The sequence below is a fragment of the Bos indicus x Bos taurus genome, chromosome 13 (genome assembly GCF_003369695.1).
Source record: "Bos indicus x Bos taurus breed Angus x Brahman F1 hybrid chromosome 13, Bos_hybrid_MaternalHap_v2.0, whole genome shotgun sequence".
NCBI lineage: Eukaryota > Metazoa > Chordata > Mammalia > Artiodactyla > Bovidae > Bos > Bos indicus x Bos taurus.
The window spans coordinates 51,383,989-51,627,781 of NC_040088.1; the positions used below are offsets into that span (position 1 = coordinate 51,383,989).

Sequence of the window (243,793 nt, forward strand, 5' to 3'; positions counted from 1 at the left end):
GTGGTCAAAGTACTGGAGTTTCAGCTTTAGCATCATTCCTTCCAAAGAAATCCCAGGGCTGATCTCCTTCACAATGGACTGGTTGGATGTCCTTGCAGTCCAAGGGACTCTCAAGAGTCTTCTCCAACACCACACTTCAAAACCATCAATTCTTCAGCGCTCAGCCTTCTTCACAGTTCAACTCTCACATCCATACATGACCACTGGAAAAACCATAGCCTTAACTAGACGGACCTTTGTTGGCAAAGTAATGTCTCTGCTTTTGAATATGCTATCTAGGTTGGTCATAACTTTCCTTCCAAGGAGTAAGCGTCTTTTAATTTCATGGCTGCAGTAACCATCTGCAGTGATTTTGGAGCCCAAAAAAATAAAGTCTGACACTGTTTCCACTGTCCCCCCATCTATTTCCCATGAAGAGATGGGACCAGATACCATGATCTTCGTTTTCTGAATGTTGAGCTTTAAGCCAACTTTTTCACTCTCCATTTTCACTTTCATCAAGAGGCTTTTTAGTTCCTCTTCACTTTCTGCCATAAGGGTGGTGTCATCTGCATATCTGAGGTTATTGATATTTCTCCTGGCAATCTTGATTCCAGCTTGTGCTTCTTCCAGCCCAGCATTTCTCATGATGTACTCTGCATATAAGTTAAATAAGCAGGGTGACAATATACAGCCTTGACATACTCCTTTTCCTATTTGGAACCAGTCTGTTGTTCCATGTCCAGTTCTAACTGTTGCTTCCTGACCTGCATACAAATTTCTGAAGAGGCAGATCAGGTGGTCTGGTATTCCCATCTCTTTCAGAATTTTCCACAGTTTATTATGATCCACACAGTCAAAGGCTTTGGCATAGTCAATAAAGCAGAAATAGATGCTTTTCTGGAACTCTCTTGCTTTTTAATGATCCAGCGGATGTTGGCAATTTGACCTCTGGTTCCTCTGCCTTTTCTAAAACCAGCTTGAACATCTGGAAGTTCACGGTTCACATATTGCTGAAGCCTGGCTTGGAGAATTTTGAGCATTACTTTACTAGCGTGTGAGATGAGTGCAATTGTGCGGTAGTTTGAGCATTCTTTGGCATTGCCTTTCTTTGGGATTGGAATGAAAACTGACCCTTTACACTGTTTATCTTATTCAATTATAATACATACTTTAATCGCTCCTCTACAGGGGCATTTCTACCTGATGAATTCATATGCTATGCTATGCTATGCTAAGTCACTTGAGTCATGTCCGACTCTGTGTGACCCCATAGACGGCAGCCTACCAAGCTACCCCGTCCCTGGGATTCTCCAGGCAAGAACACTGGAGTGGGTTGCCATTTCCTTCTCCAATTCATGAAAGTGAAAAGGGAAAAGGAAGTTGCTCAGTCGTGTCCGACTCTCAGTGACCTCATGAACTGCAGTCTACCAGGCTCCTCCATCCATGGGACTCTCCAGGCGAGAGTATAGCAGTACACAAAAATAGAAAGAAAAATAAAATTATGAAAACCTTTAAATAACCATTAAGCATATGCTTTTGATAGTTTATCAGTGGGAATAACTAAAAATCATGAGCCATTTAATGGGCCAATGTTTAAGTGTCTGCTGCTGCTGCTAAGTCACTTCAGTCGTGTCCAACTCTGTGCGACCCCATAGACAGCAGCCCACCAGGCTTCCCCAACCCTGGGATTCTCCAGGCAAGAACACTGGAGTGGGTTGCCATTTCCTTCTCCAATGCATGAAAGTGAAAAGTGAAAGTGAAGTTGCTCAGTCATGTCCGACTCTTCCCGACCCCATGGACTGCGGCCCACCAGGCTCCTCTGTCCATGGGATTTTCTAGGCAAAAGTACTGGAGTGGGGTGCCTTTGCCTTCTTCGGTTTAAGTGTCTATATTTTAATAAATACCAGGTACATAAACAGTTAAATTGATTTGTGAAGAAGCTGATCAAGATACAAAAATTAGAAAGCAGAAATGCCAATCTGATTTTTTCTTTCATTTTATTCAGTTGCTTAATATTTTACTATAGTTGCTTAATACACAGTTTTTCTCTTATCACTTTGAAGATTTCTGCCATGAAAATAATAATTCATTTGTTTGACATTTTGAAATAGCAGGCTTCTCAGTTATTATATTTTATCTCATTACTGAATAAAATTTATGTCCTCATGAGATACAGTTTTTATTAGTGGTGTGAAATAGATGGGGAAACAGTGGAAACAGTGTCTGACTTTATTTTTGGGGGCTCCAAAATCACTGCAGATAGTTACTGCAGCCATGAATTTAAAAGACGCTTACTCCTTGGAAGAAAAGTTATGACCAACCTAGATAGCATATTCAAAAGCAGAGACATTACTTTGCCAACAAAGGTCCATCTAGTCAAGGCTATGGTTTTTCCAGCGGTCATGTATGGATATGAGAGTTGGACTATGAAGAAAGCTGAGCGCCGAAGAATTGATCCTTTTGAACTGTGGTGTTGGAAAAGACTCTTGAGAGTCCCTTGGACTGCAAGGACATCCAACCAGTCCATTCTGAAGGAGATCAGCCCTGGGATTTCTTTGGAAGGAATGATGCTAAAGCTGAAACTCCAGTACTTTGGCCACCTCATGCGAAGAGTTGACTCATTGGAAAAGACTCTGATGCTGGGAGGGATTGGGGGCAAGAGGAGAAGGGGATGACAGAGGATGAGATGGCTGGATGGCATCACTGACTTGATGGAGGTGAATTTGAGTGAACTCCAGGAGTTGGTGATGGACAGGGAGGCCTGGCGTGCTGGGATTCATGGGGTCGCAAATAGTCAGACATGACTGAGCGACTGAACTGAACTGAACCGAGCTGATCACTTGGCTGCCTATAGAAAGTTGTGGCATAAAGGAAGGAGTCATGACTTTCTGACTGCCAAGCCTCTGGTATATTTCATTTGTGGTTATCTTTTCTGTGGAGGAATTCCATTCAATTCTGAGATGAGGTTGCTGCTTGTCTAGCTCCTAATGTGGCAAAGGTCACAGCCAGTGAGTTCTTTTTCACAAAGATTGTCTATTGATTCCACTTTTAGCATCAATTAATGTATCTGTTACTTTGCCTTTCTCCAGGAAATTAGTTTCCTGGAATATATTAGGAAGCATTTTCACTCTTTTTTCCAGAAATCTTGGAAACCTATCTATGTATCTATCATCTGTGTATCTACTTGCTTCCTTCCTCCTTTCTTCCTCCCTCCAAGTCTCCCTCCTTTCCTCTCTCCCTCTCTGTCTCTCCTCCTTTCTTTCATCTGTTTCTCCTGTCTGTCTATCAATGTGTCTATCATCTATTTATCAACTGTCTAATCTGTCTACCTACCTACCTGTCATATGTCTGTCTATTATCAATAGATGAACATATTTATTCCGCTCTCTGACTGTGGAGCATGCATCTGAGGTGTTTATTCTGCATCACTTCCCAGAGATTCCCAGTCTCCAGCTCCCATAACTAACTTACTAACTTTGGTTGCGTTCATTCTCTGTATCAGTTTTCTCCCTCACCTGTCTTTGTTCCTTATACCTCCTGACAAACTGCTTTCATTCAAATCCTTGGCTCACGGTCTTCTGTGAAAATCTAAAGTAAGAGATCCTATAACTGCTTTTTTTTTTTTTTCCTCAGGCTGGCATGGGAAACCTTGGAAAGGACTCTTTCTGTTTTGTATCACTTAGACTTCTGGGACTCCACCATGTGGTCCGAGTTTAAAAGTGTCCAGGAAAATCTTTCTGCTTAATCCCAGTTTATCCACCCTTTGTTCATCCTGGCAGATGAACAGATGTCAGCGTTGTTATTGCTTAAATTGTTACTTTCTATTTTTCTTTCTCCAGAAGCCCATTTGCTTACCCAAAAGTTGTTCACCTAGGTAGTTTACTCATCAGTCAAGGCATATATATCTCTTCATTGTCACTGGGGACAGAGAATCTGTCTTGGTTATCTACTTATTACTCAAAGCTATCTTCAAACAACAACCACTTATAATTTCTCAATGCTGTGGGTGCTCTGAGCTTCATTGGGATGCTCTTCTGCTCCACTTGGTCTTGGCTGTATTCAACTGGGAGCTCTGCTGGAATTTTTTTTTTTTTTATATTCAAGATGGCTTTGTTCATGTCTATTTCCTCAGCTGAACTGAAAGTCTGGGCTGATTGCTCTCTCTTTCTCCATCTGGTCCCTCATCATGTGATAGTCTAGCCCAAGCTTCTTTATATAGTAGCTGGCTTCTAAGAAGGTGAAAGTAAAAGCTACAAGATCTCTAAAAGTCTTGACTCAGAAGTCCCAGTGAATATATGTGGAATCTAGAAAAGTGGCATAGATGGTCTTATTTGTGAAGCAGAAGTAGAGACACAGACATAGAAAACAAATGTATAGATACCAGGAAGAACTGGGAGATTGGGATTAACGTATATATACTATTGATACTACATATAAAACAGATAACTAATGAGAACCTATCATATAGTGCAGAGAACTCTACTCAGTGCTCCGTGGTGACCTAAATGGGAAGGGGGTCCAAAAGAGAGGGGATATATGTGTACATATAGCTGATTCACTTTGCTGTACTGTAGAAACTAACATAACATTGTAAAGCAACTATACTCCAATAAAAGTTAATTTTAAAAAGGAAGTCCCAGTGAAGTCCCATCACTTCCATTGTTTTCTTTTGGTCAAACCAAGCCATTAGGCCAGCCCAGATTCAAGGGGGAGGGAAATACAGTCCACCTCTTGATGGAAGAAATGGCATGTACATGCACTGCTGCTGCTGCTAAGTTGTGTCAATCGTGTCTGACTCTGTGCAACCCCATAGACAGCCGCCCACCAGGCTTCCCCGTCCCTGGGATTCTCCAGGCAAGAACACTGGAGTGGGTTGCCATTTCCTTCTCCAATGCATGAAAGTGAAAAGTGAAAGTGAGATTGCTCAGTCGTGTCCGACTTTTAGTGACCCCACGGACTGCAGCCTACCAGGCTCCTCTGTCCAGGGATTTTCCAGGCAAGAGTACTGGAGTGGGTTGCCAGTGCTTTCTCCGATGTACATCACAAATGGGAGGATTTGTTGGCCACCATCACAGGAAATGACATACATGGCAGTTCATCACTTTCATGGCAATGCCTTGAAACTATAGTCAACACTATGTTTCTCTTTCTCTACCAATGATTCAGCCTTACTGGGACAGAGATGTTCTTCTCATTTTCATTGGTCCTTCAATCCACCAGTGCCAATCCTTTCTAAATAATGTGCCTCCCTACACATACTCCACAAGGCACAGCAGAACCACCAGGTACAACCGCAGAGATCTCTCTCATGAAACACCTTGGTAACAGTCACAGTAGTACCTTCTGTCCTTAACAGTCAAATTAATTATTTGAAAACAAAACCTTGCAAACATCTCAAGATGACATTTATCTTCCAAATCTTTCTGAGTGCCTGGAAAAACTGGCATGGCTGTTCAAGTGTTCTTGCCATATAGTCTTCTTGTTATTTTATAGGAGGCACATGTAACAGGAAGTTTGAGTTGGTTACTTGCAAATTTAGCCTCCTTTTCTTGGAATTTTAATCAGTGAGAAGTGTAAGAAACTTACAGTTGTGCTTTTGGAACTGCCACTCGAAGCTTGTTGGCCTTGTCCTTGGGGAGCCCTGTCAAGCAATTCTGTCTCATTATCTTCCAGACTTTCTCCCCATGGAAAAGGACCACAGATTGAAACAGTTTACACTTCTTCCCCACCTGCACTCCTCAGAGAGTACTCCTTGAATCAAAAACAAGTGTGAGACCAGTCTTTGGGTGAAAGGCGTTCCTTTGTCGTTTATTATCCTCCTTTTTGTTATTAAAAATTTTTTTTGTTCTATTAAAAGATTGCCTTAGAGCCAAGAGAATTTGTGGACAGTGGAGATTAATTAAAAAGTCACAGTTTCTGTATCTTTAGTAGTCAATGAAAGTATTTACTGTTTACCCTTTTCTCAGCAGGGAAATTGTTACTCAGATGAAACCTGTCCTTTCACCTCATTTTACAGATATTTTGAAGTGCTCTTTTTACTCAGTTCAAGGAACAAAGGAATTTGCATATTTAATTTGTCATGTTATAACTGTAAAATAGAACCATCTACAAGACAGAGAAGGTATTCCCCCTCACATTACTATTAGTGTACTAATGCTGGAGCAGATGCTGGAGAAACTCCACATAGGGCAGAAAACAATATTCAGAGGCGATATCAGCCAAGTGGCAGGCAAGCTATCAGTTGCGGCGAGGGGGGGGTGTCTGACAAAAGTGTGTTACAGTGCTCCAAAGGCTAGCTAGTTCAGTGAGGAAGAACACTAACACAAGTAATGTTGGAACCCTAATTGTGAACTCTTAGACTTAGGGAAGTCTATTAGAGCTTGTAAGACCTCCAGCTGCTTCTCGGGGCTTTAAGAGGGAGATTGGAATTTCCCGAGCAGTTGATTAGCAACAGCAAGGCAGGTTTCTTGTTGTTTTGTCACTAAGTCATGTCTGACTCTTTTGTGACCCCATGGGCTGTAGCCTGCCAGACTCCTCTGTCCACGGGATTTTCCAGGGAAGAATACTGGAGTGGGATGACATTCCCTTCTCCAGGGGATCTTCCCAATCCAGGGAGTGAACCAGATCCTGTATTTCAGTTGTATTCTTTACCACTGAGCCACCAGGGAAGCCTAACAAGGCAGGACCTTAGTCCCAAAATAGCTAAGATTATAGGTAAGTTTTCTAACTGGAAAAGGAGGTGAAGACCATTGATCAGACACAGAACATAGACATAGGATGTTGTCATTGACTGGACTAGCACTCTTCAGATTCCTTCCAAGTAAGATGCCTGCAGTGGTCACTTTGCTTCATCCATGGGAAGATTAAGACTTCATGGGTTAGAAGTTAGGCAAGCCACACCCAGGCATTTTGTACCATCTCTTGTCACCAGTTGTAACAAGGTAGATGAGAAATGAAGGTTTGTTTTATTCCAAAGAGATTTTGTGAATCAAAGAAGCCTTTCTTACTTGTGATCCATATATCCCACAATTCTAGGTGGGGTTCTATCTCCAGAAAAACATTTTTTTTCTTAAAATGATTTAGGTACAAATATTCTTTGGAACTTCTTTGACTCTATACAATGAGATGTAGTAAATGACAGTAATGGAGAGAGGATGACAGTGACAAGGCTGGATTGTGGAGAAGGTTTGAAGGTATAAAAGAAGAAATGAGAAAGGAAAAAACCTCCCTTACTTCAGAGCTGCAGTGAAGGTTGGGACAGATGTGGACCACTGCCTTATTCATATCCCATATTTGCTAGCTAGTCTGTCGTTTCCCAAATTAACTAATTTTTTAAAAAGCTTATTTATTGGTTTATTTATTTATTTAATTGAAGCATAGTTTATATAATTGAAGTATAGTTGATGGCAAACCACTTCAGTATTCTTGCCTTGAGGACCACATGAACAGCATGAAAAGGCAAAAAGATATCACACCAGAAGATGAGCCCCACAGGTCAGTAGGTGTCCAATATACTACTGGGAAGAGCAGAGAAATAGCTTCAAAAAGAATGAAGAGGCTGAGCCAAAGTGGAAATGATGCCCAGTTGTGGATGTGTCTGGTGATGAAAATAAAGTTGATGCTGTAAAGGACAGTACTGCATAGGAACCTGGAATGTTAGATCCATGAATCAAGGTAAATTGGACATGGTCAAACAGGAGATGGCAAGAGTGAACATCGACATTTTAGGAATCAGCAAACTAAAATGGACTGGCGTGGGTGAATTTAATTCAGATGACCATTATATATACTACTGTGGGCAAGAATCCCTTAGAAGAAATGGAGTAGCCATCATAGTCAACGAAACAGTCCGAAATGCAGTACTTGGGTGCAGTCTCAAAAACAACAGAGTGATATTGGTTCCTTTCCAAGGCAAACCATTCAACATTACAGTAATCCAAGTATATGCCCCAACCACTAATCCTGATTAAGCTGACGTTGAACAGTTCTATGAAGGCCTACGATACCTTCTAGAACTAACACCAAAAGAATATGTTCTTTTCATCATAAGGGATTGGAATTTGAAAGTAGGAAGTCAAGAGATACCTGGAGTAACAGGCAAGTTTGGCCGTGGAGTATAAAATGAAGCAGGGCAAAGGCTAACAGAACACACAGACCAAGAGAACATACAGGTCGTAGCAGACACCCTCTTCCAACAACTGAAGAGATGACTCTACACATGGACATCACCAGGTGGTCAATTCAGAAATCAGATTGATTATATTCTTTGCAGCCAAAGATGGAGAAGCTCTGTACAGTCAGCAAAAACAAGACTGGGAGCTGACTGTAGCTCAGATCATGAGCTCCTTATTGTAAAATTCATACTAAGTTGAAAAAAGTAAGGAAAACACTAGGCCATTCAGGTATGACTTAAATCAAATCCCTATGATTATACAGTGGAAGTGACAAGTAGATTCAAGGGATTAGATCTGATCCCTTGAATGTGACCAAAAACATCCCCATGAAAAAGAAACACAAAATGACAAAATGGTTCTCTGAGGAGGCCTTACAAATAGCTGAGAAAAGAAGAGAAGTGAAAGGCAAAGAATAAAGGGAAATATATATCCAACTGAATGTAGAGTTCCAAAGAATAGCAAGGAGAGATAAGAAAGCCTTCCTCAGTGATTAATGCAAAGAAATAGAGGAAAACAATAGAATGGGAAAGACTAGAGACCTCTTCAAGAAAATTAGAGAGAACAGGGGAACATTCATCCAAAGATGGGCACAATAAAGGATAGAAATGGCAAGGACTTAACAGAAGCAGAAGATATTAAGAAGAGGTGGCAAGAATACACAGAAAAACTGTACCAAAAAAATGTCTTAATGACCTAGATAACCACAATGGTGTGTTCACTCACCTTGAGGCAGACATCCTGGAGTGTGAAGTCAAGTGGGCCTTAGAATCATTACTATGAACAAAGCTAGTGGAGGTGATGTAATTCCAGCTGAGCGATTTAAAATTCTCAAAGATGATGCTGTGAAAGTGCTGCACTCAATATGCCAGCAAATTTGGGAAACAGCAGTGGCCACAGGACTGGAAAAGATCAGTTTTCATTCCAATCCCAAAGAAGGGCAGAGCCAAAGAATGTTCAACTACTGTACAATTTCACTCATTTCACATGCTAGCAAGGTAATGCTCAAAATTCTTTGAGCTATGCTTCAGCAACATGTGAACCAAGAACTTCCAGATATACAAGCTGGATTTAAGGCAGAGGAACCAGAGATCAAGTTGCCAGCATCCACTGGATCATGGAAAAAGGAAAGGAATTCCAAAAAATATCTACTTCTATTTCATTGACTATGAAAGTGGATCACAACAAACTGGAAAATTCTTAAGGAATGGAACTACCAGACCACCTTACCTGCCTCCTGAGAAACCTGTATGCACGTCAAGAAGCAACAGTTAGAACCAGACATGGAACAATGGCTGCTGCTACTGCTGCTAAGTCGCTTCAGTCGTGTCCGACTCTGTGCGACCCCAGAGACGGCAGCCCACCAGGCTCCCTGTCCCTGGGATTCTCCAGGCAAGAATACTGGAGTGGGTTGCCATTTCCTTCTCCAATGCATGAAAGTGAAAAGTGAAAGTGAAGTCGCTCAGTTGTGTCTGACTCTTTGCGACCCCATGGACTGCAGCCTACCAGGCTCCTCCATCCATGGGATTTTCCAGGCAAGAGTACTGGAGTGGGTTGCCATTGCCTTCTCCCTGGAACAATGGACTGGTTCCAAATTGAGAAAGAAGTAAGTTAAGGCTATATATTGTCATCCTATTTATGTAACTTCTATGCAGAGTGCATAATGCAAAATGCCAGACTGGATGAGGCTCAAGCTGGAATCAAGATTGCCAGGAAAAATATCAATAACCTCAGATATGCAGATGACACCACCCTTATGGCAGAAAACAAAGAGAAACTAAAGAGCCTTTTGATGAAGGTAAAAGAGGAGAGTGAAAAAGCTGGCTTAAAACTCAGCATTCGTGGCATCTGGTCCTATCACTTTATGGCAAATAGATGGGGAAAAATGGAAACAGTGAGAGACTTTATTTTGGGGGGCTCCAAAATCACTCCAGATGGTGACTGCAGCCATGAAATTAAAAGACGCTTGCTCCTTGGAAGAAAAGCTATGAAAAGCTAGACAACATCCAAAGATCTGTATAGTTAGAGCTATGATTTTTCCAGTAGTCATGTAACAGATGTGAGAGTTGGACCATCGAAAAGGCTGAGTGCCAAAGACCTGATGCTTTTAAACTGTGGTACTGGAGAAGACTCGAGAGTCTCTTGGATAACAAGGAGATCAAACCAGGCAATCCTCAAGGAAATCAACCCTGCATATTCATTGGAAGGACTGTTGCTGAAGCTGAAGCTCCGATACTTTGGCCACCTGATGCAAAGAGCCAATTCATTGGGAAAGACCCTGATGCTGGGAAAGATGGAGGGCAGAGGAGAAGAGGGTGGCATAGCATACAGTGGTTGGATGGCATCATCGACTCAATTGACATGAGTTTGAGCAAGTTCCGGAATGCTGAAGGATAGGAAAGCCTTGCATGCGTCCATGGGGTCGCAAAGAATTGGACACAACTTAGTGACTGAACAGCAACAGCAATAGCAATAATTGATTTCCAAAGTTGTGTTAATTACTATTGTACAGTACTCCAGTACTCTTTCTTGGAAAATCCCATGGACGGAGGAGCCTGTTAGACTGCAATCCATGGGGTCGCTAAGAGTCAGACATGACTGAGCAACTTCCCTTTCTCTTTTCACTTTCATGCATTGGAGAAGGAAATGGCAACCCACTCCAGTGTTCTTGCCTGGAGAATCCCAGGGACAGGGGAGCCTGGTGGGCTGCCGTCTCTGGGGTCGCACAGAGTCGGACATGACTGAAGTGACTTAGCGTAGCACAGTGAAGTGACTCAGTTATACACATATATACATTCTTTTTAATAATATTCTTTTCCATTATGGTTTATTATAGGATACTGGATATAGTTTACTATGTTATACAGTAGGACCTTGTTATCCATTCCATATGTAATAGCTTACATCTGGTAACCCCAACCTCTCACTCCATTCCTCCCCCTACCCCCTCCCCCTTGTAAATCACCAGTCTGTTCTTTATGTCTGTGATTGTTTTTGTTTCATAGATAGGTTCACTTGTGTTATATTTTAGATTCTACATAAAAGTGATAATCATATGACACCAAATCAACTATTATTCACTGAATGCAAATACTTAATAGTTTTGTTTACCTTAGACTTAGAGGAGAAGACAAGAATTAAATGAATTGTACAATATGGTTTTCTGCCAAGATAAATTTTAGAATTTGATGGATTGCTAAAGAAAGAATTGTTTCCTTTAATAGCATTAAAACAATTCCTCTCAGGTCAGGAAAATGAGATTGTGATTTCTCTGCAACTTTATCTTTTCTGTCCTCAAGTCTGTAATCACTTAAAGTCAACGAGTATATATTAGGCATCTTTTATATCCTAAATATTTTGAGCAAAGCCAAATGCATTGAAGAGTTAGCCCTTGTTAAGTCCCATCCACTGAGGGTTTATTTTGCTAAACACCAATCTCATTGCTTTATATACAAGTCTCATTTAATCCTCATAATAATCCTTTGAGGTATTGCTGTGCAACAAATAATCCCCAAACTTGGCAGCTTGAGACAATAATTTTATTGTGCTGACTGATTCTGGGTCAACAATTTAGACAGAGCACAGAGGAGATGGCTTTCTAAGATTCATGAAGTCTCAGGTCTTAGCAGTGAGAGCATGAAATCTAAGGCTGGAATCATCTAGAAATGTCCTCACTCACATATCTGGAAGCTGATGCTAGCTGTCAGTTGGGGCTGTTGACTGGGGTACCTACATTTGGCTTTGGTATGAATAGCCTCTAATGTCATTCATCATTATTTGAAATGCATTCTATTGATTACCATTGAATTTCAGGTCTGCTCTGTATTCTCTGTGCTTCTGAACTGGAGGCTTGTCAAAGAATTTGTGGACATTTTTAATAACTTTAATGAGTATTATCATCTTATTTTACAAATGACATTAAGTCGCTGAACCCAAATTCAGTTGACTCCAAAGGCAAACCTTTTGATCATTAAGGTAGATTGTTCTGTGTATTCTACAATGTAAACATTAATCACAGAAGGGAGATAATTTGGGGCTAAAAGATACAGTTCTTTTAGTTCAAGAGCTAAACTTGAGAAGGAGTGATGAAACAAGAGTTTTCTGTGTTAATAAAAAATAAGAAAATCAAGGATTTTTGTTGTTATAAAAATAAAACACTCATAATAATAATCACTAACAATTTGACTTTTTCCATATTAATCTAGGCTGGGAAGCATGTTAGAAAAAAAGGGCAACAAGAATTATTTTTTGTGTGGTTTGAAAAGAGGGGAGGGGGAAAGGCTTAAAGGTGGGGAGGGAAGGGAAGGGCTTGTCCAGAAATGCATTGTACAGATTCACATGAGTGCAGGATACATTGGAGACAGGCTGCGAGATAAGCCTGGACAGATAAGATGGTGGTATGTTGTGAAGGACTTTGAAGCCATGTTTAGGAATTTGAGTTTTAATCAGTGAGTAGTACTTCTAAAGTATTGGAACAGAAAAGTAGTATAATGTGATCTGTGTTTTGGAGAGATAATTTCAAAATATTTTAGATGGGGACTTCCCTGGTGGTAGTGGTTAAGAATCTGCCTTGCAATGCAGGGGACCCGGGTTTGATCCCTGATCGGAGAACTGAGATCCCACATGCCTTAAGACAGCTAAGCACTGCAACGAAAGACTCCACCTGCCACAATGACGACGCAATGCAGCCAAATAAATAACTATTTTAAAAAGTTAGCTGGATTATATTGTGGTGAGTTTGAAGGCAGATATCTGGAGAATAACTATTAGTCATGATGCTATTGTATTTAGATATATTTTTCTGAAGAAACATTATTCTTTTGTCCTAATTATCCCCTCCTTAAAAAAAAAAGACTAACACTCTAAACTGCATTCTATAACTGAATTTATTTATAAGCTTATATCCTTATTTATTCTGTGAAGATTATAGTATGGTTTACAGGCAATATAGAATGTGAGAGTAATTTTAAAAAAAGATCAAAGTCAGAGAAAATACAGGTACCTTAGTCAGATAAGAGACTGCAGAATATTTTGGAGCAATGTAAGACATCCAACCTGGGACTTCCCTGGAGGTCCAGTGGTCAAGGCTCCATGCTTTAAAAATATATATGTTAAATATATATTTTTATATAATAACATATATATATATATAACATATATAATAACATATATATATAACATATATAATAATATATATAACATATATAACATATAATAACATATATAATAACATATATATTTTTAAAGCATGGAGCCTTGACCACTGGACCTCCAGGGAAGTCCCAAAAATATATATGTTAAAACAAAACAAAACAAAAAACTGATCTTTTACATTAAGGATTAGCACCTTTTTATGTAAGAGACCAGATAGTAAATATTTCACAAATTGTGGGCCATATGATTTCTGCCATAACTATCAACCCTGTAATTATAACACAAAAACAACTATAAATAATACATAAACAAATATTTTTTTATTTATTGACTTCACCAAAGCCTTTGACTGTGTGGATCACAACAAACTGGAAAATTCTTAAAGAGATGGGAACAAGACCACCTTACCTGCCTCCTGAGAAATATGTATGCAGGTCAAGAAGCAACAGTTAGAACTAGACATGGAACAACAGACTGGTTCCAAATTGGGAAAGGAGTATGTCAAGGCTGTATATTGTCACCCTGCTTCTTTAACTTAAACACAGAGTATGTCATGCGAAATTCTGGGCTGGATGAAGCACAACCTGGAGTCAAGATTGCCAGGAGAAATATCAATAACCTCAGATACACAGATGACACCACCCTTAGGGCAGAAAACAAAGAAGAACTAAAGAATCTCTTGATGAAAGTGAAAGAGGAGAATGAAAAAGTTGGCTTAAAACTCACCATTCAGAAAACTAAGATCATGGCATCTGAGCCCATCACTTCCTGGCAAATAGATGGGGAAACAGTGGAAACAGTGAGAAGCTTTATTTTGGGGGGCTCCAAAATCACTGCAGATGGTGACTGCAGCCTTGAAATTAAAAGACACTTGCTCCTTGGAAGAAAAGCTATAACCAACCTAGACAGCATATTAAAAAGCAAAGACATTACTATGCCAACAAATGCCCATCTAGTCTATGGTTTTTCCAGTAGTCATGTATGGATGTGAGAGTTGGACTACAAAGAAAGCTGAGCGCCGAAGAATTGATGCTTTTGAACTGTGGTGTTGGAGAAGACTCCTGAGAGTCCCTTGGACTACAAAGAGATCCAACCAGTCTATCCTAAAGATCAGTCCTGAACATTCATTAGAAGGACTGATGCTGGAGCTGAAACTCCAATACTTTGGCCACCTGATGTGAAGAAATGACTCATTGGAAAAGACCCTGATGCTAGGAAAGACTGAAGGCAGGAGGAGAAGGGGACGACAGAGGATAAGAGGTTGATGGCATCACTGACTTGATGGACATGAGTTTGAGCAAGCTCTGGGAGTTGGTGATGGACAGGCCTGCCTGGCATGCTGCAGTCCATGATATCAGAAAGAATCATACATGGCTGAGTGACTGAACTGAACTGAACTGAAACAAATGTTCCAATAAAATCTTATTTTAAAAATGGCTCGGTGCTTCCACTGCAGGCGGCGCAGTTTCCATCCTTGTTTGGGAACTAAGATCCCACATGCTGCCTGGTGCGGCTGGAAAAAAAAAAAAAAGACATTAGACTCTGAGTTGGCTACACTGAACTACCAAATGGGTTCTGAGCATCCATGAAGCCACGACAAAAAGGAAAACACAAAGTACTACAAAACATATCATCCATGAGATATGATCCAGATCACCCATGCCAATTCCTAGGGAGAAATAGAGCAACTGGTAGTGATGTGAATTTGAAAGCAGTTATCACATAGAAGTTGAAGGAAATTCATCGCTAGATTCTCATTTTAGTAACAGAAGGAGGACGATTGTGTAGATTTTGATGAGAAACTCCACTGAAGATAGAAACAGCAGCATAATTCAAGCAGCATAAGGACAATGCAGCAAATGAAGTCCAAAGTCAAGGATTAGAAAAAGAATGAACCTGTCAGTCCTGGCTGGTCCTTCTCAGGGTCCAGTGAGAGTTTGGGAGACACAAGGAGAGTCTCATTGTCATTCTGCACAGAAAGCCTTTCTACAAACTGGTGAACCATCTGTTTTAAAACATTTTAGTAGGTATTTCATGCAAGTTTGTCACTCTTTCGTTCTGCAGCATATTAATTTGTAATTTAAGAAATTAAAGGGTGTTGATTTATTAATTGACTTGTAGCATAGAATCCTATTAATGATGGCATCCTAGCTGCAGATTTGACTTCATAGTAGAAATCATTCCAAGGTCTATGGAAAGAGACAGGGCTTTTTACAAAACCAAGTGTGTTTCTGTGCCTGTTCTGTGAGTCTTTGCCAGTGGGATAGCTTTCATTAGCATTCATGCCTTCTTGCTTTTGTCTTTACTTTTTTCAATAAACATCTTATTTTTGAAATATAGTTTTTTAAGGCAAATGATCAGGGCTAATTTTTAGGGAAACATGCTTAAAACAAGACCTTTGACGGCCCTGAACTGAGTAGTAATGATTATGCAGCAGGCAGAACTTTGAGTCTCTTGATAGACAGATTTATTTCATCAAAAAAATAACCAATATCATCAGCATCCAACCCAAACTTCATCCACTTTTTCCATTTGTAGCAAGAACTATTTGATGCCTGAATTTCTGGCTTGTATTAAAAGCTTATGAATCTGAGATCCATAAATTGAAGCCTACTACATCATTGTTAATATCTTTTTCTTCCCAAAGACTTCAAAGGAATGCTTCCCCCTTACCCCCTGTCATTTTTCTGGTACATAAAAGCTTCAGTTTTAAGATAGGGGACTTCAATTCTAACCATGCATTTCCTGGATTCCTACCTGCTGTGTGCAGGAAGTCACAGACATTAAAGCTGAGATAACAAAGGCCTAATTCAGGAAATGGATAGTCTAGGTAAGGACTGTGACAAGGACACAAACGGCCAGAACTCAGGGGAGGTACAGATGACAAGGATGATGGATTATGGAGCAGTGGGGGTTGTTGCTTGCATTCTAGACAAGATCCTATCTGATTGGGAGTGGGGAGAATCAGGAAAAGCTCTTTTTTGTTGTTAATGTTTGCTTATTTATTTGTCTGTGTCAGGTCTTAGTTGCAGTATGCAGGATATTCATTGTGTCATATGGAATTTTTCATTGATGTGCATGGGCTCTAGTTGTGGCTCAAGAGCTCAGTAGTTGAGGCATGTTGGCTTGGTTGCTCTATAGCATATGGGATCTTAGTTCCCTGACCAGGGATTGAACCTGCATCCCTTGCACTGGAAGGAGGATTCTTAACCACTGGACCACCAAGGAAGTCTCAGGAAAAGCTGTTTAAAGGAGGTGAGAAGTTTGGTATATAGAAACAGGGTGACAACTTGAGGAAATTTAACTTATCACACTTAACATACTCAAAATGGATATCTAATATTTGGAAAACATCTGTAGCTCTACTATAGATTTAGCACCCAATTTGTAGGTGAGTAGCAGAAGAAATATTTCCTTGATAGAGTTATGCAAGCCAGGAAATGGAATGTCCCTTCAGGTTGCTATCGGGAAGAGAAAGTCTCATTCCTCTTCCAAGATCAACTCATAACTGTGCCTGGAGGAGAGTTCAGTTGGAATCATCGTATCTGCACCTCCAACTGTCCGTTCATGAGAGGCACTGCCCTTGAGTCATCTTGGAATAGTAGGTCAGTGTTAAAGTGTTTAAAAGTAAGGAAGTCTGTTGCAATGTGTTCCTCAGTGTCCATCTTCCTCCTCCCTCTTCTCTTCCCAATATACAGTTGTGGTAGCTTTTAGGTGTTTGTTTGTTTGTTTGTTTTTCCTTTAAAAAAAATTAATTTGTTTATTTTAATTGGAGGCTGATTACTTTAGAATATTGTAGTGGTTTTTGCCATACATTGACACGAATCAGCCATGGTGTACATGTGTTCCCCATCCCAAAACCCCCTCCCACCTCCCTCCCTGTCCCATCCCTCAGGGTCATCCCAGTACACCTGCCCTGAGCACCCTGTCTCATGCATCGAACCTGGACTGGCAATCTGTTTCACATATGGTAATATATATGTTTCAATGTTATTCTCTCAAATCATCCCACCCTTGCCTTCTCCCACAGACTCCAAAAGTCTGTTCTTTACATCTGTGTCTCTTTTGCTGTCTCGCATATAGGGTCATCATTACCATCTTTCTAAATTCCATATATATGTATGTTAATACATTGTATTGGTATTTTTCTTTCTGACTTCACTTGTGTAATAGGCTCCAGTTTCATCCATCTCATTAGAACTGATTCAAATGCATTCTTTTTAATGGCTGAGTAATATTCTATTGTGTATATGTACCACAGATTTCTTATCCATTTGTCTGTTGATCAACATCTAGGTTGCTTCCATGTCCTGGCTATTGTAAACAGTGCTGCGATGAATATTGGGGTGCATGTGTCTCTTTCAATTCTGGTTTCCTCAGTGTGTATAGCCAGTAGTGGGATTGCTGGGTTGTATGGCAGTTCTATTTCCAGTTTTTTAAGGAATCTCCACACTGTTCTCCATAGTGGCTGTACTAGTTTGCATTCCCACCAACAGTGTAAGATGATTCCCTTTTCTCCTCACCCTCTCCAGCATTTATTGTTTGTAGACTTTTTGATAGTAGCCATTCTGACCAGTGTGAGATAATCTGCAATTCAAGTAAAGACCATGCTAGGAATGACCCTACTTCAACTGAATTTTCAAGGGAAGATGAACTCGCAGTCCAAGACAGTGTGACCTTTTATTTCAAATATGTCATCCAATTAATGCCATAGCTAATGGAAGCTTTACTGATTTCTTGAGAAATAACTTATAAAGAAAGCTTTAGCTCATAGATCCAAAATAATGGAAGGGTGACAAAGAAGAGAGTATGGTGCATATAAAAATGATTTAAAACCCTGGCTGGTCTTCATTTTAATAAGTCATTGACTGACAGGACATTCATAACCTTAACACTCCAAAAAGAAGGCTTAGCATGAGAGGAATAGCTTCTGTACAAGATCGATCTATTGAAATAATAGGAAAAACCCAAAGGAAAACCTGAAATATTAAACTGTAAGATAAACAGATTGGAACAAGTCCTCAGTTTGTGTTAAGATTCCTTATTTGTTTGAACAGAAGCTGAAATGATCAGATGAGGATCATGTGATGGGAAAAGGAAGGTTGAGCAGGGAGCCAGGAGACTGTTTTCTTCCATTCATTTCTTTTGCCACTCTTTGAATTTAAGTTTTTTCATTTGTAAAAAAATCATCTACTGCCATAAATCTCACAAATCTCTCCTAGGGCTTTTGTTGGAATAAGATCAGATGAAAGATGCAGGAACTTCTTGGAGAAGGGCAAAGAATAAGCCAGTAATAATCATTACCATTTATATACAGAATGCTTCACATATACCAGACACAGTCTTTCAGTATATTATCTTAGCCCCAGAACAATCTTGAAGCAGGTGTATAAATATATATACATCACTATTCTATCAATTAGGACACTAAGGGTAAGAAATGCTAAGAATTTGCATATAATCATGGCAGTAAATGATAAAGCCACGGTTCTGTGACTCCATTGCTAACCAATTATATAAGCATTTAGAACTGGTAGGACTAATGGGCTGCTTTGTTCAATGCTACTGTTTACAAGGTGCACCTGTTTTCTTACCTTTCTCTTTCATTCCAAATCATGTTTCTCCATTTCACACCAGTTCCTTTCCTCAGCACCACTGAACTTTATCTTGGTCTAAACACTCTCCCACTGATAATTCTTACAACTCAGATAGTTCTTAAGCATCTTTCCAGTCTCAATTCAAACACACCATCATAAAAACATGATACTACACTTACCTCTGTATTCCTAGAATTAGCACAAAGCTGGTCACTTAGTAGGTGTGTAAATATACCATTCAATATTTATATTCAATGAAAGATTGAATGAAGGAAACAGACAGAGAATAATAAAATGTTCAGGTCAATGCCATGTGGCACAGCAGACATCCAGACATCCAAATCTACTGTTCTTCATACTTTCCCACTGGGTAAGTTGATTTCCTGTCAAAAATAATGGATTTTGAAGCTGAATACTTTAATCACAATCCATTAATTAAAACCTCAGTGATTCCCTAAATTAGTCATGCACTGTAAAAATAGAATGATATATTATTTTGGTTAAGAAAAAAATCAGCTGATAGGAATGTGGAAAAAGCTAAAACAAGATTTGGGACCAATTAATGACATGAGAATGAGAAGCTAGAAGCAATACGCAGATATTAGAGAGAAGGCTCAAGGCTACTTTATATTAATTTTTGCAGCATATGGAATACTTTGTGTCAACCCAGTTTGAAGAATATAAAATTCTTCCTCCTACTTAACTAGGCAATGTTCAGTTTCTGTCTGACAGGATGCAGCACTTTTAAAATAAACTGAAAGGTGGAAAAATGCAAGAATGAAAATTACTATATGAAGAGAGTTTTTTAAAAACTGTGTTTAGGTGAGCTTGTAGTGCAGAGGCAAAATAAACATTTTAAACAAGATAAGATATTTCTGTCCACTAAGAAATGGGATAATTTCAAAAAGTGATGTCACCATGCCATAGCACTGATGGCATGATGTATATTATCCATGTCGGGCTTCCCTGGTGGCTCAGTGGTAAAGAACCTGCCTGCCAGTGTAGGAGATGCAGGTTTGATCCCTGGGTTGGGAAGTTACCCTGGAGAAAGAAATGGCAACCCAGTCCAGTATTCTTGCCTGGAAAATCCCATGGACAGAGGAGCCTGGTGAGCTACAGTCCATGGGGTCGCAAGAGGGCTGCCCATGACTTAGCGACTAAACAGTAACAAAAACAATTATCCATGTCAGTGGGACAATCCATTTTCTTTTTTGTCTCTTTAGTATGAAGCAATCACTATGCCATCTAGTGTTTATTAAAATCATTGACAAGAGATATATACCAATAGCAAAAGAAATGTGTCACATTTACTGGAAGATTCACTTTTTCAACTTAGAGCCCATTTTCAAGTGGCTTGGTAAACTGGAATTTTAATCGACCATGCTTACTTTAGAGAGATCGGTTCAGATAAAGTTGGAATGAAAAAAAAAAAGTGTGTTTTTTAAATTTTTCATGATGGAAGATTTCAAACACATAAAAGGTATAGAGAATTACACAGGAAACCACAAGTTTCATTTGCTTGCTGTTTGAACAATTTGAACTCAGTTTGAACAATTATCAGCTCAAAGCCAGCCATTGCCTGTTTACACTGTCCTTCCTCAGTAGATTAGTTTGAGGCAAGTTCATTAAAAAAAAAAATTATTGGGTACAGCTGATTAACAATATTGTGTTAGTTTCAGAGGCATGGCAAAGTGATTCAATTATACATATATTAATTCTTTTTCAGATTCTTTTCCTATATAGGTTATTACAAAAGATTGAGTAGAGTTCCCTGTGCTATACAGTAGGTCCTTGTTGGTTATTTCATATTTAGTAGTGTGCGTGTTAATCCCAAACTCCTGACTTATACCTCCTCTCCATGTTTCCCCTTTGGTAACCATAAGTTTGTTTTTAAAATTTGTGTATCTATTTCTGTTTTTAAAATAAGTTCATTTATATAAGTTTTAAATTAAATTCCATGTATGGGAGATATCATATATTTGTCCTTCTCCACCTGACTTACTTCACTGAGTATGATAATCTCTGAGTCCATACATGTTGCTGCAAATGGCATTATTTCATTCTCTTTTATGACCATAGTGTATATGTACCACGTCTTCTTTATTCATTCCTCTGATGATTGACATTTAGGTTGCTTCAGTGTTTTGGCTTTAGTAAATAGTGGTGCAGTGAACATTGGGATGCATGTATCTTTTTGAATTATGGTTTTGCTTGGTTCTATTTTTAGTGTTTTAAGGAACCCCCATATTGTTTTCCATAGTCCTGCTGCTGCTGCTGCTGCTGCTAAGTTGCTTCAGTCGTGTCCGACTCTGTGCGACCCCATAGACGGCAGCCCACCAGGCTCCCCTGTCCCCGGGATTCTCCAAGCAAGAACACTGGAGTGGGTTGCCATTTCCTTCTCCAATGCATGAAGGTGAAAAGTTAAAGTGAAGTCATTCAGTCCTGTCTGACTCTGAGCAACCCCATGGACTGCAGCCTACCGGGCTCCTCCCTCCATGGGATTTTCCAGGCAAGAGTACTGGAGTGGGGTGCCATCGCCTTCTCCCCATAGTAGTCCTACCAACTCACATTCCCACCAGCAGTGTAGGAGAGTTTCTTTTTCTCCGCACTCTCTCTAACATTTATTGTTCATAGACTTCTGACCAGTTTGAGGTAATACCAAACAACCCAATCAAAAAATGGACAAAAGATCTAAATAGAGATTTCTCCAAAGAAGACATACAGATGGCCAAAAAACACATGAAAAGATGCTCAGTGTCACTAGTTATCAGAGAAATGCAAATCTCAACTAAAATGAGTCAGTTCATTTTTTTACTGAAGCAAATCTTATGATATTCTTGATATTCTTTGATCCAAAAATATGTTAGTATGCATCCCTGAAGCATAAGGGGCCTTTTAAAATACAACCAGAACATCATTATTAAGCTTAAAATTATTAACAATAATTTTTTCATAGTATCAACTATTCAACAAGTGTTCAGATTTGTCTGAGTCATAATTTTGTACAATGGGTTTGTATGAATTAAGAGCCAAATAAGGTCCATACATTGCAACTTGTTGATATATTTTTAAAGTTTTTTTTTTTAACCCAGAGGTGGTTCTTCTTTCTTTAATTTTTCATTATAATTGATTTCTTAAGGAAACTAGGGTACTTGTCTGCTAAACTTTACTTATTTTGAAAATTTCTAATTGCATCCCAGTAGTATATGGTTTCCCGAGAAGGCAATGGCACCCCACTCCAGTACTCTTGCCTGGAAAATCCCATGGACGGAGGAGCCTGGTGGGCTGCAGTCCATGGGGTCGCTAAGAGTCAGGCACGACTGAGCAACTTCACTTTCACTTTTCACCTTCATGCATTGGAGAAGGAAATGGCAACCCACTCCAGTATTCTTGCCTGGAGAATCCCAGGGACAGAGGAGCCTAGTGGGCCGCCGTCTATGGGGTCGCACAGAGTCGGACACGACTGAAGCGACTTAGCAGCAGCAGCAGCAGCAGTACATGGTTTCACGTCTTTCTTTTTCTTTTTCCTATTAACTGATTATTGAGATTTAGAGGTTTGATCATTCAGGTTTAAGGTTTTGATGGTAATAGTTCTTAAGTGGCTTTGTGTGCTTCCATCAGAAGGCAGCTTATCTGTTTGGTTTTCTATGATATCAATAATCTTTTCCTAGGTCAGTGATCAATAACTAATGATCATTGCCTAGATCTAGATTCATTATCTCATTAAGGCTGGCAAATATGGTGATAGTCTATCACTCTCTCATTTTTTATCTAAAATACTGTCAAATTTCCCCTCTTCAATGATTGTCCTGAGGCATATTCAAGTGCATAGGCAAGATAACTACTTGACTTCATAATTTAACCTCATCAGTTTTCAAAATGACTAATTGATTCTTTCCAAATGTGACTGTCTTCCAAATATGACCAGTGAGATTTTTTTTTTTTAGTTTCATTACTAACTAATGAATTTAAACATATTTGATGTCTTTCAATTCATTGCAGTCAGCTGTTCTTTCATGCTCAAATTGTTCCATTGTTGGCCAGTTAAATACTCTTCAACTCGTTTGACTTGATGCTTTAGGCTCATTTTTGCATTACAAGGTATTTTAGGCTCATCTTGTACATTTCTTGCCCGAGACCTGGAATCAGCCATTTACCCAAGAAACCCTGATTTCTTTTAGTACAAAATAGTGTTTATAGGGTATAACCTGGACTCTAGGAATGCTCTTTGCTAATGTATTGTTATTAAACCCTTTTAATGGATAGAACTAAGACATATATATGTATATGTATATATTTTAAAATTATATTGATAGTACACATTAGTCCATTTTCAATAAAAAATTTAGATTATAGAGTTTTAACTTGATTCCTTGATTTTATCTTTTCTCTTCAGGCTGAAAATCTTAACAATGTTCATAGAATTACCTATTAGATTTCTCCTATAGAATACATGATAGCTACAGAATATCAGTACCAGTATTATTACTAAAAATAATTTAAAATTTATTTTGCTTGTTTATAAGGTATATACCACAAGAGATGTATCACCAGATTACCATAGTTTAAAGTCACTTGAAATACTTCTTTACTGTCAACTGGATGAAAAGGTAGGTCTTATTTTATTTTGCTTTGATTTACAGGGATTGCTTTTTAAAGGAAGTTTGAATTGTAAGTATTAAGTAAAGTTGTGTTGTATCATGTAACAATTATAATCTACACTTCCTTATGCCGTCACTTATGTTAGTTTTACATATAATCATATATTCAATTCTCACAGTCAATAATTATGCCGGTTCTTCAGATATTTGGTCATCTGAGTCATTTTCTAATGGATCCTTCAGGAAGGGCATATGAGCACCACACTCCTGAGTGCTTGCATGTTCATAATAGTTTGTATATGACTTTAAACTTGAATGTTTTACTGCATTTACTTTTCATAGCTTTTGTAATATAAATGTTACTCTATTGTCCTGTGGCATAAAATGTTGCTATTGAGAAGTCTAATGTCACTTTATTTTCTTTCACTAATGAGGGCTTGGTCATTTTGCTTTGATGTTCAAAGGTCTTTTTTTTCCTTTTAAGTTTGATAGATTTACTAAGTTATGTCTTGTTTTGGCCACTGTGGGTTGATTTTCCAGGGTCCTCATGTGCCCTTTAAATATACAGGTTCAGATCTTTATATCAGGAGCATTTTCCAGAATAAGCTATTGCTTTCTCTCCAGTCCTTTTATCTTTTTCTTTATTTCATTTCTATTTTTAAATTTTCTTCCTGTTCTTTCTTATGATATTATTTGTCCTTGTGTTCTTCTTACTTTTGTTCATTTCTGAAATTTTTTTTTTCTTTTAGTTCTAATTCTTAACCTCTCTCAGACCACTTTCCAAACTTTCTTTTGTCCAATCACGTCATTTTCTAATCCTGATTTATGGCATTCTTCCATAGCTTCTATAATTATCTCAAATTCTCTCTCTTTTTTTTAATCATTTATTTCTTTTTTTTAAATTTTATTTTATTTTTAAACTTTACAATATTATATTGGTTTTGCCATATATCAAGATGAATCCGCCACAGGTATACATGTGTTCCCCATCCTGAACCCTCCTCCCTCCTCCCTCCCCATACCATCCCTCTGGGTCGTCCCAGTGCACCAGCCCCAAGCATCCAGTATCATGCATTGAACCTGGACTGGCGACTTGTTTCATATATGATATTATACATGTTTCAATGCCATTCTCCCAAATCATCCCACCCTCTCCCTCTCCCTCTCCCACAGAGTCCATAAGACTGTTCTATACATCAGTGTCTCTTTTGCTGTCTTGTATACAGGGTTGTTGTTACCATCTTTCTAAATTCCATATATATGCGTTAGTATACTGTACTGGTGTTTTTCTTTCCGGCTTACTTCACTCTGTATAATAGGCTCCAGTTTCATCCACCTCATTAGAACTGATTCAAATGTATTCTTTTTAATGGCTGAGTAATACTCCATTGTGTATATGTACCACAGCTTTCTTATCCATTCATCTGCTGATGGGCATCTAGGTTGCTTCCATGTCCTGGCTATTATAAACAGTGCTGCAATGAACATTGGGGCACACGTGTCTCTTTCCCTTCTGATTTCCTCAGTGTGTATGCCCAGCAGTGGGATTGCTGGGTCATAAGGCAGTTCTATTTCCAGTTTTTTAAGGAATCTCCACACTGTTCTCCATAGTGGCTGTACTAGTTTGCATTCCCACCAACAGTGTAAGAGGGTTCCCTTTTCTCCACACCCTCTCCAGCATTTATTGCTTGTAAACTTTTGGATCGCAGCCATTCTGACTGGTGTGAAATGGTACCTCATAGTGGTTTTGATTTGCATTTCTCTGATAATGAGTGATGTTGAGCATCTTTTCATGTGTTTGTTAGCCATCTGTATGTCTTCTTTGGAGAAATGTCTGTTTAGTTCTTTGGCCCATTTTTTGATTGGGTCATTTATTTTTCTGGAGTTGAGCTGCAGGAGTTGCTTGTATATTTTTGAGATTAGTTATTTGTCAGTTGCTTCATTTGCTATTATTTTCTCCCATTCTAAAGGCTGTCTTTTCACCTTGCTTATAGTTTCCTTTGTTGTGCAGGAGCTTTTAAGTTTAATTAGGTCCCATTTGTTTATTTTTGCCTTTATTTCCAGTACTCTGGGAGGTGGGTCATAGAGGATCCTGCTGTGATGTATGTCGGAGTGTTTTGCCTCTGTTCTCCTCTATGAGTTTTATAGTTTCTGGTCTTACGTTTAGATCTTTAATCCATTTTGAGTTTATTTTTGTGTATGGTATTAGAAAGTGTTCTAGTTTCATTCTTTTACAAGTGGTTGACCAGATTTCCCAACACCACTTGTTAAAGATATTGTCTTTAATCCATTGTATATTCTTGCCTCCTTTGTCAAAGATAAGGTGTCCATATGTGTGTGGATTTATCTCTGGGCTTTCTATTTTGTTCCATTGATCTATATTTCTGTCTTTGTGCCAGTACCGTACTGTCTTGATGACTGTGGCTTTGAAGTCAGGCAGGTTGATTCCTCCAGTTCCATTCTTCTTTCTCAAGATTGCTTTGGCTATTCGAGGTTTTTTGTATTTCCATACAAATTGTGAAATTATTTGTTCTAGCTCTGTGAAGAATACCGTTGGTAGCTTGATAGGGATTTTAGCTCATTTGAAAGTATTAGGTTAAGATATTTATTATTTTATGGTCATGTCTTTATATTATGATTTCATTGTCTATAGCAGGGATCCCCAACCTCCAAGATCTAGTGCCTGATGATCTGAGGTGGAACTCAGAAATAAAGTCCACAGTAAATGTAATGTGCTTGAATCATCCCCAAACCATTGCCCCCACTATCTGTGGAAAAACTGTCTTCCGTGAAATGGGTCCCTGATGCCAAAAAGGCTGGGGACTGCTGGTATAGGAATAGTTCTCTGTCCATTATTAACTTTCTTCTTAAAATAATATTATATGGATTCAACCACAATCACTGCTGAGGTCATGGTGTTTTGTGCTCTTCCAGGGGAGGATGTCTGAAATATCTTTCCTAGATTGAATGCTCTAGGGCTCCATTTTCCCTTGTTGTTATGGCATGAATGGCTCTTTCTGAGATATGTTGTCTCCACCCCGACCACCCCCACCCTCTCTACCTTAGTCTGGCTCTTCTTTTCCTTTTGCCTTTGGTGTCCTGATGTGTTCTGTTTCCGTGCAATGCCCAACGGTTTCTCTTCTGTCTGGGGATTTATCCTATAGTCTCTGCTTTATGAAAGTTACATGGAGTATTTTAGTGCAGAATTATCCATACTCATCATATATTCATTGTGAATGTTAGCTTTTAAAGTTACAAAGATTTCATCATCTTTTAATTTTACTTTTTCTAGACTTGCCTGTTCATAGTAGCTTTATTATTTTTAAATTAATTTTTATTGGAGTATATAGTCACTTTACAATGCTGTTTCTGCTGTACATCAAAGAGAATCACCTTTATGTATACATATATCCCCTCTGTTTTGGATTTCCTTTCTTTATCTTTTTTAAATGCATTGTGATCTGAGCTATCTGAGAGTTGGCAGGGCGTCTGGAGCCTGCAAAGCCCCTTCCCAGTTTTGGCAGCTCTTGTCCGATGGACCTGCAGAGCTTTCCATGCTAAGAGGAGACTCTTCCTTTTGGGAGTGGGTACCTGATGGTGATCCAGTTTCTGAGATGTTGATTGGAGACCCCTTGTGTTTCTTCTTCCTACTGTAGTTGTCATTATGTGTCTTGTTGCTGCTAGTGTCCTGGCCACTCCTGCTTGTGGTTGTAGATATTGTCTGTAGGGTTTTGTTGTTGTTATTGCTGACTCAATTGTATTTTTGTTGGGGGTGGTCTGGGGAAATGGAGAAACTGTGTGATTGCCACCACTGCTAGCCTTCTATCTCTGGGTGATTTGGGAGCAAATGTGCTGCTGTGGATGTTTTAAAACATGTGAAACCTGAGATGAGATTTTACTTGTTTTTCTTTGTAACAGTTTTGTTCCTCCCCAACCCCCACCCCCAAACATATAAGATAATAGACACAATCCTGTTTGAAAATACAATGAAAATCATTGAATGGGATTTGGAAAATATCAAGGATCTCAGGAGAAAATGCTGTTTTGTCTATGCTTGTCATATTATGGAATAAATCATTCCAATCCCCTTCAAAATACAGAGAATTATGACCTTTTTTCCTAAGATAAGCCTCTCAGAAATTCATGCTTACCGAATGTATGAATAATAAGCCAAGAAACACAAACTGGAGGAATTATAAGGAAATGAACTTCCACATTTAAAAAATCTGCCTATTGTTATTCTGTTGCTGTGTAGTGTGGGATTTGCCAAAAATCTTATATCATTTATTTTTATTCAAAGTGATTAATGACAAATAATTTCTTATGATATTATAACAATCAACTTATGTAATTGCTTTGTTTTTTTGAACTTTTTTTTGTCTAAAAATCTGATTCATTTCATGGAATAAATAAGTACAATATGCAACACACAGAATCATGTCAACCTAAATCTCTGTTGTGTATACAGCTAGTGCCAAAGTCTCTTTGACTTGTCCAAGCTTCCTTAATTTCTAAACCAGGAAGACTCCTTCAAGTGTTTTTTGTTTTTTTTTTTTTCAATTAAAATTCTATTTCCATTAAAATACATGGGCAAATGGTTCCCCCAACATGCACTGCTTAGCCTGTACTCTTTCCTAAAAAAAAAAAACAAAAAAAAAACACTACAGATTTCTTTTCATATATCAATCATATATTTATTTATTTATTTGGCTTCACAAGTCTTAGCTGTGGCATGCAAGATCTAGTTCCCTGACCACAGTTTGAACCTGGGCCCCCTGCATTAGGAGCATGGATTCTTACCCACTAGACCACCAGGGAAGTCCCTCATTCATACATTTATTAATGGCTTAATCCTTGAAAGGCAGTATACCAGATACATTTCAGCTATTTTTATTCATTTCCTGTGGTCACAGCTATGCCATATAAGTATTACTATCTCCATTTTATAGATGAGACACTTGAGGTTCAAAGACTTGCAGTATTTTGTTCAAGAACTAATAATAAGTTGGTGAAAAAAATTGAATTCCATTCTAACTTCCAAATCTGGCCACTTGACATTGGACTGAGTTGGCTCATTTAATTTAGTGTTTCTTTACTTTCTTCCCCTCTCACTTCCTCCTCTCCTCTCTTTCCCTCCCTTCCTCCATGTCTCCCTTCCTCTGTCCCATCCTCCCTTCTTTCCTTCCTCCCACAAACATTTACTCTAAGTCTGGCACTGTTTTAGGTGATGGGAAAACAGCAAGAAATACACCATTTCTGCCTTCAGGAATCTTGCATTTGAGATTGGATTGTGTTTAGAGACAAACAAACAAATTTGTGTATGTATGTGTGTTCAGTATATCAGATAATGATCAGTACTAACTCCCCAGGACTCCCCTCCCCACCATCAAAAAAGACAGAAGGATATGAGACTAGAGAGTGCTTTGCAGTAGAAGGCTGTTACTTTGAGGAAAGTATACCTAACTCAATGAAGCATAAGACCCATACATTTGCTGGGGTGGCCAAAAAGCTCATTTGGGTTTTTCAAAAGCAATTTAAAATTCTTTCCACAAGCTTCTCTTCCAGACGAATCTTTACAAAAGTGAAAAATAAATTGTCATTTGCATCGTTCTTTTCTCTATAAGTTCTAAATGCTTGTAATTAACATGTAGCAATAATATACTATCTTCTGTCCAATGCTCCCTAAACATTGCCTTGTCAACCTGTTGATAAGACAAAATTGAATGATTACCACAGTTAGGGGCAACAGCATCTCAACAGAGTTTTGACCGGATCTCAAGGGAGAAAGGCAATTCAGATTTTATTAAGAGTTTGCAACTTGGTTTAAAATGGGGGCTTGATGAGTATTGTGACATAACAGTTTGGATTGGTGGAAGCAACAAAACAAAAAATTTGAGGCAAGGAATTTAAAGAGTCTCAAGGAAGCATAAACAAATGGTGATGCTTCATACGGAAGCCCTTCCTGGGTGTTTCCAGAGTTTCCTGTAATGATCAATCAAGTCATATGCAGGCAAGAGTGTCCTGGAATAGTAAAATCATGCTAATACAGTTATGAAGACCAGTGGGTGAAAGAAAGTGAAAGTAAAGTCGCTTAGTCCTCTCTGATTCTTTGCAGCCCCATGGGCTGTAGCCTACTAGGCCCTTCCGTCCATGGGATTTTTCAGGCAAGAGGACTGGAGTGGGTTGCCATTTCCTTCTCCAGGGGATCTTCTCAACTCAGGGATTGAACCCGGGCCTCCCGGACTGTAGACAGACGCTTCACTGTCTGAACCACCAGTGAAGCCAACAGAACAGTGGGCAGTGAAGTCATATTAATGCAGATCCTTTGATTGTATACATTAAATACATAAAATCCGGGTTGAAAATCTTTATGTGATTCTCACACATCATAATATGGATACCTTTTTTAATTCCTGAGAAGATGAATTTGAAAATTATATGAAATGTCCTGATTAGAAATGATGGTCTCTTTCATAGAGAACAGACTTATGGACATGGGGAGAGGGGAGGAGAGGGTGAGATACATGGAGAGAGTAACATAGAAACTTACATTACCATATGTAAAATAGACAGACAGTGGGAATCTGTTGTATGTCTCAGGGAACTCAAACAGGGGCTGTGTATCAACCTAGAGGGGTGGGATGTGGAGGGAGATGGGAGGGAGGTTTAAGAGGGAGGGGACATATGTATAGCTATGATTGATTCATGTTGAGGTTTGACAGAAAACAATAAAATTCTGTAAAGCAATTATCTTTCAATTAAAAAATTAATTAATTAAAAAAAGAAATGCTGGTCTGTTTCAAATTTATTTCCTCTATATTCTGTTTTGAAATTTCAGTGGCATTTAAAAAATATTTATTTATTTATTTGTCTACACTGGGTCTTAGCTGTGGCTCGCGGAATCTTTAGTCTTTGTGGTGGCATGTGAACTCCTTCAGTTGTGACATGTGGGATCTAGTTCCTTGACCAGGGATCAAACCCAACCACCCTGCATTGGGAGCCTGGAGTCTTAGCCACTAGAACATCAAGGAAGTCCCTTCAGCAGTGTTTGGCATCCATTCTTTTCTTCATCTGGCCCCACCATCTGAAATAGGACATGAAATTTTGTTTCTGACCCATCTTAAATCTGTACACATAGATTAAATGAAACTATATTGTTGCCAACTATATAAACTTGCCAACACTGGCTCTGGTTCATGCAAGGGAGATTCTAGGCCAACCTGTATTATCCTTTGCTACATTGTCATTTGGTTTTTGATCCCCAGGTCTTTGCTTTTCATCACCCCTTTTTAAATGTGCCCCCACTTTTACATACTGCTTCCTAGATGTGGTCCCTTTATGGCATCAGTGGTGGTTAGAATGGGGGTGAGAAGGAGGAATGGAAAAGAATTGGTTGGCAAGTTCCCTGAAATATTTTTAAGATGCTTTGGCCAATTTGGAGAAGTGGGTCATAATTCATGTGTCATAGACTGGCTCATTCATCCTCTTTGATACATTTCAGCTACAGCAAAATTGTCACAATAAGGAAATTATAAATCTTTCTACATGTTAACATTCAAATTTAATTAATACTAATGGGCAAAGCTGTCTTTAGGGGCAGATGACATGATAAGGAAAAAGTCTGAGAAGCAGATAATAAAGGTAGAGTGTGAAAGTACTGTTTGAGAATCAATCCAGGTTTACTGCCAACAGTATTACCCTGTGTTCATACTGTCCAGATTTTGCTCTTTAGAATGGCCCTGCCACAGTTTGGATTTGGGGTTTTCTAATGTTTATTTTTAATTTATTTTTTTATTTGTATAGTTCTTCTGTGTATTCTTACCACCTCTTCTTAATATCTTCTGCTTCTGTCCTTTACTGAGCCCATCTTTGCATGAAATGTTCCCTTGATATCTCTAATTTTCTTGAAGAGATCTCTAGTCTTTCCCATTCTATTGTTTTCCTCTATTTCTTTGCATTGATCGCTAAGGAAGGCTTTCTTATCTCTCCTTGCTATTCTTTGGAACTCGGCATTTAAATGGTATATCTTTCCTTTTCTCTTTTGCTTTTCACTTCTCTTCTTTTCACAGCTATTTGTAAGCCTCCTCAGCCAGCCATTTTGCTTTTTTGCATTTCTTTTTCTTGGGGATGGTTTTGATTCCTGTCTCCTGTACAATGTCACAAACCTCCGTCCATAGTTCATCAGGCACTCTATCAGATCTAGTCCCTTAAGTCTATTTCTTACTTCCACTACATAGTCATCAGGGGTTTGATTTAGGTCATACCCGAATGGTCTAGTGGTTTTCCCCACTTTCTTCAATTTAAGTCTGAATTTGGCAATAAGGAGTTCATGATCTGAGCCACAGTCAGCTCCCAGTCTTGTTTTTGCTGACTGTATAGAGCTTCTCCATCTTTGGCTGCAAAGAATATAATCGATCTGATTTCAGTGTTGGCCATCTGGTGATGTCCATGTGTAGAGTCTTGTGTTGTTGGAAGAGGGTGTTTGCTATGACCAATGTATTTCCTTGGGAGAACTGTGTTAGCCTTTGCCCTGCTTCATTCTGTACTCCAAGGCCAAATTAGCCTGTTACTCCAGGTGTTTCTTGACTTCCTATTTTTGCATTCCAGTCCCCTATAATGAAAAGCACATTTTTTGGGGGTGTTAGTTCTAGAAGGTCTTGTAGGTCTTCATAGAACCGTTCAACTTCAGTTTCTTCAGCGTTACTGGTCAGGGCATAGACTTGGATTACCATGATATTGAATGGTCTGCCTTGGAAATAAATAGAGATCATTCTGTCATTTTTGAGATTGCATCCAGGTATTGCATTCAGACTCTTTTGTTGACTATGATGGCTACTCCATTTCTTCTAAGGGATTCCTGCCCACAGTAGTAGATATTATGGTCATCTGAATTAAATTCACCCATTCCAGTCCATCTTAGTTCGCTGATTCCTAGAATGTCAATGTTCACTCTTGCCATCTCGTTTGATCACTTGCAATTTGCCTTGATTCATGGACCTAACATTCCATGTTCCTATGCAATATTGCTCTTTACAGCATCAGCCCTTGCTTCTATCACTAGCCCCATCCACAAATGGGTGTTGTTTTTGCTTTGGCTCCATCCCTTCATTGTTTCTGGAGCTATTTCTCCACTGATCTCCAGTAGCATATTGGCACCTACTGACCTGGGGAGTTCATCTTTCAGTGTCCTATCTTTTTGCCTTTTCATACTGTTCATGGTGTTCTCAAGGTAAGAATACTGAAGTGGTTTGCCATTCCCTTCTCCAGTGGACCACATTCTCTCAGAATTCCAGTTGAGCTGTTTCAAATGCTGAAAGATGATGCTGTGAAAGTGCTGCATTCAATATGCCAGCAAATTTGGAAAACTCAGCAGTGGCTACAGGACTGGAAAAAGTCAGTTTTCATTCCAATCCCAAAGAAACGCAATACCAAAGAGTGCCCAAACTACTGCACAATTGCACTCATCTCACACGCTAGTAAAGCAATGCTCAAAATTCTCCAAGCCAGGCTTCAGCATATTGCTGTGAACTTCCAGATGTTCAAGCTTGTTTTAGAAAAGGCAGAGGAACCAGAGACCAAATTGCCAACATCCACTGGATCATTGAAAAACCAAGAGAGTTCCAGAAAAGCGTCTATTTCTGCTTTATTGACTATGCCAAAGCCTTTGACTGTGTGGATCAAAGTAAACTGTGGAAAATTGTAAAAGAGATGGGAATACCAGACCACCTGACCTGCCTCTTGAGAAACGTGTATGCAGGTCAGGAAGCAACAGTAGAACTGGACATGGTACAACAGACTGGTTCCAAACAGGAAAAGGAGTATGTCAAGGCTGTATATTGTCACCCTGCTTATTTAACTTATATGCAGAGCACATCATGCAAAACGCTGGGCTGGAGGAAGCACAAGCTGGAATCAAGATTGCCAGGAGAAATATCAATAACTTTAGATATGCAAATGACACCACCCTTAGGACAGAAAGCAGAGAAGAACTAAAGAGCCTCTTGATGAAAGTGAAAGAAGAAAGTGAAAAAGTTGACTTAAAGCTCAACATTCAGAAAACTAAGATCATGGCATCTGGTCCCATCACTTCATGGCAAATAGATGGGGAAACAGTGGCTAACTTTATTTTTCTGGGCTCCAAATCACTACAGATGGTGATTGCAGCCATGAAATTAAAAGGTGCTTACTCCTTGGAAGGAAAGTTATGACCAACCTAGATAGCATATTAAAAAGCAGAGACTTTGCTTTGCCAACAAAGGTCTGTTCTAGTCAAGGCTATGGTTTTTTCAGTGGTCATGTATGGATGTGAGTGTTGGACTATAAAGAAAGCTGAATGCTGAAGAATTGATGCTTTTGAACTGTGGTGTTGGAGAAGACTCTTGAGAGTCCCTTGGACTGCAAGGAGATCCAACCAGTCCATTCTAAAGGAGATCAGTCCTGGGTATTCATTGGTAGGACTGATGTTGAAGCTGAAACTCCAATACTTTGGCCACTTGATATGAAGCACTGACTTATTTGAAAGGACCCTGATGCTGGGAAAGATTGAGGGCAGGAGGAGAAGGGGATGACAGAGGATGAGATGGCTGGATGGCATCACCGACTCAATGGACATGGGTTTGGGTGGACTCTGGGAGTTGGTGATGGACAGGGAGGCCTGGCATGCTGTGGTTCATGGGGCTGCAAAGAGTCGGACACAACTGAGCAACTGAACTGATACTGATAATGTTTATTTTAAAAAACAGACATCTCTACCTTTCCTTTGGAAAAGGCAGGATAACAAATTCAGACCCACCAAGTTGCTCAGCAAGATTTTAAAACTTTTACTCTCATTCCTGACATCCATCAGTGTAATTGTAGCCCAAGTTTCTTTTGGGTATTTAGCTAAGACGACGCCCAGAGGCTGTGATTTCTACGTGGTCCTTGGGGTCAAACTCATGTTGACTCAGTAGCACTGAGCTATGTGGGCATTGATTCATCCAGCATTTTTACATGTAAAGTGGCAGCCTAAATGATGACCTCCCTAAAATCCACCAGACAAGTCCCTTTTGAGATAATGAAGAATCCCTGAAGATTTGAACAAAAACAGCACACCCAGGACCATGTCATTTCAGTTGTGTTTAATGTGCAATATTATACACTGATGGGTGATGGAAAAGAAAGCTTTATTGAACTTCTCTCTTTGGCTGAGTTCTGTTCAGCATCAGAACAAGTCCAAGTAAGGCCTGATGAACTGAGGTGACTCTCTAGTGAATTTTAAAATGTTGATCTACTCTAGGTCACATGTTTCCCCAGAAACAGTCTCACTGATGATTTGAGTAACTTGAAGCTACCTGTAGGGTATGAATAGACTGTCCCAGCCAGGTCCCATTTGGTTTAACTTATCTTCCTTTCCAGGATCTACTTAGAGTCTCTTCCCTTCCTTCTAGGTCTAATGGTTTACTCAGATCTTCTGCATTGCAGGCAGGTTCTTTACCAGCTGAGCCACAAGCAAAGCCGTTAATATGCTACTATCTCCCTAAATTACTGTGCTCATTTCACATGCTAGTAAGGTTATGCTCAAAATCCTTCAAACTATGCTTCAGCAGTACATGAACTGAGAATTTCTAGATGTACAAGCTGGATTTCAAAGAGTTAGAGGAACAAGAGATCAAATTGCCAACATTCATTGGATCATGGAGAAAGCAAGTGAGTTCCAGAAAAGCATCTAACTCTGTTTCATAGACTATGCTAAAACTTTTGACTGTGCAGATCACAACAAACTGTGGAAAACTCTTAAAGAGATGGGAACACCAGTCCACCTTACCTGTCTCCTGTGAAACCTGTATATGGGTCAAAAGTAACAGTTAGAACCAGACATGGAACAATGAACTGGTTCAAAATTGGGACAGGAGTATAACAAGGCTGTATATTGTCACCCTGCTTATTTAACTTCTGTGCAGAATACACCATGTGAAATCCTAGGCTGGATGAGTAAAAAACTGAAATCAAGATTTCAGAGAGAAATATCAACAAGCTCAGGTATGCAGATGATACCACACTAATGGCAGAAAGTGAAGAGGAACTAAAGAGCCTGTTGATGAAAAGTGAAAGAGGAGAGTGAAAAGCTGACTTGAAACTCAACATGAAAAAAACCAAGATCATGGCATCTGGTCCCATCACTTCGTGGCAAATAGAAGGGAAAAGGGGAAAACAGTGACAGATTTTATTTTCTTGGGCTCCAAAATCACTGCAGACAGTGACTGCAGCCATGAAATTAAAAGACGCTTGCTCCTTGGAAGACAAGGTATGACAAACCTAGACAGCATATTAAAAAAGAGACATATTAAAAAAAAAGAGAGAGACACTACTTTACCAATAAAGGTCTGTGTAGTCAAAGCTATGGTTTTTCCAATAGTCATGTATGGATATGAGAATTGGATCATAAAGAAGGATGAGAGCCAAAGAATTGTTGCTTTACAATTATGGTGCTGGAGAAGACTCTTGAGAATCCCTTGGACTGCAAGGAGATCAAACCAGTCCATTCTAAAGGAAATAACTCCTGAATATTTATTGGAAGGACTGTTGCTAAAGCTGAAGCTCCAATACTTTGGCCACCTGATATGAAACGCTGATTGGAAAAGACCCTGATGCTGGAAGAGATTGAAGGAGAAAGGAGCAGCAGAGGATGAGATGGTTAGATAGTATCACCAACTCAATGGACTGGAATTCGAGCAAACTGTGGGAGATAGTGGAGCACAGAGAAGCCTGGCATGCTACAGTCCACGGGGTTGCAAAGAGTTGGATGCAACTTAATAACTAAACAACAACAACAATCTCCCTAAGACCATTAAAAGATTCCGGTATCTGATTTTGGCTTCCCATTAAGATGATGAGCTAGGATGGGTTGCTAGCTTTCTCTTTTCAAATCAACTATAGGGAAACTAGAAGTGAAAAGAAAGCATGGATTAGAGAACTAACGACAATAGCATGAACTTTCTGGTAAGAGTGAATGGTGTGGTGACTGCTGCGTGTGGAGGGTAGATTGAAGGTACCAGGGTTAGTTTGAGGAGGACACTTCAGGGGCAGTAAGAGTACAGACTGGAGAAGAGCTTTTATGTTTTATTCTTGCTTCTTCCTTATGTGGCTTTGAGTCAATAGTTGATGGATCCTTCACCACAGAAATCAACTTTTAGCACCCTAGTCTCTGGTGCCAGGGCCTTTGGAGTAATGTGAGGGCAGAGTGAACTGCTTACAGAAGTGAGGGACTTATCAAAATAGACAAGGAGCGCCAGACACAGTGTGGCACTGTCTTCGCTTCTGTGCTTCTGAACCCCCATGGCTAGTAGATTACAACTCATGGAGATGAATTACTAACAATGCCTATTTTTTTGACAAAAAATTTACTTAGTAGTTATATAGAAAATAATAACTCTATGTGTTGCTCAAACATGAACCCTATTGTACACATGATTACCTAAAAGAAATAGAAGTCTTAACAAAGATAATCTAAAGATCATACAATTTCCAAAATGTTTTAGCAATAACTACTGATCCTGTAAAAACTTGAAGTAAAAGCTCATTGTTAAAATATCAGATGTTAATTGGAGTTTTCATTTTACTTGCCATTGTTGTCATCATTTTAATTTAATGAAGGTATTCTAGCAAGGCTAAACTGAGTAATGTTACACTATATTGAAATTTATCAGTTGGCGAAAATTAGAGGTTTTTTTTTTCTAATTTCTGAAAAAAATGCCTGTTTTTTTTTTTACAATGCCTACTTTTAAAAGGTGTTTAAAGATGACTCCCTGACCAGCACAGGGGCCTCATTAAGTGCCAAGTATGATGTATATCATAAAAAACAAACCAAAAAACAAAATACCCCTCACACCTAGATGCTAGAGTAAACTTTAAGAACACCAAAGACAGAGTGAATGATAACAGTTTCTGGAGATAAACAGAAGATTTCCTGCAAGGAATCAACAAGCAAATACTGAAATAGTAGTCCTAGATACAAGAAAACAATGGCTTAATATTTAAAAATATTGGAGAGAAATGAACTTTGAGCCAAGAAGTTTATATTTAATTATATTTAATTGGTATTTAAACATGAGGGTATAAATAAAAAATTAAGTGCTTCTTTCAAGGGTATTGTTTGGCACAGCAGTTCAGGACTAAAAGGGCAATTTCATGCTTGCTAGGGGCCCAGGCTCCTTCCATCATGTTGGTGGGATATCCATCTAGGGTTCTGGCCTCAACTGTGTGATCCATGATGGCTACTCCAGCCATCACCATTATGGCCATATTTCAGCCATCAAAAACGAGATAGAGAAAGCTGTGCCACTTCCTTTTTAAAAAAGTTACAGCTAGGACTTCCCTGTTGGTCCAGTGGTTAAGAATATGCCTGCTGATGCAGGGGACACAGGTTCGATCCTTGGTCTGGGAAGATTGCACATGCAGCAGGGCAACAAATCCCATGCTCTATAAGTACTGAGCCCTTGGGCTCTTGAGCCCGTGCCTCACAAGAAAAGAAGCCACTGCAATGAGAAGCCTGCACACCACAACTAGAGAAAGCACACACAACCAGAGAAAGCAATGAAGACACACTGCAACCAGAAGAAAAAAGTTACAACTGAAAGATGAACACGTTGCTTCCACTCATATTCCATTGACTAGAACTTAGTCACAAAGTCATGTCTAGTTGCCAGACAGGCTGGGGAAGGCAGTCTTAATTCTGGCTGTATGTGAGTCCAGCCAAAAATTCAGAGGTTCTGCAATAAAATAGAAAAGGGGGGAAAATGGAGAATTTTTTAAACCACCATTATATATCCCAAACCAACAATATTCTCTTTAAGGTAAGGAAAAGACAAGAATATCGACTAGTACCACTACAGTTTAACATAATTCTAGTGAATGCTATAAAGAAAGAAAAAGAAGTTATTAAGAAAGAGATGAAACTTTCATTATTATAGATAATATAATCTACCTGGGGGAAAAAACAACAGAATCAGTCTATAAACTACTAGAGCCATTAAGGGATTTTTAGGATTGTTGTTAGATATGTCCATTTACAAAAATTGATTTTTATATGCTTGTATTAACTGTCTAGAAAAATACAATAAAATAAGATGTGATTCTTAATTCCAATAAAATTTAAAGATATTTAGGTTTTAATAAAGAATGTGTGAGTGTGTTCAGTCACTTCAGTCATATCTGATTCCTTGTGATCCTGTAGATTGTAGCCCAACAGGTTCCTCTGTCCAGGGGATTCTCCAGGCAAAAATACTGGAGTGGGTTGCCATGCCTTCCTCCAGGGGATCTTCCCAACCCAGGGATTAAACTCGTGTCTCCTGTTTCTCCTGTATTGCCGTGGAAACTTTACCGCTGAGCCCCTGGGGAATCCCTAGTAAAGAATACACAAAACTTTTCTTGAGAAAAAATTTAAACTGAATAAAAGACAAAGAAATACATCCAAATAAACACTCAAGTGTCTCTGGGGGGATATTAATATTGTAAAGATGTCCTCCCAAATTAATTCTATAATTCTTCTCAAATTTATATATTCAAGGAATCTCAGTCAAGGTTCTTGGTTGAACTAATTATAAAGTTTATGTGAAAGATTAAAGGTCTATGAATGGCTTAATCTGTCTTTAGAAAAGACAATTTAAAGAGAGTTTTTGTCTGACCAGATATTGATATATTGTGAAGCCACAGTAATTTTTTAAAATTCAAAATTTTTAAAGGTGATCAAAGCAAGCAAATAGATTATTGGAATAGAATAGATAATTCAGTGACTTAATATATGATAAAGGTTCTAAAAATAAGTGAAAGACTGCATCTTAGATGATAGTGGGAAAGCAGATTCTCCACATAAAGAAAAATGAAAATAATACCTATCTAACACCACATGCAATGGTGGACTCCAGATGGATTAAAGACCTCAATGTGAAAAGTATGCATTAAAATGTAATAGAAGATAATGTAGGAGAATATCTTCTTTTTTTAAAAAGTTTATTTTATTGAATAAAAGCTGGACAGGAGGATATCTGCCTTTAGCTCCTTTTCCTGACTTAAAAAAAAAAAAACAACTTTATTTTGTATTGTATTGGGGTATAGTCTGTTAACAATGTTGTGATAGTTTCAGGTGAACAGCAAGGGACTCAATCATACTTACACATGTATCCATTCTCCCCCTTGTATAGTTGAGTTACAATGTTGTGTTAATTTCTGCTGTACAGCAAAGTGATTACATTTGACTCATTGGAAAAGACCCTGGTACTGGTAAAGACTGAAGGCAGGAGAAGGGGATGAAAGAGAATGAGAAGGTTGGATGACGTCACCAACTTGATGAGTTTGAGCAAGCTCTGGGAGTTGTTGATGGACAGAGAAGCCTGGTGTGCTGCAGTCCATGGGGTCACAAAGAGTCAGACATGACTGAGTGACTGAAATGAACTGATATATTCTTTATTATATTCTTTTCCATTATGGTTTATTCCAGGATATTGAATATAGTTCCCTGTGCTACACTGTAGGACCTTGTTGTTTATTTATTTATTTTTTAATGCATTCATTTATTTTAGTTGGAGGCTAATTACAATATTGTAGTGATTTTGCCATACATTGACATGAATCTTCCATGGGTGTACATGTGTTCCCCATCCTGAACCCCCCTCCCACCTCCCTCCCATACCATCCCTCTGGGTCATCCCAGTGCACCAGCTCCGAGCACCCTGTCTCATGCATCGAACCTGGACTGGCGATCTGTTTCACATATGACAATATACATGTTTCAATGCCATTCTCCCAAATCATCCCACCCTCGCCCTCTCCCACAGAGTCCGAGACACAGATGTTTATTTATCCTATATATAATAGTCTGCATCTACTAATCCCAACTTCCCAGTCCATTCCTACCCTACCGTACCCTCCACCCCTTGGCAGCCACAAGTCTGTTCTCTATGTCTGTGAGTCTGTTTCTGTTTCATAGATAGGTTCAGTTCAGTTCAGTCATTCAGGTTCACTTGTGCCATATTTTAGATTCCACATGTAAATGATGTCATATGGTATTTATCTTTCTCTTTCTGACTAACTTCACTTAGTATGATAATCTCTAGGTTTATCTATGTTCCTGCAAATGGCATTGTTTCATTCATTTTTATGACTAATAGTCCAGTGTATATATGTACCATGTCTTCTTTATCCATTCATCTGCCATTGGATGTTTGAGTTGTTTCCATGTGTTAGCTACTGTGAATAGTGCTGCTATGAACATAGGGGTGCACATATCTTTTTGAATCATAGTTTTGTTCAGATATATGCCCAAGAGTAGGATTGATGGTCATATGGTATTTCTATTTTTAGTTTTTTAAGGAACCTCCATACTGTTTCCTGGGCTTCCCAGGTGACACTAGTGGTAAAGAACCCGCCTGCTAATGCAAAGACATAAGAGACGTGGGTTCGATTTCTGGGCTGGAAAGATTCCCTGGAGAAGGGCTTGGCAGTGCATTCCAGTATTCTTGCCTGGAGAATCCCATCCATGGACAGAAGAACCTGGTGGGCTACAGTCCCTAAGGTCACAAAGAGTCAGACATGACTGAAGCGACTTACCACAGCACATACTGATCTCCACAGTGACTGCACCAGCCTCCATTCCCACCAAGAGTGTAAGAGTGTTTCCTATAGGAGAATATCTTCTTACAATGGGAATCAAAAGAACTTCTTACACCTTCACAAATAAATACCATAAAGCAAAACTAAGGATTTACATTCAATGAAAGATGCTGTAGACAAAGTTACAAGTGAAAGATATGGAGAAATTATGTAACAGTGCCTAAGGATGAAAACCTAGAACATGTAAGGAACTGGAAAGGAAATGGAAAGTGAAGTCAGTCATGTCCGACTCTGCGACTCTATGGAGTGTAGCCACCTAGGCTCCTGCATCCATGGGATATTTCAGGCAAAAATACTGGTGTGAGTTGCCATTTCCTTCTCCAGGGGATCTTCCTGATCCAGGAATTGAACTTGGGTCTCCTGCATAGCAGGCAGACTCTTTACCGTCTGAGCCACCAGGGAATCAAGGGACTGGGGATATCTGTAAATGAATCAGAAAAAGCTAGGAATCCCAGCATGAAACATGAGTCAAGAATGTGAATTGTCAGTTGGGCTACCCTGGTGACTCAGTGGTGAAGAATCCACCTGCCAGTGCAGGAAACACGGGTTCAGTCCTTCATCTAGAAAGATCCCACGTCCTTCAGAGCAGCTAAGTCCATGCACCACAACTGTTGACCCCTGTGCTCTAGAGACCAGGAGCTTTAACTACTGAGCCCAAGTGCCCTAGAGCCTGTGCTCCGCAACAAAGAAGCCACTGCAATGAGAAGGCTTTGTACCACAACTAGAGAGTAGTCCATGCTCCCTGCAACTGGAGAAAGCCCTTGCACCAAAGAAGACCCAGCACAGCCAAAAATAAATAAATAAAATAAAATAATTATGAACCCTCGGTTTACAAAAGGGAAACCCCCAAACTTAGGAAACACAGTAGAGTTACCCAAAAGCTTTATTCATCATACATGTAAATTAACATTACAATGAAATATCCCTTCACACACATTAGCTTGGTAGAATGACAGGGAAATGAAGTTAAAAGCACCCTCATGCATGGCTGATAGGAATATAGATTGGCTTAGATATTCTGGAGAGTATTTAGGCAGAAAATGATCAAATAAAATATTCATATATCCTAAAATCCAGGAATTCTCTTCCTTGGCATTTCTCAAAGGAATTCACACACAGGCCCACAATAGAACACGTACATAGTTGTTCATCAGAGCACTATTAGTGGGGGTTGAAGAAAATCTGGGTGTCTGTTACTGGGGTAGAACATAGATATAATACAGGGCAACAGCCAGGGGCAATGCACTGAACATACACACAGCAATGTGGATGTCTTTTAAGACATGGTGCTGAGCAACTAAAGTAAGAAAGAATGGTATCTGTAGCCTAGTACCATTTATGTAGGCCTGTAAGAAATGCATGGAACACCAAAATGCCATTTTATAAAAATAATCACAGATAAGAGAATATTCATCAAATATACTAGAAACACTTCCAGGGAGGGATATTGGAGGGATGAGACTGGAAATGATAATCAAAGGAAATCAACAGATGAAGGCTGCACAGAGTCTTCCTTTTGCTTGATTCATGAAAATATTAGGGTGGGTTGGTCCCTCAAGGGTCCCCGCCCTGAAGGAGCAGGGCACAAATATTTCTGCTAGACTGGGTGGGCAGTGACACAGGGACAAGAATGAAGGAACCACCAAAGAGGAACCTGCGCCTGATAAGAATTTCAAAGGCAGAGAACTGGGTGCCAAGGAGAGTACTGTCCATCTTCCTAGTTTTGCCTACCTTTCCATAAGGAAAATGTATACTCTTTGGATTAAAAATAATCCAAGGCCAAGTACCATACCACATGGGGGCATTTTTCTTTTAGTAAAAGTGAAGATCCACCATCTGAGGAAATGAAGCCTAAAGTGGGGTACACGGTGGGGATGCTCAGCCTTATTTCATGGGGGAGTTTCTGACTCCACTGTTAATTGGCTGCAGCTGGACTAATTTCCTCAGGTGTAATTTGTCTCCACCAGAGGCTAACCTTTAAAACCTCACAGTGCATCAAATACAGCAGAAAAAGTGAAGTGGAAGGGAAAAAAGTCATCCAAATTTTAAAATCATCTGTGAAATTATGGTAAATGGTACAATACTGACATAATGCTTTCCCTTCTTCAGATTCCTCAGAAATACTTTGCGTTTATACCTCAAAAATATTTTAAATCTGTTCTTTTAAAAACCTCCCTAAACCCTAAGACATTATGCTTTTTAGAAAGCTCTAATTTATTTCTTCCTAAAGCTAGGTTTTTTTCTGGTTTTGTTATTGAAAAATACTGTAAATTCTAAGTCACAAACAAATGGGATAAAATAACAACGATAAAAAAATTTGGAGTATGGCTGCAATAGAGGATAAATTTAATCAAAATGATTCTTTACTATATATATACAACACACACACACACATACACACACACAATTTATCTATACTACATATAGGTCAGTTGGTCATTCATGTCTGACTCTTTGTGACCCCATGGACTCTAGCCTGCCAGGCTCCTCTGTTCATGGGATTCTCTAGGCAAAAATACTAGAGTGGGTTGCCATTTACTCCTCCAGGGGATCTTTCTGATCCAGGGATCGAAATTGCATCTCCTGTATCTCCTACATTGCAGGCGAAATCTTTACTGCTGAGCCACCAGGGAAGCCTATAGATTCTATAGGATATATCTTATATAGAGATTTAAAAATTCTAAAATCTGTATTATTCCATTTACTATGAGTAAAGATAGGATGACTTGTCAGCAAACACTGTAGGATTTCACTCCACTGGGGGCCTTTGAGTCAACAACTCCTGCACTGAAATGGACATAAGAGGGGCAATGGGAGGGGGTAGGGAGTAAGACTTTCATGGTTGTGGAATTTTGGTTTTATAAGATGCAAAGTTCTAGGGATGGTGGTGATGGCTCCATGAGAAGGTGAATATATCCGATTCCTCAGAAATGTGCACTTAAAAGGTGATGATGGTAAAGGGTATGTGACTTGTGTTTTATTTCACTTAAAATAAAAAACTGAAAAAAGAAATAAAAGGGGAGATATCCAATGGGATTCCAGAAAGAGGCATTTTCTCCTGTTTATTAATAGAAAAGGAAAATACCCATCAAATTTAGGAGTTAGTTAAGGAGCAGTGGAGCTATTCCATGCCCGCGGATGTTCCTTGAGGATCAGAATCCAGGGGAAAGGACCAAGGACTGAACATTAGGAGGAAAATGCCTGGCTTTTTCAATGGTTTTTGACCTTTCTCCCATCCCCAAAGCCTGAGACACAAAACACACTAATGTCACTTAATAGAGCCTTTAATTGATAGTCATGAGACTCACATTGGGTTTAGGATAGGTAGCAAAACCAGGGCCATTGCTAAGGCCACTCTTGGGTGTTGATAATGAAACCTTCTTGTTTCTGATAAGAATCATTCCCTGTCTGCCTCCTTCCGCTCAGTCCTAAGATGTGGCTGAGCGTGGATTCAATGGTGCATCCATTTCTTCCAGCAGTGGCTCTTCATCCACAAGCTTCTATTTAATACTTTCTGGCTTTCCTGTTACTGAAGGAACACTGCTAGTATCTGTGCCACCACTTGTAAAATAGATCTTGTCTTGTTTCCCCAATAAAAATGACTTTTTCATCTAGCTTGCCAGTGACCTCAGAAGAAAATGTTTTGCTCTGTGTATTTGCTGTTCTAGTGAATTCCACAGATCTTCCATTTCATATTCAAGAAGTCACTATTTTTTTTTTTAAAGCTCAAGGTAGAATGAAATTTATGTATACTTGGAAGACATCATAATGATGCATATTTTGCAGGTAAACTCTTAAGCTATGTTTTATATATTTCCTCTCATGTCATTCATTGTGCAAACATTTGCTGTCACCTACTTAAGTCTCAGTGTAGTTCTCAGTACCAGGGCAGCAGGGGAACAAGGCTGGTAACACCCCTGCATTCAGGGAGCTTGGCCTTCCAACCAGAAGAACTATAAGTTTTATATATATTTTTTAAATGAAAAACACTTTTAAAAAGGAAATAAGAAATATTGGAAAATTAAAAAAGTTTTTAAGATTTTTTTTTTATGTGGGCCATTTTTTAAAGTATTTTATTGAATTTGTTTCAGATTGCTTCTGTTTTGTGTTTTGGTTTTCTGACCATGAGGCATGTGGGATCTTCGCTCCCTGACCAGAAATTGAACCCAAACCCCCTGCATAGGAAGGTGAAGTCTTAACCACTGGACCACCAGGGAAGTCTCTAAATTTCTTAAATTTCTAAAAACATAAAAATCAGTGAGACATGGTTAATTGGTCATTCCTAGGGGAAAAAAAAGTGTGTGAGAACTCTTATTTACTATTGTGTTTGGTTCAAATTTCTTCCCTAGTGGTTCAGATGATAAAGAATCTGCCTGCAACGCAGGAGATTTGGGTTCCATCCCTGGGTTGGGCAGATCTCCTGGAGAAGAGAATGGCAACCCATTCTAGTACTCTTGCCAGGAGAATCCCATGGACAGAGGAGCCTGGCAGGCTACAGTCCATGGGGTTTCAAAGAGTTAGACATGATTGAGTGACTAACACTTCAGTTCAAATTAATTCATGTTAGTCCAATATCTGAATAGAAACACTATACATTCTGAAAGTATGCTTTATTAAAAATTATCTGATTTGGGAATTCCCTGGCAGTCCAGTGGTTAGGAGTAGGCACTTTGGCTGCTCAGGTCCAGGTTCAATCCTTGGTTGGGAAACAGATCCCACAAGCCACACGGGATCTCAAAAAAAAAAAAAACAAAAAACTGATGAGAAAATGGCATGAGGAATTTTTCTTTCCCTCAAGTGTGTGTTGTATAGTCTTGTTTCACAGCAGAGGAATCTTTCCTACCTGTGTTGGATGATATTCATCTGTTCAGCTCTACTTAAACTTGATGACTGTCTATAATAAAGTGTGTTTTTAAAATGACAACTCATCCTTAATCTGTAATTTTAGATTTTGCAATCTCTTGTATTTAAACTTTTTCTATCCACCCTTGCTTTTAATTAAATATCTAAACAACTTTTTGGAGACACTGACCTATTTCTGTATCTTTAGCCTGTATCACTGACAAATTCTTATAAATTAGACCTATTTAAAAAAAGAGCTCAGAGTAAAAATCTTTTAATTTTTAAGATATTTTCACTGGAAACATAAGTCCCAGTTATAGCCCTAATGTTTTTGAACATATTTAACCTATTTTCTGGAACAGACTTAAAATAATTAGGGCAAAATCAGTCCTTCTAAGGCAGAATGTAATCAGTAACTGCAGCTACATGCAGCTGATTTCAGTAAGAAGCATGGAAAAATATCTGCTTCCAACTCTGTGGCACACGAGGTAATATTTGATGGGCACCCACGGAGGCAGTAGAGATTCCTTGGTCCACAGCTGCTAATAACTTGCTTTGGGACTGGGGAAAAATCATTTCACTTCCCACTGGCTGGGCTTTCACAGCTGGAAGAGGAAGGATAATTAGGCTGTTATTTGGATAAAGCAAAAAAGAAAATTCTGGCTCTGCTGGCCTGACTCCAATAATCCAAACACAAAGCATGGTATTGGCTCCAATGATCTGAATAGCTCCTTCAAACTTTTATTTTATGTGCAGGTTGGGACTTTAACTGCGCAGACAAAAGGTCAAAGAAAACTGTTAAAGAGAAACAAATAAAAGTGCCTGTGGAAGAAAAACAGTGAGGTTAATTGACTGAGAGGGTCAGTGTTCATTAGTAACACAAGCTTCTCAGAGAAACCACAAAAAGAAGACCAAGTTGTTTCAACTCCATAATTTTAGTATAATATACATTTGGTTAAATTTATATTTTAATTGCACATTCATAAATGTCATTGAAAAGTCTTAATTGAGATAATGAAGTGATAAAATCACTTATAAAATGTTAATGATGTGGAACATGTAAGGTCCCTGATCAAAATAAATGGAATATAAGGATATCCTGGGACTTCCCTGGTGGTCCAGTGGTTACAAATCTGCCTTTCAATGTTGGGGATTTAGGTTCAATCCCTGCTTATGCCGCAACCAAAGTCCACGTGCCACGAGGGAGGATCCCTCCAGCATGATGCAATGAAGATCCTGCATGCCACAACTAAGATCCAATGCAGCCAAATAAATAAATAATATATTAAAGAAAAAATACAGATTATTTCTCTAACCCAGATAATCAACCCATCAGCATCAGGTGTCTTTGAACATAGGTGGTAAATGGGACTCATTCAAATATGAAAACATCATTAAAGGAACATTTTCCAAGGGAAAATTAACTAAGGTGGGTTAACGTATGGTTATCTTCTAATTTCAAAGTGAAATTACCCCCTCTTAGAGGAGATCACAATTAGCCCCAGCATAGAGCCACTGAGCAGAGGACCCACAAACTATAGAACAATTATACCAAAGAAATTCTGGCACTATTAAAGTTCTAGGACCCACAACAGATTTCCCAACCTGGAAATCTGACAAAGGGACTGAGAACCCCCAGGGAATTTGACTTTGGAGGCCAGTGGGATTTGATTCAGAACCTCCACAGGACTGGGGAAACAGACTCTTGGAGGGCACAAACAACCCTTGTGAGCACCAGGAGCCAGGAAAGAGGTATGGTGTCCCCACAAGAAACTGAACCAGGATTGCCTGTGAGTGTCCAGGAGTCTCTGGTGTGGGTGACAGTTTTGGCCTCAGGCCAAACAGGAGGGAACTCAATCCCACCCATCAACAGAAAATTGGGTTAAAGATGTACTGAGCATGGCCCTGCCCATCAGAACAAGACCCAGTTTCCCCCTCAGTCAGTCTCTTGCATGAGGAAGCTTCCATAAACCTCTTATCCTTATTGATCAGAGGATAGACAAAATGAAAGCCACAATCACAGAAAACTAACCAAACTGATCACATGGACAACAGTCTTGTCTAACTCAATGAAACTATGAGCTATGCTCTGTAGGGCCACCCAAGATGGATGGATCAGGTGGAGAGGTCTGACAAAACGTGGTCCACTGGAGAAGGGAATGCCAAACCATTTCAGTATTCTTGCCTTGACAACCCCATGAACAGTATGAAAAGGCAAAAAGATAGGACACTAAAAGATGAATTCCCCAGGTCGGTAGGTGCCCAATAGGCTGTTGGAGAAGAGTGGAGAAATAACTCCAGAAAAAATGAAGAGACAGAGCCAAAGTGAAAACAACACCCAGTTGTGGATGCTGGTGATGGAAGTAAAGTCCAATGTTGTAAAGAGCAATATTGCATAGGACCCTGGAATGTTAGATCCATAAATCGAGGCAAATTGGAAGTGGTCAAACAGGAGATGGCAAGAGTAAACATCGACATTTTAGGAATCAATGAACTAAAATGGACTGGAGTGGGCAAATTTAATTCAGATGACCCTTATATCTACTACTGTGGGCAAGAACCACTTAGAAGAAATGGAGTAGCCCTTATAGTCGACAAAAGAGTCTGAAATGCAGTACTTGGGTGCAATCTCAAAAATGACAGAATGATCTCTGTTCTTTTCCAAGGCAAACCATTCAGTATCACATTAATCCAAGTCTTCCCCAACCACTAATGCCAAAGGAGCTTAAGTTAAATGGTTCTATGAAGATCTACAAGACCTTCTAGAACTAATACCAAAAAAAAATAAAAAAGATGTCCTTTTCATTATAGGGGACTGGAATGCAAAAGTAGGAAGTCAAGAGATACCTGAAGTAACAGGCAAGTTTGGCCTTAGAGTACAACATAAAACAGGGCAAAGGCTAACAGAATTTTGCTAAGAGAACGCACTGGTCATAGCAAACACCCTTTTCCAACAATACAACAGACAACTCTACACATGGACATCACCAGATGGTCAATCCTGATTCAGATGGCCTATATTCTTGTAGCCGAAGATGGAGAAGTTCTATACAGTCAGCAGAAACAAGACTGGGAGCTGACTGTGGCTCAGATGATGAACTGCTTATTGCAAAATTCAGACTTAAATTGAAAAAAGTAGGGAAAACCAGTAGACCATTCAGGTATGACCTAAATCAAACCCCTTAGGATTATACAGTGGAAGTGACAAATAGATTCTAGGGATTAGATCTGATAGACACAGTGCCTGAAGAACTATGGATGGAGCTTTGTGACATGGTACAGGAGGTAGTGATCAAGACCATCCCTAAGAAAAAGAAATGCAAAAAGGCAAAATGGCTGTCTGAGGAGGCCTTACAAATAGCTGTGAAAAAAAAGAGAAGCAAAAGGCAAAGGAAAAAAGGAAAGATATACCCATTTGAATGCCAAGTTCCAAAGAATAGCAAGGAGAGAAAAGAAAGCCTTCCTCAGTCATCAGTGCAAAGAAATAGAGGAAAATAATAGAATGGGAAGACTAGAGATCTCTTCAAGAAAATTAGAGATATGGAGAAGGCAATGGCAACCCACTCCAGTACTCTTGCCTGGAAAATCCCATGGACGGAGGAGCCTGGTAGGCTGCAGTCCATGGGGTTGATAAAAGTCGGAAGCGACTGAGCGACTTCACTTTCACTTTTCACTTTCATGCATTGGAGAAGGAAATGGCAACCCACTCCAGTGTTCTTGCCTGGGGAATCCCAGGGATGGGGAAGCCTGGTGGGCCACTGTCTATGGGGTCACAGAGTCAATCACAACTGAAGCAACTTAGCAGCAGCAGCAGCAAGGGAACATTTCATCCAAAGATGGGTACGATAAAGAACAGAAATGGTATGGACCTAACAGAAGCAGAAGATATCAAGAAAAGGTGGCAGGAATACACAGAACTGTACAAAAAAGATCTTAGTGACCCAGATAACCACAATGGTGTGATCGATCACCTAGAGCCATACATCCTGAAGTTCGAAGTCAGGTGGGCCTTACAAAACATCACTACGAACAAAGCTAGGGGAGGTGATGGAATTCCAGCTGAGTTATTTCAAGTTCTAAAAGATGCTGCCGTGAAAGTGCTGCTCTCAATATGCCAGCAAATTTGGAAAATTCAGCAGTGGCCACAGGACTGGAAAAGGTCAGTTTTCATCCCAATCCCAAAGAAAGGCAATGCCAAAGAATGTTCAAACTACTGCACAATTGCATGCATCTCACACGCTAGCAAAGTATTGCTCAAAATTCTCCAAGTGAGGCTTTAAGAGTATGTGAACTGAGAATTTCAATATGTTTAAGCTGGATTTAGAAAAGGCAGAGGAACCAGACATCAAATTGCCAACATCTGTTGGATCATAGGAAAAACAAGAGAATTCCAGAAAAATATCTATTTCTGCTTTATTGACTATGCCAAAGCCTTTGACTGTGTGATCACAACAAACTATGGAAAATTCTTCAAGAGAGGAATACCAGACCACCTGACCTGCCTCCTGAGAAATCTGTATTCAGGTCAAGAAGCAGCAGTTAGAACTGGACATGGAACAACAGACTGATTCAAAATTGGGAAAGGAGTATGTCAAGGCTGTATTTTGTCACCCTGCTTATTTAGCTTATATGCAGAGTACATCATGGGAAATGCCAGGCTGGATGAAGCACAAGCTGGAATCAAGATTGCCAGGAGAAATGTCAGTAACCTCAGATATGCAGATGACACCACCTTTATGGCAGAAAATGAAAAGGAACTAAAGAGCCTCTTGATGAAAGTGAACGAGAAGAGTGAAAAAGCTGGCTTAAAACTCAACATTCAAAAAACTAAGATCATGGCATCGGGTCCTGTCACTTCATGGCAATTAGATGGGGAAACAATAGAAACAGTGACAGACTTTATTTTCTTGGGCTCCAAAATCACTGCAGATAGTGACTGCTGCCATGAATTTAAAAGACGCTTGCTCCTTAGAAGAAAAGCTATGACCAACCTAGATAGCATAATAAAAAGCAGAGACATTCCTTTGCTGACCAAAGTCCATCTAGTCAAAGCTCTGGTTTTTCCAGTAGTCATGTGTGGATGTGAGAGTTGGACTATAAAGAAAACTGAGAGCCGAAGAGTTGATGCTTTTGAACTGTGGTGTTAGAGAAGACTCTTGAGAGACCCTTGCACTTGCAAGGAGATCCAACAAGTCTATCCTACAGGAAATGAACCCTGAATATTGATTGGAAGCACTGATGCTGAAACTGAAGCTCCAATACTTTGGCCACCTGTTGCAAAGAACTGACTCACTTTGGAAAAGACCCTGATGGTGGTAAAGATTGAAGGCAGAAAGGAAGGGGATGACAGAGGCTGAGATGGTTGGATGGCATCACTGACTTGATGTACATGAGTTTTATCAAGCTCCAGGAGTTGGTGATGGACAGGGAAACCTGTCATGTTGCAGTCCATGGGTTTGCAAGGAGTCGGACACAAGTGAGCTCCTGAACTGAACTAAACTGATTCTTTATATGCAGAATCTAAAAAGAAATGATACAAAAGAACAGTGCAGCAGTCCATATGTTTGACCTGGAGTCTTGGTAAGTCATTCTGTGAATGTAAGAGTATAAGAAAATAATCTCTTAAAGGATGGTGACTTAGAGATGAAATAATAAGCTTGGGTCTCCTTACCAATTGTTCTCCTGAAGGATTACTATTTCTATATCCATGGAAAATGGTTCAGGAAATACAGTGACTGAAAAAATAGTCTGTAATGAAGCATTTCACCAAAGATTTTCTTTGTTATGAGGTTGGTTTTGACATAGAAATTCCAGTGCTCTTCCTGTTACTAGATCACGAGATCAAAAATCCTTCCAAATGGTAATTTTTCATCCTCTACCCTAGTAGAGTACAGAAGAATAAATATTTAATTTCTGCACTATTGTCTAATCATACTAGTGCTATTTGCTAATCTCTAAATGACTACCATTGATTTTCCATAGAGACGTCCAATTTTTCATATATAGCTTTTGGATCAGTTAGGTCTCCTGCGTGAGTGTAGGCTTTTACTGAGTTGTGCTTTTCTGGGACCCCAGGATTGCTTTTTCAAAACATTGCTACTGATCAAAAAACCTATTTTACCTGCAGAAAGAAATGGTGAAATGTACTGGATTTTGAATAATTTATAGTATCTTTTTAGAAAAAAAGTTTAAGTATTTTATATATTTTGTGGTAAATAAAACATGTATTTAGAAGAACAACATAAATACTTGATGGATTCCTGGGTCTCTCACTTTGGAAGACCTTTGCACAGAATGAGTTTTATATTTAGATCCACAATAGTTCATGTGTTTGCTTCTAATGAATTTCTAACCCGGAGTGGTTTATAAGTCATAGTGGCTTCTGTATTTCACTAGTTACTCTAGGTGAATAGATTTTTCTTTTCAAGGAGCTTTGCTTTCCAGGCCATGTTCAAATTTTTCTTTCCTCTTCTGGTATTGGAGAAATGAGCAGGCAGACATTTGATGTGGAGATTGAGTTGGTGAAAGGGCTTGTGGGGGCAAAGCATGGAGAATGGTGGGCTGGTATAAAGCAGGTGATGGTTAATGAGTTAGAGAAGCTGTCACAGGTAGCAGTTTCCTAATATGTAAAAATGAGACGTATTCTCTAAAGTACTACCAGTTGTTTCTAGGACTTTCTGTGTGGTCCAGTGGTTAAGACTCTGCCTTCCAATGCAGAGAGCACAGGTTCGAGAGCACAGGTCAGGAAACTAAGATCCTACATGCCATGTGGCATGGACAAAAGATTAAGAAAAAAAATCAATTCCAACTTTTAGAATCATTAGCTCAGATTGGACTACCTTCACCTAGTCAAACATATTCAGAAATGGAAATAGTCCAGGTTTCTTGTTCACTAAACAGTGAACAATAAACAGTAAACAATATTCATTTTTGTACTTATTAAAAGTTAAATTGTTATAGATCAAGGTATAAACCTAAGCATCTTCATACTTGACAACTTTTCTTTAAAAAAAATTTTTTTATAGGAGTCAGTTGATTTGCAATCTTGTGTTACTTTCGCCTGTACAGCAAAGTGAATCAGTTATACATAAGCATATATTCATTCTTTTAAATTCTTTTCCCTTGTCGGCCATTACAGAGTATTGAGTAGAATTCCCTGTGCTGTACAGTAGGTTCTTATTAGTTATCTATTTTATATATAGTAGTGTGTTTATGTGGAGAAGGCAATGGCACCCCACTCCAGTACTCCTGCCTGGAAAATCCCATGGACGGAGGAGCCTGGTAGGCTGCAGTCCATGGGGTCGCTAAGAGTCGGACACGACTGAGCGACTTCACTTTCACTTTTCACTTTCATGCATTGGAGAAGGAAATGGCAACCCACTCCAGTGTTCTTGCCTGGAGAATCCCAGGGATGGGGAGCCTGGTGGGCTGCCGTCTATGGGGTCACACAGAGTCAGAGACGACTGAAGTGACTTAGCAGTAGTGTGTTTATGTCAGTCCCAATCTCCCAGTTTATCCCCTTCCATAACTTTTCTTAAAAATGATTTAATAGTCCAGCAGCCTCAACCCAATTGGTTCAAGTTTTCTGACTCCCGTTTACTACAGAGTTTCCTCACACACACACACAAACACACACACACACACACACACACACACACTCATACTGAAACACACATGTGGGCTCTCACACATAGACCAGAAAGGTTTATACTAGCCAGCCTCTAGCTTCCATACAAAAGCTATGCTGCAGATGGGTGATTTTTGTCTACTTGCAAAGGGGAAGGGGACAGTGTTCATTAGAAATCTATCATATGATGGGTTTTCTTTGAAACAACTTTGTGAGATAGATATTTTATGCAATTAATTAATTAACAAGAATAGTTATAACATATACTTAGTGTTTAACTCCAAAAAAGACAAAAGAATACACGGTAGAAAATAACTCCCACTCCACTCCATTTGTCTCCCAGAGATAAGCACTGTTTCCACCTCATACAGATACAGTGACACTGATTTTGCTAAAAAAGACAGATGGGGCTACTATCCACATAGTTCTGCACCTTGCTTTGGGCATTTAATCTTGAGAATGATATTTTATCCTTCTGTTATAACTGAGGATATCAGAGCTGCAAGATGGCAGATCAGCTGACTTAGCAGTTGCAGAATGGACAATTCCAAGTCTGTCTGATTTTCATCTCAGGTACATTTTATTTCTTACTGCCACTTAAAGCACTGGAGAGATGTTTCATCCATGAAAGGTGATGGCTGCACCAAGCCTAGGTAGGTCTACAACACACCTGAAGTCAGTCTTCACTCCCTGCATGAATCCTCCTCCCACTCTTAGGATCTTCTCTAGGCTTCAGCTTCCAGTGGCTTCCTGTGACTCACCATTCCCTGCTTCAGCTGTGTTCCCAAGAGCACTCTACCATTACTTTTTTCTCCAGAAAGGCTTGATGTCCTGCCCCCTCCAACTCTTTCTCTCTTTTATGTGCTTCACTCATAATTAGAAATTCTTTTTCTAAGTGCAGTTGACCCTTGAACAACATGGTGTGTGTCAGGGGGTGGTGGGGTGGGTAGTTAGAGACACTAACCTTGGCTCAGTCAAAAATCTGCACCCAGCTTAAAGTCACAACGCTGTGTCCAAGCTTCCTCTGTATCCAATGGTCTACATCCACAAGTTCAGCAAACCTCAGATGATTTAGCATTTACTATTGAAAACAATCCAGGATTAGTGGATCCATGAATGTTTAAACTACCCATCTCACACGTTAACAAAGTAATGCTCAAAGTTCTCCAAACTAGGCTTCAATAGTATGTGAACCAAGAACTTCCAGATGTTCAAGCTGGATTTAGGAAAGGCAGAGGAGCCAGAGATCAAATTGCAAACATCCATTGGATCATATAAATAGCAAGAGAATTACAGAAAAACATCTACTTCTGCTTTATTGACTATGCCAAAACCTTTGACTGTGTGGATCACAACAAACTGTGGAAAACTCTTCAAGAGATGGGAATACCGGACCACCTTACCTGCCTCCTGAGAAATCGGTATGCAGGTCAAGAAGCAACAGTTAGAACTGGACATGGAGCAATGGACTGATTTCAAATTGGGAAAGGATTTAACTTATATGCAGAGTACATCATACTGAATGCTGGACTGTGTGAAGCACAAGCTGGAATCAAGATTTCAGGGAGAAATATCAGTAACCTCAGATATACAGATGATACCACCCTTATGGCAGAAAGCGAAGAGGAACTAAAGAGCCTCTTGATGAAAGTGAAAGAAAAGAGTGAAAAAGCTGGCTTAAAACTCAACATTCAAAAAACTAAGGTCATGGCATCCGGTCCCATCACTTCACAGCAAATAGATGGGGAAACAGTGGAAAAAGTAACAGACTTTATTTTGGGGGGCTCCAAAATCACTGCAGATGGTGACTTCAGCCATGAATTTAAAAGACACTTGCTCCTTGGAAGAAAAGCTATGAACAACCTAGACAGCATAATAAAAAGTAGAGACGTTCCTTTGCCAACAAAGGTCCGTTCAGTCAAAGCTATGGTTTTTCCAGTAGTCATGTGTGGATGTGAGAGTTGGACTATAAAGAAAACTGAGAGCCGAAGAGTTGATGCTTTTGAACTGTGGTGTTGGAGAAGACTCTTGAGAGTCCCTTGGACTGCAAGGAGGTCAAACCATTCAATCTTACAGGAAATCAACCCTGGATGTTGATTGGAAGCACTGATGCTGAAGCTGAAGCTCCAATAATTTGGCCACCTGATATGAGGAGCTGACTCATTAGAAAAGACCCTCATGCTAGGAAAAAGTTAATCAGGAGGAGAAGGGGATGACAGAGGATGAGATGGTTAGATGACATCACCAACTTGATGGAGATGAGTTTCAGCAATCTATGGGAGTTGGTGCTAGACAGGGAAGCCTGGTGTGCTGCAGTCCATGGGGTTACAAAGAGTCAGACATGACTGAGTGACTGAACTGAACTGAAGTTCAAATTCATGTTGTTCAAGGTATACTACAAAATAGCTAGATATTTGGCAATGTTTCTGGGAAAAGTATACCACCAGGGGGCAAAAGGAGGACCAAGACCCTGCCCCACCCCCACACCTCCACTTCCAGAGCCACACAGTGTGTGTTGGATCATCAGAACATCTTATCTGTCTTATGAGAAAGGTGAGCTTATGGCTTAACCTGGGTCCCACCCGAGGATTTCTCCAACTGCAGCTAATGTCAAAAGGGTTCCTTCATGAGCTGTAAAAAGGCAGACAAGAAACTGCCTCTGTGTTCCCTGCTAGTTCAGCCGAGTCCTCTGGCAATAAAAGAGTAGGAAGTTTGTATGCAAATAGGGAGGATTTTAGGCATAGACAGAAAAGCATGTCCAGAAACAAGAGAACAGGCTGTGTTAGTCCAACAGCAGGAGGCTAAGTGTGACTGGAGTATACGATGGTAAGAGGAAGCTGGTTTGTTGAGTGAGCTGGATCCCAAAGCACTGAGGGTGGTTGTTTACAGGAGGCCACCGGAAGTGTGAGGAGGACTTGTAGGAGCTGGAGTGGGTGGGCGTTTCATGATGCGCCAGGCAGTGCTCTGGGTTGCCAGAATGAGTAATTGACAGGGCAGGGGTGGAATTGAGTGAAAGGATTTTTATCAGCTAGTTCTGGAAGTATTAGGACTAGAGAACAGAGTTTGGAAACTGGATGTGAACCAAGGGAGACCAAGCAAATGGGACAGTCTGCCAGGGCTTTGCCATCAACACTGCTCCCCACAGATGCCACTGCCACCATACTGAGTAATTTCCCAAGCTTCTGGGCAGCTTGGTATGACTTTTTCAATATTCAGACTTCTGAAGGTGAATGTGTGATGGGCCAACCCTGGATCACAGGCCCATAAAAGGGTCCTATGATAATCTAGTTAAAGAGAGGTGGTGGTGACAGGCTCACGAAGTGGCAGGTGACAGGCTAAATGGAGAGGGAAGAGTAGATTCAAGAGATGTTCATATAGTAGAATTGAATGGTCTACTGATCAGGGAAATGTAAGGTGGAGGTATGGAAGAGAAGTGTGAAGAATACACTTATTTTCTGGCTTGAGCGACTTGCTGACTGATGATCCCCTCTTCCTGGAGAACCTCGGAAGAGGAATAGATTCTATGTTAGCTTCATTTACCATACTTCCAGATGAAGAAAGTCAAAGTGGTTAAGTATTCTGCTGAGAATCATCTCCAGTGAGTGGCAGAACCAGGATACATATCAGATTGTATAAATACAATTTATTTTATTTTTTGAATAAAAGCTTCATGCTCCTATTTACAATAGCCAGCACATGAAAGCAATGTAAATATTGAATGATGGATGAATGGTTAAAGATGTGGTTCATATACACAATGGAATGTTCCTCAGCCATAAAAAAGAATGAAATGATGCCATTTGCAGCAACATGGATGGACCTAGAGATTGTCATACTGAGTGAAGTAAGTCAGACAGAGAAAGACAAATATGGTAGTGCTTATATGTAGAATCTTAAAAAAGGGTACAGATAAACTTATCTACAAAACAGAACTAGTGGTTATGGATATAGAAAATAAACTTACGGTTACCTGGGGGAGAGAAAAGGGGGAGGGATAAATTGGGAGATTGAGATTGACGTATAGATACCCTCTGTATCAACTAAATAACTAAATAGGACCTAGTGTATAGCACAGGGAACTCTACTCAATACTCTGTAATGACCTACATGGGAAAAGAATCTAAAAAAGAGTGGATATACGTATATGTATAACTGATATGGGACTTCCCTGGTAACTCAGATGGTAAAGCATCTGCCTATAATGCAGGAGACCCAGGTTCAATCCCTGGGTCAGGAAGATCCTCTGGAGAAGGAAACAGCAACCCACTCCAATACCTTGCCAGGAAAATCCTGGGGATGGAGGAGCGTGGTAGGCTACAGTTCAGTTCAGTTCAGTTGCTCAGTTGTGTCCAACTCTTTGCGACCCCATGAACCGCAGCAGGCCAGGCCTCCCTGTCCATCACCAACTCCCAGAGTTTACCCAAACTCATGTCCATTGAGTCGGTGATGCCATCCAATCATCTCATCCTCTGTTGTCCCCTTCTCCTCCTGCCTTCAATCTTTCCCAAGATCAGGGTCTTTTCCAATGAGTCAGCTCTTCACATCAGGTCTCCAAAGTATTGGAGTTGCAGCTTCAACATCAGTCCTTCCAATGAACACCCAGGACTGATCTCCTTTAGGATGGACTGGTTGGATCTCCTTGCAGTCCAAGGGACTCTCAAGAGTCTTTTCCAACACCACAGTTCAAAAGCATCAGTTCTTCAGCACTCAGCTTTCTTTGTGGTGCAACTCTTACATCCATACGTGACTACTGGAAAAACCATAGCCTTGACTAGATGGACCTTTGTTGGCAAAGTAATGTCTCTGCCTTTCAATATGCTGTCTAGGTTGGTCATAACTTTCCTTCCAAGGAGTAAGTGTCTTTTAATTTCATGGCTGCAATCACCATCTGCAGTGATTTTGGAGCCCCCAAAAATAAAGTCAGCCTCTGTTTCCACTGTTTCCCCATCTATTTGCCATGAAGTGACGGGACTGGATGCCATGATCTTAGCTTTCTGAATGTTGATCTTTAAGCCAATTTTTTACTCTCCTCTTTCACTTTCATCAAGAGGCTCTTTAGTTTTTCTTCACTTTCTGCCATTAAGGGTGGTGTCATTTGTGTATTTGAGGTTATTGATATTTTTCCTGGAAATCTAAATTCCAGCTTGTGCTTCATCCAGCCTGGCATTTCCCATGATGTACTCTTCATAAAGTTAAATAAACAGGGTGACAAAATACAGCCTTGACGTACTCCCTTCCCAATTTGACATACTCTTTTCCCAGTCTGTTGTTCCATGTCCGGTTCTAACTGTTGCTTCTTGACCTGCATACAGATTTCTCAGGAGGCAGGTAAGGTGGTCTGGTATCCCCATCTCCTGAAGAATGTTTCACAGTTTGTTGTGATCTACACAGTCAAAGGCTTTGGCGGTAACTACAGAAAAATGTTTAAATTCTCTAGAATTACAAGCATTTATTTAACAAATATTTATTTTGTACCTTTTGTGTATTTGAGGCATACAGACCAGGAATAGGGCAAAATAAGTGACATCTATGCCTTTATGAAGCTTCTCTTATAATCAAAAGAGATTGACAATATACAAATAAGTACATAATGTATTTAATGATGAGCAGTGCTGTGGAAAACAGAAAGCAAACCAAGGAGATAAAAATGTTGATCAACTGGAATACAGGGTTAGTTTTTATTTTATTCAGGTAATATTGACCAGATTAAAGGAAGAGGGATTCTGCCATGGGCATATTGGGAACAAGAGTTTTTCTGGCAGAGGGAACAGAATTGCCAGTGCAAAGGCACTGTGGCCAAGTTATTTTATCTCATGCTTCACAAAAGCATTGTGAGTACAGACAGTTCCAGACTTATAATGGTTTGTTTAAGATTTTTGACTTTACAATGGTACAAAACCTTTGAATTCTGAATTTTTATTGTTTTTCCTGGGCTAGCCATACACGGTGGATATTCTCTTGTGACGCTGGGCAGTGCTTCTTGTCAGCCACGCCATCACAACAGTAAACAGCTGACACACTGAGAACTACTGGACTCGGACAACCATTTTGTTTTTCACTTTCAGTGTTCACTCAGTTACATGAGATATTCTGTGCTTTATTATAAAATGGGCTTTGAGTTAGATCATGTTGCCCAGCTGTAGGCTAATCCAAGTATTCTGAACATGGGTAAATTAGGTGAGGCTAAGCTATGGTGTTTGATAAGTTAGGGATATCAGGTTTTTCTATTTATTTTTTGGCTGCACCATGAAGCATGTGGGATCTTAGTTCTCTGACCAGGGATGGAACCTGTTTCCCCTGCAGTGAAAGGATGGAGTCTTAAGCATTGGACCACCAAGGAATTCCCTATCAGATGCAGTCTTGACTTAAGATGTTTTCAATTTACAGTGGGTTTATCCAGGATGTAACAGTGCATGATAAGAATGCTACAAATGAGTCAGGAAAGAAATTAGTTGAAATTACACCTGACTCATGCTTAGAAAATACTCCTAAATATTTTCCCTCTATTTTGAATTATAAGATCATGTTCTAGAGACACGTCTGAGAGAAAGATGCCCTTAAAGATTCTAATTTGCCTGTGAAAACAAAAGTTGAATCACTTGTGCCAGACCAGCCAGAAATTTTCTACTAAGTCTAAAATTAAAATCTACTTGAATATAGGTGGGGATCAAATTGATCATGTAAATGAGCAGTGAGGAATAGCATTGTAGTTAATTGTTACTGACTATAAAATCAGACTTACTTTATAAATTTCTCTTCTCTAGTTTTAGAGACAGCTGCAAAATCAATCTTAATTTTGAGTGTTAAATATCAAAATAGAACAATTGATAATTTGCATTAGATATGAGTTTTTAAACTATGAATGAAAGTGTTGAGTATTTTTATATGACTCCATTTGGGTTCAAAGTTTTTGTTTTTAATATTTATTTATTTGGCTGTTTCAGGTCTTAGTTTCAGCACATGGGATCTTTGTTGCATCCTTCAGGATCTTTATTTGAGGTGCATGGACTCTTTAGTTGTGGTGCACAGGCTTCAGTAGTTAAAGCATGTGGGATCTTAGTTCAGAGACCAAGGATCAAACCCACATCCCCTGCATTGCAAGGCAGATTCTTAACTGGACCACCAGGCATGTCCCAGATTCAAAGTTTTTAACCTTTTTTTTTTTTTTCACATGTTGAGCAGTCAAGTGGGATGTCAAGAACCTCTGCAGGATCACAAATGCATTTTACTCAACAAATGTTTATTGAGACCTTGCCTCATTCCTGATTAGCAAAAACTGTTTTTATTAAGCAATTAATGAAGGATGAGTTTGCCTTTGATTCAAGATCTTTTTTTTCCTATTGTTTTCTTAAAAGCTGCTGTCAAATCCTGTTTTACTGAGGATTTTTAAAAATCTTGGAAATACTGCTAAATTTTATTAAATGCCTCATTTTCCTTGGCTAAGATGATTGTGGCTTTCCTGCAGCAATCACATAATATGATAAATAAAATTATATTTTTCTCTTGGTGAACCATCTTTCCATCATGAGAATAAATGCTAGTAGTTCTTTAAAAAAAAAAAAAACTTCATGTATATATTTATTTTTAAGAGACTTTAAAAAAAAGCTTTTAGGGACTTCCCTGGTGGTCCAGTGGTTAAGACTTTGCCTTCTGCAGAGGGTGCAGGTTCCATCCCTGGTTTGGGAACTAAGTCCTACATGCCGCGTGGGGGCGGGGGGGAAGGCTCTTTTAGGTTGAGAGCAAAATTAAGAGGAAGGTATGGAAATTTCCCATATTCCCCCACCTCCGCCTCCCTATTGTTAAATCCTCCACCAGGATGGTACATTAGTTACAATCGATGAACCTACACTGACACTGAAACCACTCATAGTCCATAGTTCACATCAGGGTTGACACTTGGTGTTGTACAATCTGTGCATTTGGACAAATGTATAATGACACATATCCATCATTATAGTATCACATAGAGTATTTTCACTGCCATAAAAATGCTCTGTGCTCTGCCTGCTCATCCCTCCCTCCTCACTAACTCCTGGCAACCAGTGGTCTTTTTAATGTCTTTATAGTTTTGCCTTTTCCAGAATGTCACAGTCTTGGAATCATATAGCGCTAACAGTTCTTTTAAGGTAGTTCTTCAGATTTATGGTATGTTGCCTTGTTCATTCATTTTAGTTGCTGAATGAGTAAGTGACAAAATATTTATCATTCTCCTTCTGAAGGGTAATTAGGCAGTTTCTCATTCTTATTTGGTAGAAAATTCTAGGTTGGATATAATTTTGCCTCAGGATTTTGAAGCTGTTGGTCCGGTGCCTTCTGGCTTCAATGTCAGCTATTGAAAATGTAATAAATACTTATATAGTGTTTATGAGGTACCTGGCATTGTCTCTACCTCTTGATATAACATAGTTCATTTAATATTTATAAAAGCATTCTACTTTGTTCTAATTATAGTAGATACTATTAGTTTTAGCCCCATTTTAAATATGGGAGAATTGAGGTACAACAGATCAAGTATCAGGACTTCCCTGGTGGTCCAGTGGTTAAGACTTTGCCTTCCATTGCAGACGGTGCAGGTTCAATCCCTGGTTGAGAAGCTAAGATCCCACATGCCTCACGGCTGAAAAACCAAGACATAAAACAGAAGCAATATTCTAACAAATTCAATAAAGACTAAGTATCTTGGCCCAAATCCTATAGCAGATGAACAGAAAGGCCCTTGACAGATGGGCACACAAGCTGATGGATAAATGCCTCCCCTGCCTGGCCTCCAGATCGACTATTCTCAGGTGTACCTCAGACGGTTTCTGAGGGGATGCCTGCCAGGATTAAGCTCCCCAGATTCCCATAGAATGGCCTGACCAAATCATGATTTCTCTTTCCACATCCCTTTGTCCTGCTTCTGGGGTCACTTCTTAAATAAACTTCATACTTGGGAGCCTTTGAGTCAGGCTTTCCTTGGGGGTGGGTGAGGTTGAGGGCAGGTGAAGAGTTGGTATCAGAAGTGCCCCAAGGAAGTGTGATCCACTTAACAGTCAGACAGTAGCAAGGACCCATTGCTGGTGGTAGGTGGAGTGGAGAACACCCTTGACATCACAGTTACCCAGACTCTCACTGCTTGGAGCAAAGTGCACTGAAAATGAAGCTTTCACGTAAGAGATGGATAAAGCCTTTGTATAGTATGTGCCGATGGTAATGACATGGATCACAGATTGACTAGTTTGGGTTAATTTAGAAGCTAATTATCAACTCGGTGCAGACTGTGAAAACTAGAAGACCTCCATGGCAGGATTAAAGAAGGTGTTATAACTTTGGCTCACAAACATTTTGGCCCGTGATTGAATCGTAACATGAGCTACAAAGAGGATTAATGTATAGCCTGACAGGCTTCCTGTGCAGATACCACAATCGCAATAGGAAAGGAGTAGGATGTTGACATCTGTCATGGGACATTTGGATGATAAACCTGAGAATCCTTTTTTAAATTATGAATTGTTTAATTATTTTATATTCATTTTTATTTGACTGCGTCAGGTCTTAGTTGCGGCACATGGGATCTTCATTGCGTCACGTTGGGATCATTCCTTGTGGTGCTCAGTTCAGTTCAGTTGCTCAGCCGTGTCCAACTCTTTGCCACCCCATGAACCACAGCACACCAGGCCTCCCTGTCTATCTCAAACTCCCGGAGTTTACCCAAACTCATGTGCTTTGAGTCTGTGATACCTTCCAACCATCTCATCCTCTGTTGTCCCCTTCTCCTGCCTTCAATTTTTCCCAACATCAGGGAGTTTTCAAATGAGTCAGCTCTTCACATCAGGTGGCCAAAGTATTGGAGTTTCAGCTTCAACATCAGTCCTTTCATTGAACACTCAGGATGGATTGGTTGGATCTCCTTGCAGGCCAAGGGACTCTCAAGAGTCTTCTCCAACACCACACTTCAAAAGTATCAATTCTTCAGCGCTCAGCTTTCTTTATAGTCCAACTCTCACATCCATATGTGACTACTGGAAAAACCATAGCCTTGACTAGATGAACCTTTGTTGGCAAAGTAATGTCTCTGCTTTTTAATATGCTGTCTAGATTGGTCATAGCTTTTCTTCCAAGGAGCAAGCATCTTTTAATTTCATGGCTGCAGTCACCATCTGCAGTGATTTTGGAGCCCAAAAAAATAAAGTCAGCCACTGTTTCCATTGTTTCCCCATCTATTTGTCATGAAGTGATGGGGCCAGATGCTATGATCTTAGGTTTCTGAATATTGAGCTTTAAGCCAACTTTTTCACTCTCCTCTTTCACTTTCATCAAGAGGTTCTTTAGTTCTTATTCACTTTCTTCCATAAGAGTGGTATCATCTGCATACCTGAGGTTATTGATATTTCTCCCAGCAATCTTGATTCCGGCTTGTGCTTCATCCAGCCCAGCATTTCTTATGATGTATTTTGCATATAAGTTAAATAAGCAGGGTGACAATATACAGCCTTGATGTACTCCTTTCCTGATTTGGAACCAGTCTGTTGTTCTGTGTCCAGTTCTAACTGTTGCTTCCTGATCTGCATACAGATTTCTCAAAGGCAGGTCAGGTGGTCTGGTATTCCCACATCTTTAAGAATTTCCCACAGTTTATTATGATCCATGCAGTCAAAGGCTTTGGCATAGTCAATAAAGCAGAAATAGATGATTTTCTGGAACTCTCTTGCTTTTTCCATGATCCAGTGGATGTTGGCAATTTGATGTCTGGTTCCTCTGCCTTTTCTAAAACCAGCTTGAACATCTGAAAGTTCATCGTTCACATATTGCTGAAGCCTGGCTTGGAGAATTTTGAGCATTACTTTACTAGCGTGTGAGATGAGTGTAATTGTGTGGTAGTTTGAGCATTCTTTGGCATTGCCTTTCTTTGGTATTGGGATGAAAACTGACCTTTTCCAGTCCTGTGGCCACTGCTGAGTTTTCCAAATTTGTTGGCATATTGAGTGCAGCACTTTCGCAACATCATCTTTAAGGATTTGAAATAGCTCAACTGGAATTCCATCACCTCCACTAGCTTTGTTCATAGTGATGCTTCCTAAGGCCCACTTGACTTCACATTCCAGGGTATCTGGCTCTAGGTGAGTGATAACACCATCATGATTATCTGGGTCATGAAGATTTTTTTTGTACAGTTCTTCTGTGTATTCTTGCCACCTCTTCTTAATGTCTTCTGCTTCTGTTAGGTCCATACCATTTATGTCCTTTATTGTACTCATCTTTGGATGAAATGTTACCTTCGTATCTCTAATTATCTTGAAGAGATCTCTAGTCTTTCGCATTCTATTGTTTTCCTCTCTTTCTTTGCACTGATCACTGAGGAAGGCTTTCTTATCTCTCCTTGCTATTCTTAGGAACTCTGCATTCAAATGGGTATATCTTTCCTTCTCTCCTTTGCTTTTTGCTTCTCTTCCTTTCACAGCTATTTGTAAGGTATCCTCAGACAGCCATTTTGCTTTTTTGCATTTCTTTTTCTTGAGGATGGTCTTGATCCCTGTCTCCTGTGCTATGTCACGAACATCCATCTGTAGTTGTGATGTTCAGACTCTCTAATTTTGGGACTCCGGCTTAGTTGCTCTGAAGCATGTGGGACCTTAGTTTCCTGATCAGAGATCAAGCCCATGTTCTGTGCATTGCAAGGTGGATTCTTAACCGCTGCTGCTGCTGCTGCTAAGTCGCTTCAGTCGTGTCCGACTCTGTGCGACCCCACAGACGGCAGCCCACCAGGCTCTCCCGTCCCTGGGATTCTCCAGGCAAGAATACTGGAGTGGGTTGCCATTTCCTTCTCCAATGCATGAAAGTGAAAACTGAAAGTGAAGTCGCTCAGTCGTGTCCCGTGTCCGACTCTTTGCGACCCCATGGACTGCAGCCTACCAGGCTCCTCTGTCCATGGGAGTTTCCAGGCAAGAGTACTGGAGTGGGTAGCCATTGCTTTCTCCATCTTAACCACTAGACCACCAGTGAACTCCCTAAACCTGAGAATCTTGAAACCCCAGACTCCCCTAAACTCTCTGGGCTGGCAGAAGAAGCTCCCCACCCCTACCCCACAACCCTGGTGAGACAGAAATGCTTCATCTTCCCTAGATTCAGGCAGAGACCTCAAGAGAGACAGATACCTCTCATTATGATGTTTTCCTCCTTAAGCTCTGCCCTCACCTCCATCATTGCCTCCAGACTAATAACCAGGGTTAGGTCACAGCATGGCTTAAGCAAGAAAATACAGCCTGTATTTTATATACCAGACAAATTGCAATAACTACTGGCAGAAGCCAAGGGAGCACATTTGGGAGTGGATCTTGAAAATGCTGTAGTAGACAGGGCAGAATATACAACTGAAGGGGGGGAATTTTTTCATAATGGAGCACTCTCCTGTGATGTGAAATCCAATGGGGCCTGGGTACCATGGCAGGGCACCTGTCACTCATTCTGTGCCACCTGAAAATGCACAGTGCAACAGATGGACAGTTCACTTTGGAATCTGCACCTGTGGGTTCACGTATTGAAAACTGATCTGTATAAGGAACGTCCGCAGATTTTGGTAGCTGCAGGGGTCCTGGAACCAATATCCCTTGGATACTGAAGGACTGCTGTACTGAGACATTCTATGAGGCTCATTGGAAAATCCTTGGCATGATGATACCTACATCCACGGGATCCCCCATCAGCGAGGCATTTTTACACTGGCTTTCTCACCTCTGCCTTACTTTCCCCAGTTTCTCACTCCTGATTCCAGGGATTTACTATTAAACAAACTAGCTGTATAGGAGCTCCTTTCTCAGCTTTACTTTTGGAAATTAAGGAGAAAGTACCTGGCCTGAGATAAAGTATTATTTGGAGAATAGGTTCCTTGGATTGATCTACCAATTTTCAGCATATTGGGGAATATTTCATATTCTTTGCATCTACCCTGCTTTGTTTTCCCAACATCTTCTTGTTGTTGTTCAGTTGGGAAGTCATATCTGACTCTTTGTGACCCCATGGACCGCAGCATACCAGGCTTCCCTGTCCTTCACTATCTCCTGGAGTTTCCTCAAACTCATGTCCATTGAGTCAGTGATGCTATCCAGCATCTCATCCTCTGCTGCCCTCTTCTCTTTTTGCCATCAATCTTTCCCAGCATCAGGGTCTTTTTCAGTGAGTCAGCTTTTCTCATCAGGTAGCCAAATATTGGAGCTTTAGCTTTAGCATCAGTCTTTCCAACATCTTAACTTGGATGCTAAACTCACTGGTTTTTCATTTTTTACTTTTGAATGTGTGCATTTAAGGCTGTACATTTCCCTGCTTTCATTACAGACCAGAGTGACCCCATGGACTGTAGCCCACCAAGCTCTTCTGTCCATGGGATTCTGCAGGCAGAAATACTGCAGTGGGTTGCCATTCCCTTCTCCAGGGGATCTTCCTGACCCAGGGATCTCACCCAGGTCTCCTGCATTGCAGGTGGATTCTTTACCATCTGAGCCACCAGGGAATCCTTCATATTGGAGAACCGACAATTAACAATGTTATGATAGTTTCAGGTGGACATCAAAGGGACTCAGTCATACATATACATATATCCATTCTCCCCCAAATTCCCCTCCCATCCAGGCTGCCAAATAGTATTGAGCAAAGTTCCCTGTGCTATACTGTAGGACCTTGTTGGTCATCCATTTTAAATATAACAGTATATACATGTTGATCCCAAACTCCCTAACTATATCTTCCCCCCATCCTTTTCCCTGACAACCATAAGTTTGTTCTCTAAGTCTGTGATTTGTTTCTGTTTTGTAAATAAGTTTATTGGTATCACTTCTTTTTAGATTCCACATATAAGGGATGTCATACCATATTTCTCCTTCTCTGTCTGACTTACTTCACTCACTATGACAATCTCCAGGTTCATCCACATTGCTGCAAATGGCATTACTTCATTCTTTTTAAAGGCTGAGTAATATTCCATTGTATATATCTATCACGTCTTCTTTATCCATTCCTTTGTTGATGGACTTTTAGGTTGCTTCTGTGTCTTGGCTACTGTAAACAGTACTACATCCCACAATTTGGTGTGTTGGCTTTTTACTGATTTTGTCTAAATATTTTGAAATTTTAAGATGATTCTTTGACCTATGTATTATTACTATTTGAAAGTGTGTTTAAGTGTAGGGGCAATTTTATAGTCTTTCTGTTATTGGTTTCTAGTTTTCCTGGTTTGCAATCAGAGAATAAGATCTGTGTGATATCCATTCTGTAGAATCTGTCAGAACCTGTATAATGGAGTGGAACATGGCCAGTTTTTAGAGGTATTCTGAGTTGGCTTGAGAAGAATGTGTTGTCTTTTTCTGAATTGTGTTGTTCAACCCATTTTTTTTCTCATGTTTTGTCTCCCTGAGAGAAAGATGTGTTGACTGTATCAAATTTGTATACTTTGAAGTTATGTTGCTGTTTAGATTCATAATTTTTATCTGTACCTAGAAAGTTATTATTTTATTTACAATAGCCTACCCTTTATTCTGAAATGATTTTTTTATTTCTAATAATACTTCCTACCTTCGTGTCTGTTTTGTCTGATATTTTTAATTTTTCTTTTGGTTAGTATTTCCTTTGCATATAATTTTACATACTGTTACTTTCATCTTTTCTGTGTCATTTTATTTTACCTAATCTGTGAATTTCTGTCTTTTATCTCTAGTTTACGTATATCTATTTTAATGACTGATATGTTTGCATTTATACCATCTTATTTTGTGCTTTATTTTTAACTTTTTACTTACTTATTTTTACTTACTGTTCTCCACATTCTTTTCCTGTCTTCTGTTGAATGGGTTGATTTTTCTCTATTTTCTTTTCTCCTCCACTGGTTTATGAGTGTTTTTACTTTATAATGGTAGTCTTTTTTTTTTTCAGCTTTATTGAGGTATAATTGACAATGTTGTAATACATTTAAAGTGTACAACGTGATGATTTTTAATATATTTTACACCATGAAAGAATCCTCACAATTGAATTAATTAACACACCCATCACTATGGGGTCGCACAGAGTCGGACACAACTGAAGCGACTTAGCAGCAGCAGCAGCAGCACCTCATATATTACATTGGATGTCTTAACATTTAAACAGTGTAGGGACTTCCTTAGCAGTCCAGTGGTTAAGACTCTGCATTCCAATGTAGGGGGCTTGGTTTTGATTCCTGGTCTGGGAACTAAGATCCCACACAGTGCATGGTGCAGCCAAAAAAATAACACAACACTGTTGTTTAGTTACTCACCTGTGTCCAGCTTTGTGAACCCAGGGACTGCTTCACTCCAGCCTTCCCTATCCTTCACTATCTCCCAGAGCTTGCTCAAACTCATGTCCTTTTTCACCTTCATCAAGAGGCTCTATAGTTCCTCTTTGCTTCTGCGGTAAGGGAGATGTCATCTGCATATCTGAGGTTATTGATATTTCTCCCTGAAATCTTGATTCCAGCTTGTGCTTCATCCAGCCTGGCATTTTGCATGATGTATTCTGCATATAAGTTAAATAAGCAGGGTGACAATATATAGCCTTGATGAAACTCCTTTCCCAGTTTTGAACCAGTCTGTTGTTCCATATCCGGTTCTAACTGCTGCTTCTTGACCTGCATGTAGGTTTCTCAGGAGGCAGGTAAGGTGGTCTGGTATTCCCACATCTTTAAGAATTTTATGCACTTTGTTGTGATCCACACAGTCAAAGGCTTTGGTATAGTCGATGAAGCAGAAGTAGATGTTTATCTGGAATTCTCTTGCTTTTCCTGTGATTAAGTGGATGTTGGCAATTTGATCTCTGGTTCGTCTGCCTTTTCCAAATCCAGCTTGAACATCTGAAAGTTCTTGGTTCATGAACTATTGGAGCCTAGCTTGAAAGATTTTGAGCATTACCTTGGTAGCATGTGAAATGAGTACTTGTGCAGTAGTTTGAACATTCTTTGGCATTGCCTTTCTTTGGGATTTGAATGAAAACTGAAATTTTCCAGTCCTATGGCCACTGTTGAGTTATCCAAATTTGCTGGCATATTGAGTGCAGCAGCACTTTAACAGCATTATTTTTTAGGATTTGAAATAGCTCAGGTGGAATTCCAAAACCTCCACTAACTTTGTTCATAATGATGCTTCCTAAGGCCCACTTGACTTCACATTCCAGGATGTCTGGCTCTAGGTGAGTGATCACACCATCGTGGTTATTTGGGTCATTAAAATCTTCTTTGTATAGTTCTTCTGTGTATTCTTGCCACCTCTTCTTAATATCTTCTGCTTCTGTTAGGTCCTTGCCATTTCTGGTCTTTATTGTGCCCATCTTTGGATGCAATGTTCCCTTGGTATCTCTAATTTTCTTGAGGAGATCTCTAGTCTTTCCCATTCTATTGTTTTCCTTTCTTTTATTTTTTCATTGTTTACTGAGGAAGGCTTTCTTATCTCTCCTTGCTATTCTTTGGAACTCTGCATTCAAATGGGCATATCTTTCCTTCTCCTCTTTGCCTTTCACTTCTCTTCTTTTCATAGCTATTTGTAACACCTCTAAGACAACCGTTTTGCCTTTTTTCATTTCTTTTTCTTCGGGATGTTTTTGATCACTGCCTCCTGTACACTGTCATGAACCTCCGTCCATAGTTCTTCAGGTTCTCTATCAGCTCTAATCCCTTGAATCTATTTCTCACTTCCACTTTATAATCATAGGGATTTGACTTAGGTCATACTTGAATGGTCTACCGGTTTTCCCTATCTTCTTCAATTCAAGTCTGAATTTTGCAATAAGAGGCTCATGATCTGAGCTACAGTCAGCTCCGGGTCTTGTTTTTGCTGACTATATAGAGCTTCTCCATCTTTGGCTGCAAAGAATATAATTAATCTGATTTCAATATTGACCATCTGGTGATGTCCATGTGTAGAGTCATCTCTTGTGTTGTTGGAACATAACATAAAATAAATAGTACATATTTGATGTAACAATATATAAAAGTAGTTACTATTTCTACTGATCTTCTGAATAAGACAAGGAGTTGACATGCTTTAACTCTTATAGCTCCTGTTTTTTTCTTGTTATCATTGTCTGTTACTTTGGTCCAGTCTTGTTTTATTTTGCCCCTTTTGGTTGTATTTTCTGCAATTGTCATCAGCCTAATCTCTGTGACACTAATTCAGATTTTTGCACCTAAATTCTCTTCCTCAGTCTTCCAAAGGTAGTTCTAAGTTCTGCAATGGTTTTTTGGTTTTGTTTTCTGACTGTCATCAGTGGTTTTTTGGTTTTGTTTTCTTACTGTCATCAGCTTGCTTTTCTTCCTAATCCCTTGCTATATTGTCTTTCAATTCTTAATTCTTCTTTGGGTCCTTCTTTCATGGTGCTTACATTATATTTCATTTTTCTGGGGAGTACAAAGTGATCCTTGCTTAAATATTCTGCTGTTTTCTATAGTAAGTCTTTCCAATATGTATTCTTCATTTGCTTTTCTATTGGTTACATTGCTTTTCATTCATCATATATTTTGCAGAACTTTTGCATGATTTTTCTTCTGCTTACTCATCTTTGAAATAAATTATGCCTGTTTCTTTCTGCTACTTGCCAGGAATATTGTGAAAATCTTCGGTAATTCTTCCTTTTTATTTGCTTACTTGTGAAAATTTAGTTTTGCATTAAAGGCTTGCTATGGGATATTTTGGCTGCGCTTTGCTGGAGCGGCCATGAAGAGATATCTCACACCCAAGGTAAGAGAAACCCAAGTAAGACGGTAGGTATTGCAAGAGGGCATCAGAGGGCAAACACACTGAAACCATACTCACAGAAAACTAGTCAATCTAATCACACTAGGACCACAGCCTTGTCTAACTCAATGAAACTAAGCCATGCCCGTGGGGCAACCCATGATGGGCGGGTCATGGTGGAGAGATCTGACAGAATGTGGTCCACTGGAGAAGGGAATGGCAAACCACTTCAGTATTCTTGTCTTGAGAACCCCATGAACAGTATGAAAAGGCAAAATGATAGGACACTGAAAGAGAAACTCCCCAGGTCAGTAGGTGCCCAATATGCTACTGGAGATCAGTGGAGAAATAACTCCAGAAAGAATGAAGGGATGCAGCCAAAGCAGAAAGAATACCCAGCTGTGGATGTGACTGGTGATAGAAGCAAGGGCTGATGCTGTAAAGAGCAATATTGCATAGGAACCTGGAATGTCAGGTCCATGAATCAAGGTAAATTGGAAGTGGTCAAACAAGAGATGGCAAGAGTAACTGTCGACATTCTAGGAATCAGCTAACTGAAATGGACTGGAATGGGTGAATTTAACTCAGATGACCATTATATCTACTGCTATGGGCAGGATTCCCTCAGAAGAAATGGAGTAGCCATCATGGTCAACAAAAGAGTCCGAAATGCAGTACTTGGATGCAATCTCAAAAACGACAGAATGATCTCTGTTCGACTCCAAGGCAAACCATTCAATATCACAGTAATCCAAGTCTATGCCCCAACCAGTAATGCTGAAGAAGCTGAAGTTGAACAGTTCTATGAAGACCTACAAGACCTTTTAGAACTAACATCCAAAAAAGATGTCCTTTTCATTATAGGGGACTGGAATGCAAAAGTAGGAAGTCAAGAAACAAATGGAGTAACAGGCAAATTTGGCCTTGGAATACGGAATGAAGCAGGGCAAAGACCAATAGAGTTTTGCCAAGAAAATGCACTGGTCATAACAAACACCCTCTTCCAACAACACAAGAGAAGACTCTATACATGGAAATCACCAGATGGTCAACACCGAAATCAGATTGATTATATTCTTTGCAGCCAAAGATGGAGAAGCTCTATACAGTCAGCAAAAACAAGACCATGAGCTGACTGTGGCTCAGACCATGAACTCCTTATTGCCAAATTCAGGCTTAAACTGAAGAAAGTAGGGAAAACCACTAGACCATTCAGGTATGACCTACATCAAATCCCTTATGATTATACAGTGGAAGTGAGAAATAGATTTAAGGACCTAGATCTGATAGATAGAGTGCCTGATGAACTATGGAATGAGGTTCATGACATTGTACAGGAGACAGGGATCAAGACCATCCCCATAGAAAAGAAATGCAAAAAAACAAAATGGCTGTCTTGGGAGGCCTTACAAATAGCTATGAAAAGAAGAGAAGCCAAAAGCAAAGGAGAAAAGGAAAGATATAAACATCTGAATGCAGAGTTCCAAAGAATAGCAAGAAGAGATAAGAAAGCCTTTTCAGCAATTAATACAAAGAAATAGAGGAAAACAACAGAATGGAAAAGACTAGGGATCTCTTCAAGAAAATCAGAGATACCAAGGGAACATTTCATGCAAAGATGGGCTTGATAAAGGACAGAAATGGTATGGACCTAACAGAAGCAGAAGACATTAAGAAGAGGTGGCAAGAATACACAGAAGAACTGTACAAAAAAGATCTTCACAACCCAGATAATCACAATGGTGTGATCACTGACCTAGAGCCAGACATCCTGGAATGTGAAGTCAAGTGGGCCTTAGAAAGCATCACTACGAACAAAGCTAGTGGAGGTGATGGAATTCCAGTTGAGCTATTCCAAATCCTGAAAGATGATGCTGTGAAAGTGCTGCACTCAATATGCCAGCAAATTTGGAAAACTCAGCAGTGGCCACAGGACTGGAAAAGGTCAGTTTTCATCCCAATCCCAAAGAAAGGCAATGCCAAAGAATGCTCAAACTACTGCACAATTGCACTCATCTCACACGCTAGTAAAGTAATGCTCAAAATTCTCCAAGCCAGGCTTCAACAATACGTGAACCATGAACTTCCAGATGTTCAAGCTGGTTTTAGAAAAGGCAGAGGAACCAGACATCAAATTGCCAACATCCACTGGATCATGGAAAAAGCAAGAGAGTTCCAGAAAAGCATCTATTTCTGCTTTATTGACTATGCCAAAGCCTTTGACTGTGTGGATCACAATAAACTGTGGAAAATTCTGAAAGAGATGGGAATACCAACCACCTGACCTGCCTCTTGGGAAATTTGTATGCAGGTCAGGAAGCAACAGTTAGAACTGGACATGGAACAACAGACCGGTTCCAAATCGGGAAAGGAGTACGTCAAGGCTGTATATTGTCACCCTGTTTATTTAACTTATATGCAGAGTACATCATAAGAAACGCTGGACTGGAAGAAACACAAGCTGGAATCAAGATTGCCGGGAGAAATATCAATAACCTCAGATATGCAGATGACACCACCCTTATGGCAGACAGTGAAGAGGAACTAAAAAGCCTCTTGATGAAAGTGAAAGTGGAGAGTGAAAAAGTTGGCTTAAAGCTCAACATTCAGAAAATGAAGATCATGGCATCCGGTCCCACCTCTTCATGGGAAATAGATGGGGAAACAGTGGAAACAGTGTCAGACTTTATTTTTCTGGACTCCAAAATCACTACAGATGGTGACTGCAGCCATGAAATTAAAAGATACTTACTCCTTGGAAGGAAAGTTATGACCAACCTAGATAGCATATTCAAAAGCAGAGACATTACTTTGCCAACAAAGATTCGTCTAGTCAAGGCTATGGTTTTTCCTGTGGTCATGTATGGATGTGAGAGTTGGACTGTGAAGAAGGCTGAGGGCTGAAGAATTGATGCTTTTGAACTGTGGTGTTGGAGAAGACTCTTGAGAGTCCCTTGGACTGCAAGGAGATCCAACCAGTCCATTCTGAAGGAGATCAGCCCTGGGATTTCTTTGGAAGGAATGAAAGCTGAAACTCCAGTACTTTGGCCACCTCATACGAAGAGTTAACTCATTGGAAAAGACTCTGATGCTGGAAGGGATTGGGGGCAGGAGGAGAAGGGGACAACAGAGGTTAAGATGGCTGAATGGCATCACTGACTAGATGGACGTGAGTCTGAGTGAACTCCGGGAGTTGGTGATGGACAGGGAGGCCTGGCGTGCTGCGATTCATGGGGTCGCAAAGAGTCGGACACGACTGAGCAACTGATACGATCTGATCTGATGGGATATTTTTGTTTCATTATTTATCTGCTTGTAGTTTAGGTTGTATGGAATGTAGAGGTAGGGAAGAGAAACTGAGGACAGGAATATGACTGGTTTGGCACATATAACATCCACCCTCCAATTCTGTTGAAACTCCTGGAGTTCTACCCAGCTTTACAAACTCTGAAATTAGGCAGGATAATCAGTGTTTCAAGAACCATTTATTTATTGAACATTCATTTTTCTTTAGTAAAGTGATTTTAATCATTAGTGAGAAAATTCTTTTTTATCATCTCTTTAAGATTAGCTCTACTTAGGGACTTCTGGTGGTCCAGTGGTTAAGACTTCACCTTCCAATGCAGGGGGTGTGGGTTTCATCCCTGGTTAAGGAGCTAAGATACCACTTGCCTCATGGACAAAAAGCCATAAACATAAAACAGAAGCAATATTGCAACAAATTCAATAAAGACTTTAAAAAAAGATTATCACTGACTCTAGGTCATCATTCCTAGATGTAATGACTAGAAAGCTGTGTTCAATGCAAGCAGAAATACTGGTCACCATCTCTCTTTTAACTCAGTAGCCCTGGTCAACCCCACTGTTGGCTGCTTATTTTTGTTGGGTCCTACTCCCAGCCTTTCTTTGTCTAAACTGAGTACTAGTAGAACCTTCAAAACCTTCTCCATTTCTTTTCTATAAATGTAAGTCATAAATAGGGGAGCTGAGTCTTGAACTTAGTATTCTTGTCCAATTAGTTCATCTTTAGCAGGCATTCTTGGGGACTCATGGAATGGGATTGTGGCCATTTTATAGTTTCAGGATAAATGCAGAGTTTCATCTCTCTTTTTTTGGTCCTTTATGACCTTTTACTGGAGAAGGGAATGGCAATCCATTTCAGTATTCTTGCTGGAGAATTCCATGGACAGAGGAGCCTGGCCACTTACAGTCCATAGGGTCGCAAAGAGTTGGACACAACTGAGTGACTAACATGCAGACACACACATGACCTTTTAAGTGGATTTCAGGGAAATAATTTTTAGAAGTTTAGATACTTTTCATATTAAATTCTATTTTTTACTGTGAATAATAACTTTTGGGGAGTAGTTTTAGTTGTACTACAAATTGCTTTATATATATATATATATATATATAACCTAAATGTCATTTGTATATCATCCTAAGTATTCTTATCTTTAAAGTTAAAATGACTTTATATATGGAATTGCTTTGATATTTAAAATATTCAATTAGTAATAGGAAAAATCTACAATAAAATATATTTGAAAATATAGCTCCCTCCACAAGGTTGTTGACTTCTTGAAGTTATTTCTACTTTTATTTATATCCTCGGATTTGTCAAAAATATATAGCCTTGCTGTCCTTATGAATTCCCTCCCCCAAGGAGTAGTTTAATATTTATGAATCTGCCATTGTCCTGCAGTCCTCACAAATCTCTAAAATTACTAAAACCAATCAAGCAGCCTGAAGACATCAGAAACCATCTTTTCTAGACAGGGAGATAAAAATGTCACCCAAATGAAGGAAAAATTCTTTGCCACATCAATTTTCCGTGTTTCTCAAGGCACTCTTTCTTTCCCTTCTATTGAAAGTTTCCATTTGTGTATTCCAGTAGATGTAATAGACACTTGATAGTTGGGATTTTTCATGAATCCTCAAATCCATGCAGAGAAAAATACTTAAAACCCTACACCCCAAAATGAGAAACAACTTCCAGAAAGATTTTCAATGACTGGGACATTTTTTATAAATCAAAACTCCCCCATCATTTTTATAAGTTATTTGATGAACGTAAAGGCACTTGTAATGATGAATTAAAAAATAACAAAGGCAAAGCTGGGTAAACTGGGAGAGGAAGATAGGTTCATGCACCAGCCTGGGCTTCTGCAACTCACCTTGAGTTTCTAAGGGTTCGGATCTTTGGGGCTGCTGATCAAATCTGTGACTGTTGTCACCAAATGTACATACTCCCAGTTTTGGTTCTGTGGCTGATAATATTTAAGGAATCATGTTTTTGTCAGGTTCTTTGATCTCTCAAGGATAAGCAAGATAATTCATATTTTACCAACCAAAGTCTTCAATTACAAACCTGGTGGTAAATATCCCTATTGTCAAATTTTAACCCTTGGTTCAGAATTCCCATTGCAAATTTACACTTGGTTTTCCAATTAAAATGGGCTTTTGTGAGTCCCCTGCTGACAACCATTGGCTTGATAAAAAGTAACTTCATTTGCAGCAAGGGTGTTTAGGGAGCCCAGTGCAAGGCTGACTCTTCTGCTGTTGCCTTGAGCCCAGCTGTGCTGAAATATTAAACTTTAGTAAATTAGGTGAAATTGCAGCTTCCTGGCTGATACAATAATGCCCTTTACTTTTTTTCTGCAAGCCATCTTCAGTGTGAGCTGTCTGCACAATTCTGCTCTAAGAGAAAGAAAATTCAGACTATCTTCCAAATCCAGACAACTTTTCCATTTTCAAGTTAATTGTGCCCTATTGTACTTATCTAATAATGCATGAACTTTCAAACACATATAATTGGATTATTATTCTAGCACTATCTGAAGATGGCATTATTTTATCATGTCATCCTCAGATAAGCAGCTAGATCCCTGAAGACCCCTAAGATATCAGTCTTAAGTCACAGTAGCAACTTTTTCTTTATTGATCGAACATATTTTAACAGCAATAGCGTTCTATGGAAGGAAATCCTGTTTCTATTAATAGTCACATTTATCTTCAGATTTTTTTCTTTTTCTCTTTAAGAAAAGCATGAATTCTGAGGTGTTTTATATGTTGACCATTTATCGATCAACTATTATGTGGAAAGTTCTGGTGTGTTTTCACCCAAGCATTTTTAGTTGGAGTAAATGCAGAATTAGTAGAAAGGAAGTAGGCAGCCTTGCATTTCTCTTCTTGATACATGTTGTGATTTCTCCTGTGATGAAATCACTGGCGACAGCTTTATTGAGCTGTCTGAGCTACTGGCTTCTTAGAGGCTCTCACATTGGTTTTTCAGGTTAAGACCTTATGCCTCTAGGAGAGTCCAGTTGAAATATATTTTTTGTTTTTTGGGAAAGTTAATGCACTAAAACCTATGAAAGCACTTTTATCAAGGTCTTCACAGGATTGTAGAGGTCAAGAGTTGCTGTTGGGAAAAATCTCAAATATATATAGAAGCAGACTGAATATTCCATTGAGCCCCTGTATAACCACTACGGGGTTTAGGGTTTATAGATGTTCTTCGAGTTCAAAGTCAGGGCAGCCTGAACAGGAGGGGAGTTTGGAGGAGAACTGGATACATGTATATGTATGGCTGTCCACCTGAAACTATCACAACATTGTTAATTGGCTATACTCCAATACAAAATAAAAAGTTGAAAAAAGAGAGAGTTCGGCATCAGGAGCAAAACCCAGGGAGGTTGCAAAGTACGGCTTGGGGCCACGTGAAGACAGGATAGTTTAGGGTCTAAAAAGTAATTAATGGTCTACCCTTAATAAATAACCGGGAAACCATACTATCTCACATTGTCAGGAGTTCACTCTTTTCTGCTGCTGCAGCTGCTAGGTCGCTTCAGTAGTGTCCGACTCTGCGCGACCCCATAGAGGGCAGCCCACCAGGCTCCTCTGTCCCTGGGGTTCTCCAGGCAAGAAGAACACTGGAGTGGGTTGCCATTTCCTTCTCCAACGCATGAAAGTGAAAAGTGAAAGTGAAGTCGCTTAGTCGTGCCTGACTCTTAGTGACCCCATGGACTGCAGCCCACCAGTCTCCTCCGTCCATGGGATTTTCCAGGCAAGAGTACTGGAGTGGGGTGCCATTGCCTTCTCCATCACTCTTTTCTAGTACACGATATACTAACTAATCAATGACATGCTAACCAGTATGATCCAGCCCAATATTAATTACAGCGGGAATCTGCCAACTTTTTCTGAAAAAGGCCAGATAGCCAATAGTTTAGGCTCTGTGGGCCGTGTGATCTTTGGGTCCACGACTCAGTTTTGCCTTTGAAGCGCAAAAGCGGTCCTAGATCCATGCAGTCACACACACATAATACAGAGGAATGGACAAAAAGAATGAAACTTCACAAAAACGGGCCGGGGAAGAAATTGGCCTGCGGTCGGTAGTTTGCCGGATCCCTAAAGATTGCCTGGTCCCTGGAAATCCATTCGCCGTGCATCTGAATCTGCCTTCAAACACCTGGAGGCTCCTCTCAAGTGCCCAGCAGCCTCTCCGCGTGGGACGATCCCGCAGAGCGACTACAGTTTGCAAAGTTTTTGAAGTGGGCCCTTTCCTGTCTCCTCTTCTGCCTCTCGGAACCGCAGCCCTCCTCCGCAGGGGCGCAGAGCCAAGTGCGGTCAGCCCGAGTGGGCTGCGTGGGCATCGGGGAAGAGCGTACGACCGCTCGGGGGCAGGTGAGGGCGCACAAAAGTTGGAGCCCAATCAGCGAGGCGTCCAGCTCCCGAGCCCCAACCTTCAGGTGACCCCGCGCGGCGGCGGCAGAAGCAGCGGCGGCAGCGGAGGCGACCAGCGCCCGCAGCAGCTCGGAGCGCCTTCGGGAGAAGAGGCGAGCCGAGCGCCGCTTCACCGCCAGCCAAGCGCCGGACGCCGACAGCGATCCGGGCTGGGAGGGAGCCGGGGGCGAGCTGGGACGTGGCTGCCACCTCCGCCCGCAGACGCCGGGCGGGCCCGGCCGGTGGCGCCTGAGAGTGCGGGCCCGCGGCGCGCGCCCCCGCCTCCCCTCCGCGCCGCCCTGAACGCTGGAGGTGTGTGTGGCTGCGGCGGCAGCGGCTGCGGCGGCAGCAGCAGGAGCTGCGAGTCGGGGCCGCCCGGGCTGTGCTTCGCCGGGGCAGCAGCGGCGGTGGCTGCGACCGCGCCGGTGGTTCAGGATGCGGCCGGGGGGCGCACTGTTCGCCCTGCTCGCCAGCCTGCTGCTGCTGCTGCTGCTTCGCCTGCTCTGGTGCTGGACCGACGCGCCCGCCCGTTCCAGGTACCCACTCGCCCGCCGCGCTCGGGCCGCCCCGCGTGCCGCGCACCTGGGGACCCTAGCCGCTCCGCCACTCCTCTCGGGTGCGCAGACTTTGGCCGGCTGCGAGGACTAGTCGACGGGCAGCGGCGGCCTGGGGGTGGGGTGGGACGGGGGAGTCCGGGAGGCAGCGCCGGATGAGTGGGAGGTGTCGCAGGGGCGACCCTAGCACCGACTGGACACCGACTAGGGCGGAGGGGAACCGGCCTGGGTGGCGAGGGAGCTGCGGAGCCGGACTTGCCGTCGGGTCACCCGAGCTCTCCCTTCTTTCTCTTCCTTCCCGCCCTGAGCCGCTTCAAACTCCGGGGTTGGGAAGCTGCGCCGCGCGAGCCAGGGTTCGCTAGGATGCCCTGGCCGCCTGGCTGCGAGCGCGATGCTGAGCCCGGCTGCCAACTGCTCCTCAACTTAGTTTTCTTCACGGTTGTGCAGGTTCTTGGTGGAAGAAAGCAGGGAGGCCACCCACAGCAGCCCCGCTGCTCCAAGGAAGCTCCGGAGCTCGGCGACCCTGCCCCCGCGCACGGGGAACAGGTATCCGCGGCTCGGGGATGGGGCGCGGCTGCACCCGCAGGACTCGCTTGGGAGTTGTCTGCTTGGGACCACACGATTGTGTGGATTTGTGTGTGTGTGTGTGTGAGAGAGAGAGAGAGAGACAGAGAGAGAAAGGATGCGTGTGCATACACGCGCGTGTAACTATCACACTCGCTCGACCTCCCCTGTAAAGCCTGTCCCTCCGTGTGGATGTTCATCGAACCAAGGGAGATATGAAAACAGCTGCACTTTTAAAAATGGGTGCCGAGTTCCCCTCGCGATAATGGTGTGTCGAAAACCCGGAGAAGCAGCTCAACCTGTGTGTTGAAGGATTTGGTTGGTTTGCTTTCTGTCTTCCTTTCAAGTGCACGGGTGTGAGATTCACGTTTGGGAGCACAGAATTCTGTGCTCACTGTTGGGAATGTTTTTGTCCTTAGTGAATGGAGACTTTTTTTTTTAAACCCCTTTGGACTCTCAGAAGTATATATCCATGTGCAATGATTATTTGAATTTTATCGGGTTTTTTTTTTTTTGCCTATTATAAAAGTAATCCATTCTTAGTGCAGATAGTTAGATGATATGAGAAATGTATTTAAAAATATTCACTCAGAGTTCCACCATACAGAGATCACATTAAGGTTTTGGTCTATATTCTTCTAGTAGTTTTTCTCATGTACACACGTTTTTGAAATATACTTAAGATTGTATATTGTATTTTGTTCTGCCTTTTTTCCCTAAAAAATCATATACATATGCATGTCATTTATTTTTTTGCAAAGCATTGCTTTTAATTGTTGCGTAATTTATCATATGAATGTGCCATAATCTGTTTTTTAGTCATTTAGATTGGTTTCTGTTTTGTTGGCTATTAATAATTCTATGAAGTACATCCCTGTATGTAAATCTATATATTCATTTTCAGTTCTTCAGGATGGACTGATACAAGCTGAATGATTGGGTCATTTAGTATGTGCATTTTAAGTTCTAAATATTAATACATTTGGCCAGTTGCTTCCTGGATGAGTTGAATCAGTTTACATTTTCACCAGCAGACTCTCCTGCTTTGAGCCTCAGCCTTGCTAGTAATTTGGGGGCAATTTTGTATACTGTCTCTTTTCGTCTGTGTATCTCTTTTGAATGCCTTTTCCTCTATGTATGTTTCTGTATGTCCTTGCCTCCCAGACCATCTTAATCTTCTGATTAGGTGACTTAAGGTTTCCCTGTGGGCTTTGCAGGCAGCGCTAGTGGTAAAGAACCTGCTTGCCAATGCAGGAGACATAAGAGTTGCAGGTTTGGTCCCTGGGTTGGGAAGGTCTCCTGGAGGCAGGCATGGCAACCCACCCCAGTATTCTTGCCTGGAGAATCCCATGGACAGAGGAACCAAAGGGCTACGGTCCATAGGGTTGCAAAGCGTTGGATTCAACCTAAGTGACTTAGCACAGACGCCAGCACTTGCAAGGTTCCCATGTAGTTCTGCATGAGCATCAGAAGGGTCTGGGGAGCCAGGAAGAAATTTTTGAATTGCAGAAAGAAATTTTTGAATTGCACTGTTTCCTGCAATCCTCCTATTGGAATTTCACAGCATATCAGAGGCACCAAAAAATCCTGGAGTAACAAAGCTTTAGAGAAAAATATTGGCCTTTAGTTTTATTTGTTGGAGGGTTGCATATTATAGGTAGCAGTTTTCCAGTGAATTGGGGAGCATTTTCCGAGTCCTATTAGAGTTATATATTCTGGCATTGTCCCTTGAGATAAGTTAGAAAGAATGTACTAATTAAGTCATCTGGTCATAGCCCTTTTTTGAGGTAATTCTTTGATGAATTTTTCAGCTTCTGTTGAAGTACTTCTTTTCTGTCTGGCATACTTCTTGAGCTAATATAGGTAATTCATATTTTTTTCGGAATGTGGTCCATTCTATTAAAATTTTAAAATTGGTACCAATCTGTTGTATTTTTAAAAACCTGTCTTTTGATCTGTTTTATATCATCTTTATCACTTATGATTCATTATTTATGTGGCAGGGATACAAATTTTAATCCATACTACTTGGTTATGTAGAGAAATTGTAATTTCTTGATTTTTTTCTGTAGCTGATCAGATCTTCTCCCATGAACCCCAACTGTAGGTAATATGTATAAGTAATAATATAATACTACTAAAAGCAATCAGGATAGCCAGCACTTATTGAACCCTTATTATAGACACTGATCTAAGTATTGCTTGGCCAATAAATTTGTTTGTGTTGGAAAACATAAACAAACTTTTTGGCCAATCCAGTACTTTATATTTATAGCTCACTTAATCTTTAAAAAAATGCTGAGAAAAACTCTTATAATCCCTATTTTATAGATAAGTGCCGACTTAAAAAAATGCACAATGTGAGAGTTGCAACTTAAGCTTTATTTGGGGCAATACGAGGACTGCAGCCCAAGAGACAGCACCTCAGATTGCTCTGAGAAACTGCTTCAAAGAGATGGGGGGCGGGGGAGGACAGTATATATGTGATCTTGGTAAAGGGGGAGTACATGCAATCAAGCACATTTATTTTTTAGAAGGTTTCTGCTGGTCCCATGAAGCTTCTGCTAGTCATGAGAAACAGTTGTCACCATCAAGGATTAGTGTTTTTATAGATATAAAAAGTACTCTGTGCTTCCAGGAAACTGGCAGGACAGGTCTTCAAACAGTTAGATATTCTCAAGAGCTGATTTTAAGAACCCAAGATGTAAGAATTGGGCTCATAAAATCAGCTCTTGAGAATATCTAACTGTTTGAAGACCTGTCCTGCCAGTTTCCTGGAAGCATAGAGTGCCTCATTCCTGCTCTCCACCCTAAACTCCTTCAGGGTGTATTGGAGGTCACCAGCTCCTGCAGCACATGATTTAATCCTTGTAGAGGTAGGTGGCAAGCACCCAGGGCAAATGCCAATTTGTGGTCAACATGAGGAAACTGAGGTGCAGGGAGACAGAATAAACAGCCCAAATTCAGAGTTGACAAACTGGACCCAGGAGTCATATCCAGGCCATGTGGATCCAGACCCCTACACTTAATCACCCTGCTGTGTAGTCTTTCACGGGTGCTGGGCAAGATAGAGTGTGTGTGTGTGTGTGTGTGTGTGTGTGTGTGTGTGTCCAGGTTAAAGCTTAGTCAGGTGTGCCAACTTAAGCAACTCTTTCTGGTATGATTATTCTCTTTGGGAGCAAACTCAGATTATTTTCACTAACCTTTCTTCTCATTTTAAACTGTTTATTTGATTATTTTCTTTATTTGGCTACACTGGCTCTGATTGCAGAATGTGCGATCTTTAGTTGCAGCATGTGGGATCTAGTTCTGTGACTAGGGATGGAATCCAGGCATGTTGCATTGGAAGCTCGGAGTCTTAGCTACCGGACCACTAGGGAAGTCCCTTCACCATCTCTTGTTACTTTAAGATGGTACCCTGATCTAAGGGGGAGAGGGCTTCCCTGATAGGTTAGTTGGTAAAGAATCTGCCTGTAATGCAGGAAACCCTGGTTCAATTCCTGGGTCAGAAAGATCCTCTAAAAAAGGGATAGGCTGCCCACTCCAGTGTTCTTGGGCTTCCTTGGTGGCTCAGCTGGTAAAGAATCTACCTGTAATATGGGAGACCTGGGTTTGCTCCCTGGGTTGGGAAGATCCCCTGGAGAAGGAAAAGGCTACCCACTTCGGTATTCTGGCCTGGAGAATTCCATGGACTGTATAGTGCATGGGGTCACAAAAAGTCAGACATGACTGAGTGACTTTCAGAAAAAAGTGGGGGGGAGATGGGCCGAGGTGGTGTGGTGGTAGAGTTAAGAGGGGGGTTTCATGATCAGGGTATCCTTTGACTCCTTTGTTCTCCAAGGGGATGTTGTCCATTTCCCATCTGTTGGCAGAGTACTCTGATGATAGCCTGTGATGAAAGCTGCAGTTCGTGGTTCATTCTTTTCAGGCATTCCACCTGTTGGTACTCTCCACTGTCTTGGCTTCACCTGAGCTCCTATGAATGCTACATTTCAGGGATCCAGTGAAGATTCTCTTTTAGTTCCATCCTCAGTTGTACTGTGCAACGTTTGCTATGATGCTGCCTCACCCAGCTCTGGCTGGCTAGCTCCAGCCAGTCTCCCCACTATTTGAGGGCCCATCTGGAGAAGGAAATGGCAACCCACTCCAGTATTCTTGCCTGGAGAATGCCATGGACAGAGGAGCCTGGCAGGCTACAGTCTATGGGGTTGCAAGAGTCGGACACGACTTAGCAACTAAACCACTACCACCTAAACATACAAGGACCAAAGTTGGCTCAGGAAAAACTAAGTATCAGGATCTACCTCTTCTTGCCCCACAAAGTGGATGTGACCCTATTTTAATTTCAGGATGGAAGAGTGCCAAAGAAGTGATCTATTCCAGAGTCCTAATTAGGGGAGGAGACAAAGCTCTATCTACCCTTCTTGTTACTCTCCCCTTTCTCTCTCCAAGCCAAGCCTCTCTTTTTCCTTTCTTTCTCCTCTTTCCATCATTGCTGTAGGCTGGAAAGTGCTGTCTTCCCCAACATTGTATTGTCTTTCTCTTTTCCTGATGCATACCTCCAGGTCTGTCTCAAACCTAAGCTCAAGGGTGAATTGTGGGGACTGGGAGTTAAAAAAAAATTGGGAAAGCTCCAGGAGCTGAGTCTTCCAGGTAAGGTAGTTAATATCTAAAAAGACATAATGGGAGGAATGTAGGAAATCTTTTCTTGGGACTATGCTGCTACTGCTAAGTCGCTTCAGTTGTGTCCGACTCTGCGCAACCCCATAGACGGCAGCCCATTAGGCTTTCCCGTCCCTGGGATTCTCCAGGCAAGAAGACTGGAGTGGGTTGCCATTTCCTTCTCCAATGCATGAAAGTGAAAAGTGAAAATGAAGTTGCTCAGTCGTGTCTGACTCTTCACAACCCCATGGACTGCAGCCTACCAGGCTCCTCTGTCCATGGGATTTTCTAGGCAAAAGTACTGGAATGGGGTGCCATTGCCTTCTCTGAATATGTGTCTACATACTCCCTATCCATAAATCTAACAACTTGGTGATTGCTTATAATGGACCTCACTTGTGCAGCATTGGATAAATGTAGATTTTTATTTAATGGCATAATTCTCACCAATTCACATAATTTTTTTTCTGAGTTATGATGTCTAGTGATTCATTTATTGATTTCTGTATATAACTAGGGATGAAATACAAATCCTATTTTGTGCAAAGCTGAATATTACCTTATTCGTTCTCTTTTTATCCTTTCAGGAAAAAATCTATATCTCTTTGTAGTCCCCCAAAGAGTGTTTCAAAATAGCTAGGGAAAAGTCATGTCAAAGTCAGAAAGACAAAGGAGAAAAATACACTAATAATTTTCAAAATATGACCCTATCACAATGGATTGTTTCTCTTTCTAATAAACTTTGTCAGTATGTGTCATTGGTTTGTTTGTTTGTTTAGACAACCAGCTCTTGGATTTATTTCTCAATTCTGATCTATTTCCATGTTCTGTTTCCTTTGTGGAGTTTTGTTTTCTTTGTGTTATTTTTATCTTTTAAAATATCATTCCTTTCTTTCCCCCAATTTACTATTTTGAAATGAATGCTTAATTTATAGATCTTTCCTTTTTTCTTTGTAACAAACATATTTGCTACTATGAATTTTCCTTTGAATGCAGCTTTGCATCTGTTCTTTAAGTTTGGATCCTTACTGTTTAGGTTTTTAAAACTATATTCTAAATTGTTTCTAGTTACATTAGAACATTTAAATTTTACCTCCATAGTTATTTAGGAGAGTACTCTCCCCCGCCCCTCCACCCTACCTCACCGCCCAGAGGAGCAATTTTAACTTCCTTCAAGAACTTTTCCTTTGAATTCACAATTTGGCTGTTTGGTGCAAAAACCCTGTTAACCTGTCTTTTGGGAGAGTACTTTTACATTTCCAAGTGATTGGAATTTTTTTCTTAAATATTAATTTAATATGTGTTCTTAAATAATATTAGTTTCATTTTTGATTATGAAAGAAGCCAAATAAAACCCTGCCATAATATTATAAGTGAGCTCCCAAATATTCAATCATTAGGAATGAGAGATTGGATTATTGTGACATTGATGACATGGCCAAAACAAGTGTATATAACTGGCTGGCTTGAAATTCCAGGGTTCCTTCATGGGAGCTATCTAGGTCCCAGTTGTGGTTTGGCATCTTTTAGTAGCAGTGTCCATATTTTTGGCTTTAATATCCATGCTGATGATTCAGGATCCTGTGACTGGCTAAGACTTTCTGGATAGAAGCCACTATTACAGGATTAGTCTATGAATCCTCCAGTAATGTGGGGACCCCACTTCCACTTCTCTACTTTCCTAGAGAGGTTTTTCTTTGTACTCCCTGTGACTCTTTCTCCCTGCAGTAGAACTTGACTTGTCCCTGTTTGAGAACTGAGGTTCAGTAAAAGACAGACATCAAAAGTCAGTTGTGTTATATCCCAATTCTTATTATTGTAGGAGCATTACTGTGGAGATTATTATTTGGTTGTATGGTTTTAGATATGTACACCAAAAAGGAAAACTGCTTGTCATTTCAGTGTGATAAAGATGCTAGATTCATATTTTCATAACTTTGTATGCACATAACTAGTAATTTTGCTCTGCATATTTTGGTATGTGTTAGTAACTTTTTAAACAACATCTGAACTTTTCTTCATGTCATTAGTATTCTTTGGCAATGTAATTTTTAGAGCATGGTATTCAAACATATGCATGTGCTGTAATTTATTTATTCTTCCCTTTTGTATATTTCAGTTTATTATTTTTGATTTTGATGTGTATTTTAATATGAAATTAGAGTACACATCAGTTTATAGCCTCTAAATTTATAGCCTTACACGCTATATTGATTATTGAGATGAATTCCTAAAAGTGAAGTTCAGTTCAGTTCAGTCACTGAGTCATGTCTGACTCTTTACGACCCCATGAATTGCAGCACGCCAGGCCTCCCTGTCCATCACCAACTCCCAGAGTTTACCCAAACTCATGTCCATCGAGTTGGTGATGCCATCCAGCCATCTCATCCTCTGTCGTCTCCTTCTCCTCCTGCCCCCAGTCCCTCCCAGCATCAGGGTCTTTTCCAATGAGTCAACTCTTTGCATGAAGTGGCCAAAGTATTGGAGTTTCAGCCTCAGCATCAGTCCTTCCAATGAACACCCAGGACTGGTCTCCTTTAGGATAGACTGGTTGGATCTCCTTGTAGTCCAAGGGACTCACAAGAGTCTTCTCCAGCACCACAGCTCAAAAGTGAAGAGACTTGACCAAAGAACATGTGAAAATGTTGTGTTGCTATCTGTCCAATAACAGTAGTTGTTCCAGTTTATTCTCATGTAAGCAGTATATGAGAATGAACATTGTCTCAGATTCTTGCCAGTTCTGTATATTAGCATTTCTTTTCACTTTTTCTAATTTCATACTCAAGAGATAGTATTTCACTGATGTCTTAATATATACTTATTTGTTTACCATTATGTTTAATTTTTAAGGTACTTGTTGACCATTTACTTCCTCTTATTTTTTATTATTAAATTTTTTAATTGACGTATAACTGAGTTACAGTGTTGTGCCAATCTCTGCTGTATCGCACAGTGACTCAGTTTTACCCATATATATTTTCTTTTTAAAATATTCTTTTCCATTATGTTTTATCCCAGAAAACTGGATATAGTTCCCTGTGCTCTACATTAGGACCTTGTTGTTCATCCATTCTAAATGTAGTAGTTTGCATTACCAACCCCAAATTCCCAGTCCATCCTCTCCCTCCTCCCCACCCACTTGACAGCCACAAATCTGATCTCTAGGTCTGTGAGTCTGTTTCTGTTTATAGATAGATTCATTTGTGGCATATTTTAGATTTCACATATAAGTGATATCATATGGTATTGGTCTTTCTCTTTCTGAGTTACTTCACTTAGTATGATAATGTCTAGTTGTATCCATGTTGCTGCAAATGACATTATTTTGTTCTTTTTTATGGCTAAGTAGTATTTCATTGTATATATGTACCACATCTTCTTTATCCATTTATGTGTTGATAAACAATTAGGTTGTTTCCCTGTTTTGGCTTACATAGGGATGCATGTATCTTTTTGATTTAAAGTTTTGTCTGGGTATATGCCCAGGAGTGGGATTGCTGGATCATAAGGTAACTCTGTTTTTAGTTTTATGAAGAACCTTTATACTATTAAATATTTTTCATAGTGGCTGCACCAACTTACATTCCCACCAACAGTGTAGGAGGGTTTTCTTTTCTCCATAACCTCTCCATCTTCCCGTTTTAAATTTTTTTTTTTAATTTTATTTTATTTTTAAACTTTACATAATTGTATTAGTTTTGCCAAATATAAAAATGAATCCACCACAGGTATACATGTGTTCCCCATCCTCAACCCTCCTCCCCCCTCCCTCCCCATACCATCCCTCTGGGTCGTCCCAGTGCACTAGCCCCAAGCATCCAGTATCATGCATCGAACCTGGTCTGGCATCTCGTTTCATACATGATGTTTTACATGTTTCAAAGCCATTCTCCCAAATCTTCCCACCCTCTCCCTCTCCCACAGAGTCCATAAGACTGTTCTATACATCACTGTCTCTTTTGCTGTCTCGTACACAGGGTTATTGTTACCATCTTTCTAAATTCCATATATACGCGTTAGTATCCTGTATTGGTGTTTTTCCTTCTGGCTTACTTCACTCTGTATAATAGGCTCCAGTTTCATCCACCTCATTAGAACTGGTTCAAATGTATTCTTTTTAATGGCTGAGTAATACTCCATTGTGTATATGTACCACAGCTTTCTTATCCATTCATCTGCTGATGGGCATCTAGGTTGCTTCCATGTCCTGGCTATTATAAACAGTGCTGCGATGAACATTGGTGTACATGTGTCTCTTTCCCTTCTGGTTTCCTCAGTGTGTATGCCCAGCAGTGGGATTGCTGGGTCATAAGGCAGTTCTATTTCCAGTTTTTTAAGGAATCTCCACACTTTTCTCCGTAGTGGCTGTACTAGTTTGCATTCCCACCAACAGTGTAAGAGGGTTCCCTTTTCTCCATACCCTCTCCAGCATTTATTATTTGTAGACTTTTCGATCACAGCCATTCTGTAAATTTGTTTTTTATATATAACCTTGTCTATTTTACTGTCAAGATATTATAGATATTATCAAGTTACTTGCTGATTTACAAGAGGTTTATAAATGTCAAATGTATCAAACTTGCATTTATCATGCATTTAAATTGACTATTTCCTTAACATTTAATTATGTCTGTGACTATTTAATCTGTAAAAGTTTTCAACCTTTGTGTAGTCATATCACTTATGTCTACTTTTTATTGTGAATTCTTTCAAATTGATAAATTTATTTATAATTTATTAATATGTTTAGTTACCCTAGGATAAGTAGACATCTCTCATTTTAAAATATTTAAACCTTTTCCTCCTTCTAGAAACTTTTTTTTTGAAAGATCTTTTTCTTTTGTTGTGGACCATTTTTAAAGTCTTTATTGAATTTATTACTGATTGCTTCTGTTTTATGTTTTGTTTTGTTTTTTTTACTATGAGGCATGTGAGATCTTAGCTACCTGACCAGGGATTGGACCTGTACCTTCTGCACCGGAAGGTGAAGTCTTAACCTCTGGACCACCAGGGAAGTCCCTAGAACTTCTTTTAGCATGTGGTAAAGGGGGTGGGCTTTTTAGTAAGTTACTATTATTCTATTATAAACTTTCTCCTTTGAAAATTACTGTTTTTAAAATTTGAAGTAAATGACTGCTCTAAAAATTCTGTTTAGATTCTTTTTTCAGTGTTTGACATTTGTCACTGTACATGAATCCCTAATCATTTGATTAGTTTTTTGTTTCCATTCCTTTCTTGCCCAGTTGACATGTCTTTTTTTTTCTTCTAATGTTTTTAACTTTGGAATGTGGATAATAGTGTTTCTGAAATTTCAGATATTTAAGAATATACCTCTTATTTTTCATCCACGAGTACTAAATTATTGCATCACAACTCCACTTTTTAAAAATTTTCATCTTAAAACTTTTGTAAGATGTTTTTCTATTTTCTGGCTGTTAGGGCTCTGAGAGAGAAAGCAAGGTAATCTTTCTTTTATTTCTTCAAAAGTAACCTGTTTGATTATATGTTTTACTGAATCCTGACAGGATTTTTTCTTAAACTGAAAACATTTAAAAATTCACAGTGCTATGCCTCTGCAGTGATCTCTTTTGATTAATTCTGTCTATAATTATTTTTAATTCACTGTCCAGGTTATTTTTAAAGTAAAAAGTTTGTATTGTATCTTTGATTATTTGGTGTGTTCTGCATATTCTGCTTGGGCTTTCCAGGTGTTGCTAGTGGTAAAGAACCCGCCTGCCAGTGCAGGAGACACAAGAGACGTGGGTTCAATCTCTGGGTCAGGAATATCCCGTGAAGAGGAAAATGGTAACCCGCTCCAGTATTCTTGCCTGGAAAATTCCATGGGTGGTGGAGCATAGTGGGCTGCAGTCCATGAGGCCACAAAGAGTCGGACATGACTGAGCAACAGCAACAACAAACGTATTCTGCTTATATTTTGTGAAGAGAGTCTTCACTTTCTGTCTTCCATCACCATACCTCTTACCCACAACCCATGTTCCACGTAAACAACTTCATTTCTCTTTCTGAATTTGCTTTTCTCTTTGTCCTTTCCCTCTGTGCTCTGGGATGGCTTCTCAAATTTGTCCTCTACATTCCTTAATTATTTTTCTCTTCATGTCAGTTCTGTCTTGCTCTTTCTAAAACAGTGTATCTGTTACACTTTTAGTCTTTATAGATTTTTTTCCTTCTTTAAGCCTGCTCCTTATTACTTCAGTTTATATTTTAGAAAGCATCTACATCACCTTTTAAACCTCACCTTCCATTTCTTTGGTTTTTTTCTTGTAATTTATCAAGAACATGGAGCAAATACTTTATAAAGATTTCTTGTGTTTATTATAGTGAATGTTTTTCCAAAGTATGATTTTTCTCTCCATCTTAAGAGTAATGTTCTTTGCAACCCCTGAATTATAACTTGGGAGGCTTTTTTACATGTTAATTTATTTATTGCATGCAGTAGAGCTGATGAGTTAGATATTATTCTAATTCCTATTTTTCTGTTTTTTTTTTTAACTGAACAATAGTCGATTTATAATATTATGTTAGTTTCAGGTGTATAGCAAAGTGATTCAGAATCTTCAGGTTGTTTTCTAAGTTGTTACAAGATATTGAATATACTGTACCGTGTTATACAGTAAATCCTTGTTGTTTATCTATTTTATATAAAGGATGTGTATCTTTTAATGCTGTAGTCCTAGTTTATCCCTCCTGGGGAGCTTGATTTTAATTTCTATATCTCCAAATGAGGAGTCCTTTCTCTGGCCTTGTGCTCAGCTGAAAGGATTCCTTAGAACTCCTAGTGGGTCCCACCAACGGCTGAAAGATCCTCCTTAGAGCATCCACTAGACAAGCAGCTGAGCCATTTAGCCCTTGAACGAATGTCTGATTTAAAAAAAAAAAAAACTTGAAAAACAAATCTGGCAAAATACAGGTAACATAAATTTCACTAATTTGGTTTTTTAAAATACTGGACCTTAAAGGCTGTCTCTTGCTCCTCTGTCTTGACCTCAAAACACTGTCAGAAAATGCTTGATTCTAATCAGCCTGGACTCGTGTGGTGTGTGGAATGGTGTGTGATGTGTGACATAGGTCCCTTGAAATCCAGAGAAGGCCAGGCTCCTGGGAGTCTCCTCATATCTGAACCCCCCCTTACATGCCAGGGTATGTCAGATGGCTGATTCCTTTTCTATCCCCTTCCATTCCTTCAGTGCTGCTTTATAATATGATGTGATATGATACGATACAATATGGTATGGAAAGGATATGATATAGTAATGATAAGGTATAGTATGATATGGTATGGTATAGAATGATGTGATAAGTATGATACGTTATGATATAGTAATGAGATGACGTATATGCATGTGCTCAGTCCCTCAGTCCTGTCTGACTGTTTGTGACCCTTTAGACTATAGCCTTCCAGGCTCCTCTGTCCATAGGATTTCACAGGCAAGAATACTGGAGTGGGTTGCCATTTCCTCCAACAGGGGATCTCGACCCAGAGATTGAACCATGTCTCCTAGGGCTCTTGCATCGGCAGGCAAATTCTTTACCCCTGAGCTCCCTGGAAAGCCCAGTAATGATATGATATGTTATGGTAATGATAAGGTATAGCATGATATGGTATGGTATGGAATTATATGCTATGGTATGGTATGATATAGATAGTATATGATGGCGGCATAATCTCAGAGACTATAGAAACTGCATTAGCACTGGTACACCAGTATCCAAACCAGCTTCTGCTGCCTCAGGAAGCAGCCTCAGGTGGGTGCTCCTTCCTGTGTGCTGGGGAATTTCTCCCCGGGACTTGGAAGCGACGAACCTGAAAGAATGACACTTGGACAGTCTCTTGCAAGGACTGACAAGTTTATTTCTGCAGTCAAGCCTTCTTATAGAAGCAGGAACAAAGAGCTTAGAGTATACGGCCAGCAGAGCACGTACGGGGTTAACACATAATCAGTAAAAATATTTCAAGGACAGCGCGCTCTAAGTGACCCATGTGCTTATCCCATAACCCGTTTTCTCAAGCAACATCCTTAATATTTATTATTAAATCTTGGCGCCGAGCGTAACCAAAGGCAGGAGATGTTTTTCTGCCCGCAGCACACAAAGCCAGGGTACTTCTGGCCCTTTGCCATTTTCCCAAGGACTTCCTCCTATACGGCTATTTTGTACTGCACTTCCCAACATATCCTCCTTTTGTTTTTAATTTAAGCACGGCAGCTGCTAGTTGGACTCTATTGTGGGAGGCACGGAGTCTTGAGTAGAGACATCTGTATCCTATAAGCAATGACAGAAAAAGCAGGGTGATTAATACATATATAAAAATATTGCTTCCTGAAAACCAAGTTCTAGGGTCTAGAGACGATAGGGTTTTGGTTAAAGTATCATAAAATTGAGTTCTGTACAATTCCTTAGGTACCTTAACTTGAAAATTAGCAACTTGTTGTTTCAACAAATTGATGTCTAAACTTGAGTTATCTGTGAGATCCTGCAAATGCGCTTTAACTTTATCCCAAGGGTATTCAGTGCTATTATAGGGCATGTTAGTCAGACAAAAAGAAGTAAAATTCCAGTGACAACATATACGTATTTGCAAAGTCAGTTGCTGCACTTGATCTCCTAAGTGGATAACCACAGTTTGTAACTCATTAATTCATGTTTGTAATTGCTGATCTATTTGAGTTTGTCAAGTCCAAAGATCATGAGAGTCTTTGTGCCAAGCAGTGATAAAATCATGATTTTGTATAGAATTATGTAAAGCCATATCAGACAAAGTTCCTACAGTCACAGTGGAGATAAGGCTTAAGATGCCTGCAATAATCCACCCAATGATGCATTTAGATCACCTAAGTCCAGTTTTCAACAATACAGAAAGAAATACAGAATCAGTCCAAGGTTCAGTTAAGTTTACGGGAAGCCATAACTCAGATTTTTGTTTAACTAGCACAATTGTGATATGAAGTGGTGTGATTAAGGCAGGTATACAATGCACATGCAGTACAATTGACAATCTTGGCCGATAAGTCAATATCAAAATGCCCTACAATAAACAAGTACAGAAGGTGAACACACGATTAAATATAGCCAGTACCATTGTATAGGAAGGTATAATTAGAAGGACGAAACATACCCACAGTCCCATAAACACTAGCAAAGTGCTGTAAGGCTGCTGGAATTTTCCAAATGTGCCATTGCTCTGGCCCCACACTGGGGACGACAATCCTGGGTCATGGGGGTGATAAGCCCCCATTATACCAATTCAGCAATATGTCCTAATCAGTCCAGAAACTTGTCTTAAATTTATGAAAGCCTCCAGTGCTTGATCTGTTAAACCAGGAGCAGTTATGATGTTCCTCCTGCTCTTCAGAACAGTTTACAAACAACCCGTGAGGTCCCCAGTCAACAAATTTAAATGTATGATTAGTATGATTTTGCTGAATTATAGAAACTTTCCCAAATTGGCCTCGACAGTCAGACCAATGTAACGGTTGTGTCTCCTGTTTTCTTCTCCAAGATACAGTATGACATGAAGGTTCCTCTGGTTGAAACAGTGAGTTCGAATAGTTGGCTATCTGGCCTGGATAATGTCTCTCGGAGCCATTAAGTAAGAAAGATGCCATAGCAAACATTCCCAGACTCAAAGCAGTCCCATTGTTGGCAGAGTATGCCCACCACTGTGGGAAAATAGTCATGCAAAGGGGATGAGATCCGAAACAGATAGGCAAGGTTTTGAATTCCATGGAAATGTTGATTGGCTTTCCCTCATCTTCTTCATGAATTGGTCGCTTTATGGACCAGGGACTTGGAAAATGCATGCTATCATTAGTAAAGATCATAGGGGCTTTATCCACCCAATCCACTATGGAGAGAAGTGGTGGGTTGGGTATGTATGCCCAATAAACATATTCTGCACTTACCCCAGAGGAACAGGAAAGAACAGCTAACATTGCCAGAAACAGCTTATCTGGAGTCATAGGAGTTCCAGTGCTCTTCAGTGTCTGCTCAGCCTGACGAGTCATATTTTTCACTTGAGCCCATGTCGGGTAAGGATTCAGATGATGGCGTTTCCTCATTGGCTCCTCCAGGTTCATTGACGAGACCCTTCGCGTCAACTTCATCACTTTTTGAGGGAGTCCGGTCTTGGGGTCCCTCTCGGTAATGGACATGGCGAAGGGGAACCCAGATTTCCTCTCCATCTGCAACGACAAGACCATAACCCTTGCCTAGGAGTCGTAAGATTCCTGTCAGCCACTGATTAAATTGCTTATACTATATTGGTGTATTGATTTCTAATTTGCTGTTTTTGTCTTCTGCAAAATGTGTATCTGCACAAGTGTCAGAATTATTTTTTGTTAAGTTTAAAAAATTTAGGGAATAAAGAGTTAAAGATAATAATAATTGAGGGTTCATAGGATAAGACATGTATCTCCTCTTCCATATTTCCCCTTTCTGTTTTAATAAATGAGTTTTTAGGGTGCGGAGGGCTCTTTCAATGATGGCTTGACCCTGAGGATTATAGGGTATTCCTGTAATGTGTGTTATGTTCCATTCTGATAAAAATGAACGAAAGGAATACGAGGTGAATGCAGGCCCATTGTCTATTTTCAAGACAGAAGGAATCCCCATAACGGGGAAGGTGAGTAAGAGTGTGGAAATGGCGTGTTTGCTGGATTCTGAAGAGACAGGTACTGCCCAGATAAAGCCTGAAAATGTATCAACTGAGACAAAAAGCAAAGAAAACTTTCCTAAGGAGTAGTGAATGAAATCAGATTGCCAAAGGAAATTAGGCTGTTGCCCCTGGGGATTAACTCCTGAAATCGTAGTTCGTAAGTGCAGAGGGGCGCAGACATCACAGGTTTTAATAATACGCCGCACTTCAGTGAGAGGAATATGGTATTTAGAGTGCAATCTGTTAGCATTGGTGTGAAGATTAGCATGTTCGTCACTGGCAGACGTAAAAATGGGAGCTATGAGCCTGTCAACAGCATCATTTCCTGCAACCAGAGGGCCAGGTAAACCTGAATGAGCACATATATGTGAAATAAAGAAAGGTTCCATACGTGAGCGAATTAAAGCTTGAGTCTGTGAAAAGAGAGTTTATAATTCTTCATCTAGGTTGTATAAAAAGGCAGTAACAAAATCAGGAAAAAGGGAAGCAAGGTATTTGGAATCAGTATATACGTTGAAGGATAATGGTTGAAGCGACAAAAGAGCACATAAAGCATACAATTCAACTCTTTGTACTGAAGAATAGGTAATGGGTAATTTCTCTTTGATATCAGGGCTGACAATCCCTGCTATGCCTTTCTTGTTGCCATCCATGAAATAGGTGGGTGCATTGGAAATAGGCTGGGATGCAATGATATTAGTTACAATGAATTTAGTACATTGTAGAAAGCACCATAATTTTCCTTTCGGCAAATGAAATGAGATAACATTTTGAAAATCACTTAATGCTATTTGCATGGTCAAGTTATACTGTAAGGCAATTTCCAATTCCTTTTTTGTCAAGGGAACGTGTATTGCATATGGATCAAATCCAGTCAAAGTTTTTACACGGCTTCTTCCTGACACAATTAAGTGCCCTATTTTCTCAATATATGATACAATTTTTTAAGACTGTTTAGTGTGTAAATATACCCATTCTATTGGGCTATGCTGAGCTATAATTGCAGTGGGCCAATGTTCAGTGGGGAATATATATAAAGAAACTGGTTGATCATAATCTAGCCAAGTTGAAAAAGATTGTTGAATGCATTTCTCCACTAAGGCCAGTTCTTCTTTGGCCTCTTTTGTTAGCTGCCTAGGGCTATTAGGCTCAGGGGATCCCTCTAAAATTTTAAATAGATTTTGTAAGGCACAGGTGGGGATCCTGACAGACGGCCGCAGCCAATTAATATCTACTAGCAATTTTTGAAAATCATTCAGCGAGGGTAGAGATTGCACAGAAATTTGAGTTTTTGGAGGTTTGGTTTTAGATTCTTCCATCAGATCAGATCAGATCAGATCAGTCACTCAGTCGTGTCTGACTCTTTGCAACCCCATGAATCGCAGCACGCCAGGCCTCCCTGTCCTTCACCAACTCCTGGAGTTCACCCAGACTCACGTCCATCGAGTCAATGATGCCATCCAGCCATCTCATCCTCTGTCGTCCCCTTCTCCTCTTGCCCCCAATCCCTCCCAGCATCAGAGTCTTTTCCAATGAGTCAACTCTTCACATGAGGTGGCCAAAGTACTAGAGTTTCAGCTTTAGCATCATTCCTTCCAAAGAAATCCCAGGGCTGATCTCCTTCACAATGGACTGGTTGGATGTCCTTGCAGTCCAAGGGACTCTCAAGAGTCTTCTCCAACACCACACTTCAAAAGCATCAATTCTTCAGCCCTCAGCCTTCTTCACAGTCCAACTCTCACATCCATACATGACCACAGGAAAAACCATAGCCTTGACTAGACAGACCTTTGTTGGCAAAGTAATGTCTCTGCTTTTGAATATGCTATCTAGGTTGGTCATAATTTTCCTTCCAAGGAGTAAGCGTCTTTTAATTTCATGGCTGCAGTAACCATCTGCAGTGATTTTGGAGCCCCCAAAAATAAAGTCTGACACTGTTTCCACTGTTTCCCCATCTATTTCCCATGAAGTGATTGGACTGGATGCCATGATCTTCGTTTTCTGAATGTTGAGCTTTAAGCCCACTTTTTCACTCTCCACTTTCACTTTCATCAAGAGACTTTTGAGTTCCTCTTCACTTTCTGCCATAAGGGTGGTGTCATCTGCAAATCTGAGGTTATTGGTATTTCTCCCGGCAATCTTGATTCCAGCTTGTGCTTCTTCCAGTCCAGCGTTTCTCATGATGTACTCTGCATATAAGTTAAATAAACAGGGTGACAATATACAGCCTTGATGTACTCCTTTTCCTATTTGGAACCAGTCTGTTGTTCCATGTCCAGTTCTAACTGTTGCTTCCTGACCTGCATACAAATTTCTGAAGAGGCAGATCAGGTGGTCTGGTATTCCCATCTCTTTCAGAATTTTCCACAGTTTATTGTGATCCACACAGTCAAAGGCTTTGGCATAGTCAATAAAGCAGAAATAGATGCTTTTCTGGAACTCTCTTGCTTTTTCCATGATCCAGCGTATGTTGGCAATTTGATCTCTGGTTCCTCTGCCTTTTCTAAATCCAGCTTGAACATAAGGAAGTTCACAGTTCACATATTGCTGAAGCCTGGCTTGGAGAATTTTGAGCATTACTTTACTAGCGTGTGAGGTGAGTGCAATTGTGTGGTAGTTTGAGCATTCTTTGGCATTGCCTTTCTTTGAGATTGGAATGAAAACTGACCTTTTCCAGTCCTGTGGCCACTGCTGAGTTTTCCAAATTTGCTGTCATATTGAGTGCAGCACTTTCACAGCATCATCTTTCAGGATTTGGAATAGCTCAACTGGAATTCCATCACCTCCACTAGCTTTGTTTGTAGTGATGCTTTCTAAGGCCCACTTGACTTCATATTCCAGGATGTCTGGCTCTAGGTCAGTGATCACACCATCGTGATTATCTGGGTCGTGAAGATCTTTTTTGTACAGTTCTGTGTATTCTTGCCACCTCTTCTTAATGTCTTCTGCTTCTGTTAGGTCCATACCATTTCTGTCCTTTATCGAGCCCATCTTTGCATGAAATGTTCCCTTGGTATCTCTGATTTTCTTGAAGAGATCCCTAGTCTTTTCCATTCTGTTGTTTTCCTCTATTTCTTTGCATTGATCGCTGAAGAAGGCTTTCTTATCTCTTCTTGCTATTCTTTGGAACTCTGCATTCAGATGTTTATATCTTTCCTTTTCTCCTTTGCTTTTTGCTTCTCTTCTTTTCACAGCTATTTGTAAGGCTTCCGCAGACAGCCATTTTGTTTTTTTGTATTTCTTTTCCATGGGGATGGTCTTGATCCCTGTCTCCTGTACAATGTCACGAACCTCAGTCCATAGTTCATCAGGCACTCTATCTATCAGATCTAGGCCCTTAAATCTATTTCTCACTTCCACTGTCTAATCATAAGGGATTCGATTTAGGTCATACCTGAATGGTCTAGTGGTTTTCCCTACTTTCTTCAATTTAAGTCTGAATTTGGCAATAAAGAGTTCATGGTTTGAGCCACAGTCAGCTCCCGGTCTTGTCTTTGCCGACTGTATAGAGCTTCTCCATCTTTGGCTGCAAAGAATATAATCAGTCTGATTTCGGTGTTGACCATCTGGTGATTTCCATGTATAGAGTCTTCTCTTGTGTTGTTGGAAGAGGGTGTTTGTTATGACCAGTGCATTTTCTTGGCAAAACTCTATTGGTCTTTGCCCTGCTTCATTCCGTATTCCAAGGCTAAATTTGCTTGTTACCCCAGGTGTTTCTTGACTTCCTACTTTTGCATTCCAGTCCCCAATAATGAAAAGGACATCGTTTTTGGGTATTAGTTCTAAAAGGTCTTGTAGGTCTTCATAGAACTGTTCAACTTCAGCTTCTTCAGCATTACTGGTTGGGGCATAGACTTGGATTACTGTGATATTGAATGGTTTGCCTTGGAGACGAACAGAGATCATTCTGTCGTTTTTGAGATTGCATCCAAGTATTGTATTTCGGACTCTTTTGTTGACCATGATGGCTACTCCATTTCTTCTGAGGGATTCCTGCCCACAGTAGTAGATATAATGGTCATCTGAGTTAAATTCACCCATTTCAGTCCATTTCAGTTAGCTGATTCCTAGAATGTCGACAGTTACTCTTGCCATCTCTTGTTTGACCACTTCCAATTTACCTTGATTCATGGACCTGACATTCCAGGTTCCTATGCAATATTGCTCTTTACAGCATCAGACCTTGCTTCTATCACCAGTCACATCCACAGCTGGGTATTCTTTCTGCTTTGGCTGCATCCCTTCATTCTTTCTGGAGTTATTTCTCCACTGATCTCCAGTAGCATATTGGGCACCTACTGACCTGGGGAGTTTCTCTTTCAGTATCCTATCATTTTGCCTTTTCATACTGTTCATGGGGTTCTCAAGACAAGAATACTGAAGTGGTTTGCCATTCCCTTCTCCAGTGGACCACATTCTGTCAGATCTCTCCACCATGACCCGCCCATCTTGGGTTGCCCCACAGGCATGGCTTAGTTTCATTGAGTTAGACAAGGCTGTGGTCCTAGTGTGATTAGATTGACTAGTTTTCTGTGAGTGGTTGCAGTGTGTCTGCCCTCTGATGCCCTCTTGCCACACCTACCGTCTTACTTGGGTTTCTCTTACCTTGGGCGTGGGGTATCTCTTCACGGCTGCTCCAGCAAAACGCAGCCAATGCTCCTTACCTTGGACAAGGGGTATCTCCTCACCGCTGCCCTTCCTGACCTTCACCATGGGATAGCTCCTCTAGGCCCTCCTGTGCCCGCGCGGCCATGGTGTGGGGTTGGTCCTCCCGGCCACCGCCCCTGGTCACAGGCTTAGGGGAGTGGGGTAGCTCCTCCCGCTCGCCGCCCCTGGCCTCGGGCTTCAGGGCATGGAGTATCTCCTCCCTGCCGCTGCCCCTGACCTTGGACGCTGGGTATCTCCTCTCGGCCACACCCCCCACCCCTGACCTCGGATGCGGGGTGCTCCTCTCTGCCGTTCCTGCACCATCGCAGTCTGGCACTCTCAGCCGCTGCCCCTGACCTTGGACGTGGGGTAACTCCTCTTGGCCGCCGTCCTTCGGGCATGGGGTCCTCCCGGCTTCTGCTCCTGACGTCAAACGTCCTAAATAATTAAAGGGTGCTTTCCACTGGATTTTATCTGGTGCAACAAGCAGGCCATGATTTTGAAGAGTAGTAGTAACTTCATTAGATCAGATCAGATCAGACCAGATCAGTCGTTCAGTCGTGTCCGACTCTTTGCGACCCCATGAACCACAGCACGCCAGGCCTCCCTGTCCATCACCAACTCCCAGAGTTCACTCAGACTCATGTCCATCGAGTCAGTGATGCCATCCAGCCATCTCATCCTCTGTCGTCCCCTTCTCCTCCTGCCCCCAATCCCTCCCAGCATCGGAGTCTTTTCCAATGAGTCAACTCTTCGCATGAGGTGGCCAAAGTACTGGAGTTTCAGAGTTCAGATTCCATAGAAGTATGTCATCCATGTAATGAATTATAAACGCAGTAGGATACTTATATCTAATGGGTTGTAATAAAACAGATATGAGATATTGGCAAATGGTAGGAGAGTTCATCATTCCCTGAGGTAGCACCTTCCATTGAAATCTTTTAACAGCAGCCATGTGATTTATAGAAGGAACTGAAAAGGCAAAACGTTTTCTATCTTTAGGGTGCAGAGGTATAGTAAAAAAGCAGTCTTGTAAGTCAATAATAACTATAGACCATCCTTTTGGTACCATAGAAGGGGAGGGCAATATGGGTTGTAAGGGCCCCATAGGTAACATGGTATTATTAACATTTCTTAAATCTATCAACATTCGCCATTTTCCTGATTTCTTTTTTATTATAAAAACAGGGTAATTCCACGGGGAAAATGAAGGTTCTATATGAGCTTCTTGTAATTGTTCATTTAATAATTGCGTAAGAGCTACCAATTTTTCTTTAGTTAAGGGCCACTGAGGTGTCCATACTGGCGTATCAGATTCCCAGTCGAGAGGCAGTGGTGTTAACTCAATGGCCCCCATTAAAAAGGTTCATTTAAAGAAATTGTGGCTTTCATTTGTTTAAGAAAATCCCGTCCCCATAAATTGATAGGGATATTAGTAATATATGGTTTAAGATAAGCTACAATTTGATCAGGGCCATACACTTGTAAATAGGATGCACTGACAAAAGTTTGTGTGGCATTAGCTTCACCCACTCCTAATAGTCTAGAAGGAGCCACAACCTTACCCCAATCAAGGGGCCATTCTGCAGCTCTAATGATTGAAATGTCAGCTCCAGTATCTAACATGCCTGTGAAATTTTTTCCCCATATGTGTAAAGTAAGCATGGGTTTCTGATGTTCTTTAATAAGGTAGATAGTGCAGCAGTAAGGTTGGTACTGCCAAAGCCTCCCTGCTGAACTTTATCAGATGCCTTCATTGGTTTGACATGGTAAAAGTAATAATTGTGCAAAATGTTCCCCTTTTTGTAAGTATACATTTCCCATTTTCACAACATTTACCATAACATGTATTTCCCCTTCATAATCTTCATCCACAACACTGGTCAATACCACTAAACCTCTCATTGTGCAGCTACTACGTCCCAAAATCAGTCCCACTGTCCCAGGTGGAATCGGGCTGTAATATCCAGTGGGAATTTTGTGGGGGTTGTATAATTCTATTAGTTCCATATCATAAGGACTAGGTATATCAATGCAAGCACTCTTGGATGTAGTTGCTTGTAGCATCATAACGCTAGGTCCTCCTTTTGTAGCGGGGCTAGAGGACGGCCCCTTTATCAGTTTCCCTGTTGTTTTTGTTGTGCACCGGGGTTCAAGGTCTTTCCATCCTTATCAAATTTAGAATGACATTCATTCAGCCAATGGAACCCCTTTTTACGTCTTGGACATACTCTTGGGGGTCTGTTCTTATTAGAAGTAGTATTATTTTTTCCGGCCTGTGTTGGTATGTGGCATTTTTTTTTTCATATGGCCGGGTTTCCCACAGTTAAAACATTTGGCATTAGCAGCTTTCTGTACATTAAAGGTTTCCAATGCTGCCAGTTTTGCTCTATGGAACATAGATCTGATATCCCTACATGCTTTCAAATATTCCATAAGAGAGCCAGTCTCTTGAATTGGTCTGAGCACGGATTGACATTCCTCATTAGCATTTTCAAAAGCAAGTTGTTTTAAAATAATGTTTGTAAAGTCACATCCTTAATAGATTTTTCAACTGCATCCTTTAATTTTCCTATAAATTGAGAATATTCCTCCTCATGTCCTTGAATAATCTTAACAAATGAACCGTCAGAGTTAGTGCTATCAACCTTTGCCCACGCCCTGCAGGCAGTTTCTTTAATGAAATGCAACATCTCAGGGGTAATATTAGCTAATTGCGCCATTACATCAGTCATAGTCCCTGTTCCAGTCAGTATATCATAAGTTAAATTGGCAGGGTTACCACGAGATTGCTGGTCAATCATCAGCTGTCGGGCCTCATCACTAACCCACATTTGCCACTGCAGTAATTGTTGAGGATTTAAAACCATCTTTGCTACTTGAAAAAAATCATATGACATCCAATGGTCAGCCCATCCTCTGAGAAATTCTGTACAGTAAGGAGAAGTAGGTCCATACAGAGTACATGCTTTCTTAAAGTTAGACAACATGCCAAAATCTACACTGGCCCCAGAATTTCGACCCTGGACGAGTTGATCAAATTGTATTGGGAAAGCGAAAGCACAAGCAGGCATCTCCTGAGGAGGAGTGAAGCGGTTAGTACGAGCAAGGTTAGCAACAGCAGTTACAGATGGAGCAGAAGGAAAAGCCTCAGATTTGGGCTGTCCGCTGAACAAAATGACTTCCGCCTTAAGTGGTTTCGGTTTTGACACATCCTTAATAGATACATCCTCAAGTTGTTTTTCCAGGGTTTGTGTTTGATTGATCATGACATTCTTGCATTTCAAAGCACCTTGCATGTCTTGTTCATCAAGCTCGTATTCATGCAAAGACCGAACAGTCTCTACCTCCAAATCAACATTATGTCCTTCAGTTTGTTCTATGACAGCCCGTATGAGTGACCAAGTAACCCACTATTGAGGAGGAATGCGAACTCCCTGCCGATATGCTCGCAAAACATTATTCTTAACCCTTTTCCATACATCAAGATCAAGTGTCCCCTCTTCCTGGAACCATGGATTATGTTCCAATAGTATATGATAGCAGTCATTCAACTGATCTCTTGAAACATTAACACCGTTTTGTTTCAAAAAATGATGCATTATAAAAATGAAAGGAATTTTACTGCTATGTTGTCCCATCCTGCTTACCTCTTTATGCAGGGGCTCCTCGCTTTGTTTAGCCTTCCTTTCAAGTCCCTGTTCGGGCGCCACCTGCTGGGGATTTTCTCCCCGGGACTTGGAAGCGATGAACCTGAATGAATGACACTCGGACAGTCTCTTGCAAGGACTGACAAGTTTATTTCTGCAGTCAAGCCTTTTTATAGAAGCAGGAACAAAGAGCTTAGAGTACACGGCCAGCAGGGCACGTACTGGGTTAACACATAATCAGTAAAAATATTTCAAGGACAGTGCGCTCTAAGTGACCCATGTGCTTATCCCATAACCCGTTTTCTCAAGCAACATCCTTAATATTTATTATTAAATCTTGGCGCCAAGCATAACCAAAGGCAGGAGATGTTTTTCTGCCCGCAGCACACAAAGCCGGAGTACTTCTGGCCCTTCGCCATTTTCCCAAGGACTTCCTCTTATACGGCTATTTTGTACTGCACTTCCCAACACTGTGTGGGAGCAGCCACCTGACTTTCTGGTTGGGACAGATTCTCCATGCCATAGGTAAATAAAGAGAGATAGTGGGAGGAAGATCAAAGCCACTTTTTAATTTTTTTCCCTGGACCTGCTCTGTTTCAGGGTTGAAGATTTACATCAGCTGCTGATAATTTCTCTACATGATGCCGTATTGCTAATAACATTTCCTCCCCAAACCTGATACTTTTCTGAAGCAGCTATCTGTTGCCATCAGAATGTGTGCTTGTCATTGTGTGTAGGCTTGTGTACTTCGACGAGAATGTAAATAGTCTGGAAAAGGGAGAGTTGGGTACTGTTTACTGTCTACTGTCTTACACTGAAAGTTGTAGTAATGTTTTATTGAATATTTTTCTGATGTCTGTGTTCACACTGGAATCATAACTGTGAGCTTTGGAGAACTCAAGGTGAGTGTGAATTAGAGCTTTAGCTAAACATGACTGTTTTAGCTAAACATGACTCTGGAACAGCTGATTTTTTACTCTCCTACCCCTTTCCTCTGCACCCCACTCTCCAAGTAGATGAAGGCTATTAAATTTTACTTTCAAAAATAATAGAATTCACTTTGGTTTCTTTCCTTTTATAAGTAGTGGTACTCTGTGTCCTGATTTTGAAAATTCAGTATTTTTTTTCTATTTTTTTTATTGGAGTATAATTGCTTTGCAGTGTTGTGTTTTTGCTGTTTAACGATGTGAATCAGCTATATGTATATATACACACATGGCCTTCCTCTTAAACCTCCCTCCCACTCCTCTAGGTCATCACAGAGGCCTGAGCTAAGCTCCCTGTGCTATAAAGCAGGTTCACGTTAGCTATCTATTTTACACATGGGCTTCCCTGGTGGCTCAGTCGGTAAAGAATCTGCCTGCAATACAGGAGACCTGGGTTCGATCCCTGGATTGGGAAGATCCCCCTGGAGAAGGAAATGGCAACACACTCCAGTATTCTTTCCTGGGAAATCCAATGGATAGAGAAGCCTGGCGGGCTACAGTCCATGGGGTCATAAAGAGTTGGACCTGACTGAGCGACTAAACCACCACAGCATATATATGTCGGTGTCATTCTCTCAGTTTGTCTCATGCTCTCAGTATGTTTTAAAGTTGCCTTGAGTCTCATTGCTGGATTCATTTTAAATGAGACTTTAAATCTTGCATTTTACCTATTTCCCTAGTTCCCGATCCTATGTGCTAATTGCAGCTCTTCTTTTAAAGGTATACAGTGGGTTCTCCTCCATCTCTGCACTTCTGGTGTTCCCTGTTTGAACATGGATTTATGGTGCTTCCCAGATTGACATTTTTTCAGTCCCTTCATTCTCTGGTGCCTCTGGCACATCTTTGGCCTCTCTTGTGTGATGTAAGCTGCAGGGCACAGTTGTCTAGGGAAGGTGACCCAGGGCTTCAGAACACGGGCTGTGGACCCTGCCAGGCTCCTGTGGACACATCAACATGTGGACAGCAAAGCCAGGATGAGCCTGCAAGACATGAAGGAATGTTCTGCTCTTTCCTTTGCTTTGGAGAGTATGTGGACAGGGGATCCAGAGTTCAGGAAGAAATGGTGTCTGATTGGCTCAACTCTCACTTTGGAGGTGGCTGGAGGTGGAATTTAATTTTCTGCTTCCTATCACTCCACTGCCTCCTCGACAGGCCTCTCTTCACACAGAGCCAGGGTATTTCTTTTTATGACATCAGAAGCGACATGAGACACTTGGCAGACAATACTGTTGGCACCCGTGTGTCAAAGTAGATGCTTCCATTGCAATGTAAATCAAGGTTGCCTTAATGCTGTCTGGCCTTGTATATTAATTCACTGTGCTCTTATTAGACATTTTCCTTGAACCAACAGGCATTAGGATAAAATAACAGAAAAAAAGCCTGAATGTCTGAGGAAGGAATAAAGATTTTTTTCCCAAGGCTTATAGAGAAGCACAAACATTTTGAAAGATGAGTTTCTAACAGAGGAAATATTGAGAGATGAGACTGGGACACAGCAGAAGGGATGTGAAGAGAAGAAAAGGAAATAAAAATAAATCCTCATCTGCCAGTAGAAGCTTTTTTTTTAGAGCCACTAGCAGAAGCTGCTCTGTGGTTTCAGGGTGCAAAGGTTCTGAACCTCTCATTTGGGGACTGAAAAAGAGGCTCTTAAAAGAGCTATTGATGCTTTGAGTAAACTTGAGGGAAGTGTTCTTGTGTCCTGATGTCTTATTTCATGGCTTCTTTTGCTATTAAGAAGATGATTATGGCTTTAGTATATTTATCTGTACTCACTTCAGAAGTTAGCTTATTCAGGGCTGTTAAATCTATCTTATCTATACTCTCAGATTTAAAAACCTTTCTTTTGTTCCACAAAGTACTAAGACTACATGCTGTAAATAATCAGTCAGTAACTTCTTGGGAACAGTCATATCCACAGGCATAAATATTTCTAAAGATAATTTTATAGGGGCATAACCTGTGCTTTTGAAATTATTGAAAAATATTTTCTATTGTCTGGTTAGGTATTGTTGCTAGTTATAAAAACACTAGAATTCTCTAACATATAATTTTTAAACTGCAGTATTCCACAGTGGCCACAGGACTGGAAAAGGTCAGTTTTCATTCTGATCCCAAAGAAAGGCAATGCCAAAGAATGCTCAAACTACCGCACAATTGCACTCATTTCACATGCTAGTAAAGTAATGCTTAAAATTCTCCAGGCCAGGCTTCAGCAATATGTGAACCATGAACTTCCTGATGTTCAAGCTGGTTTTAGAAAAGGCAGAGGAACCAGAGATCAAATTGCCAACATCTTCTGGATCATGGAAAAAGCAAGAGAGTTCCAGAAAAGCATCTATTTCTGCTTTATTGACTATGCCAAAGCCTTTGACTGTGTGGATCACAATAAACTGTGGAAAATTCTGAAAGAGATGGGACTACCAGACCACCTGACCTGCCTCTTGAGAAATTTGTATGCAGGTCAGGAAGCAACAGTTAGAACTGGACATGGAACAACAGACTGGTTCCAAATAGGAAAAGGAGTACGTCAAGGCTGTATATTGTCACCCTGTTTATTTAACTTATATGCAGAATACATCATGAGAAACACTGCTCTGGAAGAAGCACAAGCTGGAATCAAGATTGGTGGGACAAATATCAATAACCTCAGATATGCAGATGACACCACACACCCTTATGGCAGAAAGTGAAGAGGAACTAAAAAGCCTCTTGATGAAAGTGAAAGTGGAGAGTGAAAAAGTTGGCTTAAAGCTCAACATTCAGAAAACGAAGATCATGGCATCCAGTCCCATCACTTCGTGGCAAACAGATGGGGAAACAGTGGAAACAGTGTCAGAGTTTATTTTTCTGGGCTCCAAAATCATTGCAGATGGTGAGTACAGCCATGAAATTAAAAGACGCTTACTCCTTGGAAGGAAAGTTATGACCAACCTAGACAGCATATTAAAAAGCAGAGACATTGCCAACAAAGGTCTGTCTAGTCAAGGCTATGGTTTTTTCTGTGGTCATGTATGGATGTGAGAGTTGGACTGTGAAGACAGCTGAGCACGGAAGAATTGATGCTTTTGAAGTGTGGTGTTGGAGAAGACTCTTGAGAGTCCCTTGGACTGCAAGGAGATCCAACCAGTCCATTCTGAAGGACATCATCCCTGGGATTTCTTTGGAAGGAATGATGCTAAAGCTGAAACTCTAGTACTTTGGCCACCTCATGCAAAGAGTTGACTCATTGGAAAAGACTCTGATGCTGGGAGGGATTGGGGGCAAGAGGAGAAGGGGACGACAGAGGATGAGATGGCTGGATGGCATCACTGACTCGATGGACGTGAGTCTGAGTAAACTCTGGGAGTTGGTGATGGACAGGGAGGCCTGGTGTGCTGTAATTCATGGGGTCGCAAAGAGTTGGACACGACTGAGCGACTGAACTGAACTGATTCCAAAAAACTAAAGTTGTAGGTTGTAAAGACCATTAATTTTGAAAATGATTCAAATCTCTCACTGTTTCTGGAACCTTAGTTGGATGCAAGTGGCATCCTTACATGCTGTCTGGAGGATTTATTCAACATTCATATTTTCTTTTTGAGATTATACCTCATTATTTCTTTACTCTATGCGATATAATATAATGTGTCAGTCAGAAACTTTGTATCTATTAATGCCATATGTGTGTGTGTGTGTGTGTGTGTGTGTGTGTGTGTGCTTCCCTCGTGACTCAGACGTAAAGAATGTGCGTGTACTGCAGGAGATCTGGATCGATCCCTGGGTTGGGAAGATCCCCTGGAGGAGGACATGGCAACCCAATCCAGTATTCTTGCCTGGAGAATTCCATGGACAGAGGAGCCTGGTGAGCTACCACCTATGGGGTCACAAAGAGTCAGACACAACTAAGTTTTTATGCATATATATATATATATATATATATAATTTTTTTTTGGCTGCACCATGTGGCATGAGAGATCTTAGTTACGTGACCAGGGATTGAACCCATGACCCCTGAATTGGAAGTTCAGAGTCTTAACCACTGGACCACCAGGGAAGTACCTATAGTATATATTTTATAACATATTTGCTGCTTTGATATTTCAGAAAAACACCTGTATTTTACATGTTTATATTTGTGAATGTAGCTTTACTGTTTGTACATGAAGTTTGTGAGCAAATTTTTGTGGTTTTCATTTGGGGATTTGTCCAACACTCCCTGTTTATTTTCTAGATACCAAAGTACTCGTGTTTTCCTTGCCTGGGGAATATTATTCAGTAAAGTCCGTGCCTTGTCTGATTCTGTCACCGCAGTTTTCTGGCCCCCAGTGTGTTAGGTTTTGAGTCCTTTTGTCCTGTGTCAATAGTAGTATTAGGTTTTTGAAGGTATACTTCCCCCTGTTGCATTGCAAGAGAGACACATAGGGAGTTTCACATGGTAAAACAGTAATGATAACAAAACCCGATTTGTAACTGTGTGCTTGCGTGTGAGTATATCAAATAAAATCTTGTAATTGGAGGAGGATGGATTAAAACCGGAAGGATGAAAACTCGTATCTGTAATCATTTCTTAAATGGAGAACATACATTAAGAAATAATTTGAATAAGTAGACAGGAAGTCTTATGATATTTGTACTTAGGAGAATCTTTTCTAGTAAAGAATTTAGAGATTAGTGATCATTTATCTCTGTAGTTCATCACAGAACCCCTGCTTCTGTAGGTTCTTTTGAGAACTCTTTGTAAATTCACAGAGCATTGGAAACTTTTTATAGAAATTTAACTTTAGATAAATAATGATTTTAAAAGTATATGGCCAAAGCAAAGATTTAGTGTTACTCATATTTATGGTGGGCTTCTGCTGGAAGATCCTTTTAATCAAGATGCATATTCTAAGCTAAGAGGTCTCCACATAAAAATCAATTATATAGTGTATTAACTACTCATGTATATAAACTGTAGGCTGCTTTCTTAGTAAAAGCTCTAACAATCTGAAAATATCTAGATTTTACAAAATTTTGAACAGTATAGGATTTCCTTTATTTTCTTCAAAAGTGAGATAAGACATGTATCAAATTTAAAAGATTGTTTTATATCATCTTCACTATAAAACCAGTAAAAATCAGTGCAGGGGTGGTGTTTGGGGATAGTCAAATGTGGGACTGTTAGTGTTTTTATGAATGTAGTTTACAACTCTATGAATTTTACACAGTGTACCAAATTCTTTAAAATGCAACTTATTTAAATTAATTAACAAGTTTAGAGGCAGGACTTCTAGATGGTAGAGTGAAGGTAGTCACTACATGCCATTGGATTTCTATATGCAAAAACATGAGTTTAGACTCTTATTCACAGCACAGCATACACACAAAATTAACTCAACGTGGATTATAGATGTAAGTGTTAAAACCATAAGGTTTCCAGAAGAAAACACAGAAAATTTTGTGGCCTTGGATCAGATAGAATTCTCAGATACAACATCAGAAGTGTAATCAATAGAGGAAAAAATGGATAAATTATATTCCATCAAAATTAAAAGCTTTGTGCTTCCACTGCTAAGAATATGAAAAAGATAATCCACAGATTGGGAGTAAATATTTATAAATTGTATACCCAATAAGAGATCTGTATGTGGAATATATCAAGAACTCTTGGGACTTCCTGGGTGGTCCAGTGGTTAAAAAAAACACCTTGCAATGCTGGGGACAAGGGTTCAATTCCTGGTTGGGGAGCTAAGATCCCACATGCCTTGGGGCAACGAAGAGCACGTGCCACAACTGCTGCGTCCATGCACCCTGGAACCCTCGGCACAACTAGGTAGTCCGTGCACCGAAACAAAAGATCCTGCATGCTGCAACCGAGACCCAACACAGCCAAATAAATAAATTTTTTAGAATAAAATAAATTTGTCTTAAGAAGACAATTTAAAAATGGACAGAAGATTTGAAAAGACATTTCACCAAATAAGATATACTATGATATAAATGGCCAATAAAGCATATGAAAAAAATGTTTAACTTCATTAGTCATTAGGGAAAATCAGATCACAATGTCTATGAGATCAACACTTCACACCTTTTGTGAGGGTTCATCTAGTAATTCCACCATGAGGCAGGGCAGCTCCCTCCTAAAGCTTATGACAGTTGTCCTTGGTGTGACCCAAGAAAGGTTTATTACACAAACTGGGATGTCTTGAAGTTGGGGAAGGGGAGAATGGCTCTCCAGGAAAAGTTCAGGAACAGAGAGAGAGACAAAGTGAACAATGAGTACATAGGAGTTTTGTAAGCTCCTTATGAGTCCATGGATAACCCTAAGGCCTGAGGCAATTTACATTTGAGGGATTATTACAAGAGTGACTAAAAATCAGTATCTTTTGGCTCCAGGAATTGTAATTTTTTTTTCTTATTATGAAAGCCATGAGCTTTGCCATCCTGAGTCCTGTTCAAATTGCCATAGTCAAAATAATGCCATTTGCAACAATATGGATGGACCTAGAGGTTGTCATACTGAGTGAAGTAAGTTAGACACAGAAAGACAATCATCGTATGGTATAACTTATATGTGAAATCTAAAAAAGAAAAGAGGGCACAAATAAACCTAGTTACAGAACAGAAGTCGAGTCACAGATGAAGAAAAAATGTTATGATTACCAGGGGATAAAGAGAGAGAAATAAATTGAGAGATTGAGACTGACATATACACACTACTGTATATAAAATAGATAACTACTGTAGAGCACAGGGAACTCTACTCAATACTCTGTAATGACCTATATCGGAAAAGACTCTAAAAAAGTGAGTGGATATGTATATGTATAACTGATTCACTTTGCTGTACACCTGAAACTAACAAAACATTATAAATCAACTCTACTCCAATAAATTAAAAAAAAAAAATAGCCATAATCTATGGAGCCAAAGCTGACATTCTACTGAAGAATATTGGTGCTGGGAGCTAATTTAAGATCTTCCTTTCCTCCTGGAAAGATGCACACAGTTGTAAAAATGTTGAGTCTGTGTTTTATAATTGAAGATGCCTAAATGTGTGTGTGTTATACCAAAGATTGTGATGAGACCTGCAAAAAGGCAGAAGGACATCTGTTTCCTACAAAGAGAGACCTGTAGATAGCTAGCCTCTACAATGGTCATAATGGGGCAGGGGAGGATAGTAGGCTTTAGCAGACAGCTTTCTTAAGGCATGTAGATTAGCCTGTTTTGAGAGGAAGGCCCTCACTTTCAGTAGGTCCCTTTGTTTCATCTGCCTTCATCTCCAGCTGGGCTCCAGCTTTGAGAAGGGATTGCAGATGGGGAGGTGTCACTAAGTGGGAAAGGGAATTCTCTTTGGGTTTAATAGATCTGTAGGTGAGTAGTGTTCCCTTTTTTGGATAGAATGAGAAGAGGGACCCTAGTTATATTTTGGTAGGATATCTTAAGACCTAAAAGTCAGAAGTTCAGGGTAAATATAGCGGAAGGCAAAAGAGAGTTTTATTTGGGAGACCACTATCCATTTTGTAATGTCATGAGGGTGTCTTTGGTAGGTCATGATGTCACTTTATTAGAACTTTTTATTAGGACTGCTGCCAGTGAACAATAGGAAGAATGAAATTCCCAATGATGCATCTTTTAAGACTCATGTCTACACTGGTTGAGTAGTGTGTACCCCAATCAGAGTGGATAATATTTGTGGATCCAAAGGGGACGAATAAAGTTTTGCTGAGACCTACAATAGTGGTTTACCCATTATTCAATATCAATAGATACACCCATGTGAATGCAGAGTTCCAAACAATAGCAAGGAGAGATAAGAAAATCTTCCTCAGTGATCAGTGCAAAGAAATAGAGGAAAACAACAGAATGGGAAAGACTAGAGATCTCTTCAAGAAAATTAGAGATACCAAGGAATATTTCATGCAAAGATTGGCTCAATAAAGGACAGAAATGGTATGGACCTAACAGAAGCAGAAGATATTAAGAAGAGGTGGCAAGAATACACAAAAGAACTGTACAAAAAAGATCTTCATGACCCAGATAACCACAATGGTGTGATCACACCTAGAGCCAGACATCCTGGAATGTGAAGTCAAGTAGGCCTTAGGAAGCATCACTATGAACAAAGCTAGTAGAGGTAATGGAATTCCAGTTGAGCTATTTCAAATCCTAAAAGATGATGCTGTGAAAGTACTGCACTCAATATGCCAGCAAATTTGGAAAACTCAGCAGTGGCCACAGGACTGGAAAAGGTCAGTTTTCATTCCAATCCCAAAGAAAAGGCAATGCCAAAGAATGCTCAAACTACCGCACAATTGCACTCATCTCACACGCTAGTAAAGTGATGCTCAAAATTCTCCAAGCCAGGCTTCAGCAATACATGAACTGTGAACTCCCAGATGTTCAAGCTGGATTTAGAAAAGGCAGAGGAACCAGAGATCAAATTGCCAACATCCTCTGGATCATCGAAAAATCAAGAGAGTTCCAGAAAAGTGTCTATCTCTGCTTTATTGACTATGCCAAAGCCTTTGACTGTGTGGACAACAATAAGCTGTGGAAAATTCTTAAAGATGTGGGAATACCAGACCACCTGACCTGCCTTTGAGAAATCTGTATGCAGGTCAGGGAGCAACAGTTAGAACTGGACACGAAACAACAGTCTGGTTCCAAATCGGGAAATGAGTACGTCAAGGCTGTATATTGTCACCCTGCTTCTTTAACTTAAATGCAGAGTATATCATGAGAAACACGGGGCTGGATAAAGCACAAGCTGGAATCAAGATTGCTGAGAGAAATATCAATAACCTCAGATATGCAGATGACACCACCTTTATGGCAGAAAGCAAAGAAGAACTAAAGAGCCTCTTGAAGTGAAAGAGGAGAGTGAAAAAGTTGGCTTAAAGCTCAATATTCAGAAAACGAAGATCATGGCATCTGGTCCCATCACTTCATGGCAAATAGACGGGGAAACAGTGGAAACAGTGGCTGACTTTAATTTTTTGGGCTCCAAAATCACTACAGATGGTGACTGCAGCCATGAAATTAAAAGACACTTACTCCTTGGAAAGAAAGTTATGACCAACCTAGACAGCATATTAAAAAGCAGAGACATTACTTTGCCAACAAAGGTCCGTCTAGTCAAGGCTATGGTTTTTCCAGTAGTCATGTATGGATGTGAGACTTGGACCATAAAGAAGGCTGAGCACCAAAGAATTGATGCTTTTGAACTGTGGTGTCAGAGAAGACTCTTGAGAGTCCCTTGGACTGCAAGGAGATCCAACTAGTCCATCCTAAAGGAGATCAGTTCTGAGTGTTCATTGGAAGGACTGATGTTGAAGCTGAAACTCCAATACTGTGGCCACCTGATGTGAAGAGCTGACTCATTTGAAAAGACCCTGATGCTGGGAAAGATTGAAGGCAAGAGGACAAGGGGACTACAGAGGATGAGATGGTTGGATGGCTCACTGACTCAATGGACAGGAGTTTGGGTAAACTCTGGAAGTTGGTGATGGACAGGGAAGCCTGGCATGCTGCCGTCCATGGGGTCACAAAGAGTCAGACACAACTGAGCGACTGAACTGAACTGAACTGACAATAGTGGTGTCAGCAGTAGAATACCGGTAAGGGTAAACCCAGAGTAGGCCCCCATAAGTATTCATCGTTGTGCAGCCACAGTGATCTGTGCCTACAAACTGGGGCGACTGCTCAATTCAGTCAGTTTGCTAATGAGTACAGAGGCCTTTGCTCCTTGGTGTGATCTCCATTGGCCATGGTGCCAGGACATAAGAGGCACAGAAATCACATTGGGAGGCCAGGGTTTTGGTTATAGCCAGTGGCATTGGGATACCAGGGTGCCTGGCACCGTGTTTAAGAGTCCAAGAACCACAATGACCAGGCCTGTAGAGCCAAAGGAATGGAGATGCTATATGAGTTAATAAATGTAGCAAGTGGGTCAGCTATGGCATTAAAGTGAGCCTCTTCAATGGGACCTTTAGAGTGAGATGTGTCGTGGGAGACTAATTATAAAATGTGAGATCTGAGAAAGAATATGTTCCCAATATTGAAGGTCCCATAGGTCACAATCCTGAATATGAATCCATTTTGTACCTACTGATTAGACCAGTGACCCATTAACTGCCACCAAGGAGTCTGTAAAAAATATGGACGATGAACATACATTTGTTGAGGGACTCCTGTCCCCATGTGACTGGACCCTTGCGGTCCATCCTTTATATACCATATCTTGGCAATGGAATGGAAAGCAGCAACTCTCCAGTGGGTTCCATCATATGGGATGGTGGTGCTATTTTTGTCCATGAAATAAATGGATTCCCTTTCTCCTGGACTCAAGGGGCCTTGTAAATGGCTTACAGGGCCAGGTGAAGGGACATCTTTCTCAGACAAGCGCATTCTACAAAACATGAGAATTAGTGTGTAAGGTTTCCACAGTAAAGAAATCACCAGATGCCGCTGGTGGCATTGTTAGAGGGATAATTTTTAGAGTAACCTACAAGGGCTACCTGGGATGTTGTTGGGGTGACCTCCATTCAGATTGAGCTGATTTTCTTGTGATTGCCTACATAGATATTAATGAAATATAGAGACGGGATATATGTTGCTTCTAGAAGCCAAATAGGCTAGTAGATTTGGGGCTTGTTTGAGAGGCTGGGTATTAGGGTTATTGAAGTTGGTTTGGAGTAGCCTTCTGGGGACCAAATGATGCCCCCAAATTAAACTGAAGTGGTGTGTGGAGTCTTGAATCTTTTAGGGTGTGGTTAGTCAAAATCTGAACCACTCACATAAATACAATGGAATACTACTCAGTTATTAAAAAAGAATGAAATAATGCCACTTGCAGCAACATGGATGCAAGTAGAGATTATCATACTTAGTGAAGTAAGTCAGACAGAGAATATTATATCACTCATATGTGAGATCTAAAATATGGCGCAAAGAAATCTATCTATGAAACAGAAAGAGACTCATAGACTTAGAGAACAGACTTATGATAGCCAAGGAGTGGGAGGAGGGAAAGGGATGGACTGGGAGTTTGGGGTTGGTAGATACAAACTATTACATTTAGGATGGATAAACAACAAGGTCCTACTGTATAGCATAGGGAACTATATTCAGTATCCTGTTATAAACTGTAATGGAAAAGAATATTTTAAAAAGGAATGTATTTTAAAAAAATAATCTGGACCACAGTGTGAATGTCTTGTGCAATAGCTTCATGAATTTTTGGCCTTGGTAGCATATTGTCAGTCTAAGATGGTGGCTGGTGTTTGCTGCTGCTGCTGCTGCTGCTAAGTCACTTTAGTCGTGTCCGACTCTGTGCGACCCCATAGACGGCAGCCCACAAAGCTCCCCCGTCCCTGGGATTCTCCAGGCAAGAACACTGGAGTAGGTTGCCATTTCCTTCTCCAATGCATGAAAGTGAAAAGTGAAAGTGAAGTCGCTCAGTCGTGTCCAGCGCTTAGCGACCCCATGGACTGCAGCCTACCAGGCTCCTCCGTCCATGGGATTTTCTAGGCAAAAGTACTGGAGTGGGGTGGGCTGGTGTTTGAGAACAGAGCAAACCCATAAAGGTCCTGTCTGTGTACACGGTGGGAATATTGATGTAGCCCACAGGCAATCTCATAGATTGATGAAAATTGTGGCTATGAAGCTGGAGAAGTGGGGATAGAATAAAACATATTAGCAAGATTAGTAACTCCAGGGATCTGCCTCATGGAATGTATTCTCCCCCAACCCGCTCTGCCAATGATATTTATAAGCTGTCTTGTCTAAGGAGTCTTACTCTTAATTGTCGGGATTTGAGTTTTCACCCTTGGGCTTCTCTTTAGTGGTAGAATTAATTTGTGAATTTTCCTTTTTAGGGTTTAATAAGGCTGTGACATGTTGAAATGCTCAGGCATTAAGGAGGATTCATAGTCTCTGTCGATGACCTTTAAGAGTGCATTAGGTTTTTGGCTTTTGTGTTTTTGAATCTTTAGGAGGTGGGAAGATAAAGCCATTTAACATTTGAGTTTTAGCTCCTGGGTGCCAAGGTTGAGCCCCTCTGTGCCCCTGAAGATCAGAATCTTTATGGAAAAATCAAGGGTTGGAACAGCTGCAGATGTGCTTGGTGCTTTAAGTGTTCTAATTAACCATTTTTCTAATTCATCATTTCCCCTGGGGGGATGAACCTCACCACCCAGTGATAGCTCTGCTTCCCAGCTCACCTGGGGACCCCCGACTGGCTCACTGGGGCTGCAGTGATGGTGGAGTCAGAGTCATCACAATTGTGCTGGAGGAGACAGACACAAGCTGGAAGTTCGACTTGAGGGCTGCTGGTGAGGAGCCTGGCGGGCTACAGTCTATAGGGTCACAGAGAGTTAGATACAACTAACAAAGACTTAGCATGCATGGCACCAGACCAATCATCAGTGGAAATCAAAGTGCTATGACTTTGCCAAAGAGCTTGACACTTTCTTAGAAAGTTAAACATAAACTTGTCATAAAACCCAGAAAGTCAACTCCTAGTTATGTATTCAAGATCAGCAAAAACATATGTCCATACAAGTGACTTGGATGTGGATGTTTGTGGCAATGTTTTCCATAATAGCCAAACAATGGAAATAATCCACATGTCCAGCAATGGTGAAAAGATAAAACACAGTGTATCTGTACAGGAAATACCATTTAGCAATAAAAGGGAATGAAATATGAATAAATTACTCCAACACAGATGAACCTCAAGTCATGCTAAGTGGAAGAAGCCAGACACAAAATATCATATGAGACAGAGACACAAGCAGATTAGTGACTGGGGTGGGAAGTGGGGTAGAAATTAGGTACAAGGGAGTAATGGAATCATTCTAAAACTGGGTTGTAGTGATGGTTGTGTAAATCTTTAAAGGTACTAAATATCATTAAATTGTGTTTTGGTGTTCAGCAGAACATACATGTTTTCATCCATGGTATTTTGCTCCGTGTGTATGCTTTAATGTAGTGTATGTGCTTACCTGGGTGGAAGGTGGTACATATAAATACTGCTGTGTTGTGAAGTTGACCAAATTTGCAAAGTCTTTTTAGGTCATTTACGTAGTTACCCACAACACCAAGAAATAGATATTCAAAGTTTTCCCTTAGCGGTGAGGGAGTGGGAGGTACAAACTATTGGGTATCAGATAGGCTACAAGGATGTATTATACAACACGGGGAATAAAGCCAGTATTTTGTAATAACTGTAAATGGAGTTTAACCTTTAAAATGGTATAAAAAGTAAAATAAAATTTAAACATTAAAAAAATAAACTGAAAGCAAAAACCAGAAAAGCCCCATAATGTTTCTCATTAGCATTCCGATTTCCTAAATTTTCCCTCCTTCCCCTGTTTTCTAAATGGTTGGAGTCAGGTTTGAAATGCCATTTGTTTATTTATTTATTTTTTAGATTTTTTTTTTTGATGTGGACCATTTTTAAAGTCATTATTAGCTATGCTACAATATTGTTTGTTTTATGTTTTGTTTTTCTGGCCATGAGGCATGTGGGCTGTTAGCTCCCCAACCATGGATGGAACCCTAACCCCCTGCATTGAAAGGTGAAGTCTTAACTGCTGAACTGCCAGGGAAGTCCCTAAAATGCTATTTATTTAAGATAGAGAATAATCACCTGGGTATGAGTGATCACCTGTGGTGCATGGGATGTTATATTAAGCTCCACAAAATCAAGAAGGATTTTTGTTTATTAATATTACTGAACAGCAATTATTGGGCTGCTCCCAGGTACTGGGCTTTGCAGCTTTATCTGTGTGACCTCGTTGAATTCCCACAGGGATGCTCTTCTATAGGACTATTGCTATTCCCCTGGTACAGAAGGAGACACAGATCATTAGTCACTTGTCCCAGGCCACATAGCCAAGAGGGGCAGCTGACGAACTTCAGAGGCTGTGCTCTAGATGGAGAAATAGGGGCAGGTCACACTGTGTCCCATGTTAAATGTAGGGTGATATTTCCAGACATTTGGGGGACCATGGGAGGAAACAGCAGGGAATGGTCATGAATGACTGAGACCCGTGGGAATGGAGGGCCTTGGTGACATGTGGGGATGAGAGCGTAGGAGGCTGGGGACCAGCCCAGAGGGGACCATTGAATCCCGCCGTTGAATAAAGGAAGAGTAATGAACAAGGATGCAGAACGGACCAAGCTCCTGGCTTCATCAGCTAGCCAGGGGCCGATGTCCCGGCACTCCAGGATGATAATCCAGGGCCCCCAGTCTGGAAAAGAACCCCACCCCTGGGCTTCCTCAGTACAGAGTCCTCACCATCTCTTTGGATGGGAGATTAGAGGCGCCCCAGTCTGTGTGGGTGAGCATAGAGTCTGTGCTGACCTTGGGGGCTGAGGCTGTCTGCTGGTGGCCACCTCCAGAAACTAGCCGTCTCAGCTTACAAGGAAAACCACAAACCAGTCCTGAGAAAGTACACTGAGAGCCCACGATGTACTTCACCCAAGTTGGAACTAACCAAGGCAGACAGCTTGCTTCTCCTGAGGTTTATTTAATGTGTATGTGTGTGTGTGTGCACATGCAGTCATAAGCACAGATTCTCCTTTTATTCCCACCCAGTAGGTCCTGTTGGTGAGATTGCCCTGTACATGAAGGAAGAGCCAGGGAACACACACACCCACCACCCTCATCATGAATTTCATTAAGAGCAAGTCTCCTAACGATTCTGTCTCCTGACTCAGTCACAACAAGGGGTGTTTCTTTTGTTTTGAAAATATTCCTCCCAGAAGTACTGCTTCTGGCACCCAGTCAAAGGTTCTTAATGGCTTCCTTCATCCATCCAGCAGATATTCACACTGCAGGAAACTTCTGCTCTTATCACAGAGGTGGATGGATATGCAGGTGGTGTCTAATTTGATTTGGGTGAAAACAGCCTGCTTTCCTTAGGGAGCAGTTGCTAAGTTCAGCTCAGCGTTTGTGGCAAAGCACATCAATCCTCTAACTCTAGACATTTTCCAAGGCTCCACTCTGGTCAGTCAGGGGTCTTGGATCTGTGGCAATCCTGAACAAGCATCAGTCACTGCTCTCAAACCAATTCAGAGGGAGCAGCAGGCACCCGTGATGCCCATCCTGTGTAAGTGCTGTCATGGAAACATGTTCAGGGCAGCCCAGGGGCAGCTGGACAGGTGAGGGTGCCAGCATTGAATCTTGAAGTCTAAACAGATATTCTGCCAGCAAGCAAAAAGGGAAGACATTCATGATATGTGGGAAAGCTCGGGGATATACAAATAAGATGTCTTTGTGAAGCTGAAACTCTTTCAAGGAGGCTGAACCCTGGGGTGTGAGTGGAGGAGTGATAGGCAGATGCTGGGAAAAAGAGGGGTGCTCCTAGCCAAATAATTCAGGGATTATCTCACAAGTCAGGGGAACCCACCAAAAGGTTTTAGGAGGGGTGATGTAATTTGGAGAGCAGACTCTGGGGCTAGTGTCAAGCAGCGTTGAGGCTCAGCCAGGTTGACCACAGTAGTTATTCAGCTAGTGGGCGTGAAGCTGAATCTGGCTTCTGTACACTGGTATACTGAATTAAACCTTGGAGTTTGGGGTGAAGTAGAAAAGAATAGCTTTATTGCTTTGTCAAGCAAAGGGGGCCATAGCAGGCTGATGCCCTCAAAACTGTGTGTCCCAACTTGGAGCAGGTAGTGAGGAGTTTTAGAGTAATGGTTCAAAGAGGGTATGGTCAGCTTATGGCCATTCTTCTGATTGGTCGGTGATGAAGTAAGTGGGAGTCTGTGTCATCAACCTTCTGGTTCCAAGCAATCCAGTGTCTGTGCTTGTGGGCAGCATACCTTCATTAACTGTTAACTTCTGCCACATTGTTGGGGTTTCAGTATCTGCAAAACAGCTCAAAGATACCTTGTGTGTATCCCTTGAGGGGGAACCAGGACCCTGCCCCAAGGCTGCACTATTGTTTCTTTTGATTGCTCCTCCTTTGTCTCTGCATCCTCTCCCTTCCCTAATTAACAGCTATTTATTTGAACCTGCTCCTTGGAACTCAGGGAAGGTCATGGAGGTTGAACGAAGCCTATTTACTATAATCAAGAAATGGGGACACAGAAAGGCTTTCCTTCCCATTACCAAGAGAACAGCAGTGTCAGTCCCTACCCCATCTCTTAGTTTCCCAGGAATACCAGAGGGGGCTACTTTGTTGAGTAGATGCCTGCACTTTGGGGACCTTGCCTGGCACCAGGGTCCAGCATCTCTCTGCTTGGGGTCTATTGTGAACATCTCCCCCTGTGTACATGATGGATTGAAAGAGGGAAGGATCTGAGAAACCAGGCAGGAGGCCATTCAGGGTCAGACCTTCACATGGACTTACACACAGACTTACACTCCCATCCCATTAATTTAAGGAGAACCGTGAGGGATTTGGATCCTCTCGTCTTGGCGACTGAATGGAATTGGGTGGGGCGGGGGGTGGTGAAAGGAAACTGGGCAAGGTCACAGGTATGTGCGGTTCGTGCCTCTCAGGGTAGTGGGAGAGTTAAATGAGATAACATGATACACTCAGATAATGTGCTTATTTTACCACATTTTATCAGAGCTCAGCAGAGAGGAATTAATCAATGAATCTCAGTTTGTGTCACAGTAGAACCTCTAGAGCCAATTCTTCCTCATCATGTCTGTCTGTGGTGTTCCAGATTATTAATGTCATGTGCACTAATAAGAATTGAATTTTATATTATAATTTAGAAACACCTAACTCTTGTGTGTAATAAATTATATGGTTTGAGAGCCTCCATGCCTTATTTTTATTGTTTTCTAAGTATGTTGTTAAATAGTTAGAAAACCAAGGGGTACTATTAAATAATATTTTCTAGGAAAAGCGTATGTGTGGTTTAGACTAGTGTTAGTGCCTGGCGCCTATTAAAGTGCTATTTATGTAAGTGTCATATGTCAACACTAAAAGACATATGAAAATTAGCAATTCTCTGCCCATTTTCCCCACCACCCCTGCAGCAATAACTTCCAGTCCCAACAGCTATTTGTCTTATATTTACCTGCGTATTTCTGCATAATGTGCTCTGACGTTTGCTTCTTGATTTTAAAATTTAATTAATTTATGAAGTTTATTTAATTTCATTTAATAATTGAATTTTTAATTTTTGATGTCGATTTATGGCAGAAATAGATTTAGTCCTCTTATTCTCCATCTGCCTTACCAAAAGACAGACAGATGGACAGACACACCTCTTCACACCTCATTCCTCCAGCTTCCCTAGTAGAGCTGAATCAGTTTTTAAGTTAATTCTATACTCAGTTTACATTATCATGAGTTTGTAAATATAAAGCTTGGCTGTATGCTGGACTATGATTACATTTCCTTTTTGTATGTTTTAATATTTATTCTTAAAGAGCAATTTTAGATTCACATCAAAATTGAGAAGAAGGTACAGATTTTCCACATACTCCTTACCTGCCCTGTCCCCTCCAACACACACACACAGACACACACACACAGCACACGTGGGCACACAAAGCCTCCCTCATTGTCAGTGTTCCCCACAAGATAGTACATTTGTTACAACCGATGAACCTACATTGACACATAATTACTCTAAGTCCATAGTTACATTAGAGTTCATGCTTGATAATGTACAATCTGTGGGTTTGGTCAAATGTATAATGACATGTATCCATCATTATAGTATCTTAAAGAGTATTTTCACTGCCCTAAAAATCCTGCTGCTTGTTCATTCCTCCCTCCATCCCCCCAATCCCTGGCAACCAATGATCCTTTTACTATCTCATTAGTTTTGCCTTTTCCAGAATGTCATATATTTGGAATCATACAGCATGGAGCCTTTTCACATTGGCTTCTTTTACTTAACAATATGTATTTAAAATTCCTCTGTGTCTTTTCATGGCTTGATAGCTCATTTCTTTTTAGCACTAAATAATATTCCACCGTTGAATGTACCACAGTTTATTAATTCATTCACCTACTGAAAGAGATCTTTGTTGCTTCCAAGTTTCAGCAGTTCTGGAAAAAACCACTTTGAATATCCATGTGTCTTTGTGTGGTCGTCTTGTTTTTTCTTTTTCTGCTTAATTTTTGTTTGCTTAGTTTTGTGAATAGCTTTCATAAATTTTACTCCATAGTCTCCAAAGGCTCTATAAAGTCTCACTCAATATACTCACTATAGTACAACAATCAGATAATCTATCACATTAATTTCTTTTTCTAGAAAATAACCCTCTTGAAACCGCCTATTGTCTTGATACAATCAGAACTCATTCCTCTCAGCCTGATGCCTTGTTGACATATTAGAATTTCATTTCAGGGTCATCTCTGAATTCTTCTAATTTCTCTCTTAAACCGGGGTCCCTATTTCCTGAATCTCAGTTTTTTTTTAAGATACGCCCTCATTTTGTTAGACACATCCTACAATAGCTTCCCTAGAAAAGGCTCATGAAAGATAAACTCTTTGAGACTTCACAGGTCTGAAAATACTTTGATTCTACCTTCCTAGTACATCATGCAAAATGCTGGACTGGATGAAGCACAAGCTGGAATTAAGATTTCAGAGAGAAATATCAATAACCTCAGACACACAGATGATACCACCCTTATGGCAGAAAGTGAAGAGGAACTGAAAGCCTCTTGATGAAAGTGAAAGAGGAGTGTGAAAAAGCTGGTTCGTTGTTTTGAACTCAACATTAAAAAAATGAAGATCTTAGCATCCGGTCCTGTCACTTCATGGCAAGTAGATGGGGAAACAATGGAAACAGTGACAGACTTTATTTTCTTGGGCTCCAAAATCACTGCAGATGGTGACTACAGCCATGAAACTGAAAGACGCTTGCTCCTTGGAAGAAAAGCTATGGCAAACTTAGACAACATATTAAAAAGCAGAGGCATTACTTTGCCAACAAAGGTCCATCTAGTCAAAGCTATGGTTTTTCCAGTAGTCATGTATGGATGTGAGAATTGGACTGTGAAGAAAGCTGAGCACTGAAGAATTGATGCTTTTGAACTGTGGTGTTGGAGAAGACTCTTGAGAGTCCCTTGGACAGCAAGGAGATCAAGCCAGTCAATCCTAAAGGAAGTCAGTCCTAAATATTCCTGAAGGAATCCTGAAGGACTGATGCTGAAGCTCCAGTACTTTGGCCACCTGACTCGAAGAACTGACTCCTTAGAAAAGACCCTGATGCTGGGAAGAACTGAAGGCAGGAGGAGAAGGGGACGACAGAGGATGAGATGGGTTGGATGGCATCACTGACTCGATGGACATGAGTTTGATCAAGCACCGGGATGGGGATGGACAGGGAAGCCTGGCATGCTGCAGTCCGTTGTGTCGAAAAGAATTGGACACGACTGAGCAACTGAACAGAACTGAACCTAAGACTAGGCTCTTAGGTGATGTAGTAAAGAATCTGCTTGCCAATGCAGGAGATGTAGGAGGCATGGGTTTGATCCCTGGGTTGGGAAGATCTCCTGGAGGAGGAAATGGCGACCCATCCCAGTGTTCTTGCCTGGAAAACTCCATGGACAGAGGAGCCTGATGGGCTACAGTCCATGGAGTCACAAGAGTTGGACATGACTGAGCACACAACCCAGGACTAGAATTCTAGGTTGGAAACCTCTTTCACTCAGACTCTCAAAGGCATTGCTCAATTGTCTTCTAGCTTCCAGTGTTGTCATTGAAAATCTGGTGTCATTTTAATGTCTGATTCATACATACATTTATTTATGCATTCATTTATTGTTCTCCACTCAACAAGTATCTCTGGAACAATTTCTTCACCTCCTATGTGTCAGCCTCTCTTCTAGGTTCTGACCAACCAGAACAAAGCAGATGAAAGTTTCTGACTTTATTTCAGAGCTTACATTCTGATCTTTTCTTTCTCTCTCTCTCTCTCTCTCTCTCTCTCTCTGTCTCCTGAGGATACTCCAGTCCCTCACTGGGGGATATAAGCTTGGCTGTGATTCTGAGAGTCCAGTAGAAGGAGTGTTTAGGGGTCTCCTGTTTGGTATATATACGTGGTGTGTTGTGCTAACTTGCTTCAGTTGTGTCCAACTCTTTGTGACCCCGTGGACTGTAGCCCACCAGGCTTCTCTGTCCATGGGATTCTCCAGGCAAGAATACTGGAGTGGATTGCTATGCCCTCCTCCAGGGGATCTTCCTGACCCAGGGATCAAACCTGTGTCTCTGTGTCTCCTGCACTGGGAGGTGGGTTCTTTACCACTAGTGCCACCTGGGAAGCCCAGTATATACATGGACCTTCACTTAATCATCCCTGTTTCCACCATAGTACCTGACCACACTCTCCTGTGTCCTGATGTCTTCAAGTTCCTCTGGTTTTGTTTCTCCAGAGACTATCAGTTGTGTATCCTGCTGGTGTGCAAAAGGGCTGGTTAGAGAGGAGCTAGGGGTCCTCCTGTGTTAACTGACCCTCCAATCTACAGTGCTTCTCTCTGTTTCTGGGGTCCCTCATGCTTATAATTCCTGTTCCTCTCTGAGGCTCTGTGGTTCAAACCCACGTGTTTCTTATTGGCATTCCCCTCTGTAGGCATATAGGTTGGAGTTTTCTTTGCTTCATGTAGTCACTTATGTTTTACCCATCAACTTTTAATCTTACAAAAAATTGTTTAAATCTCTCATTTTCTTTTCTTCTTAATCTCTTTCTTGGGAATTTAGAAGGAAGCAGAGATAAATACATGCATTTATTCCACTATGTTTAATCAGAAATTGTACCATATCTTTCCAAAATTTTAAATGAAATGAATATATAATTTTTATGTTAATGTATGTATACTGTTTTAATTTCAAAGGGGATTGTTGGGCTATTTCAAGTTTTTAAAAAGTGTAGTATTTCACACATTAAATAGCAAAATTACTTGGTGTGTATATAGTTGAAATGATCTCTAAATAGCAGCCCTCATTTCATTATTATGGCTTTCCTGATGGGGCTAAGGTAAGGTATGTATTTGCAACTTAAGGCTTACTTTACCCACTCTGAAGAGATGGTCCAAAGTACAGAGAAATAGTTTTCTGTTAGAATTTATACTCAAGGTTGATCTCTTTTCTTTCATTGGAGCTATGTTTTTATATTAATTTTAAAATAGTTGTTATATATTAATTTAACATCTAAGACTAAAATGACTTTTCCACGCTGTTGGTTGGCATTCAATATTAGTCTCTTTTGTTGTCAAAGAAAATGTCAAAAGTAGTACTAGCTGCTCCAGTCAAACTTTTTCTTGTTTTATATGTCATGTCAAAGAAAGGATGGTGCCCACATGGGACAAATAGGGCCTTCATAATTTAAAATAAAACCAAACATAGAAACAGAGCTAACCATTCTCTTGTCCTGGGATTTCCTCCTTATGACATCAGTTAGGACTTGCCCTGGCATCTGAGTAGGGAGCAGCATCCTTCAAAGTGCTGGAGAATCTTTAGTTAGTTAATTCAGTTGCTCAGATGTATCTGACTCTTTGCGACCCTGTGGACTGCAGCATGCCAGGCTTCTCTGTCCATCACCAGTTCCCGGAGCCACTCAAACTCGTGTCTGTCACGTCGGTGATGCCATCCAACCATCTCATCCTCTGTCGTCCCCTTCTCCTCCCACCTTCAATCTTTCCCAGCATCAGGATATTTTCCAGATAATCAGTTCTTCACTTCAGGTGGCCAAAGTATTGGAGCTTCAGCATCAGTCCTTCCAGTGAATATTCAGGGCTCATTTCCTCTAGGATTGACTGGCTTGATCTCCTTGCAGTCCAAGGGACTCTCAAGAGTCTTCTCCAACACCACAGTTCAAAAGCATCAATTCTTCGGCACTCAGCTTTCTTTATAGTCCAACTCTCACATCCATACATGACTACTGGAAAAACCATAGCTTTGACTAGATGGATCTTTGTTGGCAAAGGAATGTCTCTGCTTTTTAATATGCTGTCTAAGTTGTTCATAGCTTTTCTTCCAAGGAGCAAGTGTCTTTTAGTTTCATGGCTGCAGTCACCATCTGCAGTGATTTTGAGCTCCCCAAAATAAAATCTGTCACTGTTTCCATTGTTTCCCCATCTACTTGCCATGAAGTGATGGGACCAGATGCCGTGATCTTCATTTTCTGAATATTGAGTTTTAAGCCAACTTCTTCACTCTCCTCTTTCACTTTCATCAAGAGGCTCTTTAGTTCTTCTTTGCTTTCTGCCATAAAGGTGGTGTCATCTGCGTATCTGAGGTTATTGATATTTCTCCTGGCAGTCTTGATTCCAGCTTGTGCTTTATCCAGCCCAGCATTTTGGATGATGTACTCTGCATATAAGTTAAATAAGCAGAGTCTTGGGGAATCTTGGAGAATCTTGGGGAAGCTAATTAAGCATGCAGATCCCTGGGCCCCACCCAGAGGCTGGACTTAGTTGGTGCAGTCATCTGCAAGCAGCAAGTATGCTGGATAATTCTGATCAGGTTTTGATCAGGTAATGATCAGGTCATTACCGTTTGAGAATCCCAACTCTGTAGGATCCATGAGGCCTGAAACAGCATGGCTTAAATCATTTTTTTATTTAGTCTTTAGCTTTCATGTGCCCAAATTTGTTCAGCTAAGAGTTTGGGCATCTTAAAGCTATATGATCCACTTAAGCAAAATAGTTTCTTTAGCTGGCATGTTTTCCTCTTCAGTATGCTATTGTAAACCACTTTAAAGCAATTTTAAACTTGTATCTTTTTTTAAAAAAAATTGTGTCTTTGGTTTTTATAAATGTATTATCAATTCATTATGAAAAGCTTAGAAAATAATGAAAATTGTAAAAAAGAAGATATCTTCGAGAATGACAACTATCTCACCATTGAAAGTTACTTACTTTTATTGTATGGGTGTGTTTTCTTCCAAGAAAAAAAATAGCCATTTTGTATCTTTCTTTTTTTTATTTAATGTTACTAGGAACCTAAAAATTCTTTATAAATAAATATTTTACGTGACTGTTCTTCCCTCATCTGAGACTGCCATAGTTGAATCATTCACTTCTATTTCTATTTTTACTATCATCCATTTCCATAACACTTATTGACATTGATATGTTATATATTTGATGATTGACTGTTTCACCATGAAAAATGTAAGCTCACAAAGGGCAGAATTCAAAGTTTAATTTCCACCCCAACTGCCCCTGTACTCAGTGCCCAGAACAGTGTCTGGAACATGATAGATACATTCCATAAGTGTTTGCTGAATGAATGCACAGTGGGATGGACATATTTGTGCCCATACTTTTTTTACTTTACAGATTCTTTTCTCTAGAGTTATTAACAATTTTATTTTATTTTATTTATTTATTTTTTAGTTTTATTTTTTAAATAAATTTATTAATTTGAGGCTAATGACTTTACAATATTGTAGTGGTTTTGCCATACATTGCCATAAATCAGCCACGGGTATACATGTGTTCCCCATCCTGAACCTCCTCCCACATCCCTCCCCATCCCATCCCTCTGGGTCATCCCAGTGCACCAGCCCCAAGCACCCTGTCCCATGCATTGAACCTGGACTGGCGATCCGTTTCACATCTGATAATACACATGTTTCAGTGCCATTCTCTCAAATCATCCTACCCTTGCCCTCTCCCCACAGAGTCCAAAAGACTGTTCTATACATCTGTGTCTCTTTTGCTGTCTCGCATAAAGGGTTATTGTTACCATTTTTCTAAATTCCATATATATGCATTGCTGCTGCTGTTGCTAAGTCACTTCAGTCGTGTCCGACTCCGTGCGAACTTCGATACCTATTGATATTTTATCAGGTCTGAAAGGAATGAGTGGTAAGTTGCCTCAGGAGCCTCAATTCCAACTCTGTGCGACCCCATAGACTGTAGCCCACCAGGCTCCTCTGTCCATGGGATTCTCCAGGCAAAAATACTGGAGTGGGTTGCCATATCCTACTCCAGTGATCTTCCTGATCTAGGGACTAAACCTGCATCTCTTATGTCTCCTGCACTGGCAGGCGAGTTCTTTACCATTAGAGCCACTAAACGTGCCAACTTAGACTCCTACTCCTATGGGAATTCTCGTTTCATCAGACCTTTCTTACCCTAAGTATTATTCTGTTTTTATTTTTGTCAGTTTGATGGATGAAAATGGTATCTGTTTAATTTCAGTTTCTTTGATTATTGATAGTTGAATATTTAAACTATTAATATATCTTAAAAGTTCAAGGTAACAAACAATTTGATGATGCTTTATGTTTTTATGTTTTGGTTATTGGTGTTCAATAATTATTAAAAGCAAGTTTTTCTCTGTATGTCTGTATGTTTAACAAGATGATGTGGAAATGTGGAATTTCTGCACCATAGAGAAAAGGTAGATGTTATTATTATTTTTCCAAATGTAGAATGTTCATTAATTTCTTTTCATTAAAAAATTTTTATTAAAGTATAGTTGATATATAATATTGTGTAAGTTACAAGTGTACAATTCACAGTTTTTAAAAGTTATACTCCATTTATAGTTACTATAAAATATTTCCTCTCCTCCCTCTCTTATACAGTGTATCCTTGTTGCTTATTTTATACATAGTACTTTGTACATCTTATTTCCCTGCCTCTGTTTTGCCCCCTCCCTTCCCTCTCCCCACTGGTAACCACTAGTTTGTTCTCTATATTTGTGTTTCTGCTTCTCTTTTTGTACTCACTAGTTTGTTGTATTTTTCAGATTCTGCATGATCATACAGTATTTGTCTTTCTCTGACTGACAATTTCACATAGCATAACGCCCTTCAAGTCCATCTATGTTGCTTCAAATGGCAAAATTTCATTAGTTTCTTGAGTCATATGAAGAAGCCAGAAAAGTTGGGATGTGACCTGTCCAGGGTCTCAGATATCTGTTGTCTTGGACCAGTAAGCTGGCTGTAAATATGATACCCGTCAGGTGTCTATTCTTTAACCAGCTGAAAAGTACAACTCCATCATTGCTTATGAGCTCATACTGTGAAATTGTATTTCTTGGCTGTATTTTTTCCTGCTAGCATGTTTTTAGCATGTTGGTCATGAAGAAACAATAATAATAAGCTGGAACTACATACGGTGTTTTGAAACCAAGACTTTCATTCATTGCATCACAGCGAATTGGTGGGGTGGGAAAGGCCCATGTCCACCCACCTGTCTGGATGGTTGTAATGGCCTCTGTGTCACCCAGTGTGTATCTAGAACAGAGTCTCAAAACAATGAGCTGTCAGGGGTCTTTTTCTCTATAAAACCCATTTGGCTACTCTCTTATAGTAACTCCCCATTTCGCTCAGAAAAAGAGCCCAAGTCCTCCCAGTGGTTTGAGTCATCATAAAATCCTAGCCCCACTGCCTCCCTGACTGCATCCCTTTCAGTTCTCCTGTGGGTTCACTGCTCAGTCACGTGGAACACCAAGCTGTTTCTAGAGCACACTATGCTCTGTTGCCTTTTCCCAGACCGTATCCTCCGGCTAGACCACTGCTTCCTGACCCTCACCCCCAAAGATCCACTCCTCCTGTTCCTTCCACTCACTGAGACCTTCTTCCAGGTTATCAGCTCACTGAGACAGCCCCATCCGGCCTGTCAGCTATGCAGCCCCTACTTCCGGAACCCTTCCTATTATTCTTTCCCATCTGGGTTGGTCTCTGTGTCACTTTTCACCCAATGGCCTGAGATAAATTTTATTTCAGGTTTTGTCTATCTTCTGTCACTCAGAAGTCAGCTCCCTGTGGCCAGGACTATGTGCCTCTTTCCTTAGCTGGGCCTGGAGTAATTCCTGGTAGAAACTGAATCAATGTTCACCGCATTCATTCCTGTTATACATGAAGAACACGAGGCCCATGGAAATGACTTTGCCACCATCACATAGGGAGCAGGTTTAAGACTGGAGATCTGAGCCAGAACCCCTGTTTCCAGCTATGTATTTAAGGCAGAAAGGAGCACGTCACTGGCTTTCTGAATTACTCCTTTTTTTTAAGTTCAAAATGTGTTTTACTTAGTTTTTATTGGCATATAATTGCTTTACAATGTTATGAGAGCTTCTGCTGTACAACATAATGAATCAGTTATATGTATACATATATCCCCTCCATCGTGCACCTCCCTCCCTGCTCCCCTTCCCACCCCTCTAGGTCATCACAGACTGCTGAGCTGAGCTCCTCATGCTATACCACAGGTTGCCACTAGCTGTCCATTTTACTTGTTTAGTCACTAAGTCGTGTCTGACTGTTTTGTGACCCCATGGACTGTAGCCTTTCAGGCTCCTTTGTCCATGGGATTTCCCAGGCAGGAATATTGGAGTGGGTTACCATTTCCTTCTCCAGGGGATCTTCCTGATCAGGGATCGAACCTGCGTCTTCTACATTAGCAGGCAAGTTCCTTACTGCCAGGCCATCGTCTTCCTTTGTTTTTATGGTGGGCTCTGTTGTTCTTCTAGTTTCTCCTTGCTTCACTGTAGCCTGGGTAGCCTCTTCTTGTCAAAAATCCAAACAAATCTCAATTATAAACCCCTGCTCTGTCTTTAAGCTGTGGTTGTTTACTAAGATGACTGCTCTCAAAGCAGTGTATCACTATTCTGATCACACCTTGAAGGAATGTGCTTCAAATACCTTCACAGAAGCACTGGGAAGAAATCCCTTTTATGAAAAAGTTATGGATGTGCTTTTAAATAGATGTCCTGACTTTCTTTTCTTTATCCTCCATCTCAAGATGAAATCTACCTGACCTTCAGAACAAGGAGCACAAAGAGTTCCCCTCATTTACGTGTCCTTTGGTGAAAGTCACATGTCTTCACTGGGGTGCACTCAAGAGGCCACTTGGCCTGTGATGCCAGTACCCTCAGGTGGCCTCAGAGGAAGCTGATAGGGTGAGGGGATCAGGTGGCACCGTGGGTTCTCCACTCTGTTTCAGTCAGAGATGTGGCTCTTTCACCAGTTTGATGTATTAAGCATTTGTATTCAATTTTATTAGTAAAAGAAAGAGGGGGTTTCATAACAAAACAGTTTGAGAACCAAGTGGTTAGCCATTTCACAGCTGAGGCCCAGAGAGTCTCCATACACACAAGCTTCTTTAGCTCCCAGTCCAGGCTTTTCTCGGAGAAGGCAATGGCACCCCACTCCAGTACTCTTGCCTGGAAAATCCCATGGATGGAGGAGCCTGGTAGGCTGCAGTCCATGGGGTCGCTAAGAGTCGGACACGACTGAACGACTTCACTTTCACTTTTCACTTTCATGCATTGGAGAAGGAAATGGCAACCCACTCCAGTGTTCTTGCCTGGAGAATCCCAGGGACGGTGGAGCCTGGTGGGCTGCCGTCTATGGGGTCGCACAGAGTCGGACACGACTGAAGCGACTTAGCAGCAGCAGCAGCAGCAGCAGCCAGGCTTTTCTTCACCAGCTCCTGGTTTTATGGCCTGTAGCAGTTTTAAAACTGAGAACCACGTGCATAATTATCACCTGACATGCTCATTGGGAATGAAAAGCCTGGACCCCTACTTCCAGTCTAGGGCATTAGAATCCTATGTCCTAGGAATATGCGTTTCTAAACAAGCCAGTTGTCCATGTTTGTCCTGGGGCTTTCTCTCAACATTCACCCCTCAGCACAACGCCAGGCTGCTTCCTCGTTATCCGGCATGGCGCCTGCTCCACATCGGCCACTGTTAGACCTTCATTTCCCTCCCCCACAACCCTCCCCTTCAGCTATTTCATATTAGTAGGGGAGGGCATAAGCCCACATTTGTAGAGTGACCCATGCAGCTGTACACGGTAAGTCCTCTATGTATGAATGAGTTCCATACTGAGAGCATGTTCGTAAGTCCAATTTGTTCATTAGTCCGACAAAGTTAACCTCAGTACCCCACTAACACAATTGGCTATCTAGTACTGTATTGTAATAGATTTATAAAACTTTTCATACAAACAATACATAAAAAACAATCACAAAAAATAAAACATTTTTAATCTTATAGTACAGTACCTTGAAAAGTACAGTGGTACAGTATAACAGCTGGCATAAGTGGCTGGCATGGAGTGAACAGACAAGTAGAGTTATCGACTGGTGAAGGGAGAGGAAGTCAGAGATGGTAGAGCTGAAGGATTGTCAGCAAAAGAAGATGGAGGGCAAGCTGCAATTTCATTCATACCCAACACTGATGGAACACACGTTTGCATCTTTAAAAGTTCACACCTTGAAGGCTCACGTGTTGGGAATTTACTGTACTTGCTCACCCAGGCAAGTTTCTGGGTCCTTCTGTGGTCTTTTACCCAGAAGTCAAGAGTATCCAGAACCTGCCCAATTGGACTCCACAGTTGTCTGATAAGAAGGCTTCTCCTAGAAGCTATCGGCGCACTAGAGGCTGCAGGGTAGCAAAGTGCACTTTCATTGCACACCTGGAGCCACCCAGTGATGCTTCATGAGAGAGTGGCTACAGGTTGAGGTCTCTCCAGCCTCAGGGGCCCCACAGAATAATGAGCTCCAGCCAAGCGCCATCCTTGGATGCTTCCAGGGGTAACTTGTCTAGAATTGTCTTTAGTAATGAGTAATGCATAGCAACAGGGGTTGGTTTTTGCTCCTCCCTTAACAAGAGGTCCTGGAGGAGGAGTCCAGACTGGTGTCACAGCTCCCCATGGTGAAAGAGTCCCAGGATCATTCCTCCTTCCTTTCCACCGTCCTCAGCATGAGGTTCTCATCCTCATGTCTGCAAGTCATGGCTATCCCTGGATGGTCTTCACTGCAGTTGTGATGAAGAGAGAAGGGGTGAGGGAAAAGAAGCCTTTGCTTTCCTAACAAGGCTGTGTCTTTATACTTGGAAACTCTTGTCTGTAATTGTCACATATTCAGCCTGGCAGCAAGGAAGTCTAGAAAGAGAAACATTCTGACTTTCCCACCTGAATACTTTTCTTGTTCAGTCACTATGTCATGTCCATCTCTGTGACTCCATGGACTGCAGCATACTAGGCTTCCCTGTCCACCATCTCCTGGAGCTTGAAACTCATGTCCATAAAATTTGTGATTCCATCAAACCATCTCATCCTCTGTTGTCCAATTCTTCTCCTGCCTTCAATCTTTCCCAGCATCAGGGTCTTTTCCAATGTGTTGGTTCTTTGCATCAAGTGGCCAAAGTATTGGAGCTTCAGCTTCATCATCAGTCCTCCCAATGAATATTCAGGATTGATTTTCTTTAGGATAGACTGGTTTGATCTCCTTGTAGTCCCAGGGACTCTCAAGAATCTTCTCCAACACCACAGTTCTTTCAAGGAGCAAGCGTCTTTTAATTTCATGGCTGCAGTCACCATCTGCAGTGATTTTGGAGCCCAAAAAATAAAGTCTGTCACTGTTTCCATTGTGTCCCCATCTATTTGCTATGAAGTGATGGGACCAGATGCCATTATCTTTGTTTTTTGAATCTTGAGTTTTAAGCCAGCTTTTTCACTCTTTTCTTTCACTTTTATCAAAAGGCTCTTTAGTTCCTCTTCACTTTTTGCCATAAGGGTGGTGTCATCTGCGTAGCTGAGGTTATTGATATTTCTCCTGGCATCTTGATTCCAGCTTATGCTTATTCCAGCCCAGCATTTTGCATGATGTATTCTGCATAGAAGTCAATTAAGCAGGGTGACAATATACAGCCTTGTCATACTCCTTTCCCAATTTGGAACCAATCCATTGTTCCACAACTGGTTATAACTATTGCTTCTTGACCTGCATACAGGTTTCTTAGGAGGCAGGTAAGGTGGTCTGTTATTCCCATCTCTTTATTAATTTTCCACAGTTTGTTATCATCCATACAGTCAAACAGTTTGAAGTAGTCAATGAAGCAGAAGTAGACATTTTTCTGGAATTCTCTTGCTTTTTCTATGATCCAGTGGATGTTGGCAGTTTGATCTCTGGTTCTGGCTTTTCTAAATCCAGCTTGAACATTTGGAGATTCTCAATTCATATACTTTTGAAGCCTAGCTTGGAGAATTTTGATTATTACTTTGCTAGCATGTGAAATGAGTGCAATTGTGTGGTAGTTAGAACATTCTTTGGTGTTGTTCTTCTTTGGGATTGGAATGAAAAGTGACCTTTTCCAGTCCTATGGCCAGTGCTGAGTTTTCCAAATTTGCTGGCATATTGAATGCAGCACTTTAACAGCATTATCTTTTAGGATTTGAAATAGCTCAGCTGGAATTCCTGAATATTAGAGGAAGCAAAGTAGGGACTTTTTGAATGGCCTGGGGGCTGTCAGTCCCCTCCCTGCCACAAGGGCACCCCTTGGTTGTATGGAGCAAGTATTTTGTGTAACCCTATTTATACAAAGTGGGCTTCCCAAGTGGCAAAGTGGTTCAGAACCTGCCTGCCAATGCAGGAGACACAAGAGATGCAGGTTGGATCCCTGGGTTGGGAAGATCCCCTGGAGAAGGAAATAGCTTCCCACACCAGTATTCATGCCTGAAAAGTTCCATGGACAGGGGAGCCTGGCCCACTACAGTCAGTGAGGTTGCAAAGAGTCAGATGTGACTGAACGCATTTAACACAAGGTTATCTATACAAAGAGTCTGGATACTTGGAAGAAGAGGGGACTATAGAAACTTTGCTATAGAGCAAAGGATAAGATGTTAAATGAAGTGTCAATAAGATGTGAGGTCCAGATAAAAGTGGAACAGGTACAGAGGAGAATGTGGAGGTGTGGGTAGTGGAATTAGTGGTGGTGGTATAACTAAAGGAAAAAATTGACTGAATAAACATGTAAAGGAACATAAATTGTGGTGGCAGATGTCCTTCAAAATATGTACTATGGATGCCCAGGGACATATCTGCAAATACGAGCTAGAGGTCAGCAGTAGCGCACCTCTAGGCTTATGGTTGGAGATGCTGGTGAAACGACTACTTTCCCCGCAGGACACCAGGTGGTGGAGATGGTAGTACAGCAGGTAACAGAAGCCACGAAGCCTGTTTTTGCTCAGCTTCAGTTTACTTCCAAGTTATCACAGACTGACTTGTGCCCCTGCAGCTCTCTAAGCCAAGATGATCAGCAACCTAGCCAACGAACACTTATCCATTCCTGTCTTACTTGCTCTGTTGGGTGGCCCACTACTTTATTCTTTGGATGGTTTTTGTGTTTGACTATCATGATGCCAATGTAGTGACTGTCCTACATCTCTCATTCAATGTTGCCTTCCCAACCCCTTCTCAAGCCTTTGGATGCCTGCAAGCTCTTGCTTGCCTCTGTGCCTCGCTCCTGCTCTTCCTTCTGCTCCCTTATCTGCCTGGCTGATTTCTCAGCTTTTCCTGGGAGGTCTAGCTCAGCTGTCCGTTCCCTTGGGTAGCCCTTCTGATTACATTTCCTCCCTCCATATTGCTTTGGCATAGCTTATTATCACGGGAGACAGTTAGCTTCTTTGTCCATCTGCTGGATAGATTAAGAGCTGTGTGAAAGCAGGGGCTGACCGTTGTGTTTGTATCTTGAGCATTTACTTAGTGTCATGTCAGTAAATGTTTGTGGAATGAATGAATGAGAGTATTAGGAAATATAAACCTAGCAAAAACAGTCATCAGGACATCTAATGAGGGAGACAAGGTTTGGCAGGGGAGAGTCAGGAGTGATTGCAGGTCACACTCAGACACAAGGAGATACACCTAGCTATGTACTGTTAAATATATTTATAGGTATTGTTACCTTTAGGACTTTCCCAGTGGCTTAGCAATAAAGAACCTGCCTGCAGTGCAGGAGACGCAGGAGAAGATCCCCTGGAGGAGGGCATGGCAATCTACTCCAGTATTCTTGCCTGGAGAACCCCATGGACAGAGGAGCCTGGCAGGCTATAGTCCATAGGATTGCAAAGAATAAGACTCAACTGAAGCCACTGAGCTTATGAAATGCATAAACCTATGAAATGCATGTTAGAACATTTGTGTTGTATTATTTAAAGAAATGGATATTGATTCACTCAGCTAGTAAGTGAAGGAAAGCTTGTAGGGAGAATACTAAAAGTTAATAGAGCTTAAAATGAAGTCACAACAATGCCATGGAACATTTTGATGATAAACAGAATGATCTTGCTTCTTTTCTTTGTACGTAGAGAAGGGCACAGTGAAAAGATATCCCACTGATTCCATTCCTCATTGGGTCTGCCTTTTGTTTAGACTGACCTCCTGGATGGTGTCTGGCTTTGCCTCCATGTGGGCAGGCAGCAAGAAGATGCACCCTCAATTTAGAAGCAAGATTATGAAATAGATCATTCAGAGACTTCTTCCTCACCACAAGCACCCTGTGCACCATGGGCCACCCACCACCTCTAGGTGTTACTGTTCCCCACTGATTTTTCAGGGTCTACACTGAGATACCTCACCTAGTCCTGAGTTCTCACTGCTTTACCTTGTATTTTGTGCCCCATGTTCCCCACCATCAAATTTCTTCCTCCATATCATGGTTCTATGTTGAGCCATCCATCATATGGTAAGCACAATCATATGTTAATTTCCATCAAGATGTCCCTGCAGGATTCTAACTTGGTGCTGGGGTACTTGCAAACTGTAAAACAGTCATCAAGTCTCTTCAAGACCCAGAGCCTCATTAGGAAGGAAAGAATCTGAAATTGTAGAATTTCAAATGAGTTGGCTGGACCTTTTTGGATGCACAGGCCCTTGCAAGAGTCTCTTAAACCTATCAGTGTATTCTGAATACACTCTTGAAGAAGGCACATTGCCTTTCCCATGACAGGCACTTAGTAAACATCTGAAAAATGAAAATTATAGGTATGAACAGACTGGCCCTCATGATCAATGATATTAGAAACTAGAGCTTATGATGTCAAATTCTTTGGGGGGCTGGATTCTGAGTTTCAGTCGAGATTTTGGGGAAGGAAAGACTTCCTTCTCACATCTCCTGGAAATCTTTGTGATGGGTTTTTATCACCTGATAGTAGAGTTTTAGGGTTTTATTCTTTCTTTCCTAAACAGTAATTGATCTGGGGATAGCTTCTTTGTAAAAATTTTATTGAAGTACAGTTGATTTACAAAGTTGTTAATTTGTGCTGTACAGCAGTGACTCAATTATACATATATAAATTCTTATTCTTTTCCACTGTGGTCTTGTCACAAGATGTTAAATATACTTCCCTGTGCTATACAGTAAAGAGAAACCCAAGTAAGACGGTAGGTGTTGCAAGAGGGCATCAGAGGGCAAACACACTGAAACCATACTCACAGAAAACTAGTCAATCTAATCACACTAGGATCACAGCCTTGTCTAACTCAATGAAACTAAGCCATGCCCGTGGGGCAACCCATGATGGGCAGGTCATGGTGGAGAGATCTGACAGAATGTGGTCCACTGGAGAAGGGAATGGCAAACCACTTCAGTATTCTTGCCTTGAGAACCCGATGAACAGTATGAAAAGGCAAAATGATAGGATACTGAAAGAGAAACTTCCCAGGTCAGTAGGTGCCCAATATGCTACTGGAGATCAGTGGAGAAATAACTCCAGAAAGAATGAAGGGATGCAGCCAAAGCAAAAACAATACCCAGCTGTGGATGTGACTGGTGATAGAAGCAAGGTCTGATGCTGTAAAGAGCAATATTGCATAGGAACCTGGAATGTCAGGTCCATGAATCAAGGTAAATTGGAAGTGGTCAAACAAGAGATGGCAAGAGTGAATGTCGACATTCTAGGAATCAGCTAACTGAAATGGACTGGAATGGGTGAACTTAACTCAGATGTCCATTATATATACTACTGCGGGCAGGAATCCCTCAGAAGAAATGGAGTAGCCATCATGGTCAACAAGAGAGTCTGAAATGCAGTACTTGGATGCAATCTCAAAGATGACAGAATGATCTCTGTCTCCAAGGCAAACCATTCAATATCACAGTAATCCAAGTCTATGCTCCAACCAGTAACGCTGAAGAAGCTGAAGTTGAACGGTTCTATGAAGACCTACAAGACCTTTTAGAACTAACACCCAAAAAAGATGCCCTTTTCATTATAAGGGACTGGAATGCAAAAGTAGGAAGTCAAGAAACCCCTGGAGTAACAGGCAAATTTAGCCTTGGAATACGGAATGAAACAGGGCAAAGACTGATAGAGTTTTGCCGAGAAAATGCACTGGTCATAACAAACACCCTTTCCAACAACACAAGAGAAGACTCTATACATGGACATCACCAGATGGTCAACACCGAAATCAGATTGATTATATTCTTTGCAGCCAAAGATGGAGAAGCTCTATACAGTCGGCAAAGACAAGACGAGAAGCTGACTGTGGCTCAGACCATGAACTCCTTATTGCCAAATTCAGACTTAACTTGAAGAAAGTAGGGAAAACCACTAGACCATTCAGGTATGACCTACATCAAATCCCTTATGATTATACAGTGGAAGTGAGAAATAGATTTAAGGGCCTAGATCTGATAGATAGAGTGCCTGATGAACTACGGAATGAGGTTCGTGACATTGTACAAGAGACAGGGATCAAGACCATTCCCATGGAAAAGAAATGCAAAAAAGCAAAATGGCTGTCTGGTAAGGCCTTACAAATAGCTGTGAAAAGAAGAGAAGCGAAAAGCAAAGGAGCAAAGGGAAAGATATAAACATCTGAATGCAGAGTTCCAAAGAATAGCAAGAAGAGATAAGAAAGCCTTTTTAGCGATCAATGCAAAGAAATAGAGGAAAACAACAGAATGGGAAAGACTAGGGATCTCTTCAAGAAAATCAGAGATACCAAGGGAACATTTCATGCAAAGATGAGCTCGATAAAGGACAGAAATGGTATGGACCTAACAGAAGCAGAAGATATTAAGAAGAGATGGCAAGAATACACAGAAGAACTGTACAAAAAAGATCTTCACAACCCAGATAATCACGATGGTGTGATCACTGACCTAGAGCCAGACATCCTGGAATGTGAAGTCAAGTGGGCCTTAGAAAGCATCACTATGAACAAAGCTAGTGGAGGTGATGGAATTCCAGTTGAGCTATTCCAAATCCTGAAAGATGATGCTGTGAAAGTGCTGCACTCAATATGACAGCAAATTTGGAAAACTCAGCAGTGGCCACAGGACTGGAAAAGGTCAGTTTTCATTCCAATCCCAAAGAAAGGCAATGCCAAAGAATGCTGAAACTACCGCACAATTGCACTCATCTCACACTCTAGTAAAGTAATGCTCAAAATTCTCCAAGCCAGGCTTCAGCAATATGTGAACCGTGAACTTCCTGATGTTCAAGCTGGATTTAGAAAAGGCAGAGGAACCAGAGATCAAATTGCCAACATCTTCTGGATCATGGAAAAAGCAAGAGAGTTCCAGAAAAGCATCTATTTCTGCTTTATTGACTATGCCAAAGCCTTTGACTGTGTGAATCACAATAAACTGTGGAAAATTCTGAAAGAGATGGGAATACCATAACACCTGATCTGCCTCTTGAGAAATTTGTATGCAAGTCAGGAAGCAACAGTTAGAACTGGACATGGAACATGGAACAACAGACTGGTTCCAAATAGGAAAAGGAGTACGTCAAGGCTGTATATTGTCACCCTGTTTATTTAACTTATATGCAGAGTACATCATGAGAAACGCTGGACTGGAAGAAACACAAGCTGGAATCAAGATTGCCGGGAGAAATATCAATAACCTCAGATGCACAGATGACACCACCCTTATGGCAGACAGTGAAGAGGAACTAAAAGGCCTCTTGATGAAAGTGAAAATGGAGAGTGAAAAAGATGGCTTAAAGCTCAACATTCAGAAAACGAAGATCATGGCATCCGGTCCCACCACTTCATGGGAAATAGATGGGGAAACAGTGGAAACAGTGTCAGACTTTATTTTTCTGGGCTCCAAAATCACTGCAGATGGTGACTGCAGCCATGAAATTAAAAGACGCTTACTCCTTGGAAGGAAAGTTATGACCAACCTAGATAGCATATTGAAAAGCAGAGACATTACTTTGCCAACAAAGGTTCGTCTAGTCAAGGCTATGGTTTTTCCTGTGGTCATGTATGGATGTGAGAGTTGGACTGTGAAGAAGGCTGAGCGCCGAAGAATTGATGCTTTTGAACTGTGGTGTTGGAGAAGACTCTTGAGAGTCCCTTGGACTGCAAGGAGATCCAACCAGTCCATTCTGAAGGAGATCAGCCCTGGGATTTCTTTGGAAGGAATGATGCTAAACCTGAAACTCCAGTACTTTGGCCACCTCATGCGAAGAGTTGACTCATTGGAAAAGACTCTGATGCTGGGAGGGATTGGGGGCAGGAGGAGAAGGGGACGACAGAGGATGAGATGGCTGGATGGCATCACTGACTCAATGGACATGAGTCTGAGTGAACTCCGGGAGTTGGTGATGGACAGGGAGGCCTGGCGTGCTGCGTTTCATGGGGTCACAAAGAGTCAAACACGACTGAGCAACTGATCTGATCTGATATATAAATAGTTTGCATCTGCTAATCCCAAACTCCCAGTCCATCCCTCCTCAAGTCTATTCTCTGGTGTCTGTGAATATGTTTCTGTTTCATAGATTGATTCATTTGTGTCATATTTTAGATTCCACATTTGAGTCATATAATATGGTATTTGTCTTTCTCTTTTAGTGTGATAATCTCTAGTTGCATCCATATAGCTGCAAATAGCATTTTTTCATATTTTATGGCTGAGTAGTATTCCACTGTGTATGTGTACCACATCTTTCTTATCCACTCATCTGCTTATGGACATTTAGGTTGCTTCCAGTAACCTAATAACATTTAGGTTATTATAAATAGTGCTGCTATGAGCATAGTAGTGCATGTATCTTTTTGAATTAAAGTTTTGTCTGGGTATATGCCCAGGAGTGGGATTGCTGGATCATATGGCAACTCTATTTTTAGTTTTTTGAGGAACCTCCATACCGTTTTCCCTAGTGGCTGCACCAGTTTACATGATTTGGGAATAGCTTCTTGAGCACTTGAATTCAGAGGTAAAAGGATGAAACACTAATCAAGATTGTCCTCTTTTGTGAGCAAGTGGCTTTCCATGAGACCAAGACACTAGATGATGTCCTTACATGCTTTTTCTGGACTGTCTCCTTGACCTTGAACAATATAAAGGAAATCTCATCACCTCCTATGATAACAATACAGCTAGGACAAAGCTGCTGATTTTTTTCTATTATTTAATCTCATGCTTTGGTGGTCCACGCCATTTTTGAAGAGATCCACTCTGACATTGGGCTTCCTAGGCAGCACTAGTGGTAAAGAATCCACCTACCAATGCAGGAGATGGATTCCTGGCTTGGGAAGATCCCCTGGGGGAGGAAATGGAAACCCACTCCAGTATTCTTGTCTGGAGAATCCCATGGACAGAGGAGCCTGGCAACCTACAGTCTATGGGATCGCAAATAGTCAGACATGACTGAGGCGACTTTGTACACGTGCATACATGCTCTGACATTGTTTTGACTGTGTCACATGCTTAACACTCACCACAGGTCTCCATAGCTCCACACTTGAAAACCTTTGGTGACAGAACCTTGGTGTAGAGCCCAGTGTGGGGAAGCCTGAACAGAACTTTATCTGTACTAAAAGATGGAGTCTTTGTGTTTGAATTTGTAAATTTTGTGGGAAAACTCAGGAACTAATAAGATTTTGACATAAAGGACCATCTTCATGCTGGAGCCTGTATCCCCTCAGGCCGTATAGCTCTATTGCCTGAAGGCTGCCTTCAACCAGCAGGCCTCTGTCTCTGTGCCTGGGGGGTTGTCTATGGCTGGCTGATCTGCTTTGCCTATTTATAACATGCATAAAGTCTGGGAGAGTGAATGCTCTTGGGGCAGCTCTCAACTGATGACTGACAAGAGTTGTCTTGAAAAAACCCACTTCTTGTACAACATGGGGTGAGTATCTCTGAGGCTGGCTCTACACTGGCTCCTAGAACTCGCCAAGGGTTTTCCCTCCAGTTAGCCAGAGGCACAGTAGTAACTTGCTTGATAATGTACATTTTATTAGATGTATTTCCTTCCACCTTGGTTTTAATTTTCTGCTATTTGCTTGGCTGGTGAGAGAGGGATTCCTGCCCTAGGTTTATGGAGATGACCAGACACCAGTACCGTGTAGATGAGATCACCAGATGAATTAGTCACCTGTACTCCCAGCTGGGGGAGGACACTGCATGCCACACAGAGCGGCACAGAGCCTGCGTTTTGGAACATTGTGACCAAGCAGGGGCTGTGGGAGGCAGGTTCTATAGTATCAAGGGAGTGGGGTGCTGCTGTCTCTCGTGGGAGGATATGATTTGTTTGAATAATTCTGTGGGTTAACAGTAACTGAAGCCCACTGATAAGGGATAAATGGGAACTGCATCTGATCCTGTGAAGAGGAGAGCTCTTGGTTAAGGGACCTTATCTGTGGCACAGAGTTAGGAGAAGAACCTGTAGTCAGGCCATTCAAGGCCCTCTGGTTTTCCCCACATGTCAAGGCACATGTAACATTGTACACGTAACACTGGGCTCAGTTTGGGCTCAGATAAACCACAATATCTCACTCCCCTCCCATCTTCCCTGGGATCATCTGCCCAACACACTCTCTTATATTTGCATCTTTCTCTCAGGGTCTGCTCCAGGGAGAACTGGAGCTAAGACAACCATGTAGACATCAAGCGTGTCCTGCAATCGGAGCCTTTAATACTGACCAGTAATTTTCATAATTTCTACAAGTCATTTTGTTTTAGAAAACATTCCTAGGTTATTGCCCCAGTTTTGAGTCTCAAAGAACTGGTGGCAAGTAAGGTAGTTCTTTAGATCACTTGATGTTTATGGTAACACCATGGATGTTGCAGTTCTTTCTTTCTAAAAGAAAAAGAAAAAATCAGTTTGATAGATGCATACTGTGGGTAAAAAAGGAAGATATTGAATTAATTATGAATTAGTGGAATCAGAGTTACTCTAATGTTAGACTTGTTGAAATGTTTGTATAATGAAAATCTACTTTCTTTTTTAAACTGAAGTATAGTTGATTTAAAATGTTGTGTTACGTATTGATATATGGCAAAGTGACTCAGTTATAATTATATATGCGTATATATACTTCTTTTCCTATTCTTTACCATTATGGTTTATCACAGGATATTGAGTATAGTTCCCTGTGCTATACAGTAGGACCCTGTTGTTTATCCATCTTATATGTAATAGTTTACATCTGCTAACCCCAAACTCCCAATCCTTCCCTCCCCCATCCCCTCCATGTTGGCAACTTCCAGTCTATTCTCTGAGTCCCTGATTCTGTTTCTATATTATAGATAGGTTCATTGTGTCTTATTTTAGATTCCACATATTAAATAAGTGATATCATATGGTATTTGTCTTTCTGAGTTACATCACATAGTATGATCTTTTTTTTTTTTTCCTTTTTCTGTAATTGATAATAAGGGCAAAAATCTTGACACACATATTTCAGGGGTACAGGAAGGGTTGAAATAGAATGTCTATTACAATGACAATCAGGAAAAAACAGAACTTGGAAATAATGCTATAAAGGTTGTTAAGGGTGAGATATCAGCATAAAATGTGAGGTGGAGGCGATGGAGGGACTATTGCTTTAATGCAAGGAGTTTGAAGGTAAGAACATGACCATTGTTGGACCAAAGAATCCTATGAAAATTTGTTATATCTCTATTCTTTATTGTGGATAATTTTTAAAAAACTGACACATATTAGGCGCTAAGTTAATATCTATGATTTTACTATTACTCAACTATAAAGGCCTAATATTAATAGAATGTAGGTGGTGTCACTCTGAAGATAATTTCAGACAAAGACTGAAGACTCCCCTTATGATTGTTGCTTATGCATCTTAAGACCCATCGTGGGTGCCTGAACGCCCTTGAATGAGTGGTCTGGTTTTGGTGTACAAAGGGGTGGGGGCAGTGGACGTCATTCCTGTTACACGTCACCTTGTTCTCAGGGTACTATCTGCTATTGTATCCTCATCACAGTGGTAGCAGGGATAGTAGCAGTAGTAGTGAGAGCATGCAGAGAACAAAGCAAGCAACCACTGAAAAGAGACAAGAAAATAAATGTCGAGAAGATGGTTCAGTCATTTAAAAAATATCTTCGGCGAGATACAAACTACCAGTTATCAAATAAATAAATCACAAAGTTGTATAGCACAGAGAATATAGTTAATATTTTATTTTTGTAGGTTTGATTAATTTATTTTTGGCTGTGCTTGGTCTTTGTTGCTGCACGGGGTTTTCTCTGGTTGCCTCGAGTCGGGGCTACTCCCTAGTTTCCGTGCTCGGGCTTCTTGTTGTGGTGGCTTCTCTTGTTGGGAAGCATTGGCTGTAGGCCTTTGGGCTTCAGCAATTGCAGCACATGGGCTCTAGAGCACTGGCTCAATAGTTGTGGCTCATGGGCTTAGTTGCTCTGTGGCATGTGGGATCTTCCTGGACCAGGGATCGAACCTGTGTCTCCTGCATTGACAGGTGGGTTCTTTACCACTGAGCCACTAGGGAAGCCCCAATATTTTATTTAAGTGGTCAGCATGTTGTAGCAGAAGTAGAAATATAGTGAGCACAATGAGCAGAAGTAGAAATACAGTGTTGTACAAGTCAAACATATAATGTTATGAGCCAGTTATCTCAATCATAAAAGAGGAAATTAAAGTAAAATGAAGTCAGATGGGTTGATCCTAAACTAATAAGACCCTTGTGAGAGGAGGGATTAGGGCACAGACATGTGGATGCACAGAAAAGGGACATGTGAAGACAGAGAAGATGGCCATGTACAAGCCAAGCCTCAGGATGAAACTAGCACTGTTCTCATCTTGGTCTTGGACTTCTAGCCTCCAGAACTGTGAAGAAATAATTTATGTTAAGCACCCCAAAAGCTTTATTTACAGTATAGTCTATTAGATGTGCAATATCATTGTCTGAAAAAGCCATAGGTACTTCCCCTGCTGGTCCAGTGGTTAAGACTGTACTTCCACTGCAGGTGACACAGGTTTGATCCCTAGTCGAGGAACTAAGATCCTGCATGTGCCATGATCAGATCAGATCAGTCGCTCAGTCGTGTCCGACTCTTTGCGACCCCATGAATCACAGTACGCCAGGCTTCCCTGTCCATCACCAGCTCCCGGCGTTCACTCAGACTCACATCCATCGAGTCAGTGATGCCATCCAGCCATCTCATCCTCTGTCGTCCCCTTCTCCTCCTGCCCCCAATCCCTCCCAGCATCAGAGTCTTTTCTAATGAGTCAACTCTTCGCATGAGGTGGCCAAAGTACTGGAGTTTCAGCTTTAGCATCATTCCTTCCAAAGAAATCCCAGGGCTGATCTCCTTCAGAATGGACTGGTTGGATCTCCTTGCAGTCCAAGGGACTCTCAAGAGTCTTCTCCAATACCACAGTTCAAAAGCATCAATTCTTTGGCGCTTATGCCTTAATTTAAAAATACTTTATTGGTTAAAAATAAAATGTACCTTTGGGACTTCTCTGGTGGATAGGAATCTGCCTGCCAATACGGAGGACATGGGTTCGATCCCCAGTCCAGGAAGATCCTACCTACCACGGAGCAACTAAGCTTGTGTGCCACAATTACTGAGCCTGAGCTCTAGAGCCTGTAAGGCACAACTACTGAAGCCCATGTGCCACAGCTGCTGAAACCCACATGTCTAGAGTCTTTACTACATAACAAGAGAAGCCACTGCAATGAGAAGTCCATACACCGCAACAAAGACTCAGCACAGCCAAATGAATAAATAACCTCCTTTAAAAAAAAACAACAACAAAAAATTACTTTTGGAGCACCGGTACTGTATCACACACCCCACTAGGCATGCTGGGAACCAAACAGTCATGGGGTCTCTGGCCTCATGGAGCTGAAAGTCCGCTTTGGGAGGGAAACATTAATCACAGAACCCCAGCAATATTACCTTACATGAAGGAAAAGAAAACAGGGAGCTATGAAAACATAACAAGAGGACCCACTCCGGAGGATTCCACAAGGTTTCCCTGGGGAGATGATTAGAATTTGGAGAACAGGAAGGAGAAATAAATTTCACAGGCTTCCACTTAGCTGTTTTACATGGTTGGACTCTGTGATAGCTGCTGCTTCCGGCGTGATTTCAATATATCTAATTACCTGCTAATCTGCCTGCATAATACATCAGGCACTTATTTTTTGTTACCATACACTCCTTGAGCGTCTTGTTGGTTCTGATGCTGCCAAATGAGTGGCAACAATATTCTATTAACAATTGCTCCCATGCACATTTATTTTCTGTTGTGTTGAAAGAAATTTTCATCACTTTCCATTTGGCTCTATTCAACGTGAAATTACAATTGTCCATCATCCTGTCTGGTCTATATTAAATGATTTCTATATTTTCGTTTATTCCCTTCTCTGTCTCTTAGCATACTTAATCTTGTTCCATATTTGTTTATTTCAGGGGTGGGAGGACTTTTTAGCCACATTTAGTGAGTTTAAGTGTTATTGAATCCCCAAAGCCTAGGCGTTTCTGATCATTTTCAAGTCCCCTTGACTGTAAAGACATAGATACAGCAGGGCCATTAAAGTAATAGAAGATAAATTGTTGTCCCTGAGAGTCAGTAAAATAGTTTTTTTACAGTCCATTTCACTAAGTGTTTAAAATGTGTATTACCTGATTAATCAATGTGTCACAACCTGTAATGATGTCAATGTATTTTCTCTGTTCAGCCCGCGGATGGTGGGCAGGGAGGAGCTGGATTATTTAAGGCTCTCTTTGCCATGGAGGGGTAAGTTATCCTCTGTTAACGATGAGAGTAGCTGTTGGCTACCCTTTGGTAAAGAGACCATCGGTATTGTGGGAAGACAGAAGGCGATATATACATTTGTCTTTGTGATTCATGGTAATCACCTCTGACTGGCTAAATTCTGTCCCATAAAACAACTCTTAATTACTACTTGTGGGAAGTTGCTTTAGGGAAAATAATAACCCAGCACACACATACAGTATTTTGGAGATTAAAAATGACATTTCCTAAAAGATGGTCCTTTCAAAAATAAGTTTTCTCCCAAAGTTTTTCAATTTATCTAAAACATCAAGTCTTTCTTCTTGTAGCATGATTTGAGGCTGTTTCTGTTGCCTTAAAGACTGTTGTTCTCTTGGTTAATATCACTCTTAGATATTCCTCCTTTCTGTAAATAGAATCAAGATTGAAATTATCAATATGCATGAAACTATAAGTTCTATAATATTAAAATAGTAAAATTTCTAGTATTCTGAAAAGGAATGTATAAAGCAAACATTTTCAGAGTCTTTATATTTCTCTACTTGTTTCCTTTATACTTTAGGGGCTGGATACCATGAAAAGTGTCCCCAAAAGGAAATAAAATTCAATTTAAAACTTGTTCTAACTTTGTACACATCCTTTAAATTCTTGGATCTTGCTTATTCAGGTTTAGTTAATTGGGCAGTTTATATACATGATTTTTTTGCATACCAATTAAAAGCACAGATGAAATAAATTACATACTATATAATTTCCTATTAGGGGCCATTGGAAGTTAGGTTCTCTGAGAAATAGACTCTGGGATGGAGCTTTGTGTATGGGAAGTGTATTAGGATGTGCTCCCAGGAACAATGCCAGTGAGCGGGTGAGGCAGGGGGGAGTGGCAGAGTTAGAACTCATCCTTTAATGCTCCTATAATGAAGGTCTTGGCCTCATGGAGCTGGGAAGCTGCAGTGTTTTCTCTAAGTTGGGCTGAATTAAGATCATGGGTCAGGCACTAGTCAGGCATTGGATATAGCCACCCTCCAGGGCCTGTGACCTTGGAGGTGTCAGGGCCTCCATTCCAGGATGGTTCCTGAGGAAAGACCCATATGGGCATCAGCAGAGTCCCAGCCACCGGAGGGATGCAAGTCCCGGTTCTGAAGGAGGGATGTGGACACCACAGCTCCTCTAGATGTGTGAGAACTGATTTCACAGCACTTGAATATTTAAGCATTTAAATTGACTCTAAGAAGTATTCATCAATATCAGTTCCTGGGGTGACCTTCAACAGAAGGTTTTGGGGGATGGTCACAAGTGATTCCAGTACTCAAATGACTTCATCCAAGTCTTCACAGGCTACCTCTTTTCCAAAGTATTTCAGAGTCCTCAGTCTTTGAGATGATAATTCTTAAAGAATTATCTAGCCTTTCTTTGAAGATTTTTTTTATGTACACTATTTTTAAAGTCTTTACTGAATTTGTTACAATATTCCTTCCATTTTATGTTTTGGTTTTTTTGGCCACAAGGCATATGAGACCTTCACTCCCTGATCAGATCAGATCAGTCGCTCAGTCGTGTCCGACTCTTTACGACCCCATGAATTGCAACACACCAGGCCTCCCTGTCCATCACCAACTCCCGGCGTTCACTCAGACTCACGTCCATCGAGTCAGTGATGCCATCCAGCCATCTCATCCTCTGTCGTCCCCTTCTCCTCCTGCCCCCAATCCCTCCCAGCATCAGAGTCTTTTCCAATGAGTCAACTCTTCAAATCAGGTGGCCAAAATACTGGAGTTTCAGCTTTTGCATCATTCCTTCCAAAGAAATCCCAGGGCTGATCTCCTTCAGAATGGACTGGTTGGATCTCCTTGCAGTCCAAGGGACTCTCAAGAGTCTTCTCCCTGAACCAGGGATCAAACCCACACCCCTCGCTTTAGAAGGCAAAGCCTCAACCACTGAACCACCAGGGAAGTCCCAAGAATTATCTATCTCATAGTTATCATTTTATAACCTCATTCTTATCTGTCTGAAAAATGTAGGTGTTTGTTTAAGGCTTCCCAGGTGGAAAAACTTTTAAAAAATAAAATGCCGATGATATAGATAAAAATAAGAAAAGTTGAGAAGCATCTTATAAAGTAGTATGACTGCTAATCTCAGGTTCAGAAAAGGTGTATGGAAAATTAAATTAAAAGTAAAGAGCATGCAAAAGAGTGGCCTGGGGTGTAAGAAGGTTGTGGAAGAGGCCCAAACAAAATGAACATCTGATATTTTTAAGTAGAAAACAAGAAATGTATATACTTGTTGCTTTGAGGTAGTTTGGATGTTGTTCCTTGAAGTTGGGGAAATCAGAACTCCTCTGTTCCTATTTTGTTTCCAACTTCTCTTTTGAAAACAGTGGTTTCCAAAAAGAAACATCTGGCACAATAAAGAGACCTGAAACCCAAGACAGGTGAAGAGTGAGTCCGAGATCACCTTGTCACTTCAAGTAAATTCTGTTGTCCAGATGGAGACAGATTGTCTGCCAGGAGCTAAGTGTTCCTTACACAAGGAATTGGTTACCCACTGCTGGTCATCTTCAAGGTCTCTCAGAGAAGAGGTGCTTAGAAAACTAAAAATGGACCACAGGTTATCTGGATATTTGGAGGAAGGATAAAGATCTGTTTTGGAAACTATAAATTGGTGAACTTGACTTACATTGCACAGAGCAACTAGAAGGGAAATGGTAGGGGATTTCCTAGAAGTCCAGTGGTTAGGACTTGCACTCTCAATCTCTAGAGGGTTGGGGAACTGTGTGCGTGCTCAGTCGTGTGTCTGACTCTTTATGACCCTATGTCTTGTAGCCCACCAGACTCCTCTGTCTGTGGAATTTTTTAGGCAAGAATACAGGAGTGAGTTGCCATTTCCTCCCTGAGGGGGTCTTTCTGACCCAGGAGTCGAACCCATGTCTCTTGTGTCTCCTGCATTGGTAGGCGGATTTTTTACCACTGAGCCTTCTGGGAAAGCCCTGGGGAACTAAGTGCCCGCAAACCGTGCAGTGCACCAAGAAAAAAGAGGTGGAGGGAATGATAACAGAAGCCCACATTTTTTTTTCTAAATGAAGAGCAACAGGTCCATTTAACTTCCTTTCTTGTTTTGGAGGAAAGCAGTTATGTAGGCATATGTAATCCCAGGTCCTGTAGGCAGATCCTGGTTCTGAATCGTACTTTGTCACTATTAACTGAATGACTGTGGTTATGTCACAGAATCTCTCAGAACTTCAGTTTCTTCATGTGTATGTAACTCTTGGAGTCACAGGCTCATAGAGGTCGACCTTAGCCTGGCCTTAAAGGATGCAGAACTCAACATGCAAAAACTAAATAAAAATTATATTCTTATTTTCCTTTCTCTTAGAATATATAAAAGGGATCCAGTTCAGAACCCTCAGCCATGCCTTTATTTTCCATGTATTCTGCTCAGTTTTTTCTCTCCTACCCGCTCCAGAGATTCAGACTTGACAATTGCTGAGAGAGTTCTGTCACACTTAGACCACATGAGGCTCCCCCCCAAACCCCTGCCTTGCTCCCTCTCCCAGTCTACTCACTCAGACCTCTATTCTTTATTATTTCTGGCTGACAACCAGTTTCTCCAAGTCCTTCCCTTGCAAAGCCTTTCAGATCTATCTTCCTCTATTAATTCTCTGTCAGCTCTCTGACTCTGATGTACAAAGAGCCCAGGATCTGTCTGACTGAGATGTCCTCCTTAGGAGATAGATGGGGAGGGGACAATGGAGGATTGGAGAAGGCCACTGGGCTTCTTTTGGCAGCCTAGTGGAGGGAGAGAGTCAGTGATGAATTTCATTTTTTTCCAGTGAGTTTTTATTATATGCCAGGCAAGTGCTTCATGCTGGAGATATGGTAGGGAGGTGACAGACCACAGCTCTGCCCTCTAGGGCAGATATGTAGTGATAAATAGTTTGCTAAAACAGAAAATCAATGCTAGAAATGAGAGTAGGAAAAGTCACTCTGAGGGGATGACATTTAAGTCAAGACCTGAAGGACAAGAAGTAATGTTCCAGGCAGAGGGGGACAGTGAGTAACCAGACCCTGAGCTTGATGTGTTCAAGAAGCAGAAAGGATGGAGTGTGGGGTTGAGGGGAAAGGTTTATGAGAGAGATCTGGGAAGACAGAGAACATTGTAGGACTCTGGCTTCAATGACAGTTTTGAGTTTTATTCTAATAACAAGTGAAATCACTGAAGGGTTTTGAACAAGGGAATGACAAAATATGATTTACGTCTTTGAACAGTTCCCCTGGCAGCTGCATGGGGTGGATAGCAGTGGGGGTAAGGATGGAGCAGAAGGACCATTCAGGAAGCCCTGGCTCCAGTCCAGACAAGAGAAGGTATGCTTGGCACCTGCGTGATAGGAGTCAAGATAAAGAGAAGTCAATGGATTTGAGGCAGAGCTGCCAAAAGGCTGGATGCAGGAGATAAGCACAGGGTAGAATCAAGGATGATCCATTGGGGACTTGAACAGTTCACTGCTATCCACCAGGATGGAGAAGCCTAGAAAAGAGAAAAAGGAGTCAAAGGTTATGTTTTGGATATGCTGCATTTGACAAGACTGTCAGACGTTCAAAAGGAACTGTCAGCTAGGCATTTAGAGTGTATAAATGAGTCTGGAGCTCAAGGGAAAGGTCAGAGTTGCACATATAAATTTGGGTGTCATCACCAGAGAGACAGGACGCAAAACCAAGAAACAGGATGAGCTCACTTAGCACTGGAAATAGCTGGAGAAGAGAATATGAATTTTCGGGAGCAAGTTGTAGGGCATGTCCGTATTTAGAGGTTTAAAAGGGGAGTAGAAGAAGCAAGCAGAAGGAAATCAGGAGGTTGTGATGTCATGGATTCATAAGAGAAGAGTTTTCAGGGCAGAGAGTGGTCAGTTGGGTCAGATGTTGCTGAAAAATTGATTAAGATGAGAGAGACATATCCATTGAATTTGGGGCATGGAAGATGTTTGAAAGCTTGAGGCAAACAGTTTCAGCCAGATTTGAGTGGCCTGATGAGGGAGTAGATTGTTGAGGAAAAGGAAGAAATGATGAGAGTTGTTTTAAAGGGAAATAGAAAAATGAGTTAGGGGATAGAGAAGGATTGTGGAGTTAAGGGAGGAGAATGTGTGAATTCTTGGAAGAATGAATCCAGAGGAGACTCTGGTTATGCAAAAGAAAGAGATGAGTAGGTCGGTGATTTTCATAAGAAAATGGTAAGGGCTGGGGACCCAGAGTGGGTTAGGGGCTACTGGCTTTTGATGGGACCAGGGACTTTTTTTCTGTTGTGGCTCATGGTAAGATGAAGAAGATGGGCAGCATTAAGGACTAATCTGTGTCTTCACCAAAATGCATATGCTGAAGCCCTTACCTCTCAATTTGACTTTGTTTATAGACATGGTCAGGCCTCCCTGGTAGCTTGGTGGTAAAGAATTCGATGTATTGATTCCTGGGTTGGGAAGATTCCCTTGGAGAAGGAAATAGCAACCTACTCCAGTATTTTGTCTGGGAAATTCCTTGGACAGTGGAGCCTGGTGGGCTACAGTCCATGGGGTCGCAGAACAGTTGGACACAACTTAGCAATTAAAGAGCAACAACAACAAGAGACAGGGTCTCTAGGTGGATAGTGAAGGTTAAATGAAGTCATAAGTGTGGGACCCTCAGCCAGTAGGAATGATGCCCTTATAAATAGAGGCAGAGACATAAAGAGCTTTCTCTGAACGTGTACACACAGGTAAAAGGCCACATGAGGACACAGTGAGAAGGTGACCATCTGCAAGCCAGGAAGAGGGATCTTACCAGAACCCAATCCCAGTGGACCTTTGATTTTGACTTTGAGCCTCCAGGACTGTAAGAAAAGAAATGTCTGTTGCTGAAGCCACCCAGCCTGTGGTCTTGTGCTGTGGGCAGCCCATGCAGACGAATGGAAGCCCAGAAGTGAAAGGTTTGAGACAGAGTGAAAGATGTGTGAAGGTGTTGCCTTCTGCGCACTTCTGTCTTCCCAATATAGCCATGAGATGGGAGCTTAAACCTAGGGAGTGTGGGAAGTTGAGACAGGGAGAAGAAATGAAGTAATGATTTTGAGAGAGGAGAGCAAAATTTATTACGGAAACAGTAGGGTTGCCAGGTATCGTTAAATGTTCACTTGAAGTTTGCAGAGCTGCATTTATTTTATTTACATTTTATATTTTTTATTGAAATGAAATTCACATGCCATAAAATAATCACTTAAACCCACTTAAAAATGAGCAGTTGAGGGCCTTTTGTGCGTGCATGCTCATTCACTAAGTTGTGTCTGACTCTGCGACCACATGGACTATAGCCTGCCAGGCTCCTCCAAAGGAAGTCCAAGGGATTTCCCAGGCAAGAATACTGGAGGGGATTTCCTTCCATTTCCTTCTCCAGGGGATCTTCCTGGCCCAGGGATCGAACCCACGTCTCCTGTGTCTCCTTCATTGAAGGCAGATTCTTTACTGCTGAGCCATTGGTATATTCAAAATGTTGTGCAACCAACAGCACTGTATAATTTTAAACATTTCTATTGCCTCAATAGAAAAATCTGTAGCCATTAATCAGTCACTACTTACTGACCAACTGTTCCTCCAGTCCTTGCCAACAACTGATTTGCATTTTGGTTCAATGTATTAGGGTCTTAAAGAGTTGGACAGGACTGAGTGACTTCACTTTCACTTTTCATTAGATTACTCATTCTGGAGATTCCACATCATTGAAATCATACACCATGTAGCCTTTTGTGTCTGTTTTATCTTTTTTAATTTAGCATAGTGTTTTCTTTATTTTTAAAAAATTTTCATTTTATATTGGAGTATAGTCAATTAACAATGTTGTATTAGGTTCAGGTGTATCCATATACATGTAACTATTCTTTTTAAAATTCTTCATTCCATTTCCCCCAGAGGAGGAAATGGCAACCCACTCCAGTACTCTTGCCTGGAAAATCCTATGGACAGAGAAGCCTGGTGCAGGCTACAGTCCATGGATCACAAAGAGTCGGACACGACTGAGTGACTTCACTTCACTTCACTTATCCCATTTAGGTTATTACAGAGTATTGAGCAGAGTTTAAAGTGAAATCATTTCAGCAGAGTTTTGTGATTTTTCTCCAGCAATATTTGGCTGGTCCAGGGTTAGCTCAGATGGCAGGGCATTGGGCCCATCCAGAACTCCAAATTTTCCAAGCAATGGTGACAGAGAGAGAGACAAGAGAATTAAGAGTGTGTTTGAGGGTGTAAGTTGGGAAAGAAGAGAAATAAAGATAGAAAGCTGTGTGTTAGAAGGAGATCTCCATGAGAAGGAAGAATTTTTGCAGAGAGGATACTAGAGTAAGGGAGGTGGGCAAATAGAATGTATGAAATTAACAGCAATAAATTATATTTATTATGTGAAACTGATGATAAAAATCCTTCACAGCATTGTTCCAAGGATAAAATGCAAATACTTGGTAAACTATAAAGTAACTTTTCAGCCTGATAAAGTAATATAGTAGAAAATATCTTGATTTCCTTAAGGCATTCCACTGTAGCTGTCACTCATAAGCTGGACTGATGAATGACTAATTGCATTGTTAGAGAGACAGTTTTGATTTTGCTTGATTTTAGCTCTGGGCCAAATCCCTTGGCAAAGTAATTACTACTTCCATCTCAGTGAACCCTTAAGTAAGAAGTTTCAGCTGAGACACCAGATGATAACTAAGGCTTTTGGTGTTTTCCAAAAGCCAGAAATGACTAGATGAAAAAGATGTCAAAGAACCATAATTTTAATTTCAGGAATCTTAGGCACAAAGCTGCAGCAACTCTGAAAAAATATATGCAGACAGTACTTTTTATATTTAGAATTGCTTAGGCAGAATGAGAATGTGATAAGACTTGTAAATTCCAAATTGCATTCAATTGTATGTAATAAAGAGATTTAGGAAGTCGAGAAAATATGTATTATTGCTGGGAAAGAAACAGAAGAGTTGGGAAAAACTGATAATAAGTGGTTGAATTAGATGGAAGCATTCATTGCCTAAGGAAAAACCCACAGCTATAAGAAGAATAATCATTCTGAATATTATATTTCTTGAATTAACAGATGCATTCAAGTTTTGATAGAATTGAAAAAAGGAAGTTAGAGTAACAAAATTCTAGCCTCTGTGTGCATTTATTTCAGCCTTTCCTTGACTATTCTAAAGGCAGACCTCATTTATTGCACTTCATATATATTGCATTTATTACAAATTGGATGTGGCAGCCTTGCATTGAGCAAATCTGTTGGCACCATTTTTCCAATAACATTTGCTCATTTCATGTCTTCATGTCTCTGTGTCTTATTTTGGTAATTCTTGTAATATTTCAAACTTTTTTCACTCTTATTATATCTGTTATGGGCATGTGTGATCAGTGATCTTTAATATTACCACTGTGATTCATTGAAGGCTCAGGTGATGGTTAGCATTTTTTCCAAGAAAGTATTTTTAAATTAAGGTATACATATTTTTTAGACATAATCTATCGCACACTTAATAGACTACAGTATAGTATCAACATAACTTTTGTATTTTGGGATGCCAGAAAATTTGTGTGATAGCTTTATTGTGATATTCTCTTTATTTGGTCTAAAATCAAACCCATAATATCTCCAGGTGTGCCTGTGATCATACACATTTAACTCCTCTAAAATTCTTATGTATAAAGTTCCCAGAAGGTCTGTATATCAGGAAAATGCAGTTCAGACCAAAGGAAGACAATTCAGTACAACTGTTTTTTGTCATTTTTCTAAATTAAAAAAAATTTTTTTCTTTTTGGCTACACCACGCATAATGAAGCGGCTGAAATAGCTAAGTTGGGAGAGTGTTAGAGTGAAGATCTGAAGGTCCCCAGTTTGATCCTGGGTTTTGGCAGTTCAGTTTCGGGGCTTCTGTTATGGCTCAGCTGGTAAAGAATCTTCCTGCAATGCAAGAGACCTGGGTTCGATCCCTGGGTTGGGAAGATCCCCTGGAGAAGGGAAAGGCTACCCACTCCAGTATTCTGGCCTGGAGAATTCCATGGACTATACAGTCCATGGGGTCACAAAGAGTTGGACACAACTGAGCAACTTTCACTTTCATGCAGCATGTAGAACCTTAGTTCCCCCAACAGAGATGGAACCTGTGCCCCTTGCATTGGAAACGCAGTCTCAAACACTGGCGCACCGGGAAAGTTTGATGCAGTTGTTTTGATGTCGTAGTGGTTAGATTCCTTAGGCTGAAATTAAGAAGTCACAGCAAATTGGTCTTCCCTCAGGGTCATCCCTGGGCATGGCTTTCTTAGGTCACATCTTAGCCCCCCTTCACCTGAGGCCTGACACTTAAGCAGGAACTGGGCTCACAGAATGTAGCTTGAGGAGCCCATTTCTCTCCAAAACCTGGGGCCTGATTTAGAGGCTTAGTCCCTACTTGAGCACTTCTGCTTGTTACTCATCCCTCTGAGTCCTCGTTTTGATTGCCTGGAGCTGGCTCAGTCTGTAGGGTGGGTGTGAGGCTCTCATTGGCCAGAGATGGGGGCTGGCAGAGGGCAAGTGTTGTCTGGAGTAATAGAAGCCAAATGCTGGTGACTTGGTGGTTACCATGATTTTGAACCATGGTCAAGATGGTGGTCATGGTGGTGGTCATGGTGATTTTGAACCATGGTCAAGATGAAAGCCGGGAAAGGCAAATCAATCCAGTGGTATTTGGGCAGGAAGTTGAGAATTGAGTAGCTGTAAGCACCCACTGCTGTGTAAGAGGGGTCAGGGCACCTCCAGAGGCTCAGGGATTCAGTTCTCTGACTAGACCAGAAGGGGGCTGTCTTTGCCAACCGAGTTGGGTGTGAGGACAGAAAAACTTTCTTTAAAACTTTCTTTGTTAATTGGGCTTCCCAGGTAGTGCTAGTAGTAAAGATCCCACCTTCTAATGCAGCATATGTAAAAGACATGCGTTCAATCGTTGGGTCGGGAAGATCCCACCATGCTTTTGTGCATAGCGTTACAAAGAGTCTGACGTGACAGCATGCACTCACAGTTGACTTACAGTGTTGTGTTAATTTCTGCTATACAACAAAGTGATTTAGTTAAATACATATATCCATTCTTTTTCGTATTTTTTCCTTTATGGTTTATCACAGGATATTGAATATGATACTCTGTAGACCTTGTTGTTTATCCATTCTATATATACAAGCTTATATCTGCTAAGTCCAACCTCTTACTTCATTCCTCTCCCATTAAAAGCATTTTTTAAAAACCTAAGTGTGTTCATTGTGAAGTATGATCCATCAAAAACTCATTAGAACTTATGGGCATGTATGATCCTGCTCACAAACTCTGTAGTTTTCCAAATGAATAGGAAATGGGACTAAGAATCAGCCAAAGAAGGAATATCCTCTGGAGGAAGGTACTGTAAAGAGGAGCCTGAAATGTTGCAGGAAAGAGGTCCTGTCCCAAACGGAGACAGAGCACATGGGCCCTGCCAAAATGCATAACCAGACCCAGTAGCTCTGACTGAACAAGAGTCAGATTATTCTAAATTTCCAGTGAAATAACAGCAGGGCATTTTATCAGCTGGGAAATTGTGAATATTCAGATATGAGATTAATATACTTTAATGTAATCAAATAGTTCAATTTTGTTGAGTAGGTTTATTGCTCCTGAGTTTCATGAAATGAGACTTGATTGACTGCACTGCTCAGAACCCAGCACCTCATTCGAGTAATTGTATTTCCTCTTTTTAAGAATTATTATGTTGTGCTGTTTCCTTGTTGAATTTCATCTATGATTATATTGCTCTATTTTGAGATGGATCGGTCTCCTAGGACACTCTCGTAACCTTTCCTAATTATGGTTTACCTGAGCACAGTAAATTTGGTTAGCCAATTCTCTTACACTTTCATTCATTATTAATGAGAGCATTTGGACATCGTTTTAAATGCAGTAAAATCTCAATTAAGTAGAATGAAGAGAGACTGTTCTTCTGGTTAATTAAATCCTATAATTAGCTGGGGTTTAATCAGAAGATCCTTTTGATTCTAATGCTTCCTGTTGACTTTTTCCCTAGAATTTTATTTTACTTTTCAGTCTGATCAGCTCTGAAATCTCTTTTTTCCTTGGATAAGTTATAATCCTGAAGTTCATTGATCATTTATTCATTAATCTATTTGCTCAAATTCATTAGAGGGCCACTAGTAGATGAGGAAGACACAATCATGTTGGAGACAGACATATAAATGTGTCATAGAGAATCAAGGGATAATTCTGGAAGTTGTTTTTATTGTTATTATTTTTTTGGAAGTTGTTTTTAGAACACACTCTAGTTTATAGTTTGTTTTTTTAAATGAAAACAAAGGGAGTTTATTGAAGATCAAATAAAAAGTATAAATAGTGAGTCAGACAGCACATGAAGTGAAGATTCCAACATTCCTTTTTTTTGCTTATGTTGCTTTAAATAGCATTTGAGATTAAAGGCTGAATAGAATTCAACACAGTAACCCTTGTAAGACTTGATTTTCTATATTTGAAGAGTCAAACTGTTAATCTCTTCACCCAGAGCTTCACTTCTCAATGAGATGTTGGTCCTCGTTGCACACTTCATGTCTGTTTATGTCAAATTCTAACCAGAAAAATGGGTACATTTATTTTTAAAATTTTTTTAATTAAATTTTACTGAAGTATAGTTGTTATGTAATGTTGTATTAGTTTCTACAGTAGAGCAAAGTGAATCAGCTATATGTATACATATATCCACTCTTTTTTAGATTTCCTTCCCATTTAGGTCACCACTGAGCATTGAATAGAGTCCTCTGTGCTACACAGTAGGTTTTCATTAGTGATCTATTTTATATCTAGTAATGTGTATATGTATATATATATACACTATGTATAATCCCACTCTCCCAATTCATCCCACCCTCCCTTGGTTTCCATATGTTTGTTCTATACATCTGTGTCTCTCTTTCTACTTTGCAAGTAAGTTCATCTGTATCATTTTTCTAGATTCCACGTGTAAGCAAGATTATTCAATATTTGTTTTTCTCTTTCTGACTTACTTCACTGTATATGACAGTCTCTGCTGCTGCTGCTGCTGCTGCTAAGTTGCTTCAGTCATGTCCAACTCTGTGCGACCCCATAGATGGCAGCCCACCAGGCTCCTCCGTCCATGGGATTTTCCAGGCAAGAGTACTGGAGTGGGGTGTCATTGCCTTCTCCGATGACAGTCTTTAGATCTATCCATATCTCTGCAAATGGCACAGTTTCATTCTTTTTTATGGCGGAGTAGTATTCCACTATATATATGTACTATATCTTCTTTATCCATTCCTCCGTCGATGGACATTTAGGTTGCTTCAAAGTCTTGGGTATTGTAGAAGTGCTGCAGTGAACTTGGGGGTGGGTGCATATTTTGAATTTTCTCTGAGTATGTGCCCAGGCTTGGACTTGGTGGATCATATGGTAGTTCTATTTTTAGTTTATTGAGGAACCTCTGTACTGTTCTCCATAGTGGCTGTACCAATTTCCCTTCCTCCCACTGTGTAGGAGGGTTCCCTTAGTTTATATTTTCTTCATCATTGCTTTACACAACATGGGTCATAGAAAAAATCTTTATTGACAGCAAGATTCTTGTGAGGTTTCTGTTGACTGAATGCATTTCAGAATTTCAGAAATCATCATTATTCTGTGGTAGGGCCTTCTGCCTCATTTCACATTTACAAAATTGCCACAGTGAGATAAGACATTCCACTTGCTATTTTTATTTTATTATGACATATATTCTCATCATTTTATTTCATATTTCAGGTGCCCCAAAATGTTTGGACGTGATTTCTGAAAGATTTTTTGCATTGATTTTCATTTTGATGACACTAACCTGAATTCTACAAGTAAACCCAAACAGCCTTTATAAGATCTACCAGTTTTCAATAGATCAGTAAATTAGGATTTTGCTCACTGTTCAGATGTGTTCAGTGACTAGCCTTTCGAGTATTTATGTTTAGATAGCATATAATTCCCTGGAGCCTTCACACTAATTGGGAAGCTTCTCCGTATTGGCACCCAGTCTCACCATCACTTTTCATTGCTTCAAATTTTGCTTGCTCTGCTGATCAGAAACCATTGTACCACTCTATTAAACTTAGTTCATTTTGTTATTTAAAGAAAATTCCATTACATTATCTACATGAGGTCCCCAGTTTTTGAACTTAATGTTACCAAACTGAACTTGGGTCTGCTCGCCTGCCATGCAGCAAAACCCATCTACTGACACCAGATCATCCTGAAGGAACATACAGTGTTTATTCCAGGACCAAGTAAGGAATATGGGCAGCTAATGGTCAAAAGACCCAAACTCTCTGATGGCTTTCAGGGAAGGATATTTTACAAGGCAATATTTGGGGAGTGGGCTGCAGGATGCATGACTTCTGATTGGTTGATGGTGAAGTAACAGGTGATGTTTCTGGAATCTTAGTCATCACCTTTCTGGCTTTAGCCAGTCTGGAGTCTACGTGCTTGTGTCAGCATGTAGTCAGCATCCTCCACCTGGGTTGGGGAAGGGGTTTGTTTCCTGAAGAACCACACAAAGTTGTGTCAGACTGTTAGGCATATCCTTTTGGAGGAATCAGGACTCTGTTTTACCAGTGAACTCATGTCATGGCTTTTCTTGTTAAACTGCTTTTCCTTTGTCTCTGTTTTCCTTCACTTCCCTGATTAGTAACTGCTTTAGCCTGATCTTTGGAACTCAGGAAGGCCTTTTTCTACAAACCAGAAATGGGGAGGTGGGGTAAGGAAGGGCTTTTGTACACAGAAGGGCTCCACAGAGTCCTGCTTGGTTTCACTAATGCTTTCCTGAAAATGAGCATGAAATATGAATATCTAAAAATAAACTATAGACTTAAAGGTTATAAGATTTTCGCTCCTTGATGACTAAACTTATTTCATAATGGTGATTATGTTTCTAATATTTCAGGATTTTTAAATTCTCAAGTGCTATCCACTACTATACAATAGTACCAGAGACTCAATATGGAATGTGAATGAGTTATTTTCTCAATAAAGGTCTTATCTCAAAACTCACTTCTCCAACTTTTTTTTGAAGAGATACTTAGTTGACAGAGCAGAAGGTTTAAGAGACAGGAGTTCAATCCCTGGGTTGGGAAGATACACTGGAGTAGGAAATGGCAACCCACTCCAGTATTCTTGCCCAGAGAATCACATGGACAGAGTAGCCTGGTGGGCTACAGTCCATAGGTCACAGAGAGTCAGACATGACTGAAGTTACTTAGCCTAACATTAGTTGACAAAGGAATATTTTGGGACAGAGAATTTCTTGACTGGGGGTGCATAGCAGATATGGACATTTAAACATGGGTTTTAGCAAACATTTTAGAGACATTTCCAACACATGTCTGTTGGCCTTTTTTTAGAAGGGAGTGCATCCTCCAAACATCATCAAATTTTCTTGAATAATGCCCATTGGAGGGCTGTGTTTTCTGGGCTGGTTAAGCCTGAGTAGAGGTGTTAGGGATTATTGGAGGCCACCTGTGTGCTGTCTAGCAGGGCTCCCAGGAGGATGAACCCTGGGTCTGTCTCAGGAATGCGATTATGTTAAATGTTCTCAGTATCATACATCTCCTTTTACAGTATTCCCTTGGTCAAGCTCTTCAGATGAAAAAGGAAAAAGAAAAATAAACCTCTTATTTAGAGACACGGTAACCTAGTCATTTTACTCTTGCAGTTTTTCCAGTTGTTTCATTGTTTTTCCCTATTTGTGCTTCTGGCCATAAGTCAGGCCCAACATTTCTTTCTTTTCAAAAATATTTATTTATTATTTTTAAATTTTTGGCTGCACTGGATCTTTGTTGCTGTGCATAGGCTTTCTGTAGTTGCAGAGAATGGGGGCTTCTCTTATTGCAATGTACGAGCACTAGAGCACAGGTTCAGTAATTATGGTGCACAGGCTTAGTTACCCCACAGCATGTGGAACCTTTCTGGACCAGGGATCTATGTCCCCTGCATTGACAAGTGGATTCTTAACCATTGGACCATCAAGGAAGTCCAGGCTCACATTACTTGTAAGTCTTACTCTAGACTATTATGAAAAAATTATCAGAGCAGATGAACTTGATCCAGGAGGCTTATAAAACTTTGTCACTCAAAGTGTGATCCTCAGTCTAGCAAGTTGGCATCACCTGGGAGCTGGTTAGAACTGCAGACTATTAGGACCCTTTCCAGAACTGCTGAACCAGATTCTGCATTGTAGTAAATTTCCCTGGTGATTCATGGCTATGTTGCAATTTGAGAGGCACTACTTCAGGAGGCATTGATGACCTTGACAGCCACCTAGAGAACTCCTGCTGAGTACTGCCTAAGTGGGTTCTCTGTTCCAGTCACCATGCTGAGCATTTTTATACATTATTATTATAAACTTTGCATCAAATCTATTAAAGAGATAGCATTACCCCCATTTTGCACACAAAGCTGAAAGCACAGAGGGGTTAAATAGTTTCTAAGGAGCTAAGTGTCTACTGTGTAGCAGAGCAGGCATCTGAACTGTGCTGTTTGCCACCAAAGTTTGTCCTCTTTATCAGGGTAATGTTTATTCAGTTTGCAGATGCTTCCAGCACACTCATTCAAAGTGTTAAAATAGTAAAATCATGTCTTTCATACAGATATGAAAATGAACACTTTTTAAAGATTTTATTTAACTCATCAGTGAGGAAGCTAGTAATGTGTTACAGCCAGTTCAAAGGAGCAGACACGATTATAGATCAGGAATATGGAGATGAACATGCCAAGAGAGGCAAAACAGATTTTCCTACTGTAGGGGAGTGTTGTCTCTCCACTGGACAGAATTCATTTGCATGCCCGTAGACAAGAATTGTTTTATGTTGCTAGCTCTTAACTTCAGTACATAGAATTGCAAAATAACTCTATTAAAGAAAAAATTATTCATGACCCTTGTTCAGATGGTAAGGAAAACTTTTTCCAGTACTACTGCAATGGGTGTAGGGACTCCTGCAATGGAGATTTACCATGGAGGAGAGAGACTGGACTGAACTCTGAATCCAGCAAGGAAGTATGGGGATTTATAGCCTAGGAGCAGATGGGGATCAGAGGAGGAAGCATCAAGGGTAAGGGATGATTCTCGCCAAACCAGCCTGATAGGAATCTTGCTGGAGGCAGTCCATGGTGATTGAACTGGGAAGTGGTGGAGGATGAGGAATTTGATCAGATATCAAGGGTAATCACACATGGAGGATGGGGGAATTCTAGATAAGCTGAATCAGCAGTGTTCTTATTAAAATTGGTCTCTTAAGGACATGCCCATGAATGGGTCCTAGTTGAAAAGGGGGAGCTTGACTAGAGTTTGGTCAAGGAGAGACTGTTTGTCTCTTCCTGTAGACTCAGAATCCAGTGGCAGGTGCTGTAGACCAGAGGTCCCCAACTTTTTTGGCAGCAGGGACGGGTTTCATGGAAGACAGTTTTTCCATGGACTGAGTGTAGGGAGGGGATGGTCTTGGGATGATTCAAGTGCATTACATTTATTGTGCATTTTGTTTCTATTATTATATCATCTCCAACTCAGATCATGAGGCATTAGATCCGGAAGACCGGGGACTCCTGCTGTAGACAATGAACAGCTCACCACTGAAAAACCAATTTTTCACTTTAAGCGGAGGTAGAATAGAATAATGGCTAGAAACACAGACATGCACTGTGTGGGTTCAAAACTCTACTCCAAATCTAACTAACAGAGTAACTTTATGTAGTATGCTCTTTGCTCTTCCAGTGTCTTATATCTCTTCTGTATAAAATGGCACAGTCCCAACCATGTATATTCATTGTGAGGAGTATGTGATACATGTAAACATGTAGTTTACAACAATACAAAGCACCTCATGACTGTCCAGTGGATGCTGCTGTCATCACATTCATGCTTCACCAGAAAAGCAGATCAGAATTTTTACATCAAGGAATAATGTGGATATTAGTATCAAAAATATAGTCAGTTTTTAAATTATTTCCATTTGCTGAGATCAAGCATTCCACTTTGTTTTTGTTCAGTTGGTAAGTTACAACCTACTCTTTGTGATCCCATGGACTGCAGCACACACTGCAGGCTTCCCTCTCCATCACTATCTCCCAGAGTTTGCTCAAATTCATGTCCATTGAGTTGGTGATGCCATCCAACCATCTCATCCTCTGCCACCCCCTTCTCCTCCTTCCCTCAATCTTTCCCAGCATCAGGGTCTTTTCCAGTGAGTCAGCTCTTCGCATCAGGTGACCAAAATATTGGAGCTTCAGCTTTAGCATCAGTCCTTTCAATGATTATTCAGGGTTGATTCCCTTTAGGATTGACTGGTTTGATCTTGCAGTCCATGGGAGTGGACTCGCAAGAGTCTTCTCCAGCACCACAGTTCAAAAGCATCAATTTTTCAGCACTTAGCCGTCTTTATGGTCCAACTTTCATATTCACACACAACTATAGGAAAAACCATAGCTTTGACTATATGGACCTTTGTCGGCAAAATGATGTCTCTGCTTTTTTAATACACTGTCTAGGTTTGTTATAGCTTTTCTTCCAAGGAGCAAATGTCTTAATTTCATGACTGCAGTCACTGTCTGCCACGATTCTGGAGCCCAAGAAAATAACATTTGTCACTGTTTCCATTTTTTTCCCCATCTATTTGCCATGAAGTGATGGCACTGGATGCCATGATCTTAGTTTTTTTAATGTTGAGTCTTAAACCAGATTTTTCACTCTCCTCTTGCACCTTCATCAAAAAGCTCTTTAGTTCCTCTTCACTTTTTGCTATTAGGGTAGTATCATCTGCATATCTGATATTATTGATATTTCTCCCAGGAATCTTGATTCCAGTTTGTGATTCATCCTTCTGGCATTTCACATGATGTACTCTGCATATAAGTTAAATAAACAGGGTGACAATATACTCCTTGATGTACTCCTTTCCTAATTTTGAACTAGTCCATTGTTCCATATCTGGTACTAAGTGTTGCTTCTTGACCCACATACAGGTTCCTTAGGAAGCAGGTAAGGTGGTCGGATATTCCTTTCTCTTTAAGAATTTTCCACAGTTTGTTGTGATCCACACAGTTAAAGGCTTTAGCATAGTCAATGAAACAAAAGTAGACATTTTTTGTGGAATTCCCTTGCTTTTTCTATGATCCAATGTTTGTTGGCAACTTTATCTCTGGTTCATGTGCCTTTTCGAAATCCAGCTTGTACATCTGGAAGTTTTGGTTCACATACTGTTGAAGCCTAGCTTGAAGGATTTTGAACATGACCCTGCTATCATGTGAAATGAGCGCAGTTGTACAGTCATTTGAACATTCTTTGGCATTGCCCTTCTTTGGGATTGAAATGCAAATTGAACTTTTCCAGTCTTGTGGCCACTTCTGAGTTTTCCATATTTGCTAGCTTATTGAAAGAAGTTATCCACAGATCAGAGATGTACATTGGTCTAGAAGATAAAATTTCATATCAGTTATTATAATTAGAGATAAAGCAAGTAACAATCACATAATATTTCAAAGGAAGAGAATTAATGTTAATAAAAAATCCAGTCTTTAATAACAAACAACATAGGACAAGACATTGAAATGCCTTTCATTAAAAATAGTTTATCCAAGGTTTTCAAATCCAAAGCAGATTAAAGAAAGGTCAGAATAATCTTGGTTAGATCAAGTAAGAAAATATTGTTGGAGGTGGGTTTTGGAAGACTTAGAAGAAGCACTTCCCTGAGAGCCTTTCCGCCCTGACTCTACATTCTTGAGTTGATTTCAAGCCCCAAAGGATCTCACAATTAGGGACCAGTGGAAGGAGACATGTAATGATCCAGTGGTAGTCATTTGTTTTCTTCCATTTATTCCCAATCTACTCCTATTTTATTTCACCTCTACTTTGACCCTCTTTTACTCATCTAAATTTGAAATTTTAATCAGTCTCCGTATCAGATTAGTCCTCTTGGTTACCCTCGCTTCAACCTGCATATAGGTAAGGTGGTGCTCCCTGTGTGTCTTGGAGGACTTAACACCTAAACTGGATCAACCTGTTCCCCTCAGGCAAGCTGTGGAGTGAGTAGGGGGAGATTGCAGTTCAGAAGGAGAGAAAGTCTTCCAGGTTCATTGCTCTCAATCCTCCCTTTAATGTTATAGTGGTGGGCACTGGTGCTGTTAGAGGTTTGGGGACACTGTGTGCTTCAGTGAATATGCTGGTGTTGTTCACATCACACATCTCTTGAGTTATCTGATGCTAATCCTCCTGGAAACAGTTTTACAACTCTGTAAGATGCAGTTAATTCAGAGCAACACACAACACAAAAAATTCTTATCTATAAATATGCAAATTGTGCCCAGTCTGGTAGAGGTCCAATGGACTTTACTTTGTTTGCTCATTCATTTCAATATTCCTGATCTGTAAGTCTGTCTGTGGCTTCTCCTTTGAACCTGTTCATTCATGAGAAATAAAATAACATCTGTAATGTGTGTTCATTTTATATATGTAGATTTATGATTGTCCATCTCTGAAAACTATCTTTCAACAATGGTGGAGGGCCAGACTACATTCGAGTAACAGATTTAGTAACAGAGCTAATTAATAAATCTTTATCAAAGGTTACCAAAAACAGGTAAAAATTAAGGTGAAAAACCAAGTTAGCAGAGATTATTTGCAGAAATTTCTGCAAGTGAAGGTGGCTGCAGCGTTCCTGTATAAGGAAGTAGTCATTTTTTAAGCAGTTCTTATATTTTGAATTAAATGACATCCACCAAAATACGGATTCAAGGTTTCTTGAAACTAACATGATGGTGGAAAATAGCCAGCATCCATTCTGAAGACCCAGCATGATAAGCATGTGCTTGCTTGTCTGTCTTCATCACCAGACTCTTTGCTCCAGGGAAGCAGGCAGATGGTCTGTCCACTGTCCTTTCTCCTGTAGCCATTGTTCCCTGTGGCAAAGACACCAGGTGAGTGAGTGAACAGAGGCTGGCCAGGTACTGCCGCTATTTCTATAGGCACCAAAACTTGATTTTTTCAGTTTTGGGGTTTGATTGCTAAGGCAATGGCAACCCACTCCAGTACTGTTGCCCGGAAAATCCCATGGATGGAGGAGCCTGGTAGGCTGCAGTCCATGGCGTCGCACAGAGTCGGACACGACTGAAGCGACTTAGCAGCAGCAGCAGCAGATGACTTCCCATGTGTGCTCTTGTACCTTATGCTTTTCTGTGTGTGTTTTAAACATACTGTGAGCATTAGGGAAGGAGCCTGAAGAGTGAGGGCAGAAGAAAGTAGGCTTTCACTTTGCCTTGGGTAATTCAAACATGGGTAGTCAAGAGGGTCGGAGAAGGCAATGGCACCCCACTCCAGTACTCTTGCCTGGAAAATCCCATGGGTGGAGGAGCCTGGTAGGCTGCAGTCCATGGGGTCGCTAAGAGTCAGGCACGACTGAGTGACTTCACTTTCACTTGCTATTTCAAAGACAGACTTGTGTTCACCAAACTAGTAAGAGGGTGATATATAAACCAGAATATTAATTTGTCAATTAAAGAGAGTAATTAAACTCTCCCATTAGACTGGAATGTTTGCCTTTGTCTCTCAGGGAAATTACATGGCAGGGGTGCACATGATAATCAGGTGTTTGCTTGATGAACTTGAAGTGAGCACAGTTGGCCACTGTCCCCTCTGTCCTAGAGCTGGCAGGCCAGCTGTCACCCCAGTCTACCGAGGGATTTCAGCTGGTGGTCAGGACGCACTCATGGCTCATCAGCTCCTCTTCGTAGGAACAGGGAGGGAGCATGCAAGATCTGTAGATAGGAGAATTCCTGTCCTTTGGGCTTTCCATTTTAAGGCTATATTTCTAATCTGTTAAGATATTCTTTCTACAGAGAGACTAAAATTGATTTGGTTTTAAGCTTTTCATTAGATTCACAGTTCAGTTTAGCCCCATTTCTGGGCACTGTAAATAGAATTTGAATTCTTTTTTTTTCCTTTTAAATATTTATTTGGTTGTGAGAGTTGGACACCACTGAACGACTTCACTTTCACTTTTATGCACTGGAGAAGGAAATGGCAACCCACTCCAGTGTTCTTGCCTGGAGAATCCCAGGGATGGGGCAGCCTGGTGGGCTGCCGTCTATGGGGTCGCACAGAGTCAGACATGACTGAAGCGACTTAGCAGCAGCAGCAGCAGCAGCCAGGTCTTAGTTTCAGCATGAGGGATCTTTTAGTTTCAGCTTGTCAACTCTTGAGTTGGGGCATGTGGGATCTAGTTCCCTGAACAGGGATCAAACTGGGTGCCCCCTGCATTGGAAGTGTTGAGTCTTAACCATGGACCACCAGAGAAGTCCCCAGAATTTGAAGGTTCTTGAAACTCATTAGTGACTTATAAAGAAATCATTCTTTAGGATGTTTCATTTGTCTAGGGGACTGATTGCATATTGCATTAATTAAAAGTCATTAACTTTGTGTTTTACAGGTCCTTGTGGATACCTACTATATAATGGTGACATTACTTTATAGTGATTGAATCACTCGTTCAGTTAAGAGATAGTCTTTGCCTTATCAGAGCCTTAATTATTATTCGTTTTCAGGAGCCATTGTAGTCTCTAAGCTTCTTGCTGCTGTTTTGTGAAATCTTGCCAGTTGGTTTTCAAGTCTGACTTATGAAGATAGAATTTCTAAAAAGCAGATCAGCCACACTGATAACGATGATAGCAGAAATGCTTATTTTTATGTATCTCTCCCTCAATCTTATTAAAAATTTTTTTTCTCCATGACATACTGAAATGATGAAAATGTGCCTGAAGGCTAGGTTGCCAGTACCAAACAAATAAATACTCTAATTAAATAATAAAAGCAGTCAGAATCCATAATGTAAGACTTGCAAGGAATGGAGAGAGAGAAATTTGTACCAGTTAATGCTTAGCAAGCTGTCAGGAAGAGATGAGACCAGAATCACAGTCAGGGACCAAGTCCTGGATGGCTCTGTGTGTCCAGCTACAGGGCATGTCCAGAGGCTGATGGGTTCCTGGCAGAGGTTCGGGCAGGGAAATGACATGTTTAGATATGAGTGCGAGACCACTCACCTTGGGGGCCATAAGGACAGAACAGAAGGGAAAGAGGTTGGTTGAGATATTTGGAGAAAACAGGCAGGCTGAGAAGACAGGAGATCTGGAGAGAGCCCTGGAGGGTTCTGTAACTAGGTGCCAATCAGTTGTTTTAAAATAGCAATCAGGAAAGGAAGAACCATGGGAGACACCAACACTTATGGGCAGGTCCAAGAAAGAGCCTGCCAGAGAGAGAACCCTGATCAGCAGTCAGAGGTCGAAGAACAAGCGGAAAGGACTGTGATGGGAACCAGGTGCCCAGTGAGTGGTCAGCCATTCAGATGCTACTGGGAGGTTAAGTAAGCGACCTCAGATCTCCCCTGGATTTGGTGATGCTTTCCAAGAATGGTTGAATGGATTTGTAGGAAAAGCAGAGAAACAATCAGTGGGTTGAAATCTGAAGGAGAAGCAAGGCAACAGGTAGAGGAGAAGAGCAGAATGAGCTGTTTTGTTTTCGACTTTGAGAAGGGAGAGAATTGAACCTGGGGAGGAGGCGACAGTAGAAGGGAAAGGGCAGAGGTTCAGAAAAGAAAAAAATGAAGGGAGGGGCTTGGATCATTGAGGAGACAGGAAGGGATGGAATAGCAGGCAGATTCTGCTTTTGTAAGAGGCGAGATACTTCTTCCTCTGAAAGTAATGTCTTATAGCTAACCATCGAGTCTCACCTGGCAGCATCTTTTTTCCTGAAATAGAAAACATGATTATAGAAGTTAGAAAAGCACAGAATGGTGAAGGTAGCACAACAGTGAATGTGTAGGTTAGCCGTTGAGGGAAATGGGAAGGGAGGTGGCCCCTCGGAATAGAATTGTCAAGGCATCAAAGGCCTAGTGTATTGGACACCATAGATTTATCAGGGCACCAACCCACCTACCCATGTGATTTTGTTCCCAGCAGTCTAAGCTGGGCAGGTATAGGAATGCATTAGGCCAGAGGCTGCATTGCTGCATTATGGCATATTTGCAAGGTGGATGCCACAGAATGTTGAAGGGGCAGGAACTTGGGCATGCTGGCTTGTTGCCAGATGTTACTCATGCTACAAATGAGCGGACAAGCAATCTTGTTTAGTGATGTGCAGGCAGAGATTGTGGTCGTATAATGGAGCATTTGATGAGGCTTTGGCAGGGCAGCTAGAGCCATCTCAGCCCTCTAGTCTGGGAGACTTCAACACTCACTTGGTTCATCAGGTTCTAGCAGATCTCCAGGAGGATGACCACTGTCCCTCCATGGCTTGCCTGGGAGACGTTCTCCACTGTGTATCTGGCAGATTGTATATAGGCTAATTCTTTTCTCTTTTGTAGAGAACTAATGTGGGGAGAGGGGTAGGGGAAGGGGGAATAGGATGAATTGGGAGATTGGGATTGATGTGTGTGCACTGCCATATGCAAATGGATAGTGGGAAGCTGCTGCACAGCACAGGGAGCTCAGCCGTGTGCTCTGTGATGACATAGATCTGTGGAAGTGCGGGGCGAGAGAGAGGTGCAAGAGGAGGGGATATATGTAACCATACACAGCTATATGTACTAACACAACATTGCAAAGCAACTGTATGTCAATAAAAAATAAAATAACAAATAATAAAAAAGAAGTTCTTAAAAGGAGCTTTCACCAGCAAGTTGAAATTAAAAAAAACAAAACAAAACACAAAACTATCAGAGTTGGCAGAAACAAAATTCTTATTTTGAACCCATAAGAGTCTGGCCCCAGAAGTTTTGGCTCTTACAGTTTATCCAGCGGCCTTGCTGGCCCCTGTGCTTTTTCTTTCCTAGACCCAAATGCTCAGACCATCGACTTGAGTTAGTTTGGGGTCAGGGTCCCTTTCTGGTCATATCCCAGACTTCTGCCTAACTGTGGGCTCTTCTGGCAGCAGGCTCTGATGTGCTTTCTCTGTTGCTTCCTCTATCATTTCAAGTTCTCCTTGACATTCAGTCGTTTTGGATGGGTCTTTCCAACTTGATCCCCAGTCATCCTTCCTCAGGTTACAAGTCAGCTCACACGTGTCTTGGAGCCATTTCATCTCCTGCCACATTGCTTGTGATCCCAGGTCTTTAATTCCTGCTTTTATCTCGATGAATTTCTCTCTGTCCCCTTTGCCTTGTCTGAGAAATGTCCCCAGATCAGAAGTTAAGGAGGACTTTTTTCTAATAACTTCATTTTGGTGGATGCCAACTTCTCAAATAGGATCTGTCCACGGCTCATGACCTTGCTCAACTCAGACTGGGAAGATTTCTTCTTTTCCTCTCTCAAGAGCAAGTAAGTCCCTCACAGTTCTTCTCATGGGCTCAGATCCAAGGAACATCCGGTGATAGTTTAGTCACTAAGTCATGTCTGACTCTTTGCAACCCCAAGGACTATAGCCAGCAAGGCACCTCTGCCCATGGAACTCTCCAAGCAAGAATACTGGTGTGGGTTGCCACTTTCTTCTCCAGGCAATCTTCCTGACCAGGGATTGAACCCAGGTCTCCTGTATTGCAGGCAGTCTCTTTACTGACTGAGCCACCAGGGAACCTTGAACATCTAATTCTCACTTATTCCCACAACAGAGGACTGGTGGTCTAGCCCTCTCTTTGGAAGGTCTATTGCCTTCCACTTCTCTATGGATCCTGGCATCTCTTATGGAGTCAGGTCTTCAAGCATCTTAAAACATGGTGGTTATATTGTTATATTTCTGTCACTATGAATAACAATCATTGTTGAAAACAGCATGAGCTAGGAGTCTTGACTAAGAGGCATTGAAAGGGGTTATATTGATCAGATGCCTGAAGTAGACAAATGTTTGAAATTTAAGGGTTCTGCAGATCAGTATTTTAACATATTCCTAGGAAGGTTTTAATGACATTAGATGAAAAGGAAGAAAACTAGGAATGAAAGGAAGAAAAACTAGGAATTCAGAGGAAGAAAACTTTGAATGAAAAGGGGGCAGGACAGAAAGAGAGTGCAGAGAACTCAAGGGGCTTCTTTCTGTTCCTTTGGCTGTGAAGTGACTTCTGTGGGTAGGAGAGGTTACCAACACCTATAACAACAACAGTTTAAGGAAACAACACAGCAAGGCATTTAGGAGAACAGGAACGCAACATTTATTTAGTAACTTTCATATTTTAGCTGTTTTTATGCACATCCCATGTAATCCCTTGTCTTGATCCACCTGAATGGACTAGGCAGCTTATAAATACCAGAAATTTATTTTTCATGCTTCTGGAGGCCCAAAATCATAGCACCTGCAGATCTGGTGTCTAGAGAGCCCACTTCCTCATAGACAGCCATCCTCTCACTGTCACCTCACAAGGCAGAAGGGGACCAGGAAGCCCTCTTGGGCCAATTTTATCAGGGCACTAATCCCATTCATGAGGACCCCCATGACCTCATGACCTCCCAAAGCTCCACCTCCTAATGTCATCACCTTGGGGCTGGGATTTCAACATATGAATTTTGAGGGAGACACAAACATTCAATCTGTAGCATCCCTACAAACTACTGAGTAAAGATTTGAACAAGGAAACTCTTGGATTTCAAAGGCCAAGGTGGAACCCAGATTCAAGGCTGGCCCTGCTGGCTGACACCTAAGGTCCCCAACTCTAACTTTACTCTTGCATCTCCACTTCAACCCAGATACCCTTATTTGCTTTCCATGGGCCTTCTGTGATTTCAGTTGGGCAAAGCTGTTTGGATTTTTTATTAACAAAGATACTCACTGATTTAAGGGAAGTTCTATGACACTCAACCGTAATGATGCCTGCTTCTCTGTTTCATGATTCAGTCTTGCAAAGCCATCGTAATTCAAAGCACTGCTGGCTCAGTAATTCACTTCATTGATGGTGCTGCCTGAATGAAATACACAGCAAGTTAGAAATAAACAAATCTTTGGAAAGTATGATAATACATTCAGAAAGTACAGAAGGTGAGGCATGTAGACAGAAAGAGGAAGGAAGTGGGAAGAAAACCTTATCAAGATAAAGAGGAGTTTTGTGAGCCCATAAGATGCTTGTATACTGTCTTTTTAGACAAAATTTCTGAAGATTAATCATGACTCTCTCTTGTTTATATCTTTAGCTTGATACCGCATACTCCCTCACCTCCCATATCCAATTTATTATGAAGTCCTGTCAGTTTTATGTCCAGAATAGATCTCAAACCTGTCAGCTTCTCTTCTCGCCCGTGGATGGTGGCTGTGGGCTTCTGGTCCACTCCTGCACCCTGATGATCTCTTCTTCCAGGCATGGAGGATGGTTGCCCTTTCTGAAAACTGCTGTGAAATCAGGTCGGGCAGACAGCTAGTTCTGGCCAGGCTGAAGCATTCAGATAAAGAGTAAGACCGTCCAGCGCTTTCTCCTTCTGCCACAACAGTTTTGGAGGCAGGTTGTTGAAAGTGCCCTGAGAGTGGAGTATGTGGTATTTCTAGATCACGTGGAGCACTGCTGCCCTAGAAAGCCACCCAGTGTCTAGTGGCCATTTCATGAGCAAGAAACATCAGCAAGAGAAAAACAAATATCATATATTAATGCATATATATGGAATCTAGAAAAATAGTACTGATGAACCGATTTGCAGGGCAGGAATAGAGATGGAGATGAAGAGAATGGACTTGTGTACATAGCAGGGGAAGGACAGGGTGGGACAAATTGAGAGTAGCATTAACATATATACACTATCACATGTAAAATAGATAGCTAGTGGGAAGCTGCTGTGTAGCACAAGGAGCTCAGCTTGGTGCTCTTTGATGACCTAGAGGGGTGGGATGGGGCCTGTGGGAGGCTCAAGAGGGAGGGGATATATGTATACATAGAGCTGATTCACGTTGTTGTGTAGCAGAAACTAAGACAACATCGTAAAGCAATTATCCCCATTTAAAAAAATACATGGTAAAGGTTAAATAAATATTAGTATGTGCAAACAAAACAAACAAAAGAAAGAAACAGACGTTTGTGATGGAAAGCACCTGCCAGTGGGCAACCTCGGTAGTCACATCATAATCTCTTCCATCCTGTCTGGCAAAGCCAGGGGCTACAGGGGCTATCATCTCTCTCCTAGAGCCCCACAGAAGCCTCCTCACTTTCATCTTTTCTGTGGTCCTGCCTCCTCTTGTTTCATCTCTGAGTCAACTTCTTAAAACCTTACATGAGGCTACACATATCCATCTTTCCCCTGCCCCCTAACCTTGTCTTGCTGTCCATGTTATTAGGGTTCCTTCTAATCTTAGGGTTCACCAGGCCTGTGTGTCATGGGCCCTGCTTCCTGCTCCAAACACCCTTAAACCTTTCAGTCTTGAGCTTCACTTGCCTCCTTTCAGTTCCTCAAGCATTCTGCAGCCTTTGCACGTGCTTTCCCTTCTATCTGGAATGTTCCCAGCAAAGTAGCACCCTTGGATTACCCTGGGGATCTCCACCCAAATGACACTTTCTCAGAGGCCCCCACACGATGCAGACAGCTCTGGTTACACTTCTCCATGGCATCCACTGCTGTTTTCAGGGTTCTGTCCACAGACCAGAATTTTCTATCCATTCGTGTGGTTTTGTTTGATACACGTTATTCTCCTTAACCAGACAGGAAGCTCTGCTAGGAAAAGGGTCTGTGTTCTGTGTTTTCCAACTCCATATCCTAAGCCTCCTGTGGCTGTTTCCTAACTCATTAGATCCTCAGCAAATATCTTCAGGATGATTAAATAGACGCATTAACAAGAAATCGGAGTTGTGTGCCTATTTTTGACATATAGGGAGAGTGATGGTTGATATTTTTTGAACTCTTACTATGGTAGGTATAGTAAGAAGTGCTTTTCTTTCCTTTTTAAAAAATTATTTATTTATTTGGCTTCACTGGGTCTTATTAATAGGGCTTTTCTGGTGGCTCAGATGGTAAAGAATCTGCCTGCAGTGCAAAAGACCCAGGTTCGATCCCTAGATTTGAGGATCCCCTGGAGAAGGGAATGGCAACCCACTCCAGTATTCTTGCCTGGAGAATCCCATGGACAGAGGAGCCCATGCAGTTGCGAAGAATGAAATACGACTGAACATCTTATTAAGAGTTGAGACATATGGGATCCAGTTCCCTGACCAGGATTGGAACCCACCCCCCTGCATTGGAAGCCTGAGTCTTAACCACTGAACCACCAGGGAAGTCCCCCCAGTTGCTTTTCATTGTTTCCTCTATCATGTATATATCATGAAAATAACACTGTAAGGTAAGAACTAGAGATGCAGAAACTGAGGCCTGAGTCGGCTAACTAGTAGCACACGTGTGTCCGCAGGGCTTATTAGGCAGCCCAGCTCTATAACCTGTTTCCTTAACTTGCTTTTTTGATTTGGTTTGTCTCCGGCTCCAGTTTTTCCAAGCTCATACAATAATAACAACAGGCCCTTATATCACAGCTACTGTAATAATTAAAGGCCAGATTTATCTTGCCTTCTTTTGAGAGAGAATTATTGATCTTGTGTCTGCATGCTTCCTACCAGAGACAACATCTTTTTAAAAATAAAGTCTGTTTACACACACAATGATTAAAACTATTCAATAACTTGTTCAGTTATATACTAACCTCAAAATATGAAAACTTGAAAATACAGTCTTCTGTGGAGAGTTCCTATTTGACTTTATCATGTCAGTGTATTAAAAAATTTAGACCCATCGTCAGAGGTGAAAATATCAATTTCCTTTTCCATGGAGAAATCCAATAATGGGATGAAAATTAGACTTCATTTGGCTACACTTTACCAATAAATCTGATTTTTGTTAACTGTATCTCATAAACTCTTCTTTTAAATCAATCTGTTTTTTTTTTTTTTTTTTAATCTCTTTCCCAAAACAGCACATATCTGAATGAGAAGTCCCTCCACCTGATGGAGCGCTGCCAAAATCTGCAAGCGGGCTTGGAGACTTTATCTAACAGAACAGGAAAGTAAGTTCTACTCTTCGCATTTAATTTGATTTTAAAATAAGTATTTTGTGTAAAAAAATGTTTCACAGCATCTTTTTAAAAAATTAGCCTCTTGAAAATTTTTTAATTAATTAATTTTTGGCTGTGCTGGGTCTTCGTTGCTGCGAGGGCTTTTCTCTAGCTGTGGTATTCGGGCTTCTCATTGAGGTGGCTTCTCTGATTGTGGAGCACAGGCTTCAGGGCATGTGGGCTTCAGTAGCTGTGGTTCCCAGGCTCTAGAGCACAGGCTCAGTAGTTGTGGCATACAGGCTTAGTTGCTCCATGGCATGTGGGATCTTCCTGGATCAGGGATCTAGCCCATGTCTCATGCATTGGTAGGGAGATCCTTAACCACTGAGCCACCTGGGAAGGCCCAAGCTCTTCATAGTCCCCTGATATCATGCTTGAATTTTTCTGCATCCAGCCCAGGCCTTTGGGAAAAGTGCCTTCTTGAAGCTTTTCTCATATGACTCAGTTTGAGCCGGCCACTGTTTTTGCCAGGACCCTTGCTTATGATAGATTGGTCAGAACTAATACTTGTAAATGCTTCTTTTCTTAATTTTTTTAATACTTATTTTTATTCATTCATTTATTTATTTGGTTATGCTGGGTGTTAGTTGTGGCATACAGGATCTAACCCAGGTGTGCCCTGCATTGGAAGCGAGGCTTCCCTGCTAGCCACTGGACCAGCAGGGAAAGTGAAGTTGCTCAGTCGTGTCTGACTCTCTACGACCTCATGGACTGTAGCCTACCAGGCTCCTCTGTCCATGGGGTTTTCTAGGCAAGAGTTCTGGAGTGGTTTGCCATTTCCTTCTCCAGTGGATCTTCCCATCCCAGGGATCGATCCCAGGTCTCCCGCATTGTAGGCAGATGCTTTACCATCTGAGCCACAAGAGAAGAGCAGGGAAGTCCCATGCAAATGCCTTTTTTCTTGCACAATAAGTACAATGAATTTTGAGGTGGATGTAATAGCTCATGCATTGTAGATGGTGCTGGACATCGGTTTTGACCATGTTGGAGCCATTGTTTTCCTTGTTTGTTGGGCTTTTCCTCAAACTTTTCTTGAGGGACTCAAATTCCAAACCTCTTGCACCACCCTCCATGCATCAGATCTGTGGTGCCACACCTTATGAATAGTAGAACTTGGAAAAATTGGTCCTTACTCCCCCATTCCCTGTGACAAACTGTCTGTATTCATTGCCTGACGTGGGAATCAGTGTGTAAAAGTTACAATGGACTGTCTTCAACTCTCTGTCTGATGAACTATTCAATGTTTTTGTTCCCCAAAGTGACAAAAGTGCTCAATGTAACAATGAACCATTGCTGTACTTTGGAGCAAAGCACGTGCGTCAACATGGCAGAATGTTCTTTAATCATGGAAGGTGATTTGTTTTCAACGCAGAAAATTAAAAAAAAAATTTTTTGGCCACACCCTACAGCATATGAGACTTTAGTTCCCTGACCAGGGCTGGAACCCATGCTTCCTGCATTAGAAGGCAGAGTCTTAAACACTGGACCACCAGGGAAGACCCCACTGCAAAGAATTTTGCAACTCTTTTATGAGTGTCAACAAATATGGTTAACTGCAGTGTGCTGATGAGATTGCCTGGGTATAGTTTGCTCTCTCACTTTTTTCCTATTGTTTTGGATTTGATGTTAAGACTTTTTCTCAGTTGTTGTTTAGGGAGATACCTTTCCATGATCTGCACAATTTTCAGCCAGCTCATATAATTAGCCTGCACTAGCATTCTGTTTGGCAAAAGTCTAGAGAAAGTAGGCAGGACCTGACCATTGTTATGAAAGTGTTATTTTGATCATAGGAGACTAATTTGTTCAATAGTATTGTCTATTGTCAGGAATTGTACATTCTGCGACCAGCGCTGATACAGAGGTACAGGGGACAATTGGGAAAGCTATTCAGTGTGTGGTAATAAAAAGCAATTACATTTTCTTAGAAATAATGATTTAGCTCTGTTTTTGTCATGGTCTGTTAAAGACTTAGAATTTCCTCTTTCTTCAGCCAGTTTTCCCCTTTCAGATACTAAAATAGAATTTAGGAAGATGGTGTTAGAGTGGGAGGAAGCAGTGCTCTTTCTCCCACTGGTCTTTTAAAATTAATTAATTAATTTTAATTGGAAGATAATTACTTTACAATATTGTGGTGGTTTTGCCATACATCAACATGAATTGGTTGACTACATTTTTGAGTGAAAGTAAGCTAATGGTTGGCATTGGGAAAACCATCGGGATTCTTTATTTTCTGTGTAAGGCTATGAGCTCCAGGACTGTGAGTTCGTGGTTCTGTCTGTGGTGCCTATCACAGGACTCAGCACATAGTAGTTACTCAGCAAATGTTTGTGGAATTAAATTAATAAATGAATAAATATACTTCTTAGGTCTTCAAAGGATTTTTCTTCACCTTCTCTTACTCTGTCCATAAACTTCAATTCCTTTTTGAAAACTATTTTTAACTTCTCTGGCTCTTTCTCTTTGAATCTGAAGTTTTCTGTTTTTTCCTGCCTCATCCTTTCTCCTTGAATGTTTCTCTCGGTTTCTCCATCTCAATCCTTTTTACCAGGTGTCTCCTGGATGAAATATTATACCATACTAAAATGCTGCCTAGCCATCTTATCACTGCATCTTATCACTTGCATTTTTCAGTATGGCAAAGATTATTTGTGATCTTTTCTGCTTACTTTTTTAAAAATGATAATTGTGTGGATATTCAAGTTGTCTATCTTAGTCCACATCATTTCAGACCAATGAGCTGATTTTTTAAGAGCAAATACTTCAGAGGGGCTGACCCAGGAAATGATCTCATTCCTCTCCCTGTTGGGTTTTGCTACCTCTGTCAACTGTACCATTTTCTTCCTGTGTTCCTCTTCTATTTTCCCAGATGATCGTGGAACCCAAAAAAAGGTTACATCTATATTTGTTCAGTTTCTCCCATCTGGTCGGGGTAGATGAACTGCTCTAACAGAATCTCCCCAAACAGAGTATCATATCACAATCTTGTGTTCTGTCTCATACAATGTTCAGTATAGACCTTCTTTCTTGACTGAGCAACTCTTCTCTGACTACTGACTCAGGGATTCTGGATCCTTCCATCCTATGATGCAGACATCTTCAACAGGTGATCTGAGGGTTGCTGCAGAAGCAGAGGGTGCTATAGAGAAGGTACACACAGCTTGGAGGGGACATGCATAACTTCCCGTCATATCCCACTGGCTGGAACCAGCCTACCTAAATATTTGGGGTCATGTGATTGGGATTGGCCAATAGAATGTGAGTGCAGTTGTCTCATGATGGGCATGAGGGTTGTAGTGCCCAGCTGGGATGCCGTAAAACAACAGCTACATGATTTGGAAAGAGAGCACCAGTCAGTGACGTCAACCAGGTATTTCTGCACCATATGCATTAAATATTAAATAGCTCAGCTGTTCTTATTATTGTATTGACAACAGATCCCTCAGGTCTTCCTTAAAGATGAAAGGAAACATTTTGCTTAAACAATATCTTACATCCTCTGAACGCTTGAATAGTGCTCTTGGTGAAAGGAGAGATTTAGAGATCTTACAGAATGTAAGCCACTGCCCTACATCTTCCTGTGCAGTCATGAGGGCATGAAAAAGCCTCTTGCCTTCAAATAGCTTTTCTTGGTAAAATTCAAATTCTCAGAATCAAGGTTGGAACAAAGGCTTGCATCAGCTAGGTGTGGCTTGAACCGTAACTGCTAGGTAAGTGTGTATGTCTGATGAGCTGTTTCATGCTGTACCATTTAAAATTACCCAGAACACTAGAATTTTCTGAAAGGATCATCTTAATGGGGTGTCATAAAGATGTTTGTTTGAAGGCTCTGTTTGCAAGGTGAAAGGCAAAGTGAATTGAAGTCTGGCCCTAAGTGTTCTTCCTGTTTATTATCTTGGGGAGCACAGCATGACCTGAATTGCAGCTTGAAAAGAAGAAGTATAAATTATGGTAGATCAGGCTTCAAAAAACATGACTCTGAACATATCACTTGACAGCCTGCTAACAATGCAAGTATTGATAAATTTTAAGTTGTCTGTCAGGAAAAATGGTGTGTGGTCATAGACAAGATTTTCTTGGCATGGAGTGATATATGGCTTGTCCACTCAGCTTTAAATCTATGGTGCTTTCATTGCCTCTTCAAGAGATATCCACATTTTTGTGTCTTTTCACCTCTGACCCTTTAATTTGCCTTTTCTGGTCAGTTTTTGAGGGCTCAGGAATCTATCCCTCCTTCCTTTCCTTGTCATAAAGGAGACATTAACACAAAACAGCCATTCATACCAACATGTTGTGTTCTTAATATCATGGGGCATATCTGTTGGTAACCAAAGCAGTGGCTCTGTTTGCTGATACAAAATTTTAAGTTGAATGGGTGAACTGATAACAAGGCTGTAATAGAAGTCTCTGAAAACTTCTTTTTTGTGTGTGCAAAATCTGTCAAGGTGGTTTAGCCATCATTCTGTACCTCAAAGAGAACATAAGAAATAACCAATCATACAATTTAAGAACTTGAGGGAATGAATAGTCTCTTAAATTCTTTTGATCCATATATCTTTTTATATATAACTTTTATTTTTCTAAGCAATAAAATTCCCTCAGTTTAAAGATAAAAATAGGATTATGACTTTCAGAGTCAGGCAATCAGTTAATGGGAAAGAGGAAAATAAAATATTTTGTGTGTGGTTGTTGATGCTGGAAGTTAACCAGCATAATTCTAATCTGAATTCCTTAGTTAATACTTGGCAGGAGTTGCTTAGTATCATTTGTTACCATGCTGATAATTGGAATAGTGTATTAAGTGTTTGTCAGTGGAAATAAAACTGAATTTTCCCTCAGAGAAAAATTGAAACACTGACTTCTGCATTATACTACAATCTTGATTATGTATTCATATCAGAAGGATTCCTAGTACTTGCTCAAATAGCAAGTCATTTGAAGGAAACCTTTAATAGGAAAACAGCAACAATAAAAATAATCACACTTATTTAAGGTCATTAAGAAATAATTGGAAATAATTATTTCCAATTTCAGAAGTAGATGGAGAAAGAAAGCAAATCTATTGCATTTGTTCACCATTTTCAGATAAAACAAGTATTATTAAAGGTATTGTTTATCTACTATTTCTGGTAGCCAAACTTCCAAGATGGTGCCCACTAGTTTTTCCTTCCTGGTGTTTACATGATTTTCCCCTGCCTCACTGAAGGGGACTGCCCTGTGTAACCAATACAATATCACAGGAATAACGAGGTGTGATTTCAAGGTCAGGTCATAGAGTGTTTGATAATTCTGCCTTACCTTCTCTTAGGTTGCTTGCTCTGGGGGAAGCCAGCTACCGTGTCATGGGGACATTGAGAGGTCCACATACCTGAGGTCTTCCGCCAACAGCCAGGACCATTTTGTCAGCCATGTCAATGAGCCTCCCTGGAAGTAGATACTTCAGCCTCAACCTACATCTTGACTTTACAGTCTAATGAGCTACTAGCCCAGAATTATCCAACTAAGCTACTCATGAATTCCTGACCTATACAAAAATAGTTTATTGTTGTAAAACTAAGCCACTAAGTTTTGGAGTAATTTATAATATAACCATGGATAACTAACTGGCCACTCAATTCATAATCCTTTATGCTATTATATTTTTATCATTATGACAATTTTTATAGTGACATTTGTGTGTGGTTGTTGATGGTGGAAAATAACCAACATAATTCTAATTGGAATCCCTTAGTTGATATGTGGCAAGAATTGCTTAGTATCATCTGTTACCATACTGAAGATTGAAATAGTGTATTATTTTAAGTGTTTGTCAGTGGAAACAGGGGCTTTCCCCAAGGCTCAGCTGGTAAGAACCCAAATGGCATTGCAGGAGATGCAAGAGACACAGGTTCGATCCCTGGGTCGGGAAGGTCCCCTGGAGTAGGAAATAGCAACCCACTCAGTATTCTTGCCTGGAAAATTACATGGACAGAGGAGCCTGGCAGACTATAGTCCGTGGGATCACAAAGAGTCAGACACAATTGAGCTACTGAACATGTGTGCAGTGGAAACAAAACTGAATTTTCAGTAGTGGTAATAACAGCTATTTTTGTGGATCTACTGTATGCAAGGAAATGTAAGTATATGTATAGTCTTTGTAGTAGTTCTTCAGAGTAAGTTTCATTATTTTAATTCCACAAGTGTAAGTGATGAACTCAGAGGGTTTTAAAATGGCTTGCAAACATGAGATGGTTAGAAGTGGCAGATCCAGGGCTTGGATAAAATTCTGACTGTTCTGTTCTTGCTACTGTATGGCTCCATTCTTAATGAAAACAGAATTACAAGTCAAAAATACACGAAGAGAAAGGCATTTGACTTTATACTGCAAAGCTACTTAAAAGCAATCTTTATCCAAAATACTAAGTATATACTTACTTTGCTCACATTTTGTTACTTATTCTACTTAAGCATCTGTAATGTAAATATATGCAGGTAAGGTTTATCTTGCACAATTACCCTAACTGTAACTTGGGGAACAGTGTGACTTCTCTTGGTAAGGTCATGGCAGATGGCTAATTATTGTCATATTTCAAAACTAATATCTGAAACATTTGGGTGTTTTATGTTCTAATTATATATTAAATTTCAATTTCAGAAACACACAGCGGCTTCTCTGTGCCCAGCACTACAACAGGCACAGAGACAATTGTTCTCAACCTGGAAGGTATATATCAGACTCCCTGGGAGGTTTTTCAAAATATGCATGGTTGCAAACAGTTTAACTCTTGCCTAAGGGACACAGCGATGAAGAAATTATTTCTACTCTTTAGCAGCTCACAGTACATTAAGAAAGTCAAGGACTTCCCTGGTGGTCCAGTGGTTAAGACACTATGCTTCCATTGTACGGGGAGCAGGTTCAATCCCTGGTCAGGGAACTAAGATCCCACATGCTATTCTGTGTGGCAAAAAAAAAAAAAATAGAAAACAAAAAACAAAAACACAAGAAACAAAAAAACAAAACAAAAAAAGAAAGTCATATATTTACAATACTTTGTCTTCTCCTTCTCATTCTCTGTAGATTTCTTGTCATTTCCCCTCACTTTTGACCCTGGAGTGTCCCAGAACTCAGTCTTCCAGCCTCATTTATCTTCCTTCTCAGACCTGTAGGACTTCATTTAACCTCATGAATTTTAACTGCCATCTACCTACTGATGACTCCCAAATTTATATTTGGACTTCTTTCCAGATTCATATTACCTCTACCCAGTCAACTCTTCCCTGCGATACTCATAAGGAATCTCAAACCTTTTACATCTCAAAGGATCTCCTGGATTGCTCCCTGAATTTTATACTTCAACACTGTTCCCCGTTCAGTTAATGACAAGTCTGTTCTTCCAGTGCTCAGACCTAAATGCTTGGGGTTATTCTTGACTCTTTTATTTTTATCTATCTATCTATCATTAAATCTTACTGGCGACCTTGAAATCATACCCGGAAGTGGATAATTTCTTACTCACTTTATCACTTCCACCCTGGTCGAAGCCATCTTTATTTCAATATTGACAAACATCTCTAATTCTTCTAGCTTTTATTCCTGCTGTCTTGGAGAATATTCTCAATGAAGTAGACAGTTGGAAACTTTTAAAATGTAAATTAGATCAGGTCACTTTTCTGTTCTAATGTCTTCCCGTTTCACTCAACATAAAAGACAAAATTTTTACAGCAGCCTGCAAAGTCCTGGGAGCACTTCTCAAATATACATGTAATATATTTGCCAATAAAAAGCACAAAGAGGGTGGTAGAAGCAAAGTTGTATCAGACTAAGGAAATGACTACAAATGTAAAGTAACAAACATAATAATGTATAGTTGATTTATAACATTAATAATGTAATATTGTATAACAAAAATTCAACACAAAGAAGAAAAAGGGAAGAGAGCTATGTGAGTATTATTTCTATATATCAATACAGTTAAACTAGTACAAATTGAAAGCTGATTCTGATAAGGTATATATCGTAATGCCTAGAGCAACCACTAAAAATATAGTTTAAATTATTAAAGATGTCATGCCAATGTATGACAAAAACCACCACAATATTGTAAAGTAATTAGCCTCCAATTAAAATAAATAAATTAATTTAAATTTAAAAAAAATTAAAAAATAAAAGTAAATTGGCAGAGGTAAATCTTACTGTATTAGTAGTAACATTAAATATGACCAGAATAAATCATGTAATCAAAAGGCAGAGATTGTCAGACTGGATTAAAAAGCATGATCAAATTATATGCTACCTATAGAAGACACATTTTGGATTCAAATATACAAATAGATTGAAAGTAAAAGCATAGAGAAATACATCATGTGCGAACAGTAACCACAAGGAAGCGGGAATGAGTCTTCCCTGGAGGTCCAGTAGTTAAGACTTTGCCTTCTAATGCAGGGGATAGAGGTTCAATCCCTTGTTGAGGCGCTAAGATCCCACATGGTTCAATGCCAAAAAATCAAAACATAAAACAAAAACAATTCAATAAAGACTTTAAAAATGGTTCACATAAAAAATATTTAAAAAAATAAAACTGGAGTGGATATATTGATATTAGAAGAAATAAACCTTTAAAACAAAAGGTGTTAGTAGAAATAAAGATTTTATCATCATAAAAGGGTCAATCCAGGAGAAAGTTATAATAATTATAAACACATATGCATTTAATAAAAGAGCACCAAAATACACAAAGCAAAAACTGACAAATAAAGGAAGAAATAACAACAATAATTAGAGACCTAAATAATCTGTTTCAGTAGTGGATACAATACCAGACAGAAGGTCAATAAGAAAATGGTAGAACTGCATAGCAGTATAAACCAGCCAGACTTAACAGACATCTATGTAGTACCCACCAACAGAATATACATTCTTTTCAAATGCACACAAAACATTGTCCAGGATAAATCATATGCTAGATTATAGAACAAACCTCCATAAATTTAAAGAATAAAAATAATACAATGGCCACATTTTAATGAAATTTTAAATGAATATTTAGGGAAAAAAATTGAGAAACTCACAAATATATAGAAATTAAACAACATATTCCTAACTGTGCAGTGGGTCCAAGAAGCAATAGAAAGGGAAATTGAAAATAATTAGAGATGAATGAAAATAAACACACAGTATGTCAGAATTTATGGGATGCAGGAGGTAATAGCTGAAGCATATAAGACTTCTTTCTGAGGTGACAAAAATGTTCCAGAATTGACTATAGTGATGGTTGCACATATCTGTGAATATTCTAAAACCCACTGGCTTCTACGCTTTAAATAGGTGCATTGTATGGTATGTGAATTATACTTCAATGAAGCTGTTAAAAACTTTAACGTGTCTACAAATCATTTGAGGATTTTATTTATTACAGAGTCTGATTCCATAAGTCTAAGACAGGGCCTGAGATTCTGCATTTCTGATATTCTTACTGTTTGATGCCAGTAGTGCTAGTTTGAGGTCCACGCTTTGAATACCAAATCATCTACCGTCAGATTTCCTGTGACCTCCCACCTTCCTGAGTGACTCATGTGTGATTTCCAGCAAATCTGACCATCTTGATGTTTCTTGAACATACCCTGCCTGCTTCTACCTCTGACTTTTGCATCTGTCCTTCCCTTTGTCTAGAATGTTCTTCCCATTCCCATACCCTCATACGTGCATTGTTTACTTAATCATCACTCTTCGCCAAATCTCTGTCCAACTCCTATCTCCCAGGGAGGTCTTCCCTGACCACCCCACTTATATTGCAGTCCTATTTCACATACTTTCCCTCTTTTTCTGTTTTATCAGAAATGTACATGAGATACTTCAACATGCTATTAATTTATGTATTACTTGATATATAGTTTGGCAGGGCTGCCATAACAAATTACCGTGGACTAGATGGCTTAAGGGCTTTCCCTTAAGGTGGCACTAGTGGTAAAGAACTAGCCTGCCAATGCAGAAGACATAAGAGACGCAGGTTTGATCCCTGGGTCAGAAAGATCCCCTGGAGGAGACCCACTCCAGTATTCTTGCCTGGAGAACCCCATGGACAGAGGGGCCTGACAGGCTACAGGTCCATACGGTCACAAAAATTTGGTCATGACTGAAGCAACTTAGCATGTATGCAGGCAGATGGCTTAAAGAGCTTCCCTGGTGGTTCAGTGGTAAAGAACCTGCCAATGCAGGAGACGCAGGTTTGATCCCCAGGTCAGGAAGATCCCCTGGAAAGGGAAATGGCAACCTACTCAGATATTCTTGCCTGGGAAATCCCATGGACAGAGGAGCCTGGTGAGCTACAGTACTTAGTGACTAAGCAACAACAGCAAGATGGCTTAAACAACAAAAATTTATTTTCTCTATAGTTCTAGAGCCTTAAAGTCCAAGATTGCAGTGTTGGCAGGTTTGGTTTCTCTGAAGTCTCTCTCCTTGCCTTCTTGCTTTATGTATGAAGCATAGATATATGGTCTTTTCTCTTTGGTTGGTCACCAAAGAGAAAAGACAATATGTGTGTGCCACCATCCTGGTATCTCTCTGTATCTACAAATTTCATTTCTTTTTAAGAACATAAGCAGATTGGACTAGGGCCACCCTAAGGGCCTCATTTCAATTTAGGGCTTCCCTGATGGCTCAGATGGTAAAGAATCTGCCTGCAAAGAGTCAGACATGACTGAGAGGGACCCAGGGATCTGGGTCTCAGGAGACCCAGGGATCCTTAGCGGTCTCTGGAGACCAAGGGATCTCTAATGATCTCATTTCAATTTAACCCCGTATTTAAAGGCCTTGTCTTCCCTGGTGGCTCAGACGGTAAAGCGTCTGTCTACAATGTGGGAGATCCGGGTTCAGTCACTGGTTTGGGAAGATCGCCTGGAGAAGGAAATGGCAATCCACTCCAGAACTATTGCGTGGAAAATCCCATGGACAGAGGAGCCTGGTAGGCTACAGTCCATGGGGTTGCAAAGAGTCGGACATGACTGAGCGACTTCACTTTCACTTTAAAGGCCTTATCTCCAAATACAGTCATGTTCGGAGGTCCTGGGGGTTAGGGTTTTAACATATGAATTTGGGGAAATACAAGTCAGCCCATACATTAGATTTATTGTCCACATTGCCCTATTACAATATAAATTTCATGAGAACATGGATTTTTTAAAAAAATTCATTTTGTTTACTATTTTAACTATCAGTTTCTAGAATAATACCCTACACATAAGAGATACTCAGTAAGTATTTATTGAGTAAATACATGAAGGCAAAAGGTAAGTGCTGTGGAGATATTCAGAGGATTTAGGGTGGTGGAAAGGACACAGGAGGAAGAGATAACTCAGCTTATATGAGTCATAAGAATTTAAAAGGCAAAAGGTTAATAGCCACTCCGGTATGGTTTAAAGATCTTGCCAGGTACACTATCCATGCCAGCTCATTGACTCTTTTAGCTCACTCTGACTAGATGCTCCTTTTCAAGAGATGGAGAAACACTAAATTAATTGATCCTTTCTGATTCCTTGGGATATATAGGATCCTAGTTCTAAATGTTGATAGTATAAGATTACGAAATTATGATTTTCAAACTCTGAGTATCCTCTTATATGTCTGAAAATTTCTTTCTATGAACTTGCGGTGGGGAAGGTCATCTTTTTTTCTTCTTCAGAAATCATATAGCAATAGTGCCGTGAGAGAAAATGTGGAAACGTTACATAGCCGCTTCATTATTCATTCATTCTTTCTGTCCTGATGATGTATTTGCATGTTGCAGATGTTTGTGAAGAAGATCCTTACAATTATATATTTTTGACAGTGAGGTACTGCTTGATTTTGGCATTATAATCAAATCAGTCCAATGAAGTAAACTGTTGCATGTGTGCCTGTGTGCGTACGTACGTGTTTAGTGACTCAGTCATGTCCGACTCTTTGAGACCCCATGAGCTGTAGCTCGCCAGACCCCTCTGTCTGTGGAATTTTCCAGGCAAGAATACTGGAGTGGGTTGCCAGTTCCTACTCCAGGGGATCTTCCAGATCGAGGGATCAAACTCGTGTCTCCTGTGTCTCCTGTATTGGCAGGCAGATTCTTTACCACTGCACTACCTGAGAAGCCCAAATTGTTACCCGCAAATAATTCTGATAAATATCACCATGAATAGCTTTCTGTTCATGGTCTACTTTCTGTCTTTTTCATTCTTGCTCTGTGCTTCAGGAGGCTGACTTCCTTGTAGTACCTTAGTTGGATTCTCATAATTTTTAGCTTCTGATTAGGGCCACTTTCTAGAAGTCTTTGGTAGGAGAGTGAAAAACCAGGAGAGATAAAGTCGGGGGCACGTATTTCCAGGATTCCCCTCTATGGCCCTAGTTTAGGTAAGACTTCATTCTTTGCCTAAGGCCATCTCTCCTGACCTGTGGCCTCTTCTATACCTGTAGTTATAGCTCTTTCTGAGTGGTGTGTGAACATAGAGCGGTCACAGCTTTCCTCCTCTGTCTCTCTTGTCACCTAAGTATGCTTCACCAATCCATGTAGGCTTTTCTCTACCATGCCCCCTGCCCTTGTAAACAGACACCCCTTTCCCTCTTGTTTGGCTAAAGTTAGTCACTGTTTGCAGTATTTCCTAACATGTGTCTTAAACATGTAATTACTATCAAAACCCCAAAAGTTAATGGTTCAGGAGAGAGAAAGTATTCTTTAAAATAAGCTTCTGACTTTTTCAACTGTGGCAATTTGGAGATTTCACTGACGCTGTGGAAGAACTTCAGCATCTTCAGGAATTCATTCCTAAAACTGGTTGTCAAAAATTTAACTTGTGTGAGGGACACTAAACAGTATGCAGAGAATAAAGGTTTGAGATCTCTTTCTCCTATGCCAATGATAATGACCACAGCATTATAATTAAAAGTTACTATCTTGCTGAGTTAAAAATGATGCAAATTGAATTCTCCCACCTTCACTGAATGAACTGTTGGTAGGTCAGTACTGTGCATAGCTCAGTTCAATCTGCTACATGCTTCTCTTTTTTAGCTGTCACACATTCATCAGCCATTCCTTAAAAAGTATTTCCCTGTGGAAATGATTGACCGTGTTGACTGAAAATCTTATACCACCATATTGACTTGCAGAATTTATTTTTATGTAGGCCTGAGCTCTTCAGGGGTTTTGTAGAAACTAACTACAAAAGATGTTTGATCTACATAGAATACCATGTAGAAGCCTACTGACTTAATATTATTGGAGTGTCTTCATCCATTTCAATAGACAGAAAAATTGACTTTCACCATGAAGAGATATTATTGGAAACTAAATTGGTATCTCAACTGCTTAAGTAGGATTGATAGATGAATATCCTAAGATAAGGTCTGGGTACCTAATAAGTATCAAATAGATATTTAATGGTTAAGTTAACTAACCACTGTTGTCGTTCAGTTGCCCAGTCGTGTCCAACTCTTTGCGACCTCATGGACTGCAGCATGCCAAACCTCCCTGTCCCTCAACATCTCCCCAAGTCTGCCCAAGTTCATGTCCATCAGTGATCCCATCCAGCCATCTCATCCTCTGACACCCTCTTCTTCTGCCCTTAATCTTTCCTAGTGTCAGGGACTTTTCCAGTGAGTCAGCTCTTCACATCAGATGGCCAAAATACTAGTTAACTAACCAAAATATAATTAACCATAAATTATACCTTTTGAAAAGCTCTATTTATATCTTTTTAAAAAAAGATTTAGTGTATTTATTTGGCTGTGCTGTCTTGGTTGCGGCACACAGAATCTTTGATCTCCATTGCAGCAGTGTTGCAGCGACCCCATGGACTGTTGCCCTCCAGGCTCCTCTATCCATGGAGTTTTCCAGGCAAGAATACTGGAATGAGTTGCCATTCTCTTCTCCAGGGCATCTTCCTGACCCAGGGATCAAACCACATCTCCTGCGTTGCAGGTGGATTCTTTACCACTGAGCCACTGGGGAAGCCCATACCCCATTTATAGTTAATATAAAACAGTGGCTTTTCTCCCTGTGCTGTACAACAGATCCTTGTAGCTTATTTATTTTGTACACAGTAGTTTGTACCTCTTAATTCCCTACTCCTGTCTTGGCCTTCCCTACTGGTAACCACTAGTTTGTTCTCTGTATCTGTGAATCTGTTTCTTTTTCATTATATTCACTAGTTTTTTCTTTTTTTCGATTTCACCTGTAAGTATATCATACAATATTTGTCTTAGAAAATATTGAAAAATTTAATATTACATTTACTTAGTATCATTGTATATGTTATTTATAATCTACATCTCATTTTGAATGTTATTAATAATGACTTAAATAGACGTTATTTATTCTTTTGAAAATAACTTGCTGCATTATTTAGTATGATTTATTGTATGTCTTGGTACCAGAAAATACTTCTGATGGGATTAATTTTCAGTTTCATTATGAAAATAGATGAGATGCAGCATGATATATTAGAAAGAGAGCCAGACTGTGAATCAAAAGATGTGACTCTAATTCTTAGCTCATCTGATTATAATACAACATTGAGTAAGCTGTTCATCTCAGAACTTTTAGTTTTGTCATCCATAATGGGGGTGACATCATAGGTAGCTGCCTCTCACAGTTGTGGGGTAAAGGCTGTATACCTTGCAACTGAAAACCAACTATAAATGTAAATTTGCATAAAGTGTGATTTAGAGCTCAACACAAAAGTTTTTTTTTAAGATTTATTTATTTTATTTTTTGACTGTACTGCATCTTCGTTTCTGCATAGACTTTCTCTATTTGCAGTGAGCAGGGACTACTCTTTGTTGCAGTTCTTCAGCTTCTCATTACAAAGGCCTCTCCTGTTGTGGAGCACGACTCTAGGGTGTGCGGGCTTCAGTAGTTGCAGCTGTCAGCTCTCAGAAGTTGAGCACAGACTCAAGAGTTGCAATACGAGAGCTCAGTAGTTGCTGTTCCTGGGCTCTGGAGTGCTGGCTCCGTAGTTGTAATGCATGGGCTTAATTGCTCTGAGGCATGTGGGATCTTCCTGGACCAGGGATCAAACCAGTGTCCCTTGCACTGTAAGGTGGATTCCTAACCACACTGGACCACCAGGGAAGCCCAACAGAAAACTATTACAGAGGCACATTTATTTCACAAATTAGCCCACACTTGTGACACTTATGTGTTCTTTCCTTCTCTAGCTGTGCTCCCTGCTTATGAATCATGATAGTACAGTGGTGATCTTAATTTTCCAAAAAAGCTGATTGGGGATTTATTTTTTTAGTAGAAAAGGGCAAGCACGTAGGGGGAAAACTCCCTTCAGCTCCCTTCAATTTCTTATTCTCTGATCTTCCCCTTTATAATATCAGAGGATAATGCTTCCTTTCTAGATTGGACATAAAAAGAGATTCTTTGAACATAGCAACCCCAGGTAGCTCGAGTGTTGTCTTCTGATTGTAAAATGACCAGGAGTATTTCTCCTTTAATAGAAGATAGGTCTGCTATAATGTATTCAACTTGGTTTTAAATATTAGGGACTATAGAGACTTCCTTAGTGGTTCAGTGGTTAAGACCTCACCTTCCAGTGCAGGGAGTGCCGGTTTGATCTCTGGTTGGGGAGCTAAGAGTCCACAAGTCTCTGGGCCAAAAAAACACAAAAACATAAAACAGAAGGAATATTGTAACAAATTCAATAAAGATTTTTTTAAATGGTCCACATCAAAAAATCTTAAAAATACAAAATAAAATAAAAAAAGAAACAGAAGGGAAAAAAAAGAAAGAAAAACTCTTAAAAATAAATAAATATCAAGGACTTTAAAGTCAAAAGCCCTTCTAGGCAGCTAACTTACTGGCAAAATTAGATACATTATGATTAACATCTTTCAATATTAAGTTAAATTGGAGCCAGCTACAATTTATTGGAGGATATATCTCATGAAAACAAAACATTTTAAAGACTGTGTATTTTACAGTACACCTTTATTCTGATTGGAAATGAATGAGAATTTTAATGTTCTAGACTAAACTTAGATATGAAATTGCCCTGCCCTGGTAGCTCAGTGTCTGCCTGCAATGCAGGAGATTTGGGTTTGATCCCTGGGTTGGGAAGATACCCTGGAGAAGTAACCCACTCCAGTATTCTTGCCTGGGAAATCCCATGGACAGAGGAGCCTGGAGGGCTATAACCCATGGGGTTACAAGAGTCAGACGTGACTTAGTGACTAAACAACTACAACTTTTAGATAACTGTCACCATATGGAGGCAGGCTACTCCTCACTCCAGCAGGGACGTGCCACATCTAGACAAAGCTATGAGGCTAAAGTATAGGTTTCTCAAGTTCCTTGGTGACAAGTCTTGGGGCCCAGGGAGGGTAAGATAAAATGAAGCCTGTATGCAAGTAAAACTTTTTTTAAGACATTGTTTAAACAATATGAAGCATTTTTAAAGTGTTTATTGAATTTGGTACACTATTGCTGCTATTTTATACTGTGGTTTTTTTGACTGCAAGGTATATGGGGTCTTAGTTCCCTGACCAGGAATTAAACTCTCATTCCCTGCATTGGAAGGCAAGGTCTTAACTACTGGACCACTGAGGGAGTCCCTAAAACTATTTTTAATCTCTTCTATAGTAGCTCTTTGCTTTGCTTTTCCTTTAGTATTTAGCAAAGTCTTTTAAGATTTTCAACCTTTCTTCAGTGGGAACCAAGAGAAAACATCTTTGATTAATCTTGGTGACAACTTGGACAAGAGAAATACCCAAAAAGCAGGTAAATTTCAAGGGCAAAGGAGTTACTTGGTTGACTACCTTCCAGACCTCTAATAAATATGCCTTTTAGAGGTAAAGTTTGGAGGGAATGCATTGTACTGTGTGGTGGCGGGGAAGATATTTTCCTGACAAGATTCTTTACTGCCTTCCGCACCTACTTACCAACATCTACTCCATCTCTTTATTGCAAAACCTTGATCATAGCTGGCAATTAAGGACTATGATATTAATTGAAAGGAAATTTAAGGGTGTTTTTTTTCACTCAAAAGGACATATGCATTTTAACTGATAACCCTTAAAGACTAGAGGCTATTTTATGATTAAAGGAGTTATTAATTAACAATGAAATTTCAGATGGAGGGAGGTCTACCAGGGACTAGGAACTGACCATACTGTACAATTGTGCCTGTAGATTTTTTATGCCTAATATACATCTCTTTTAACCTGTCCTAATCTGTTTTTTAAATGTTCTGTTCAAGATCAAAGGTTAAGATGATTATTTTTGGGAAATGTTTTCCTTATATCCCAAGGGAAATCTATCAACTTAGAATCTGAAAAAGATGATAAACTTTATATTTATGGTAAATGTCTATGAAAATATATGTATTTTTTAATGAAAAGCTAAGGTGAAATAGCCAAAAGATATGTGTGTGAATTGATGTGCTGTCGGTTGGTTTGTAATACTAAACTTGACTTACGATGCATGCAAATTACACATTCCTTGATCAACATAGTAATTATTTGTGAATTGCATGCTCCTAGATGTCTTGACATGAGTATGAGGTTTCTATATCACCTTATTTAAGAAAAGATTTAGAGGGCTAGAATGAGTAGATTATAAATGTCATTTGATGACTTATATATTCATTTATCAACAAGTGAGATATTTATTTTGTAATTTCATTGACATTTGACTTTTAGGTATTCAGAGGATGAGTATCTTCAGATTATCACAAATATCCAGAGCTGTCCATGGAAACGACAAGTAGAAGAATATGAGAATTTTAGGTAAAAAGTTTTTCCATAAGTAATATGAATTTTAAAACGTTCTGTACATTTTCTCTGTGGATAGAATAAGTGATGTGTTGGGGTTTTTTGTTGCTTGTTTTTTAGTTTTACTTTTGGCTGTTTTGGGTCTTCATTGCTATGCATGGACTTTGTCTACAGTGAGTGGGAGCTATTCTCTGGTTGTGATGCTTGGGCTTCTCATGGCAGTGGCTTCCCTTTCTGTGGAGCGTGGGCTCAGTAGCTGTGGCTCCCAGGCTCTAGAGCACAGGCTTAGCAGTTGTGGAGCACAGGCTCATTTGTGCTGCCGCTTGTGTGATCTTCCTGGACCAGGGGTTGAGCCTGTGTCCCCTGCTTTGGCAGGTGGATTTCTAACAACTGAACCACCAGGAAAGGCCCATAATGTGTTGTTAAAAAGAAAAGTAGAAGAAGCCAACTGACAATCAAGAACATTTCCTTCTAAGAGTCTCTCACGACACACAGGCCCTTTAACCCCATCTTATACATAGAAATTTGTATTTGTAATTATGTTGCTGATGTAATTACAAAAATCTCAAGTTCAAAGAGAAAGTTTTTGCTGTACTTTTTATTATTTTAGATGATTTTGCTGCTTCTTTGTACTGTTTGTATTTGACATTTATTTATTTATCTTGTAAGGAATTTTGGAAAACAGAGAGAAAAATCATCTATGGTCCCATCACTATAGAACAAAAGCCATGTTCCTTTCGGCATATTCCTTTCCAGTTTTTCTCATTAGTTTTTTAATCTCAGCAACATTCAGAAATATGAGATGCTCCAGGTAATAACCAGGGAAGTACTGTCAACCTGACAGGACCAGGCTATCAGTGGGTGATTACAGAGCTGTCTGTGCTGGCATCACTTGAAGCCTACCCAGACAGAATAAATTATATCAAAACAATATCCTATGGTGGGGGTTGCCTGGGTACTTCTCTGGCACCCCTTCCTCCTCTTAAAGCTGCTCATAGGGTGAAGCCAAGCCAGGTATTGCTGTGTCTGCCTGGGCTACATCGCTCTGCTTTTCTTTGCTTCACATCAGCACAGATTTTGTCTTGTGCCAAGTTATGACAATTCAGAAATATGTTCTTATCTTTACTAGTTCCTGTTTTATTGGGTTGGCCAAAAAGTTCATTCAGGTTTTCCTGTGACATCTTATGGAAAAACCAGAACAAACTTTTTTTTTGCCAGCCCAATACTTTAAGTATCAAACTCTTAATAAAGAGACTTGGTTTCCCCCTGAGATTCTCTAAAAAATATGTGCTGCTCACTTCTCTTTGGGGTGGGGAGGCAGCTCTCCTGCTTGTAGGGTCCTTCAGTCAGTATATACTGGAGTCACTAGATCAGCTACCTTTGATTCTGGTGCTAATTGAAGATGGCTTCTGGGTAACTCCCATTGGGTGAATGAGAAACTTCTTGATTGACTCAAAGCCAAAAAGGAACATCTTTCTTTCACTGAGTAGACACAGGGTTGTCATAACTTCCTGGAGGATTCCATTGTCTTTCCTAACTAGCATTTAAGAGTGCGGGATTCCTGTTTAACTATTTAATCTCCAGGACATTTGATGCTACATTGTCCACTATAGTCAGAAAGTGCCCCCTCAAAAGTCAAATTGGAAACCGAATGTCCAGTGAGATGGTAGAGCTTTTGGAAGGTAGGAGGTGATTGGGTTATGAGGGCGGACACAGCAAGAAGACAGCTGCCTAAGAACCCTGAAGTGGTTTCTCACCAGACTCTGAATTGGTCAGCACCGTGATTTTGGACTCCCAACCTCCAGAGCTGTGAGAATAAATTGCTGTTGTTTATAAGCCACCTGGTCTATAGCATTCTGTTATAGCAGCTTAAATGAACTTGGACACAGTCCTACTGAAGTCTAGATTTGAAAGATTCTTGTGGCAGGAAGATCAGATAGAAACTGCACAGGCAATTGTAACCTGGTTGATCAGGGTCAGTGAGTAGCACAAGAGTCTGGTTTTGAGAGATGTTTCTACAAGTGCAGAGTAGGCAAAAAGAGAGAGAGATTGAACGATTGAGGATCAATCCCAGATAATTAGCTGGAAGTACTAGATGAGTAGTGACATTGACAGTTAATATAGGGGTAAAGGAACTTCCACTTCTGGCTGTAAAGTTGATTTAGAGCAAACCTCCTGAGAATAATACAAGCAAAACAAAGCATACTAAACACCCCACTGAGGCAACGGCAAACTCCCAAGGCAGGGGGAATTTCTAGGACAAAGATCCAGAAGAGAGAAGCTGAAGGAGAAGAGACCTGCCTTTGAAGCTACTTTTCCTCACAAGGAACTTGCTGGTTGCAAAAGCAAAAGCATGGGGGAGAGGGAGAAATATTGAGCAGTGCTTCCAGCAAACCCTAGAGAAGACCAGTTTTCTTCACAGCTGAAGCTCGGTTGAAGTTATTTCCATCCTCACTTGGACTTAGATCTGCTATTAGCCTAGATGGGTGATTAAAACAAAATAATCCTGGGGCATAATTTAATCCAGTGGTCTTCAACCTTTTTGGCACCAGGGATTGATTTTTGTGGAAGACAATTTTCCACAGACTAGGATGCGGGGCTGGTTTCAGGATGATTCAAGTGCATTGCATTTATTGTGCACTTTATTTCTATTATTATTACATTGTAATATATAATGAAATAACTATACAATTGTCACTTACCACTCACTTATCAGTGAGGTGTTGATGTGAGTCTGCAAGAAGCTGATTTATTATGGTCTCTGTGCAAACATCTCTGCTAATGATAATCTGCATTTGCAGCCACTCCCCGGCACTAGCATCACTGAGTCAACTCCACCTCAGATCACCAGGCATTAGATTCTCATATGGAGTGGACAACCTAGATCTCTCCCATGGCAAGTTCTTAGTAGGGTTCGTCCCCCTAAGAGAATCTAATGCCACTGCTGATCTGACATGAGGCAGAGCTCAGGCAGTAATGTGAGGGATGGGGAGCAGTTGTAAATACAGATGAGGCTTCATTCACTCACCCACTGTTCACCTCCTCCTGTGTGGCCCAGTTCCTAACAGGCCATAGACCAGTCCTTGGGACTCCTGATTTAATTCATTGAGGGCCTCAGTTGGAACAAAATGATTGAAGAAGGACCAGTGTACTCTCTCTTAAGGAGAAGACTCATCTTCTCCTTCGCCATTAGCCTTGAGACTCCTACTGGGACATACACCATTGGCTCCCTTAGTTCCTAGGCTTTGGGTATGGACTGAAACTACACCACTGGTTTCCTGAACCTCCAGCTTGCAGCCAGCCTATCGTGGGACTTCTCAGTCTCCATAATCATGTGAGCCAATCCCTCATAATAAACGTTCTTTCTACATATCTATAGAAGAAAAATAATCTATTCTAGAAGAAGATAACCTCATTATGAGCCTTGAATGATCCCTGCCAGTTGTTACTCACAACGTTTAGCTCAGTTGAAAAGAGATTTCTTGGGACTGCCTGTTGGTGCAGTGGTTAAGACTCTGCATTTCTATTTCAGGGGGCATAGGTCTGATCCCTGGCCAGAGAACTAAGACTCCGAATGCCTCATGGGCCAGCTCAAAAGAAACTTTCTTTTAATTTAAAAAATAATTCTTTTTAAAGGTTTTTCCTTCTTTTCTGTGTGTGTGTGTGTGTGTGTGTGTGTGCGCGTGCACACTAAAAATCAAGAATCTCTTCGAATCCAAAGCTGTATTAAAGAAACTGGTACAAATGATGATGGATAGACACTGTATAGCTGGATGGTATACAGATAGACCGGCCATTTTCCCCTTAGAACTGTCTCAATGTAAAAAGTGCATCCATAACCATGATGGTTACCTAGTGGTCTATCTATCTTTCAGGGCCAATTTAAGTAAACATCTGGGACTATAATACTAACTGTTTGTTGTCACTCAAGAGAACAGTCATGGTGACATTTATTTATTTATTTGACTATTTATTATATCAAAATGTTCTTTTTATGGGCATATTTGTAAACTAAATTACATAAACCCTCAACAGAAATCTGTGCCATTAAATTATAATAAACCATTCATTTTCCTCAATTTTTACTGATATAGCTTGCCAAATCTGGAGAGTTTCTGGCTTATTTATAAAGCTGGCATTATAGAAATGTCCCCTATTATTTTAGTTGTCAAGTGGCTAAATACTTTTCTATTTTATTTATTTATAGCAATTTTACCAAATTGAAGAAAAGTGAAAGGTGGTAATATTCTTTTAGCAAGAATAACAAAAGTTACACTAAACTGTGAAAAATATGAGCAAGTGAATACATTCTAAATCCAGCTGTAGCCTGATTGTTGAAACTCCCAAAAGTTGACACCTAGGAGCTATTGAAGATTATGGGATTTTTGTGGTCACAGGATCTCAAAATCAGAGAGCTTTTATAAGTGTTTCTAAAATGAATGTGCTACTTTGCTACTTGCTAGTAGAGGGCATGTATTTTATTTATCAATAAATATTTGTTTTCGGTTTACTATGTCAAAGAACAGGCTTAAGCCTGATACAGTGTCAGGCACAAAGTAGAACCTTAATAAATATGTATTAAATAAATGGATGCATGAAAACAAACAAGAAGATATAAGGTTTTCTTACTGACTTCAAGGAAATTGTAAACCATTTGGAGAGACAAGAAATAAAAGTGAATGTATGTGCTCAGGTGCTCAGCCATGTCTGACTCTTTTTGACCCCATGGGCTATAGCCTATCAGGCTCCCCCTGTCCATGGGATTTCCCAGGCAAGAATACTGGGGTAGACTGCAATTTCCTACTACAGGGAGTCTTCCTGCTCTACGGATTGAACCCAAGTCTCCTGCATTGCAGGCAGATTCCTTACCAGCGTACCATCTGAGAAACCCCAACAGTGTGACTCTTTATGATTTAATGTAAAAATGTGTGGTGTATAGCTAGTGCTAGTGTTAGTCATTCAGTCGTATCCGACTCTTTGTGACTGCATGGACTGTAGCCCATCAGGTTTCTCTGTCTATGGAATTTTCCAGGCAAGAATACTGGAGTTGGTAGGTATTCCCTTCTTCAGGGGTTTTTCCCAACCCAAGAATAGAACCCAGGTCTCTTTCATTGCAGGCAGATTCTTTACCATCTGAGGTACATGGGAAGCCTGAGTGATGTATACAGATACTACAGTAGTAAAGGAAAAAAATACTCAGGAAAAAAGAAAATCTCAGCTCTCTTTTTTCTTCCTTGGCATATAATTTCATTTGCAAACTGTACAAAATTAAGAATGTCAAGGTCTTCCCTGGTGGCTCAGATGGTAAAGAGTGTGCCTGCAATGCCGGAGACCTAGGTTCGATCCCTGGGTTGGAAAGATCCCCTGGAGAAGGAAATGGCAACCCACTCCAGTATTCTTGCCTCGAGAATCCCATGGACAGAAGAGCCTGGTGGGCTATAGTCCATGGGCTCACAAAGAGTCAGACATGACTGAACAATTAACACTTTCACTTTCAAGAATGTCAAGCTGTCTGCCTTCTGCTTTTAAAATTTATTAATTTTCATATTACAATTATTTCCCCCAAGCATAAGTTGGTACATGTATGATTTGCATAAAATTTAACCTGGATTTCAGTTTAAGAAATTATAGATGGTTTCCAATTTACAGTGGTTCAACATAACAATTTTTTGATTTTATGATAGTGCACATTCAATATGTATCCATTAAAGACAACTTCACATTTTGAATTTTGGTCTTTTCCGAGGTGTCTGAGGACAGAGGGAACAAAACCTTCCCACTGCACTGAGAAGGTATCTTGAAATTGAAGATTGAGGCAGGTAGCTCCATATAATCAGTGGATCCATTTATTATGTGGTAACTTACTTACAGAGTAGAATCAGGTGGACGGTGACCCAGAGCTGTACTTCACATCTCGAGGGGCCTTTGTGACAATTGTATAGTTAACTTAGGGTATGGGGGAATGCGCTTGCATGCAGTGGGTGCATTCCTAAGTCAAGATTTATTATGGAGAGCTAGTCTCATGCTGCTGCTAAGTTGCTTCAGTCGTGTCCGACTCTGTGCGACCCCATAGACGGCAGCCCACCAGGCTCCCCCATCCCTGGGATTCTCCAGGCAAGAACACTGGAGTGGGTTGCCATTTCCTTCTCCAGTGCATGAAAGTGAAAAGTGAAAGTGAAGTTGCTTAGTCGTGTCCAACTCTTAGCGACCCCATGGACTGCAGCCTACCAGGCTCCTCCATCCATGGGATTTTCCAGGCAAGAATACTGGGAGCCAGGAATATATCAGCAAAGGTCTTTATCAAGAGACGCAGATTCGATCGCTGGGTCGGAAGATCACCCAGAGTAGGACATTGCAATCCATTCTAGTGTTCTTCCCTGGTAGCTCAGCTGGTAAATAATTTGCCTGCAATGCAGGAGATCCCAGTTCAATTCCTGGGTCCAGAAGATCTGCTGGAGACCCTAGGGATAGGCTGCCCACTCCAGTATTCTTGGGCTTCCCTGGTGGCTCAGCTGGTGCAGAATCCCCCTGAAATGTGGGAGACCTGGGTTTGATCCCTGGGTTGGAAAATCCCTTGTAGAAGGGAACGGCTACCCACTCCAGTATTCTGGCCTGGAAATTCCGTGGACTGTATAGTTCATGGGGCTGCAAACAGCTGGACACGACTGAGTGACTTTAACTTTCACTAGTATTCTTGCCTGGAAAATTCCATGGATGGAGGAACCTGGCAGGCAACAATCCATGAGGCCACAAAGGGTTGGACATGACTGAGTGAGTACAGCATCCCTTTAATGATTAAGTTGTAGCAAAAGCAATAGAATACAAATATTAAAGTAAAAGAAATAGATCCAATATGGAGTCAGATGTGCTCCTCCCTGTGACAGTAACATTGAGTACTTACATGTTTTGAAATACTCCCCACTCCTTGTTCTCTACTTCCTCTACTTCACCCCTGAAAACTATTTTGTGAAGCTCTGGGAAACAGGTTTTATCCTAGCAAAAGATTTTTGAGCTTCAATAATCAGTCAGATTCCCTAGGTAACTTGCACGATAATTACTGCATTAGCTTTCAGGAATCGTTTTCTAACTTAAAAGAACTGTGTTCATTTGTGTAATCAATTACAAAAAGCTAACAGCTACACAAGCAACAGTGCTTAATTTTCATTTTACTTTTGCTTTTCCCTCCCCAGAAATCATCATATGATTATTTTGGTTTTGGTTTCTTTTGGATCATCCAATACCACTTAATTTCTTTAGACATTGCTGTTTCATAGACATGAGCCTGAATCCAAAAAATGACTGAATATTATCAATCACATATTTACTGAAAACTTAGTGGCAGAAAATGGTGCTATTAGAAAAATGCATGTGTTTAAGATTCATGCAAATGAGATGCCTTTCAAATTACTTGTAAAACAGGTATTTTGTGCTTGATTACTTTGTTATAGATAACTGTTACATGGTAGCAATTTTATTAAATTATCCCCTCAGGTTTGGTTAGATTAAAATTTTGTGAAAATAACTTTGTCTTTCTCTGTGTTGACTATATAAGAAAAGATTTCATTGCTGTCTCAGATTCATTGATATCTCTAAAATAACAGCCAGGGTGTTGCTTTCGTTTTTATTTGGACTCCATTGAAAAAGTACAGTGTTAAACCAAAGAAATGTATAAACTACATATCACATATGCTAATTTTTATGTATTTTTGGTTGCACTGTGTGGGTTGTGGGATCTTAGTTCCCCAACCAGGAATTAACCCAGGCCAGTGGCACTGAAAGTGCTGAGTCCCAACCACTAGACCATCGGGGAATCCCTTCATATATGTTAATTTTTTTACTACATGATGCTTACATATTTGAAATGGTGCCATTTCATGATTTATCTCTGTGAAAGGGCATAAATACTGCAAATAAACAGATGCATAAGTTAATATTTTTCAAATCATAAAACTGAGCAACCAAACTTACTTGAGCCAACAAAGTTTTCAACTATTTTCTGAAATATGACTCCAAAAGCAATAATTGTGGTTTGATTTTGGTTAGTATTTGGTGAATTTATGCTTCCCTCCCCTCCCCCCAGTTAACAGTTAACATTATTATGTCCCAGGCATTTTGTTTTGTAGCATTGATATCTTAGAGAGAAGCAAAAGTCATCTCTATCAGAGGCTTCTTTTGATTATACAAAACCATGTTCACTTTTTCCGAACCTCTGTTCTCTTCCTCCTCATAACCTTTAAATACTTGCTGCTTATGATTCATACAGGGTGACTCTGATGATGGCTCAGAGCAATACATATTTTTAAAAAATTTAAGGTGTTTGCACTTTACGATAGATGTTTTGGGTCAGTTGCCAGATTGAAAAAGCTTCTTTCCCTCATTTCCTCTGCCTTGAGACCATTTTTCAGTGTTAATATCCTGTCATATCATTTTCTATTTTTCATGCCATGCAGTCTGCCTGTGCATTTTGGGAAGCAACAAAACCACACCATGTCATTACACCTGCCATACTTAATAATAGAAACTGGCTCTTGCACATTTAGGGACTAGTTCCTCCCAGTCTTCAGAATATAGACTTTGCCGTAGAAATGCATCAAACCACATGGGATTCATTCATCTTCTAGATTTTATTTCAAAAATGTATTTCCTAAGTTGTACTTTGTATTGACCATATTGCTTTATGCTCCTAGATCAGAGAGCAATATGGTCAATACTGTTGGGTGAGTGTGTAATTTCCTCGGTTCTGTCTCGTCGCAACAAAAATTTGAAGCAATGGACGGACCAGTGTTACAACTCCGTGCAGTTTCCTTGGACAGGTCAGTGTGACAGCTCCGTGTTACATCTCAGTTTTATTTAGGAAGCAAAGACAAGACATACCTGAGGCATGAGGGCGGGCCGACCCATGCAAAGACGCGAAGAGAAGAGAAGCACCCGGCCCAGTTTTGGCTCTTTTTATATATTTTTTTCCTCCTCACCTGAGCCTGCCCTGTGTAAATTGGGCTAGCTAGGAGGGCTGTTTGGTACTCACTCTGTTCTCTGACCTTCCTTTGTTCTATTTTCACAGGCTTTTCCCTTCTTTGTCTTTTAGCCACCACCATTTTGGACTCCTTTTCCCTATTTTAACTACCTAAAAATACCAAGTACAACTTGGGAAATACATTTTTGAAATAAAATCTAGAAGATGAATGGATCCCAAATGGTTTGATGCATTTCTATAGCAAAGTCTATATTCTGAAGACTCTGCTCCTTGGAACATTTCATTGGTACATTACATATATTGTTTGTTTGACTGCTTTGGGTCTTGGTTGCAGCATGTGGGATCTTTTGGCTGCAGTGAGTAAGCTTCTCTGTAGTTGAGGTGTGCAGACCTAGTTGCCCTGTGGCATGTGGGATTTTAGTTCCTCGACCAGGGATTGAACCTGTGTCCCCAGCACTGGAATGCAGATTCTTAACTACAGACCACCAGGGAAGTCTCCATTACATTGTTTAAACACTGATGCAATGTCTCTGTATATATATAGATCTTTCTCCAGTGTTTCAGCATTATCTTCTTCACTTCTGAGTTAACATTTCAATGGAGTTCCTGTCCTGTGCTTTGACAGTCAGTCTTTCACATTTTATTTACCCTGGTTTTCTTATATTCTACTCAAGTAGATGAGCTGGTCTTTCATAAAAGTCAAAATATCAGTGTACACATACAAGGGAAAAAGTCATCTGACATGCAGGCAAAATTCGGTCTTTATTCATTCTCTTCCTCAGCCTGAAACCTGTGTTACTCCCATTGTGAACAGAGAATCACGTACCCTCTTAGGTTTTCCTCTGCCTGCAAGTTATAAAGCAGAACTTTAAGTGGGTTGAGGTAAAGCTAAAATTGTGAAGTATGTAAAATGTTCATTTATTGTATATTTCACATATGTATATTTCAAAATGTATTCAACATCTAAGTCTGGGGCAGGTGCCTAGACTTCTCTCCACCCGCTTTTTGGATCTTCTGTAAATTATCCCAGTTCCTTCCTCATTTCTCTCTTGCTTCTGTAGCATGGGATGTCAAGTTTCCATGTTCCCAAATGTTTTCTCCCATATTCTTCCTCAAAACTCCACTTTTTCTGTGCTAGATCATCCCTGCTAAGAGATGTACTAATTCATTTTATGATGTGAATGGTGAATGGTGTGGCTTTTCTGAACACCATACCTCCCATTCTGTATCTAACTGGATTCATTAAGGAGAGTCACCAATATCTGATTTACTAATTCGAAATGTCTAGGCCATTGTACCTTCCTATCAGAGAGAGCCAGAAGTTTGAAGGTAAAACTGTGTGATTAGTATCAAGAATTAACCTGAGTCAGGGATGGCCATCAAATTTCCCATCCTAACTTTTAGTGTGATCCCTACCTGATAATCCCACAAACTAACATCAGATCCCCTCCTAGTTGCTGGAGTTTCTCTCTGTATTCTGGGAGGCTAGTTCAAGCTCACAGGTGATTCTGTCGTAATTTAGAAAGAGGCATATTGCTAAAAAGAGATAGTGTTTATTTAAAGCCCTTAATCCTTCTCATCTCTTGGACTAACATGGAATGTTTTCATGCCTTTTGAAGCTCTGCAAATCACTGGAATTCTTAGATCATTGTATTCTTAATTCCAATCAATTTTTTAAGTGTGAAACATGCATTTATTATGAGCCAGTTGATTCTAAAATCATGGTATTTTGACATGCTGTCTTTGTTTTAAAACTTGATTTAATTCATTTGTTTGGCTTCATTAGGTCTCAGTTGTAGCACATGGAATCTTTGTTGCATAATGTGGGATCTTTCCTTGTGACACGTGGGTTCAGTTGCCCCACATGGTGTGGGATCCTCATTCCCTGACCAGGCATCTAACCTGCTTCCCCTGCTTTGCAAGGCAGATTCTTAACCGCTGGACCACCAGGGAAATCTGTGACATGGCATCTTGATTTGAGGGCTTTTTTAAAAATAGTTTTATTTATTTATTTTGGCTGTGCTGAGTCTTCATTGCTGTGTGTGAGCTTTCTCTAGCTGCAGCAAGTGAGGGCTGCTCTCTAGTGTCAGTGCATAGGCTTCTCATTGCAGTGGCTTCTCTCGTTGTGGAACACGGGCTCTCTACAGCGCTCGGGCTTCAGATAGTTCACTAGCTCTCCTTTGGATCACTTCAATGGCCTTTACTCTGTTCATCATTCACCATACTGGTACTCTTCTCATCCATCCTCTGTACAATGCCAGGGTGGCTTTTTAAAAAAATTTTTATTGGTGTGTAATAGATTTACAATGTTGTGTTAGTTTCAGGTGTACAGCAAGGTGATTCAATTATACATGTACATATATTCATTCTTTTTCAGATTCTTTACCTATATAAGTTATTACAGATTATTGAATAGAGTTTCCTGTGCTAGAAGTCCTTATTAGGTATCTATTTTGTAGATAGTAGTGTGTATATGTCAGAGAAGGCAATGGCACCCCACTCCAGTACTCTTGCCTGGAAAACCCCATGGACGGAGGAGCCTGGTAGGCTGCAGTCCATGGGGTCTTGAAGAGTTGGACACGACTGAGTGACTTCACTTTCACTTTTCACTTTCATGCATTGGAGAAGGAAATGGCAACCCACTCCAGTGTTCTTGCCTGGAGAATCCCAGGGATGGCGGAGCCTGGTGGGCTGCTGTCTGTGGGGTCACACAGAGTCGGACACGACTGAAGCGACTTAGCAGCAGCAGCAGCAGCAGCAGTGTGTATATGTTAATCCCAAACTCCTAATTTATCCTCTATCCACTACATTTCCCCTTTGGTAACCATAGGTTTGTTTCAAAATCTGTGAGTCTGTTTCTGTATCGTAAATAAGTTCATTTGTATCATTTTTAAAAATTAGATTCCACATATAAGTAATATTATATGATATTTGTCTTTGTCTAACTTGACTTCACTTAGTATGGTAATTTCTAGGTCCATCCATGTTGCTGCAAATGATACTATTTCATTGTTTTTTTTTTATGGCCAAGTAATATTCCAATATTAAAATTAAAATCCAAGGTATGGATATTGGGTGATGATCTGTGGTCACAATTCACTTCCACCACATCTATCCCTGCCCCAACCTGTTTGGAATCCGTTGAGTTTTGTTTTGTTTTGTTTTTCAAATTCAAAGCTGAGACTAAATTCAAACTTAAGGTCCTATGTTGCCTGGCTACTACCTGCTTCTTTGGCCTCACCTCACTCCATGCTCCCCTTGGCTCCTTTTGGTTCATTGTGTTGGTTTTCAGCTTCTTCAAATGTCTGATTCCCGCTTCAGCCACAGCCCCCAAAGCTCTGTCCCTTTGGCCTCCCCCACACCCCTGTTCACATGCAGTAATCTTTCAGATCCCAAATCCGTCATCTCTGCCCAGGAAGGCCTTCCCCATACCCTCACATGGAGTCATTGCTGCTGTCCTGTGACACGATTCTCCTTCAGAATGCTATACAAGTATGGACTTCCATTTTGTGTGTGAAAATGTTTTCAGAAGGACAGTAGTCTTGAAATAAGACAGGATCTTATTTCCCTGTCCAGGGATTGAACCTAGCTGCCAGTCTACCAGGGGTAGAGACTAGAAGCAAAGTTCCCTGATTCTTACCCCATTTGAAAGCAAAAATGTTTCAAGGAGGCAAAAACTGCAAAACAGTTTATTATTAGAGACACAGCACAACATATGGGAGAGCACGCAGAGAAACAAGTTTATTTATGTACATCAAAAGCAGGGCAGAAATACATACCTGGAGAGGAGTGCAAAAGTCCTGAATGAGGAGCACAGAAGCTATATAGAAATACACACCCAGAGAGAAAGGGTATGGGTATCCTCCCTAATGAGGAGGAGCACATAAAGAGATAATTTAAATCACTTACATAGGGCAGGCCTTCTGGGTCTTTGTTTACATTTGGCCAATTATCATGTTTTTTTCTTCTGAATTGTCCTCCTTGGACCCTCCCCAACATGCATGTGCATCTTTTTGCTAATATGGATCCCACTAGTATTATTATTATCATTTGTTTAATATCATTTTCCTAGCTTGCAATTAATATTTTATTGAAAATAATTTATAGCCTTGGCATCTGTAATAAACACAGCAAGCTGTAAGTAGCAGCAAAGCTGTTTCAGGTCCAGTCCTCTGCCTGGAGAGATGCGTAAACATTTGGAAGTCCCACTTTTGCTTCTGAGATGCATTTTCTTGGGATTATACCATCCATTTGATAAGAGCAAGCACTTTCTATTCTGTGTGTTCTACTAGAACTTTCTTTGATCTTTAAATGTTGGGAAATGGATTATAGGGCAGAAAATACTAGGCTTCAGGTTTCTAGGTTGGAATCTTCCTCTGCATTAATTGCAGTAGAAAAGGACTTACCTTTATAGGAACCCTCTCTGGCATGTCCCTCCTTTTCAAGAAGGCTGCTCAAATCATGTTTGTGACACACTCTGAGGTCCAACAAGGAATGACTCTGAGTTACCTAAAATTAACCAGCCTATGGAGGCAGAGCACAGAGTTCTGCATTCCATTCTTTACCCAAATTATGTACAACCCCTCTGCCCCCCACCCACCCGTGGGGATGAAATAAAGGGCTGGCAAGTTCAGGGTAGGATGGGATAGGAACCCTTGAGCAAAGCCTGAGGGCAGATAAAAAGTCAGGGTGTGGAGATAACCAGAGGCCAAAATGCAGTATTTGGGGGCAATCTCAAAAAAACAGAATGATATGTGTTTGTTTCCAAGGCAAGCCATTCAATATCACAGTAATCCCAGTCTATGCCACAACCGCTAATGCTGAAGAAGCTGAAGTTGAACAGGTTCTGTGAAGACCTACAAGACCTTCTAGAACTAACACCCAAAAAAGATGTCCTTTTCATCATAGGGGACTGGAATGCAAAAGTAGGAAGTCAGAGATACCTGGAGTAACAGGAAAATTTGGCCTTGGAGTACAAAATGAAGCAGGGCAAAGGCTAACAGAGTTTTGCCAAGAAAACGCACTGGTCATAGCAAACACCCTTGTCCAACAACACAAGAGACAACTCTATACATGGACATCACCAGCTGGTCAATACTGAAATCAGATTGATTATATTCTTTGCAGCCAAAGATGGAGAAGCTCTATACAGTCAGAAAAACAAGACTGGGAGCTGACTGGCTCAGATCAAGAACTCCTTAATGCTAAATTCAGACTTAAATTGAAGAAAGTAGGGAAAACTACTAGACCATCCACATATGACCTAAATCAAATCCCTTATGATTATACACTGGAAGTGACTAGTAGATTCAAGGGATTCGATCTGATACAAAGTGTTCCTGAAGAACTATGGATGGAAGTTCGTGACACTGTACAGGAAAAAGAAATGCAAAAAGGCAAAATGGTTGTCTGAGGAGGCCTTACAAATAGTTAAGAAAAGAAGAGAAGCTAAAGGAAAGGAGAAAAGGAAAGATATATCTATCTGAATACAGAGTTCCAAAGAATAGCAAGGAGAGACAAGAAAGCCTTCCTCGGTGATCAATGCAATGAAATAGAGGAAAACAATAGAATGGGAAAGACTGGAGATCTCTTCAAGAAAATGAGAGATACCAAGGGAACATTTCATGCAAAGATGGGCACAATAAAGGGCAGAAGCGGTATGGACCTAACAGAAAGAAGATATCAAGAAAAGGTGGCAAGAATACACAGAAGAACTATACAAAAAAGATCTTAATGACCCAGATAACCCCAATGGTGTGATCACTCACCTAGAACCAGATATCTTGGAATGCGAAGTCAAGTGGGCCTTAGAAAGCATCACTATGAACAAAGCTAATGGAGGTGATGGAATTCCAGTTGAGCTATTCCAGATCCTAAAAGATGATGCTGTGAAAGTGCTGCACTCAATATGCCAGCAAATTTGGAAAACTCAGCAGTGGCCACAGGACTGGAAAAGGTCAGTTTTCATTCCAATCCCAAAGAAAGGCAATGCCAAAGAATATTCAAATGACTACACAATTGCACTCATCTCACATGCTAGTAAAGTAATGTTCAGAATTCTGCAAGCAGGGCTTCAACAGTACGTGAACTGAGAACTTCCAGATGTTCAAGCTGTATTTAGAAAAGGCAGAGGAACCAGAGATCAAATTGCCAACATCTGTTGGATCATCAAAAAAGAAAGAGAGTTCCAGAAAAACGTCTACTTCTGCTTTATTGACTATGCCAAAGCCTTTGACTGTGTGGATCAAAACAAACTGGAAAATAATGAAAGAGTTGGGAATACCAGACCACCTGACATGCCTCCTGAGAAATCTGTATGCAGGTCAAGAAGCAACAGTTAGAACTGGACATGGAGTAACAGACTGGTTCCAAATTGGGAAAGGAGTACGTCAAGGCTGTATATTGTCACCCTGCTTATTTAACTTATATGCAGAGTACATCATGAGAAATGCTGGGCTGGATGAAGCACAGGCTGGAATCAAGATTGCTGGGAGAAATATCAATAACCTCAGATATGCAGATGACACCACCCTTATGGCAGAAAGTGAAGAGGAACTAAAAAGCCTTTTGATGAGAGTGAAAGAGGAGAGTGAAAAAGTTGGCTTAAGCTCAACATTCAGAAAACGAAGATCATGGCATCTGGTCCCATCAGTTCATGGGAAATAGATGGGGAAACAGTGGAAACAGTGTCAGACTTTATTTTGGGGGGCTCCAAAATCACTGCAGATGGTGACTGCAGCCATGAAATTAAAAGACGCTTATTCCTTGGAAGGAAAGTTATGACCAACTTAGATACTGTATTGAAAAGCAGAGATATTACTTTGCCAACAAAAGTCTGTCTAGTCAAGGCTATGGTTTTTCCAGTGGTCATGTATGGATGTGAGAGTTGGACTGTGAAGGAAGCTGAGCACCGAAAAATTGATGCTTTTGAACTGTGGTGTTGGAGAAGACTCTTGAGAGTCCCTTGGATTGCAAGGAGATCCAACCTGTCTATCCTAAAGGAGATCAGTCCTGGGTGTTCATTGGAAGGACTGATGCTGAAGCTGAAACTCCAATACTTTGGCTACCTCATGCGAAGAGTTGACTCATTGGAAAAGACTCTGATGCTGGGAGGGATTGGGGGCAGGAGGAGAAGGGGGTGACAGAGGATGAGATGGCTGGATGGCATCACCGACTTGATGGACATGAGTTTGAGTGAACTCTGGGAGTTGGTGATGGACAGGGAGGCCTTGTGTGCTGCGGGTCACAAAGAGTCAGACACGACTGAGCAACTGAACTAACTGACTGAGTATTGAGTCGAGTTTCCTGTGCTATACCGTAGGTCCTAGTCTCTTTTATATTATTAAAAAGCGTATTAAAAAGCAGAGATGTTAAAAAAAAAAAAGCAGAGATGTTACTTTGTGACAAAGGTCTGTCTAGTGAAAATTGTGGTTTTTCCAGCAGTCATGTATGGATGTGAGAATGGACTATAAAGAAAATTGAGCACCAGAGAATTGATGCTTTTGAACTGTGGTGTTGAAGAAGACTCTTGAGAGTCCCTTGGACTGCAAGGAGATCCAACCAGTCAATCCTAAAGGAAATCAGTCCTGAATATTCATTTAAAGGACTGATGCTGAAACTCCAATATTTTGGCCACCTGATGCAAAGAACTGACTCACTGGAAAAGACCCTGATGCTGGGAAGGATTGATGGCAGGAGAATAAGGGGATGGGATAGAGGACCAGATGGTTGGATGGCATCACTGACTTGATGGGCAAGAATTTAAACAAGCTCCAGGAGTTGGTGATGAACAGGGAAGCAGTTCATCACCAGAAGCAGAAGCATCACGTGGTGTAGTCCATGGGGTCGCAAAGAGTTGAATATGACTGACTGAACTGAACTGAAAGGCAGGAACACAAGTGCCCAGTTCCCAGAGGCCAGACAGAAACAGAAGGTGAGTCTGGGGCTGAAGCCAAAAAAGCAGAAGATGATGAATTCCTCAGTGAGCTGCTAGGCCTGACCTGGGAGAGTGCCTGAGAGGGCAGCCATAGCAGTGGCTGCTGGGAGCATATGTGGCCCGTTTGTCCACATGAATCAGGTTCATGAAATGACCATGAGCAGAACTGGCTTCCTACTGTCTCTCCATTTGTGCAGGAGCCTTTTGCTGGACACTTGGAATGCTTATCACTGAAGCACACAATTAGGACTTGGTTTGGTAAGTTTAAAGACCATGACATAATGAGATCTTTCATAAAAGAAAATGGTGTCAGTGCAAAATATACAGGGACCATTTTCCTGAAGAAATGCTTTACAGAACAGCACCCTGGTGCAATTACACATCAGATTGATCCAGCCTTATAATGATAAAATTCCATCTCCATAGGGTTCAGAGTGTTACTTAAGAATCTTAAATATGCTGTCAGACAGTGTCTGGAAAAGGAAAAAAATTCTTACTCCTTTTTTTTACTTCCTTTCCAAAATATCTAACTAAATAAAAGTAGAAATGAATGGATTTTTCACATTTCCTTCACACATTGAATAATAATGACTGTGACCTGGATTTTTTTGGTCTGCAAAGTAAAATATATTCCAAAAATTCAACATTCATCTTTACAGCTGATTCTGTATTTTTAGAACTTGTGTTTTCCACACTTATGTAATTGGCTATTAACTTTAATGGAACAATTTTTAAAAGTCAGGAGCCAGTCCTATGCTGGGGTGCTTGGAGAGATTCGGGAGGTTAGTTTGCTCATCGCTTTGTGCTCATTCAGAACGGCCTCGGGAGCCAGCCAGAAGGTCCAGTCCCTCTCCTGTTTTCAAAGACTTTGCAACCCCACTTTTTCACAATCTGACTTCTCATTCCACTCCTGCCTTGTGACCTCATTTTATCTTTATGAGACTTGGGATGAGTGAAAACAATAACAGGTTACCATTTTATGAGGGCTTCCCGGGTAGTGCTAAAGAATCCACCTGCTAATGCAGGAGACATTAGAGACGCACGTTTGATCCCTAGGTCGGGAAGATCCCCTGGAAGAGGGCATGGCAAACCACTATAGTATTCTTGCCTTGAGAATCCCATGAATAGAGGAGCCTTGTGGGCTACAGTCCATAAGGTCTCAATGAGTCAGACATGACTGAAGTGACTTAGCATGCACGCACACATTATGAAAAGGCAGTGCCCCCAACCCTGCTTTGGTTTAAGGGTTCCCTGTGTCGAAGGAAGCACCACCTCCTCCTAGTAACCGTGATCAGAAACCTGTGCCTTACCCTGGATATCTTCCCTTCAGTACCCATTTGCAGTCCATCACCAGACTTTATTTCACCTCCCAACTATGTCTCAAAGCCACTTCCTTCTTTCCACTCCCCACCACTGCTTGGGTCTGGGTTACCATGATGGTTAATTCTCTTTGTTTCCTTGCTCCTGGGCTCTAGTACCCAGTCAGTATTTAATCAAACGTGAATCCAGACATTGCCGTGAGTGTGTGCTTTACATCCACCAGCAGTTGACTTGAAGTAAAGAGAATAACCCTTGATAATGTGAGTAGGCCTCCTTCATTCAACTGATTTCCTTAAAAGCAAAAACTGAAGTTTCCCAGAAAAGATGTTCTGTTTCAGGATTGCAGCATCAACTACTGCCAGCCTGCCCTGCAGAGTTTAGACTTGCCAGCCCCCATGACTGCATGGGTCAATTCCCTAAAATAAATCTATATAGATAGATATCAGTGTTAATTGACTCTTATTTCTGCTTCTCTGGAGAGCCCTAACTGATAAGAGCTGCTCAGGATCTCAACTGTTACCCCTACTGCTGCTGCTAAGTCGCTTCAGTTGTGTCTGACTCTGCGCGACCCCATAGACGGCAGCCCACCAGGCTCCCCTGTCCCTGGGATTCTCCAGGCAAGAACACCGGAGTGGGTTGCCATTTCCTTCTCCAATGCATGAAAGTGAAAAGTGAAAGTGAAGTCACTCAGTCATGTCCAACTCTTAGCGACCCCATGGACTGCAGCCTACCAGGCTCCTCCATCCATGGGATTTTCCAGGCAAGAGTACTGGAGTGGGGTGCCATGGCCTTCTCCAACTGTTACCTCTAGTTATCGCCTAACTGGTGTTCTGGTTGTCTGTTGCTGCATTATAAATTGATGACTTGTGACTTCCTTTGCAGTCCAGTAGTGAAGACTCTGTGCTGCCACTGCAGGGAGCACAGGTTTGATCCCTAGTCAAGGAGCTAAGATCCCACATCCTGTGCAGCTTGGCCAAGAAAAAACACAAAAACGAAAGGCAGTTGACTTAAGGCAATGATTTCATACTCTCTCACAGTTCCATTGGCTGACTGGGCTGAGCTGGGGGACTCTTCATCGAGGGCTGTCTTATGTTTTGTAGTCGGTGGTTGGCCTGGGCTGGGCTGGACCCCCACAGTGGCCTGCTCCCACAGCTGGTGGTTGATGTTGACTTTCGTAGGAGCTCAGCGAGGGCTGCCATTTATATTGCCTGCAAGAGACACTTTGCTTGTGACCTGTGCTTCTTACAGCTTCCTGTCCAGAGACTGAATGTTCCAGGAGACTCAGGCAGAAGCCCCAAGATTTTTATGACCCAGAACACCACTTATGCTGTGTTCTGTTGATCACAAGAGTCACAGAGGCCAGCCCAGATTCGAGGGAAGGGCTTTGAGATTTTATTTCTTAATATGAGGAATACCAAGCATGCATAGGAAGAGAAGGAACTGGTAGTGGTCATCTTTGGAGACCATCTTCAGTACTGGGTCACTGCCATATCCTCCTAACTGACCACACCAGTTTATTCAATCCCCCCTCCCCTGACTTGTCCTCCCCACTAGAGCTAGGGGATGACCCTGGCAGATCTCACTGTGTCCTTGCCATAACTAGACCTTCAATGACTTGTTCTTTCCCATAGAAAGAAGTGGAATTGTTCCCCTTATCTTACTTCTGAGACTTGTCCTGATGCAGTTCTTCACGGTTCCCTACCACGCACTCTACCTTCCAATGCCAGCCAGAGTTTCTTCCAGCAATTTGCATGTTTCATGTTCTTTCTCCTCCCAGCTTCCACATGCCCTGTTTTCTGTTTCTCAGTGTCTTTCTCTGCCTTACTTGTCTCCCTTTATAGTAAGGCCCCTACATACGAACCTTCAAGTTTTAAGCTTTCAGAGATACGAACTTGCATTTTCATGTCCAATTGTGTAAGTTAGTTCACATATCCAGCATGCTTTTCAAGATGCTGTACTGTAAGATTTAAAACGTTTTTATTTACTTTTTGTGTTTCTTTCTTACATATTATTTGTGTGAAAAGTATTATAAACCTTTGACAGTACAGTAAAATACAGCCAATCATGCTAGTTGGGTACCTAGGCTAACTTTGTTGAACTTACGAACAAATTGGACTTAAAAACGTGCTCTCAGATTGCAATGGTAAATAAGTCCCTTGATTTGTGCAGGTACTTATGTTTTAAAACTCCTTTTCCTAGGACCCTCATTAGACTCTTAAGGAATGGATCCCAGAAAAAGGCAGCTCTTTAGTCTCTGACTTACCCTGCCTGCCACATGTCTCATTAGGGAGTCTCAGAGAGTTTGATAAACAGAAGACAGGCCTGTGAGCCCTGGGCTGGGACACTTGGGTAGTTAGTATTCAGTGTCCTATAGTGTCTTGTACACTGTGAGCCTTAAGCCATCATTAACATTTCATGGAAATCTGGGAAGCATCCCATTTAAAACTAAAGAATTTTGACCAGGGACTCAAAATGAACTGGAAAAAAAAGTGAAGATGAAAACCAGGGAAACACTCAGCACCTATAGTGGTAAAAGAAAAAGGAATTTCTTCAATTTGAACAAAAATCTCTGCCTCCAAAGTATTTCATTAGACCAACTGTGATGCAACTTGTACATCTTCAGATTCCACCTTTATAGGTCAAGGCTAAAAGTATTAAGCCTTGACCAACCTACTTCTTGAGAGTGATAGCTTATGGTGAACTATGTCAGATTTGTGATCTCTGAAGAAGATTTAGTTTCAGGACCAGGGACCAGGCTTTATCACTCAAGAGCTTTTGTATAGCAAAGTTTTATTAAAGTATAAAAAGGGACAGGGAGAGCTTCTGACATAGACATCAGAAGAGGGACGGAGAGTGCCCCCCTTGCTAGTCTTAGCAACAGAGCTATACACTTTTCAATTGGTTATTAACAATAAATCAAAAGAATGTCTCAAGGCTGTAAAGGTCTTAACAGACCCACTCCCACAATAAATATTTGAAGATAACAGGATTAGAACTAATAATAGAAAGATCTTACTAGACCTGCTCCCATAATATACATTCTAAGGTGACAGGATTAGTCAGAAGATTCTCAAGAAGGAGAAACATGTCCTCAAGCAGGGTACATTGTTGTTATATAATCATTGGTACAGAGTTTAAAGAAAAGCATATCCTTGAGCAAGATAAGTTGTTTTTTTGTTTTGTTTTGTTTTTTTTTTAAGATAAGTTGTTTTGTTGTGCAGTCATCAGCTCTGGGCTTAAAGAAAAAAAATTTTTTTTTGTCCTTTTCCTTGAGAACTCCAGATTCCAATCTCCTCCTCAAGAGCCCGGGACCCCTTTCTTCTCCTCAGGGACCTTGGACTTCTTATCATCTTGCCTAGGAACTGACTCTCTCAAGAGTGAAGCACTCTGAAAGGAAGTAAGCTGTTTCTAGATTTGGAAATCTGTGCAGTATAGAGGGTCTCCAGTCTTTTCCTAACCCACTCCAGTGTTCTTGCCTGGAGAATCCCAGGGACGGGGGAGCCTGGTGGGCCACTGTCTGTGGGGTCGCACAGAGTTGGACACAACTGAAGTGACTTAGCAGCAGCAGCAGCAGTCTTTTCCTGGAGGTGGAAGGGAGTAGATTTCTTTTTGGAACTGGATTGTGTGGATAAAGTTGCTGAAAGCATGACGGAGCAGGATTAGATCATCATCAAGCCAGGGGTTTCTTTTCCATTAAATTCTGGGACACAGTGTCTGGACCACTTGATAACCCTGATCCCGTCCATCGGCGACCATGGACACCCTCTGTGTAAAACAAGAACCTTGAATGTCTCAGTTATATAGAGGGTTTGAAGCATTCACATGTAAGATTTTTTGCAGTCTTTGAGTTGTGTCTGGACAGGTTGTCAGCGAGGTGCTACCAGCATTATTTTGGGAGCCACTATGTCGTTTGGTGCCTTCTGGAAAGCATTCTAACGGAAAAAGCTCAAAGTCAAGCATTACCCACCCAATGTACTCTAATGTAAATTGCAGAGAAGTGAATGTTAGAAAATGTAAGTTAACGTAAGGTAACAACCTTGGTCTTATCACAGTAAACTCTCAACTCCTGTTTTCTCATCTCTAAAATAGGAATAATTTTATGTTCTACTTCATACTAAATGTGCAACGCTCTGGAAAGTACAGTGCTTTACAGGGATGGGTTTGTGAATGCCAATCTGGCTGAATATTTACTCTGCATTGGAAAGGGTGAGCTTTTTGACTTTGTCTATGGGTTCAAATGCTAATTCATTCCTGAAACACTCTCACAGACACCCCCCAAAATAGTTTTGCCAGTTCTCTGAGCAACTTGGCTCAGTTAAGTTGATGATGAAATTCACCATCACATCCAGGTAATACCATCAGTGTCCTTTATTTCTTATTTGTCCTGATGCACTCACAATAATGAGCGTGGCAATTTCCCCCTTTATGCATAAAAAGAACAAGCTTGGTGGGCTACAGTCCACGGGTCGCAAAGAGTCGGACACGACTGAGCGACTTCACTTTTGTTCTTTTTATGCATAGAGGGGGAAATTGCCATGCTCATTATTGTGAGTGCATCAGGTTGACTTTGGAGTCACCAAGGGTTAGAATTGACTTTGTTTTTAGGAATGATGGAAAATGGAATAACAGAAATAAAGTTTTATTTTGTTTTGTTTGTTCTAAGCATCTCAGCTCTATACTAGCACTGGCTGTTACAGGGATCTTTACCTTGTAGATGAACTGGGAAATGACAAAGAGCGTAAATTTATAATTCTGCCACTGACTATAAAGGCTTAAAGTGTCACATTAGTAAGTGACCCAACATAGGCTACAAAAATGATGTTTTGGATAATTATTCTGATGTTTTTCCTGGGAAGTTATTATGAGTGTTTAGATGTTTAACATTGATTTTCCCCCCTCTTTTTATTTTTATTTTTTCATTGGCATATAATTGCTTTACGATGTTGTGATATTGTACTTTTTGCTACACAACAAAGTTAACATTGATTTTTGATAGTGATTTCTTTAAAAGTGCAAGGAAGGAATGGCTAAATCGATTCTGATACATTCAGACAATGGAACATGACTCCAGCAATAAAAAGGGACAAGTTACCAACATACACAGCAACATACATGAATGGCAGAAACATTTATACCAAGTGAAAGAAGCCTTACACAAAAGTATATATATGATATGATATTTTAAATTAATTAAATACAAAAAACTTTATTAGAGTACAATTGATTTAAAATGTTGTGTTAATATGATTATGCTTATATAAATTCTGGAACAGGCAAAACTAATGTTTGGTAAAAAAAAAAAAAAAAGATCACGAATGGTGTTGACTTGAGGTGGGGTTGGACTGGAGGTGGACTAGAAGAGTTTGAGAAATTGTTTGGTAGAGTTGGTAATATTCTATATCTTGATAGAGGATTGGGTTACAGGGGTCTCTGCACTTCTCAAAACTCATTGAATACACTTGGGATTTTATTGTATGTAAATTCTACCCCCAAATACATAATAATGTTATACATGCTGAAGTATTTAGGGCTGAAGTCTACTGATACCTTCAATTTACTTTGAATTGTAATATCTGTAACAGCAAATGTGAATTGATGGGTAAATACACATTAAGGCAAATACAGTAAAAAAAAAAATTACTTGTGGAGTCTATCTGGTCATTATTCAAATGCACATTGTCCAGTTCTTTCAAATTTCCCGTGGATTTGAAATTTTTATAATTGAGAATATAATTTCAGAAAATTAGAAAAAAAATTTGGCTGCACTGTATGGCTTGTAGTATCTCAGTTCCCTGACCAAGGATTGAATCCAGGCCACAGCATTGAAGGCACTGAATCCTAACCAGTAGCCCACCAGGGAACTCCCAGAAAAAAACTATTTAAAATCCCACAAAGGGTACTCTGCTTAGTGCTTTTGTGTGTGTATGATGCAATATTCTTTCAAGCACCATATATCCTTAGAGAAATTAAATTACTTGTAGACAGTACTTGAGAATCTATTCTACTGCCTTTCTCAACATGTTTTGTAAGAGATATTTAAAATTATAAATACATAAGGATTTCTGAGTTTGCAGTATGTCACATGAATTGTTATGAAATTAAATTTATCATTAAGAATACTATCATGTTTTTGATGACACATCATTTCTTTTTCAATGTTTTCTTTTGTTGTTCTCCATGATCTCACTTTTAGAAATGGTAGGTTCTGAAATACAGAGAGGGATACTATTTTAATAAGATAAGCTGACTTATAAGAATTCATTTGAAAATCTTGATTTTTACAGTTCAAATAATATCATAGCACTGACTTTTCATACCCTGAAAATTATTGGAATCCAAGATGACTGGAATGTAATTCAAAATGAACAGGACTTCCCTGGTGGTCCAGTGGTTAAGAATTCACTTTGCAGTTCAGAGGACACAGGTTTAATCCCATCCCTGGTCAAGGAACTAAGATCCCATCCACCACAATTAAAGATACCATGTGCTGCAACTAAGACCTGACACAGTCAAAAAAATGAATAAATATTTTTTTAAATGACCATGATAGACCAGAGTGTTGTATTTTTTTCAAAAGAAACAAGTTCAGTAGGAACATATATAAAAGTATACCCTTCAGGACCAAAACCAGTTAAAAAATGTGCAGTGTAGAAGAACCAGTTGGGAATCTAGGGTATCAATACCCACTGAGTATTCACTGTTCCTTGTGCTATGTAGGACCCAACTATAATATATATTTTTAAGTGAACAGAGAAATATGTAAAGGTTTAAAGATGAACAGGATGACTTTAGTGAAAACCGGTCTTAGGAAAAAATCTGAGAGAAGAGGAAATTCTCTAAATGCATCAAGATGGAAAAAGTTCAAGCTTTGCTTGATGATTACCATTTTCATTTACATGAAGTGTTTTTATGGAAAGATTCTGTGAGAAACTAACCAGAGAAGTGGATTTAAGAAAGAGAGTTCAGTTTTGCAAATGACAGAGTCTCTTGACTTCAAGGTTATGAAATTATGATCAAGAGATTATATGGAATCTACATCTCTGGAGAATTACACTTGCAAAATGTAAATTCTGAGTGGTTCTAGATTCACCTGCCAGAAGTTGGGGGTAAACTCAGATGATCCCTGGAAGGACCTTTCTGGGTCTGCATTCTGGCAGTAAGGTGTCACTCCACTAGAACAGTTAACAGACATTGCTTGGCTCTAAATTACTCTAAACTTTCTCTAAAGAATGGCAGCTTTAAATTCGCCTCACTTAAAAATTCACTCTATTAATGTGCATCAGTGCAGTTATGGTTAGCTGTACTGTACTGTATACTTGCAATTTGCTAAGAAAGTAAATCTCAAGTATTCTTACCATAAAAAAAAAGAAAGATAACTATGTGGAGTGATGGAATATGTTGATTAGTTTGATTATGGTGATGAATATACAATATGTGTGAGTATCAAAACATGAACATAAACAATTTGCATTTGTGAATTTTTTTTTTTTTTTTTTTGGCCACGCTGCATGGCTTGCAGGATCTTAGTTCCCTGACCAAGAGATTGAACCCAGGCCCTCTGCCATAATGTCCTAACCACTGGACCACCAGGGAATTCCCTGTATTTGTGAATTATACTTCAATGAAGCTTGAAAAAAATCACTGTTGAATGGTGCTTCTTTTTGTTGAAATTGTCTTGTAATAAATGATTACGTATTGCTTTGGTGATGGTGTGTGATACTGGTCTTAATTTGATTTCTATACTTTTTAATAAAATAATTAGAAAGTATTCTATCATTTTCTTTTTGTGGTTACAACATTATCATGAGAAAGAAGTCTTTATATTTATTTTATATATTTATTTACTTAATTATTTTTGGCAGCACTGGGTCTTTGTTGCTGTGCAAGGACTTTCTCTAGTTGAGGCAAGTGGGAGTCACTCTCTAGTTGCATTGCACAGACTTCTCATTGTGGTGGTTTCTTTTGTTGCAGAGCACGGGGTCTAGGGCACGTGGGCTCAGTAGTTGTGGCTCCCAGATTCCAGAGCACAGCTCAATAGTTGTGGCACATGGACTTAGTTGTTCTACGGCATGTGGGATCTTCCTGGAGCAGGGCTCGAATCCATGTTCGCTGCATTGGCAGGTGGATTCTTTACCACTGGACCACCAGAGAAGTCCCAAGTCTTTATATATAAACCATTATATACTCAGCATTTCCTATGGGTGACTCAGTCCTTACCTGAGTGTGAGTACATTAGTGGTGTTTGCTATTTTATCCTTGCCCCATCCAGGGCCAGTTAGAATGGAATGAGATAAAGATAAAGATACCTTGTGAATGAGGTATCTTCTCTCTGAAAGTCAATATGGCAAAATTCTCTTCTGCATTTTCCCTCCTCATCTCTATTTTGGATTTCTTAATCTTAATCCTTGACTCATTTGTATCCTTATCCTTCACAGAGCAAAACTCGCTTCCTGTTGTGATGCTGTTCAAAACTTCATTGTTTCTCAAAACAACACTCCCATTGGGACCAACATGACGTATGAGGTGGAAAGTAAAAGCAAAATCCAAATTAAAGAAAACATTTTTGATATGTTGCCAGTGGTGAGTGAAAATTTCTTGTGGTTTCTTTGTGTCACCATTTAGGGTGAACATTGTCTCAGATGAAGTAATAACATAAAAATGGAGGAGTTGATTCATTAAAATGCCACACTCTGATGTGTAAGATACGTACGGCGGTCCATTTTCAGCAGGCAGTTTTGAATCCTTGTGGCTCTGCAAGGAATGGTATTTGTATCTTAAATAATAAACTCTTCTAGACCTTGAGTCTTCATGACTCATCCTAGTATGAGATGAAGTATTGGGCTTTCTGCATAGTAATTACCAGGACTTGGGGGAGATAACCATTTTTTACCTGGTTCTTCCACTTGTCAGTTTTGGTGACTAACTCAGTTTTTTCACAGAGAACTGCAGGTTTATGTGACTAATCTTTGGGAAGTAAATACATTAGAATTCCTGGTTAGTAAACATTGCTTCCACTAGACAGGGATTTTTTTTTTTTTAATTTTAAAATTTAAGATGAATTTAGTTTGTGGGAAGCAATCTGAGAAAGATTTAAAATATATGTAATTAAGAAACTCAAATTGACAAAGATGATCATAAAAACAAATGGTGAAAGTGATATAGTTAGATATGAAGGAAGGACAGATAAAAATGAAAAATATAACAATGAAATCAATAGTAGAAAAGATAATTTTTATCCTTTTTTTCTCAGTCAGGGATTTTTATCTAGTGTGTTCACTGATATATCCCAAGTTCCTAGAACATTTCCCAGTGCATAGATGCATTCATTGTATTTTCATTTATTAAACTAAGTAATGATACATTATCATTACAATATAAATCCAAACTTGGGGGAAATTTTTCTCATGAAGAATATCCCACTGCTAATAAACTGTACTTTCAGACATCTTTTTATGATTTCATGAAAAGCAGTTAGGCCACATCAGTGGTCAAAATGGGATCACTTTATATATGCAGTTTACCAACTGTAGAATATTCAGTTCTTACAATTAATTCCGTTATGTTGGTCATTTGACTTCTTTTGACTGTTTTATTGTATGGAAGTTGTTCCAGTTTTTTTCAAAAAAGATTACAATTAAAGGGAAGTATAATTTTCTGGGAACGAACAAAATCAATATAAAGTGTTAGAGAAAAAATATTGCACATTTTCTGGAAGGGAATGGGGACCAATTCATACAGCATTCTGAAAATCCCCTCATGATTAATTGAAATTACTAATAGCTAAAATGATAGCAACTAAAGATGGCTCAGTGGTCAAGAATCTGTCTGCAGTACAGAAGACCCAGGTTTGATCCCTGGGTCAGGAAGATCCCCTGGAGAAGGGAATGGCAAACCACTCCAGTATTCTTGCCTGGAGAATTCCATGGACAGAGGAGCCTAGAGGGCTACAGTCTTTGGGGTCACAAAGAGTCAGACACGACTGAGTGACTGACACTTTCACTTTCAAAGAATATTTATATCCCTTATCAGAGAAGGCCTTGGGGAGGTCCACAGAGAGCAACTCTTTCACCCATGCCATTTTTTCTAGTGTTTTCCTTGCTTCAGGCTGGCCAGAGCAGAGGAACAGCAGGTATTTTTTGCTTCTAATTGGCACCTTGAAAAGAATAATTTAACATAAGCTTGATAATTCTGGATGAGATTAACAACAGCATCCATTTTCCAAATTGATGCTGACTTTTAAAACTGGGGTGAGGAAATTCTGAAGTTAATACAGTAACAACTGCAAAGTGAACTCACTTTTCTGTGTTTCTTCAACATCCCGTCCATGGACACAGCATCCAAAGTGCTTTCCGCACTCCCACCTTGCTGTGTTCTGCTGGGCACACAGTGAGCAAATCGCAGTGTTAGATGCTTTTGGGGAAATGTTGTAAAGTCACTTTCTCCAAAAACTCTGCCAAGTAACTTGAAAAGAAACAACAAAGTTGGTTTTCTTTCTTTCTTTTTTTTTTTGTTTCTCCACTTCATGATATTTTACTTACTTTTGGTCACACTGCAAAGTCATGCAGGATCTCAGTTCCCTGACCAGGGATCAAACTCATGCCCCACTACAGTGGAAATAACCACTGGACCACCAGGGAAGTCCCCAAAGTTGGTTGACAATCAGAATGAGCAACAAGCAGACTGTTGAGTTGCCCAAAGTTGCATTTTATTAGGAGGTTTAAGGGACATTGGAATTTTCATTTATTTAATCTCTTACTGAACATGAGATCTCAAAACATATGGGTTTTTTCTTCCTAGTTGACCAAGAAACCAGAGAAAAATATTCATTATATTAAGTGCTTAATTGGAGATAGGTTCCTCTCAGTAATCTCTTCTATTGGACCATAAAGAGCCTATTTACATTCCACCCTATCTGTAAAGTTCAGAATTTACTGGGTATTGTTTAGTAAACACTGTCTGAAAACAGCTGTTAATAGAAGTTCACTGACTTGCAATAATCAGAGGTATATGAGAACCATTCATTAAAGAGCCAGGCATTCTGCTGGGCATCAAAGCCATCAGGGAAATAAGGCACATCATTTTTAAAAAATTTATGTTAATTAATTGTTTGACCATGCCAAGCAGCATGTGGCATCTTAGTTCCCCAACCAGGGACTGAACCCACCCTGCAATGAAAGTGTGGGTTCTTAACCACTGAACCATCAGGGAAGTCCCAAGGCACATGCTTAAGTTAACCTTTATCCCTTGAATGAGAGCATCTGTAAGATGACAGTGGACTATGAAACAGACTGCCTGGGTGTGAATCCCAGCTCTGCTGCTGTCTAGCCATTACTTAAACTCGTGCCTCCATCTTCTTGTCTGTAAAATGCTCACAAGGCTGTTGTATGGATTCTATGTATCAAGTTACAACTCAGAAAAGTGCTTTTCCCATAAGAAGCACAATATGATTTTTCATTTTTAGGGACAATCCACATGTGCTGAAACATAGTTCTCATCACTTGTTTGGCATCTCCCAATTCAGCATCAGGAGCACAGGGCAGTCAGGTGACTCAGGGTCTGTAGGGCAGCTCAGAAGCACACTGGTCCTGGGGTGTGCTTGTACACTGGACAGGAGGGTTCCCTGACAGCAGCAGTGTAGATACCCCCATTGTGGTGATTATAATTTACCACTGGTTTAACAACCAGCTGACAAAATTCCTGAGTATTTACCAGTTGGTTCCCATAAGCTGGGACAACTGGGTTCCAACATGACATTGGGGGTTATACCCAGATGGCCACTGAGCCAGCAGTCATTCACTGAGAAGTGATGTTCGGGGGTGGGGGGGTGTGTGGGGGTGGGGGGTGTGTGTGTGGGGTGTGGGGGGTGGGGGGGGAGCTAAGATGGCAGAGGAGTAGGACGGGGAGAACACTTTCTCCCCCACAAATTCATCAAAAGAACATTTAAACGCCGAGTAAATTCCACAAAACAACTTCTGAATGCCGGCAGAGGACATCAGGCACCCAGAAAAGCAACCCAAGTCTTCGAAAGGAGGTAGAAAAAATATAAAAGACAAAAAAAAAAGAGACAAAAGAGGGAGGGACAGAGTTCTGTCCTGGGAAGGGAGTCTTAGAAAGAGAGAAGTTTCCAAACACCAGGAAACCTTCTCACTGCCGAATCTGTGCCAAGCTTTGGAAGCACAGAGGGCAATATAACAGGGAGGAAAAATAAATAAACAATTAAAACCTGCAGATTGTGAGCCCTACGGTAACTCCCCCAGCGGAGAAGCAGCGCAGACACCTGCACACGCCATTGGCAAGCGGGGGCTGGGCAGGGAGGCGCGGCGCGGGCTGCATCACTCAGAGTAAGGATCTGGCCTGAATACCCCGAGCGCTATCTGAGCGAAATAATTTGGGCTAGCAAACCAGACTGTGGGATATCTACCACGCGAAAAGTCAGCCCTAACCTAAGATACTGCCAGGCCCACGCACAGAACAAAGGACTGAACAGAGATAGCCGGCTGCAGACCATCCCCCTCCGGTGACAGGCAGCCAGAGCCAGAAGTGGGCAATCGCAGCCCCAGTGAGACATTACCTATAAAACTGTAAGCAAGCTTCTTTGCTAACTAAAACTTCTTGGGGCTCTGGACGGTCAACATCCACCTGAGAAGGTGCACCGGTTGTACACCTAGATAACCGAGCGGCGGGGAGGCCATAAGTCGCAGCAATCGCACTGGCCAAACACCTCATCAGCTGAGCTGCTCGGACCTGGGAAGGGCATAAAACGCAGGCCCAACCGAGTCTGCACCTCTGAGGACTACCCGAGTGCCTGAACCTGAGCAGCTTGGACCTGGGAGGTGCTAGCAGCCCAGGGCTGGCCACGTATGGTTCCTGGAGGAGCAACCTAGAGCCTGAGCAGTGTGGTTAGGAAGGCTACACGCGCCGTGAGCAGGGGCAGATCCAGTGTGGCTGAGGCACTGCGAGCACACGCCAGTGTTATTTGTTTGCAACGTCCTTCCCTCCCCACAGCGCGACTGAACAAGTGAGCACCGCCCCCCCCCCAAAAAAAATAAGTGTCCACCACCCATCCCCTTTGTGTCAGGGCAGAAACCAGACACTGAAGAGACCAACAAACAGAAGAACCTATAACAGAGGGAACCGCCTTGGAAGCTACAGGCAATAGATTAAAACCCTGTGGTTAGTACCGACTACATAGGAAGGGGTCTATAGATCTTGAGAAATATAAATCGGATCAAGGAACTAGCCGAAAATGAACTGACCCCACAATACTCACAACAAAACCAGAGAAAGTCCTAGATATATTTTTACTATGTTTATGATCAGTCTTTCTTTTTTTTTTTAATTAAAAAAAATTTTTAAGTCCTCTATTATTCCTTTAATTTTCACTTTTATAACCTACTACTACTTTAAAAAAAAAAAAGACCCTATTTTTTTTAAAGCAAACTTCATATATATATTTTTTATAATTTTTGTGACCTTGTTTGTTTGTTTTTTTTTCTTTTCTTTAACATTTTATTTTTGAAATTCCAAACTCTACTCTAGATTTTTAATTTATGCTTTTTGGTATTTGTTATCAATTTTGTACCTATATTTTCTTTATAATTTTTGTGACTTTGTTTTTGTTGGGTTTTTTTTCACTCTCTTTCTTTTTCTTCTTCTTTTTTTTAACATTATATTTTTGAAATTCCAAACTCTACTCTAGATTTTTAACTTTTGCTTTTTGGTATTTGTTATCAATTTTGTACCTATATTTTCTTTATAATTTTTGCAACTTTGTTTGTTTTGTTTGTTTGTTTTTTCTCTTTTTCTTTTCCTTCTTCTTTTCTTTAACATTGTATTTTTGAAATTCCAAACTCTACTCTAGATTTTTAATTTTTGCTTTTATGTATTTGTTACCAATTTTGTACCTTTAAGAACCCAATCTTCAGTACCCATTTTTCACTAGGGAGCGAGATTACTGGCTTGACTGCTCTCTTTCCCTTTGGACTCTCCTTTGTCTCCACTGGGTCGCCTGTGTCTCCTCCCTAACCCCTCTCTACTCTACCCAACTCTGTGAATTTCTGTGTGTTCCAGATGGTGGAGAACACTTAAGGAACTGATTACTGGCTGGATCTGTCTCCCTCCTTTTCATTTCCCCCTTTTATCCTCCTGGCCACCTCTGTCTCCTTCCTCCTTCTTCTCTTCTCTGTATAACTCCGTGAACACCTCTGAGCAATCCAGTTGTGGCGTGCACATAAGGAAGTGATTACTGGCTAGCCCACTCTCTCCTCTATTGATTCCACCTCATCTCATTCAGGTCACCCCTAACTCCCTCCTCCCTCTTCTCTTCTCCATGTAACGCTGTGAACCTCTCTGGGTGACCCTCATGGTGGAGAAACTTTTCATCTTTAACGTAGATGTTTTATCAGTGGTGCTGTATAGAAGGAGAAGTTTTGAAACTACTGTAATAATAAGACCGATAACTGGAAGCAGGAGGCTTAAGTCCAAACCCTGACTCCAGGGAACTCCTGACTCCAGGGATCATTAATTGACAGGAGCTAATCAAACGCCTCCATACCTACACTGAAACCAAGCACCACACAAGAGCCAACAAGTTCCAGGGCAAGACATACCAAGCAAATTCTCCAGCAACACAGGAACACAGCCCTGAGCTCCAAGATACAGGCTGCCCAAAGTCACCCCAAAACCATAGACATCTCATAACTCACTACTGGACATTTCATTGCACTCCAGAGAGAAGAAATACAGCTCCACCCACCAGAACACCTACACAAGCTTCCCTAACCAAGAAACCTTGACAAGCCACCTGTACAAACCCACACACAGCAAGGAAACGCCATAATAAAGAGAACTCCACAAACTGCCAGAATACAGAAAGGACACCCCAAACTCAGCAATTTAAACAAGATGAAGAGACAGAGGAATACCCAGCAGATAAAGGAACGGGATAAATGCCCACCAAACCAAACAAAAGAGGAAGAGATAGGGAATCTACCTGATAAAGAATTCTGAATAATGATAGTGAAATTGATCCAAAATCTTGAAATCAAATGGAATCACAGATAAATAGCCTGGAGACAAGGATTGAGAAGATGCTAGAAAGGTTTAACAAGGACCTAGAAGAAATAAAAAAGAGTCAATATATAATGAATAATGCAATAAATGAAATAAAAAACACTCTGGAGGCAACAAATAGTAGAATAACAGAGGCAGAAGATAGGATTAGTGAATTAGAAGATAGAATGGTAGAAATAAATGAATCAGAGAGGAAAAAAGAAAAATGAATTAAAAGAAATGAGGACAATCTCAGAGACCTCCAGGACAATATTAAACGCTACAACATTCGAATCATAGGGGTCCCAGAAGAAGAAGACAAAAAGAAAGACCGTGAGAAAATACTTGAGGAGATAATAGTTGAAAACTTCCCTAAAATGGGGAAGGAAATAATCACTCAAGTCCAAGAAACCCAGAGAGTCCCAAACAGGATAAACCCAAGGCGAAACACCCCAAGACACATATTAATCAAATTAACAAAGATCAAGCACAAAGAACAAATATTAAAAGCAGCAAGGGAAAAACAACAAATAACACACAAGGGAATTCCCATAAGGATAACAGCTGATCTTTCAATAGAAACTCTTCAAGCCAGGAGGGAATGGCAAGACATATTTAAAGTGATGAAAGAAAATAACCTACAGCCCAGATTATTGTACCCAGCAAGGATCTCATTCAAATATGAAGGAGAAATCAAAAGCTTTACAGACAAGCAAAAGCTGAGAGAATTCAGCACCACCAAACCAGCTCTCCAACAAATACTAAAGGATATTCTCTAGACAGGAAACACAAAAAGGGTGTATAAATTTGAACCCAAAACAATAAAGTAAATGGCAACGGGATCATACTTATCAATAATCACCTTAAACGTAAATGGGTTGAATGCCCCAACCAAAAGGCAAAGACTGGCTGAATGGATACTAAAACAAGACCCCTACATACGCTGTCTACAAGAGACCCACATCAAAACAGGGGACACATACGGATTGAAAGTGAAGGGCTGGAAAAAGATTTTCCATGCAAATAGGGACCAAAAAAAAGCAGGAGTAGCAATACTCATATCAGATAAAATAGACTTTAAAACAAAGGCTGTGAAAAGAAACAAAGACGGTCACTACATAATGATCAAAGGATCAATCCAAGAAGAAGATATAACAATTATCAATATATATGCACCCAAGACGGGAGCACTGCAATATGTAAGACAAATGCTAACAAGTATGAAAGTAGAAATTAACAATAACACAATAATAGTGGGAGACTTTAATACCCCACTCACACCTATGGATAGATCAACTAAACAGAAAATTAACAAGGAAACACAAACTTTAAACAATACAATAGACCAGTTAGACTTAATTGATATCTATAGGACATTTCATCCCAAAACAATGAATTTCACCTTTTTCTCAAGCGCACATGGAACCTTCTCCAGGATAGATCACATCCTGGGCCATAAATCCAGCCTTGGTAAATTCAAAAAAATAGAAATCATTCCAAGCATCTTTTCTGACCACAATGCAGTAAGATTAGATTTCAATTACGGGAGAAAAACTATTAAAAATTCCAACATATGGAGGCTGAACAACACGCTGCTGAATAACCAACAAATCACAGAAGAAATCAAAAAAGAAATCAAAATCTGCATAGAAACGAATGAAAATGAAAACACAACAACCCAAAACCTGTGGGACACTGTAAAAGCAGTCCTAAGGGGAAAGTTCATAGCAATACAGGCATACCTCAAGAAACAAGAGTCAAATAAATAACCTAACTCTACACCTAAAGCAACTAGAAAAGGAAGAGATGAAAAACCCCAGGGTTAGTAGAAGGAAAGAAATCTTAAAAATTAGGGCAGAAATAAATGCAAAAGAAACAAAAGAGACTTAGAAAAAATCAACAAAGCCAAAAGCTGGTTCTTTGAAAGGATAAATAAAATTGACAAACCATTAGCCAGACTCATCAAGAAACAAAGGGAGAAAAATCAAATCAATAAAATTAGAAATGAAAATGGAGAGATCACAACAGACAACACAGAAATACAAAGGATCATAAGAGACTACTATCAACAATTATATGCCAATAAAATGGACAACGTGGAAGAAATGGACAAATTCTTAGAAAACTACAACTTTCCAAAACTGGACCAGAAAGAAATAGAAAATCTTAACAGACCCATCACAAGCACGGAAATTGAAACTGTAATCAAAAATCTTCCAGCAAACAAAAGCCCAGGTCCAGACGGCTTCACAGCTGAATTCTACCAAAAATTTAGAGAAGAGCTAACACCTATCCTGCTCAAACTCTTCCAGAAAATTGCAGAGGAAGGTAAACTTCCAAACTCATTCTATGAGGCCACCATCACCCTAATACCAAAACCTGACAAAGATGCCACAAAAAAAGAAAACTACAGGCCAATATCACTGATGAACATAGATGCAAAAATCCTTAACAAAATTCTAGCAATCAGAATCCAACAACACATTAAAAAGATCATACACCATGACCAAGTGGGCTTTATCCCAGGGATGCAAGGATTCTTCAATATCCGCAAATCAATCAATGTAATACACCACATTAACAAATTGAAAAATAAAAATATGATTATCTCAATAGATGCAGAGAAAGCCTTTGACAAAACTCAACATCCATTTATGATAAAAACTCTCCAGAAAGCAGGATTAGAAGGAACATACCTCAACATAATAAAAGCTATATATGATGAACCCACAGCAAACATTATCCTCAGTGGTGAAAAATTGAAAGCATTTCCTCTAAAGTCAGGAACAAGACAAGGGTGCCCACTTTCACCATTACTATTCAACATAGTTTTGGAAGTTTTGGCCACAGCAATCAGAGCAGAAAAAGAAATAAAAGGAATCCAAATTGGAAAAGAAGAAGTAAAACTCTTACTGTTTGCAGATGACATGATCCTCTACATAGAAAACCCTAAAGACTCCACCAGAAAATTACTAGAACTAATCAATGATTATAGTAAAGTTGCAGGACATAAAATCAACACACAGAAATCCCTTGCATTCCTATAATAATAATGAGAAATAATTCCTTTGTTGTGCAAAAGCTTTTAAGTTTAATTAGGTCCCATTTGTTTATTTTTGCTTTTATTTCCAATATTCTGGGAGGTGGGTCATAGAGGATCCTGCTGTGATCTATGTCGGAGAGTGTTTTGCCTATGTTCTCCTCTAGGAGTTTTATAGTTTCTGGTCTTATGTTCAGATCTTTAATCCATTTTTAGTTTATTTTTGTGTATGGTGTTATATGAGAATAATAAAAATAATGAGAAATAACACTAATAATGAGAAAACTGAAAGAGAAATTAAGGAAACAATTCCATTCACCATTGCAACGGAAAGAATAAAATACTTAGGAATGTATCTACCTAAAGAAACTAAAGACCTATATATAGAAAACTATAAAACACTGGTGAAAGAAATCAAAGAGGACACTAATAGATGGAGAAATATACCATGTTCATGGATTGGAAGAATCAATATAGTGAAAATGAGTATACTACCCAAAGCAATTTATAGATTCAATGCAATCCCTATCAAGCTACCAACGGTATTCTTCACAGAGTTAGAACAAATGATTTCACAATTTGTATGGAAATACAAAAAACCTCGAATAGCCAAAGCTATCTTGAGAAAGAAGAATGGAACTGGAGGAATCAACCTACCTGACTTCAGGCTCTACTACAAAGCCACAATTATCAAGACAGTATGGTACTGGCACAAAGACAGAAATATAGATCAATGGAACAAAATAGAAAGCCCAGAGATAAATGCATGCACATATGGACACCTTATCTTTGACAAAGGAGGCAAGAATATACAATGGATTAAAGACAATCTCTTTAACAAGTGGTGCTGGGGAAATTGGTCAACCACTTGTAAAAGAATGAAACTAGAGCACTTTCTAACACCATACACAAAAATAAACTAAAAATGGATTAAAGATCTGAACATAAGACCAGAAACTATAAAACTCCTAGAGGAGAACATAGGCAAAACACTCTCCGACATAGATCACAGCAGGATCCTCTATGACCCACCTCCCAGAATATTGGAAATAAAAGCAAAAATAAACAAATGGGACCTAATTAAACTTAAAAGCTTCTGCACAACAAAGGAAACTATAAGCAAGGTGAAAAGACAGCCTTCAGAATGGGAGAAAATAATAGCAAATGAAGCAACTGACAAACAGCTAATCTCAAAAATATATAAGCAACTCCTACAGCTCAATTCCAGAAAAATAAATGACCCAATCAAAAAATGGGCCAAAGAACTAAATAGACATTTCTCCAAAGAAGACATACAGATGGCTAACCAACACATGAAAAGATGCTCAACATCACTCATCAGAGAAATGCAAATCAAAACCACTATGAGGTACCATTTCACACCAGTCAGAATGACTGCAATCCAAAAGTCTACAAGCAATAAATGCTGGAGAAGGTGTGGAGAAAAGGGAACCCTCTTACACTGTTGGTGGGAATGCAAACTAGTATAGCCACTATGGAGAACAGTGTGGAGATTCCTTAAGAAACTGGAAATAGAACTGCCCTATGATCCAGCAATCCCACTGCTGGGCATACACACTGAGGAAACCAGAATTGAAAGAGACACGTGTACCCCAATGTTCATCGCAGCACTGTTTATAATAGCCAGGACATGAAAGCAACCTAGATGTCCATCAGCAGATGAATGGATAAGAAAGCTGTGGTACATATACACAATGGAGTATTACTCAGCCATTAAAAAGAATACATTTGAATCAGTTCTAATGAGGTGCATGAAACTGGAGCCTATTATACAGAGTGAAGTAAGCCAGAAAGAAAAACACCAATACAGTATACTAACGCATATATATGGAATTTAGAAAAACGGTATACGAGACAGGAAAAGAGACAGTGATGTATAGAACAGTCTTTTGGACTCTGTGGGAGAGGGAGAGGGTGGGATGATTTGGGAGAATGGCATTGAAGTACGTATAATATCATATATGGAATGAGTCACCAGTCCAGGTTCGATGCATGATACTGGATGCTTGGGGCTGGTGCACTGGGACGACCCAGAGGGAAGGTATGGGGAGGGAGGAGGGAGGAGGGTTCAGGATGGGGAACACATGTATACCTGTGGCGGATTCATTTCGATATTTGGCAAAACCAATACAATAGTGTCAAGTTTAAAAATAAAATAAATAAAAAGAGAGAATAACACGCACACACACAAAAAAAGAAGAAGTGAATTTTGAGAGAAAAAAAAAAAGAGAAGTGATGTTCCTCTGGGCAAGTGCAGTGAAAGATGGAGGGAGGGGGGGATGAAAAGTAATAAATATACTCCCTGCCCCTTAAGTACCTACGTTCACATTCTAGAGACAAAACATGTGAATCAGGACCTTGTATTGTGGAAGTCTGTGCTGACATCCTTGCTTCTGATTAAGGTCACCATGACTTCCAGAAAAGTGACCGGCAAAGGCCAACAACACTGTCCAACTGACCAGTTATTTTCAGACTGTGAAGGATTTGGTCATAGTGAAGGGTCTTTGGGGATTGGCTAGTTGGATCCTTGAAGGAAACAAAAATGATTCTGGTCTTGGAAATGAATTGGAAGTAAATCAGCACAGAGTGACTAGGCTTCCTCAAAGCACTGTGGCTGATCATTTATGGAGACAGCAGGCGTAAATTTCCTGTCATCACTGAGCCTGAAGATCTCACTATTTAAGAAGCACAGAGAACTTTTGCTAAATTAACTGTTAATTTTATGGCCAAGAATAGAGAATTTAATGCAACTTTATAATTGCTTTATTTTTGGCTGAAAATGGTCCTGTTTGTCGGAAAGACCCATGTGAAATTTTGTCGTCCTCAATTTATTTACTTAGTTATGGGATGTAAAAAACATTAAAGTACATTTTAAAAGCAAATGTATTATATTTAGTATTTTTACATTAAATTGTATATGATATGCTATGTATTCCTCTCAAGAAAGATGAAACTTAGGTTTACGGGATTTCTTTTTCTTTCTTTTTTTAAAATTTTATTTATTTATTATTTTTGGCTGTGCTGTGTATCTTCATCGTTTCACCCTGGCTTTCTCTAGTTACGGCAAGTGGGGCTACTCTCTAGTTGTGATGCACGGGCTTCCCATTGCGGTGGCTTGTCTTGTGCAGCACAGGCTCTGGGCACACAGGCTTCAGTCATTAGAGTTCACAGGCTCCAGAGGGTGCAGGCTTCAGTAGCTGTGGTGCACAGGCTTAGTTACTCCATGACAAGTGGAATCTTCCCAGATCAGGGATCGAAGCTGTATCCCCTGCATTGGCAGGCAGTTTCTTAACCACTAGACCACCAGGGAAGTCCTACAGGATATCTTATGATTAGTCAGAAGTTGATTAACATGCTAGGGTATTGCTTCTTATTCTTTTTCTTTCCTTAGTATATGTAAAACTTCAGCTACTTGAATTAAGCTGACAATGTTTATGGTTCTAAAACTAAAGATATTTATGGCAGTTTTCCCCTTTCTGTTGATAGTTTCAGCCTTTTGTGGGATACTCTTTTAATCAGTGTGCAGTGGTTGGAAACGGGGGAATTTTAAATCAGTCTCTCTGTGGAGCTGAAATCGATAAAGCTGACTTCGTTTTTAGGTAAGTACTATCAAATTGTTGTTTTTTTTTTTAATCCAAGATCAGTTCAATATTTTAAAGGAATAGTCTAAAGATACTCTGTTTAGATTTTGATCTTTGAAATTTATTGCTTAAGCCTACAATTTATCTGGTTTGTTTTCTGAAGTGTTAAACGGATCATGAGTTCCTTTGAATGTTGATACCAGAAGGATAAAACTGCTATGCTTACTAAACTTTCCAGAAACCCTGTATGAAATCATGGTGAAAGAGGATCTTCACTGAAGGACTTGTCAGAGACTTCAGTGTATCAAGGATAACTTTTTTTTTCTTAAACAGCATTTCAAGAAAACTTTGTTTTCAGGTAATACTTATGAAAATGCTGACTTAGATTTTGTATAGCATAAATAAACATCATTGTTTATTTAGATTTCTAAATAAACATCATTGTTTATTTCTAAATAAACATCTAAATAAACTTTGTTTATTTAGATTTCTAAATAAACATCATTGTTTATTTAGATATCTAAATAAACATCATTGTTTATTTAGATTTCTGGCCTGAAATTTAAGTGGGGGAAAATGTGGCTTGTAAAATTCTGATCTTTTAAAATGTTTATATCTCAGTACAAGCTAGCTTGCCAAAAACAGAAGCAAAAGTGTTTTCTATGTGTTTCTGAACTAATAAGACAAAGCAGAGAGCATCTCCACTTTCAGAACATGATGGAAAGATGATTCATCCTTGTGAGGATGGATTTCAATTGAAATGTACCTTTTCATAAAGTTGAAATCTGTTTCTTCCTATTTCATGAGCAATGATTGCATGCATCTGAGGAAGATCCTTTGATCTTTATTGATTTAATGCTGCCCTTTTTATTAGCACATGAAAAGGAAATACAGTTTTGGATCAGGAGCTCCCCCTCACTTTAATCTCATTTAGAATTTTATGCTGAAAGTAATGACAGAACAACAGACCTGGCAGTCCAACAAGTATTGTGTTCCTCATGATGAATGTGGAAATGGTGAATACCTGCATGATTTAGCCATTTTGCTAACGTACTCAGTATGGAAAAGCCAGGGGGGAAAATAAATAATTCTTCTCATAATAGACTTGTTATAGACTGAAAATTCCCAAAACATCTGGGGTGAATATTATGCCTAAATATCCATTTTACTTTATAACACGTATAAGAAATACAAGTTTAGGTTTAACAAGCAGAAAAAACAACAACAACTCAACAGCTACTTAATTTATAACTCTGAAATAAATGTATATATTCTAGATTCTGCATTTGCTGATGCCAGGTATTTTTCTGAATAGAAATACTTTTTTTTTTAAATTTTTTCAGAATATAAATACTAACTTCAATACTTTTGAAGTTAGCCTTCCAAACATAAAGGTCAGATGGGGGCTATACATAGTTGATGTCATTAAAATTCATTTAATGTTTAAGCCTATATTGATTTTGGCCATACATGTTTTATAGTTTATAAAACCATCTGGAAACTGCTTGTGATTTTTCATTTCAGAAGATTGGGAGCTGTCAATTAAAAGTGTAAGGAACAAGAATAGGTGTTGAGTGGCTTCACTGTACTTTATATATGCAATACACAATATTTCCCCTATGGGTCTCCAGTGATATCATATTGGAAATCATTGTTGAGTCTTCAAAAGGATATGAAGTAGTTATGTTCTGGAAAGTAGATTTGTTACAGGAAGTCCACTAATGAAGATATTTCTGTGGCCTGTTATCTATGATTAATATTTGTTTTTTCCAAAGTGCCATCTTTGTTTTAGGATGTATCTTTTTTATCAGTGAGGGAAGTACATGTTTCATTTATTCATATATTTCACAGAGGATGAAACAGATTATTTTAACCTCAGGAGCATTACAGAACACAGTCAAGTTTAAACAGCTTTCCTCAGAGATGCTCCCTTTGTATGTATAGCTTTAAAGAAATGGTCTACTTGAAATTCTGTAAATGATACTTAGGGAGTCGTAACCAACTTTCCCTTTTTTTGTGACAAGAATATGCTTACTCAAAATTACAATTCTTAATTTGTTTTCCAATTTAAAAACCAATTAGTACTCAAAAGAGGATGAGAACATCAATATGAAAGCATCATTATAAGAACATTAGAGCTTTATTTATTAACAGCTTAATTTGGTGGAAAAACTATCCATATGGGAATCAGGAAATTTTTAATTTTTTATATACTCTTTGCTTCTGGCAGACATTATAACCATAATGACAATGCCTCAATTTTTAAAAATTTGTAAATTGACAATAATACCTAACAGAAGCCAAATATATTAAGAAAAGGTGGCAAGAATACACAGAAGAACTATACTAAAGAGATCTTAATGACCAGATAACCCCAATGGTGTGATCACTCACCTAGAACCAGATATCCTGGAGTCCGAATCAGATGGGCCTTAGGAGACACCACTGTGAACAAAGCTAGTGGAGGTGATGGAATTCCTATATCAAATCCTAAAAGATGATGCTGTGAAAGTGCTGTACTCAATGTGGCAACAAATTTGGAAAACTCAGCAGTGGCCACAGGACTGGGAAAGGTCAGTTTTCATTCCAATCCCAAAGAAAGGCAATGCCAAAGAATATTCGAACAACTGCATAGTTGCACTCATCTTACATGCTAGCAAAGTAATGCTCAAAATTCTCCAAGCAGGGCTTCAACAGTACATGAACTGAGAACTTCCAGATGTTCAAGCTGGGTTTAGAAAAGGCAGAGGAACCAGAGATCAAATTGCCAACCTCCGTTGGGTTTTTGAAAAAGCAAGAGAGTTCCACAAAAACATCTACTTGTGCTTTATTGACTATGCAAAAGCCTTTAACTGTGTGAATCACAACTGAAAAATTCTTAAAGATATGGGAATACCAGACCACCTTACCTGCCTCCTGAGAAATCTGTATATAGGTCAAGAAGCAACAATTAAACGTTGTACAACAAACTGGTTCCAAATTGGGAAAGGAGTATGTAACAGCTGTATATTGTCAACCTGTTTATTTAACTTATGCGCAGAGTACATCGTGCACAATGCCAGGCTGAATGAAGCAAAAGCTGGAATCAAGATTGCGGAGGGAAATGTCAATAACTTCAGATATGCAGATGCCACCACTCTGATGGCAGAAAGTGAAGAGGAATTGAGGAGTCTTTTGATGAAAGTGAAAGAGGAGAGTGAAAAAGCTGGCTTAAAACTCAACATTCAAAAAAACTAAGATCATGGCATCCAGTCCCATCACTTCATGGCAAATAGATGAGTATCAATGGAAATAGTGAGAGATTTTATTTTCTTGGGCTCCAAAATCACTGCAGATGGTGACTGCAGCCATGAAATTAAAAGACACTTGCTCCTTGGAAGAAAAGCTATGACCAACCTAGAGAGCATATTAAAAAGCAGAGACATTATTTTGCCAACAGAGGTCTATCTAGTCAAAGTTACAGTTTTTCTAGTAGTCATGTATGGATGTGAGATCTGGACCATAAAGAAAGCTGAGTGCTGAAGAATTGATGCTTTTGAACTGTGGTGTTGGAGAAGACTTTTGAGAGTCCCTTGGACCGCAAGGAGATCAAACCAGTCAATCCTAAAGGAAATCAGTCCTGAATATTCATTGGAAGGACTGATGCTGAAGCTGAAGCCCCAATACTTTGGCCACCTGATGTGAAGAACTGACTCATTAGAAAAGACTCTGATGCTGGGGAAGATTGAAGGCAGGAGAAGGGGACAGCAGAAGATGAGATGGTTGGATGGCATCACTGACTCAATGGACAAGAGTTTGAGCAAGCTCCAGGAGTTGGTGATGCACAGGGAAGCCTGGCATGCTGTGGTCCATGGGGTCACAGAGTCAGACACAAATGAGTAACTGAACTGAACTGACCACCATAGGAATCTAATTAATATAAATAATTTAAATAAAAGGATTGTGAACTCTTCAAATGCTAGGCAAGGTGTAATTGTCACTTCTAGTTTTGTCACTGAAAGCATTTATCAGATTCTTACGTTTTATCCAATGTTGAAATGCCAACTAAGAGTTTGTTGCCGTTGTTGTGTAGTCGCTAAGTCATGTCCAACTCTTTTGCAACCCCATAGACTATAGCCTGCCAGGCTATAGCATTTTCCAGCAAGAATATTGGAGTAGGTTGCCATTTTCTTCTCCAAGGGGTCTTCCCAACCCAGGATCGAACCTGTGTCTAAATTCTGTACTTATTAAGTATTTTCGATGGAAATCAGATGAATTCTGAGACTCTATTTACAGCAGTAATTTTCTCCAATAAAATGAGAATGGTCACATGCATATGTGTGGATGTACTTTTTTTTGAAAGTTATATTTTGAGAATATTTTTTCTTCCAAATTTCAGGTGTAATCTCCCCCCAACCACAGGAAATGTTACCAATGATGTTGGGACTAAAACCAACCTGGTGACTCTAAATCCCAGTATTATAAAGCTAAGGTAAGTCCCTCCAAGTTACATAACTGTTCAAGACCACTTTTTTATTATTTAACCTATTTCTTAGTCTAAGCCCCAATCTTGCTGCTGAGACTGTCTGGAATGGCTTTGTAAGGAAAATACATAAGAATATATTAGTAATTTAGGTTGGGCTCATGAGAGGTATGTCCAGTTGCACTTCTAATGTCTTAAGTCAAGGGTTGCTAATAAAATTAGAACTTACTTATCTCTTCATGTTTTTCACGAGTACTGAAGTTTTTAAAAAATTATTTCCTTTCAGAATTTAAATGTTACTATTTTGTCTTGATAAAACTTTCTTGAAAAAACTTAGTCTACTTAGAAGCTTCAGAGAGTAAGCCTTAGGAGAACCTGACAAAATTGTCAGGGCACTTTGGGCAGTTTATTACTAAAAAATAATTCCCATATTTTATTTTCCACAATGTCACTACTATGAAATATTGGCTGTTCAGTAAAAATCCCATTAAAAGTGAAAGTGTTAGCTTCTCAGTCGTGTCTGACTCTTTGCGACGCCATGGACTTCTGTCCATGGGATTCTCCAGGCAAGAATACTGGAGTGGGTAGCCATTCCCTTCATCAGGGGATGTTTCTGATCCAGGGGTCAAACCCGGGTCTCCTGCATTGCAGGCAGATTCTTTACTGTCTGAGCCACCAGGGAAGCCCCAAAATCCTATACTTAGTTTTATTCAGTTGTTTTCATCCAAAGTGATTAATAATTGTTGTTAGTAGAATATATCCCTCAAATAGTTCTAGTATGACTTAAGAGAATATAACATATTATACCTGTCTCCCCAGAGTTTATTTTCTGAACACATGCACTTAGGTATACCAGTGTATTTACTGAGGCATTATTTAAATGAAACACATAGAGCTATCACAGTCCACGGAGGAAATTTAAAATGCATATGTGTGTGTGTGTGTGTGTGCATATAGATATTTTAAGTTTTCTAAAGCAGAGATCCCCAGCCTCTGGGATCTAATGCCTAATGATCTGAGGTGGAACTGATATAATAATAATAGAAATAAAGTACACAATAAAGATACTGCACTTGAATCATTCCCAAACCACCCCCACCCCCCAGTTCATGGAAAAATTATCTTCTGTGAAACCAGTCCCTGGTGCCAAAAAGGTTGGGGACTGCTGTTTTAAAGAAAATTGTTATTTTATAATAATATGTATACTTGAATATAGCTCAATGAATTTTTTTAAATGTATAGATATTTTAAGAGTGTGCTGTGTTTGAGAAAATGTATCAGTATGATACATTTGGAAGGTGTTTCAGCATTAAAAACCAACTTCAGGAAAAAATTACTGAGTTTGAAGATAAAATAATTTTTAAAAATGTATTTCCAGCAAGAATATTGTTCTGTAAGAAGGTAGAAATGAAAGAATAGATATGCCTATTCTATTGAAAGAGATGAAAGAAAAGAAAGAAATGAAGACCTAACCCTTGATATTTATCATACAAGATGCTTGCTGCTGCTGCTGCTACTAAGTCGCTTCAGTCATGTCTGACTCTGTGCGACCCCATAGACGGTAGCCCACCAGGCTCCCCTGTCCCTGGGACTCTCCAGGCAAGAACACTGGAGTGGGTTGCCATTTCCTTCTCCAATGCATGAAAGTGAAAAGTGAAGGTGAAGTCGCTCAGTCGTGTCCGACTCTTGGCGACCCCATGGACTGCAGCCCACCAGGCTCCTCTGTCCATGGGATTTTCCAGGCAAGAGTACCGGAGTGGGGTGCCATTGCCTTCTCCTATACAAGATGTTTACTTAACCTGAATTTCTCTGAATCTTCAGTTTGTCTCTTTTATATACAGTGACATAACTGGTTCTGTTTTTTGGTCAGTGGTATGTTACCCAAACTGTTCCTTTGATGATTATTGTTAAAATCACAATGTTTTAAAAATTTGGCAGATATGGGAACTTAAAGGAAAAGAAAGCAATATTTCTGGAGGACGTTGCAGCCTATGGAGATGCTTTCGTCCTTCTGCCTGCGTTTTCCTTCAGGGCCAATACCGCGGCCTCTTTTAAAGTGTACTACACACTGAAGGAATCTAAAGCAAGACAAAAGGTTTTATTTTTCCATCCCAAGTACCTGAAAAACCTTGCACTCTTCTGGAGGACTAAAGGTGTGACCGAGTATCGCCTGTCCTCCGGCTTGATGATCACAAGTGTGGCAGTCGAGCTGTGTGAGAACGTGAAGCTGTATGGATTCTGGCCCTTCTCTAGAACTGGAGAGAACATGCCTGTCAGCCATCACTACTACGACAATAAGTTACCTAAACGCGGTTTCCATGAGATGCCCAAAGAGTATAGCCAAATTCTCCAGCTTCATGTGAAAGGCATCCTCAAGTTACAGTTTAGCAAATGTGAAACAGCCTGAACCAAATGCCTTTAAATGGGCATCATGTTCACATAATGCAGTTGGTGAGTAACTATTCCCAAACGCCGAGAGAGATGGTTGTAGTGTTTCATAGGAAGAGTCCCAAAAGTTGGTTGGCTCCATGCTCCACACTATGTGTGCAACCTTAGCAACTCATTTAATTGTTCTAATCGTCAGTTTCTCTTCCTGTAAAATGGGCATCATGATATCTAACTCATGTTAGGAAAATGTGATAATCTATGAAATCTTTTGGCAAGTATTTGGTGTGAGGTAGGGACTCTAAGAATATTTCTTTGTTGATGTTTACCATTTTCACCCTCACCAGACATAATAAAAGGTAGGATGTCTTGAAGACTCTTTTTGGAGAGAACAGCTGAGTTGCCAAATATCCACTGGAATTCTTTCTCTGGCAGGAACCTCTATTATCCATAAAATCATTCCCGCCTTTCTTCCTAATTTAAAAAGTACATATAAGAAAATTGTTTACTTAAACAAAAAGCCTTTCATTATTCAGGAACGAATGCCTTATGCTTCTAATTACAGTCACTTGTGTCTTGAGCCACACTGATGTAGTGGTTGGATTTAGGCCAATTCTTTTCCTCTTTTACATTTAAAAATCACTCTTTTACATACCTATATTTAATACTTCAAGGGCAGTTACAATTTTTCATACCTGTTGTCTTGTCTGTGGGGAACAGCTGCTTCATGCCGACCCTTTCCCAAACTCGGTGAGAGAGATATAAAAATGACTTAAGGCCTGCAGGAAGGAAGAGATGTGTGTTTCATAAACACGTTGATGTGCATTTTGTAAACACATTGTGCTCAATGTTCACAAAAGCTTTGAGGAGACAGTACTGTGAGGAATGAAACAAGAATGATTCAATTGATTTCAATGAAATCTATTTCAGAGAAGAGGTGGTTTCTGAATTAAACCTAGTGAAGGAGGAAGGCTTCACCAAATGAAGACGAATCTAGGTAGAGGAAACTTGATAGGAGAGAAAGCAGTCCCCTTGATTCCAGTTGAAGTTATTTGAGGGTAAATCATGGTCTTTATCTACAAACTTCCACGTGGTGATGGGATATATAGCCCATGGGGGTGGTGGGTTGGACCTACATCTGTGAAATGGAAATAATACCAAGCTGAATGATTTCATAGGAAAGTCGTAAAAACTAATGCCCAGAGAAACTTAATTCTCAGCAAGGAAAGCTGTACATTTACATGAGAACTAAGACTAATCATTTAAACACCAATATAAAATAAAGCTTAAGGAGACATTGAATACCTTAGGTTATGGTGTTATACATGTTGATGTAGTTCATCCCTGCAGCTATTGAATAAGTAAGTTATTTGACTTAAATAAGTAATAACGTGCACACTTTCCTACTCATTTTTGTACCAGTGTGAGAAGAGCAGAAATAGGAGCAGAGCAGAGTGGACAGCGTGACAAATTCATTATGAATATAATTCTGAATTCTTAACTTAGCCAGATTATTGTTTTATTCAACATTCACTTGTAAGAACACTCTGCTACCAACTGCTTATTTTGCAAAACTAATCTTTAATTTTTAGTTTGATTGTCGTTGACTTTTGTGATACTTTTCTTAATTCACATTCTCATTTGTTCTTTATAGCAAATGAAACCTATTACCTCCATAAATTGGTTTAAAAGTTCATATATAAATATTTTCTAAAAGAACCATGCTTTTAGTTGCATAGAGTCTAATTCATGTATCTTTTTGTAGCAATGAATAAATGACTGTTTTCTACTGCTTCTAATGAGTTTAATTAGTTTTTAAAAATCTGCTAGCAGGATTGATAATGTCTCTATCATGTTATTAGCAGTGATTATGAAAAATAGATCAGAACACTCTAGTATTTTATAGTTTAGTAAAATGTTTCCCTCAAAATGTTTTCTGCCGGGTAGAAACTTCAACTTTGCATTTTGATGACACTGAAAATACATGATGAGTAAAAATAATAGAATATACTGAAATAAATCGTTAAGTATATGACATGGATAATTTGTAAGTTATTTTAATAAAAATCACTTATGATTTCCAGGACATTTAGAGCTTACTTAAGTTTTTCCTATGTAACTTCCTATTTTAACTTTGGATGTTTTGTCTAGAATATCAAAATAGAATTTTCAGTGTCACTGATAAGAATTTTGGAAATACTCAAAATAGTGTGAAGGTAAGGAGTATTGTCCCAAAGATACCCATGTTTGAGTAAAATGTCAGTAGAAAAACTTTTAAGTTGTAGAAGACATGGTATGTCTTTTGCCATGAACACAACCAAAGTTGGTTTCTTGTTTCACATTTGTATTAACGTTTGCGTTGCCAGCCTCAAAGCATGTTGGCGTTTTACAGCTATCCTACCTAGATTTACATTAGCCAAAATTGAGGTCTCAAACAACATGTGTGTTGTTTGTATTGATTCCTGAGTTGGTCTGAGTTGTTGTGAAATCATGAGAGCTTGTAGTTTCCTGCCCTTGTCTGAAACTCTCTTTACTTCTCTAGTGTCCTCAGAGTTGTAGAGAAATAAATGGGGTGGGAGGATGGAGTTCACGTGACATTATCAAAATTCATGTTCTGTTATACTTTTGTTGTTATTGTTCAGGCGCTAAGTCGTTTCTGACTATTCTCCTGCATTGGTAGGCAGGTTCTTTACCACTGAGCCACTAGCGAAACCCCTTATTATACTTTAGAAAGTTTAAAAAATCTGTTTTGGAACAGTAGGACATTACTGGAGCATCACA

At 40.3% G+C, this 243,793-nt stretch overlaps 1 protein-coding gene across 1 annotated transcript; it reads left to right on the forward strand.

The window, feature by feature from the left end:
• Positions 1-79,128: 79,128 nt before the first annotated feature.
• Positions 79,129-242,806, forward strand: ST8SIA6 (ST8 alpha-N-acetyl-neuraminide alpha-2,8-sialyltransferase 6). The gene is made up of 8 exons (XM_027559842.1): positions 79,129-79,598; positions 80,064-80,162; positions 176,389-176,478; positions 194,171-194,257; positions 220,908-221,052; positions 234,071-234,183; positions 238,544-238,636; positions 240,566-242,806. Exons 1-8 carry the CDS (start codon positions 79,498-79,500, stop codon positions 241,032-241,034), a joined length of 1,197 nt encoding a protein of 398 aa, XP_027415643.1. The 5' UTR covers positions 79,129-79,497; the 3' UTR covers positions 241,035-242,806.
• The last annotated feature ends 987 nt before the right edge of the window (positions 242,807-243,793 follow it).

Coding starts and splice junctions, on each gene's coding strand:
- ST8SIA6 (XM_027559842.1), top strand. CDS start 79,498: ATGCGGCCGGGGGGCGCACTGTTCGCCCTGCTCGCCAGCCTGCTGCTG. Junction 79,599..80,063: donor GACGCGCCCGCCCGTTCCAG/GTACCCACTCGC, acceptor ACGGTTGTGCAG/GTTCTTGGTGGAAGAAAGCA. Junction 238,637..240,565: donor CCCAGTATTATAAAGCTAAG/GTAAGTCCCTCC, acceptor AAAATTTGGCAG/ATATGGGAACTTAAAGGAAA.